Raw genomic sequence first — 243,710 nt, forward strand, 5'->3', positions numbered from 1 at the left:
AGTTCATTTTTGTCATTCTCTATCAGGCTCAGGGAGTTTAGCTGATTTCTTTAAGATTTTTTATCTTTGATCAATTAAACTTGTGAATGCTTTACAATAGACAATGGAATTATATTGTTACCGGTCTACTGAGTTCCACTGGAATAAAGGCTCAGTTGAATAAGGATATGTGACAGCAAAATCCATATTAAACACTAAAGACATCAGTTGTTTTGTTCCAGAGCACCTGTTGCTTCCTGAAATGTCAAAAGCACCCACAGGTACTAATACATAAAGCATTTATTTTTAAATAAATTGGGAAAACCAATTAAGTTATCCATGTTTGTGAGTGGCATATAACTAAGGGCTTGTCTACACCAACTCACCATGAAACTGCTCATGGCTGACTTTATGGTACTCAAAGACTTCTAATCCTTATTACAGAGTAAACCAGGTTAATATTGTTTAGCCCACATTAAGGAAAGTCAGGAATATTTCAGAGTCTGACCATAATCCTGGAGTGTGGGCACAATATGGATGGAAGTACCAGGTCCAATATGGACCTGTATGAAGTCCAAACAAGCAACTGCTGCCATCCCGTTTTCCCTGTGCTGATCAGCAAAGGCCCTGCCTGTCACGGGTGACCCATGCTGACATCACAGAGACACCCACATGACCAAGGAGAAGAAGCGGAGTTACAACGAAATAAGGATGTTAAGGTGATGATCCAGCCAGGCCAAAGCAGTCTCTTCCTGGCCACACCGTGTTGACTATGCCTGCCTTTTTGTTCCGTATTTGTCTCAATTGAACTTACACAGGAATTAGTTTCACTGGTATCAATAAGATATTTATATATTTGTAATTATTGTAAATATTCGTATATTTGAGAGTAAATCTGCATAGTTTTTTTTTTGCTGTAAGAGCATGAAAACAGTGCTCAAGACCCAATTCTGTTATCAGTCGAAACTACTCACATCATTTTCAGAATGGGTTGGGTTCCATTCATGATTCCTTCTCTCACGGTCCTACATTATATTGCTGAAGTTTAATATAAATATTCATGTACAGTGAAAACAGCCATGTACAGAAGCCTGCTGGTTGGGAAATTCAATATAATACATGAAATCACAAATGGTTGTTAGGATATATGAAATCAACTAAACCATTTGATTGAAGGTGTATGACCAAAGCTGAGATATGCTAATATATAATGAAAGATACTCTCTGCTCCATTCTTGACTTTCAATTGCCTTTGTTTTGTTTCTTCTTTACATGAAACAGCCTACTAACTTTCCATAACACATCTGATAATTAAAGCTGACACCTGCAGCCTCATAAAATCTGTAAAGCAGGGATGGGAAACCTTTGTTCCTTTAGATGTTTTGCCCTGCAACTCCCATCAGCCTCACTAGGCAAGGCTAATGATAAGGAACTATCGGTGTTAACATCTAGGAGCCAAGGGATCCTGTGAACCCTGGCATAAAAGATACATGTTTTTTCTGTGTGGGATATTTCCCTTGGGAAATGTAATTTGTGAAATAGTATTCCAACTAGTATTTGATTGAAATCACTCCCACGGATCATTTTATCCTAAATTAGCATACAAAAATAATAAGGAATTCACTTCTGCATTGGCTTCAAAGATGAGGTCAATTGAAAAAAAAGATTTTGATGTGGTTTTCAGATGGGTTTTGCCCCTAAACCATGTAGAAAGTCACCAAACCAAGTGACAACACGCAAAAACAACTCCAAATCACACCCAAATCCTAATTTTTCATTGTAGTGCTTCTCAAAACGGTGACGTGAAGTAACAAAACATCACTTCTGGCCAAAACTTTTGAGAGCAACTGAAAAAACAGAGGTATTCTGGTGTGCTGGGGGTTGTAGTCCACAGAAGGGTCCGGGTGATGAATTGTTCCTTGGCTCTCATGCAGTTGCCCACCTAATCTAGATGCACAATGGCTTTCATGATGCATAGATGTTTGTCGTATATACATAATATGCCAGAGATGGGACAAATCAGTCTATTCCCATTTCACATCTATGCATTGAATCAACGCATCATAACATTCTTTTGAATGATGACATCTTAACTATTGAACATTTCTCCAGGTAAGGATATGAGTGAGGAGGTTGCTGAAGGTTGTAGCATTTGCAGCTGTGCTTGCCTTTTTTTCATAGCCAAAAATAGTTTCTATTGTCCCGGCTATTTTCTGGCCATTTCTGACTCCAACAAACCCATTTTAAGCCTAATTGCAAGGTGTAGTTGAACAAAAAAAACCTCTTCCACATCCACTTTTCTCTTATTTAATAATTTTTAGAGTTATATTGTATCAATGAAATGATACTTATACACTATAACAGCATAAATCTAATAATTGATTTTTTTTAAAAAAAATATCAGGATAAAACATGTATTTCATATTGTAGGATCGTGTCAGAATACACTACCTATTTTAAAATAACCTTTAGAAGAGTTGTGTAGATAAAAAAACACCTACATATGATGCCCAATTGCTACACTGTCACAGAGCATGCAAATGCGGAGGTGACAACATCCAGTAGAACCAGATAAAATGTGAGGAGAAATATTGCAAGAATTCACATTTCTTGAAATATCCCTTAATTGGATCGTGTTCTTCTTTTAGCAAACTAAAAGCTTTTGGTAATCAACATTACAATGTCATTTGCCAACCACCTAGATACCTGTAGAGCATTTTCTTAACAAAGAAGCTTGAAAATAATTTCAATGTACAGATATAATTTTTTTCCTCCCCACCGCTTACCAATATCATCAATGTGTGATGCTGTTCATGCCTGCAATATGTTCACAATAATATTTTTATATATCCCCCACCTGGATTGTTTCAAATTACACCCTTGTTAAGATTTGGTTTAATAGCGTCTGCTCCATCCTTCTACCCAGTTCATGCTTCACTCGGAGCTAAATAAACAAGTGCCACAGGATAGCGAAGAAAAGTAGAGAGAAGTAGCCGGTAGAGAGAACGTTTCTTGAGGCCAGGCCTCTGGCATTGCAGTTGCTTGAATAGCAGCAGTGAACGCTCACGCCTTGTGCACGGGAACCTTCCCTCCGTGCCCGTTCACAGAACGATCTGTAGGAACAGGACTTCATAATGCCACCTAGAATAGATTCAGAGGCAAATCCAAAAGACATTATGCCATCCATGCTTATCTACTTCTTTATCTTATTAGCTTGAAGTGGAACATCTAGGCTCACTTCCTCAACCCGCTTACTCCTAGGCATAGAGATGGACTTTTTATAAAGCCCACATTTGACTGGGCTTCATGAAGATCTTTTTTTCTCTTTCTGTCTTTTCGTCATGGGAAATCAAGCACCAAGTTAGACCTAGATGTATTCCCACACCTGCTATGTATTTTCTCTTTATCTAATGGCAGCCTAAGAGAAAGTAGACATTATATCTCACACATATTTACTACTTGGCCACTGAAACCAGATAATCAATCAGAGAAGCAATTGTCCTGTCTATGCAAAATCTGAGCAGTGTTATTAAAGATAGGGTGACTTGGAGGTCTCTTATTCATAGGCCATCATAAACTGATGTTGACTTGAAGGCAGTTAATGAAAACTAGAAAAACCACCTCAATTTCCAACTGGAGTTTTGAAGAATACTTATTTACGTTTCTTTGGTAACACAACAGCTTATATCTCCCCTCAAATAAGGGAAAATAATAGAAGGCATAAATCACACTCAGCATACAAGTGGTCTCCAAAATGTGGGCAAGAATGTATTTTTTCAGTACTTGTTAACTACTGAAATTTCAGCAGTTAATGTAACTGTCTATGCAACAATAGATAGAGAAATGAATGATCAGGAGTGTTAATTCATTCATTTTCAGGAGTGTTGATGGCACAGGGTTAAACCCCTGTGCCAGCAGAACTGAAGACCGACAGGTTGTAGGTTTGAATCCAGGGAGAGCACGGATGAGCTCTTTCTGTCAGCTCTGGCTCCCCATGTGGGGACATGAGAGAAGCCTCTCACATCAAAACATCTGGGCATCCCCTGGGCAACGCCCTTGTAGACGGCCAATTATCTCACACCAGAAGTGACTTGCAATTTCTCAAGTCGCTCCTGACATAAAAATAAAGGAGTGTTAATGATAAAATACTGTTCATTCCATCTAGATTTTTTGACCTAAGTTTTTATTTTTACAAACCTGGTAGTAAAAACCTAGCATCCATAAAGACCATAAAGGGGCCAAATCCTGTATGATCTTAGAAACTAATCTGGGTTAGCTCTGTTTAAGACTTAAATGGAAGATACCAATAAATATCAGGTTTTGTAGGCTGCATTTCAGAGGAAGGAAATGGCAAACCATCTCTGAGTATTCCTTTAGCTAAGAAAACCCTATGAAATTCATGATGAAGTCACATACCCATGCAAGGTTCTGTAGGCAATTTTCAGAGGAAGGAAAAGCTTAATACCTTCTGAGTATTCCTTGCTTAAGAAACTCCTATAAAATTCATGAGGGCACAATAAATTGACAAACAACTTGAAGGGTTGTGTGTGTGTGTGTATGTATTTATATATGTATGTCTGTGTATACACACACACACCCAAAGACTTCTCAAAGCTGCCTTCATATTAAAGTGGCCAACCTGATGTCTTGGATTACTACTGTTATATAACCACTTACTTGACTGTCCTTTGATGATTGCACAGGCATCAGAATATCCTGGGCAATGCTCAGTTCCTTGCCTGTTACATTCTTCATCACTCATGCCTACACACGTATAGCATTGCAGTGCTTCACCTGTTATCATTAAAAACAAAAACAAATGAAGGACTTATTTCTTGTAGAGAATGAAAATAATCTCAGATCCTATGTTAATAAGGAGAGCAATTTTAATTACACCGCACACACACACACTTTGCCAAAGGATCATTTTTTTAAAATCCAATAAGTTCATTGTATTTTAATCTTATGAATACCAATGCACAAAGGTATTAACATTGTGTTTTTTCCCATTTCCATTTTATATTTAAGAGCATTGATATGCTTGTAAATTTGTTTCCTCTTTGCCTGCCAACAAAAGAGAGACCTTGCAGGAAATCCTAGAAATGCAGTTTTCCTTAACTTAGTTAGAATAATGTCAATTAAAAGAAATAGAAATATTACTTCCTAATTATTTAAATGCTTGAATCTCCATCAAGCATCTCTGGTGGAGATATGTTTAAGAATGCTTAGGCTATAAGCTATTCACATACAAAATAAACATTATACAAAAGTTAAATATAAAAGTACTACATAAAGTAATTGGTATATAGATCTTGCATATTAAAAATCAATGTGATTAACATACAGTTCAACATATTAAGTGTAAACAACAATAAAATCTAGCTTAGTTAAAATTAGATTAACAAACAGCACCCCCAAAACAATCAACTAGGATATCAGTGATAGATTTTGCCTGAGTTTTCATTACTGCCAGGGCAAAAAAGAGAAACCTTGCAAGTTATCATTGAATCAGTAATACATGAGACAGAAAATCTTTTCTGAAACATCATTGGACTGTAGAAAAGGCAGAAGAGATCCCAATAATTTGGTTCTTGTCTGAGAATATAATTAATAGCAGAGCAAATAATGTGGCAAATCCTCAATATATGCTGAATGTTTTTTTTCCCATCATTGTAATGGAGATGAATTCAGGAAATAAAATGCAGATTTCCTGCAAGTTGTAAAAGTTTTTGGGGCCAGTAAGCCCACAGTTGATCAAAAGGCATGCCATTCTCAATGTTAATATGCACTTAAAAGATAATTCAAGAAGCCCTTGTGAATCTTGGAGATGTACTAGAAGACATCAGTATAATATACATTAAAGAACCAACTACCAAATCAAAGAACTGACCACCAACATTAGTATATTAAGCAACCCCCAAACTAGTGTTGGTGGTTCCCTTGCTAGGCAGTTGTTTGTTGTTAATGAAACCAATAGAATTATGAGCAACTGAGAAGATTAAATATTAACTATGCTAACCGGGCAACAACGAGAAAGAATGGAGCAAAATTACTTACTTTGGATGGTGAAAAGCAAGCTGAGCAGGACCAAGCTGGTGAATGGCTTCATCATGCAGAGCCAAGAAATGTATCATTAGACAAAGTAACCGTTTGTCATTAAACCTCTAATGCTTATTCAGCATAGCTAATCCTCTATAGGGGATGATGCAAAGGATAAAGAGGTGTGTAGAATGCTACTTATCTAGCTTTTTATGGCTACCCTTCCCGTCAGATGTACCTCCCCGTATTTACAACACTCTCAGAAAACACATTAAATTGTCATCTAGAAGAAACTGTCTCAAGCACATGAATAAATATATCACTTAAGAGAAATTACTTGATGCCAATTGGCATCTGATACCATTTGACATAGATGTCAAGTACTTCAGATTAAACATGGCCCTTAATCCTTCAAGGGGCTAAATGTTCAGCCTCATTTCAGAAGGATCTTTCTGAATGCATAACATCAGAGACTTTGGTCTTTTGAAAATGAGGGATAAAAAAGTAACGCCACACTTCTAAACATGCTTACTCCAAACATTATCATTCCACATGCCCTTTATTGCTTTTTGAAAACCATCTGTCCCATGTACATTCCACGGTCTGAAAAATACCCAGCACAAGCTTTAAATAATTAGTTCTAATTAATTTTGATGTGCTACTAATTGATAATAAAATGCATGAATGAAAAAGAAAACTGCTACATATGCATCCCCATGGAAACATTGGAAGAAACCTGAAAAAATCAAGTATTCCTTTCCTGAAGATCAGCCTTATATAATGGCTGGGAAGGCTCAGTTCATGTGGGTCCTTGTAAGCCGCCTGTGGATTGGTGCATCCAATGTAAAAGTGAGCAGATCAGGAATAATGGTACACCTAGATCAGGAGTGAGGATTGTGTCACCTTCCAGGTGCCGCTTGAACCGCAACTCCAATTTTACTATTTTGGCACTTGTTTTACATGAAATTTCAAATCCCTGATTAAGGGACTTTGTTACTGTTGTCTGCCTTCAAGTCATTTCTGACCTACTATGACCTTAAGGTGAATCTATCATGGAGTTTTCATGGCAAAAATTGTTCAGAGAGCGTTTGTTCTGAGCTGAGAGAGTGTGACTTGTTCAAGATTATCCATGGCTGAGAGGAGAGTCAAATTCTAGTTTCCACAGTTGTAGTCCAATGTTCTAACTACTACACCATGCTGGCTGTCACGGCTGACGGATTATCATCCACTTAAAGCTAAGTATGTGTCATTACTATCACTAGAAGCAAAAGAGACTAAACTGAGACTGTTATACTTTGGATGTAGAATGAGTTAACATGACCTATTGAAAAAGATACCACTTGAAACTTTATCACACTAGTGAAAAAATCCACTTAAAATCCGGTTTCTACCTCCTGCAGAATTCTGGGGTTTGTAATTTAGTGAGGCTGTTAAAGGCTCCTCCCTAAATTAGAAACTTGGCAAACTGTTTTTAAATGTATATTTATTATCATTTTATGTAATTGTGCATTTTATTGGTGTTTTTATATTGTTGGAAGCCACCCCAAGTCCTTCTTCGGAGGTCGAAAATAGGACGGGATACAAATGTTCTAAACAAACAAACAAACAAATTCCAGAATTATGAAGGAGAGAGAAACTGGATTTTAAGTGGATTTTTTTTCTCTAGTGTGATGAGGCCCTTGGTCAAATGGAAGACAATAGGAGGTAAAGAGCAGTTCATGTTTAGCTGGCAGAAGAGAAGGCTGAGAGGAGACATGATGACCATGTATAAATATGTGAGGGAAGTCATAGCGAGGAGGGAGCAAGCTTGTTTTCAGCTGCCCTGGAGACTAGGATGTGGAACAATGGCTTCAAACTACAGGAAAGGAGATTCCACCTGAACCTTAGGAAGAACTTCCTAATTGGGAAAGCTGTTCAGCAGTGAAACTCTCTGCCCAGGTCTGTGGTGGATTATCATTCTTTGGAGGCTTTTAAACAGACTGGATGGCCAATCTGTCAGGGGTGCTTTGAAAACAATTTTTCTGCTTCTTGGCAGGGGGTTGGACTAGATGGCCCAAAAGATCTCTTCCAACTCTACGATTCTGTTATTCTAAATGCACTACAAGTGGATAGACTAAATCAAGGAAGTCATGGCTTTGAGTTTGCAAGACCTAGGTAGGGCAGCCGATGACTGGGGATTTAGGAAGTCTTGTATTTATAGGGTCTCTGTAAGCCAATGTAACCTGGCAGCAAATCAAAACATCAACAATGCATCATTAAAGCCATCTGATTAGGAAATCTGTTTTCTATAGCCATAAACCCCATCTAGCTGTTTTCCTCTCTAGTGTAAATAGGTAGCTTGTTTAGCTATATACTGTTGCTAAGATGCCCTAAGGGCAGCGGGTGAATTTTTTACCATGGAGATGGTGAATCCACTCTGTATTTTACCAAGGCTTTCCTGCAGCTGCTCTGAATTTAAAGAGAGCTCTGCTAGTGCCAAACCTCTGAAGGGATAACATCCAAGAAAAAGGAGATGCAAGCAAACAATGAAACGAAGCCAAGCCATATTTTTTCCACAGTGGAAAGCAGAAAGCATTGGAAAATGCAAGAATCTCAACTTTTCAAATTTTCATTTTATTTTACAAATCAGTAAATGCAGATCAAATTTACACTCCTTAAGGCAAGAGTCCCCATGCAAGTAATACACATTTATATTAAATCCAAAAAAAGACATCCAACATGGGAACTCATGTACAAAGGGAAGGCGGGCAACTTTGATTTTATTAAAGAAATGGACAAATCTCCCTGATACAGGAACTTTTTGAGACCAACTTGCTATGGATTATAACTAGGAAAAAATTGCAAACAATAGCAAGAAATCCTGATAGTCTTCTTAGTACTGCATACAATCAAATCAACATTATTTAGAAAGGAAAAAAATACAGTAGTGCATACAAAAAAGTGAAAATAGAATCCTGTTCACATCGAAGTGTGGACGTCAGTGTGCCAGTGGTCATATTGCACTCAAAGTTGAACTCCAGGATTTTGGTTAAAAGTTAGCTTTTCCCCATTTTGGCAATCAGTTCATCACAAATCTTTGTCAGTTCTTCTATTTCTTTATTCTGGAAAAGAAGACAGAGAATAGAGAGTAAACACTGGTCAGTGTAAAATGCATTTAATTTTGAACAGCTGCCATCACATGCTTGAATCTTTTGTTAGAGATCACCGACAGTTCAGAGGGCCAATGACAAGATGGGTGTGAGCTAAGAAATCCAGAACACAGTCCACAGTTTTATAAGGTTTTATACTTGCAAAAGAGAACTCAACAGATTTTTTTAAAAACACAATGAACTTAGCTAAACCTTGCCTCTAAGAAAATGAGATCTATGCCAATCAGTTGTTTGACTAAACAAAGTTACTGCATTGAGTTGGATCCAGACATAGAGTGCATCTACTCTATAGAATTAACACAGTTTGCCACCACCTTAATTGCCATGGCTCAATGTTATGGAATCATGAGATTTATAGTTGGGTGAAACATCTTGGCAAATAAGGCTGAAGACCCTGCAATCCAGGCATGAGCAAATTTTGGCCCTACAGGTGTTTTGAACTTCAACACCCACAATTCCTAACAGCCTACCAGCTGTTAAGAATTGTGGGAGTTGAAGTTGAAAACACCTGGAGGGCTGAACTTTGCCCATGTAATCCTATTTCTCCCATGATTCCATAGCATTGAACCATGGCAGTTAAACTGGTGTCAAACAGATTTAATTGTACAATGTAGATGTGCAACCTAACTATCCTGGTCACAACCTAACTATCCTGTGGAGCACCACTAAAATAAAGCTCTTGTTAACAACTTCCACTTAACACTCATAATATTTTATTATTTATTTATTTACTGTATTTATATGCCACCTTTCTCACCCCTGGAGGGACTTGAAGAGGTTTACAATATAGGGTAAAGGTAAAGGTTTTCCCCTGACATCAAGTCCAGTCGTGTCTGACTCTGGGGGCTGATACTAATCTCTATTTCTAAGCCGAAGGGCCAGCACTGTCCGTAGACACCTCCAAGGTCACGTGGCCACTATGACTGCATGGAGTGCAGTTACCTTCTCATCAGAGAGGTACTTATTGATCTATTCACATTTGCATGTTTTCGAACTGCTAGGTTGGCAGAAGCTGGGGCTAACAGTGAGAGCTCACCCCGTTCCCTGGATTCAAACCTGCGACCTTTTGGTAAGCAAGTTCAGCAGTTCAGCGGTTAAGCCCACTGCACCACCGGAGACTCCGATTTACAACATACTGATGGCAAAAATTTAGTACCAACATACAGTACACAAAGAAATCAAAATAACTAATTACTACATATAACCATGAACTTAAAATCAACTAAAACATACATAAGACATACATAATATTCAAACATTCAGACAAAGCATAAATCATCCTAGTATAGACATTAAAATCCCATGATCCAGAAATCATATACCAAAGCCATTCCAAATAGTTATTGCACATGTTTCCTAATTATTCTTTGTAACACATTCCTTATTAGCCAAAGACTTGAACCCATAACCATGTCTTTGTTCTCTTTCTAAAGGTTAAGAGGGAGGGCACTGATCTAACCTCACTGGGGAGGGAGTTCAAGAGCTGAGGAGCCACCACTGAGAAGGCCCTGTCTCTCTTCCCCGCCAACCATACCTGCGACGGAGGTGGGACCGAGAGCAGAGCCTCCCCAGATGATGTTAACCTCCGTGATAATAGGCTTACGGCAAGTAGTAAGAATTCATGAAATGGATCCTGAGATGGAACAGCCAACTGTTTGTACTAATGTCAAAAGGTAGGACTCACCATAATTGTCGCTTTGCTTGCTCACTATTCCCTGGTCTCACGATTGGGAGCTTCAAAGAGTTTACCTGGTATCATCATTCCATAGTTTACTATAATGATATCCTGGTGTTACTGGAATATTAACTCATTCTAAGCTTGACTGCTGGATCATGAACCAAGATGTGCATGTGGAGACAAATAGTTCTCCAATCAAGGAATGAATCTGAATGTTATCATTCCAGATTAGCTTCAAGCAAGTAACCATAGTGTTTCATCAAGGACTCAAAGATACCCCCCCCACCCCACCCCCCCACAAGCAGCTTCAAGGTACCATTCACAAGTCACCTTTTGTTCCAGTGTTCTTTCCAACGCATCCACTTTCAGCTGTTCTTTACGCAGGCTGGCTTGGTAAGCTGCTTGTTCTTGCTGAGCCTTGCCACGGACTTGTGCAATTTCAGCATTGGCTCTGTGGAAATACAATCACCAGAGTGAGTGCCAAGGACAGATTGTCTTGCTTTTGGTGTCTAGTAATAGCATTAAAATACTTGGATGAGGGGCAGGAGGGAAATTTGCCTGCTTGGAGCATACTCTTAGGAAAGCTGAATTCAAGAGCTATCAGCTGCTTATATTTTTTGTGTGCATGTGTGCATTCTATCTTTCTAGAACAAACATACAAGCAATCATTATTTTATCTGAAATGCATGATAAACTAGGGCATTTTAGGACATAATGGCACAAGCACAGGGCTCAAGTACCAAACTGGTTGGTGCTGGATGTGGAAGTGCGCCTTTACAAAGCTGCCAAGTATAGACTGGGGTTCTGTTACTGGCATTAAGTAGAGCTTCAGATGTGGGGTGAATTACACATCATAGTGAAACAGTTATTTTCTGCTGACAACAGCAGAAGCAGAGTGACACATCCAACAACATTGTGCTTTGCACTTGCAATGGCACATTAAAGCAATGGCATCAAATCACTGACATATGTTGTGCTATGTCGATATTCTGCATGAAAGTTATGCAGTGTTTGTAACGCATCTATGTACAGGAGCATTTATATAATTCTAAAGGGATACTGAATTTTGGATTTCAGAATTATAGACTAGAGATGCTTGACTTGATCATGCCAATTAGCTTAAGGAACAAGGTTTCTAACTTTAGCACAATTTTTCTTTGTGATCCACAAAGCCCCCCTGATGGGAATGTATTATACAGAAGCCTATGGTTATTGTCTGAGAGTGCAAACTCCCACCGAGCAATTAAATACCTGTCTAGTTTTTCCTCCGCATGAATTTTGAGAGCTTGGTATCTCTGCTCCTCTTTCTTCACTCGCGATAAATATTCTTGTGCACATTTCTTTAGTACTTCTTCATTCTTAAATGGAATAATTAAGTAGAATAAATTACCAGAAGAGGAAGGGGTGCATTTATAGCATGTTGTTCAAATTTTTACCAACCATGTTGCTTTACATTTCTGTATTTTTAAAATAATATTTGTATGCCGCTTGACATTATGAGAACTTCAGGCAGTTCATAGTATAAACAGATAGACGTATGATCACTGGCTGGAAAGGAAAGAAATAAGGAAATCTAACTTATATTTAAAACACTACAGTTATTGTAGTGAATCTGAGTATTCATACTGTGTAACAGTCATCTTCTACAGAAGTTATAGTTTTAGCATTCACATCTAGGAAAGTAGAACATACATACAATACATTAAAATACTAGTTTAAGGAAGTTATTGTGGCTCATTCTTCCGATATAATCACTTAAGGCCCACCTCAAGCAGGAGATGACCAGAAGGCAGCTTACAAGCTGCTCAACTAATGAGCCATCTGACCCTGAAGCTCTGATACAGGATAGGACATACTATATTACAGATTCAAGACGGCCAATTGAAACATTTACACCTAGCTCCAACAGACAAGAGTTCTTTCTCCCACAGATATATAAACCCAATTTTCCAGTTTCCAACAAACCTCACAACCTCTGAGGATGCTTGCCACAGATGCAGGCGAAACATCAGGAGAGAATGCTTCTAAAACATAGTCATACAACCCAAAAAACCTACAACAACCCACTATTACAGATTCAGTTCTAGTCTACTAGACCACTGCTTCTTAAACTGTGAATTCTGACCCAATGGGATCCTCTTAGATTAATGCTGGGGTCCCAAAAAATTGGCAACAGTAACCTACTGGCTGTTTAAGACATTGACATGAATCTGTTGTACAGTGTTTACAGTGGACTCTGCTGAAGATGCTTCAGCTATACTTCATAAAAAAGAACAATCACCCTGTTTAGCAAGCCTTTCAAAAGCTGATTTGTTATCGGTAAATGTTTTATTTTCCTACTTATCTTATATACCTGTATACCTAGTGTCACTTAAAAATTCCTCAGGCTGAAAAGGGTTGTGAGTGGAAAAGTTTAAGAAGCACTGTACTAGAGTATGGAGGCTGCCATTACTGGTACACTACAGTTATCTACCTTGAGTAGAGCAGTGGTTCTCAATCTGTAGGTCCCCAGATGTTTTGGCCTTCAACTCCCAGAAATCTTCACAGCTGGCTAACTGGCTGGAATTTCTGGGAGATGTAGGCAAAACACCTGGGGACCCACAGGTTGAGAACCATTGGACTAGAGCAGTGGTTCTCAACCTGGGGTCCCCAGATGTTTATGGCCTACAACTCCCAGAAATCCTAGCCATTTACCAGCTGTTAGGATTTCTGGGAGTTGAAGGCCAAAAACATCTGGGGACCCCAGGTTGAGAACCACTGGACTAGAGGAAGGTAGTCGCTGCTGATATCCCTCAAGTATTCATATTACACAGTTATATCACTATTACTACAAGTTAAATTCCACAGGTTGTGTCCTATTTGATTCTGGAATTGGAAGTTTTGAGAGAGGAACATACAGATCTCATCCAGAGAGTTTGAGTGCCTGGGCACTACAACTCCCAGGATTTCATAGGATGGAGCCATGGCAACTAAAGTAGAATAATAGCACTATAAATGTGTAATGTCAAAAAACCTTGGTCATGCTTTGAAGCCAAATGAAACCCTTGCAATGGACCTTATGTGGTTGCAATCCCAAGACTGTTAAACAAGACTGTAAACATGATTGTGGTCAATTGAGCACTGATCTAAGAAGCACTGAGGATCTAAAAAGATCTAAGAATTTTCCATAGAAACTTATGTCAACCAGTCCCTATGCTAAATGAAAAATCCTAGAAGAGCAGAATCAGAATTAGAAGAGACCAGTTCAATCCTTTGCTATAGGACAAGTCTTGGTTGTGATTGATCCTTGGTTGTGACAAGCATTTCTTCACAGGGACGTACCTTCCTAAATCCCTCAAGGACTTCTTTCATCTTTTCATATCTTCTAAAGAGATCTGCTAATGATTTTTCAACAGAATTCAGATCCGATAGTGCTTGCTCTTTTTCAATAATCAGTTGCTGGACAGTATGATGGGATACAGATTTTTCTCTCTGCTCATCCTCTGTGGGAGACAATGATAGAAGAGACTCTGGTAAGAATGACAAACCCATTTTAATTGCTGTTTTCTAGTGTGACTTATAGATGATATTAAGTATCAAGAACAGATTATATTCTCTTCTTGAACACAGAATGCAAAGAAAAAGATTCTACGAGGAAATGAATGACATTTTTGCCAATAATATGGCCATTTCAAGAAATTTGCTTAATTGAGCATAGTACAGTTCTTAATTCAGCAAAACTGGGATACCTATGTAGGCAAAATGAGTCCGAAAAGCTGGCAGATTACAATGTAATAACAATTATGTCAGAAAAGGTTTGCTGGATCAGTCCAGCATCCAGTTTCCCTACAGCGGCCAACGAGAGCCTCACATGAAGACAAAAGACAACAATACCTTTCTTTTGTTGTTCCCCAATGACTTACATTTATGGATGCTTTCCTTCTGATCCTAGAAATAGTATGCAGTCATCATCTATATCAGGATTGGCAAAGTGTTGCCACATACAATCCCAGGATTACACTTTTGTGCCCCTCAAGAATCCCTCAAAACTTTCTAATCCCTCAATTCTTAATTTAAGAACGACATGGTGGTTTCTAGACACGTTCTGCCTCCAAACCACACAGAGGGTCCCCAAACATGTGAGAATACATGAAAATAACTCATGTTATTCTATAACTCCCACACAATTCCTAGATAAATAATAATAATAATAATAATAATAATAATAATAATAATAATAATTGTTCCCTTTGCAGTCCCTCTCATAATGATGATGGGAAGTGATGTAAGGCACTGTAGAGGAAAAATGAGATATTTAGGCTTCTTTTTTAAGAGGTTGAGTCCATGGACAGTTGAGGGGGAAACTGGATCCTGGTCCTCATGCAGTGGCCAACCTGGGCCTTTATATACCAAATGGATTGTTTTATTATTCTCCATGCAAAGCGATATATTTGGTCACCATGACCACATCTTGAGGTAGAAAATTCTTTAGTTCAACTAGACAATGTGCAAATAAATGCTTTTGTCTTTTTGAAAACCTTCATTAGATGTTTAGTCTTCATAGAGTTTCTCCTCCCAACCACCTTTTCCACACTATTCATAATTTTGTACATCTCTATTAATTCCCCTGCACAGGAAAGTTGCAACCTTTCTGTTTTAAATTGTCAAATCTTTAAAGATCACATGACATACTACAAAATTTGTTCTTAGCAAGCATTTATGTGTCTAGCAAACCACAGCTCCCTGTTTCCCAGCATCTCTGTACAACACAGACACTAGCAAACATGCTTTTGTGTTTACATAGCAGATTTGTGCTTTCATGCAAATCTTTTGAGTACAGACCTTTAAAAGGTAATGTGAAGTAGTATAATCTGCTTTTGGCTGATGAGATAGGATTGTTGTTGTTGTGTGTCAAATAATTAATGTATCTCTGTGTAACACAATCTATTAAAAATGCAAATAGTATAAATCCAGCATAAATTACACCTCAACTACAAAATGTTTCTCTTCCATTTTTAATTTTATAGCACCTAATCAATGAGCCAAATTTAACTTCTGGTTAACACTGCATAAAGGAGCCCCTGGTGGTGCAAAGGGTTAAACCTTTGTGCCAGCAAGACTGCTAACCGAAAGGTCGTATGGTTTGAATCCAGGGAGCAGGGTAAGCTCCCATCTGTCAGCTCTAGCTTCTCATGTGGGACATGAGAGAAGCCTCCCAAAGGATGGTGAAACATTTGGGTGTCCCCTGAACAACATCCTTGCACATGGCAGAAGCAACTTGCACTTTCTCATGTCGCTCCTGACATTGAAAAAAAACTGTATAGCATAAAATATTCATATCCCTTTCTTCAAAGCACTGGAGAAAAAAAGCATCTCTTGATATACCATCATTCATTGATTTCATTGTGCAAAATAACTGCTAGAGAAGAGCAACAGGTATAAGCTGAAGAAAATATTGTCTGGATTTTCAATTTGGAATAGTGCATTCAATCCCCACAAGTGGTACAGAAAATACTTACCTATTCAATCATTTGCTTTTAGAAAAGGCGGCTAATAGCAATAAACCATATACCAACCCCATCAAGCAAAGATTATGCTAATCAGTAAGAAAAGTGTTGAAAACAGAGGGGGGAAGAGAGAAAATATGTGATAATGTATTCTTTTTAAACTTTGCAAAAAGGGCTTCTTTGCACCAGATTTTTTGAGCAACAGCAGATATTAGAAGATTCCAAGAAGGTAGAGCTGAGACAATCTATTCCGACCTATTTTATACTAGGATTCTCAAGTCCAGCAATTCTGAAATGAGGCCTGGGAAGATTTATAGAAGGGAAACCTCTAAGTTAAAAATGTTATATGTTATGCCATATGGCAAAAATTAGCCGGGAGTGAGTGAACAACTGCCCTGAATATGTAAACCTTTCAGATTATTTTGCATACCACTAGAACGCGTGAGTCCATCCCAAGCAAATCTTCAAGATTTCCTTATAGTAGCAACCTCTGACATCTCATGGAGTTCTACTCCTGTAGAGAGTTATTGCACCTCTGGGTCCACACAGAACTCTTTCATTCCACATTTTGGATTTCAGATTGTGTTTTGAGTTTGTGTGGATTTTCAGAACAGGAAGATGAATAATCAAGATCCATAAAGCCCAGTGTCTTATCTGTCTTATATATGTATGTATATATGTAGGATCTCCTGCCGATGCAGCTGGTTAAACCACTGAGCTGCTGAACTTGCTGACTAAAAGGTCAGCAGTTTGAATCCGGGGAGCGGGGTGAGTTCCCGCTGCTAGCCCCAGCATCTGCCAACCTAGCAATTTGAAAACTTTCAAATGTGAGTGAATCAATAGGTACTGCTTCGGCGGGAAAGTAACGGTGCTCCATGCAGTCATGCTGGCCACATGACCCTGGAAGCCTCTACGGACAATGCCAGCTCTTTGGCTTAGAAATGGAGATGAGCACCACCCCCGAGTCGGACACAACTAGACTTAATGTCAAAGGGAAACCTTAACCTTAAGCATTAAATCTTTTTTTAAAATGTAAAGTTAATAAAAGTATGGATTTTTCCATTTACATTTCCTTCCAATGCATTGATAAACATCACAGATCCATTCCTGTCACCCATTTCTATTATCCTGTGTTCTCAGCCATCTCAGGATGCAATATTGCCACACTTTTCTCATAATTATCAGAATTTTTAAATGTAATTTTTAAATTTTTAAATGTACTATTGCCTTCTGATAATTATTTCTCTTATCTATCACAAAAAAACCCCCAAATACTCGAGGGTTATTTTTCTGGTGCAAAATGATTTTTATAAATCTAAATCCTGTCTTGTTATCAGAATCATCAGCTTTAGATATCATGTCAGAGTGGCAAAACATTTCCTTGAGTGACCTATGCATCCAGCACTTGAATATCTTCTCTGGAATAAAATGGCCAGATTGTCCCCATAACTGAAGTTTGCATGTCCTGCTGAAGGTTGAAGGGTACAGTAACTGGTTAATGAGGCCAAAAGAATAGCATTTTCTCTTCTTATAAAAATATGCATGAAAGTGACTAAGAAGTTTATAGAAACTGGATATCAGTTGAAGCAATGGCCCCCATCAGCATAATTCATAATGCAGAATTATCCATGGAAATGCTTTGGAAACAACTGGAATTCATAGTTAGCCTGTAATAATATAACATGTTGTTGCCACACCCTAACTCAGGAGGTAATGAACCTCACAACACAGACTTTGCCACTCCTTTGCAAACATATGGGTAATTAATGCCTTGTATTCCTGTGAGGATACAGCAAAATAGACAGAATACAAGCGAAAGAAAAATTGCAATATGCAGGTGCCAAGGTTGGCAAAAGCATTACTTACCAGGCTTGCCTTTTATTTGGATTTGCAAGCAAAGAACAAGAAGCAACAAAAATGGAAGCAAAATAGAAAAATCAGGGAATTATCAAGAAAGCAGAAAAATTAAATGCAACAATCTGTAATGCAGAGAGCACAATATTCTCTTAATTCAGAGATGGAGATCAAAACAGCATAGTTGTCTTGAATTGATGAATTTGGTTTTGGCCAACAAATATAGGGATGGTAAGCAAACATGTGAATGAATGGTTCAGTGAGAGCAGGAAATCAGGATGTAAATATGGAAACTGTGAAAAATGGAAATGCTTTTTATGGAATTTACTCTCACAAAATGTCAGGGACAAAAGGACCATTCAAAGGGAACCTGCATAATCTGTGGAGCACTGGCTTATCCAGATGAGTGATATTTCACTCAATAATCCTTTCCATCCGCCAATGCTTTTAAAAAATAGGTTTCTGTCAGTGGATGGCACTCCAAGCTACAGTGTGGCAAACACAGAACACAGCCAAAATGCAATTTAATTTTAGAAAGCAAAAAAGCATGCAAGAATGGCAGAGATTGACGGAACAGTTCTAGCAAAGGAAATCATATGAAGATGGACAACATTTGAAGGATACATGCCAAAGGATGCCGATAGTCATACACAAAAACAGTTAGATGAAACCCCTGCATCACAGCTCACACATTCCAATCTCTAGAAGTGAGCAGACATTTTTGCATTTGTGTCACAGGCACTGCATTACTTAAGCCACTTCTTTAAAGCCTTATCATGACTATTTGACCCAATTCAGCGTTTCATCGAAAGGGATTAGCAAAATACATTCAGCTACAGACTTATGAAGAGCTCAGAAAGGGTCTCTTCAAGCTGTATGCAGAAAGCAGAGTGATATTTGTCTTATTCTTTTCTTGAAGGATTTCAACCTTTAGAACTCAATAATTGATGCAGCATACAGACAATATGTGTGTGTGTGTGTATACACGCATACACACACACACACACACATCCCATCCCGTATGCATATCTAACCAGGAAGCATAGACAGATATATGAGGATTAGATGGCATCCATTTCTTTTCCTTTTATAATTGGAATCTGAAACCCTGCTGTCAACACACAAAACATCTAGCCATCTAAACACTTAAACCATCCAAACTGAGCATTAACCACCACTTAAGTATGATTTCTGATTCTGTGTCTGATTCTGCATCTTAGCTCTGGCAACCCAGACTGGAAAGGTATTTTTTGTTACCAATATATTTGTAGGCTCCGTAGGCTCCAATTGTCCAGACATCAGCCATTTGACGCAATGAATATATATACCTCTTCATGACTCAAACCTCTCCCATGTGAAAAAACTCTTCTTTCCAATGGGAAAGAATGGTGTCACTATGAACCTCTATTATGTTTATTTTGCAGCAGGTAAGGGAGGAGAGTCAACGTGATATAAGGGTCTTGAGCGATGGACTAGAACCCTGGAAGACAAGCCTTCAAATCCTCACTAAACTATGGAAATCCACACCATGACCTTCGGCAGGTCACACTTTATTAGCTTAATAAGAAGGTGATGGCAAACCTACTTTGAATAAATCTTGTCAGGTGTTTCAACAAAAGTCAAGAGTTGATATGAAGGCACGTAACAACAATAACAACAAAGTGAAGGAGCCACGACTTCTACCATGTTAAAAAAAATCATTCTGAATCTCTTTCTCTGATTCTAAACAACCCTGAGTGATTTTCCTAAGGGTTTCACAAACATTAGCAACTTTGCCAAAGGGTATGAACCTGCATGATTTAAGTGGCTATGCCTTATGCCCAAAAGTCTTGTGAAGATCACTTATGGATGCACATGCATAAAGCTGAAGTGTTATGATGTCCGAGTTTAAAAGATGGATGTGGTAAGTTTAGATTTTGTTATCCAATCAGATAAACAATGTAGGAGGTTCTTCTGGCAGACGATCTCAACAAAAGCTCTTAAAACATGATTTAGGAATTGGGATGGACTTCATCTAGGCCCAATGGGAAAGGAGGGGGCAGGGAGAGTGGCAAGTGTCTTGCTCCAAACAGCTCCTTTTCAGCCATTTTGCCTCATATGATTTAGCCCCATTTCCTCTTTATTCATATAGAGATATGAATGTTTTGTCCATGCTTATCTTTGCATGGATAAGGACATCTGGACAAGTGCCTAGAGGAGTGGCTGCTTAAAGTCTAGTTCCTTCAGGTCTGGAATGAATCCAGATCCCAGTCTGAGTCTCAGTCTTTCTCATTCTGGGAGGGGAGGTGTAAAGGAATGATCTTCTAGAGAAGGCCACAAATGAGGTCCCCTTAGCTCAATGTTAGAGTCCTGAAAAATTTTCTGGACATTACCTAGTGGCTGTTTTAGACATTTACACAAATTTGAAGTGCAGTATTTACAGGGGACTGCAAAAGATGCTTCAGCCAAAACTTCATAAAATAAAAAATCAGCCTGTTTAGCAAGCCTTCTAAGTGCTTATTTGGTATCACTAAATGTTTGATTTATATACCTATTTTACACACCTACATCTACCATGTGCCTTCGATGTCCTGTGCATCTGATCCTATGTTCTTGTTGTAGCTGGATGTTGTTTGGGTATGTAATGAAAGGCGGGGTGCTGTAACGATTATTCCATCTCCTGCTACTCCAGTTTCCATTTCTGGGTGTGCTTTCCCTCTTGTTCTTTAAATGAGATGTTGGATGCTTGGGATGCCAAGGTCTATTTTCATTTTGTGGCTGTTTTATTTCAAGTAGTAGGTCTTCATTGAGAGTAGGTAATAAGGACAAGAATTTGCATCTCACCTCTGGATCCTGGAATGTTAGTTCTATGCTGCCTCTATGACCATTCTGTATCAGACATTTACAGAATACACCATTATTTAAGTCCAATGTGTACCCCAGGGCAGATTGTAGTTCTGCTAGGTGTTCCTTTGCCGATATCATTGCCCCACTTGGTTTCTTCACTGGCCAATTATGTATAATCACTTGCCCTCCAGAAGGGTGTCTCTTTCTATGTTGAATGTAATTGGAGGACGGTTTTCTTTCCAGCTGTTTGGGGAGTTTGCTATCTACTTCTCTACTATCCTCTGCCATTTCTTTGAGTCTCTTTTGGAGTGCTGAGAGAGTAGGGCATTCACTTCCTGTGACTGAAGCCTCTTTTACAGCAGGACTATTAGAATTTTTAAATACAGTATCAAATCTAGCATTATTCTTGTTGTTGTGTGTCTCCTGGTTGCAGGGAAGAGAAGTGTCTGACTGGCCCTCCAGGAACTCATCTATTACCTGGAATTTTGGGTCTGAGGGAGTAAGACTAAGCGCCGAAATTGATTTGGTGCTGTTGGGGCACAGCTCGTTTCTTCCAACTAGAGGACATCTCCTGGAGTTCAGGTTCCAGTCCTCCAATATGTCACTTAATTGCTTGTCCATTGTTTCTGAAGATAGTTTGGCTACTTCTGGTTCATTGTCAGCTTGGCAAACTACAGATCCAGTACTTCTCTCCATTTCTTGGCTAGAGCAATTTCCTGGAGGTGCTGCAGTCAGAATCCCAAGCTCTACCAGACCAGTCAAAGCTCCAATGGTTGCTCTTAGGCCAGAAACTTCCCTTTGCAGCATATCCATCCTCTGAAATAATTTTTCTGCTGTCTGCTCTACTAGGAAGCATTGGTCTCGCATGAGGTCATGCATTGTAGGTTCAATGTTCTCTTTAGCTGCTGGATGAAGTCTGCCAGACCTCTCTTTAAGAGTGTTTATAATTTCTTTGTATGAAGATGATTGTCTGTTCAATGCTGGTGAGGGCGTCACTTCCATTAGACCTGGGTCAATGGACCAATTAGCAGCATGTTCGTTAAGGGAGAACTGAGAGATAGATTCTGCTTCATCACAATCCTCTCTTGCCTCCATTGTAATATAAACAGTCTTTAAGGTACTTGCTTTGTCTAATGTGGTGAGATCTATGAATTCTTGATTCAACCAGTGCTCACTTGCTATTAATACTTTCTCAGCGTTCTTTGGGTCATAGTATTCCAAAACTAACTTTTGAACAAAAGTAGGCAGAGTATTAAGAGCAGAAGCTTTGTGTATTTTGACCCATGTAGAGACTATTCTATGGTGTTGAAAGTTTATGCCTAAAATCAAAATCAAAATTGTTTGATACCCCTGGGCTTTGGACAAAGATGATGCTATTTTTACTAGGTTTTATCCATATAATTTAAAATTTATTGAAGTTATTAAAAAGTAGGAAAAATAAGTTCAATAAATAAGTCTCATATTGAATTAATAATAATAAATGTTTGTTTAATGAAATAAAGAATAAAAATAAAATTAAAATAATAAAACTGTAAAATAGTAAGTAGTAAAAATAGTAAGAATTATAAAATTACCTAGATGCTAAAAATTCTCCATGAATTTGCTTTGTGAAATACAAAAATCTTTGTAAATGTCAAAGTTAGAGCAAATCTCAGTGTTAAGATATATTTCTGGGCAAAGATATATGGAGCAATGTCCAGTCATTGAGGGGGTAATTTCACTAACCGGAAGCCTTTTCTGTCAATCCACTTCTTCAGCAAGAGGTCAGTTGAAAGTACCCCTGAACTTCAGACTCTTTCTTTGTTTTTCTTGCTCTTTGAACCTTCTCTTTCTTACTCCCTCACTTTTACTCCTTCTCAGCACCGGATAATTCTCACAACAAACAAGTAGGTTTGAAACTACAGCCACCACGGGGCTGAGAACGCAGGGAGAAGAAATTATAACAAGCCGCCTTCTAGTAGAATAGCCTTAGAGTAGTATTTTGCTAAATCCACAACAATGATTTAAGAATAAATGTTGCTTCAGCTTCCAGAATCCATAGAAAGCTAAATGGGTCAGCTTGTTTTTCTCACCCTCTTCTTTTTTCTCAGTGTTGATTAATAGAATATTGCTGGTGACGTTCAAAACTCCTCTGAGATAAGAGTGGCTTATCAGTCTGTTGTCAGTATTCCTCTCTAATTGTGCTGCTTGGAGGATTAGGGAGTGAAAGAGACGTGGCTCCGGCTACGCTGCCATCTTCCCTCCTCCTCAACCAATCTACACACCTGCATACCTGGTGTCACATAAACATTTCTCAGAATCAGAGAAAAGGAAAACCTTTTCTGAACTAATATTACAAGAGCACTCCATGATAGGTTTGCCTTAGGGTTACCTTAAGTCAGAAACAACTTGAAGGCACACATCAACACAGACTGTCAAAACTATGCTCCTTTCTACCTATTAAAAACAGCTAACCTACAGTTCTAAAAAGCAAAGGGTTACCAATGAGTACTTTAGGGCAAATTTTTAAGTTTGATCCTTATCTTGTACTGTAGAAATGGCACCAGAAAAAACGCACATATACAGAATGTTTTGGAAAATGTTCCAAATTATTACACAGGTGTTGAATACATTTGGTAGGGTGATACAAATACTGATAAAAGGAGAAAAAAAGATAGGATGAGTATTGAGAGCGACAGAAACAAACTACACACAAACCCTTGATCTGGTGAGACTATAACAGTGGTGGACAACTGTGGTAGGTCAGAGAGGAAAAATGCCACCCTAGCGTCCTACAGGAATTACATGGACTGCCTAAATATCCTAAAATGAAAGAAGCAAAATTAGAAAGTGGTTGTAGTTCACTGCTTGTTTTGAGAAAAATGTGAAGTTTTTAAATATTAAATAATGCAGCAGGCCCCAGAATCCATTTTAAATGGTGAATTCCTACTTCTGGAGAACAATTTATCATCCTTTTTGCCATAGAAAAACAGTCTGGGAAGTCTGGAGGGCTTGAGTGCCCCAATGACATCTTGGAAAGCCAAATACACCAACACTGTGCCAACTTCGGATCTGAAATACCATGCTTAATACTGCAAGCACTTCCATATTTGCAAAGTTACTGTGGATACATAAAAAAGAATATAAATAGTGCTGTTCCCCACAACATCATAAATATTCCAAGGCTTTCAGAGTGATGTTCCTTTATGAGCCCTTAATCTGTCCCTCATCACATTGCAAATGAAGCAGATATAAAGTTTTATTTTCTAACCATTCAAATAATATATTTGCAGAGTCTGAGAGATTAATCTCAAAAGCACTGTAATGATTAATCTTTGATCAGATAAAGCTGATGTTCTGTTAACAGGATGACTCTGTTTTGACTGTGCTACTAGACACAAACATTTGGTGCCAAAAGCACTTCTGAAACTGAAGGAAGACAAATGTGTCCCTCAGATTCCCGGTGGTCCACAGAGTTGTGATGTTTTGCAACAAACCAGCAATTAACAGCCAAACTAATTTGGAAAAGTTATCCCCAAAACAAGTTTAGCATTGTAAGACAGTGAGTTTTGCAAGGCAACATGTTCAAAAGCTCTGGGGCATTTCCAGATTGGAGAGGTTATATATTTGAAATTGCTGAGTACTTGTCTTGGTATCTGAAGATTAAATACTGACTAGCAATCATATAAATAAATTTGTAATCAGTCAGAAAGGGTTCCTTGCTTTGAGGTGGAGGGGCCGAAACCAAATGAGAAAAATTGCTCTGGATGTTTTTTCTTTCTTTTCCAGACTGAAATTCATTTGGGAGCCAGCTGTGTTGTCACCATTTCTTCTTTTTCCTTTTAAAAATTAATAAAATGGCTGACTGCAATCTAATTCCACTTCTCCTCACATATGTAATATATGATGCGTGGCTGAGGTATCTCTGAACATTTCTTTGGAGGTAAATTTCACTGTAATCAGTGAAACCAGCTTTCAAGTGAATGATAAATATGCTCAAGGGGCCTGCAGGAATGTGAAAGGGTTTGCGAGTGTGTAGGAAGCCTTTGCCCCCTATTTGCCCACTAAAAGGGGTTTTGTGCACTGCATCCCAGACATCTTTTGAAAGCTCCCAGAGTGAAGTGATGCCAAAACCCCTTCCGTTGTGTTGTGCCCTGGATTGTGATCAAAGTGCTTAGGATTGGATTATGAGTTGCTAAACATTTCTGTATCGACTAACCCATGAACTGGGAGCTGTGCTAAAAGACACACACAGAGACAAACATATGCATATGGAGAATGAAAAGAAAGCACCCATTGGCATTAGTGATTACACTGTAAGCTATCATTCTAATCACAAATGTATTAAATAATGCAACAACCATCTAACTAATTAACAACAAATTCTGCCCGGGATGCCAAGACTGTATATACAAAATCAGACATCTGAATTAAATAGTTCTCTGAATTTTTCAAATCTCATTTTCATGAATATATCATAGCTATTAAGTTAATTGCAGATATCATAATTTTTTTTCTTAATTTTTTAAAAAATACCAAAGAAAAGTGGATTTTTAGATCAAAAGTACAACTCAGCTTCACATTAATTCCTATCGTCTCTGATTAGACCAAGGAGTCTGTCTGTCATGACAATAGCACCTACCTATCATCTGAGCGATTGTCTTCTCATACTCTGAAACGATTTTCCTATAAAGGACAAGAAAAGATTAAAATGAATGTGTCCGTATAAGTTACTTTTTACAATAGCATCAAAACACCTTCAGAATACATAATGGGGAAAATAAGGGCTGAGTTATAACCTAAATATTTAATCTGAATTCAGGATTCAGAAAAGGGGAGTGTATGGTCTACAGATGCCAATAGACTGCAGTTCCCTGAGTATCTCAGTATTGGCTATGCTGACAGGTGCTGATGGGACCTCCAATCAGGTAATATCTGGAGAGCTAAGAGTTCATAACTCCTGCATAATCAACACATGGCACAGCCAAATATATAGTAGAACTATTAAACCCATGCTGCTGTGTTCCATAACATGATACCCAACACGTGTGGTCTTTCTGGGACTAGATACAACTCCTTCTTCTATGCTTCAGGTACAGTAGATGCAGAAAAAGAGCTTTCATCAAGCATCTATTAATATCACTGACAATTAATATGGAATCTCTCATACTTGACTTTGAAATCTGGAAGTAATTTGCTAAAACCCCATCATCAGCATGGGTAGAGAGCATGTATAGTTTAGATGGGACTCCAAGCATCTAAACTGGATAAGACTTGTCAGCAAAGCAGACTAGAAGCCCTGCATGGATAATATATCAAAGATGTCATAATTTAAAGTTCTCTCTTAAGACTATTAGAAATCAATGAACTTTGTTACTAACTTCAAGTAGACGACAGATTGTGTCCTTCTGCTATTCCATATGCCCAATTAATAAATTTGTGTGGGAGGAAGGATTTCCTAATTTTGCCAGGAAACCAGGACAGCAAGAAGGAAGGATGATGATTTGCCTCCTAGTGCACTCAGTTTCGTATATTTAAAATAATTAGCAATTGTGTTCTTATTTGGAGAAACAGAAAGCATAGGTGATGCCATTCAAATCCTTGCTTGTCCCAGTTTGAAGACAAAACTTTAAACCTTCAAGCAAAGTGACAATTCTACAGCTTTGCCTTCACTTTAAAACACACATACCCAACCTCCTATTTTGAATTTGTTCTCAAAAAGAGGCTAGCTAGAATAAGGAGATTATAAGCGATTTAAGCAGCTCATCCATGTCTTTCCAGAATGAAATCAGGCTAATGAAATGTGACTAGCCTTGATCCGCAGCATTTGCACGGTGAGTCACAATTTGCAAAGTGAATATTAAATAAAGTCAAGCATGTGCTTCCTTGCCTGTTTCCCCCCCTCTAGATTCTGCCATACTGAATAATTCTTTGAAGATATTTTAAAATTTGATGATTGGAAAAAACCCAAGTATATTTTTCCATATTACCAAAAAAGTATCACTAGTTATTTAAATGAAAAAATGTGTGAGTTTTATTGCTTTATCAAGCTGACCTACTGCTATGGTCATCTTAAATAAGGATGAATAAGTCACAGGTTTAAGTAAGAGCTGAAGAAGGCCTAATTCCACGTGAAACTCCCTACACAGTAAGTCTTTTTTTTAAAGGTCTGCTCAATGCATCCATTCTGCCACAGGTATGCTATGTTGCTATACAACCAGAACCTTTTTGGCAGTGATATTGTAGCATATTATCAAGTGAAGTTTTTGTGGGGAGATTATCCTCAATTCTGTTTTAATGGTACACTTTTTTCCAAAATGGCTTTTGTGGTCTCATGTTTATTTTATGTATTGATTTTAATTAATTGCAGTATCTGTACCTCTGATATACTGCTGGGATGTTGATTTTATAGTATTTTAGCACTGCTGTATAAGGTTTATACCAATATTTTGTTGTAACGCAAGTGGGCATTGCCCTCCCCCCCCACCCGATGTGTAATGGGAAGTTGCTGCCAATTGCAAGAAAAACAAGGTTGAACACTGTGAAAGCCACCCACAATCAGCCACTTCCCAGTAGACTTAAATCAAAGAAAAGTTTCATGGGAACCACCACTCTTCTAAGTGTTCCTCCAGCAACAGCAAGAATATCCCTGTGGGCAGCAAAATCAGGCAATTCCAACTGGATGGCTCCCCACAAGGTTCTTCTTCCGGGAACAAACCAAGATTGGGCAACATGGAAGTCCCTGAACAGACTCAGAAGTAATGCTGGGAGATCACATGACAACCTGGCAAAATGGCACTACCTAGAATAGTAGTTCCCAACCTTTGGGCCTCCAGGTGTTTTGGGACTGCAACTCCCAGAAATCCGAGCCAGCTTACCAGGTGTTAAGAAGCTGTGGGAGCTGAAGTCCAAAACACCTGGAGGCCCAAAGGTTGGGAACCACTGACCTAGAAGAGTCCTCCATCTAGTGCGACTGTGGAGAAGAACAAACAACTTATCATCTGTATGCTTGTCCACAATGCCCTGCCTCATGCACAGAGGAAGAACTGTTAAAAGCTACAGACACTGCGGTCGCGGTTGCCCGTTTTGGTCCAAAGCTATTTAGCAGCTTGTGGGAGTCCCTTTATTTTACCAGTTTTAAACTTATTTATTTATGCAATGCTTTTGATATGAAATAAATAAATAAAACAATATTTTAATAATGTTTTTGTTAACAACTTTGCAGTTATTGAATAAATGCTTTAATAAATTTAACTTCAAACAAGTGCCAAAACCTGCCAATTGTTTACATCCAATGCACTTAGAACTGACATGACAGTCTTACTTTTTCTGGGCTACAAGAAAATGCTTTTAATTTCAAATAAGCTAGTCATTTAGAGTCCATTAGACATCTTTTTATTAAGAACTAGGGAAGTGGGAGGTTCCAGCACTGACAGCTTGGTTCTACATTAACTAAAAATACAGCTGCCACTTGGCTCCATTCAAAATTACTGAAGCAGTTTGCAAATGAAGAACGGATCTAAACTTTGGGTCTTGACTACAAATGGGGTCCCCTGAGCACAATGTTGGGGCTCCAAAAATTAGCAACTGTAAAAGGTTTTGGTGATGAATGTATTGTCGAAGGCTTTCATGGCCGGAACCACTGGGTTGTTGTAGGTTTTTTGGGGCTATATGGCCATGTTCTAGAGTCATTCTCTCCTGACGTTTTGCCTGCATCTTTGGCAAACATCCTCAGAGGTAGTGAGGTCTGAAGACAACAACCCAGTTTCTGTTATGCTTTTTGGTGAGCCACAATATGAATGTTTACAGTGGAGTCTACAAAAATACTCTATGCAGTTTTCTACCAAAAGGCAGTACCCTACAAAGGAAAAATCACCCTGTTTAGCAAGCCTTGCAAGTGCTGATTTATAGCAGTAAATGTCTGATTTTATAACTATTCATATCTAGGGTCATGTAATAATTTCTCAGGTAGAAAGGTGTCAGAATGGGAAAATGTTTAAGAAGTCCTGATTTAGAGAAGCCATTTCATGTTAGCAGCAATGATTCAGCTGACTTTCAGAAAGATCCCCAAAGTCATTTCAGGTACAAATCACCTACAACCCAGTGCATAAATACCACACATTATTTTTAACACAGATGAGCCAATATAGTTCAATCTCAGTTTCACTCTAATTTTAGAGGACCTAATATAGTTCTGTCTCAGTTTCAGTTTCTTTCCACCCACTGTTTCAACATTAGTAAGGACCCAGTAATAAAAGTTTTAAAAAGTCAGAAGCACATTAACAGTTTTTTAAAGGAGAAAAGCCCATATGTTCTTTCCCATCTTAAAGAACAGGCATAGAAAGATAAAAACACACCTCATTTCCATAACTTCCCTCCTGCTCTCTTCATATTTCTCTTTCCATTCAGATATCTCTCTTTCCTTAGCTACGATCTATTATGAAAAGAGAAAAAAATATCATCATAAAGATACCAAGAGTCAATCCAAAATGGGTAGGGCAAGTTTTATAAATCAAAATATGTTGGCATATCTATTTCTTCTATTTTAAAACAAACTTAAGGCTAGGGAAATTAAAGAGGGTAAAATCCAGATCCAGGTTAACAGAGGTTAATCCAGCTTAAATTGTTAATAGAGATAGAGAAAGTATCTTTCACACAGGAGAAAAAGACATAGGGCCTACAGATGTGCTTTAGTTTGGACCCCATCAGTTAATATGACATTCATATTATACTAGGTCCCCCCCCCTCACCAAAAATACAAAATCTCACTCACATTATCAGAAGATGATAAAATTGTAGCTCATAACCTCACTTTTACATGTGCAACACTGATGTGAACTTCACACCAGTGGAGCTTGCCAAAATCTGACCAAAGACATCTAAGTGTTATAAATTTAATAAGCTAATACATATGGTGCCCGTGTGTGTGTTCTTCTGTTATATATACAAAAACAGCTGTGTTGAAATCCATACTTCAAGCAAGATTTTTTTCTCCAAATAATTATCATCATAAACAGACTGACCATATGAAACAAATGGCCAAGTAAAAGAAAATTATTTACACTGCAAAACTGTTTACAGCTGAGGTTCAGGGAAGACACTATCCTAGCTACTTGTTAGTTTGGATTAAGGGGTAAAATGCTGTTGCACCCGTGTAGGAAACACCTCTGTACTTAACCACCGCACTCCAGTCCAAATTAAATCAATAAAAAAGTTTATTGAAGATTATATAAGCACTTCAGCAACATTAGTAAAAACTTCAAAGTCTATACATATCAAATAGTCCACAAGATTCAAGGTAAAGGAGTAAGCAGGAATTCCAAAACATCAGAACAGCAGGCACATGAATACAAGGAACAGGAAGCACAAAGCAGCATAAAATCCAATACAAAAATCCAGGAATAATCCTTAAAACTTGGATGCATAAAACCAGAACAAAGACATGAAACTAGAATCCCCTTGACCAGGACTTGGCAAGAGCTGTTGTCTCAATTACCAACATTGACTAGACTGGTTGGTCAATGCTCCCGGGCCTCTCTAATATAGACATGAAATCATACCTTCTCACATGAGTTTCTGATATAGGTTTCTTCTGTAATGGGGGCTGTGACCTTTGAAGATTCTGCTGAGCAGCCCGAAGTTTACGAAAACTAAGTCTCCTATCAACCAGCTCATTATCTAGCAACTCAATATTCTCTATACCTGGGATTTCAGTCTCTCAAGTCTTTTCCCTATAGAACAGCTCCTCTGCACCATCTTGGCAACTCTCTGGAATGTGACCTTTACTAACTGCTGGAGACACAGACCGATCATTTTTAGGACTTAAAATGTGGACTCACAGGCCCAGAATTCCCATGATCCATGTCCACATGAACATTGGTATCAGCCACAATCATGAGCTGAACTGCAACAAATGCTGAGTTAGGAGCACATCATGATTAAGGAATACTGTGGAATATATTACTGAACTATGATTAAGAGAAGTAAGAAATAAATTATTCTTAAATGGGAAATTAATCATTCCTTGTCCTATAATTTACCACTCATAACAAGTTGAGTTGCATCTTGCTTGTTTTGGCTCAAAATTACAGCACCATAATTTGTTTATCTTTTGTACATCTTTAATCTTTTATGTTTAAAAATGGACCAAAGAAGCCTTAGAACAGATACTTTTCTGAAAATCAATTAATAAAGAGAAACAACTTTTAAAATTTCAAATAAAAGCTACCTCCTCTCTGGCAACTCTCAAGGCAGAGTCCAGATCTTGTTGCTGATAAAGTAAACCGGAAGTATTTTCTCCCTCAGAGCTGCTTATTCGAGAGTACAGTGCACTTTTAGAGATGGAAACATCAGTGGTGATTGCAGGGTCTCTCTGTTAAAAGATCAAAAGAAGATGGTGATAAACAAACTGCCACAATAGCATTTCAATCAATCATTTTAGGATGAGCAGGGAAGGAAGTGGGCAAGGCAGGACAAACAACGGGGAAAGGTGCTGTTATGATGCATGGAAAGCAGGTATCTGAATCTACCTCTGCTGGTATCATACAGATGTCAGTATGATTGGATCTTAAAAGTATAAAATGTGTAGAACAGATTGAAGAAGCATGACTAAATAAAACAATGAAAGCAGAGACCCAGAGAAAATGAACAAAACAGCCAGAATACAGGATTAATTCCCTAATAAACTTATTTATGGAAAGCATGCTTTCTGATGAAGACCCAAAGAACAGTGCACTGGTTCTGGTCTAACAGGGGTTATACACGAAACCACAAATACATTGTTATGAATTCTGATCTTTCTTCTACCAGTACCACATAGGTTTTATTCACTCGGATGTGGGAGACACCAGTCTACTGGCATAAGAGAGTGAGGAGGAAAGGTCATAGTTGTTTTTTTTTTTAAAAAATCTATCTGCTGAAATACCTAAGCCTACTCCTCACCAAAATCTTCCCTAACTCTCATCCAAGGCACTGACTATTCTTGCTATCATTCCCTCCAGGGCAAGTATCACACAGGACATAGGCTGGCACCTGCTGGATTCCTACTAGCAGTGCAGTGGTTTGTTCACACTAGCAGTATCTAATCAAAGCCCCCGGTGGCACAATGGGTTAAACCCTTGTGCCGGCAGGACTGAAAACCGACAGGTCACATCTTCAGCTCCCCATATGGGGACATGAGAGAAGCCTCCCAGATAGTAAAACATCGAAACATTTGGGCGTCCCCTGGGCAACGTCCTTGCAGACAGCCAATTCTCTCTCACACCAGAAGCGACTTACAGTTTCTCAAGTTGCTCCTGACACGAAAAAACACCCCTCAAAAACAAGGCAGACAAAGCACAGATCTAGTGCAAACTTAGGGATTTTTTTCAGTTCTGTTCAACTACATGTGCTGTATTTACATTTCTATGTTTCTGCAGATGAAAATATGGACAAGGCTGTTAGCAGTGGAAGGAGGGGATTTTTCAAGGTTGGGCTAAAGCTGGGGTGGGCAACTGCAAACAGGAGAATGATTATTTTTCCTTCCTGTGTCTGTCTGGTGGGTTGATCATCGTCATCCCTCCTCTCTTTCAGAAGGAAATTAAAAACATGGATATGGGACCAGGCCTTTGGGTAATCTGGCAGACTGACAAGGACAATGACGACTAAAGCTTTGGAAATGGACTATGATAAGCAGAATGAATTTATTAATTACGGACTTGGCAAAACGATGGCCACCAGGCTGGCTTTTTATTGTATTAATGTAATATTTTTAACTTTATAATTATTGTTATTATGTATTTTTTGTGTTGAATTGTAGGCATCAAACGTATGCCGGTTGGAAGCCGCCCTGAGTCCCCCGAAGGGGGTTGAGAAGGGCGGGGTAGAAGTTCCCGAAATAAATAAATAAATAAATGTCTATTTGCCATTTGGTTACTGGTCTTTTTGTCAATTTTGGGGAAGTGGAGGGGGGTCAATAGAGGAAAACTGCTGCCTTTTAAGGTGGTTTTAGGGCAAAAATGGACACAAAAATCATCCTGAAAAGGTTTTTTTTTAAAAAAAAAACAAAACAAACTTAAGAGCAATATGAGAGTTTTGCAGGGTTCCAATGGGACCCCAAGGGCCATCTGTAGCCTGTGGGTTGCACTTAATCCATCCTTGTGTTAATGGGTGCCTGAATGTTGAAGAACTCCAAAGCAGGACACATCCTAAAGTAAGCATTGTCAGTCACATAAGACCATCAAAGAAGAATCCAAGGAAGCCATCACCACTTTGCCTCACTGCTTCTGACTTAAGATCGAGTTATTTAAACCATCCACTTGCCTCATATTGTTCTGATAAAAAGCAGGGAACAAATACTAGGCAACATAGGGTAGCAATATCAGCAAGATCTTCATACTCAATCTGCAAAGTTCATGCAATGCAATCGGATATATGACAATCTACTGTTTTGATATAGACCACCAAGAATAGCAAATAAATTTTCTGATTTCACATTATAAATGCACATAATATTCTACACTTTTGCATAAAGAAAAAAAGCAGGCTGAACATATAAGAAGCATTACTACCATGCCATTTTTGATTTTTTACAGGCACATGCACACCATGATTACAAAAGGAGTGACCACAGATCACCGTATATGCTCCCCTGGCAAACTTGAGTGAAGTTTGCTACTTCACTTCTCTGAAGATGCCAGCCACAGATACAGGCAAAACATGAGGAGAAAATGCTGCTAGAACATGGCCATACAGCCCGGAAACCACACAACACTCTAACTTCACTCCTGCTTCCTTCGTAAATCAGATCTTTTGAAAAATATGCAGAGCTCTGGGAATGTGACTGGCAAAGGAAAAGGGAAAATATGGTGGTTCCCTAACATGCCTTGTTGTTTTACAGATTCAAGAGCCAGCTTTCAAGGGGCAGGGGGACACATTTTGTTTCCTTTGGTCATCTTTCTTTCTAAAAGTATTTGTGAAGTCAATTCACTGAATAGATCTACTGGCAGAACGAAGCAGGCCATGAACACAAAATGTAAACAAAGGTCACTTAAAGTGTTTTGTTCCTTGAAACTACCAGCGCTGTCATCATATTGCCAATAAGAGAGTTTTACGATCTTGTTTGATGTCATTTAGAACTCAAACACACTATCCCAAATCAAACCAACAGTTGGCTTTCGTATTAGTGTTGCAGCAAATTTACTTGGAGTTTAATTCAAGATATTACAGAAGCTAGGCACTGAAGAAAACCTATAAGATAGGTTCAGCACCTGGATAGCTCCTTTAAAGACAGGAATAAATGTCAAAGTAGGTTCTCTGTGACATCTGGCCAAATGAGACTTTGTCCAGTTACTTCCTATTAAGATATTATTATTATAGGACCAAAATAAATTAATAGACTTTGAGCCAATTGCTAGCTGCACGTAGATAGACAAATTGAACTAACTTCTGAATGGTGTTAACAGCTTTGTAAATCCCACTAATTCAAGTGGTCTACACTAGAAGTTATTAGCAATTAGATTTAGACAGCAATAATGTTACCTGGTTGTTGTAGGTTTTTTTGGCTGTATGGCCATGTTCTAGAAGCATTCTCTCCTGGCATTTCACCTGCATCTATGGCAGGCATCCTCAGAGATAACCTCTGAGGATGCCTCCCATAGATACAGGTGAAACATCAGGAGATAATGCTTCTCGAACATACAGCCCAAAAAACCTACAACAATCCAGTGATTCCGGCCATGAAAGCCTTTGACAATACACTAACATTACCACTCAATAGTAGCACATTTGGGGTTGTATCTTTTTCCGGAATGTAAGACTTGCAATTTAATTTAGAAATAATTAAGAAAACTATACAGAATTTTTTACTTTTGGATAAAAGAAATCCTAAGACACACAGCTGCATGATCTTCAGAAGTACCCTCCACCAAGATGGATTAAAGTTGTTATATAGTCCCTAGCAGATCCTATTACAACTAATCTGCACTTATTCCTTAGCTACTGTAAGTCAGTGTGTCTTCCTGAAGATTTGTCTATTGTTTGTTTAGTTGACCTTGGCAATTGCTGCTTGGAATGGGAAGTTAATGATCAAACAGGATGCTTTCCAACCTGACACCAGAAAAACACAAAGGCTACAATAAAATTAGAGATTTCCTGTATGTCATTTTTTTCTTTTTGTATTCTCCATCAAGGTCAGAAAAATCTCTTATCTTGATTGTTGATAGTAACAAGAATGTTGCAATTAGAATATATGCAGTTAGAAAACAACTCAGTCCACTGCCGAATATCTTCTTGTTCCATGTAGGAAAAATATCTATTATTCCATCTACAATTTGTATATAATAATATTCTTTTAAAATACTTAAGTTTGAAAAATTTCTTGTATGTAAAATAATGTTCTGTGTACTACAAGCTGTAATATTGTACAATATTATATGCATAAAGTAGGGCCTAAAGTCTCAATTGGTAGGGTATTAAAGGTAAAACTTCTTGAACCAAGGTACATCTACATTATGGAATTAATGCAATTTAACACCACAATTTAACACACATTATGGAATTAATGCAATTTAACACCACAGCCCAATACTATGGGATCATGAGAGTTGTAGTTTTACAAGGTCTTTAGTCTGCTCTGACAAAGAGTTTGATGCCTCAACAAATTAAAAATCCCATGTCTCCATAGCACTGAGTAATGGCAGCAAATTAATTCTGAAATGTAGATGCACCCCAAGTAGAGGCTTTTGTTTTGCACCACATTACTCAATGTTCAAAAAGGTATGCAGATTGAAATTTTTATACACATATACAATGTAAATTTGAATTAAATGATTATAAAATAGATTGCTAGCCAACTTGAATTACAGTTGTAAACAAATTTTGGTGTAGGCATTTTCTAAAGGCAGATGCTTCTATCTGTGAGGCAACAACATATTGCATGGCAGAGGTTTATACTTTCTGTATTTTACATCAGATACACCATATTAGTGCAAGTTGAAGTGAAGAATTCTTTTTAGAAGCTCAAACTGAAATGCAATCTCCTTTAACCTGAATTACGGGATAGCCACAATCATATTTCATGCAACCAAAGTTAAGGCAAATGGAGGGAGAATTACATAAATAGATACAAATAAATATTCAAATAGGACATTTATTTATTTATTTACTATATTTATGCTCAAGACGGCTTTACATATAAGCAACTATTCAATGCCTTAAAAACAACATACAATTAAAATACACATTTAAAATTAAAATTAAAATTGAAACACATTAATTTAAAAACATTACATTCTCTATTAAAACCATGCAATCCACAATTGTAATCCGGGGCCATTCCAGTAGACATTGCACATTCATCTATTGAATTTACAATTCTTATCCGAAGACTTGATCCCAAAGCCACATTTTCAAGTTTTGTGAAGGCCAGGAAGGAGGAAGCTGATCTAATATCACTAGGGAGGGAGTTCCACAGTCGAGGGGCCACCACTGAGAAGGCCCTGCCTCTCATCCCCGTCAATCGCACCTGCAAAGGAGGCGGGACTGAGAGCAGGGCCTCCCAGGATAATCTTAATCTCCGAAATGGTTCATAGGGGAGATGCGTTTGGATAGGTATATCCTTTCCAGCGTAGAGGTATGTCCTTTCCAGCCTACTAACTGGACAGAGCCTGGTAGAACCTGCTTTTTCATTTACCAATTTTTAAAGAGAGGTAGTTCTGTCATTTTGCAAAGTTATCTCCAAATTCTATCTTTGCTCATTTTCTTGTTTTAAACATTTCATTTAATAACGTCATTGCATACACTAATGAAAATATACCCTTAAATAAAATGGGGAAAGAAAGATACACACACTCTTTCCATCCTTACCTCTGTCTATATTATGTGGTTTTTAAAAAAATCTAACTGACTAAATGGGGCCCCGGTGATGCAGTGGGTTAAACCCCTGTGCCCGCAGGACTGAAGACCGACAGGTCGCAGGTTCGAATCTGGAGAGGTGGATGAGCTCCCTCTATCAGCTCCAGCTCCTCATGCGGGGACATGAGAGAAGCCTCCTACAAGGATGATAAAAACATCAAAACATCCGGGCATCCCCTGGGCAACATCCTTGCAGACGGCCAATTCTCTCACACCAGAAGCGGCTTGCAGTTTCCCAAGTCGCTCCTGACATGACAAAAAAAAAATCTAACTGACTTTGTATCAGTCCCTCTGCTGCCACCTTTCTCCTACAGAGAATATGATGGTCAATGTTTTCTGAGTCTGACAGCAAGAAGATAAATGGCATATAATTTAACTCGCTTAAAACTGCTCTTTCTCAAGCCATCTGCTTTTGTTTCAAACTCACAAACTCTGATTTTAACACCTATTCAAATGAAATTAAAAAGCCACATTTCTCAGCCTCGTCACACAAAAGAAATTGGTTCCCATATGCTCTTGCACATGTAATTCCCTAACGAACAACAACGCTTAAAAGCCTGTTCATTGCAGTTGATGAAACAGGCAGAAACAGCCCCATTACAAATCGATGGGAAATCTGCTATTGGCTTTAGCAGGAGGTGGATTATGTTCATTAGGTTCATACATTAAGCAGTCGGATTTCAGGCTATCTCATCAGAGCAAACTGTTCATCAAAGAAGAAAAACAAGTGCTTATTTGAATTAGCTTGCTCTCAATAAGCAAAAAAGTAGATCCCCAGTCAAAGCTGCTCAGAAAACAATTATGGTTCTGCAATGTAATGGTTTTTCAAGACAGGTCAAAATCACAATTCACTTGAATCTACAGCTCACTAATCTGAGTATGTAAGTACATTCTTGTAGCATTCACTCACTATGAAAGATAATGTTTCTTTTGTTTCAAAACACCAGTACTACAACCAGCTGTGTTTGGTTGTTATCAGCATTAAACAAAGAAACCCAACCAAACCCCAAACCACAACCCCCTTCTCAAGTAAACTCCCATGAGTTGTGACCTTTGCATTAACATCACCACACGGGACCCTCTCGAACAGCTGCACACATCAAACACACCACTTAAGAACCAACATCGCACTCTAGTTTAGACCACATGCATCACAGGAGCAACGTCACACCAACATGGCAACAGCCAGCATGCTGTAGGCGTATCAGGAAGGAAACACTTTAGATCTCAAAAGAATAAAGGGCATTTGTACAGGGAGGGCTCCATGAGCTTCCTCTCCCCTCCAGATTGTTTTATCCTTATCTCTTAGATGCTTGAGATGTGGGTTGATTGAACATTTAAGCTTTTAATGCCTACAGTGAAACTGGTTTAGATGTCATGTTTAAAACTATTGCTGAAAGAGCAAAATGTTCATCCATACAGAACTCATCACACACTGTAGCAAGGGGCTGGAATGTTACTTTTAAAATACAGAATCTATTCCATTGTTCATTATAACCCCCCAAAGAACAACTCCTTAAAACTGCCTTTTCATGGAGGGAAAAACATGTGTTGCATTGCTCATTGCTTTGGTTGTTATGGATAGGACAGTGGAGTGTAACTGTTTGTCTTGAATGTATATGCAACATTACTCCACCCAAAGAGTTAAGAAAAATGTAATGCACAGATGTGTTATATTAAAATACATATAATTTGTGACTACACTTGCTGAAAAATAAATAATAAATAAATACAACTAATAATAATAATAGACCACATCCTCAGCTGCTGCAAGAAGATCATGCAGACAGACTACAAGCAGAGGCATAACACTGTTGCTCATATGATTCATTGGAACTTGTGCCACAAATACCATCTGCCTGTGACAAAGAACTGGTGGGATCAAATACCTGAAAAAGTTACAGAAAATGAACATGTCAAACTAATCTGGGACTTCTGAATTCAGGCAGATGGAGTTTTGGAATACAATATTCTTGACCTCACAATCGTGTTTAAAAACCATGTATGGATCGTCAATGTTGCAATCCCAGGCAACAGCAGGATTGAAGAGAAACAACTGGAAAAGCTGACACGATATGAGGATTTAAAGATTGAACTGCAAAGACTCTGGCACAAGCCAGTAAAGGTGGTCCCAGTGGTGATCGGCACACTGGGTGCAGTGCCTAAAGACCTTGGCCTGCATTTAAACACAATCTGCGCTTTCTTTGTAATGTTTTTTGTTATCGCTTTGGTTTTTTCTAAGTTTATTTTAAATCCCGAAACTTGACCGTATTCATTGATTGTCTTTATCCATTTTCCTAGGTTTTTCTTTGGCTCTTCTATTATTCCTATTAAGTCGTCTGCAAACGCTCTTATCTTGTAGTCGTGACCTTGGATGCGTGTTCCTTTAATTTCCTTGTCGTCTCTTATTCTATCCAATAAAATCTCTAATGTTAAGATGAAAATTAGTGGGGAAATTGGACAGCCTTGTCTTATTCCTTTCTGAATTTGGATTGTCTCCGTTTGTTTGCCGTTTATTATGATTTTCGCTTCCTGTTTGTCGTATATAGCTCCAATTATGTTTTCAAAATAGTAACCCATATCCATCTCTTTTATTAAAATTTTTATAAAATCCCAATTTACGTTGTCGAAAGCTTTTTCTGCATCCAATGCTAAAAACATTACCTTTTTTTGTATGTTGCTTCCGTAATATTCTATAAGATTTATTATGGTCCTGACGTTGTCTGATTGTGATCTTTTGGGTAGAAACCCTGCTTGCTCTTCTTTGATTCTTTTGCTCAATATTTTTTTCAGTCTTTCTGCAATAATATTCCCTAGTAATTTATAATCTAAATTCAGCAGTGAAATGCGCCTATAATTTTTCACATTTTCTGGGTCGGTATTTTCTTTGTGTATTAAAGTTATCAGCGCTTGCCTCCATGTTTGGGGTGTTTCTCTTTTTTCTCTGATTACATTCATCACTCTCTTAAGAAAGGGGGTTAGTTCATCTTGGAAGGTTTTGTAATAGGTGGCTGTTAGGCCGTCTGGTCCCGGTGCCTTGTCCTTTTTCAGCTCGTTTATTGCCTTTTTGATTTCTTTTTCGGAGATTTCCCTATTCAATTCTTCTCTCTGTTCCTCCGTTATGTGCGTTATATTCCTTTCACCCAAGTATTTATAAATTGCATTTTTGTCTATTTCTTCTGCTTTATATAGTTTCTGGTAAAATTTTTTGAATTGGTTCTTTATCTGGTTTCCTTGCGTGTATGTCTTTTCCCCTTCCTTTAATTTTGTTATAAATGTTGTTTCCCTTCTCTTCCTTAATTTGTTTGACAACCATCTCCCTGGTTTATTTGAGTTTTCGAAATAATCTTGCCTTATGAATTTTAGTTGTTTTGCCCTTTCTTCTTGTTCTAGAAATTCCCTTTGTTTTTGTAATCTCTTCAAATTCTGGATGATTTCTTTATTTTTGGGGTGTTTCTTCAGGTTGGCCTCCTCTTTTGTGATTTCTTTCATTAATTTTTTCTTTTATTTTCTTGATTTTGTTTTTTATTGCTTTTTGTTGTATGAAGTTGCCACGCATCACTGCTTTACTGGCCTCCCAAAGTGTGAACGGATGTATTTCCTGAGTGTTATTTATGTTGAAATATTCTTTCAATAGTTTCCTGTTTCTTTCCACGTCTTCTTCATTTCTTAGTAGATTGTTGTCTAGTCTCCATCTTCTATCCTTTTCTTCTAGTTTTATTTTTATTTCTATTGGACAGTGGTCTGACTCCATTCTTGGTAAGATATTCACTTCTTCTATTTCTGTGGTTAATGATTTTGACACCCAGGCCATGTCTATTCTAGACCACGTTCCATGTCTGGCCGAGTAGTAGGTGTAGTCTTTTTTCTCTTCGTTTCTTCTCCTCCAGATATCTTCTAGGTTCATTTCTGACATTATATTTGTGATCGTTCTGGGTAGTGTACCTCCTCTTTTTTTCTTTTTTTCTTTTCTTCCATCATTTTCATCGTTGCTTCTATCCTTGGATGTGTCTATCACGCCATTGAAATCTCCAATAATAATCAGGTGGTCAAATTCGTGATCACTGATATGGGTTTTTAGTTTTTCTGCAAATTTTGTTTTGGAATCATTTGGGGCATATATGTTGCACAGTAATATTCTCTTGCCTTTTATTGTTATTGTTACCCCTAAGAATCTGCCCTCCTCGTCTTTGAATGCTTGATTTGATGGAATATCTTTATTTATGTAGGTTACCACCCCTCTCTTTTTTTCTGGGGCTGAGGAATAGTATGTCCTCCCTAGGTGTTTGTTGTCTAGGTGTGCTATATGCTTTTGTGCGACATGGGTTTCTTGAAAGGCAATCACGTGATACCGGTTCTTTTTTATTCTGTTAAATACTTTATTTCTTTTATTTTTACAGTTAAAACCATTAATATTGTTTGAGTAGATCTTTATAAAATCCAGTGTTCTTTAGATGTTTCCTAGCTGTGTTGTGTTGTTCTGTTGTTCTCTTTCTTCTCCTGTCTTTTCTTCCTGATCTTCTCCATTACAAAGAAAGAACAGGAAACAATAGGAAAAGACTGGAACATCCAAATAACACAAAAAATAAGGTATCTAGGCATTACTCTCACCGCAAAAAATCTACAATTAATGGAAAATAACTACATAGAAAAATGGAAAAAAATTAAAAAAGATTTAGAAAACTGGGGCACTATGAAATTATCACTACCAGGAAGGATAGCAGCCGTAAAGATGTCAATACTGCCAAAACTAATGTTTCTTTTTCAAAATTTACCAATAATTAGATCCCAAAAAATACTAGATAGCTGGAAGAAAGATATGATGCATTTCATTTGGCAAAAGAAAAAACCGAGAATAAACTATAGGAATATGACAGAAAGGAAAAACAAAGGAGGTCTGGCGACACCAAACATTAAACTATATCATGATTCTTGTGCATTAATCTGGATACACGACTGGGCAAAACTTGAAAAGAAGACGATTTTAAACATAGAAGGGGAAGGATTGAGGTCAGGCTGGCATGCCTATCTGGGTTATGACAAAGCAAAAAAAGAAAAGCATTTCGGAAATCACTTCGTGCGATCATCATTAATCAAAGTTTGGAACAGACATAAAGACAAACTATACAAGAGAACCCCATTATGGCTATCACCACTTGAAGCCTCTCAAAGAAGAACTCTAGGATGGAACGATTGGCCCAAATACAAAGATATAATAAAAAAGGAAGGAGGAGAATTCAAGATCAAAACACAACAAGAACTAAAAAACATAAATAGCAGAATTTCATGGTTTCAATACGAACAAATCAAGGAACATTTTAAGATAGACAAAGAAAAAGGATTTGAAGAAGGTACAAACTTCTGGGACAAGATAATGCAAACTGAAAACAAACTAATTTCAAAGATATACAAAAAACTACTAGAGGAAGAAAGAGATACGGAAAATGGGAAAACCTATATGAGAAAGTGGAAAGAAAATTTAGGAAGAGAAATAAGAAAAGAAGAATGGGAAGAAGTATGGAATAAGAAATTAAAATATTCAAAAGCAATGGAACTTAAAGAAAATTGGTTTAAAATAGCCCATAGGTGGTATTTAACACCACATAGATTAGGCAAATTTAATAAAAACACAAACACAAAATGCTGGAAGTGTAAAAAACAGGAAGGGACATACTACCACCTATGGTGGACCTGCCCGAAAGCACAACACTACTGGAAAAACATACAAAAAGCATTGCAAAAGATACTAAAGATAGATATACCTTGGAAACCAGAAACATTTTTACTAGGGATTCACAGCTTAAAGATGGAAAAAAATAAGGACAAACTTTTATTTTTACTAACAACAGCAGCCAGAATAATATATGCAAAACATTGGAAGGACGAAGAACCACCAGAAGAAGAAGAATGGCTAACAAAGATCTTGGACATAAGAAACATGGATAAACTAACCTATATACTATCAAAAAGAAAGGGCACTCCATCATCGGAAATAGACTGGAAACAAGTAACAATATATTTGACAAAAGAAAAAAACATGACAACAATTATATGAAAAAGATGAAAGCAAAACAAAAGGGGAGAGCAGAAGAAAGACAAAAGAAGAGAAACACAACAGAAAGTAAGAACAAAAGAACAGGAAACACCTCTGGAAGATACCGGGAAGTCAACATCTGATTCACCTCAACCATCCACACACCCCCTCCCCTCACAGTGACTTTTCTAACCCTTTTCTCCTCACCTGCCACGACACCTATATTCAGTAACAACCAAACAGCATTCTTTCTATCCTACCCCCTCTGTACTATCTCCCCCTTCTATTCAACCCATCTTTTACCCTCTCCCCCCCTATATCTCCCCACCTGGATATTGTATGTCTTATATTTTTGTTTTTTATTTTAAAGAAAATTAATAAAGATTATTTTAAACGAAAACACAATCTGCGCTAACAAAATTGCCATCTGCCAGCTGCAGAAGGCCACCTTACTGGGATCTGCATGCATCATTCGCCGATACATCACACAGTCCTAGACACTTGGGAAGTGTCCGACATGTGATCCAATACAACAGCCAGCAGAGTGTCTGTTGTGGATTCATCTTGTTGTGTTTCAAATGATGATGATGTATTTGTATTCCACCCTGTCTTCCCAGGCAGACCGATTGCAAGTAACAAGCCTTGTCGATAACTAACTGATGACCAACATTTGAATCATCCAGCATTCACTGTCTCGGTGGTTAACAGACAGAATCCTCCTTTTATAAATTAGGCCAACATGCCATACTCAGGGTTCGATTTGATTATAGACAATTTGCCTATGGCATCATAGCTACTCATATAATTAGTCAGTGGATTTTCTTCAACCGCTGCAAGATCTATATGAGTTCTGTTCATGATGCTCTGGCTTGCTGGAAAGGGTGGGCTGAAATTTGCTGATTCTCCTTTTTATTTATGTATTAATTATTTACTCTATTTGTATCCCGTCTTTCTCTACCCCAAAGGGGACTCAAGGCGGCTTTACATATGGCAATTATTCAATTCCCTTGGACAACAAACAGTTAGATTACACTTAAGTTAAAAATTTAAATTAAATGCACATGAAAACATATAAAACATTGCATTCACTATTAAAATCATGCCATGTTCAATCATAATCTGGGGCCATTCCAAAAATCAATTGCACATATTTCAAGGCTATTATTGCACTATAGATTAATCTCCAAAGACTTGACTCAGAGCCAGGTTTTCCCTTTCCTTCTGGAGGCCAGGAGGGAGGGAGCTGCTCTAATATCACTGGGGAGGGAGTTCCACAGCTGAGGGGGCCACCACTGAGAAGGCCCTGTCTCATCCTACTAGACATGCCTGCAACGGAAGCGGGACCTAGAGCAGTCCACAGTGCCGCCCTCAACACTTCTCTGAGGGTCCCACATCCCACAAAATAAATTCTTGGAAAGATGAAAGGAATTGCAAGGAGAGGAGTGAATTTGCAGTGATTAGCCTGTCACTTTGGTGTACATTTCTGAGAGAAATAGGAGAGTCCAGGCGAAACGAAAGTTCTCCAAGACTGCTTTCACTTTTCTAACAACAGAAATGTTCCACTAAGTCAGAAATATTTGACTTATGAAAAGACCTACACTAACTGCATCCAAACCAATGAATTCTTACAACTTAAGAATTGTCATCTCTCAAAAATATAGTCTCCTTTGCTTTATCCAACTAGGTATTGTATCTCTGTTAACTTTCAAACAATAGCATGCTATAGTGAATGTCAAAAATTTGGTGATTTGAGTCATTTGCCAATTATTACTAACCACTCCAGATGAATTTTACATACATCTAAATCTCCAGTGTTGGATATTCAGAAGTTAACACAAACACACTCAAGGTAATTGTGAATATGCCTCAGTGTACTTCCAAGATTTGGATACTTGCAAAGTCTGCTGAATTTGTCAATATTTCCATGATAATGTTTAATATTTACCAAATATTAGACATTCCATTTAATGTAACCATTTGTACATATTGTACAAATTATTATCCCCATTAAATTTTCTCAAACATAATCTGCACTGAAATATTATACCCGTTTAATATTATATCAAGCAAACTATTAATTTGTGAAAAGCAAAGCAGCACTGAGCAACACACTGACAGCCACAGTTGTGCTTCTGACCAAATAGACATGATAGTAATTTCTGAAATATATCTGCAAGTGATGGTGACAGCATTTGAGAGTATAAGAAGATTCCTGGCATGCTTCTTGAGGTCTTTCTAGATACGAAGGTGCCAAAAACATTAAGCATCACCACTCAGAGAAACTCCAGTTAACTTGCTGTTAAAGAGAAAAGCAGCATTTGGATTCCTTAAGCAGTGATCAATCAAACACACACTGCAGGCAAAGAAGAGATACCTCAGTATCTAAGGAGCTGAAAGAAGACAGGGTAATTTGTCTGGCTAACTTCAGGGCTTCTATCCTCATTGCGGCAAACTCTAACTCCTCCTGTCAGTGGAATGGTTGGTGGTTGTGAGCAATGCACAGGGAAAACTCATTAAAAACAAGGTGTTAAAAAGAAAGCCTACATTCACAGAATGAATCTATTATGACCAACATTTTGGGACAACACACTCTTAAGTTGATATAGCATTCCTTGGAGGATTAAGGGACAAACTACATGCACCCGCACTCCCACTTTTCTATGATTTGAGGTTTTTGGGTAAGGTGGGAGAATTCTTTGAATATTATCCCTACTTTTCCTACCCTCAATGTATTTAAACTCCCTCTCTCCCACATGGCTTGGAGCTTTGGGGCAGGGGGCTGTTTATTTATTTATTTATGATTATAAAACTACCATTACTGCTACTTGGATTCTCCAACCCCTTTATATTCCAAGCAGAGTGCTGAAAAGGAGGAGTAGTTTGGAGTACCTACAGCTGTGGAGATAAGAAATACACCTCCCTGCCCATGCTAGGGCTATTACACTATGTAACCTGACTTTTGTTCTTGGGTTATAAGTGTCATTTCCTAATTAGTTATATGATAAAAACATGGGAAAGGTTTATTAAACTGCAGAAGCTTTGTTTTTGCGGGACATCCTGCAGTACATTATGCTATAGTTTTTTAGTGAATATCTCAAAGAGTGATAACCAATTCAATGTATGTGTTGTCGAAAGTTTCCATGGCTGGAGACACTGGGTTGTTGTGAGTTTTCCGGGCTATATGGCCATGTTCCAGAACCATTCTCTCCTGATGTTTCGCCCACATCTATGGCAGGCATCCTCAGAGGTTATGAGACCTCACAACCTCTGAGGATGCCTACCATAGATGTGGGCAAAACGTCAGGAGACAATGCTTCTTGAACATGGCCATACAGCCTGGAAAACTCACAACCCAATTTAACATAGTTTGTGTCAGCCACAAAAACAAAGTTTCTGTAGTAGATCAACTACTTTCAAAGTAAGTACCACATAATTAAACAGGAAATAATATTTTCAAACCAGGAATAGATTTTTTTTCTAATTTGGTTACACAATGGTATTAATTACAGAAAAATTGCTATAATAGCTATAGCTATAATCTATACATTAAATGTTGAGTAGCATGTGAGCCAGTTATTTTTAGGAGGTGGGTGGGGGACCCTCAGTTGTGTGTGCTTTTAAAAACTAGCGTTTGAGAGGTATGATGAAACGAAATCATGACACGGTCGAGTATCCCTTATCCACAATGCTTGGCACTTGAGGAGTTTTGGATTCATTTTTGGATTATTGAATATTTATACACCCATAATGTGATATCTTGGAGATAGGATCTAGGGCCAAATGTGTTTCATATACACCTTCTAACCATAGCTTGAAAGTGATTTTATACACAATATTTTAATAATCTTATGCATGATCTTATGCACTGAACCATCCTAAAGTAAAACTCTCACTCTCTCAGCCACCCATGGGGACAATTTAGGATTTTGGAATCCTCAATAAAAGATGTTCCACCTGCATTTTAAAAATATTGTTCAATTCTTTCTCATTCATCACATCTTATTTTATTTTTCACTTCTGTCATTTATAATTCAGCCATACCTAGCTACTTGAAATAGGTAAATAAGCATCGGGCCCATGGGGAGAAAAATTATCTTAAACTACATCCGATTCAGTGCTTTATTAGATCTATTTTTTCACTGAATCACGTGGGCAAATGCTATGTGTTACATGTTTACTCAGAAGCTGGATTCCCAACCCTGTACACTAAGAATTTCCCTCACCAATAGAATAGATACCATTGTAGTTAGGATCAGTTTCCACAGAACTGTCATACTGAGGTACAGAAATTTTGTCTTGCCTACATTATCTATATTCATTCACATGTAACATAGAGTATACATATATACACTGTATGCACAATATATCAGCTACAACTACGGATGGAGACATCATACGAATTTTGGTGTAGTATGAATGGCCATCAATGGATATATCTAGTTCACATGATAGGTTTGAAAAGATGTGTATGCACAAGTGTGTGTGGGAGAGAAAGAATGAGGAAGTGAATATGAATCAGCCATGTATCTAAAACTGAAAATCAAGCTTAAGAAAATCAGGGAACTGACTGATTGATTGATTGATTCATTAATTAAAATGTGGCTGTGTTACATTCATGGTAGACTTGGGGAATGGGGATGTGGGGAATGTTGCATTACACAAGCCTGATTTGTACTGGTGTGTACAAACACTGAGCCAAGGAACACCAACAGACTCTTTCATTACAAACCTGAAGTTTCTGAGCAAATATTGGGGGATTCTTTTCTGCTAAGTCAGGTTCTAGATACTGAAGCTGATCACACATTGAAGCTGGATGAGATATCCTACTGAGAAGAGCATCAGCAGAGACAAAAGGGTCCTCGGGGGTGGTCTGAAGAGCAAGGAGGATACAGAACAAGTAACAAAATCTTGAAGAACAGTCCAGCGTTAAAACCACTCAGCAGTCTTTGTAAATATATGTTCACTTCATAGGGAAGTACCAACTAAATCTGCAGTAAACAGTATTTTCATGACAATAGAAAGAAAAGATGGAAATAGGAAGCTGAAAGTTGCTGTATGTAGTTTGCGCCAAGACTTTAAAAGGAAAAACATAATACCGATTATGGCTATTGATCAATATAATGATATTATATTATAACCCAATTAAACCAAGAGTGAGAACCAAATAGTAACCTGGATGTTGTTGGACTACAAATCCCAGCAGCCACAGCCAATATTGCTAAGGACTAGAAATTGCAGGAACTACAATTCAACAACTTTTGAAGGGTTTCATGATTCCTACTTTACTTTAAACTGATGCACTACTTTAATTCTAGAAGGCAGTGACTTTTCACCCAGGTTAGTTGTCCAAAACAGAATTTTCTGAAAGAAGATCTTACTATGTCAATGTTGTTTGAAGGAGTTCCTAAAGTCATGGGCTCCAGTTCTTTTGTTTTGGACTTTTCAGAAGGCTGTATTGATGACTCTTGGGGAGCAACTAGAGATCGTGAAGCTGGATGTTGTAGTTTCATTCCAGAGGGCAACTGAGTTTCCGTTTCTTCCAAGCTTGACCTGGAGTAAGATATAAGGAGTTGAACTTTCCATGGGACCTTATACTTTGCTACTAAATTGACTGCCAAACTGACAGCACCACTTACAACTTTGAATATATGTTTGCATAACATTAGATTCTAACCTTTAAGACCTTGATAAACAGAGATCAATTAATACATCATCTTCTAATTATGAACAGGTAATAATGTTTAAATATAGTGTTATACTGATTTGATAGTAAACAATGCATTTATAATGGTTATGATTTTATTGCTTTAAAATGAAAAAAGAAGAAAAATATTCTGGACAAAGGTTGTTTGGTTCCATACTACAAAGACAATATTTGAACAGAGTATGATATGTGTCAGGAAAATGGCATTATTACAGTAGGTCCACCACTTTTATTGGGATTAGGCATGTAAGACTCTCCCAAATCTAAGAGAATGCCTCCTTAGGAATCACTAGATCCGCCACCATCAACTTCTGAGTGAAATTCATCCTTGTGTTGTGGTGGAGGACCTAAGATGCCTCGAGATACCATATTAATAAAGTCCATGAATACTCACATTTATGGATTTAATTTTAATTTTATGGATATAAAAGTTAAACCTCCAAATGTGGAGGGATGACTATACTTTCCAAAACAAAACCAGCAGGCACCAGGAAGACAGAATTGTATCTTGCAAATTCTCTTAATATCTGAATATCTTAATATTTGCATCCTATGAACCAAACTGTCAAGATGTAGGTATGAGGCAGATGAGAATTAACAGACTGAAGTTGAATCCTGACAAAATGAAACCTCTGGTTACACTCAAAGGCTACACACTGACAGCCCGTGTGCTCTTATTTTCCTCCTGTATGGAAATGAGCTTTTCCAATATAATTTATAACAATGCACAATAGAGTCAACCACATTATGTGCATGATTATATAGATTGCATTTACTCTCCTCGAATGCAGTTGAATGAGAGAAAGAAAAGAAATGCTTCCATTTCTAATTGTGATTACTGCCCAATCATTTAGAAATAATTATTCTTTGATTTTTTTAAAAAAACAAAGAAGCGAAATACCCAGAACAAGGAGTTGTGGAATCAGATATCCGAACTGGAGGAGACTTGACTGGACTCTCCTGCTGTGCGTCGAACATAAGGTACAAAGACTGTTTTGTTTGAGCATCATCATCCTGCTGTCAAAAGAAAGGACAAGAAAAGAAAAGATTACCATGCACCTATCCCTGGAACAAAGACCCCCCTCCATGCCACCAAGGGAAAGCAATGACATGATTAAAGCAGAATATCAGGAAATAAATTATATCAAACCAATTGCAGGTCATATTGGGTCATTAAATTTAAAATAAACCACTGGATTGTGGCCACTGTGTCAATATTATATTTCAGAAGGATTAATCAGAAATCTACAAACAGAAACTTACAGGAATGGAGGAGCCTATTTTCTCCATATATTCTATTTCATACGGGTTGCCATATTCCAGATCTGTAATATACAGCAAAGTGTGCTCAGTGCATTGGAAGACATTCTTCAAAACAATACACAAACCCAGAAGCTTTGCATATAAGACTTTCTTAATGAATCCCAAAAACCAAAGCTCTATCATTCCAAATATGATGGATACTGATCTTTGTTTACATATCAATACAAGCACTTTTGTCTAAGGCATTCATTTTGTTGAGTTTCATGTTCTCCTTCCTCTTTTCCATCACCTTTTCCCAAAATGACTGAAAACTGAGTTTCCCCTCCCGGCCAGCCTTGTATTAAAAATGCTCTTCCCTCCTCTTTACACCATTAAAAGTACATTCATGTCCGCTTGACTGAACTTGCAACTCTGTATGCCTAAAAGGAAAGTCATATTTACAAGCTGATGAGCATTCATATTGTGTCATTCTCATAAAACTATGGAGCTTTTATCTTGGGACTGTAATCCCATTATTTATTCTCTCCTGAAATGACTGAAATGATAGATTATGAAGACTCTCATGCCAAAAGAACTTAAAACAGACCTGGCTGTCCTTAATTACAATGTAAAGCATGGGCCTGCATAAGAGAAAGCTTCCTGTTTGTTCAAAAAAATTAATAGGTGTAATATATCAAATCTGATGTGTGGCAAGCCACATTTCCTCACATATTCACTAGTGAACAAAATGAGAAAGGACAAAATTTTCTACTGAATTATAGTAACAAAACGATTAGACTTGTCTTAAGGCTATTCATTACTTGATAATGAAGGCTATTTTCACTTATGAATGGACAAAGATTCAATCTTAGCCAGCATTTGTTTTGATTTTGCTATGACAATTGGCTCATTGAAATGAGGGAAAGCTATTAGGGACTGAAAGATGGCATGAGTACTCTGTACTTGAGAAAACGGCTCAAAGAACAGAGATGGGAATTGAGAGTTGCTAGACAGCAACTCTCAGAAGTTCTAGATCAGCGTTTCTCAACCTGGGAGTCTGGACTCCTGGGGGTGTCGCGAGGGGGGTATCAGAGGGATCATCAAAGACCATCAAAAAACACAGTATTTTCTGTTGGTCATGGGGGTTCTGTGTGGAAGGTCTGGCCTATTCTATCTGGTGGGCTCAGAATGTTCTTTGATTGTAGGTGAACTATAAATCCCAACAACTACAACTTCCAAATGTCAAGGACTATTTCCCCAAACTTCAGTAGTGTTTACATTTGGGTAGATTGAGTATTTGTGCCAAGTTTAGTATAGATCTAGCACTGTTTGAGTCCACAGTGCTCTCTGGATGTAGGTGAACTACAACTCCAAAACTCAAGATCAATGCCCACCAAACCCTTCCAGTATTTTTTGTTGTTCATGGGAATTCTGTGTGCCAAGTTTGGTTTAATTCCATCATTGGTGGAGTTCAGAATGCTCTTTGATTTTAGGTTAACTATAAATTTCAGAAACGACAACTCCCAAATGTCAAAAATCAACCCCCCCCCAACCCCATCGGTATTCAAATTTAGGTATATTGGGGTTTTGTGCCAAATTTTGTCCAGTGAATGAAAATACATCCTGCCTATCAGATATTTAAATTACAATTCATAACAGTAGCAAAATTACAGTTATGAAGTAGCAACAAAAATAATTTTATGATTGGGGAATCACCACAACATGAGAAACTGTATCAAGGAGTCGCAGCATTAGGAAGGTTGAGAACCACTGACCTAGATCAATGGTATGCCATGCTAGAATTTGAAATTGACCAACATCTAGGCAGTGGTTCTCAACCTGTGCATCCCCAGATATTTTGCCCTTCAACTCCCAGAAATCCTCACAGTTGGTAAACTGGTTGGGATTTCTGGGAGTTGTAGGCTAAAATACCTGGGGACCAACAGGTTGAGAACCACTGTGCTAAAGGGTCAGACTATTCCCACTCCTATCTTACAACACCTGATACCTTTAGGAACATTGATTTAACACGAAGTGGTGTTCACCATCTAAAGGAAGCTACTGGGTAAGAAATCTGGAAATTGCAATAAAATACAATAAATTGTAATATGTAAATCCTACAACTTCAAAACAGTATGGAATAAAATGATAGGGAATTGGTCTAGGTGAAACCAGCTGGTCACTAATGGCTGCAAAGCAGTGGAATGGAGACATGGTTGACACCGAGGAAGAAGAGGATGAGGTGGAAGACTGGTCAAATATTATCTAAAACACTTCCTTCTGTTCATTCAGTTGTTTCCCCATACAATTCTTAAATTGGCTGTAGTAGCTGCGAGAGGCTGCAATGGAAAAGTGTCCTTCCAACGCATCCCCTGCTTGACTCCTACAACTCAAATCCTTTTACTTTTCAGGTGTTTGGAGGATGGCATTCCCAGGCTCATAAGTCTATCATGAAACATGGAGTCATTCTGGCCATTTTTCTGGCAGATCCTACTCAGCAGAGCTCCTCTGCTGGAAGAGTGCTCTGTCAGTAATCTCTGAAATTATATGAAAGAAGAAAATTGAGACCAATTCTAACTCATCAGTGCATGTCAGAAGTGCACTGAGGAAATTTTCAGCTGAACTAATTAAACTGAATTACCTAATAAAGTATCATATTGTTTTCAAATCAATATGCCAATTTCATTTTTTAAAAACCACATGTAGTGTATGTTTGTGCACTTTTCACAATATGTGCATTTTAATACACTTAGTAAGGAGCCCCCAGTGGCGCAATGGAGTAAACCCTTGTGCTGGCAGGACTGCTGACTGACAGGACAGCGGTTTGAGTCTGGGGAGAGCGGGTTGAGCTCTCTCTGTCAGCTCCAGCTCCCCATGCAGGGATATGAGAGAAGCCCCCCACAAGGATGGTAAATGATCAAATATCTCGTGTCCCCTGGGCAATGTCTTTGCAGACGGCCAATCCTCTCACACCAGAAGTGACTTGCAGTTTCTCAAGTTGCTCCTGACATGAAAAATATAAACACCTGACAATTTTAGATACACACGCACACACTCGGTACTGGGGAATTTCTGGCTTGGTGTTACCTTTCCCAAGAAACATTTACTTAAGCACTCTGTGACCTTATGTAAGGTGTTTAAACTCTGTAATTGAAATATAATTATTCAAAATACAAGAAATCACATTAATTTATAATTTCAACTTCTAATCCACACTAGCTACTCCAGTGAGTCTGCCTTCTAAATATGCAAATAAAACAGATGTAAAATTATATGTTTGTCTCAGGTTCATAGCAGAATGGACAAGGAATGTTCAAGATCCCTCAGCCCCTAAAGGTTTCATTATCAGCAAAACATCTTTTATAGCAGAAGCACTGATAATATTGATTACAATGTAGTAGCTCCAGTCATACGTGGAATTTCACGAGCATTGAATGTTCTCCCTTTTTATGTTCATAAAAGGAAATACATTTTAGGCTCTGAATCACACCCTTTGTCTGAATCTTCCACACATTCTATCACCAAGACATTTTCTACCACAATCGCATATAAATGTGTTAATTATGATAGCTTGACAGTGAGAAAATGTGCCAGTTGACTTAATCTTTACCTCCTCCATCACACCAGATGAAACGTTTCCTGAAATCTTAGATGCCAACGCAGCTGTCACTAAAGCTTTAAGGATCTGACAATATAATCTCTCCCAGTAAAATTCAGAGATAATCTAATAGTAAAATTCAGACTGTTGGCAAAATATTTTTCAATTGAAAAACAACACAAAACACCATAATACATCATTCCAAATATACAAGCACTTCTCTGAAATATAAAAACAATGTCATATGTATCATAAAAATAAAAAAATGAAATCAGATATGATTCCAAAACAACTTAAAAAGGAAGATTAAGGGCCCTTCTAGACAGGCCATATATCCCAGGAGGTGAACCCAGATTTTCTGCTTTAAACTGGATTATATGGGTCCACACTGCCAGATAATCTGGGATAAACAGAAAACCTGGAATCAGATCCTGGGATATAGGGCCTTTCTGGAAGGCCACTAAAATGGCAAATGAGCTCTAAAGTGTATTTTCCAGCCACTTTTAAATGCTTTTTTGCCTGTAAATGTAGCAAGAAGACATTACAATTACTTGCTATGACCCTTCGTCTTCGAGATTCAGAGGTTTCAAAAGCTGAGTAGTAGAATAAGGAGAATTCCAATGAATTATCTAAGAAACTGATTTAAGCACCAAATTCCTATTCCTTTGCTGACCCATTGTCATTTTCCTTATCTTCCCAGTCAGATAGTTTTCGGCAACGGGACGATGTTCAAAGCATGGACAAGAATGGCACAGATGACTGCTTCAGAAAACAATCTTTAATTATTCCGAAACTTCCCAAGGTAGCACAAAGAGGACTCAGGAGGGAAAGTATATTTAAATGATCTCAACAGAGGAAACATTACCGGCTGTAATTAAAAGGTAATCTGAGTCACATGTTACCCAGTAGACCTAAGGGGCAGGCAAATTAGTATTATAGTCACTTTGGGTGCCAGTCTATGATGAGTTCAGATTGTGCGTGAAATAATTATAACAACAGCCTCAAAGGAGAGCAAAGGTAAACTCTCTCTGAACAAATCTTGCCAAGAAAACACCCATGACAGGTACCATACTGTTGCCATAAATAGGAAATGACTTGAAGGAAATGACAACACAAGAGTGACAAAGTAGAGGGCACAAAAATTCCCCAAATCAAAACAAAACAGAATAGTAATGTTTAAAGTCTTTTAAAATTATCTTTCTGACAATAGATTCCTACAACCAAGAGAAGAACCTTGTAAAACCATTTAATGCAATGTTGGGGCTAAAAGAACACGAGTGCTTCAACAATGATACAAAGGACTATATGGGGTAGTGGTGGTGGGGTTTATATATGTATGATCACCAATGAAGTCAATGGCAAATTGATTTAAATTCACTTAAGTAAATTTACCATTGACTTCAGCACTCCATTTAATTTAAATCAGGCAGAAAATTAATCTAAATACACTGTTTGACCAGGTTGATACTTAGAGGGAGGGCTACCAAGAAATATTAAGTGCTGTAAACTATATTTCAGAGGAAGGCAATGCAAACTACTTCTGTGCATTTATTATGGGGTTGCTATAAGTCAACAAAAAGGGCCTCCTGGTGGCACAGTGGATTAACTGCTGAGTTGCTGAACTTGCTGACCAAAAGGTTGGCAGTTTGAATCCAGGTAGTGGTGTGAGCTCCCACTGTTAGTTCAGCTCCTGCCAACCTAGCAGCTCCAGCCAACATGAAAATGTGAGTAGATCAATAGGTACCGCTTCTGCAGGAAGGTAACGGCACTCCATATAGTCATGCTGGCCACATGATCTTGGAGGTGTCTATAGACAATGCTGGCTCTTCAGCTTAGAAATGGAGATGAGCACCACCCCTCAGAGTTGGAAACAACTAAACTACACTCAATGTCAAGGGGAAACCTATAAATCCAGATGCCTTAAAGGCACATAAAATAATCTGAGATATAGTAGAGGGTTAAAAGAAATCAAGGAATATATTTTGAGTTCTCATTTACTTCAACTGCCCCATGTGAAAAAAACAAAACAAAACCCAACACCAATTCCACCTTCTTCTTCCAGCTTACCTTCTGTGGGAGAACTAAATTTTGTTTCATTTACAAACGTTGATAGGTCCGATGGCTGAGGATAGTCCTGTTTATCAGAATCTAGATCCACTGTCATACAAGTCCATTTCTGGCTGCCCACTGACGATGCCAGTTTCTCCTCATCTGTTGCATGAACCACAGTGGATACAACAGAAGACGTTTCAGAAGTAGATAGTGGTGTGGACTCCTGAGAGCAAAATAAACAATAAGTAACAGTTGTGTAATAAAGAAAGAAGCAATTGTTCAAGATTCAATCAGTCCTTAACAGAAATGAGTGGAACTTTCGTCTATAAAGCATTGCCTTAATTAATGCAATGGTAATGATATATGTGGCAAGGTGATATGTTGTTTTTATTGTGATTTGTCCAGCTATATATTGTTGCTACATGATTCCCTCCTTCTATATTATTTCTTCTGAAAATGTTCATTATATAGAAAACAGAATAGTTCACCACTTTAACATGACAGTTAGTTTGGTTTGAGATTTATTCTCTAATTTGCCAGGGTCCTAAATACCTTAAAGGCATCCAATCCTACAGTCCTAGAAATTAAGCAGGATTGGCCCTGGATTTTACTTGCATGAGAGACCAACAAACAGCAGGTGCTGCAGGCTCTATTTCAAAAGGAGGAGCTGGGAAAACCACTTCAACAAATTCCTTGAAATTTATAAGGTGGCCATAAATTGACAGACGGTTGAAAGGCACATGTGCACACCAGAGTGGAAAAATAAAAGGTAAAAGTTTTCCTAGACATTAAATCTAGTTGTGTCCAACTCTGAGTGGTGGTGCTCTTCTCCATTTCTAAGCAGAAGAGCTGGCATTGTCCGTAGACACCTCCAAGGCCATGTAGCCAGCATGACTGCATGGAGCACTGTTACCTTCCCACCGGAGCGGTATCTATTGATCTACTCACATTTGCATGTTTTTGAACTGCTAGGTTGGTAGAAGCTGAGGCTAACGGTGGGAGCTCACTCCACTCCCTGAATTTGAACCACTAACCTTTTGGTCAGCAAGTTCAGCAGCTCAGCAGTTTAACCCACTGTGCTACCAGGGGGGCCAGTGGAAAGATACTTTGTAATAAAACTTATCCACATTTCCTTTCTGAACTTAGTTTACCAGATTAACACCAACTGCCTTGTTACAGAATAACTTTCATTTCATTTTCTTTTTTCATGCCTGCTTTGATTGCTTGTAGTTGAAGAAAAGTTAAAAGCTTGGCTGGCAGGTTTTGCACACTAATTGCTCCAGTAAAAGATACCCTTTTACATTTGCTTGTCAAAAAAAGATTACACCAAAATAGCTAAGATAAAATGTTAGGCCAGTGATCTTACTGTATGTGAAGACAATGGTTCATTATCCCTATTCAAGAGACTTGATGGTGACTTTTGCAATGGAGTGGATATATACTGATCATTAACTGGTACTGGACACTGGGTTGTCGTAGGTTTTTCAGGCTATATGGCCACACTACCTCCAACAGGCAAGAGTTCTTTCTCCCACCCTGGAGTTTCCACAGATATATAAACCCAATTTTCCTAGTTTCCAACAGACCTCACAACCTCTGAGGATGCCTGCCATAGATGCAAGCCAAACTTCAGGAGAGAATGCTTCTAGAACATGGCCATATAGCCTGAAAACCTACAACAACCCAGTTATTCTGGCCATGAAAGCCTTCGACAATACATTGGTATGGGACAAATATTGGGTGGGAAGAGAAAAATAAAACAAAAGGCTTTTAAGAGCTCTTTACCTGTGAGGGTGCATCCGACAGAGGAGATCTTTTTGGTGACTTTTTCACCCTGAAAGTATCACTGAAAATGAAATAGGAGACACTGTGAATACGGCAGTCCATAGAAAACAATGGGCATATGAAAGCAAAAAGCTATAAGCAGTGGTTCACCAACTCCAGTCCTCCAGATATTTTGGACTTTTGGCTCCCAGAATTCCTGACTTTTGGCCAAGGTGGCTGGGACTTCTGGGAGTTTAAAGCACTTGGAGGACTGACATTTGGGACCCACTGATGCAACAAAAAGTCACTATGGAAAGCTTTCCGCCCTCTGAGAGCTCAGAATATAATAAACATCACGAAAGAGCATGCCATGACTCTTGCTTTTGTATCATGCACTTTCAGACTGAGTCATTGCAACAACAACAACAACCACAAAACATAAAGTTAGACAACTAATAGGATTGTAACATAGGGAACAGCAATCAGTGCAATCAATGGGGAACAGATTTGTTCATTTCAACACTGAGGTAGAAAAAAAATAATACAGTTCTGGAGATGAGTCAACATTACATCCAAATGATGCTCTGCATCAGATCATAATAATGGGAAGAAAGACCCTCAATAACAGATTCACAATTTACTAATTTTGCATAATATCTACAGAAAACTCACTGTGTACATCTTGTAACACAGAATCCAGGGACAAAGCAGCTACAGTTATCTAATCTATCACTTCATATTAGCCAGCAAAGTCATATTTGTCCTTTCTTGAAAATTGACTTCTGTGAAGCTCTTATACTCAAAGTGTGCTTTGGTCTTAAAATATTCTTGAGGGTCAGGTCACTTTAACTTCCACAGAACAGACATGGAAAGAAAGAGTACAAAACAGTAACCCAGTTGAAGACCACACTATCTGGCCACAACAGAGGGTTGAGATAATTTCAACTCTACCCAAGACCAGCTCTCATGCTGGTATAATAGATACAGGTATTTATTTGTGCAACCATTTAACAGCTAGCAGAATGACCCCCATCAAGAACAAATGATTATACACTAGGCTCTCCATTTTTGTTGGGGTCCAGGATTCCCCCTGAAGGTACAAAAACCACAAATAAAATAATCTTTTTTAAAAAAAATGCAAGTGAACCACACTCTCTAGTAGTCTCTAGATCCTCTAATAAGACCCTATGCTCCACATCTGGTAGAAATGACCACAAAGTCACCTTGGTGAACCTAGAGATCCCTAGAGAGAACACATTTATAAAATCTGTGAATAATCAAATCCATAAAACGAGGGCTGTCTATAAACAGATAAAACATCTGTTATAACTTCATGGAAAAACACATTATTTCCAGTCAGAAATAAATTGTTCTGCTGCCAAAGGCTTCAGAAATAATGATCAGGGTCCCCAATATGGCATTTCAACAAGAATAATGTGCCTATAAGAAAACACAAGGAGGTCATTTTGTCCCTTCTACAGGTGATTGTAGATATTTCAGTGGAGCACTAGAGTGTGATTCTTCTTCCTATCCAGACTGTTTTTGGAGACAGGATAGCTTCTCCCCATCTACCATGCAACTGAATACATATGTTCATACATTGTTGTGGGGTGGGAAGAAAGAATTTAAACAGAGGATACAGGTATGCACCTACAGGCATGGAAGGAGGAGTTCCAGTCTACTGAGTAACCAATTTGCACTGGTGCTCAGATAATTTTCCATTTCAAAAGTTGAAAAGCCCTCACAAGCTTTGAGAACCCAGCACTTGGAAAAATTACTTTTTAGATTACAACTTCCATAATGTCATTTGGGAAGATTAAGGAAGCTGTAATCCAAAAAGGTACACTGCAGCCCCTATATTCCACTAGAAGCTAATCCTTTGAGTGAAATCAAAGATACAGGGCTTAAGGCCAGAGTTCACAATAGTAAAAGAAAAAAGTGAAACTAGTGAATAGTTATAGAATAGCTTCCAAACCTAACACCACTGTCTGAGTATAGATATTTCCAAGTCCTCAACCACAAAAGAGATAGTAACTAGCAAGACAAAAACAACAGAAAATACTAAAGTATACGTAGAAGAGATCAAGTTCTTGCCGAGTTAATGACATACAAGGACTAACACACTGGTCAGCTACATACTGCTTATGTACACCACATCAATTTCATGTAAAGAAAGAAGATAGTTTTCCACCCTTAAAAGTGTCTCTGTGTGTTTCTCAATGTAACAGAAATGGAGTAGCCAACCTGGATGGTGCAATGCCATGGTTCCTTGCCTTGGCTTCTAGGATCAAGATATGCTACAGTAGGGGCTTATCTGTGGAGTCAGGAAGAGGAAGAGGAATGTAATAGTAAGTGGACATCACTTTTCAATCCCTTTTTGTGGGGTAAAGGAAGCCTACTAGTGATCTGTTGACTTTGTAACAAATAATATACCATATTCATGCTTAAAGTGGATACATGAAATTGGAAAATAAAATATAGTTGTAGTGAACAGAAATAATAGTTTTAACCAGGCAGATCCATGAACATGCAATTTCCCACCATATATTAACTTTGTCATAAAGCTAATACCACAGCTTTGCAGATATACAAAGCACCATGCTCACCAATGTTGGAGGAAACTGGCAAAACTGGGGATGGGGAGGGGCGGGCAGGAAGGTAGAAGGGATTTTTGTCCATAACAAGCATGTTTTGAGTTTAAAATTACTTACAACAGAGAACATACAGACATCACATCTTCAACCATCCTAAGACAAGTAAGACAAAAGAGAGAGAAAGAGAAAGAGACAGACAGAAGGCACTGACTGATACAAAGGAGACACTCCATTAATTGTGTTAGCAAAACATCACCATGTATAGTTGCTCCTTTAGGAAATTCATGTCTTGAGGAAGTTAGACCCGCCAATGTACCACTGAAAGTAACTGTACTGAAGCACATTGTTAAACACTTAGATTCAATCAGGGAAATTTGGCCCGTTGGTTTCTACTGTTTTAATTAGGGACATAGGGGGAAAATCATAGATATGTACAGGATAAAAAATTAACCTATTTTTTCCTCCACCAAATTGGTCTGCTTTCTTCTTCTGTGAAAGCTACTTTTCAAAGCTGATATCTATCTCCACCAGTTTAAATACTATCAGTGGATTACCTTTCCATGATAGTAGCCATCTGCTTTCTTATCTTGAGTGGCTTAGGTGATTAAAGCACACAATGCCTAAGTGCACGCAAAGAAATGAGAAAGAGCTGTGTTTTAAGGAGCAGAGAGAAAAACTGTGACATTTTGTTGTGATTGATTCTTGGCCAATCTACTTTACACAGTTTAAAAGATCAGAAATTTCCAGATTCTGTTCCTATTTTTTTCCAATATTGCTTCAGAGATCCATATAAGTTTTCTGTCAGTGCCTAGGATAATCAGATACTTTTTATGCAACTTGGTTTATTCTAATCTAGTATAAAATTGAAAAGAACAGAAACAAAATCTAGGACACAAGCAACAAACTTAAGGTTTACAGGCCGAATCCGGTTTGCCACATGATTTTATGTGGACCACGAGGCATAAACACACTGACTATGGTAAAACGTAAGTATTTTTGAAAACCTGAATATATTTGAATGGCTGTGCTTGCATTTCATTCAGAACATTATTAATGGATAAGGATGGTGTGTGATATGTTGTCTCGGGTTATTTAACAATATGTTAAGGAGTAGCTACATATATACAGTCTTACGATTGCAAATGTGACTGAAAGCAGCCATAAGGCTGATGTGGCCCTCGGTGAAAATAAGGTTGGCAACTCTGAACTAGGACTTTCAATCAATCTGGGTGCACCTCTTAGTGATTGAACATCTTCACTGGGGCATTTTTCTGCTTAAGGATGTCATTCACTGGTCCCACCACTCAAGGGTGTAGCTATGGCAGGGAGAAGGGAGACTGGATGTGACAAACAGATACTGGGTTGGAGTGATACTGGTAGAGTATCTCTCGGAAACAATGGCAATGACACCATAGCTAACACTTGTTTGCAATGTGCAGAAGAAGGCACATAAATCTCCTTTTGAAGATTTTTTTACCAATAAAACTCAACCCCAACTGAAAGAAAATAGAGTCAGAAAATGAAACTCCCAGGCCAAAGGGCACCCAATGGGTTACTGGGATACAGCAACTACAAATACTCCTATGGTTACACAATTGAATTCAAGCCAAAAGATATAGCATTGCATGCTAATGTTAGGATTGTCCATACCATTGTACAGTACTTCCAAATTCTATGTATCATTGTAAAAGTTGGACAGTGAAGAAAGTTGATAGGAAGAGAAACAGTTCAGTTGAAATGTGATACTGAAGAAGAGTTCTACGGATACTGTTTTGGAGTTCGATGTCACCTGTACGCAGATGACGTTTGACTCTATCACTCCTTCCCACCTGCTACTAAGAAGGCTGTTCAGGTCCTGAACTGGTGCTTGGCAGCTGTGATGGTCTGGATGAGAGTGAACAAATCGGAATTGAATCCAGACAAGACAGAGGTCCTCCTGGTCAGTTGAAAGGCCTAACAGGGTATAGGGTTACAGCCTTTGCTGGATGAGGTTACTGTCCCTCTGAAGGCACAGGTTCGCAGTTTGGAAGTGATCCTGGACTCATTGCTGAGTCTGGAACCCAGGCCTCAGTTGTGGCCAGGGGAGCTTTTGCCCAATTAAAACTTGTGTGCCAGCTGCACCTGTACCTTGGGAAGTCTGACTTGGCCACTGTGGTCCATGCTCTGGTTTCATCCCGTATAGATTACTGGAACATGCTCTATGTGGAGTTGCCTTTGTAGACTGCTCGGAAGCTACAATTGGTCCAATGGGTGGCAGCCAGGCTGCTCACTGGAGTGACATACAGGGAGCATACCATCCCCCTGTCGTGTCAGCTCCACTGGCTGCCAATCTGCTACTGAGCACAATTCAAAGTGCTGTCTTTAGCCTATAAAGCCCTAAATGGTTCCAGCCCAGCCTACCTGTCAGAACATATTGCCCCCAGAGATTAAGATTGTCTGGGGAGGCCCTGCTCTCTTTGCAAGCACGGTTGGTGGGGATGAGAGACAGGGCCTTCTCAGTAGTGGCCCCTCAGTTGTGGAATTCCCTCCCTAGCGATATCAGGACAGCCCCCTCGCTATTAATGTTTAGAAAGAGAGTCAAAACCTGGCGCCAGGAGCAGGCATTTGAAAAATAGAACAGTACAGGAATGTTAGCATGGAATATGATGGATTTGACCATGTATTGGCCTTTAGACTATGACTCTGGATGATTGAAATGTATTTTTATTATGCTTATTATGTTTTAATGTTTAACTTATGTTGTAACTGATGTAACATATGTTTTAAGGTACCACGGAGGTGCAATTGTAAGCCTTCTTGAGCCCTCCTCAGGGTAGAGAAAGGTGGGAGATAAATAAGGTAAATAAATAAATACTGTGGACTTCTAAAAATGCAAATAAATGGGCCGTAGAGCAAATGGAACCTGAAGCCAAGATGTCTAAACTGATACTGTCATATTTTGGCCATATCAGGAGAAGATGTGACTCACTAGAAAATACAATGGTTGATAAGGTTGAAGGTAGTTTGGAAAGAGGAAGACCACATTAAAGAAAGATATATTCAACTAAGGAAGCCATGGCCAAGAATCTAAGCATGGCTGTTGAGAACAGTGTGACTTTGAGATCTTCCATTCATAGGGTCGTCATAAGTTAAACTCGACTTGACAGCAGTTAAAAACTACAAAACTTCTACAATGAAAGGTATGTCTTTTGAATCACTTTCCTGCCATCAAACAACTTGCCAAGACATAGAACTAAAATAACTGTCATTTGAGTAGCTAGGGTAGCTGAGATACTTTATGTTTGACATAAAGCTAACCATCAGGCTGATGTGAATACATTTATCGAACAATAAAAACCTTGGAACAATCTCCCAATAAGAAAAAAGCAGTCAATTTGGAGAAAAGAGACAAATTGTAGTGACTGGGCTATATAGTACATTCCCTTCAAATTCCAAGATTATACAAATAGGGAAACATTATCTAAAATAGTAATGCAGCAAAGTCTGAAGACACAAGAGGAAGCTCTTGTTAAAGCTGAGCAGATGCAGATATAATCTCAAAAAGACGTTGCATTCAGTGATGGAAGAAAAGTAAAATATAAATGGAATAAGTAAATAAGTTTTAAATGGGCTTATACCACATGGCTCCCCAAAAGAGAATACCCCACAATTGGAAAATATAGACTACTTTTGCCTCATTAAATAATGAAATGCATATCTTACCTCACCACTTCAGCAAGGTCAACAATAAATCATTTCAAGAGATGATGCAATCTTAATTCTGAGAACCATGTAAGCTGTCTGAGAAGTTGCATGTTAATTATAAGGAGTGTTACTGGGTTTTGTTTTTTTAAGTGAGAGTACCTCGAGTAGAAGAAAAAACACACCTGGTATTGAGAAATTAAATATTTATTTATGGAAGCATATGTTTTCCAATGGCTAGTAGCCTCTTACATGTCTTTATAACCTGCCCATTTATCCACACATGAACTTGTTCATGCGTAGACAATAACTACTATTGTCTTGATTAAACATTCACACTTGCCTCAAGCAGACAAGAGTTCTTTCTCCCACCTTGGATATTCCATACATATATAACCTCACTTGCCTAGTTTCCAACAAACCTAACAACCTCTGAGGATGCCTGCCATAGATGTGAGTGAAACGTTTGGAGAACATTTAACTTTGCAGTACTGTGTTTGCTATTCTACTTGAAGTACTCTTGTTATTAAGCCTTTTTATTTACATTTGTTGTGATGGCCCTGGTTCGCTTTTCATAAGTATAATTGTTATGAATGTTGTTTTAGTTTTTTCAGTTTGGCTCCTGTTGCCCGCAGTAGTAACTGAAATAACCAGAAACTAACCAAAGAGTAAAAGCTTAGTGTTAACTCCAAAGTAGCATTCCTGAAACAATGAAAATCTGAAACTAGGGATTACATTTCCTGATTTGCTAGAGAGGAAAAATCCCGGAGTTCCAGTCTAGCTGGAACACTGAGCTTTGCCCTCCTTGCTAATTTCTGGTTACTTGGGTACTTATGCAAAGAGGATCAACTAAATAGGAGCAGGTGGGGAATGTACTTAAACATCTTGCTTGTGAGCAAAAAGCTACATTTCTCTGAATCTCAGGTTTATCATTATATATGAGTGCAAACATAGCCAATGTGTATGCTGTGTTTAAAACTTCAATTTGCTTTTGTCAAATGTGTACTTTTCAAAACAGAGAATCCACTGTAAGAACTCAAAGAGAGAGATACATAGAACCCCCCCCCCCAATAATCCTGTGTTTTCAAATAAATCACACACAAACCCCAAATATCAAGGAGCTTTGCTTGGGAGTTAGGAGGAAGCTGAATGCTGCAAAGATGAACGCTTGGTAATGTCATAACAAATAATTATAGGATTACCACTCAGCCAGAATTTAATTCCTCCCTCTGAAACTAGAAAGTATGAGTAAAAATTATTTTGGTTCAGTGTGAAACTACCTCTCAAAAAATCTCTTCTGATTCCTCCTATAGGAAATCAACTTACAAAATAGTAGGTTTTCTAATAATATAGGGGGAAAAACAGAAATATGCCATTAGTGCCATCTTCTAACCAAACATCAGGTACATCGCTATTCATGTGAAATGCAAAATAGCATTTCTTCTATATAAAAAATCCAGTGTTAGTTCCAACTAGAGTAAACACACCGAATCAATAGGATTTTTGGCCAAGTTGAGTCAGCATTCAACAACTGAGCCAATGGATCTCCTCTAACTAAAAGTAACCAATAGGATTTTATGTTACAAAAAACCATATCAAAAATTTAATTTTTAAAATTCTACTTATATAGTATTGCATCTTACACCTATACATGTCATATTGTATCTACAAAGTTAAAATGCCCATTGGCATCAAACGTATTCCAATTTAAGTGAAACCTCCAGGCAACAATTTCCCTTGCTATTCATTCATGAACAGTTCTACTTAAATAAGGCATGAACCAACAAAACAAAGGTAAACTTACTTCAATAACATCTGTGGCTTCTTGGTTAAATGATACATCTCAGACAAGATGTGAGCCACTGAAATGGACCAGAACTATTCCGGACTAGAGAAAGATTGAATTCTGATGATGTGAACAGCTCCATTTGTGTAACATTCTGCACAAACTTTGTTCGCATGACCAAGGCTTTGCAGATTAGCCCCTAATCCTAAAAAGAATTCTTTTTTGGCTGAATTCCCTGAATCAGTTAGCTGTATCACATATACTTCCACAGATAGGCTACCTAAGTATGTGTGTGTGTATTAAAAATACTCATTATTATGGAATGTTACACATTTTGGGTCAGTGGAGTTTCTTAATTTCAAGAAGACTATCTTTTAAATGGTGAGTCAGAGTGCTACTCACCATCAAACTAAACCGAGGGTTCCCAAATTTTGGTCTTCCACATGGCTTAGACTTCAACTCTCAGAACCGTAGCCAACTTGGCCAATGGTCAGAAATTCTGGGAGCTGAAGTCCAAACATCTAGAAGTTCAAAGTTTGGGAAACACCAAACTAATGCAGACACAGCATACCTCTAAGTAGCTAACCTCTGAAGTGTTAGAAACATATTACACATGACTAAATGGAAGCCTGTCTTCTAGACGCTGAAAAGGGGGTAGTTGAATTTCAAGGAGTTCTCAAAACTCAAACAAATAGCTAGTAAAAAAGAACGAGAGAAGAAAAATGATGCTTCTAACTTCCCAAAAGCTTTCAGAAAAGGACACACTGAAACAAAACTGTATCCTACGCTGTAACATAATTACAAATCTGCCTAAATATGAAGATATGAAAGTGTGCACACATTTTCAACATGTTAACTTACGTCTTGAGAGGTGTCTTCTTCTTTTTTGCAGGTTTGCTGAGGCCATCTCCTTCTGTCCCATTGATCTCATTGGCATTCGCTGGTATCTCAAAGGAGGCTGGAGATTTGGTGGGAGAGCTGGCTACCTTTGAGGAAGACTTGAAAGGGTCAATTGAGTCCTCACACATGTCCGGATCGAAAGTGTAGGCGGCTGTCATTTGCTGAGGCAGTTTAGGAGAATCTTGCACTTTGCAAGTGGGAGAAAATGGGTTGAAGTTGGGGTCATCCCATTTGTCAATATCAAAAGTATAAGAGCCTTTGGAAACAGAGATCTCACTGGGGTCAGGAGGGGCCTTGGTGGGGGTCACGTTGTCAAGCTTCTCCCCAGTCTTTTTAGTCTTTGGCCTCCTGAGTGGCATTTTGGCACCGGGCTTTTTGCCCACTTTTTTGGGCAGGGGAGGGCTTTCTTGCTGCTCTCCGCCACTTCCTTTTTCCTCAGAATAATCAAATTCCAGCCTCACGGCTTTTACTGGAGGATCTTCAGGTCCCCCAGTATCTGAAGGAGCTACCTCCACGGCTTCGGGTGGCGTTGTAAGAGGGGGGACTTTCTTGCTGGACGGGGGAGAGTTCTGCACCTTTTTACTTCCAGCACCAGATGCACTTACCTCTTCTAAGTTGCTAGGGTCAAATGGATAGGCTGCTGTTGGTAGAGCAGGAGTCTCCTGATTTTCAGTGGCACTTTGGGAGGACTCTGTGCACTGAGTTTCAATGGGTTCCAACCTCTCTTTTTCTTCATTCAGGGCAGGAGAATCTTGCTTGACATCAGATGGTTCTGGCTCCTGGACAGGAGGAACTTCCAGAGATTTTTTTGCTAACGGTTTTTTCTTTAAAGAACCTGGCCTTGATTTCTTTGTGCGCTTAAGAGTGCTGGAAGCACTGCTTGAACCAGTACTGAATGTTTCTGTTGCTAAACCTGCTGCCTCGTTATTACCAAGGAAAGCTGCTCCATCAAAATCACCAGCTTGCAAGCTAAGGGATCGAGACAAAGTAGATCTGGAAATTGGAACGGAATCTGTGGATTTTCTTCTGATGTGAGACTTGGAGTCACGGATTCTTATGTCCAGAGAGCTAGGATCCCCAGCTTGTGAAGTATCTACCACCTCAATGCTATCAAAGTCTAAGTTGTAGGTCCCACTGCTAGCAATGGGCTTGTCCTCATCAAAAACAGTAGAAAATGAGTGAGAAGGAGGTGGGAGTGGAGTTTCTTCAATGGATTCACAATGTGAAACATCAGCTATGGATACTGTGTCAGAACAAAACTCTGTGAAAGCAAGGGAGAGAGTGATCAGTGAAGAATGCCCAACTTAACATAAATAGAGAGAGAAACAACAAATTAGGTGCACATGCTTAATGATATGAAATGGCAGAAGTGATTTTAAAAGACTTTTTAAAACACATTGGTTCCAGGACGCACAAAGATACCAAAATTAATGCATGCTCAAGTCCCTTTATATACTGTAGTATAGTAGTAATAAAATGGGCTCCCTTATATAAAATGGCAAAATAAAGGTTTGCTTTTTGGAGATTTAAAAAAATATTTTCAAGCTGTGGATGGCTGACTCCATGGGTGCAGAATTCATTGATAGAGACGGCCAACCGTATGTGTCTTTTAAATAGATGTTTCATTGCAAACTTCAAAATTCTCAACGTTATATTTTCTTCTGTGTTCCTCTTCCTTTCTGTTTGCATATTTTAAAAACTCTTCTAGGTCAAAATGGAAAGCAGAAAAACAAAGTCTAATATATATTCTTTTAAAAAGGGTCAAAGGGAGTGAGAGCAAAATAAATTGTTAGGAAGTTCAGAAATAAATTTAAATTGATTTGAGTTGAGACTATTTGGAATAAATTTATATAACAAAATATAAAAATATAAGAAGACTCAAGTAACTGGCAGAATAGTCTCAGATGACAGAAGTGCTGTTAAAAGACATGCCCTTACCTTTTAAAGTGGAACAATCATGAACTAAATCTCAGGAGTTAGGAAACATGGAGTCATGTGTCCAAACTCTATATATGCATGCAAGGTTGCATTATCAATGACGAAAGTGGAATAAACGCTCAAGGCTCTCAGTAGCTGGAACCCATTGCTGATCCTGGTATTGTATATATGTGCACACACAAATACTTCTTATCCATTTTATATGTTGCTAGAACACTACCTACCCATGAAAGTTAGGATGTCCACATGTCTTTTAAGCTTCTGGTAAGCAGCTAAAGCTGCTGTTCCGTGTGGCATTCAGGGTTTGAAATTGCTGTTTTAATTGTTTTAAAACAGGATTCTAGGATTGTTTTAGGTGTTTTTAAAGAGAATCTTAATGTGTTTTAAAAATGTTTTAATCTTTATACTGCTTTGATTGGTTTTCATTTTTTCATCCCCTAGGAGCCCTTGTGGACTAGGAAGCGATGCAGGAATACTATAAACAAACAAATGAATAATACAGAGAATTGCTTTGAGAAGAGTGAGTTGTCAATCTTTCTCCCCCCCGCACTCTTCCCATTACAGCCCCATTTTTCATTGTAGAGGAAAAATGTGTTGTCGAAGGCTTTTATGGTCGGAATCACTGGGTTGTTGTGAGTTTTCTTGGCTGTATGGCCATGTACCAGAAGCATTCACGAAGCAGGAGAAAATGTCAGGAGAGAATGCTTCTGGAACAGCCTGGAAAACTCACAACAACCCAGATGCTATGTTCTTTCAGGTTCTGGCCTTGGTCACCAGTTTGGACACAAGTGATGGTCTTTGGATCTAAGCAGGACAAATCCCATAGGAGGGCTTATTTTGGCCTGGCAGTCCAAAATAAGCATTCCAACAGAAGACCCTGCACATCTGGACAAAAGGGACCCTAATTTTGGATTTGCTAAACTATTTAATGCAGACCTGCATCCAGGAATGGGTCATTAGCAAATCATTTCATATTATGATTTGATATATCATATTATGAACAAGTTCAAAATCCCTTTTAATGCTGGGCTAAGTAAGACAGGATTTAAATGAGGCTCAACCCAGATATAAGCAAGGCACAATTTTCCAAAGAAAGACATTTGATATCATCATCTTATTTTCCTTCCCCAACAATGAATATTCTGTTCCTTTCCTTTGGCTGGTGTTGGAGGCTGCATATTACATTGATACCTTCAAGAAGCAAACAAGAACTATTAAAAATGCAGTGCTTATAATTGTAATTTGTTTTCCCACATCATATACAAGAGCTAATTCTGATGTTTTGAAGGGGTTCTGGTCTATCTTAAGTTAGGGAAAACACCTTACTGTAGGGACCAGGCAATCCTTGCATAAGACAGATTGACTAAGTGTAGTTCTGCACAGAGACATAATATGGGTTAGAACAGGTGTCCAAACTGCCAATTCCAGCGGGGGCATTCTGACCCACCTCAGCAGTGGGAGAGTGTCTGCATTGTTCAGCCATGCAGAAGCCAGTTTAGCAATGCTGGGCAAGGGCCCAAATGCCAACCGCCTTCCCACCCTGTGGCTGCAACTACAATGATGACAAGGAGATGTAGCACGTGGTTTATTTATTTACTGTATTTGAATACCGTCTTTCTCAGCCAATTGGCGACTCAAGGCGGTTTTGGCTGCCTCTCTTCTTAGTTCCATACCATGTGACTGACAAATCCCATGTTTCCAGGCCACCTGAGCCTGTGGAGCACAGGATGGGAGACACTTACTACCAATTCCAAGTAGGAATTGGTGGTGGACATCTGCACTGTGTGAAAGCAGGGAAAAGTCTCAATCTTGATAAAGGATTTTGACTTCCTCCTGTATTTTTAAAATCTGAAGCATGATCTAAATTGTCAGTGTAGATGGGGTCAGAGAGAATGTAAAGACATTGCTTGTTTACGACAGTAGGATACATCTCCACAAAACACACACAATATTTATCCCCATAAAACAACAAGTTTAGAAGGACTAACAGCACTGTGCCGCATGGAAACTGTACAGAAATGATCGAATGAACTTACTCAGGCAATCACATGACACTTGTCCTTAAAGAAACTCTGAACAATAGCATAGCCTAAGAATAATCCTGCCAAACAGATTAAATAAAAAGGCAGTGAGTTGCCCAAAGATATCTAGTGGGAAATCACATGGGCAACTAGGGATGGGCTTCTGGCATCTCTGACTGTCATGTCACACTGATTAATTTGGATGGTCACCATTATCTCTTGCACATTCATACACTGTACTTTGCCACCCTCAGGCAGAAACAATTGCATTTCCATTCTACTACCAAGCTGAAAATAAGGCATATATGATGAACAATCAAACTGAAAATAATCTACATCATTATTACTAGCTGTCAACATTCATCTTTCCAGTGGATGAGATGCTTTAGCCCTTTTTCCCTGGCAATTATTTTACTCTGCATGTGATCTAATAAACGCTCATGTAAGGCCAAAGACAAAAGCGTTTTCATGGCAGATTTCAATATTCTAACAGGAAATTGAGTTTTCCTGACTATAGTTGCCGATTAAACCTGTAGAATGATTTATTTACATGGGAAGGATTATAAAATAAAGCACTTCGAAGAGCTTATCATATATTTTAATATCACACCAACAAAAGAAAGGACACACTTATATGGCTAACCGCCTGCTAATGTTGTTTGTAAACCGTTTGAGCATTCATGCTACTTGGCAGTTTTACACATACATTTAATACACAAATACTGTTTTTTCTAAAAGTAAGCTGTCTGAATAACTACCACACAAATAACAGTACATCTAAAACACATGTTGCTGAGTGAAAATACATGTTGCATAAAGATGTAGTTTGAAAGTAAGCTTGAAAGATTGGTAGGGAGCAGTACGTCAGCAAAGGCTTCTAGCCTCTATAGTGTTAAACGTCCTTTAAATCGGAAAAAGGGAACCCTTTGCCCTTTGAATATTAAAAGCACATGTGAATAGTATATGTGAAAGGTTTTTCTATAAGTAGATGCCAAATTTTAGATTGAGAATAATGGACCTAAGTGGAGAAGAAATGGGACATCTGTGAGCTGAACCTCCCATGTATGGTGTGTGTATACAGTCGTTCAAATTATTTTAAACACAAAACTGAATGTTAATAATATTATGAAACTCGATGGAACTGTGATTTTTCCATTCTACATGTTGTGTTTAGATTTACTCTTGTTCCATGTTTTATTTAATTGGGGATATTCTTGCCAGCTGAGCTGCTGTTCATTTTTCACTCAACAAGCACATTTTTGAATATCAGTCAAGCTTCCCTTAAAGAGACACAGAACTGTATGAATGCGGTGCCTTAAATTAAACTTATTATAGTCCAACTTTAAACATGTTTGGCTTTCAACGGTGTGAACTATTTGGTTCAATGTGGCTCACTTCCTAGTAAACACATAGTTATTTGCAACCATGCAAGTGCTTGTCAAGAAGTTAACTCAACAATGGGTTAGATCTGTGACTGCAGACTTAATACGCAACCATAAATACTTATCAGAAATAAATGCACCCACACAGAAGTATATCTCATCAAGATTTAAAGGACATCTTTCAAAGCAGACATCCCTTCCCCTGCCCTAAGCTAATAAGCCGAAACCACTGTGACATCTTTTTCATGAAAGGTGTTGTTCTTCAAGTTAGATTTTTGTTGTTGTCTTTTTCAGTATCCTTTCAACCAGTGAGTCCCAAACTCAAGTAGTTCAAGTGTTTGGGGCTTCAATTCCTCGAAACTTCATTTGCCCTGGAAAATGATCAGGGATGCTGGAAACTGAAGTCCAAAACACCTGGAAGACCAGAATTTGGGAGCCACTGCTTTATAGCATGGGAGTACAGGGTGAGTGACAGGTTTCTACGATGGGCCAGAAGATGACACCTGCCCCATTTTTAGGTCCTTGTATCTGCCTCATTTTGAGGTGAGCTGCATTCTGATATTTCCACTGAATTGAAAATGACCCTCTAATCCAGTAGTTCTCAACCTGTGGATCCTCAGGTGTTTTGGCCTACAACTTCCAGAATTCCCAGCCAGTTTACCAGCTGTTAGGATTTCTGGAAGGCCAAAACATCTGGGGATTCACAGGTTGAGAACCACTGCTCTAATCACTTCTGCTTGAAATTGTCATTTGTTTCAAGCCTCTCCCTCCCCATATATTACACTATGTAGCAAAATTTGAAAAAAAAAATCTTCCTGGTTTGAAAGTGTTATTTCCTGTTTAATTATGTGGTACTTACTTTGAAAGTAGTTGTTATACTCCAGAAGCCCCATGTTTGTGGCTGGCACAAACTATGTTGAATTGGTTCAGACTGAGCTGAGTTTTTCACTGAAAAACTATAGCAAAATGTGATGCTGGATATCCCGCAAAAACAAAGTTTTTTGCAGTATAATAAACTTATTCCATGTTTTAATGATAGAACCAATTAGGAAATGACACTTCTCACCCAGGAACAAAAATCATGTTACACAGTGTTATTGGAGACAACCTCCAGGATAGTAGACTACTGCATAGTCAATCACTACAAATCCTGTTCAGTGTCAACCCTTTACAAATTCATCTATCTCCACTGGGTCAAAATGTTTGACAAAACCTTTACTGAAGATAATAAGGAAACTCACATTTAAGAGTTTTTTTCCCCCCAGAAAGCAGTTTCTTCAGTGAGAGACAGAAAGATTCTCAATAAAAGGTAGAGCATCCAAAAATAAACAGGATACTTTAAGTTGAGCAACAGCTCACTGCTAGCAAAGTGTGAAGTGGCGTGTGATATGGATGTAAAGAATTTAGAGCTTAGGCAGGCAGAATCTAATCTTTAAAAATCACAAAAGGTTTATTTACAACAATAAGAAATAACTTCATTTCTTAATAATCAAGAACTGGGCCTGAACTACTCTAACACCCATCTCTTCTAAAATTTCAAAGAGAAGGAAATAACACCAATCACTACATCTCTCTGACACACAAGCAGAGAGAGCTCTCAAAGCACACAGCATATATTCAGATGTAAGAAAACAGAAGTCAGTTTTGAAAAAGCTAGAAAAGTGTCGACTTTAAATAACTAATCAGAATGAGAGCAGAAACAGAGAGGAGAGAAGAAATAGATACATTCCCAACTGTCATATAGGTGACATGGGGGAAAGGAAACCCTTAGTCCAGGGATCCTCAAACTAAGGCCTGGGGCCAATACGGCCCTCCAAGGTCATTTACCCGGCCCTTGCTCGGGTTCAACCTAAGTTTGAAAGGACTTGAAAGCGCGCACAACAACAACAACAACAACAACAACAACAACAACAATCCCTCCAACAGTTTAAGGGACTGTGACCTGGCCCTCTGTTTAAAAAGTTTGAGGACCCCTGCCTATATTTACTAAACTGTTCCTCAGTGAGGACTTGAGACTTGGGCAGTGTGGATTTGAATTCCAACAATAACAAGATGATTTGTTATCACTACTTTGTCCCACAGATTCTGTGACACAGTACTGATTTTGTCATTCCATCAAGACTAAAAGACATCAGCATGGATCAGTAGATCAAACACCTGCAAGTCCAAACCCTTGGAATGGGCATTTGTCCTTCCAAAAAACAAATTTGACTGGAATGTATTCAAGTTCTTTACATAGAATATGCTTGCTTCAGACCTTTTATTTTCCAACAGACTCATCAAATTAGCAGAAGTATATCCCCTCTAAACTGATGGTATATTTTGGGTGAAACACATACATTAATATAAAGTGAGAGGGATGAGATCAGCCAATCTCAGCAAGGCTTGAACAGTCGACAATGCATCTTTGTGGCTGTAGAAAGTTTTAGATTCTGTCCTTTTGACTTCAGAAGTGACTCAGAAATTAAAGGAATGTTGCCCTTTCTCTTCAAAGCAGTCTCAACAAAGGGATTTTACTACTCTTGACATTTAATCACAGGGGCTGAACTTTTGCAGTTACATTAAGAAACATATATGACCTACATACAAGAGCCCCTACATTTAGGTTCAAATGAAATATTCCCTAGTGTCTCTTTGTCCAACCTTGTCTTAAAATGCCTTCAATACAAGGCTCCATATGAACCTGGTTTCTTAGCTTTCATTTAAAAGCAGTTACTTGAGCAGTTTCAGAGCTAGAAGCACCAGATCCCTTCTGATCTTGGAAACTAAGAGTAATCTCTGTTTAGTACTTGCATGAGAGACCACAAATTAATACCACATGATAAAGAATACATTTCAGAGAAAGGATTTGGCAAATCACCCTTGAATATTCCTTGAATAAGAAAAACTAATGGATTTGCCACAAGTCTACAGGTGACTTGAAGCCATGTGAAATTTGAAGGCATATAAAAACCTGAAAGCATTTGTAAACTGAATTTTCAAACAATCGATTTTTCAGTGGGTTGTGGTAAGAATAGGACTTAAAATAACTTCCCTCTAATGAAGAGAAGACCAATATAAGTAGGCAAAGGTATCCTAAAAAATTAATACATTTTGACACCATTTCAATAGTTGTGTAATGCAATGAAATCATAAGAGGAGTAGTACTGGTACCTCACCAAACTACAAATCTCAGAATTTCATGGTAATTAAAGTGGTGTCAAATGGCATTTATTCTATAGCAGTGGTTCTCAACCTGTGGGTCCCCAGATGTTTAGTCTACAGCTCTCAGAAATCCCAGCCAGTTTACTAGCTGTTAGGATTTCTGGGAGTTGGAGGCCAAAGCATCTGGGAACCTACAGGCTGAGAACCCCTGTTCTATAGACTAGGGTTCTAACATAAAATCCTCATCGTAGTTCTCCAAGATCTCAGCTAAGCCTCCTTCTCAGTCTTGCTGAGATACTAGTTACAGAAACAGAGACTTTCTACATTCAAATCACATAGTCTATCCTCATGAGCATGTCCATTTCTTTGACCATAATTAGCATTTGGTTCCAATAAATTCAAACTCCAACAAGAATATTTAATGTTCCCTTCCATATTTGAAAGGATCATCCCAAATAGTGATTACCTATGTCCTCTGGTGGAAGCTGAGGTTGTACTTCCTGTTCTTCTATTTCAAAGGCTGCAATTTCTGGTGGTGGCTGTGGTAGCGGTGGTGGGGCGGCCTTCACGGGAGTTGTAGATTCTGGTGTCTCAAATGCTTCTTCAGAGTCTGAACTCCTGGACACACACAAAAGAAGAACAGGGGTGCTGTTAGCAAACACCATTCAAAATCAAAAGGGACACAGTTCAAAACACTATGCATAGAATATATGGACCTCTTTTATTGGAGGAGGTTAGAATACCTCTCAATTTCTTAGACTGAGTTCACAACTAGACCCATTTCACAGAATTAGTTTTTGGAGCTGACTATCATGTTGGCAGGTTCACTGAAAAGACATCTTAACATGAAAAATTTCAAGGCATCGCAAAGAGAAACAAGCATGCAAAACAAAGTGAATAATACCTGGAAATGCTTGCCTTTTCAACTTAAAAGAGACTTTAGAATGGATAGACTATGATCTGGTGAGATGGTGAAATTTTCCTTGCCACGAACAGAAGCAAAACTAAGAAGGAAACAGTGCTCCCCTAGTTTCTGATGAAAACTGACTTGTTATGCAACTCTGTAATTGTTCCTGCAAAACAAATGGTCATCAGCTATAAGTAATAGTAAGTATTGTCTAGCCTTTCCTCTTTGGGTTAACGTTAGTTAAGCAGATTTATTTTGTACACTGCCTTGAATTTCTCAGCTCAGACATGCTACCTTTATTTCTTGCCAGCGTACAAGTTTGATCTATTACATGAATGGTTTTCTTGATCTACTGGACAATTCAATGCACCTACACATTTTTTTAATCATTTGTGTACCTTCTGAAATAGTTTTAATAACAGAAAGTGGTAATACATAGTACTCATTTCATCCTTTCATCTGCAACATTTAAAAAGCAGACCAAAAGATCTTCCTGAACTCTCCCCGCCCCTTGCCTCCTGGCAAAATATTGACCACTGTTATGTTTCCCCAAGATATGAAATGACCTCTTGACTCCCTTTAGAATAGACTGCTTTTCATGAAAAGTCTGCTTTCAACACAATTTTGCACATCCTGGCATTCAGCTTATCTACATTATTCTTCCACTAGATATTTTTTAAAAGAAAAGACTAGAAGTAGGATAATGAATAGAAGATGAATGTGAAAGGTGGAACTGCCCATATAATAATAAACTTCCTTTGTATCCTGCCACCATCTCCCCAAAGGAGACTCGGGACAGCTAACATGAGACCAAGCCCAAAATTACAGTACAGCAAAATAAAATACAAAGAAGCAAAAATACCATCAAAATAAATGCATGAAATAACAAAATAAACAGTTTCAAAATAACATGATAGAGAAATAGAACACTGTGGATGGGCCAAATGTACTAGGATAAAATTGATAAAACTCTGCATGAGATAAGTAGTGGGAGAATGTATTTCTGAGGCAGGAGCTCAAAAGGGATGAACAATGGGGTTAGACCTTCATTAAGGGCGGGGGGAATGCGCATCATGAGGATGGAGCTGTAGTTGGAACAGACAAAATATGTAATTATGTTCATTCGCCACTGAAACATCCCTCTAAGACAGCGTTTCTCAACCTGGGGGTCAGTACCTCTGGGGGGTTACAAGGGGGGTGTCAAAAGGGTCACCAAAGACCATCAGAAAACAGTATTTTCCATTGGTCATGAGGGTTCTGTGTTGAACGTTTGGCCCAATTCTGTCGTTGGTGGGATTCAAAATTCTCTTTGATTGTAGCTGAGCTGTAAATTCCAGCAACTACAACTCCCAACTGATGAAATCAGTCCCTCCAATCTCACCAGTATTCACATTTGGGCATATTGGGTATTTATGCCAAATTTGGTCCAGTGAATGAAAATGCATCCTGTATATCAGATATTTACATTACGATTCATAACAGTAGCAAAATTACAGTTATGAAGTAGCAATGAAAATAATGTTATGGTTGGGGGTCACCACAACATGAGGGACTGTATTAAGGGGTCGTGGCATTAGAAAGGTTGAGAACTACTGCGCTAAGAGATATGCAGTTTTAACAGTGTCAGGTTTAAATTGACCCTTGAAAACTTTAAGCAAAGTACTGTTTGGGGATATAAAATTCCTAGAAATGAGGATGAATGGAAGATCATTTTCTTTAGTACACTAAGACAGAAAATAAAACTACTACAGAGATGCAGAATACAAGTGAAGTAAACCATGTGCCTTGAATATTATCTAGCAAGCATTTCAGCTGGTCCAATGTCAGCTTTTCCTTCTGGTCTTTTGACAGGAAGAAATGTAATGGTGTGATGGTTTCCTGAATGACAGAACTGACTTGCCTATTTCCAGTGATTTTCTGCATGGCTTGGAGACTGTAGTCTCCTCTGCTCCTCACAGCTGTCCACGTCCAACGTGCCTACTGCATGGGGTACAAAATGAAACGGTGAAAGCCGTTTCCTCCCGAGGAAGCAGTCAAAAAGCCCACTAGATGCCATGAATGAGATGAAGGGATTCCCTGGCCTTGCCAGCCTTAGGAGAGAATATTAGATTCACAAGCAAGATTTCTCCTAAACAATGAAGTGCAGTAGGCGGATTTGTATTCCTAATACCTTTCACTTGAAAGCATTTTCTCTGTGCAAAGGCTGTGTGGGCTGGTGTTGAATAGCCCCCAGTGTTGTTCCTGACAGCTCCAACATTTGATGGACTGGATTCCTTTCTGTTATATATCTGCACAACGTCAACAAGGTTTTTAGTTTTTCTGCTTATATTATCAGATAACATACAGCTGTCTTAGTCTGGAACCTGCCATTCTCTCCCGAAAGCACTTGTCCTGGAGAATGTATTTGAGTTATTGTATTGGCAAAGGCTTTCATGGCTGGAATCACTGGGTTGTTGTAGGTTTTTCGGGTTATATGGCCATGTTCTAGAAGCATTCTCTCCTGGCGTTTCGCCTGCATCTATGGCAGGCATCCTCAGAGATTGTGAAGTCTGTTGGAACTTGGAAAATTGGGTTTCTATATCTGTGGAAGGTCCAGGGTGAGTTATTTGAGTTATTGCTCTCGCCAAGCAATGCCAAAAGATTCTGGTAAATGCTGATCCTGGTTTCCCTTTCTTTGGGAGGTAAAGAGGGGAATAAAAGTTGGTTGTAAATAAAGTTATCTCGAGTCTATGGAAAACACTTACACAACATATGCTTTCAGGAGAAAACCTCACGTTGTCCATAATTGTTTCCCCAAACGTGCCTTTTGTTTCCAGGCTCAATCCATGTTTGTGCAGCATGCAAAGACTGAGGCTGTAGCTTTCACTGTCATTATTCCTTCTAACCTGTGCCCGGCCTCTCCCCGCCCCACACTTCCCAGTACATTACTTTGATTCAGAGCGAACAAAGAGCTTCTGTAAAAGGAAAATAAAGCCAGGAGATTGAACAAAGAACTCTTGCCAGGATGCTTCAACCTTTTGAAATATCAAGGGTGAAAAGCATCTTGATTGTGGCCTCAATCGGTTTCTCCCCCATGACCCCTTTGCTTAGATTCAAAATAAAGAAAATAAATACACATATTGCGGTCTTCTGTAAAAAATAGTTTTATTGCAAAAATAAAAAATAGCTTATCCTCCTCCACAAAGTCAATCCATGTTTGGACCACGTCACATATTACTCAGCACCTGTCCTGAAACCTGTTTCAAATACCATTGACATGTGACTCCAAAGTGACAAAAACTTCAACTTTTCCAAGAAATTAAACAGATACTACATGAGAATTAGAATAACAGAAGTCAAAAATCAACTTGGCTAAATGTTTACATTGCAGTTACTAGGGTCCCCAGTGGCGCAGTAGGTTAAAGCGCCAAATTGATGAACTTGCTGATCAAAAGGTCACAGGTTCGAATCCGGGGAGCGGCGTGAGCTCCTGCTGTTAGCCCCAGCTTCTGCCAACCTAGTAGTGTGAAAATATGCAATTGTGAGTAGATCAATAGGTACCACTCCGGCAGGAAGGTAACAGCGCTCCATGAAGTCATGCTGGCCACATGAACTTGGAGGTATCTACAGACAACGCCGACTCTTCACCTTAGAAATGGAGATGAGAACCAACCCCCAGAGTTGGACACAACTGGACTTAATGTCAGGGGAATACCTTTACCTTTATCTACATGAGACCATTGTATCTCTAACAGCTATTTAATGTATTCATTTCAAACATTTTAATGCTGCCCCTTATCAAACTGCATTTTGCAATGGTTTACAATAAAATCCATACCAGAAACGATCCACAATTAAATGCTGTAGATAAAACACATTTTTAAATGCCTGAGTAAATCTACAAGGTGCGGAAAGATTTTATTTTGACCTGGTACCAAGGCAATACACTTCTACAAATGGTGCAGCATGGCACTTTCCCAAGTTGATATCAGCTTCACTTCTAATCTTGAAGAATGTGGGCAAGGGCAATGGAAAATAACCACAGAATTCAGGGATGTTAATTAAGGGATCAGATATGCCTTAAAATATCTGATTCTAACTCTACTTATACACTGAAAAAGAAAGCCTCAGCAGTTTGAAAAACATACAGCCTGCCAGTGAAGCTGTCTTAATCTGGGGAAATGTGATCTGAAGACGCATTCATTAATTGGTAGTTAAAAGTGGGATTAAATTGCTATAATTGTGCAGTGTGAAAGGTCCCAAGCATTTTGGATTATTAATACTCAACCTGTATTTCTAAACCCAGTCCAATATCTTCTTTGTTCATTGAACTAGTTACCAATAAAGTGGTCAGAAAGCAAAGTAATATATTTTCAATATTGCTTGAGATGTGGTGGGTAGCAACAGTATTAGGGAATACAACTATTCAATGAAAAGTTAATCCACAAAACAACAGCAAAAGCTAGAGGATTGGACAGCTGCAAGTATTCATGGATTATTAGCCTCCTTGAGTTCCCATGGAGAGAAAGGTGTAATAATAATAATAATAATAATAATAACAATTTTTTTCATGTCAGGAGTGACTTGAGAAACTGCAAGTTGCTTCTGGTGTGAGAGAACTGGCCGTCTGCAAGAACGTTTCCCGGGGACACCCAGATGTTTTGTTGTTTTTTTCATCCTTGTGGGAAGCTTCTCTCATGTCCCTGCATGGGGAGCTGGAGCTGACAGAGGGAGCTCATCCATGCTCTCCCCAGATTCAAACCTCTGACCTGTCAGTCTTCAATCCTGCCAGCACAAGGGTTTAACCCATTGTGCCACTGGGGGTTCCTAATAATAATAATAATAATAATAATAATAATAAACAAAGTGAGGCAAGCGGGGAGAGAGGGAGAGGACAAACAAACACAGATTCTTAAAAAGTATTTGTTCACCGGGATGAAAACTAGACTCTAAATATTGAAGCATGGAAGATTTATCAACATTTCTATTTCTTTTCCATCCCATATGTATCTTTTTACAACCAATTACCTTACATCATCTCTATGTAATGCCAAATTGGACTGATTCGATGTTAGCCCTTTCACTGCAGATTCTCTCAAGGGAGAGATCAGGAAAAAGCCTCAAGTTTGCATGTTCCCTCTGCTCCAGCTCCATTCAAACTTTTCTCACAATCAGAAGAGATGAATTTTCAACGAACAGTTAGCATTTACTAACAGCTTAACACAAGATGAATCTGACTACTACAAATTAAACCCATGCTCAGCCCTTACAAATGGAAGAGAATTAAAGATCTATCTAGGTTGTGTGAGATGATACAACATACTTGCCGTAATGTTTCATTGGTAGCCCATGTCATCTTTCTTTCTGAGGCAAAAGAAAAGTCTGACAGTCTGAGAACAATACTGTACTCTGTTCGCTTGTAGCAGACCAAGGTTTCCATATTATCTTTGTTGTGAAACCACTCTGATCTCCAGGCAGCTATCAGAAGTGCTGAATACTATTCCCCAAATAGGTTCAGGACCTTGGATAGCTCATTTGAAGTCTAAAATAAAATTCAAAATGGATTTTTCCACAGCCCTGATATGGAAGCCAGCTTCAATGCAGTGTTCCAACAACAGGATATGGCAGTGGAGCGTCAGGGGCAATGGTGAAGGGCCTGCTACTATTGCTCACCAATTATCTGCAACCTGAGACATTTGCCCTGTTCTATTCAATAATAGCAATGACCATTTAAGCAATGCAAACAGAATGTGCATTTGGAATGCTCTGAACACTTAAAAGCACTATGCAATCATTAAGCATGATTATTTCCCATGAGAAGAAATATACTTTCTAATGGATTGGTTTAGAATTTTAAAAATCTGGAAATTAACAGGGGGAAGCACAAAGCAAGAGAGTGGCCCAACTTAAGTATAAGAGAAGTGGTTATTTATTTGCTTCCTGAATTCCCAGCCCCCACTGCCTGTGCACCATGCTGAGTAATCCAGTGTGCGTCTGCTCTCTGAGCCAGCACATGAGCCATGTGTTTTGAACAGTTTCTTGAGTACTAGAAAGCTCTTTGTTTGTTGAAGTGATGGGCAACAGCCAGAAGCTGGAAGACCACATCAGTCCACTAATGCGTAACGTGCTATATTTTTTGTATTTTCTATTTGGTTTACAAGAACAACTGTGGTGTATGACTCTGCAGACCAGGGTAAGAATCCCTACTGGGCCATGAAAACTACTGAATGACCATGGAAAAGTCATATGCTCTCAGCCTCAGAGGATGATAGCCCAAACCGGTCTGAGTCCCTCAAGAGAGGTGAGAAGGTCGGTATACAAAACTTTTAAATAAATAAACCTTAACAAATATATCCATGAAAACACCACTCAAAGTCCCTTAGGTCATTTGTGTCTGAAAACAAAACAAAACCCTTCCAAATTAGGAAACACAAAAGTGGCTCGGGAGGGGGTGTCACCCAAACCCCACAAGCCCTACTTTCCCCACCTCTAGTCTACAAGGAAGGGCAAAGGCAACTGATTCTATGAGCCTGAGATGACACCTGGCAACACCATACTCCAAGCTTGCAGTCTCCATTTTGGGACCCTAGTAACTGCAACGTAAACATTTAGCCAAATAGATTTTTGACTTTTGTTATTCTACCACAATCCAAGTTTTGCAATGCCTGACATCATTTTTAAGGACCTTGCTTTCTGATTTCTGCACAACTAAGTACTATTCTTAACATCTATATTGATAAAAGGTAAAGGTAGTCCCCTGACATTAAGTCCAGTCATGTCTGACTCTGGGGTGTGGTGCTTATCTCCGTTTCTAAGCCGAAGAGCCGGCGTTGTCCGTAGACACCTCCAACGTCATGTGGCCGGCATGACTGCATGGAGCACCCTTACCTTCCCGCTGGAGCGGTACCTATTGATCTACTCACATTTGCATGTTTTCGAACTGCTAGGTTGGCAGAAGCTAGGGCTGACAGCGGAAGCTCACGCCGCTCCCTGGAATCAAACCTGCGACCTTTCGCTCAACAAGCTCAGCAGCTCAGTGCTTTAACCCACTGCGCCACCGGGGACTCCTTCTATATTGATACTTCACAGTTTTTACTCATAGCTATTGTACAATTAAAATATCAGCCCTTCAATTGCAGCAGACCCAGTTAATCTTAGCCTCAGAAGAAATCGTTGGCTTAGCAGAAGCCTGTCCTAGATTTTACCATTGTACACTGTGTTTGTGGCACACTATAATTATTGTCAATATGCTGTTGAGTCTACTAATCTATTAAAATACACATAGCCCTGTATTCCTATGCCAGAAGACCTAATTGTATGGTGGAGTCAATAAAAATTAGGTCATTGACTCAAGTAATCAGGATAGCAGCTTCTTAAAAAAACAGCATGCAGCAGAAATAGAAAATAAACAGATACATGAGAAATTCGGCTATTGTGTTAACTTCATCAGAAAAAGGGAATTATTAAAATGTTCCCAAAGTAGTATAAAGAGCATAAGGATTCTAAATAATGTGCCTTATCAGGAAGCTTTGCCCTGAATTCCTCTCCCCTCTTCTAATCACTTTTATTTCCTTTTAAAATATTAAGGTCAGGAATATTAGCATGAATGCGGAGAAATTAATGCAAGCATTTTAGTACCGTGCTAAAGCTGAATGAATAAAGCCAGGCAATATAGGACAGCAAGCCTCTTAAAGCATGACACAAAAGATATTCGTTTAGCTTTTAAAAATACTGTCACAACAACCTCCTATTTTTTTTATGCAAAGAAGTGGAGGAAAGAGAGAAAACATTTTAGTATGCATGAATAATATACTGGATTTTTCTCTGTGCCCTAAAATAGGATGTTCGAAGAGTCCAGTATTCATTTGCACATTTATACTTTTGCTCTTTGTTTTGGAAGTCAGCATCTCAGGCATACACAAAGACCTTAAGGTACTTGTTTTTATACACTGGGGCCTGAAGCTCCATACATTTGAGTTTGATACTTAAAACTATATGGCAGGTCAAAACACAAGAGAAAGGAACAGTTTAGAACACTTATAAAGTCTTATTTATGACTAATACACCATCACAGAAACGCTTAACAAAAAGGAAACCAAATCTCCACCACAATCTTTTCACACTCAGTTTATTTAATGAGAACAAGGTGAGAAAGGATTAGCTCTCATTTTGAAATTCATTTCACAAAGGGTAATATTGAATTTCAGCTTTTAATAAAGGATTTCCAAAATGGAAACAAAAAAATAAAAGATTCCCATCAGTGAAGGAAAATGGCATACATATATAGTAGGCTAAATTAGATTTAAGCTAAGGTACATATACAACTTTTTAAAAACTCTATATTCTGCCTCGATGTGATGGCACTGCTTTCTAACTACCTTGGAGATGGTTTTGTTGTGCTCCCAACACTCGGGACCATTGACATGGGTTGAACAGGAGAGTTTTCACCACCTTTTATTTACGCATGCCTTTGAACTGTAAATTATGTAACAGTTGTGTTGGTATGGTGCAATGCTTTGAACATCAGTGGTTAACATCTAATTTCAAGAAAGCCAGCTATATTGTAGCTTCCAAAGTAGTCTCTCATGGCCATATGGCAGGAGAAACCAGGAGATGTACCTGTACAAGCCAAGGCTCAATATAGTTTGTTCAGGTATGATGTTGTACTGTGGGCTAATGTGTCAGGAACCGGCAAACCTCTTGCAATCGTGGTCTAAATTAGAGTAAACCTACTGAGTCAATGGGATTTACATGCATGTTGACTAATCATTCAACACATCTACTTTAACTAGAACTTGGATTTAGGCACCAACTTCTCACCTAATCTACTAAGAAGCAAGCCAATAAACTTGGCTTGCTTCTTTACTAAGAAGCAAGCCAATAAACTTGGCTTGCTTCTTAGACCCACTAATCGATTTGAAGGTCTTACAATAATCATACTTTATATCAGCCAACCATTTCATAGCCAACAGGCATCCAGTTCATTGTAGAATAGATATTGGAATCCAAATCCCTGACAAGAAAGAACACACAGAGAGTGAATTATGTGGTTTAATTATGTGGTAGTGTCTATTGCCCATATCAGCTGCATCTGCTTTTGAGTCCCCACAGTGCAGTAAATTGTCCATAGCAGAGGCATCATAGAATTAGACTATAATTTAAGACTATATTCATGGGATTCCTTTGTTAGTCATACAGCTAGAAAAAGAGAATATTTCAATGTTCCCAATAGTACTCAAAGTGTATTAAAATTGGCCTTTCCTAAAACTCAAGAGACACACAAACAATAAACATATTAAATTGGACTGTCTTATCACCATTCATCATATTTGGACTCAATATTTCTTTAAAATTCCCATAAATGAATTAAACACTGCCTTACAGGATGAAATAGAAACAATGCCATAACTGTTATAACCAAATACAGCTGTTGTGAGACACAGAAATGTGCATCACTGTGAAACCAAAACATCTAGGAAACCTCTGTAAGGTAAAAAAAAATGTACAATTACAGTTGCTGGTGAGAGCATCTTATTTAGGTTATCTATCCATTCTTCTAACAACAGTTTGCTTGCTTGCTTATTAATACAATTGGGTTTAGACACCCCACCTTCAAAGCCTGATAAATAACCTAAAGGTAAAGGTTTTCTCCTGACATTAAGTCCAGTTGTGTCCGACTCTGGAGTGTGGTGCTCCATTTCTAAGCCGAAGAGCTGGCATTGTCCATAGACACCTCCAAGGTCATGTGGCCAGCATGACTGCATGGAGCGCAGTTACCTTCCCGCCGGAGTGGTACCTGTTGATCTACTCATATTTGCATGTTTTCGGACTGCTAGTTTGGCAGAAGTTGGGACTGACAGTGGAAGCTCACGCTGCTTCCCGGATTCAAACCTGCGACCTTTCAGCCAACAAGCTCAGCAGCTCAGCGGTTTAACCCACTGCGCCAGTGGGGGCCAAATACTTGTGCTTGAAATATCTCGTGGAACCAGACAGACACCATTGCATCCTTTCACAATGGCAAGGCTATACCCATTCACAGAGCAACATTCAGCCTCCACCACCTCATGTTTTACAATGGCCTACCTATTGATATTTTTCAGTTCATGACTGAACAAAAGGACTGACCTCAGTCTGACCTATATGAACTGATGGGTCAGTAATTCACCAGGTACCATTTAAAGCCATCTGATTAACCCATTCCCTTCCTTCCAATAGGGAGTTGTTGCTTTAGTAGCCACCTCTGTCCAAAGACAAGAAGATATATTTATGATACTGTTAGGTTCTAGGAATCCATTTGCTGATAGGTCCTTCGGGGCATATTTTTTACTATTAGGTATTAATGGCATGCTATCATACCCTTGTAAGATTTTTCAGTGACAAGATCATCTGTCCTGGGATTAAATGAACCATCACAGTGAGCTCACACTGTGAGGAGCCAGAACTGCAAAGCCAGTCACAATGTCTAGACAATGGTGGAAAGGACGTGTGTGTGAGAAAAAGAGGAGGGTGTCAGGTAACAAAAGGTATCATGTCTGAGTAAGACTGTAAAAGAGTCCCTTTACATCCCATATAATCAATGCTGATGCAATTCCACTCTCATAGAAACCACAACCACTGCTTGTTTTATGCACATGAATGCACTGAGAAACCACTTTGCCTGTGGCTGTTCTTTCAAATAGGTTTGGCTGCCAATGGAAGAAACAACTCAGCAGTCTTCTGAGTTAGACTGTTTTACTGTATTTCTGATATGGTCCTCAATCTGCTTTTTTTTCTTGTCAGGAGCGACTTGAGAAAGTGCAAGTCGTTTCTGGTGTGAGAGAATTGGTCATCTGCAAGGACATTGCCCAGGGGATGCCTGGATGTTTTGATATTTTACCATCCTTGTGGGAAGCTTCTCTCATGTCCCCACATGGGGAGCTGGAGCTGACAGAGGGAGCTCATCTGCGCTCTCCCTGGATTCCTGACAGTCTTCACCAGTGGCTCCTCCTCAATATGCTCATATATATATATATAGAGAGAGAGAGAGAGAGAGAGAGAGAGAGAGCAGGCACCCTCAAACTGCAGCCCTCCAGCTGTTTGGGCCTTCAACTCCCAGAATTCCTGACAAATGAAGAAGCTTATTAAGGCTTAGGCCCAAACAGCTGGAGGACTGCAGTTTGAGGACACCTGATACCTTCTATAGAAATAAAAATATAATGTTCATTTGTGGGATTAACACAACTCAAAAACCACTGGACGAATTGACACCAAATTTGGACACAACACAACTATCAGGCCAACAAGTGACCACCATTCATAAAAAAACACTGAAAAACACAGCGGAAGAGACTTAAAAAGCCAAAAAATAAAAATACATTACAATGCATGCGCAAAACCACATATACACATACACAAATATATACACACACAAAACACATATACACAGACTGGGTCACAGCATCACATGGCAGGGGATGGCTAGTATCTATATAAATAAAAATGCAATGTTTGTTTGTGGGATTAACATAACTCAAAAACCACTGGACGAATTGACACCAAATTTGGACACAACACACCTATCAGGCCAATGAGTGACCATCACTCATAAAAACACAAAAAACACAGTGGAAGAGACTTAAAAAGCCAAAAAAATTTATTACAACGCATGCACAAAACCACATATATACACATTCATACACACACAAAACATATTTACACAGACTGGGCCACAGCAACACATGGCAGGGGACAGCTAGTATATATATATATAGATATATAGATATATAGATAGATAAATAGAGCTTTGTTCTAGCTGTCACTACCTTTAGGGACAGATTTTTGAGTAATGCTGTTACTCAAAATCTTACAAATCAGTTGATTTCCACCAGACAAGGGACTTAGGGTGTTTGTCATCTAGAAAACATGACCAAATAGAATTGGCCACAAGGGACGTAATAAGTTATGAGGTGATTTTCCAAGAGGGTACCAAATGACGCACCTATGATGGGAAGCATAGCACACATTGCAACTTCCTTCCAGAACCGGAGAGCAATTGTGTTCATAGCTTGCCTTCTTACCTGTTTAATTCTCAAAAAGAAGCTGTGGCTGATCTTATCAATGAACGATTTCATTATAGTTTAATTTGGTCAGTAGGTTGTTCCCCGCCCACTAAATGAAGCACTCTCATTTTAACAACCCTCTGTAGAATTCCCCAGCTAGTATCTTCCTCAGAACTCTATAGTGTAATATGAGCTAAAACCATCTACATCCTGTAAGCACCCCATTTCCAAGAACTACTGCATTAGTACAAAGGATCTTGACAAGACATAACAAGCAAAACACACACACAAGAGTATAATAAATTATCCTGGTGTTGTTCTTTTTTTAAAAAAAAATCCTTTACGTTTTAGAAATGCACTTTCAAAAAGCAAGATATTTACAACAGTTATTGGGTTTTTTCGTGTCAGGAGCAACTTGAGAAACTGCAGGTCGCTTCTGGTGTGAGAGAATTGGCCGTCTGCAAGCATGTTGCCCAGGGGACACTTGGATGTTTTTTGATGTTTTTCCATCCTTATGGGAGGCTTCTCTCACGTCCCCACAGGGAGCTGGAACTGATAGAGAGAGCTCATCCATACTCTCCCAAGGTTGTATTTGAACCGGTAACCTTCAGGTCAGCAACCCAACCTTCAAGTCATCAGTCCTGCCGACACAAGGGTTTAACCCACTGTGCCACTGGGGGCTCGAACGGTTTTTGTGATGAAGATATACAGTATGATCACTATACCCACAGGACCTGTGGTCAAAGTTTCATTTCTCCACATCTGACAAAATATGTACTCTCTAGGAATTATCTAGGAGCTCAAGGTGATTCTATGGTATGCTTCTGCCAGAAATTCTTATACATTCACCCTGCAGGGGCTAAAAATTCTTAGGGAAGATATCTCTCTAGCAGTTCTCTAGGTCTTTCAGGGAACTCTATAGTAACTTCTGGCAAAAGTCATTCATTTCAATAAAATTTGCTATTGCTTTCATGGTGCATTTGTAAACGTATCTTCCATGGATATGGAGTCCACACCATAATGCAAGGCTCTTCCAGCTATAGTTATTTTCTTGTTCTTTTGTCCAATGAAAATATGTATCAATACTGTGTCAGTAGCCCTGGGTTTTGAACCTGACACCACAGAGCAAGGACACAAGTAATTCCATTTCACATACATTCCTCTTTGTTCTCTATGTTAGATTACCAAAACTGTCACTCCTTTGTATTCAGAAATCACACTTACACACACATTGATCTGAATTGTTACTGACCCACAACGATGGGATGAGATGGAGAGGGACAGATATTTCCCAAATTGCAATATTTGTGTGACTAAAAGGTACAAAATGACAACTAATTCTCCTGTATTAGATACAGTGAGGATATATTTTGCTATCTCTTTTTGAGAGAAGAAACAATCCTTCTGGGAAATTATTCCAGCTGGAAAAGCCTTTGACAAAACAATCCCTTTTGACAAAACAATCCTTATCTGTTAACAACTTATGTCAGCCCCATTAATTTCATAGTTTTCTTTATCAAGGAATATTCAGAGACATCGGCCATTATTAGCTGATAAGATGCATTTTATTTCATTCTTAGATGTTATGAATATGGGGAATACCTTAGTGTTTTGGCAATCCGTTACAGCGTCCCTAAACAGCTTCATAATTTAGGTTCTAAGGATCAAAATATATGTTACATGAAATATATCATCACTATTAACCATCCTTAAAGGTAAATGGTTCTACTTGACATTAAGTCTAGTTGTGTCAGATTCTGGGGGTTGGTGCTTATCTCCATTTCTAAGCCAAAGAGCTGGCATTGTCTGTAGACGCCTCCAATGTCATGTGGCCGGCATGACTGTATGGACTGCCGTTACCTTCCCACTGTGGCGGTACCTATTGATCTACTCACAGTTGCATATTTTCAAACTGCTAGGTTGGCAGAAGCTGGGGCTAACAGCGGAATTTGAACCGCTGACCTTTCGATCAGCAAGTTCAGCAGCCCAGGAAAGGGGATTAACTTTCACTCTTCATTCTCCACAGTGAAAATCCCACCAAGGGATTTGCCTCTTTCTTTCTATTGTACAGAAAGGGGCCACTTGCATGCAGATATATGAAATTAAAAATATAGAACTGGACTGTCATAGAAATGGCACTCAATTTCTAATTACACATTTACTAACTTATTTATCATTAGGCTTCCCAACATACTCAAACATTAGTGTACCAACCCAAATCCCAAAGTCTTATTAAATTGGCTCACCATTTTGATGAAGTTGTACACTCATTATCCATTTCGGTTACAAAAAGGGTTGTTCTGGCAGATATGTCTTGATCCTACAGTGTCTATAATAAGTTAAGTTTCTGGAAGCCAATAATTCAATAAACTTATTTCATTGTCTTCTTCTCTGAGACCTGCTGGATTACGATGGTGGATTTTCTACAACGACCAAAAGGAAATCCTCTGGAAAACACTTTTAGAATGTGTTCCCTTTAGGAAGCAAGTTAGCACTAGAGAGTGTAGCTTTTATCTTTTTTTACAACTGTCTGCAATGCTGAATTATCTTTGCCATGGAAGTAGTCAAGCAATTTGTTTATTTGAGATAAGTACTAGCGGAGTGCCTCTTCCTTGTTTGGCTATTAATTCCTTGAGCTCAGCATGCACCTGCATTATTCCTGCAGCAAAAAGCATGGTAGTGTCAGCTGAATATTTTACAGCTTACACTAGAAAGTGAAATGTGCAGGCCCTGCAGTTTTTCGGTCTGAAAAAATAAGGAGAGGCTCTCCTTAAATAAATCACATTTTACTGAGGTATGAAAGTGAGCTCTATTTTACTACAGTACATGAAAGAGGATTGGATTTCTTGTGCTCAGCAAAGCAACACAGGCATTTATTGGCAGAGAAGTATTCCAAGATTAATTCAGTTTAAATATACCTGTAATGCTTAAGAAAAGGAACTAAATCCCTTAAAAGGCACATCTGATCTCGTAAGTTAAGCAGGGCCAGCCCTGGTTAGTACTTAGATCAGCATTTCTCAACCTGGGGGTCAGGACCCCTGGAGGGTCACGAGCGGGTTTCAGAGGGGTCACCAAAAACCATCAGAAAACATATATTTCTGATAGTCTTAGAAACATCTTTGGCAGAGAAGGCCCAGGATCTCTATGCCTGATCTTCTCTTCCTTTTTGGAAACAAATGGCAAATCCTCACACCAAAAGCCCTCCTCCGCTGTGATTGGCTGGCCTCTCAGCCAAGGGGAGGGCTGTTTCTGAGACTCCAAGTGGGGAGAGGAGAGCAGGCGTGCTTGGTGCATGGTGTGCATGTGTAGGTGAGGGAGAGGGTGTGAGGCTTGAGGGAGGCTTGTGCTAGTGAGTCCCTTTAAGGCATGGGAGTTCTGTGTGGGAAGTTTGGCCCAATTTCACCGTTGGTGGGGTTCAGAATGCTCTTTGATTGTAGATGAACTATAAATTCTAGCAACTACAACTCCCAAATGTCAAGATCTATTTTCCCCAAACTAAACCAGTGTTCATATTTGGGCATATTGAGTATTTGTGCCAAGTTTGGTCCAGATCTATCATTGTTTGAGTCAACAATGCACTCTGGAGGTAGGTGCACTTCAATTCCAAAACTAAAGGTCAATGCCCACCAAACCTTTGCAGTATTTTCTATTGGTCAAGGGAGTTCTGCGTGCCAAATTTGGTTCAATTCCATGGTTGATGGAGTTCAGAATGATCTTGTAGGTTAACTATAAATCCGAGTAAATACAATTCCCAAATGACAAAATCAATCCTCCCTCAACCCCAACAGTATTCAAATTTCGGTGTAGAAGGTATTTGTGTCAAATTTGGTCCAGTGAATGAAAATATATCCCACATATCAGATATTTACATTACAATTCATAATGCAACATTACAGTTATGAAGTAGCAACAAAAATAATTTTATGGTTGGGCATCACCACAACATGAGGAACTGTATTAAGGGTTGTGGCATTAGAAAGGTTGAGAAACACTAACTTAGATGAAAAGCAGCCAATAGTTTTTAGGTTTTATTTCAGGAGAAGAAACTGACAATACCCCTCAAAATATTCCTTGCCCAAGAAAACTCTATGAAAACTAGAAAATTGGGGTTGCCATTAATGAGCAGGAATACCAAAACTTCCTAGAGAAAAAAGAGAATGCACAACCCTGGGGTGAGTCTTATGAAGCTGCCTTATCTTGAAATGATAACTCCTGGTGGTAGAATGTAAACCAATAAACTCAAAAGTATATGGCAGCAGCAAGGGTAGGGAGTAATTCAGCAGAGTGTGCTTCAGAAAGAGATATTTTCAAAAGACTGCTCTCCCTCCCCCCACAACTGCATCTGCTAAGCCGCAACATTAAATTTCTCTTCCAAAGCGTGTGCATGATAATCCAGAGACTGAGAAGGATTGGGAGTGTCAGGTACAAACACCCAAAGGGCCCATGCATCTTTATGTTTTCCATGTGAAGAAAGCAAAATGACTTCAGAAGCATCTTTGGCTCTCATTCCTATGTAGGGATGAATAAAGATGCACCTGGGGGAATTTTGCCTTTCATGAAATTCTTAACAGGAAGGACCACACCTAACATCTGCATCTAAGAACCCGATCTCATGCCAGTGATGATTGAGAAAAATAGCATTACACAAGCACATGACCCCAACACAACTTTTCCAGAGGCTCAGCAGAAATTATATGAAGGAAAAGGGGAAATGTAAGCCCATGGATTCTTCTCCTGCAAATGCCCTTTGGGGATTTAACATCCTTGCCAGCTCCACTTCTGCCCTTGAAGATTGGATAGAAGAAAGATCTCAGGCTGCAATGGTCCCTTACGGCTTTTAAACACTGCTGAAAAATTCAGCTGGGTCACAATGCTGAAGGAATTGCCTAGTAGCTTTCTCAGATACCCAAAGCATCTGTATCATTTGAGATTTTTTGTTCCATTTCAGGAGCAACTTGAGAAACTGCAAGTCGCTTCTAGTGTGAGAGAATTGGTCGTCTGCAAGGATGTTGCTCAGGGGACGCCCGGATGTTTGATGTTTTACCATCTTTGTGGGAGGCTTCTCTCATGTCCCCGCATGGGGAGCTGGAGTTGACAGAGGGAGCTCATCCACACTCTCCCTAGATTCAACCCGTCGGTCTTCAGTCCTGCCGGTACAAGGGTTTAACCCATTGCACCACCGGGGGCTCCATCATTCGAGATCAAAATGCTGAACACCAAGCAGAGCATCTCTGAATTGCAGAAGGAATACAAGTACAGTAGAGTCTCGCTTATCCAACTTTCGCTTATCCAAGGTTCTGTATTATCCAACACAGTCCAGGGTGGGAGAAAGAATCCTTGTCTGTTTTAGTGCTAAATGTGTAAATACAGTAATTACTACATAACAATACTGTGTATTTTTCTGTTGATTTGTTATAAAACATATTTTGGTGCTTAATTTGTAAAATCATAATGTAATCATAACACAATTTGATGTTTAATAGGCTTTTACTTAAGCCCTCCTTATTATCCAACAATTTCGCTTATCCAACGTTCTGCCACCCATTTATGTTGGATAAGTAAGACTCTACTGTACTGTCGAAGGCTTTCATGGTCGGAATCACTGGGGTGCTGTAAGTGTTTCGGGCTATATGGCCATGTTCCAGAAGCATTCTCTCCTGACATTTTGCCTGCATCTATGACAGGCATCCTCAGAGGTTGTGAGGTCTGTTGAAAACTAGGAAAAAGGGGTTTATATATCTGTGGAATGTCCAAGGTGGGAGAAAGAACTCTTGCCTGCTTGAGGCAAGTGTGAATGTTGCAGTTGACCACCTTAATTAGCATTTAATGGCCTAGCAGTTTTCAAAGTCTGGCTTCTTACTGCCTAGGGGCATCCTTTGTTGAGAGGTGATTAGCTGTCCCTAATTGTTTCTTATCTGGAGCTCCCCTGTCTTTTTTTACTGTTATGATTATAGAGTTTTTAAATACTGGTAGCCAGATTTTGTTCATTTTCATTGTTTCCTCCTTTCTGTTGAAATCGTCCACATGCTTGTGGATTTCAATGGCTTCTCTGTGTAGCCTGACATGGTCTGATGTGACAACAAACAAGGAGGCTGTGGAATTCCATATCAAATATTCCAATCTTGGTAGTATGGCTCAGAAGTGGGAAAATATTTTTCAAACAACTAGTCTCAGAATCCCCCATTAAACATGACAACTAAAATGAAAGTCTAAAAATAGCTCTGCCTTTACAAAAACTGCACATCTGTTTCGAGGAAAAAAGCAGAGTACTGATGATAGTACTTGTTGCCCATACAAGTGAAGATTCAAGGAACCTGGTCCTAGATGGCTTAGTATTCCAAACCAAACCAATAAAAGTATTCTAGTCTAAAATAATTTCATAGGACTTCTCTGCGCACATGTCTTTCTTGTGCTGATATCACATCAATGTAGAAGAATTGGATAGATCTAATTATGCAACTATGATGTTTGTCTGGGTGTATGTATGTGTATGTATGTATTTGTATGTATGTGTGTGTATATGTGTGTGTGTGTGTGTGTATGTGTGTGTGTGTGTGTGTATATTTGTATCACCAGCTCACTAGCAATGTACCACAAATAAAAACGGATAAGTATTACCTAATCATGGTTATGATCTCAAATACACAGCCCTATTCTACATATGTTGTGCATACCTAAAAATACCTGTACGTGCATACACATGGATGTGTCAACATACACACACATGTGCAAGTTATAAGAAATAGTAATAAGATTCACTTGTCTCTTGCAAATGGAACTATCCTAATCAGTTTTATTAGTGCAGATGCGTAAATATAGTGAATGATAAACATATTTCACAGTCCCGTTTCAAGTTTCTTTACAGTATAATCAATACAGACCAAATGAAACTGCCAGTCTGCATTGCAAAACTTGCAGTTTTCTCCATTGCTTTGGATGTGCTTGTGTCATAAAAAAACCCCTCACCAGACACAGATAATTTAATCAGCAGACATTCATCTTGATGGCAGAGTGACAAAAACTGCAACAATGGACCACTAAATAACCACGTCTCTCTGAAATATGCATCCCATCTGCAGAAGTCTCTTAAGAGATGGGAGGAAATAACCAATCTATATTTAGAATATGCACCAGTGTCCAAAGGAAGAAAATGCTCATCAGGAGGATATTTAAAATTGCTTTAACTGCTTGTTCTCCATGTCTTTGCAAAGCATTCATTCAAGGGCAATTTGTTCACAGTAGAAGTTTATTAACATTATTGCACTAATGAGGCAAATACCTCTTTAGTATCTGCCTTGTTATTTTAAATTCTGACTTAGTTTTTCATGTGATATTGAGCCAAGCCCCCACCCCAAAGTCTTCATTTGGACCATGGTGAGAGATCTAAACCTCGCGAAATGGAGCCTTGAGGGCTTGCTGAAGGAAGACTTGCAGCAGCCACCAACTCCAGAGGATACATTGTTTTTGAATTATAAAATAACCCCTTTAATAAATGGACACCTCGGTATCCCTTTGCCCTCGTACTTGTCTCACTGTAGCCTTCATTGTTTCCTGTTTGCCTTCCTCTTTACTGTCACAGCCTGTTCCGGTTGTTGTGCGGCCCCTCTGTCCCAAGAAGAGCTTCTCTCACCTCTCTTTCCCCCCTTTCCACTGCTCCTTTCCATGCCTCAACCCTGGGTCAACTTCCGTACGCCAAAGACCCAGGTATCCACTGATTAGGTGATACAGGACCCCTTACGTGTGCATGTTGTAATATTTTGTGTTTTATAATTTCATAAAATATAGAATCATAGAGTCGGAAGAGACCTCATGGGCCATCCAGTCCAACCCCCTGCCAAGAAACAGGAATATTCCATTCAAATAACCCCTGACAGATGGCCATCCAGCCTCTGTTTAAAAGCTTCCAAAGAAAGAGCCTCCACCACACTCCAGGGCAGAGAGTTCCACTGCTGAACGGCTCTCACAGTCAGGAAGTTCTTCCTCATGTTCAGATGGAATCTCCTTTCTTGTAGTTTAATATCTTTGCAGCCATGAAACCATTGTCATGTCCTTGGTGACCTTTCACTGGCACTCCTTGACCTGGGATTCCCCTTGTGTCTCCCTGGTCTTCAACTCAACAAAGGACTTAAGCACCCATCATCTTCGGAATCAATCCATCTTTATTGATTCCAGGTTGGAATGACTACACAAAGGAAGAATGGATCCTGAATTGGGCTAACCTTCTTTTCTGAAGCCATATGGACATAAAGGACTCATAATCACCTGGCACCCTTCCTGGAGTTTGGAAGGTCCTGCCACTGTTTTTCCTGGATGCCATTTCTTCTTTCCTAGGAATGGATTCCTTAATCCTATCATTCTGGACAGCATGTTTGTAAGGTCAACAATGGACACAAGCTCTGTGGGTGTTAGACCGACCTGAGGGGTTATTCACTGGACAATCACCAAAACAATAATCCTCAGTGACATGATGGCTCCGCTTTGTTAGTCTCAAGGTTGAGACGTTGTAATCCATTCATATATTCTCCTTTGTTTCTCCTGACTGTCCCAACTCCTCCCTGCCACTGGAGAGCCAGAATCTGCATCAGAAGCAGGGAAAGCTCTCTGATTGGCTGCCGGGTGCCACCACATGGAGGGAATCCTCCCAGCTGCTTGTGATAGCTATCTTCACCAATCAGTGCGAAGCCAACCCCAGCTGGGCATGCACGTGAAAAACAGAAGACTGAATTGCATAAAATATGTGTTTTATCTGTACAATGGCATGTCAGCTTCTTTGAGTGGCTTACCACTGGCTGTCATTCTTTCTGGTGGGATCGAATAAATTACCTTGGTGGCTTCTGTTTCAACTGGTGAGAATTCTTTGAACATTGGGTTTTAACTTAGGGTCTCGCAAGGCACAGAATCTGCAAACTGGTGCCAGATTTCATTATCCGCCTGTCAGATCTGGTTATCCGTGTATTGGGTGTATCTGCGGTCCAGATCTCATTATCTGCGAACTGCTCTAAATTGCTCGATTTCACATGTAGTTGCCAGACTGTTTACAAAATATAAGAATACTGAAATTGAAAAAAAGTCTAACCCCTTCCCAACAGAAACCTGGGCTGGAAATTGCCTATTTTACACTTCTTTTAAAAAACCTTCTACTGACACTTCTGAATAATTTTACCTTAGCCTGGTAGCTTTCTCAGATACTCAAAGCATTGGTATCATTCAAGATCACAATGCTGAACACCAAGCAGAACATCTCTGCATTTCAGAAGGAATATAAGTACCATTTCACATCCTATGGTCCTTCAAATCATCCAGTTTTTTTTTCTCACACATGGTCATGCTGAATAGAGAATAGTATGATATATAGTCCAAAATACGTTTTCCAGGGGAAATGAGTTATAGGGGTCTGATGTAGCAACAACATTTCTTTAAATTAGCTTAAAGGGTGGGAAATTCTGCCTTACTCAGAGAGTTATCTCCAAAGTATCCATTTTGAAGTGATGACTTCAGCAGAAGCATCTTGATCACCAGATGATCACCAGATGTACAAGATAAACAGCAGATGAGTGCAGTAACCTTGTCCTTTCCGTGAATCTCTCTGGAACATTTGGTTGACTGTTCTCAGGAACAGAAAGATGCTCATTTGTCTGAGTCAGCATTTCACTCCTATCCATACACTATCTACAGACCATGAAATAGTGTCTTTTACCCCAGGGCAGAAAGTATGTGTCTCCTGATGCAGAATGAACCATAAAGGGACCCAGAGGCATTACAGATTGAGCATTCCTCATCCAGAATTACAAAATCCAAACTTATACACATGGGTAGCTGATAATGACATCATTTCTTCCTGAAAGTTCAGTGTTATGAACTTCATTTCATGAACAACAGTACTGAAAATATTGTATAAAATTCAGGTTGTGTGTAAAAGATGTACATGTGGTGTAAATTAATTTCCTGTTTATACTTGCATTCAATCTCCAAGATATCTCATTGTGTGTGTGTGTGTGTGTGTGTGTGTGTGTATGCCAAAAAAGGTATTCCATAATAACAGTAATTTTAAAAATATGAAATCCAAAACACTTCAGGTTCCAAGCATTTTGGATAAGGGATACCCAACCTGCACCGATACCAAAAATACACCCACTGTTTATTTTTTAACACTGACTATGATAAGTAAACTTATGACACAAGTTGTCTACCATAAAGACCAAATAGATATTCTCCGCTCATTCAAAATGTTCACATAGTCTCTTAAATCTGTCCATAGTTTCTGCCATATTTCCTTAACTTAGGCAATCACCTCCTCTATACATTTAAAGTAGGAGAAGTCAATGTCATATGACAGGGTCCATTTTTACAAGAATGCTGTAGCACAGCAAAAGTGATGCTACATAACTATCAGTTACCACATTGACATAATTTCTGTTCAAAACTACAGGGTTTAGTGAGAGCAATATTCAGGGAAGAACTAAGTTGCCCATCTCCGAGTGGTTTTTATGGGGTTTTTTTTAAGAACCCCCAAACGCAATTAATATGGGATTTCAGTATTTTCAGGGAAATACCAGGTATCTTTGAAGGCTAAAAAACAGGGCTTTGTGTGCTGTATATGACCCATAAGCTTGCCTTTCCTCACCCTGATTTTGAAAACACACAAAGGAAGCTGCAAAACTATGCAGCCTACACCTATTGTCCTCCCCTGGGGTATGCTTTGCCCTTACTCCACGATGTCATTGTGGGCATGTTTCCCTGTTGCCCAGGCATTTGTTCTGCTCTACAAACATATGGATACAGGAAATTTTGACATACAAGAGGACACCTTGATGTTGGCAGAGAACTTCTTGTGCAAATGCATTCGTATGAATAGATCTCTATTCTCCACAACATGATTTTCATTGATTGTAATGCCTTGGCCACAGTTTGGATCAGAAACAAGAGGTAGAACTCACTCATACAATGATGCAGCAACTTTTAAAAGCCTATCAAATTCTAGGCTATATCAATAGAAGCATGGTATCTAGACAAAGGGAAGTAGTATCTCTCAGTCCTGCTTTGGTCAGATCTCATCTGGAATAAGTTAGATGGATATTGACCAGCACGTGTCCTGAGGAGGACAGTCAACATAGTCAAAAGTCTGGAAACCATGCCCAGGGAGGAGTATCTTCCAAAGTTGGGTATGCATAGTTGGAGAAGAGAAGGTTAAGAGGTGACACAACAGCTATATTTAAATATTTGAAATGATGCATACAGAAGATGAACAAGGTTGTTTTCTGCTGCTTCACACACTAAGTCATGGAGCAATGGATTCCAATGACACGAACATAGATTCCACCTAAACATTAGGATGAATTTCATGATGGTAAAAGCTGTTCAACAATGGAATATTTTTCCCCATTGGGTGGAGGTGTCTCCTTTTTTGTGGGAGATTTTTCAACACGGACCATATATTAGGAATAATTTGATTCCTTCATGGCAGGGGACTGGACTGGATGGCCTTTGTAGTCATTTCCAGCTCTATGATGCACACAGTTTCAGGTCCATATTAATGCTTTCTTAAAACAACCATGTGCTGGTGATATCAAATGAATGGCCCACTTGTCACATATTTAAAGCCAGTATAATGGAGTGATGTTGTTGTAGAGTAGGAAGTGACCCTAATATGAACATCTGTTATTCTATCCCCAACTGTACCAGTTAGATATCAGTGGGTAGCATATGGAGAGATAAGGAAGGCAACATCATGAGTGCTATCAGAAATGAAAAACCACCCTGTGAAGCTGAGACAGAGGTTTCATTCCCACAAAGATGACTGCTGCTCCTGCAGCAGGTAGAAATGCAAACCTGAATTTCCTACTTATTTAAGAATATCCTTATATTGTTTAGATCCCAAGCTTTTAAAGATTTCTATAAAGATTTGTTATACATTTCTGTGGAAAATCCAGCACACGCACATGCCCAATAAAAGCCTTTCTTAAGGTTAGTTGATACTGACCATTTTTCACTTGTGGAAAATGCCAAGTTTTGCTTACAAAAAAGCACACAAATGTAACCTTTTGCATCTCTTACGATCACGAAAAATGTAATCTCAACCCACAAGTGATGCTTCATAGAATGTAAAAAGCATGGAAAACATTCCAATTTATTTACCAATGCCTCTCAACTAGGCCTGGTGTAACAAAATAATTAGTAAGCTTAATAATAGCTGCTGTTTTCGCTGAAGAAGATGAAAGCCCACAAGCAAGGGTTTTCTTTGAAGCTAACTACTTTTGAATTTTAAACTAAATTTCATTGTATTTACTGCTAGAAGTCCTGTCATGCTGCTACAGAAGCTTAAAGCTCCCACAGTAGGGAATATTTCCATTTTTAGAATTCATTATTGATTTTTTTTTAATCACACAGAAGCTTAAAATGGGGAAAGACATGCCTTATTGTTATGGTTGCCAAGAGTCCCTTATATTACACTCTAAAATATCATATATACTGGCAATTCTGCAGAATAGGGATGGTCAAACTTTGGTCCTAAAGATGTTCTAGACTCCTAGAAACTAGCTAGTCCTGTCAATTATGGGAGTTGTAGTCCAACCCATCAACTATAAGGGATCCCAAAGTTCACTACCTTTGCTACAAAACTCGACCTCAATAGATCTTGCTTTGTTGAATCAACACATTTTAGACATCTTCTACCAACTTTTAAATAACAACATAAAATAAAAATAATCCTCATAAAGGATTTCTAATGTTGATTTCTGAAATCTAACTAAAATGTATGTGAAATCTATAGTTCTACTAACAATACACATCAACTATAACAGTTATACTACACAGGCAGAAGAAAACATCTGAACAAATCACATCATTATGACAAATATAAAAAATGAGAATTTACTTAAAGACTGTCAATACTATGAGTACATTCTGTAGATTGCTGTGAGATGAACGGAAGCAATTAAATCAACTGCAGAGCATGAGATATTAATGATCTAGAGTCTAGACCATCTGTGAATTTATTGACAAGCCCAACCTTCCTCAATTTAGGATTCTCCAGATGTTTTGGACTTCTACTGTCACGATCCTTCATCATTGTTTGTGTTAACTGGGCCTGATGGAGGATGTAGCCTAAACTATGTGGAGGGCACCAGGTTGCTGAGGGGTGATCTAGTTTATCAGATACTACCCCTCAGATTTCTAACTGTAAAATGCCATTCATGCCAATACTGTGGAAGTAGATATAGAGCACATCTACACTGATCACATACTGTGGAACAGGCCTGGACCAATTCCGTGGTGGTCAATCGCCATACAAAGCTGATCTAGGATAACACAGGGCAAGATCACCTTTACATGGCCTTGATCTGCATTAACCAAAGTCAGAGGATAGTCCGAATTCTGTCCCATCCTGGAGGGCTAAAATACAAATGAAGGTGGGACTACAAAGACTTTGTTTTGATGATCAAGATTTCCTGTTCTGCTTGCTGCCCCAGTCTGAGGAAATGGTCAAGCAGGTTATATATGTAAGACATGCTACTGAGCAGAACAACTCTGGGGCTTTGAAATCATTATTTCTCCCTAATGTTATCATTTCTGTAGTAAAGGGGGATTACTCTTTCCTTAATAAAAAGTAATTAGAGGAAAGGAAATTGGGTTATGATGATGCACATGAGCCTTTGCTCAAATCCCAAATCCTCTCTCCCAAGGATCTATACATCAGTGACAGGCAATGGGATGTGTGGAGACTGCTCTTACATTACAACAAATATTACAAGGGATAAAGAATTTGGACAAGATGGGTGTACTTTGTCCAAACCCAATCTAATACTGCAATAGTTCAAAAATTGAAGGTAACAACATGTAATATACATTTTGCATCCTGTAACATGGCTCAGCATGGTATAGTGGTTTTGAGCACTATGACTATGACTCTGGAGACTAGGATTCAAAGCCTTTCTCAGCCATGGAAACCCACTGGCTGACCTTGGCCTTTTAAATAAAATGATGCTATCTCTGTCCATTGTCTAAGGAAAAATCGGTGAGTTCCTTAACAATTGGCTGCCTTTAGAGGCTAATCAGCCACTAGATGGATGATATCTACAATCTGTTGCAAATTAATGGATTGGAGACAAAAGACAAATGGACATACAAACCTCCTCTGAACAAATCTTGCCAAGAAATTCCTGTGACAGGTTCACCTGTGGGTTCCCATAAATTGGAAACAATTGGAAGCACACAAGAACAAACTATCAACCAAACCTTTCCACCATGTTGATGATTTTAGTACATTAATGTAAACATTATTTGTTTTTTTAACTGTTTGTATCACAATTTTCCTGTTCTTCTCTCAATAGGTTCATCGAGAGAAAATGGCTTGCTTCACAGCAGGTACAATAGATTGATACCAGTAAAGCACTATTGTGCAAACCTATAAAAGACAGAATTAAGCTCTCTTCGAAAGCAATCATGGGCACATATCACCTTATTTGTTAGGCTGAGTACCACAATAACAATGACAATTACACAGCATCCAGAAATGTTCTATTATTTTCTGTGAGAAGAAAACATGAATGTATAAATAGGAATGACCTGTGCATGTAGGGAAGCCTAAATTACAAAATTGTATCTCCGCAATCATCAGGAGTGCCAAGCCACTAGATAAATATTGACATTTTTATCTACACCTATTACCATTTCTCCCTTCTCCAAAATTCCCCCACAGCTACTGCTGCAAGCAAGTTGTAGTTGTGTATTCATGTACACAGTGATCCCCACTGACTGCGGTACAAACTTCTGAAAACTTCTCTAACCCAGCACCAATTCATTGAAATGAATCTCAGAAAAGAGAATGTCTTAGATGAGAATGCCCCTCGTTTGTCTACTAAGGAATTTGCATACTGTAGTATCAGTAATACAGTCCTTATTGTGTAAGGTGACCTAATGACAATGCTACAATGTAATGCTAAAGGCCGTAAGGAGGAAAACTCACCTTTGTCTATTTTCCACAACTATTGAAAAGATTGATGTAAAATTGGAAAATCTGTCTCATCCACTTCAATTAAGAACCTTAAGCATGTGTCCTAGAGAACGCTTGGGAAGGTGCATATGCACTTGCTCTACAAAGCAAACATTGATGTGCAGTGGTTCCCAACTTTTGACCTTCCAGGTGTTTTAAACTTCAACTCCCAGCAATCCCAGCCAGCTTAACAGCTGGGAGTTGAAGTACAAAACACTTGTAAGACCAAAAGTTGGAAACCACTGAATAAAAGAAGAAAATTCTTTAATGCATACATTGGATACTGGGGCATATTCCACTGACTTCATGAAAGGCTGTTCTTGTGTTCCTAAGTTATTTGTATCATTAATCTGTATTGATAATTCTACGCAAACCCCACATACATACACACATACCCTGTGAAGGAGCTAATTCCCTTTTTATCCTATTGAAAATGAGCAGAGCAGCTTGACCAAAGCATACGCAATTCTGTATCCTTTAAAAAAACAAAAACATAGGCTTTCTGGAGGGAATGAAATAAGGCAACTAAAGCTCTCCATTCTGGTGGAGAATGAAGTTGTATTCAGAAAGAGAGCATCCCTAAGTGAAATATATATCCCAAAATGGAGGTCAGATGAAACAATTCAATAATCCATGTGCTTTTGTTGAATCAAAATTAATGTTGCTTCCATGGAAAAGCATCTAAAAGAGGTCGCTTTTTTATATAAGAGACCAAACCATCCAAGTTTGGAATAGTCAGCACCAAGCACTTTCTTTCTTTCTTTTGCATTACAAATGATAGTTATGATTAAAAATGGCCTTTTATTATGAAGCTGAAAGAGAGCCATCAACACATGTCTTTGTTTTCAATATATAACAAGCCAGGTGCTTATTGTAATGGGGTAAGGTGTTTTCCTCTGGAACATCTATGCAAATATTAACAGCATGGTTTCTATTCTAAAAGGACATCAAATATTGGGATTGTAATGTGTACAAAGAATTATACAGGAAGGCTCTTTTGATTAATGCAAAACGGCCGAAATTATTAAGAGATTAAAATGACAATAATTTAGTATGTTTAACAAAGACTGGAAACAATGAAAAATATTTTTTAAAGTAATCCGCTATGTTCAAGGTGATGAAATGTCAATTTATTATGAATTAACATCAAGTAATGTTTTGTATAGTGAACTGTGTAAAATAAAGAAACTATATGGATTTTTTTAAAACTATCACAATCCATTTCATTATTGTATTAGCAAGAAAGCCAACTTTTCCAGTGGCACTAAACTTCTTGAAACAGTCAGCTCTTCATATTCTCTGGGGTTAAACATAAGGAACCCCAAGAAATTGAAAAAAAGTGAATGAATTTACCCAAGAAAATACTTTTCTAAAATATTTAGGTTGACCAGCACGACTTTAGGTTGACGAGCATGACTTCTGCTAGAAATCAACCATAGAATCACACTGGAGGACCTACAGATTCCTAGAGTTGTGCTCAACATGACCCTATGGTCACCTTTCACCAGATGTTGATCATAGAGTTGCACTAGAGGACCTAGCGATTCCCAGAGAACACATTATAATCAATCCCATGAATAATATCTGCAAAAATCCATACTATAATCCATTCAAATATGCAAGGATTAACAGTATAGGATCCCCATAAAAATGGGAGGAAAGCAAACAATTTAAAAAACTGAGTGAATACTTTTCGGGGCTTTTCTAGGACTTCTGGCACCATTCTATGGTCCATATCTCCAAAACCATGCTAGAGAACCTAGAAATAGCTACATTTTTGTTGTCTGTGCTGCAGCAGCAGATGAGGCAGCAAATATATTAATCTGCTAATAATCAAATCTTTGACTGCTTTACCTGCAAGTATGGAGGAAAACCTGTATATTGGTTGTGTAGTGACTTTTCCTGTTTAGACTACAGAGTGATAGGCAGTCTTAACAGATTCTCAGCCAATACACAGTGAAAAAGAAATAACTTCTATGAACAGCTTTCAATGTTATGCATAAAGGACTATCAAATAAAAAATAAAATTGAATAGATTATTCATTCAAAATTCATTGGTGGGTAACTTTAAGACATCTATAGACACACACACACACAAGGGTCAAAGAAATCCCAAACCATGCCTCTTGAATATACCCTAATTGCTATATAAGTATGTGCTAAATAACGTCTGCCTACCTGAAACATGAAGAAAAGGACATTCAAAGAAACTTAGATAAAAAAATTAGGGGTATATATGTTAGTATATTTGGTTAGCAGTTTCCAAGTACTCAGAAGAAAGAGACTTGGCCTAATGAATGAACAAATGGACGTAAGCACACTTTGGATGAAGGATGACAAATCATTTATTGAATAATCTAAGAACATCCTGAAGAAAATGTTCCATTTTGTTGATGTTCAACCAGAATAAAGTATCCTCTTGAAAAGATGGTAAAAAGTGTTAGTATTTTTTAAAGCCATCTATATAAGAGCACTTGATGGAGATAAGTGGCTTGTGAACAGGCAGAAAAAGGGAGGAGGGGGAGGCAAAGCAAGCAGCCAGCAGGAGGAAAGGCAGTGAAATCAATTTACATGCTGTGCATTTTAAACAGAATCACAGAAGATGGTAGATGGCCTTGATTGATTATGTCTACAGAACATGTGAAAACACACATACACGATACTAAATGGTTCACACAATTACTGCCTTGAAAGATACAAAGGGATGAAAATGCTTTCTCCAAAGAAAATTCACTCATGTGATGGAAGCATTTACAAAAAAAATATCATTGTGTGTTTGATGAAACGTGAAGTGTGCCTTGAACCAGGCACAGTGAATGGTACACAAAGGCTGTCACATACGTCAGCTTCTCTAAAGGGACCCTCCAGCTTCCTCCTCGCCACTGTTTCCATCCTCTCTCTGTGCACAAGAGGGGGGAAAGGAGTAAAGCAATCCTGTACTTACATGGCCTCGGACGGTTCCCGAATCAGGCCGCTGGTCTGTGCCTGCTGCAGAGACTGCGACCCTCCCATCCTCAGAGAGCCCTGGTGCAGGAACAAGCAGCACTGAGCCGGGCCAGCTTCCCCTTGTTAATTCCAGCAGCCAGAAGCCCAGCGAGATCGGATGGAAAAGCTGCAATACTGCAGTGCAGATGAAAACAGCTGCTCGCATCAGGGGCAGCAACAGCCAGAGACACTTTTGTCGGCAGCCTCTCTCTCTGCTCTGAACTGTTGCCAGGCTCTTTTCCCAACCTCCCGCCCCCAGTCCCCCTCCCCACTTGGTTTCCTTCCCTTTCACTCGAATTAAAATGGATTTAAATCCAATCACCGTGCCGGCTATTGTGTCAGATTCTGTGACAGCCAGCAGCATCGAGTCTAGGTACCAGGCAAGGAAGTGCCTTTGCAAGGTCTGCTGGCTATTCCAAGTGGCTTTGGGATGGGGGGAGGATGGAGGGGGGAAAATTAAGACCCTCCCTTTAAGCACAGCTTCTGTGGATCCCTAAAGACCCCCAGGCAGGACCATTGCATTGTGTTGACTCAGCTGATTTGAAATGCAAATAGATTTGCATATACCATGTCCCCCGCATGTGCTCTTTATTTTGACAGCATGCCCTGCATACATTTCAGAGCAGTAAACAATAGAGGAGATTAATATACAGGGAGGTTTTTAAAGCCCTGCTTCTCTCCGCTCTATCCCATTCCCCCCTCTTCGAACAAAAGAGTCCATCCCTCTTTCAGGAATGGAATCTTCCAAAAGGAAAGTAGGGAGAATGTCATGAAGAGCCAAGGTAAACATGGCAATGTGTGAATAAACAGGGGAGCCACTTGGTACTGAGATATTATTATACATTACCTTGCGTAAAGACAAGGCAGCAGGCTGATTGGGGTGAGCAGAGAAGAAAGGAGGTGCATTTTTCTCCTTATCTACTGCATTAACCAGCTAAAGAATCATAAGTCAGTGACAGCTGGGGATACTAAGAATACAGATTTATTTCACTGAGAACTTGATCTTTAATCATTTCCTTGCTTCTGCAAGGAATTTCAGGTGGGAACTCAGAAGGCAAGGTGCCACACCAGCTTCCATATTGCAATATTTGGTTGATCAGAGGCTTTACGGGTAAAAGTTATTGATATATATAATAGCTAAATATCAGAGCCAACTAAGCAACAAAATGCTATAAAGCACACACATGAAGTGATTCTTATTTAATTCTATAGTTCAAGGTATTGTTTGGTCTCCAGAGCATGCTGCACTACTGAGGCAGGACTGACTATAGGGAAACTTGGTGTGGAGAGAACAGAAAGTGAAAGAATACCGTAGTGATTTAACAAAAGGTCGAGCTCAGTGTTTCTCAACTTGGGAGTCGGGATCCCTGGGAGGGTTGTGAAGTGTCAGGGGGGGTCACCAAAGACCATCAAAAACAGTATTTTCTGTTGGTCATGGGGGTTCTGTGTAGGAAGTTTGGCCCAATGATATCATTGGTGGGGTTCAGAATACTCTTTGATTGTAGGTAAACTATAAATCTCGGCAGCTACAACTTCCAAATGTCAATGTCTATTTACCCTAAACCCCACCAATGTTCAAATTTGGGCATATTGAGTATCCATGCCAAGTTTGATCCACATCCATCACTGTTTGAGTCCACAGTTCTCTCTGAATATAGGTGAACTACAACTCCAAAACACAAGGTCAATTCCCACCAAACCCTTCCAGTGTTTTCTGTTGGTTATGGGAGTTCTGTGTGCCAAGTTTGGTTCAATTTTATCATTGGGGGAGTTCAGCTATGTTCTTTGATTGTAGGTTAACTATAAATTCAAGCAACTACAACTCTCAAATCACAAAATCAATCCCTGCCCATCCCACCAGTATTAAAATTTGGGCATATTGGATATTTGTGCCAAATTTGGTCCAGTGAATGAAAATACATCCTGCATATCAGATAATTACATTACTATTCATAACAGTAGCAAAATTACAGTTATGATGCAGCAACAGAAATAATGTTATGGTTGGGGGTCACCACAACATGAGGTACTGTATTAAGGGGTCGCAGCATTAGGAAAGTTGAGAAACACTCATCTAGGTGAAGTGCACCTTTTATTTTATTTTTTAAATTAAAATGCATTCAACCTTGCAAAGGATTATTACCTTTGCCATTGCATGGAGTAGAAATTCTACCAGAGAGATGGGCAGGGGTCTCCAGTATCTACTGCAATTATTCCCAAACTTTGTTCCTCCGGGGCTTTGGACTTCAACTCTCAGAACGTGTAGCTGACTTGGTCAACATTCAGAAATTCTTAATTCTGGGACCTAGAGTTAAAATATGTGGGAGACCAAATTCACTGTGATAGAGGTGCAGGACATATTGAAAGACTAAAATCTGGGAATTAAATGTTCTTTTTTAAACCTGAAAGAAATCTCTAGATCCTCCAGCATGGACTCTAGGTACTCCAGCATTTCCAATAACTCGGAGTGAAATTGGAGTATCTAAAGATTCCTACAAATAATATTTTAATCAAATTCTTGAATAATCAAATCTGCAAAAGCTAAACCCATAAATGTGGATGACTGACTGTATTTTAAAATATGGGGTTTTTTTTCATTGATGAGAACTTGGGCATTCTTGAAATGTATGGCTTATTTTATTAGTGTCTCTAGGTAAGGTTTTTAGATGAGGCTTTATTTGAGCTGTGGAGGCAAAATTCATGTTTAGTTTTATTCTATAAGGAATTTTACACTGATATGTTTGGCTTACTTAGCCTGGTGGAAAGAACTGGAAAACTGTAAGCACTTTCATTTTGATCAATGAAGAAGAAAAGTCAAGACACTTGTGGCCCTTCCTGAAGGGTCATTAAGATATATGATCATCAGTCTTTCTCTGCTTATGGATTCAAGCTCAACAGGCCTTCACACACTTATTGCTACTAAATTGTGGGGTTTTTTTTTATGTAGACGACTGATGGTTTGAAATATTTATTATTATACCCTTAAAATATTTATTACATACATATTTATTCATTTCCTGACTATCTGCCTTCTAAGTTGAGCACATTTACAAAATGTGCATATTCGGTGTGTGAACTCTAACACTTGGCCCAGCCCATGGGTGAGCCAAGACACCGAAAATAAGATCCGTGAGAGAGGGAAGGAAGGTCATTGAGCTCGCCTGTGCTTTCTTGATCTTGGGAGGCTTCCCAGGCCAGGGTGGAGAAGACTCACCCTGGCGGTATGAGTGAGGTAGCGGGAGAGAGAAGGAGAGATTCCCAAAGTAACAATCATCATCATCATCATCATCATCATCATCATCACCACCACCACCATACATCAGTTGTAATGGGAAAGCAGCCCTTTGTAAGACCCTGTTTAGTCACCCAAAGTTGTTGTTGTTGTTGTTGTTGTTGTTGCTGCTGCTGCTGCTGCTGCTAATAAGGACAATTTCTTGGGTCTTGAGCTCTGCTTTTTGTATGTATTTCAACCTTAGTCCCCTCCCCTTCTTTTTTTTACATGAGCATTAACAAAATCCATGGATAATAGCACAACCCAACCAGTCTTCATTTTTAGGTCTGCTCTTGGGGTTACTTGGGTGTTGATTCAGAAAACTGCACTGGATAGACCACATCAGCTCTAGATTATTAAATATGGTTTTCTGTGGGTGAGCAGATGGCGACTACTGGATGGCATACATTTTGTATCAGAAACTAGAGCTAATGTGGTCTATCCAATGCAATTTTCTGAATCAGCACCCCAATCTACAGTTGACCAAAAACTGATTTGTAACTCTTTTGGTACTAATGTTGGAGAGTGGTCCCTGATCAAAAAAAGGTTGGGAACCACTGGTCTAGCTGAAAGGTTTTTGATTTTCCTTTGGGAATCACTGGCACTGGGAGGATGGTGAAGGGGGGCTGGAGGAAGGCACCCTTTCAATGTTAGATCGCTGAAAAATTTCTATAATAAACAATGAAAGAAAGTTGACCTGGGAAAGAAAAGCTTTAAATGATCACACTGTTGCTATATGTGCTTCCTTACAACAGGCAAGGTAAACAGCTGCCTCCAGAATAACTTACTGATCATGTGTAGAGAATAAAATGAAATAAAAGAAGAAAGCAGATTTATGAGCTTCACCAGCTGCCTGGTTCACTGAAAACATTTCATTCCAAAATGGAAATATTAAGAAAGGTGGAGACAATTGAAAGTAAACAATCATCCCAGGATGCCTTTTAGATGAAGCTTTCAAATGGATTCTGTAAGATTCAAAATGATTTGTTTACTTATGCAAAGCTTACCTTGGTTATTTCATTTCACATATTCATGTTTCTTTTTGTTAAAGTTTGCTGAAACACGTCCCATAATATATAAACTAATTTCTCTCTTCCATTTGCTATCTCAGATCAAACTGAGTTCACAGCAAAACAACCCTCTAAAAAGCCTGTTAACTCCTGACGATTGTGAACAGAAGGAGCAGTAATTCCTTTACATTATATTCTTCAAATCTCTGGAGAGAAATCCTTATTGTCTGTCTCCAGAGACCACAAACTGAAACCAATTCAAGTGAAAGATCCATTAATTTTTAAAACTGTGTAAGAAATTTAGGTGTTGCAATTCCCTATGCTCCAACTTCACTGCAAAGTAAACAAATGTGCCACATGAAAACATTGTGTTGTAGATTACACATATGAATTCAGTCGTCCAAAGGCTTTTCCCCACCCTATTAGCAAAAACTGAGAAAGGAAAATGATGGAATAGAAAGCAATACCTGCAAGGCCCTCACATTGAATTCTATGTAGTTTGAAGTGGAAAAGGGGGTAGTTCCATACTATACAATTATAGAGTTATAATTCCACATTAACTGACATGGTGCCATCCTATAAAATCCTGAGATTTGTAATTTATGGAGGTATGTTTATAATTCCCAGCAGAGACCTCTAACGTCTCACAAACAACAAGTTCCATGTAGCTATGTGGTTACAGTGGAATCACAGTGCTATAATTGTGAAGTGTAAAAGGGCTGCTGTTGTATACAAAAAATACTTGATACATACAAAAGAGTTACAAATTGGTGCATACTTTCTGGGTCTCCCCAGTCACTGATAGTTCCATCCATACTTTAGCTTACGGAAAACCATACTCTGAAGTAGCTTCAGGATTTAAGTCTCAAGATAAAAACCAAACAGGAAATGGTTAAAACTATGAGTCTAACAGTACAAATTATCCATGTTTACTATAAATTAAGGCCAACAGATTTACTCCCAGATTATAAATACCAGGTTGCAATCTGAGTAACAACAACCGGACAAAACACGAATACTATGCCGTTAATACTAAGCAAACTAATTTATTTTTGATTGCTAACAGGATTGCCCAGCTGCATTTTGAGATGTGCCATGTAGAACAAGATGGGGTTTTTCCTTTATTGTTTCATGAAATTAGAACAGAGAAGATTGGGGATTAGGCGAATTGCTCCTGAGCTGTCTGAGACTATTTTTATGGGTATCAGAGGCTCTGTATTTCAAAAGGAAATATGATCGTTCCAATAGCTTCCCCGCTTACGCTATATTTCTATGCAAAAATAAATGACTGGACTTTACAACACCAATTTCCCAGAAGAGTGGGTAATTTCCCTGACACCAGATCTTCTGTTATGGTTATTAGCACAACATGCCCATTTCTCATGGAGTTCTTTTTCTTAAAGTCAACCATCCTGGGCTTGTACACAAAGGAGGTGGAGATTGGATGTGATAATGTTGAGCACTATGCTTCCTAAAATGTACCATCTGTTAATAGATGCTTAAAAGGCATTTTCCAAATAACTTTCTACTAAAAGGTAAATGTTTCCCCTTGACATTAAGTCTAGTCATGTCTGACTCGGGGGGGGGGGGGGGTGCTCATCTCTATTTCGAAGTCAAACAGCTGCCGTTGTCTGTAGATGCCTCTAAGGTCACGTAGCCGGCATGACTGCATGGAGTGCCTTTACCTTCCCACCGAAGTGGTGCCTATTGATCTACTCACATTTGCATGTTTTCGAAATGCTAGATTGGCATAAACTGGGGCTAACAGTGGGAGCTCACCCCACTCCCTGGATTCAAACTGCTGTTCTTTCAGTCAGCAAGTTTAGCAGCACAGTGATTTAACCCACTGCGCCAAAAAACTTTCTACTATTGCCCCATAAAAGCATCAATGCTATCATTTATCTTAGCATGTAATTGTAAGGAAACCAACCATATACCTTAACACACAAACCCAGGAGAACAGCTATGTAAAACTTGCTAGATCAAGTCTAAGTCTCAGCCTAATAAACGTAAAGCCAAATTGCTGGGAAAATATAGTGAGAGAAGATGGACTACTAATATCAATGTAAGGTCCTTGGAGGAACAATGCGATCTGAATGTAGCAAGTAAACAAAGAGAATAAAAGGGTGACATGATTATCATAGCCTACTCCTAACTCAGAATTACCACCCATTAGAGCAAAATATTACTGTTTCAAGAGACACTAATGAACAGTGGGTGTAAATCAAATTCATAACACATCCAAAGCACTTTAAGCATACAGATGCTGTTCTAAACCTGCCTGCAAAACCACTACCCCTATAGATAAAGAATGGAAATGAAATCCCATAGCGATTTTCTCTGTAGAATTCAAAACACTTTATAAAAGGTTAGCCTTCTGATATGGATGAATGCGAACCATCTACTTTGTATGCAATTACTTTGTACTGCTTATTTGACAGCAGATGATATATTTTCACATTTTTCTTACAGTTCTTTACACAGCAACTTTGATTGCAATGGCAAACAATCATTAGTCTGCAATATGTTTGCTTTTCATGATACATTACTTGTTATTTTTGCTCTGTTCTCAAACCTAATGGGAAACATTGTACATCTTATGGTTTTTCTCTCTCTTTCTCTACCTGCACTGCATTTCGTTCTCACTAGTAATTATTTGGTTCGAGGAAGAATGTGGGACCATAGTTTTGTTTATTCAAGGCTGATTATTTCTGGTTTTCTAAGATCTACAGAGACACTCGCTAGAACACCTCAGCAAGCAAGAGTCCAAAAGTGGCAGGCTAAAACCCAGAACCTCAATCCATGGCTGATACCAAATGAGACACTCCCTCCTGGGCACACAGAAGACTGGGTGACTTGGAAGGCACTGAACAGACTGCGCTCTGGCACCATGGGATGCAGAGCCAACCTTACGAAATGGGGCCACAAAGTGGAGTCCACGACATGCGGGTGTGGAGAGAAGCAAACCACAGACCACCTATTACAATACAGTCTGAGCCCTGCCACATGCACAATGGAGGACCTTCTTAGAGCAACATCAGAGGCACTCGAAGTGGCCAGCTACTTGTCAAAAGACATTTAATAGAATGCCAAGTTTGCAAATTTCATGTGTGTGTGTTTTTTTAAATACAATACAACTGTTTGGTTCACTCCTGACACGATAAATAAATAAATTCCTGGTTTGGCCCTTATTGCACTGAAATTGAGATGTGTCTCTTTATAATATGTACACAGAGAGACAATACAGTGACAGGTGAGGTTTCTACAAGAACTCCAGCTGGTCTGTAGCAAACAATATGATCATACTCGTATTTCAATTGTACTTAGTCAACAATCTATGGAGATCTGTTGCTCGTTTATTGTGTTAACCTAGCAGCAGGCAACTTCCATTCAATTTTCCCATTGAACAAATCAAGAAAGAAAGCACAGTCCTTGGATTATTTCTCTGGTGCATGTGATTTTCTCTGAGACACATGCCTTAGCAATTACACTTATTTTTGTTTTCCAAGAAACAATTATAAACAAAACATGCTAAATGCAAGAAATACGGGTGATAATCTTGCATTTGTCATACCAAGTATGCTAAATGTATTGTGCAGTTCGCCATTGGTTGGGAGGAGACAAATCAAACAAAGAAAACTACCCACTGCCAAATGAAACCAAGGTTCCTGCCAATCCCTTTATTGTCAAGTCATGAGATACCGTACATCTAGAAAGAGAAACAAATTGAGTAACTGAAAAACTGGAGATCTTTATAGTTCCCCAAATAATCCTGGCCTCCAATTTGATCCATAATCAGATCTTACACATTACTATTGACCCCTTTAGAGCTATAGTGCTCTCTTTATACTACCCCCTAGGTCTTAATCCTGTTGCTTTCTTCTAGCACTTTATCCATCAACCCTGTTCTTTGGCAAGTGATTTGCCCACCCAAACTCAGTACTGTGCATTATTCAGACCATTAAAGGTCGCTAGATGTTGCTGCGTATTATACTCTGTGGTTGTTTTTATATGGTTTGGAATGTTTTTTATGAATTTTGTTGTTATATTTTAACCTTGTTGAATCTCGGGCTTGTCCCCATGTAAGCCTTCAGGGAGATGGAGGCGGGATACAAAATTAAAGGTGTTATTAGTAGTATTATATTTATTTGGCCAATACAATATAGCAATATGTTTTGCACAGGTTAAGATGGATCTAACGTGTGTCCTTCTAATGCGCTATCAATTCTGGCAGATACATTTGTACAGCTAGTTAAATAGGCTGAAAAACTCTGCTTTACTTGCTTAGAAAGTTGTTTTATTAAACCCTTATAGCTCAAGCTTTTTGCTGCTCAGCAGGTAAATTGTCAAACAGTGCCAGAGGGGATTCGTGTTAGAGATCACAGAAATTTTCAATGAGATTGCTATTTTACTGGTATTGATTAGTGCAACGTTTCACTGGTTCATTTTCCAGTTTTCCATTTCACACTACGTATAAAACACACGGCGCTCCATGCAGTCATGCCGGCCACATGACCTTGGAGGTGTCTACGGACAACGCTGGCTCTTCGGCTTAGAAATGGAGATGAGCACCACACCCCAGAGTCAGACATGACTGGACTTAACGTCAGGGGACTACCTTTACCTTTACCTATAAAACACAAAGTTTGATATGTATAAAGGAAAAAAATCCTTTATGTTCAACAGTTCATTATTTCCTAATGCTATTCAAACCTTATGAGTGCTTTGGGGAAAGACACACATGTTGATAAGATTGCCAAATGCCACCCCAAGTCTGCAAGATAACCCAGGAAGTAAATGTAATAAACAGATGACATTTATTTCTGATTTTGACTTATCTACCAATTTGAGCAATCTTGTTCAGAATTCCTCCTGCCTTTCTTTTGGTTTTCTAAAGGTTTTCTATACATGACACGCCATATTATGTTTAAGCAGATACTTACTTATCTCTCCATGATCTCACTCAGCCTAATCTCTTTTCACAGTTGCAGACTCGACTCTTCATTCTGCGAATATTACTCTGCCCTTTCAACAGCCTATTTCATATTATCTCTTTGCTGTTCCTTATGCCCGAAGACTCCTTCAGCTAATGTTTCTGCCTCTGTTTCTCTCCCTTCTCATATTTTCATTCCAACTATCTGTGCAGTGCAATGCCATACATGCTGACCCAGAAGCCAACTTAATCGAGTGGAATGGATAAGACTGCATAGTAAGCATAGGACTGTAGTCTTATACAGGCAACCCCCAAGTTATGGCAAGATAGGTTCTGCAGGTTTGTTCTTAGGCTGAATTTGTATGTAAGTCAGAACAGGTATATTTCTATAGTGTAACACCAGCCCCTATCTATCTATCTATCTATCTATCTATCTATCTATCTTTTTTCTAGCTTTGGATAGCATAGGGAAGGGTTAAACAAACCCCTGTGGTGTTTTTTGTTTGTTGTTTGTTTGTTTGTTTGTTTGTTTGTTTTGCAGTCCGTGCCCCTGTTCAGAAGATTTCACTTCACTTCCTGTTCTTGTGACAATTGGATTTTGGCTTGTCATGAAAACAAGGATTGGTGAGAAAGTTTCAGTGGAGACATCTTCCCCCATAATAACTCTTTCAAGACTGAAAATTTTCTCACTTCCTGTTGTCTCATCTCCGTTCTTCATGAGTTATTTATAAGTCAGATGTTTGTAACTCAGAGACTGCCTGTACTTCTTTGTTTAAATAGCTGTGAGTCTTTAACTGTTCAAACAGTTTTCTGTTTTAATCTTCTTTAGAATGCATACTTGCATGCAGAAATTGAGTTTTGGACTTCAGTGTCATATTAATGCAGACAACACCCACCTCTATTACGCCTTTCCATCAAGAGCCAAGGATGCTGTCCTGATCCTACACTGGTGCTTGTCATCAGTAATGGACCGGGTGAGGACTAATAAATTTAAATTGAATCCTGACAAAACAAAGGTGTTCCTGGTTGGCCGGAAGGCAGATCAAGATATAGAGTTACAGCCAATACTGGATGAGGTTACACTTCCCCTGAAGAAACAGGTTCACAGTTTGGGGGTAATCCTGGAATCAAAATTGACCCTAGAGTGTCAGGTGTCGGCGTTGGCCAGGATCGCCTTTGCACAATTAAAACTTGTGCGCCAGCTGCACCCATACGTTGAGATGCCAGATCTGGCTATGGTAGTCCACACCTTAGTCACATCCTGTTTAGATTACTTCAACACACTCTGTGTGGGGCTGCATTTGAAGATAGTTCGATAGCTTCAACTGGTACAGAGATCTGCAGCCAGATTACTAACTGGGGCTCTGAACAGGGAGAGAATTGCTTCCCTGCAGTGGCAGCGACGCTGGTTGCCAGCTTGTTTCCAGGCTAAATACAAAGTACTGGTTATTACTTTTAAAGCCCTAAACACTTCAGGTAGAGAGTATCTAGCAAACCTTATTCAAGCCGGCCCTGGCTCTTGGATCGGCGGAGGAGACCCTGTGCTCAGTCCCACTCCCATCTCAAACATGGCTGGTGGGAACGAGAGAGGGGCCTTCTCTGTGGTGACCCCTTACCATTGGAATGCCATCCCCATTGGAATGCCATCCCCAAGGAGATCAAAATGGCCCTCACCTTCTTTTTAAAAATTGCTTAAAATCTTTTATGCTCACAAGCATATAATGAGGAAGAGGTATAAAATCCATAGTATGGACTAAGCGGAATGGAACTGGTATGACACTGGCTAGGCTGGTTTTTCAAATTGTTATTATCTGATGTAAATTGCTTACTTTAACTTTCTAATGTACAATGTTTAGTGTTGTTTTTTCTGTCCAAATTTTATGGCCATTATTTTTGACATTGGCATTGAATCTTTGTCTGATGTGTTGGAAACCGTCCTGAGTCCCCATGGGAAGATAGGGCAGGATACAAATAAAGTTATTATTATTATTATTAGTTACAGAACAGCAGTTGAATACACACACACATACAACACAATATATCTTAATGGAGGCAATCTCTGCAAAAGCGTGATCAAATGTTTCATTCTGCCACCTCTTGAATTAATCAAAAACATCTTTTTTTGCTTCCTGTTTATATACTTGGGAACTCAAAGAAAAAGAAAGCACAACTGATGCTAAGTTCTCAGAAATGCACTTCTATGAGAGATACATTCCAAGGCACAATGTGGATACCTTAAACTTGAAATAATAGCAAATCTTATATTTGGACTACAATGGAACAAAAGCATACCGCAGAATCACACTGAAACACTTAAGAGAAGCTGAGAAACACTTCTGGGGAAAATATTTGTTTCAACATTGACATTACATCCATGGATAAGGGGGTCATGCTGTATTACTATTAAATGTTTAGGAAGCAGTCATCGCTTTCCCTTTAGAAAAACGACAATTTGTAAGAGAACCCATGCTGCATTCTTTCTGCTAATTTAGAACAGCATTCAGTCGTAACACCCAAAACAAGTTGCTGATGTCTTAGGTCTCCTGTAAAACATTTCAGAGAACAGCTCAATGCACGCTTCACACATTCTATATCATTCCTGCAACCCTAGACATCTGACCTCCTACTGTTATCCGCTGAAGTGGAAGGAATAGCAACATATGTATCACATTTTTTGCCATTTCCATTTGTGTTAATTGATGCATGATGGATGCCTGCATTTCTTGTGAATTCTGGTAACGCACAGAGCAATTGTCACAAGCTGCCAGATCGAATTGGTGGGGTGGAGGAAAACAAGTCCCCCAGGGAATGCATGGTTCAATATTCTCAGTTCCACAGTATGACCTTTCCATTAACGGGGGTGCAAAATCATAAGTCATATGAGCCATTAATCAGAATCAAAACAGAGCCCTCTCCCTTTTTTGCACCCGGCATAAGACATGAGCATGCATCTCATTTCAGCAGAATTACAGACTGGGCAGGGAGGGAAAGACTACAACCGATGCAAATCCCTTTGGTGCTGAATTAAAAAATCTTTTGACATGTCATGATTTATAGCTGGCTTTTGTGATCACAAAAACATCCACTATGGTTTCATGGCAACAAAATGAATGGCCACATCTGCAGTTAGCATGATGTGTAACATTCAAGTTGTGTGTGGGTTGGGCCTTATTTGTACTAGAACTCTGTTGATGAAGGTGATTTAGGGGAAGAGAAGCATTTCAATGATACTGGCTTCAAATGAAGTAATATAAACCACCTCACATATAATCTTTATGATGTACAGAGCTTAGAAAAGAGTTTCTCTACAGTTCCCAGAATCTACCAGATAGTATGCCAATATCTGGATGACAGCAAAAAGAAAAAGGTGGGGGCTGTTTTTGCCAATGTGCAATGATATATTATGAATAGCAGCATTTCTTGAGACCTCTGGGGGTCATGAGGGGGTGTCAGAGAGGTCATCAAAGACCAACAGAAAACACAGTATTTTCTGTTGATCATGGGGGTTCTGTGTGGGAAGTTTGACCCAATTATATCGTTGGTGGGGTTCGGAATGCTCTTTGATTGTAGGTAAACTATAAATCCAAGCAACTACAACTCCCAAATGTCAAGGTCTATTTTCCCAAAACTCCACCAGTGTTCACATTTGGGCATATTGAGTATTCTTGCCAAGTTTGGTCCAGATCCATCATTGTTTGAGTCCACAGTGCTCTCTGGATGTAGGCAAACTACAACTTCAAAACTCAATATCAATGCCCACTAAACCCTTCCAGTATTTTCTGTTGGTCATGGGAATTCTGTGTGCCAAGTTTAGTTCAATTCCATTGCTGGTGGAGTTCAGGATGCTCTTTGATTGTAGGAGAACTATAAATCCCAGCAACTAAAACTCTGAAATGACAAAATCACACACACACACACACACACACACACACCCCAACCCCACCAATATTCAAGTTTGGGCATAGCTGGTATTTATGTCAAATTTGTTCCAGTGAATGAAAATACACCCTGCATATCAGATAGATATATAGATATGATTCACACACACACAGATATAGTATCATAGATTTGAAAGGAACTCCTAAAGAAGGACAATTATATGTTGCATGTTCCAGAGTGGGCAAACCAGACAATTCCCACATCAACACTGACAAAGAAACAGCAAGAAATACTGTTTATCCACAAGCATAAAGACATTACATATATTAGAAACCAACACTTTCTCATTACTCTATTTTCCAGATCTCCAGACTGGGCCACAGCAACGCGTGAATCATATAATGTTAATGAGATACTGATTTCACTTCACTGGAACAGAAAAGTATCTTCATGACCCAAAATGAGCTCACCTTTATTTTTTCATCAAATCAGATGGGAGGAAAAAGGAGCCAGTGCATTTTTGAAACCAGTTCAATGTTTGCTTCATTTGGAGTCCTATTGGTTAAAAATTGTCTCAAAGCTGTATCAGCTGCAATTTACCTTTCTGTGTGTAAACCTCTACCTTGAGAGAAGAGTAATCTATTCCTTCACATGCAACTGACTTAAATAATTCACTATCTCAAATAACACTATGTAACAAACAAAAAAACCCAATCTGCTCCTGGTTTGAAAGTGTTATTTCCTGTTAATTGTGTAGTACTTACTTTGGAAGTAGTTGTTATAGTCCAGAAACTTCGTTTTTCTCACTACCACAAACTATTTTGAATTGGTTGTAATTCTATGAGATGTTCATTGAAAAACTAAAGCAAAATGTGCTGCAAGGTGTCCAGCAAAAACAAAGTTTTTGCAATTTAATAATCCTTTCCATGTTTTTTATGATAGAACCAATTAGGAAATGACATTTATAACCCAGGAACAAAAATCATTTTACATAATGTAATAGCAAACAAATGTTTGTAACACAGGGGAAACAAAATAATTCTATTGGAACCAAGATAACATGAAAAGCCAAGGTTTCTTTTGACAACTGGTATGAACAGTACCTCTTTATTTCAAGTGTCAATCTCTTTTTCTCCTGGCCAGGTTGCTCTTCCTCTGTAGATGGTTGAGGTGTCAGAGATCTCACGTCAGGAACGGTTGGGACACTATTGTCGGCATGTTGGCAACCATCAGACTCAGAAACACTGCAAAAGAATTTGTCACTGTTGTAAAAAAATTACACTGTAAAACAAAGTAAGTACACATGTTTTACATGTTGCCTATTACTGTACAGATTCTAGACCAGCCTTCTACTTCCTGGTGCACTCTAAATATTTGGGTTTCAGTCCCCATCACCTTCATCCAGAATGGACAGTGGCAAGGGATCCTGGCACATGTAGTCCAAAACACAATAAAGGCATTAGGTTGGGGAAGGCTGGGGTATATAATTGTTGACCACACAAATTGTACCAACTAAAACATCTACACCTCGTGCTACACTATTGCTGAAGATAAACAGGTGCAGAATTGACCAAACAGATCATGGTAGAACTTTTACACCACTGCTGAAATACTTGGCACCCAATGACAAAATATCCATTAGGGACAAATCAGGGAGCAATGCCTCCAAAATCGATCTTAGTGCCTTAGGTTCATGTGGATAAAAGAAGGCCTTTAGACATCAGGTTCCCAGATCATTAACAGCCATAAAGATTAGCAGCGATACTTAAACTCAACCCAATCGGAAATGTATACTGGCAGAGATGTACAACCTGGAACATTTATCTGTTAAAATGATATCTGTTCCCGAACATTGCTTCTTTAATAGATAATTTGGTTTATTTATTTACTTATCGTGTCAGAAGCGAATGGAGAATATAGTTATAATGTATAGATAAACCACAAACAAAGTTAAAAATTTGGCGTTATATTAAATTTCCCTTGCCTAGAAGCTGGTTCCAGCATCAAAAATAATATTGAAGGAATAAGGGTACATGACAAAAAAGAAGAGCAATTTAACATATTCAAGCTTAACAATATCCACATGTGAAATAAATCAGTCACATTAAGTGAACCTTTTATAAGTAAACAAAAACATTTTGAGCCTTCTACAGATGACTTGAAGGCTTCTTCCAAAATTCATAGAAGATAATAATAATAATAATAATAATAATAATAATAATAATTTATTTTTATACCCTGACTCCATCTCCCTGGATTGGGCCAAGCCCAATCAACAGAGTTAAAGTGTAATACATAAAATGCATAACATCAATATAAAACAACATAAAAACAATATTATAACAATATATAAAACAAGACAAGCATCAAAACCAACAATAATAGTATAATTTAAGTCTTGCTATGGGTTTGCTTTGTTCTTTCTTTACTTTCATCATCCATAATCCACACAACAATTTACTTTCTTGACACCACTGTACAACTTCACACTATGGATTTCTGAGCACATGGCTGTATTGAAAACCCACTGATCACTACACTTATTTACATGCTTCCAGCTTCCACCCAGAACACACTATCAAATATTTTGTTTACATTAAAGCCCAATTTCATCTGCTCAGACCCACGGGATGGTCGCTCAAAAATTCTTGGATTTGAAAAAAATACATGAATAAGGTGGGACTGGTATCCAGAAACAATCTACTACAGAACCAGAAAATGACACCTCACTTCTAATTGTCACATACAGTCTCAAGCTGAGGCCATTCAAATGTGTCATTTATGGGCTACAACTAATTCTAGAGAATAAAGTAGCCTTCTTATAGGCTCTGTTACCCTTTACTGTTTTACAGTCACCCAATGTTAAAAAAAAACTATTCACCAACAACAAGATACATAACATGGCTGGTAATATAGGACAAGACTTTGCCTCCCAGGTGGCAACTCTGTTCCCACATCTATTCTGGGAGTAATATTATACGAACCAGTGACACCACCCACAATATCAGAGGTGTATTTGCTTGCTCTTCATCCAATGTAATATACATCATTATATGTCAGGAATGATTCTCTACACTTTATATCAAAAGGATAGGACACAAATCTGACATTAGAAAAGGAAATATCCAGTTGCAGAGCTTCACTGAGGTACAATATGGGACACTTATGAGCAGTAGTTTTTGAACAAGAAAATGTAATGGTAGATTGGAAACCTGCATAAAAAGAGAGGTTTTTTTACCAAGAGGATTTCTTAACTATATTTTAGTATGACTGTATTCTACCTGTCATTCTACTGACAAAACTGACAACTGCATATCACGTACTAAATGAAGTTTGAAATGTCTTTTAGAAAGCAACCCCATGTGTAGAACATGGCAGTATTCTTATTAGAATGTGATTAATGCACAAGTGAAGATTAGAAATCTTGTCATTTTGGCTGAGAAGCTCTGAGAATCCCTCTGGCCATGTAGCCTAGAGAATTCTACGAGCTGTCATCCAAAAAAAGCACTTTCTCAAACTCCATGCTTGCATGGCTGAGGCCATATCCATTTTAAGCTGTAAAAGATACAGAAGTGTCATGATATTCAGGATTGCCCTCCAAATGATATACTTGATTCAGAAGTTCAACTTCTTCTCCTCTAGTGCAGGATGAAGATCTCAATCTAGACAAGGGAAATCCAAACAAATGGCATGTCTTTCTTCTCTCACGTACATTGAGACCCATGCCCAAAGAACAGGCCAGAGTTTACTGTAACTTGCCTGTCTAATATCAATTGATGGATAAAAGAAACAATGCTGCATATCATCAGCATATTAATATGCTTAATGCAGCGGTTATCCCTTGGGCTGTGGACCACTAGTGACCCACGAGGATGAAAATCTGGTCCGCGAGCCTCCTTCCTCTTTATTTATTTTATTTTATTCATTTCCGCTCCTTTCACACCGCCTGCCACTCCTTCCCTGTTGCTGACCAGCCCCAACTCCTTGGATAGACCACATCAGCTCTAGTTTATTAAATATGGATTTCTGTGGGCAAGCAGATGGTGACTACTGGATGACATATGTTCTGTATCAGAAAGTAAAACTGATGTGGTCTGTCCAATGCAATTTTATGGATCAGAACCCCAAATAACCAAACCAAATCTAAAGTTGACCAAAAACAGATTTGTAACCCTTTGGGTACTAATGTTGGAGAATGGTCCTTGGTAAAAAAAAAAAAAAAAAAGGTTGGGAACCACTGGTTTAATGAGATGACCTCTCCTGGAAGTTTCATAAAGAAGGTAAAAAGCAGAGGAGGTAAGATGAACTATTCCTGAACTCAAAGACTAAGTCGAAAACAGGTATTCAGTACCACTCTTGGATTCCATGATCTAGAGAGGAGACTACAGAAACTATTAGAATTACCTTCATTTCTAGACTCTTTGGTCCAAAATATATAATAGTAATTGTAATAAAAGATACTGAATGGAGTATGATGTCCAAGATGGAATTAACACAAATAATTCCATCTCCAAAATACATTGTGGGTTGCCACAGAAGGCAACTTGCCTTTCTATGGCAAATTGTGAGGGACTCCTCCTCATTTAGAAGTGTTCCACTGGCCTACATTGACCAGATAATCCCCCAAGGCCAACTGAACTAAAACAGAAATAACATCTGATACAGACTAGAGTCCGTGACTCCAATACTGTCACTTTTCTTTTAGTATATAATTTTTAAACATCTAGTATCTGATGAGAAAACCACAAATGGTTCAAAAGCTTGCTTTAAGTGTTTTTACACATTTTCGTTAGGTAATAAAGTTATCACTCTTTTGTTAAGTTTGTTTTATTTTGAAGATACACTGATGTGAGAGAAAGAATACATTTTCGCTGCCCATCACCACCTTAGAATAGGTTATAATATGGACTCAAGCTTCTGTTCAGTTGGAGTCATCATAAACTGTGCTATCTAGGTGTCGACTGTCAAGGTTTGCAATACAGAAGGGCTGCCAGGCCCAGCATCCAAGTCAATAACAAGCAATAAACAACAACAGCTGCAGCCTGACACTGAGGAAGCTATCCCTCCAGTGCAGGATCAAGTGCCTCAGGCAAGTGGGAGTTCTGAGTTAACTCAGATCAGGAGAGCAATGAGGCAGAGTTAAGTATCCCAGAAAGACTGCATATGGTGCTATTCAGCTGCGCAGACCCACCCAGCTGACACAGAAAAGGTCTAACAGGTGAGAGCACTTGTGCTAAGAGGCATAAAGAATGGCAGTTTGGATTTGGTCTTTGATCAGAGCAATGTTTCGAACCTGCTTGGAGTTCTATTTGATGATATTGTGTGCCTTATTGTGTTTTGGACCTTGGCTTTGGGAACTTTGGATTACACATAGATTTGGGATGTTTTGGTGAGGACCTTTGGAATGGACTACTGACTACAACTTCTGAAATACACCTGCATTGTTTCTTTTTGAATCTGCATTTGCTTGGATCCTGGACTGGCTTACAATGAGAGTAGTGAGGTTTTATTTTTTTTGGTCATGTCATGAGTGACTTGAGAAACTGCAAGTCACTTCTGGTGTGAGAGAATTGGCCATCTGCAAGGACATTGCCCAGGGGATGCCCATATGTTGCGATGTTTTAACATCCTTGCGGGAGACTTCTCTCATGTCCCTGCATGAGGAGCTGGAGCCGATAGAGGGAGCTTATCTGTGCTCTCTCCAGATTTGAACCTGCAACCTGTTGGTCTTCAATCCTGCCGGCACAGGGGTTTAACCCACTGCACCACCAGGGGCTCTAGAGTAGTGAGTGACTGTTTATACTGAGAGATGCTGTGAGGGTTGTGACATTAACTGATACGGATTTCATTGTTATTAACTCCTCAGTATGGCCAAGGGCAGAGGAAGTTCTATAAATGTTGTAAGGATGACAAGGAGTTATCATAATGATCATGTAGGATGCATTCTCATTCTCACTGGTAGCACTGCCAAGCATATCAGCAGTAAATTCTCCTATAGACATAAGGATCCCTAAGACTTCAGAGTGGACTCTCTTATCAGCACCTCCACCCCTGTGAGATAGACAGTAATCCAAATGGTAAAGGCTCTCTTCATACAAAAAGCAACTAGATAGCAAGCCTGAATGGATAGAGGTTGTACTTGAAAAACTGTGCTACCCTCCTCCACCTTCATGTTCTATTGGTGCATTGGACTAGAATTTTCATTTTTCCCAACCAACATGTCTGAAAATTGCATCAGTATACTAAAATCTATGGCAGAGCTTTCCAAACCGTGTGTTGGGACACACTAGTGTGTTGCCTGTAGTCCACAGATGTGACACATGAAAAGGCTTCCCCTCCCATCTGCCCTCACAAACAAAGGCTGCCTGGCAAAAAGATGCAGTCAAAGCCCTCCTGACAGATAGCCATCCAGCCTCAGTTAAAATACATCCAGGGATGGACACTCCACTAGACCCCAGGCAGACTATACTTCACTAAAGTTGGAAGGGATCCCCAAAGGGCATCTAGTCTGACCCCTTCTGCCATTAAGAAGACATAGCCAAAGGCCTCCCAATAGATGGCCAGCCAGTCTCCATTTAAAAGCTCCAGAAAGGTCACTAAAGAAGTGGAATGCTGGTGCTGTTCAAGTGTAGGTACTGCTATGATTTTTATAATTTGCACAGTTTGTTGAGTTGCAACAATTGCCACTAAATTAAATAAGTTTCTAACTAAGGCAAAAAAAGATGTTAATGATGAACCACATGGAGCAGCTATAGAGGAAACTACACAGGAATCAACTACAATACATAAAGAAGTGTAAAGAAAAAAACCCCACAAACCTTGTTTATATAATAAAGATTAAGCTATATGAAACAAGATATAGATATATAAAAGGGGGGCATTAAACTCTTCTAAGTGATTGATTTAACCTATAACTTGCTAATAAAAATAAAATCCCATGTTGTGAAAGGGTGCATGCCTAGAAAGCATGTCACCAACATGAAAAGTTTGGAAAGCTCTGGTGATTCTATGTTATTTGGATTCTATAGTAAAAGTTTCAACTGTCAAGTTCTAGGCTCATGTTAATAATCTTAAACACAGGAATCAAACATTTTCAGAGTTCCAGTATAATCTAAAAACAAAAATATTGCATTACTTTGCTCTAACACTATTTCTTGTGGTGGTTACCAAGCCTGCAAATGCTGTGTTCTAAGTACATGTTGACATTTCAGCTTATGGTTTCTGAATGTATGAAAACATTTCCAACCTGAGTCACTGAATAGGTGAAAAGGGAAGGTAAACCAATGTATACATTTATGTTATTGGAGTGCCCCCTATTGATCAGAGAGCAAATGGCACTTGGATAATACAATCCTCATGTTTCCCTGTACTCCACAAAGTTAAATAAGAAAGGAACTCAAGTTGCATGTGTAATACATCCAGAGCAAACAATGTTAAAAGGAATATATCCAGGAATTTTTAAGATACAGAAAAGTCCGGAGCAGGCCTGGAACTAAAGGTTAATTTGATGTCTTTTTTTCATTGTGTTTATGGAGCTCAAGTTTGTGAGATTCTTAAAGAAATGGGTAAGCAACAATTTAGCCAAACTAATGTTGATGTGCTCCCCTCCACATGAGGTCCAAGACAACTGTCCCTTCCCTGTATTGATAAATACAGTGTTTAAACATGGGTTTATTTTTCAGCAGTTAGGAAAGAAAGCAAACAAGCAAGCAAGCAAGCAAGCAAGCAAGAAAGAAAGAAAGAAAGGGAATATTGTGGCACCTTACAGGCCAAATATGGAGTTTTCCTTATGGAAGAGCAGGCCTGGGCAATCATTGCTTGCTTCTCATTACAAATCTTTCAGGAATTCAAAATGAGGAAGAAGGGGGCACGGGAAGAAGCCTGGCTAATTCTTTACAGGACCCGTACTGTCAGCACCATGATTTATGTTCTGGAACTGACATATGAAGAAGCTTAGAAAGTGCCTTTAAAACATTCAAACCCCATTCTGGTACATATGGCAGGTAGAATCAAACAACAGAGGAAAAATGTACTTGTTTTGCTCTCATCCTAATAAATACTCACAATCCCAGAGTGGCTGTACCTGTAAAAATAATTTCAACAGAAAACTGACAGGGGTTTACTTAATACTTCATCTTCAGTGTATTGGCATCCTGATTTGTGTTCTCCCATTGAGTTTGCAAATACTTTCATTCTCTTCTGTCTAGCAGGACAAGAACTGTTTCCTCCTTTAAAATTTCCCCCCTATTCTCTCATTTCTCAGAATGAGAAGTGTCTGCAAATCCAGGGCTGGGATAAATGCAACTTCGATCATATTTATATTGCCAAAGCGTCTATCCATCTCATTCAAATAGATGCACCATATATATGGTGTTTGTGTGTATGTATGTGTGTGTGCATGGCAGCGCTCCATGCAGTCATGCCAGCCACATGACCTTTGAGGTGTCTACAGACAATGCTGACTCTTCGGCGTAGAAATGGAGATGAGCACCACACCCCAGAGTCGGACACAACTGGACGTCATGTCAGTGGAAAACCTTTACCTTTACACACACAAACACTTGTGATTTTGCTTCTGAAAGTATAAGATCACCTTTTGAGTGAGGTAGACAAAATGGAAATGACAACAGTAAAGAGTAAGCCTTATAACCTAGAAAACAATATAAATTCATGAATTGATATTCATGAATGCAATCAGTATTTTCAAAGACAGCATATTTTTGCTCTTTCTGATATGTGTGTGATTGGAATGACACCAGATCCCATCTAATCTTGGAATTTAAACAGAATCAGCTCTGGTTAGTACTTGAATATTCCTTGCCTAAGAAAACACTATGGAACTGACAAGGTCACCATAACTCAATAGTTAACTTGAAGACACACACACACACACACACACACACACAGTAATGTTCTGTCTGAAACCAGACTTCACAGGTGAAGAACTTCAATCAAAAGAGATTGCCATATCCCTTCCTCTGGAGGACTTGTAAACCCACAAGAACTCTTCTCCTGACATCCCAAGGGATTCCCAGCCATATAAAGGTTATATTGAGGGTACAAGAGTGGGATAAGGAGGAACCATGTCTTCCTTGGTCCACTGATACAGCTTCTCCAATAACAAATATACACAACTGAATGCTGGCATCAAATTTTCTAGTTTTGAACTTAAACTACCCAAATTTTCCTATTAAATGTAAACTTTATGAATTACGTAAAATTTAAGCAAGAGATGATCTAACCATGGCTTATTAACTTGGTTTGTTCAATGAATAGAATTTTCCAGCGTTTCCAGATTTGAATGTACCTGGGAACTATGATTAGAGTCAGCCCTCCACATTTGCTGAGGTTGAGGGTATAAGACCCTCGTTAAAGTGGGAAAACAATGATATTTTAACCTTTGGGAAAACCTCTACATGAATCTCTAGACCAGTGTTTCTCAACCTTCCTAATGCTGCAACCCCTTAATACAGTTCCTCATGTTATGGTGACCCCCAACCATAAAATTATTTTTGTTGCTACTTCATAATTGTCATGTTGCTACAGTTATGAATCGTAATGTAAATATCTGGTATGCAGGATGTATTTTCATTCACTGGACCAAATTTGGCACAAATACCTGATATGCCCAAATTTGAATACTGGTGGGGTTGTGGGGGGGGGGTTAATTAATTTTGTCCTTTGGGAGTTGTAGTTGCTGGGATTTATAGCTCATGTACCATCAAAGAGCATTCTGAATTCCAGTTGTGGAATTGAACCAAACTTGGCACATTCCCATAACTAACAGAGAATACTGGAAGGGTTTAGTGGGCATTGACTTTGAGTTTTGGAGTTGTAGTTCACTTACGTCCAGAGAGCACTGTGGACTCAAACAATGATGGAACTGGACCAAATCTAGCACAAATACTCAATATGCCCAAATTTGAACAATGGTGGAGTTGGGTGGAAATATTGTCATTTGGGAGTTGTAGTTTCTGAGATTTATAGTTCACCTACGATCAAAGAGTCCCTTGAACCCCACCAACAATAGAATTGATCCAACCTTCCCACACAAAACCTCCATGACCAACAGAAAATACTGGAAGGATTTGGGAGGAACTGACAGTGATTTAGGGGAGATGCAGTTCACCTACATCTGGAGAGCACTGTGAACCCAAACAACTAGCGATCTGGACCTGATTTGGCACAAATACCTGCTGAGAGGCCAGCTGAGAGGCTGTTGGTGGGAGAGTTTGCTGTCTGTTTCCAAAAAGGAAGAGAAGGACAGGCGGAGAGATCTTCAGCCTTTTCTGACAAAGGGGTTTCTAAGACCATCAGAAATATGTGAACCCCCCCCCCCCCCCACAGAGTCCTGACCCCCAAGTTGAGAAACGCTGCTCTAGATCCTCCAGAAAACTCTATGATCAACCACAAAACCTCACTGGAGGACTTAAGAGATTCCTAGACACAAATCTGCAAAAGTTATTCAAATCTGCAGAAGTCAAACCCATAAATGTAGAGGACTGCCTATAATTTAAAACGAAAAGTGGAAGCATGTGAAAAGTGATGGGAAAATGTTCAGTGCAGCTCACTCATGTAAAGAAAACATTTTCTTCTTACATCCACTGAAATACAGAGGAATTTCCATAAAGGAAGTTGTTTGACTCTTGATTAAGAATCTAAATACGATGATCTCAAAGACATTATTGCTTTCCCTAACCTTCACTGAACCGACATGTGATCCCAAGAACATTTGTTCCCCAGGTATTATCCAGTTCCATGATAAGACCTTAAAGCTATTTCTGAAATCAAGCCCAATGATTACCTAATGTACACACTGTAAGCATAGAAACATACAATTATTTTCCTTACAGCTTTACCCACTGCATGTTCCTTAGCTTCTCTGGAGTGTAGGGTGTTTTTTCTTGGCTAATTTTCCACTGACCTTATATGGTAATGTGAAATATACAGTAAATGGCTGTATGCCAGCTATGCAGCAGCAACATTAGAGTAATTTTAGGCACAAGATACAAACTTCTAAAATTAAACACTGCGGAATACAATCTGTGAGAAAAAGTACGACACCAGAAATCCAAGTGGAAATGTTCACATCCCTGCAAATGAAACTAGGTGGTACATTTATTACTGAAAAGTTAGTTTAAGAGGGGGAATCCCCATTTCAAATAACAGGGAAAAACATTTGTGGAGAAAACAATAAATGTGTTAAAATTGAAGATCAATAATATACTTGCTGTGACCTTGTCTCAGCAAGATGGAAGGTGCAGCTATTACTGCACAGTAACATTGGAGCCAGCAGTCAGCTTCTAAAGTTGCACTTTAGTTCATACATTCTATCAACTAGTTCCTGATCATTTTGAAGATGTTAGTAAAAGGAGATGAGAAGTGGCTTTAAAAAGATACCTTATAAAGGGATGTAAATTAATGTTTTCACCCAGGATGTAAACAAAGCCCACATGGTAGATATTCGGTTGCTAAAATTGCAAGTAAGAGTACAGAAAGGGTTCTGTAAGCAATATTAGAAATTTGATCCAAGAAAGCATGCTTAACACATTCCAGTAACCATGTAAAAAAGGTGGAATCTTTTCAACCACCTGCTTGGCAGCATTAGAAAGGAATTTAATGTTCCCTCTCAAAGCGCTAATCATCTGGAATCATTTTTTAAGAGGAGAGAATTGAAGTCAGGGGAAACTCTGACACTTTTTTGTATAGTTTATTTATTTAAAACTTTTATATCCCGATCTTCTCAATCTCCACAGAGGAACTCTGTATAGTATATAGCTCAAGCTCCATAGTGGGACTCTATATAGCATATAGCTCAAGCTCAGGATTGCAGCATCAGTTTGCTTCTGTGACTGCAAAGTCCCAAACTGATTCAGAATGCTAACCTTTTATCTACAAGGGATTCTGCTTATTCTGGTATGGAAGACCAAGGCTGGATATAATGCAGTGTGAAACTGTATTATATGCTCAATGTAGATTCATACAAAGCAGTCCAATGCAGTGAAACTGCATTATATGGATCTACACAGTGTATATATCAGTGTAGATCCAGTCAAAGATGCAGGCTAGAGACAATGGCATGCAGTCAGAACTTTCTTCAATGAAACTGCATTTTAGGAATACTCTACAGTGTAAAAATATGTAATACCGTGTTTCCCCAAAAATAAGACACAGTCTTATATTTTTTTCTCACTGCACTATAGATTATTTTCAGGGGATGTCTTATTTATATTAAATATGGTACAACAATCTACATTTATTTAAGTATAGTTCAGTCGTCGTCTTCTTCGTCATAACTCTCCAAATCTGGAATTCCATCCTGAATTTCTTGCGACTCCATTTCCTTTAGAATCATTGGCCCCAATCTGAGCAATAGTGCCCCCTGAGGATGCAGAATACTTAAAGCAAAACAACCTGCTCCTCACTTCACTGAGGAGATATTCACCTTCACTTTCTATGTCTCCCTCTATGCCTCAGATTGCAACATGCACAGAATGACCGGGACCTGACGGGGAGCCGACCTTGTTGATGGGGCTGCCTGCACCTCTCCGGTCAAGATAGCAGCTGTTATGATGGGGCAGATGAGAAAGGCTGCCCACCTTTTTTATCACTCCATACCAGTATGCTGCATAGCCATACCTATCACTATGTCTTATTTTGGGGTCATGGCTTATACTGTGCAAATACTTAGAAATCCTGCTATGGCTTGTTTTATTGGTATGTCTTATTTTTGGAGAAACATAGTATGTACCCAAATAATAAATAATTAAGTACCCAAAATGCAATCTTCTACAGTGTGAATATGCTTTTAGACTAAATTTTTAATCAGTCCCAGACAGGGATAACTGGATCTATAGTGCCAGACATCAGAAGGGCATCGAGATAGAGCAGTCTGCAACAAAGCAGTATTGGGAAATCTTAAAAATGGGGTTGATCTGAAAGTTTGTCAGACAAATGCTAGCAAGACTCATGTTAAATCTGAGTCACAACACAATTTGCCACTGTCATCTAAATGCCTTTAAACTACTGGCGAGTCTAGCATGGAAGGGAGTGTGGGCTGAGAAAGGAATGCAGTGTATATACTCATATACTCAAAGACACATGAGAGCCACTTCAGAACAGTTGTTCTAGTGCTGACATGGAGGATGGGTAGAGGCATTTATTCAACAGGACACTAAAGCTGACACCCTTTGTTGCCCAGATTTTACTTGCTATTTAACTCAGTTCTGACATTAAGGTACTCTGTCTTTAATATCTTGTTTGCTTGTTTGTTTCAAAGCCATTAGGGAAATGTGACCCAGTAAGGGTTAAAGCATAAAACAGAAATAAAGAAGGGCTGCCATATGCACATTTAAATTCTTTTTACTAAAAATGACTAACCCAAATAGAGAAACAATGTATAGACCAGAAAATCTGCTAAAAGAAAGGACAAAACAACTGCAGAGAGCAGAAAGAGATATATGAAAAGACAGTTTGGTCATTTGAAAAAAGTTATCAGAATATTGGTTGTTCAACTGTTTCCCATTTCAGAAAATAGAAGTGGTCTTGGAAATAGTCCGTTTGCATTGGCTTCCAAATGCCTTATTGGTCTATGGAGGGAAAAACAGTCATCTAGAACTTGGATGAATTGATATAAGAGACCTGAAGGAAACTTGCATGTGTGTCAGATCTCCATTGAAATCGGGGATTCAGCCTGTCCTGGATGAGATCAATTTCTTCTTGAAGATTCATTTCTGGTACACTCCTCGATCTAACCTAAAACCAGAATGGTCAATATTTTGCAATATCAGCAGTCATTTGTGTTTTCACAACTATAGCTAGTGTACCAGTTGTTCCTGGCCTTTAGAGATGTTGAACACAGACACAGTAATACATGTCTGTTACATTTCATTTGGACCATTGTAAAACTATTTACATGGGATATCTCTGAAAAGTGTCCAAGGGATGTTTCACTCCTATGAGGCATTCTTGGTTTGAAATCTCATGTCCACCATGTTACCACCAGAAACACATTTGGTGGTAACATGGAAAGAGATTTCTTGGCGTCCATTTCTAGGTTCTGAAGCTTGTTGTTACAGGAGGCCAGGCTGGCTCCTTTTCTGCTGTTCTTCAGGCAAAGATTATTCAGATGAACCTTTGGAATGTAAACTGTTTATGTTGCTAATAAAAACTATGTTTGTTTTAATAGTAACTTTGTCTTCGTATTGTATTATTATTATTTATAATAGATAAACACAAATGAACTACATGAACTTTGAAACATTTTTCTTTTGCAAATATTTGTCAAAAATCAATGTGGGATACATAAAAAACAATCTAAACCAAAACAGCAAAATAAGGTTGTCCAAAAAAGTTTCATAATAAGAACAAAGCATAAATTTGGGAAAATGAACAAAGGCAACATTGTCATTGCTTTTTTAAAAAACTGAATTAAAAACAAGGATAAATAAGATTATTGAGATGAGATCTATTTTAGGAGCAGATTCTAGACCTCAAGAATGCTACCAGAAGGATCAGGACTGGATCCCTATTAGTCTAACATCTCAATTAAATTGGAATAAACACCATTAGATCTTCTGAGTAGACTTGAATGAAACTGTTAAATGGCTAAGTTTTAAAACTTTGTAACAATTAGGAAAGGGTAATATATATGCCTATGAATAGATCAGTTGACTCAGTAAGCTTGATGATGGAAATGGTGAGGAGTAAGCACCCTTATGAATGCCAGGATACTTTTCTTCCTCCCTTTCAAGTCATGCAAGCACACCCCAAGTTAGTAGAACTCAAATCAGGTAAGAGAATGTAGGTGTGAGGAGAGGAAAGGTGAAACATTCACAGATTTTGATGACCCAGAATACACATTTGGAAGGGAGGGCGTCTCTCTGTGAAATATATCAAGTCTAAGTCATGCATGATATTAAACATTAATCCTCTGCTCAACTTGTTCACAATTTGGAGAAACATCCCTCATCTCTCTTATGTGATTTGAGACGAAGTTTTTCTGGCTTCTAGCTTGCCTTCATATCCAAAGGTTACAATGGAGTATTTTATATTTAGCATCTCTAACACTGACGATACCTCTTCACAATGTCTAATCAATATTGAATTTGCAAAGATGTCCATATAAAACTTAGTCAAGGACGTGTCCGTTTCAGAGGACACAATGACCTACTTCACAAAAATAGGACCATATCTATTATACATCATAGATGTACCTTGAAAACGTCACCATTTTCAATTTACTATGTTTCAATGCAAGGTCTCATATCCTACTGAACCAACCAACTTGTAACTCTTAACTTTGAGTTGGCTTTAAGTATAACATCAAAGTTTACTCTACAATCAGAAACTAAACTTGGAACTGCAATCATACGCATTATTACTTGAGTAAATTCGCCATAAAACTGGATGAGAGTTACTTATGAGTAGACAAACATAAAATTATGCTGCTTAAGTAAAATCCTATGCATATTTCCTAAGTATAATTTATATAGGAGCAGACAGGGTTTACTTCTGGATAAACATGCCAAAACTCAAATGTCATTGCCCATTCATTTCAACAGCATGTAGGCATGCCTAACATTCTTCACATTGGTTTGAGCCAAGAAAGCATTGCATATCTTAAGCCAAGTTTATAGAATATTAACAAGATGAGCTAGTAAAGTCCTAAAGTGGTTGAATAGTTAGTACCAATCCAGAGTGCCAGTGGCGCTAACAATTCATCCAAGTTCTTAAAGAAGGAACTTTATAAATCTGGTGGGGTATCTTTTCATATAATTTGCTTTGTTTTTAAACTTACAATACGACACTGTGTCTACACCAGGGGTCTTTAAACTTTTTGAACAGAGGGCCAGGTCACAGTCCTTCAAACTGCTGGAGGGCTGGATTATAATTTGAAAAAAATGAACGAATTCCTATGAACACTGCACATATATTATTTGTAGTGCAAAAAAACACTTAAAAACAATACAATAATTAAAATGAAGAACAATTTTCACAAATATAAACTTATTAGTATTTCAATTGGAAGAGTGGGCCTGCTTTTGGCTGATGAGATAAGATTGTTGTTGTTGTTGTTGTTGTTGATGTGTGCTTTCAAGTCGTTTCAGACGTAGGTTGACCCTGAGTGAGGGCCGGGTAAATGACCTTGGAGGGCCGTATCCGGCCCTCGTGCCTTAGTTTGAGGACCCCTGGTCTACACACTGGGATATCTGAAAATGTGGATAATAGCCAACCCTATATTTTAACTATACGTGGAAACATGTCATACAACAGCATTAGAGGATCTAGCTCAAATACTACTAGGAGGAAATATTTCTGGAGCATGAATAAGTGAAACTGTGGCTATTGAGTCCATGGATAAAGGTGGTTATACTGAAACAAACCTTAAAATGTAACATTATATCTCACCTTCAAGCTCCCTCATTTGAAAATGTAGCTTGAGAATGTCCTTCTGGCAATTCTATTTTCTTAGAAACAGAGAGCTGGAAGGGACCACTTTCTACTACCCTCTCAGTGTAGGAATCTACTGCTTTTAATGTTAAATTTTATGGACTGGAACTACAGAGATGCTTCCTGCGGAGGGAGTTTTGAGTTACCTGTTGTTGTGTTCCTTCAGTTTGTTTCCAATGCATGGCAACTCTGAGGTGACCCTACCACAGAGTTTACTTAGCAAGATCTGTTCAGAGCTATTTGCTCTCCTCCAGCTCTTTGCTGCCAAACCACATGTGTCAACTCGACTGGTGACCTGAGTGTGCCGTTTGTGGGCAATCAGTCTGAATCAATTTATCAAGCATATGATCCACAGCAAATAGCTTCAAATCACACAGAGGGTGCTGAGGGAATTTCCCTGGAAAAACACCCTCTGGAAAGACACTAACCCAGCATACCATGCTCTTCTAGTACATACATGCATCCATCTGCTCTTAATTAAAATAAGAAGGCGATCCCAAAGTGCTGGATTCAAATATGTGTGCAATGTCGAGTCTATTTTGACTCTATGATGTCAGGATGGGTGGGTGTGGAGGATGTTATTTGTTCAAGGAGATTCATATTAAGAATAGCACCATTGGGTTGGGAATTCTAATTGCCTTGGGGGGAAATGCATGAAAGCAATTCTCCCAGGAGTTTTCTCTCCACAACTAAGGAAAAGAGTCCTCACCCATTTCATTTTCAGTCCTTGTGCCCCTGCATTTTAAAAATAAATGAACAAGCTAGTAATTTCACTTTACAATGTTATTTTTGAATATAAGATTTTTAGAGAGTACAGTAAGCCAACTTTATCCACAAGGGTCCAGTTATGGGACCCACGACAGAGGAAAAAATCCAAGATGCTTATACCCTATATTATTAAATGGCAGCAATGTTGTTTTTGTGTGTGTGTCAGGGGCAACTTAAGAAACTGCAAGTCACTTCTGGTGTGAGACTATTGGCCATCTACAAGGACGTTTCCCAGGGGACACCCGGATATTTTGATGTTTTACCATCCTTGTGGGAAGCTTCTCTCATGTCCCTGCATAGGGAGCCGGAGCTGACAGAGGGAACTCATCCACGCTCTCCTTGGATTCAAACCTCTGACCTGTTGGTCTTCAGTCCAGCTGGCACTGCACCACACCGGGGGTTCCAGGAAGTGATGTAATGTACAGACATCCATGTTTATGCTGTTGCCATTTACTAATATGAGTAAATGATCCATGGTAGTTGGAAACCACTGGTCTGTATTTCATATTTAGGGAAAGAGTGGTGAACTCTGGTGAAATTTTCAGAACTTGAATGAATGCCTCTACTCCTTTCTATCAAGTCTAGGTTGTAAACTCTCTAAAGCCTTCTATTGATATTATCTTGAATGCATGAAGGGCTAGATCAGTGATGGAACACAGGAAGGAATGCAAGTCTTGTCACCAAACTTCCCCAGCAGTGCTAGACACTTTTGTGCACCTAGCACAAAAACTCTATAAATGACTCCTATCTGACAGAATGCTAGTGACAGAGCAAAAGCCCTGATAAAGCATGGAAGTAGTGTAAACATATTCAAGTAATCATGGCTTAAAGTGTATTAGAGAGTGATGGTCTTTCAGGCTGCCATGTGTATGCCTGAATGGTATTAGAACAGAGGTGGGCAAAGTATAGCTTGTGGGCAAAGTGCAGTTTCCCAATCCCTTTTTTATGACCCTCAAGATCTCAGATCAGAGAACCATTTTGGTGTAGTGATCTAACTGTATCTGGGGCTCCTTCCACACAGCTGAATAAAATCACACATTATCTGCTTTGAGCTGGAATATATGGCAGTATGGATTCATATAACCCAGTTCAAAGCAGATATTGTGGGATTTTCTGCCTTGATATTCTGGGTTATATGGCTGTGTGGAACGGCCCTGGGATTCTGGGAAACAGGATTCAAATCTGCGAAAACCTACTAGATGAGCAAGTCACACCTTCTCAGCCTCAGAAAAAGCATCCTCTGAAGAAAGTTTGCCAAGATAACCCTCTGTCATAACTCTGAGTCAACCTAAAGATGCATAACAAACAACGGTAATTTCCTATGACATTCATAAAGCCTCCAAATGTGCCTAACATTTAGAGGGGGGGGGGTGTTCCCAAATCACTATCAAACTGCCACAAATGGCACCAAACCACAGAAATTTTGCTTTACTTGCTCATTGTCCCCAGCTTCCCACACAGAGAAAAGAAATCTGGACAGAAAAAAAGTTAAATTAAAACCATAAATGACAAAAACGAAACTGAATCAAACCTAATGTGTATCACTGCTTAGGGAGGCTCTGGGGTATGAAGTGTTCTCCCAAGCCTCCAACAGAATTCCCTAAACCATAAATCAGAAAATGAAAATGATGACACAGTGGAGCCCTCCATCACACCAACCAGTATGTTATCACAAGGGTTGGGGGATGGAGTAATAGGCTTGAGACAGCTGCCCTTGAGAGACAATAACAAAGATATAGTATCTTGACTGGACAGATGGAGGGACAGAAACTGAGCTCCTATTACACACTGCCATCTGGAAGACATTTGGCACTAAATGACCCAATTTTTACTTACACACACATAATCAGAATTACAGGTCATCTTTTATGGACAAGCATTGTCCAAAAGCAAGATAAGCTAACTAAAAGTGTTGCAAAGCAAGGCTTGGAATGAATTTTAAAGGAACTAAAAATCAGTTTGTTGAAGAATCAGTTGGTCTGATACAGATGACTAACAGTCTTAATACAATCAGGTAAACCCAAGAGATAGAAATGCAAAGGAAGAATTGCATGTAGAAAGTATTCCAGATTCTAATCACAGGGTCCCAAAATAGCTGTTGGATACTTCTGTGTAACTACAACAACAAAGAAATGCAAATGCAAAAGATAAGACTTTATAATCTTTCCAACAGAATAAATTTTCACTTTGTATTTGAAAAACTGCATGCTTGTGTTTGCCAAAATCAATTTTCCCACAGCTTTCTCCTTGCCCTCTCAGATCAATTGGTCCTGCTTGCAATTTCAATTATGAGGATGTTGACATTACACAGTGTAATTTTCTTACACAGATATCTCTACACCATAAAGAAAACAACTGCAATCCGTTTACACACATCTCGTTTACTGCATGTTCAAAATATGGGGATATGTGATTTATCTATCCTAATAGTTACTCATCCTCTGTGAAGATATATGTTGGTTTGCCTTTCAGAATTAATATTCTGCAACTCCAAAAGTTCAAAGCGAAGCTGGCAGTTCGGAAGTCATCAACTCCTTCCATTCTTTGTCATTCTACCAGAAGTGTATTTAGTGGGATGGCATTACGTAACTCCCTACACTCACCATCTGCTAAGGGGGCTTTCAAAATACCCATCTGGAACTGCAATATTGCTCAGCTTGATGACTGACAAATTAGGATAAGTAGGGAGCTGACCCATTCACAATTATCCCTCTACTTCCACAACTCATTTAGTACAGCAGATCCTTGGTATTTACTGCACTTTCATTTCAGGACAACCTCCTCCCCCAATGGATACTAAAATTGGTGGATGCTCAGTAAAGGTTAGGTAAAGGTAAAGGTTTCCCCTGACATTAAGTCCAGTTGTGTCCGACTATGGGGGTTGGTGCTCATCTCCATTTCTAAGCCGAAGAGCCGGCGTTGTCCGTAGACACCTCTAAGGTCACGTGGCTGGCATGACTGCATGGAGCGCCGTTACCTTCCTGCCAGAGCAGTACCTATTGATCTACTCACACCCACATGTTTTTGAACTGCTAGGCTGGCAGAAGCTGTGGCTAACAGTGGTAGCTCACACTGCTCCTTGGATTCAAACCTGTGACCTCTCGATCAACAAGTTCTGCAGTTCAGTGGTTTAACCCGCTGCACCAAGCTATATTATAAACAATGGCACAGTAAAATTGTGTCTCTTATATAAGACAGGAAAACCATGGTTTGTGTTTGGATTTTTCTTGGGGGTGGGGGCAGATATTTCAAGCTGTGGGTGGTTGACTCTACAGATACAGAATCCATGGATACAAAGGGTCAGCTGTAGTTCTTTGCAATCAGAAAACACTCTTAATTGGCAAAACAGATAATACATAAGACCAGAGTTATCTACTCTAAGTCATTGCTACTTAAACTACGTGTCCCAACCCTAAATGGGATCCTCTTAGCTTACTTTTGGGGACACAAAACAGTAAAATATTTGAACCTTTTTCACAAATCTTTTAGCAACAACGTGCTTTGTTTACAGTGGACTCTTCAGAAAATGCTTCAGCTGTACTTCATAAAAAGGAAAATCTGACTGTTTACCAAGCCTTGTAATACTGATTTATTATCATTATTTTTATATCTATGTTTATACCTCTATACTTGGAGTTGGCGGAAAAATTTCTCAGACAGAAAGGGGTTGTGAGTTTAAGAAGTTCTGCTCTAGGAAACAAATGTGAATACATAGTACATATCAAATAGCACCATGTACACATGTGAGAAGCAAACTTAACACCTTACTCTCATACAGATACGAAAAGGAATCGTAGCCCACAAATCTGATTCTGAAATTGTATTCATTTTACATGAATAGCCATGTGTATGCTTCTCAAATTGTTCCATCTTTTCTCCACTCCTATGAGGAAGATCAACAGTGCCACGACCTAATAGTTGGTATAATGTCATAATTGCAAAAATAGGGCTATTCTTAATAACTGATTCTCTCTATTAGGCTCTAAGACAGACAACTGAGAGATTTATTGCTTTTCCTGCATGTTCAAAAGATACAGTTACATTCAGGATGGAAAGGGGACAGTGGTGAGACTGTGACCCTTGGGACTCTTGAGCAGATGCTACAGACAAAGAGGAAAATGCAATCTTTGCATTCCACAAAAGCCTTGGTCCCCATGTTGAATTTGCAAGACAAACAGCATGACTGCGATACAAGGTAGATTTCTTATGTCCTACAATATTTTGGAAGCACTTTTCCACATCAAATATGCAACTTTTTAAAGCCTGTTCCAACACAGGGACAACTGTATCCTCCTAAATGTTGCTGTTTTTCAGTTTTTTATCTCAGAGACTTACAGCAGAGTGAACTGGTTATAACAATGTTGCAAACGACTACTTTAAGCAGTACAGACAGTCCTCGAGTTACAAACATTCAACTTACAAACAACTCATAGTTCTGAACAGGGGTGAGACACCAGGAAGTGAGATAAATCTACCCCTCAGAAGGGAAATTCACTCCTGAAAGAGTTATCATGGGGAAAGGTGTCTCCACTGAAGCTTTATCACCAATCCTTGCTTCAACAACAAGCAAACTTTTTCAAAATCCAATTACCACAGGGACAGAAAGAAAGGTGAAATCTTCTGAACAGGGAGCAAAACAAACACTACAGGAATGTTAACCCTTTCCAATGCTATCCAAAGTGTTAAGGTAAGGTTTCCCCTGACATTAAGTCTAGTCGTGTCCGACTCTGGGGAGGTGCTCATCTCCATTTCTAAGCCAAAGAGCCACAGTTGTCCATAGACATGCTGGTCATGTGGCCAGCATGACTGCACAGAGCGCTGTTACCTTCCAGCAGAAGCAGTACCTATTGATCTACTCACATTTGCATGTTTTCAAACTGCTAGATTGGCAGAAGCTGGCGCTAACGGCAGGAACTCACCTTGATCCCCGTATTTGAACCACCAACCTTTCAGTCAGCAAGTTCATTAGCTCAGTGGTTTAACTTGCTGCACCACCAGGGGGCCCATCCAAAGTGCTATGTATCTATCTATATATACATACACGCACACTTAAAAAATGTACCTGTTCCAACTTAAAAACAAATTCAACTTTAGAACAAGCCTACAGAACCTATATTGTTCGAAACTTGGGGACTGCATGTATTCCATTCGTCATTCCATTAGGAGTGATTATTTAGAAGAAGGTTCCTCAAAGTTTGAGATAACATGACTTCTTGCAATTTGATAAAACACTTAAACAACTACCCTGATAATTAATTCTGACTACAGTTTAAATCTGTAATGCACAAAGGGTCTCAGTATACCTTGAAAATTTCAATTTGGTGGAATAGAGTAAAACTCTGAAGCCGAAAATTCTAACTATACTGACTATATGCACATTTCAGGAATAGATAACAGGGAGCCATGATAATTAAAATGGTAGGAAACTGATAATAATGATGTAGTGCAGATATACTTCTCAGTCTCTTAGTCTCTGCTTAAATCATGGTTCTGGGACCAGGCATTTGGGGAGCAGGCTTGATAGCGATTGCAACATTTACGTGAACTGACAATGGACAGGCTCTGGCAAAGTATTTGGACGCTGAATTAGACTGGATTTGGCTACATGGTTGCTAATAATGTTTTTAAATGGATTTTAACATAATGGTTTCGTTGAATGTGTAATGTTGTGATATATTGTGTATGTACTATCTATGTGCTGGCATTGAATTGTTGCTGATGTAAGCTGCCCTGAGTCCCGCTTTGGGGGTTGAGAAGGACAGGGTACAAATGTTGGAAATAAATAAATATTATCCATCAAGACAATACAAAACCAGAGCTTGACAAGAAGAAAAATAAAGAACCAATCACTGCCTCTTGCTCACAGCCAACGATAAATGCAAAGACTAATCAGCATTCATTACTGAAATGCTGAATACAACAAAAGCCATGGTTCTGGATCTACACACAGCTTACTTTTAAATGACCTGCCAAGAAAGATCAGAAAGGTCTAACCAGCACGAAACTAATGTATCTCTACTCTCCCATGGATGCAAAAAATGGCAGTTTTTTCCTGTTTTGTGCCAGCTATACTGTATACCAGGATCATTCAGACCAATTCAGCTCAAATGCAACTGTAATGAGAAGTGCTGCAATTCACATTCATGGACAATTCATCTCTGGATTCCACCAGCACAAAGGCACTGAATATACAGATTTAATATATATCTCATCTCCACTTCATTCCAGGAAGACCCCCCTACTCATTGCTGATTGGGGATTTCTTATAATTTCATTGTCACTGTTTCCAACCTTTGGGCCTCCAGGTGTTTTGTACTTCAACTCCGACAAATTCTAACAGCTGGTTAGATGGCTGGGATTTCTGGGAATTGAAGTACAAACACCTGGAAGCCCAAAAGTTGGGAACCATTGCAAGGAAGGTCACTGCCATTGAGTTATTGGAACAGTACATGGGACAATGGGTAGAAGCACAACAATCATGGTGAATAGTCTCAACTATACCTTGTTGCAGTAAGCTCAGCAGAAACTACAGTAGTTTCATGTCCATCAGAAAGATGAGTGTTTATTGGCTCTTTGGAAGAATCCACAGGAGACAGTGATTGGATGACATCGGTTGGAACAGAGGAACTGCATAAATGAGATAGGAAATATATTAAGGAATTATTCTTTCTGCAGTGTCTAATGTAGACATTGATTAGAGCTCAATTATTTGCAATAATAACTTCAAAACAATGATGGCTGTTTCATTCTCAAACCTTTGGCAGTGTTGCCAGCTCAGGAGAAAAAAATCCTACCCCAGTCTCTTGGTCTATGAAATCCATTTAAAAATACATCAATAATGGCTTCAAAATGAATAAAATAATTACTTTGGGAGGGGGCTACCCTCCCAAAGTTCTTCTGACCATGACCATGAGAAAAAGGACTGAATTGATATAGGTGAAGGTGTACTGTGGAAGTGAAATAAATCTGTCTTAGAAATTCTCTGTGGGAAAATTAAGATGTGGACTTTAAAGCATTTCTGGTGCTAAATGTCTGATCGATTTCCAATTGTTTATCCACCACTCTTACATTAAAAGATGCTCACATGGTTCTCCTCATCACTTTTACCCTCATAACAACCCATAAATGTTATTGGTACAAGAACTATATATCCTTGGAATGGATTCCCACATTCTTCAATTCTTTAGGAGTGAGTAAACAAACTAATTAAAAACTCATGGCAGGAAGAGCCCTGGAGTATTTCATGTACAAAAACTTAAAATCATTTTGGAACTCCAAAATAAATTAAGTGGATTTGAGAAATATATCAAAATTGAACTTCATTTTAAATATATTTTAAATATTCATAGAATCATAGAATTGGAAGAGACCTCATCGGCCATCCAAACCAAACCCCTGCCAAGAAGCAGGAAAATCGCATTCAAAGCACCCCTGACAGATGGCCATTCAGCCCCTGTTTAAAAGCCTCCAAAGAAGGAGCCTCCACCACACTCAGAGGCAGAGAGTTCCACTGATAAATAGCCCTCACAGTTAGAAAGTTTTTCCTCATGTTCAGGCGGAATCTCCTTTCCTGTACTTTGAAGCCATTGTTCCATGTCCTAGTCTCAAGGGTAACAGAAAACAAGCTTGCTCCCTCCTCCCTATGACTTCCCCTCACATACATTATTCATCATGTCTCAGCCTTCTTTTCTGCTGACTAAACATGCCCAGCTCTATCAGCCGCTCCTCACGGGACTTGTTCTCCAGACCCTTGATCATTTTAGTTGCCTTTCTTTGGACACCTTCCAGATTGCCAACATCTCCCTTGAATTGTGGTGCCCAGAACTGGTCTGACTAAGGCAGAATAGAGGAGTTGAATGACTTCCCTGGATCTAGACACTATACCCTTATTTATGCAGGCCAAAATCCAACTGGCTTTTTTTTCAGATCTGCTATGAAGGAGAAGTAGAAAATATCTATATTTTAAATTGACAGCTCTATGTCCTCTCACACAATTTTGTGCCATCAGAATTGTCTGAACAAAGCAGTCTAAACTGGTTTAGAAGCAATGATTAAGAAGCTCCTTCCAATCTACTATACACATTCTTGGGGGACAGAGTGGAAGGGTAAAACTACTTCCAAGTTGCATCCAAGACTGTGGGTTTTCAGTGTATAAAGCACTCAAAAGAAAATATTCCACAGTTTAGCTGCCAGCTGCTTAACAACAGCTGCAAGTAGCACACAGTAAATACATTCAAAAGACCCATGGATTCAGTCTGCGTATTAAATCAACACTTTGATCAACAACTGCAAGCTCCCGTCTCAAGTTTGCAGGTATCTGGGTCAAACTTAGAGAGAGCATGCATCTGAAGTTTTATTTTAAATATCTGGAACAGCCCTGTTGAAAGGAATAGGAAATATGGTACATTTTTAGCATCTGAAGGTAGTGAAAACAACAACAACATGGAGGCACATAAATAAGAAGTTAGTGAATGTGATTAATTTAAGTTAGCATTTGAGAAGTGTCCCAAAAATGTCTAAGCAAGGGAAGAACGCAATCACAGTACATACAACATGAACTACTCATCTAAACAGCAAGCTCAACTAACATTCAACTAAGTTGTTGAGTAAAAACTACAATTTCAATCATAGGGGAAACATCTGAATACAGACTTGCATAAAGAACACTTGTATGAGATTCATTACCACATTCACCATTGATTACTCATAGTGAAAACCAAGAACCTATAGACATTTTTGATATTTTCATGTTATCGTTGCAGTTTATCCTAAAGAACATGGATACAAAACGCCTCCTCCTCCCAAAAATATACTTTATGAATTAGAAGAGCATGATTATCCATTCTAACCATTTCAACTGCTGCTATCTTAAAACAGGTGAAAAACTTAATATTTCTCATTAGTTCAGCCAGTATTTCGCCCAAGAAAATGAGCCTGTGATTCAAACTGACAGTCTAAGAGAAGCATCAGTTCCTTCCTCAGCCTTTTTCCTTCTTCCCTTCCTTCCTCTTGTCCTCTCTCATTTATATAAATAAAAATGTAATGTTTGTTTGTGGTATTAACATAACTCAAAAACCACTAGACAAATTGACACCAAATTTGGACACAATACACATATCAGGCCAACAAGTGACCATCACTCATAAAAACACTGAAAAACACAGCAGAAGAGACTTTAAAAGTAAAAAAACCCCAAAAATTACATTGTAAAGAATGCACAAAACCACACACACATATATATGTAAACACATATATACACAAATATATGCACACATATATACACACACAAAACATATATACACAGACTAGGCCACAGCAACGCGTGGCAGGGGACAGTTAATTCCATATAAACACAGAGAATTGGCATACATTGCTGCTACTCTCCAAGGCACACAGAAAACACCACACTGATACTTCTTATAGAAATAATAATTTAAAAAATACTTATGAGACTGAGTAAAAGAAGAACATGTTTGGATACAGTGTGTATTTACATAGGATGGTTGTGGTTTTTTTTACAGCTTCCAGAATCAATGCTCTTTTTAAAAGAGTGAGAGAAATGTCCTGCTACTGTGACTTAAGAGGTATATGAAGCCTTTTAACATGACATTGGTTACACCTGTTATGTACACACCAGACTGTTATAGGCAGGAGTGTGGCTGATAAAGAAAGGTTGGGATCGTATGCAGAAAAAAAACTTCCCATTCCTAATTTGTTGTTGTGTGCATCAAGGCATTTCTGACATATGGTGACCCTAAGGTGACCTTGTCTGAGACTTCTTTTTGTGTCAGGAGTGACTTGAGAAACTGCAAGTTGCTTCTGGTGTAAGAGAATTGGCCATCTGTAAGGACGTTGTCCAGGAGACCCCGGATGTTTTATCTTCCTTTGAGAGGCTTCTCTTATGTCCCTGCATGCATAGCTGAAGCTGACAGACAGGAACTCACCCTGCTCCATGGATTCGAACTGCTGACCTTTCAGTCAGCAGTTCAGCCGGCACAAGGGTTTAACCCATTGCGCCACTGGGTACTCCTTTCTAGGACTGAGAGCATGTGACTTGTCCAGGTCAGCCCTATTGGGTGTTCATGGGTCAGTCGAGATTCATACCCTGGTCTCAAGAATTGTAGTTCAATACTCAAGTCACTAATGGCGCTCCATGCAGTCATGCTGGCCACATGACCTTGGAGATGTCTACAGACAACGCCGGCTCTTCGGCTTAGAAGTGGAGATGAGCACCAACTCCCAGTCGGGCACAACTGGACTTAATGTGAGGGGAAAACCTTTACCTTTACCTATTCAACTCACTACACAATAAAGGGGATAAAGATGACACTAATGAAAAAGGTAACATTTGTAAGATACAGCAGGGCCATTGCGAGTAGGATGACTTGGAGGTCTCCTATTCATTGGATCACCACAAGTTAAAGGCAACTTGATGGCAATTAACAAAAACAAAGGTAGTCACTTCTTCCTTTCCCCTCTGTTACAATTCCAACTTAAATTTTCCTTCCTGGTGAGATAAAAGGAAACACTGTGCCTAGACACGCAGATAGACTATAACGATGACATAATCAGTTTCCAACACATTTCCTATAACCCTGGCTTTAAGTAGAAAATAAAAGTAAAGGTTATCATAAGGAACCTGATTATTAAAAGTTAACAGGATAGGAAGCTCTGTTGTGCCTCTTCGCCATGTAACAACACCAGCAGTTGGAATGAAAGTAGCAGAACAAGCAAATGAAAATACAATCTTTTTTTATAGCACCCCTCTGGAATCTTGGCAAGCTAGAACGACATTGTGCCAGACGACGAGATTAGTCAGAAAATACATAACTTGGGGGCCAAATCTCCACCCTTTTCCTACCCATTCCATGCACACACCTTAAATAGTTAAGAACTTAATCATCCCACAACAAGCTATTGCTGTGGGGGACAAGGAAGGAGGGAACAGAATCTCAAGACAAGTCACTTGAATGTAAAAGATTAATATATGGAATGAAATATAGTTGTTGCGCATCGTAGGAAGTTTTGACTTTTGCAGATTTGATTATTCACAGATCTGATTAAACTCTGGATCTTCCAGTGTGACTCTATGGGTCAACTTCCTCCAGTCATGCTGGAGGACAAGAGATTTCTAGAGAGAATACTTCTCCAGAAATCTTGAGGTCCTCTAATGCGATTCTATGGCCTGCTTACAGCAGAAGCTGACTATAGAGCAAGTATGGGCAAACCTCAGCCCTCCAGATGTTTTAGACGAAAACTCCCACAATTCCCAACAGCCTACCGGCTGTTAGGAATTGTGGGAGTTGTAGTCCAAAACACCTGGAGGGGTGAAGTTTGCCCATGCCTGCTGTAGAGTCATGTTTTTTCCACTTTGATGAGGGTCTATGGTCCTAAATCCAATAAATGTGAAGGGCTGACTGCACAGACACATACGTGAGGCACATTCACACAATACAGTTGTAGAATTATGATTCCGATTACATTGCCAAAATACCATCCTATGAATGTTCAGTGAGGCACCACAATCTTTGGCTGAAAACTGTAAATAAACCTCTTTAAGCTGCAAAATCCCACAATTCCATAGAACTGGAGACTTAAAATAGAATCATATGAAGTGGGAAAGAGGCATGGTCCAACCTCAAACTATCCTTTTGAGCTTAAGTTAAGTAATTGGGGGGTGGGGGTGGGGGTGGGCAATGCTTCCATACAACCCCCCTGTTACGCTAGCTCCACTGACTGCCAGTCTCCTACCGAGCACAATTCAAAGTGCTGGCTTTATCCTATATAGCCCTAAACACTTCTGGCCTAGGTTACCTGTCCGATGATCTTAACCTCCACCTCGTAGGTTAAGATCATTGGGGGGAGGCCCTGCTCTCAGTCCCACCTCCATCGCAGAGGAGGTTGGTGGGGACAAGAGACAGGGCCTTCTCAGTGGTAACCCGTTGGCTCTGAAACTCCCCTCCCTCCTGATTTTCAGGAAATAGCTAAAAACCTGGATGTGGGACCAAGCCTTTGGTCAGTAACTTTTTAAAAGTGAAATAAGTGATTATGAAACAATACAAAGATGAATGGCACGGTACTGGATTATAATTTGGATTGTGTGATTTTAATGATGATTTTAATGTTGATGTTTTAATTATTGGATTGTAATCTATTTATTAATTGTAATTGTGTTATTTGTGCAGCATCGAATTGTTGCCTTTAAGGCTGCTCCGAGTCCCCTTGGGGTAAGAAGGGCAGGGTACAACTGTCGTAAATAAATATATATTTGAAGAGTTACAAGTTGTTGTTGTTGTTGTTGTTCATTCGTTCAGTCGTCTCCAACTCTTCGTGACCTCATGGACCAGCCCACACCAGAGCTCCCTGTCGGCCGTCACCACCCCCAGCTCCTTCAAGGTCAGTCCAGTCACTTCAAGGATGCCATCCATCCATCTTGCCCTTGGTCGGCCCCTCTTCCTTTTACCTTCCACTTTCCCCAGCATAATTGTCTTCTCTAGGCTTTGCTGTCTCCTCATGTTGTAGCCAAAGTACTTCATCTTGGCCTCTACTATCCTTCCCTCCAATGAGCAGTCGGGCTTTATTTCCTGGAGGATGGACCGGTTGGATCTTCTCGCAGTCCAAGGCACTCTCAGAACTTTCCTCCAACACCACAGTTCAAAAGCATCTATCTTCCTTCGCTCAGCCTTCCCTAAGGTCCAGCTCTCACATCTGTAGGTTATTACAGGGAATACCATGGCTTTGACTATGTGGATCTTTGTTGCCAGCGTGATGTCTGAGTTACAAGTAGTCTTATGAAATTCACCAATACAAGGATTGCTCAATCAAACATGTTTTATAAACCAGTTGGCATCTTTCGTTGTTTTTTTAAAATTCATCCTTCCAAAAGTATGGTTGTCACAACTTTATCCCGCGGAGTTCTTTTGCCTCTAAATCTCTTGTAAGATATAGCTCTGCACAACAAAGGCAACAGAAGTTTGTTTAATTTCTAAGATCTGATGCCATTACAGTAAGAGGCATAGAAAGGGGAAAACATGCAAGGACATTTGCCATCTGAAACAATGGACAACATGGTGTCCTCTCCTCCATTCCACCTATTGGATTGACGTTGGATGGGATGATATCCTCCACCATAGATAAGGCAGCAAGCTGAAATAGGAGCTTCCTGTACCTGCCACCTTGGATATTTGTCATTCTCTGGATACTGGTAGGTCTGGCCATGGAAATCCCCAAGCTTATATATATATGGAGTGGGAGGTTGCCTTTCAGCTCCAGGGATTCCCAGATCAGTCACAGTCTGGGTTCAGACCTGGTCACGGTACCAAGATGGCTTTGGTTGCCTTGGTGAATGACCTCCACATGGAACTGGATAGGGGGAGTATGATCCTGCTGGTTCTCTTGGACATCTCAGCTGCTTTTGATACCATCCATCATGGTATTCTTCTGGGCCGGCTCTCTGGGATGGAACTCAGGGGCACGGCTCTGCTGTGGCTCTGGTCCTTTATGGAGGTTTGTTCCCAGTTGGTGAAGCTGTGGGACACCTGCTCGGACCCCTGGCCTTTGACCTGTGGGGTCCTACAGGGCTCCATTCTGTCCTCCATGCTTTTCAACATCTACATGAAACCACTGGGTGAGGTCATTCGGAGTTTTGGAATTCGGTGCCTTCCCTATACAGATGATGCCCAACTCTACTACTCTTTTCCACCTAACTCCAAGGAAGCCCCTTGGATACTAGACCAGTATCTGGATGAGTACAAATAAATTGAAGATTAATCCTGACAAGACAGAGGTCCTCCATGTCAATTGCAGGCTGGACTGAGATATAGGGTGGCAACCTGTGCTTGACGGGGTTGCACTTCCCCTGAAGACACAGATCCACAACTTGGGGGTCCTCCTAGACTCAGCGCTAACACCTTAGTTACCTCTAGATTGGACTATTGCAATACACTCTACAAGGGGCTGCCCTTGAAGACAGCCCGTAAACTTCAACTTTTTGTATTATTATTTTCATTAAATTTTATTGATGTATTTTTATGTTGTATATTTGCTTTGTTGCAATTGTTGGGCCTGGCCTCATGTAAGCCTCCCTGAGTCCCCTTGGGGAGATGGTGGTGGGGTATTTTATATTATTATTATTATTATTATTATCATTATCATTATCATTATCATTATCATTATATGTAGGTTGAAGCTCAACCACTATTCATATTGCACTGGTATATTTTAATTTCTTATTCCATACTTCCTCCCATTCCTCTTTTTTAATAGTTCTCCCTATATTTGCCAGGATTTGACAAAATTAGGACTGACAGAAAGACACAAAAAGTATAACCAGCCAGGACATTCTAACATCAATTATATCAATATGGTGCTGCTATAGCTAAAGTCTTAGCTCTGACCATAAGGATTCTCATCAAAAATGCTACTTAGTTCCACAAAGGTGACTTTATCGGAGTTCAGCTCACATCATGATGGGATTGTTTGGCGGCAAACGTAAGATAAGAACATGTCGAAACTGAAAGACGCTGTTTGTTTTTCTTTTCTACCTTCACAAAACAAACAAATGGCATGAAACTGCAAGGTGATACTATAAATCAGATTGGGCCTTATCTTTGAAAACACTTCTACAGTCAGCTCACACAAAAGTTACATTTGCTGAGTTGATGGGACACTTATTCTGCGTATGCTATAAATTTTGCTCAAGGAAGCAACAATTAAATCACATTAGCATTTATCAAAGCATAATAGAATGCCATATAACAACACAATCTATGCATATGTATGTGAAAATAGGTTCTGATGAATTTATGAAATGTATTCACAATTGCATGGCTGAAATACTCTAAAAGCACCAGATCTCATCTAATCATGGAATCTAATCAGGGTCAGCCTGGTTACTTGGATGAAAGACGATTAACAAATACCAGGTGTTGTAAGGTATATGCCAAAGGAAAGAACTGGGAAAACCACCTCTGAACAATCCTTGCCTGAGAAAACCCTTAAAAAATCATGGAGTTGACATAAATTGAAAGGCACATACATACACTCACAAGCACTTCTGTATAGGATTGCATCCAACAGATATAATATTATATACAGCAGCTCCCAAGTTACAAACAAGATCGATTCATCAAGAGAGAATGCTTCTGGACCATGGCCACACAGCCCAGAAAACTCACAGCAAACCAAGATAGATTCTGTAGGTTTATACTTAAATTGAATTTGTATGTAAGTCTGAACAGGTACATTTTGTGTAGTTGCAACCAGATAGATAGATAGATAGATAGATAGATAGATAGATAAGCTTTGGATAGCATAGGGAAGGGTTGACACCCCTGTGGTGTTTGTTTTGCTGTCTGCGCCCCTGTTCAGAAGATTTCACCTCACTTTCTGTTCCTATGATCATTGGATTTTTAAATAAAATGGCTTTGTTATGGAAATAGGAATTGGTGAGAAAACTTCAACGGAGATGTCTTTTCCCGATGATAACTACTTCAGAAGGTCAGGAGGGAGGGGGCTGCTATAATTTCACTAGGGAGGGAGTTCCACAGCTGAAGAGCCACCACTGAGAAGGCCCTGTCTCTCGTTCCCACCAGTGACACCTGCAAAAGAAGTGGGACCGAGAGCAGGGCCTCCCCAGATCTTAACCTCCGAGGTGGATTACAGAGGGAGATACGTTCAGACAGGTAAGCTGGAATCTTGAGAGCTTTGATTTTATGAGGCCTTTAGCTTTCTCTGCCACACAGTGCTGATGTCTTACCAAACTACAAATCCCATGATATAGTAGCCTTGTGGCATGGCAGTTAAAGAGGTGTCAAGCCGCCTTAATTTGACCATGTAAATGAACACATGGATAGGACTGCAATGTGAATGTACTTAGGATCTGGACTGTTAACCTCACAATTCTTGAAATGACATTCATGGAAATATTTGTGCTCCCAGAATAAGACAAGACCCACAATTTCATCCAAAGATAGCACATGAAAAGTTACGATCTGCTCACAGTTATGCATTGACACACATATACCCTCCCCACCATTCCTATCATAACAAAACAGAAAGCCTTTGTAAATGGCAAATCTATCTGTTCTTTACCAGAAGCAGGGAAAGCACTTGTTCTTCCTTGTGCTTTGACTGGCGCCCTTTCAATTTTTGTGCACAGCCTCCAATTTACAGCTCATAAAACCCCAAAGCCAGAAGTTTCCCTGTGCCACACAACCGACCGGCTTACGTCTCCATGGAAGAGGTAAACACATCCCAGGAGCCTGAGAAAGGCAGGCACATTTTCCGGCAATGTGCACAACTGCCTCCAGTTACAAGGCGAATAAAGACCCTTTAATTTGTGGTACAGGAATCAAGTACATAAAGGCAGAAAGGTTTGGTGAGGGGGTGCATTTACACTGTAGCATGAATGCAGCTTGGCACCATGGCCAAGGCCATGGCTCAGAGCTATGGAATCACATAAAGCCCTTAGCCTTCTCTTTTGATGCATCTACACTGTAGAATGAATGCAATTTGGCACCACTTTAATCGCCATTGCTCAATGCTATGGAATCATATAAAGTCCTTAGCCTTCCCTTTTGGTGCATTTACACAGTAGTTCTCAACCTTCCAAATCCCACGACCCCTTAATACGCTTCCTAATGTTGTGGTAACTCCCATTATTTTTGTTGCTAATTCATAACATTAATTTTGCTACTGTTATGAATTGTAATGTAAATATCTGATATGCAGAATGTATTTTCAATCACTGGACGTAATTTGGCACAAATACCCAATACGCCCAAATTTGAATACTGGCGGGGTTGTGGGGGGAATTGATTTTGTCATTTTGAAGTTGTAGTTGCTGGGATTTATAGTTCACCTACATCCAGAGAGCACTGTGGATTCAAACAATTATGGATCAGGATCAAACTTGGCATGGATACTCAATATGCCCAAATCTGAACACTGGTGCAGTTTGGGGAAAACACACCTTGACATTTGGGAGTTGTAGTTGCTGGGATATATAGTTCACCTACATTCAGAGAGCACTGTGGACTCAAACAATTATGGATCAGGACCAAACTTGGCATGGATACTCAATATGCCCAAATGTGAACACTGGTGCAGTTTGGGGAAAACACACCTTGACATTTGGGAGTTGTAGTTGCTGAGATTTATAGTTCACCTACAGAGCATTCTGAACCCCACCAACGATAGAATTGGGCCAAAGTTCCCACACAGAACCCCCATGACCAATAGAAAATACTGTTTTCTGATGGTCTTTGGCAACCCCTCTGACACACCATCGTGACCCACCAGGGGTCCCGACCCCCAGGTAGAGAAACACCGATCTGCACTATAGAATGAATGCAACTTGGCACCACTTTAACTGCCATGGCTCAATGTTATGGAATCATAGTAAAGGTAAAGGCTTTCCCCTGACATTAAGTCTAGTTGTGTCCAACTCTGTGAGTTGATGCTCATCTCCATTTTGAAGCCGAAGGGCCGGTGTTGTCCATAGACACCTCCAAGGTGATGTGGCCAGCATGACTGCATGGAGTGCCATTACCTTCCCACAGAAGTGGTACCTTTTGATCTACTCACATTTGCATGTTTTCACACTTCTAGGTTGGCAGAAGCTGGAGCTAACAGCAGGAGCTCACACCGCTCCCTGGATTTGAACCTGCGACCTTTTGGTCAGCAAGTTCAGCAGCTCAGCACTTTAACCCACTGTGCCACCAGGAGCTCCATATCATATAAAGTCCTTAGCCTTCCCTCAGTGCATCTACACCATAGAATGAATGCAGTTTGGCACCACTTTAACTACCATGGGTCAATGCTATGGAATCATATAAAGTCCTTAGACTTCTTTGGGTCCATCACTGTAGAATGAATGCAGTTTGACACCACTTTAAATACCATGGCTCAATGCTATGGAATCATATAGAGTCCTTAGCTTTCCCTTTTGGTGCATCTACGCTGTAGAATGAATGCAGTTTGGCACCACTTTAACTACCATGGCACAATGCTATGGAGTCATATACTTATTTGGTGCATCTACACTGTAGAATGAATGCAGTTTGGCACCACTTTAACAACCATGGCTCAACTTTATGGAATCATATAAAGTCCTTAGCCTTCTCTTTTGATGCATCTACACTGTAGAATGAATACAGTTTGGCACCACTTTAATTGCCATGGCTCAGTGTTATGGAGTCATATAAAGTCCCTAGCCTTCTGTCAGTGCATCAACACTGTCAAATGAAGGCAGTTTGGCAATACTTTTAACTGTTATGGAATGAGAGAAGCCTCCCACCAGGATGATAAAACATCAAAACATCCGGGTGTCCCCTGGGCAACGTCCTTGCAGACGGCCAATTCTTTCACACCAGAAGCAACTTGCACTTTCTCAAGTTGCTCCTGTCACGGAAAAAAAAGAGAGAGTTATAGTTTGGTGAGGCACCAACTCTCTTCCACAGAGAAGGCAAAAGATCTTGCAAAAGTATACAATATATAGAGCCATGAGACTCAAACTGCACTGATTCCACACTAGATGCACCCAAAGTACTTTCTGTGTTGTTTCAAGACCCTTCTGGGCATTCCTGAGCCGCCTATCAAACCTGATTCCCACTTACCCAAGCAGAGAAGGCTAAAAGACCTCCGAGTTGAGAATCAAAACACTCCAGACCGGCTCGCAGCGCTTGGTTTAAATCCAGACGCACCAAAGATTGCTTTCCAGAGCTCCAGTCTTAGGAAGAGAAGCAAAGAATGCCCCAGCCGCTTGGAGAAGCAAAGCGGTTGCTGGGAGAGAAGAAGGAAGGGAAGGAGGGAGGGGGAGAGAGCACACAAAGGGCCAAAGGGCTATTTGGGGAGGAAACTAATAAATGAAGGCACCAGCCGGCGCACTCTTGGGCTTGGCGAGGCCCCTCCTCTGAGGCCAAGGCAGCCAACAGGCGGTTGCTCCGAAGGCGTCCGAGGAGGGAAGGAATGCGCCACGCCTCCCCTCGCCCGCCTCCTTCCAAACACCCCCGGCGGAGGAGACCCCGGCCGGCACATGGAGGAAGCCAAGGGCTACTGCACTGCTCGCCGCCTGGGCTTCACATTGGCCCCCTGCCCCCTCTGTGGAGTCTACACTCTAGAATGAAGGCAGCCTGGCACTACTTGAGCTGTTAGGACAACCGCAGGGACAAGGATAGGGCTGGAAAGCACTTAGGTAAAAGGTAAAGGTTTTCCCCTGACATTAAGTCCAGTCGTGTTGGTGCGAGGTTGGAGGTTGGTGCGAGCTCTGCGAGTGCAGCATTTTTATTTATTTATTTGGGGTTCTTTTACCCCGCCCTTCTCACCCCGAAGGGGACTCAGGGCGGCTTACAAAAGCAAAGGCACAATTTGATGCCTGCATCATAAAACAATCATACACAAAATTACATCAATACACAGTTAACAACAATTTATGCATTATAACCATAAAATCAATAAAACCAAATACACACCCAATTTCTCCTCTTACATGGTCAGCGTTCGCTACTCATAGATCTAGTTTTACGTTCCACTTCATCACTCTTGCTGGTCTTACTCGCCTGGTTGTCTGATTTAATTGCCGGAGTGCCCAAAGGCCTGGTCCCATAACCAAGTCTTCACCCTTCTCCTAAAGGCGAGGAGGGATGATGATGCCCTGATTTCCCCCGGGAGTGAGTTCCACAGGTGAGGGGCCACCACTGAGAAAGCCCTGCTCCTCGTCCCCACCAGCCACACTTGTGACAGTGGTGGGGTCGATAGCAGGGCCTCCCCAGATGATCTCAGACTCCGAGGTGGGACGTAGAGGGAGATATGTTCAGACAGATACACTGGACCGGAACCGTACAGGGTTTTGTAGGTCAAAACCAGCACCTTGAATTGTGCTCGGAACTGAATCGGCAGCCAGTGGAGCTGGTACAGCAGGGGGCTCTGCGAGTGCAGCATTTTTCCAAATGAAGCAGAGAGTGTTTGAGGAATGAGACATCTGTAGGGATACCAAGGTGCTTGTTTATAAAGTTATTGTCCTCTCAACTCTGCGAAACATGGACTGTCTACAGACGTCACATGCAACTCCTGGAATGATTCCATCAGCGCTGCTTCCGGAAAATCCTGCAAATCACTTGAGAAGACAAGCGGACAAATGTCAGCGTGCTGGAAGAAGCAAAGACCTCCAGCATTGAAGCAATGGATCTCCGCCATCAACTCCGCTGGAGCATCCACATTGTCCGGATGCCTGACCACCATCTCCCAAAGCAGTTGCTCTACTCCAAACTCAAGAACGGAAAATGAAATGTTGGCGGGAGGGAAAAAGATTTAAAGATGGGCTCAAAGCCAACCTTAAAAACTCTGACATAGACACTGAGAACTGGGAAGCCCTGGCCTGTGAGCACTCCAGTTGGAGGTCAGCTGTGACCAGCAGTGCTGCAGAATTTGAAGAGGTACGAATGGAGGGTGAAAGAGAGAAACGTGTCAAGAGGAAGGCGCGTCAAGCCAACCCCAATGGGGACTGCCTTCCACCTGGAAACCAATGCCCTCACTGCGGGAGACGATGCAGATCAAGAATAGGGCTCCATAGTCACCTACGGACCCAACCTAGAGGATTATCCTACTTGGACAATGAGGGATCACCTAAGTAAGGTGCCCATCTTCATTTCTAAGCCAAAGAGCCAGCATTGTCCATAGACACCTCCAAGGTCATGTGGCCAGCATGACTACATGGAGCACCATTAGTGACTTGAATATTGAACTACAATTCATGAGGCCAGGGTATGAATCTCTGCTGACACATGAAAACCCAGTAGGGCTGACCTGGACAAGTCACATGCTCTCAGTCCCAGAAATGAGTCCCCGGTGACGCAGTGGGTTAAACCCTTGTGCCGGCTGACCTGCTGACTGAAAGGTCAGCAGTTTGAATCCATGGAGCAGGGTGAGCTCCTGTCTGTCAGCTCCAGCTTTCCATATGGGGACATAAGAAAAGCCTCCCACAGGATGGGAAATCATCCGGGTGTCTTCTGGGCAATGTCCTTGCAGACGGCCAATTCTCTCACACCAACTTGCAGTTTCTCAAGTCACTCCTGACACACACAAAAAGTCCAAGAAAATCTGTGACAAGTTCACCTTAAGGTCACCATATGTCAGAAATGCCTTGATGCATACAACAACTAATTAGGAAGGTTTTTTCTGGATTGGATCCCAACCTTTCTTTAGCAGCCATACTCCTCTGCCTATAACAGCATGATATGTCCATAACAGGTGTAGACATCTCCAAGGTTACATGGCCGGCGTGACTGCATGGAGCGCCCTTACCTTCTCACCAGAGCGGTACCTATTGATCTACTCACATTTGCATATTTTCAAACTGCTAGGTTGGTAGAAGCTGGGCCTAACAGCGGGAGCTTACTCCGCTCCCCGGATTCGAACCTGCAACCTTTCAGTAAGCAAGTTCAGCAGCTCAGCGGTTTAACCCACTGTGCCACCAGGAAAGCACATCCAGCAATATTTGGTTGCATCTCCAGGCATGGGCAAACTTCGGCCTTCCATGTGTTTTGGACTCAACTCCCAGAATTCCTAACAACTGATAACAACTGGCAAGTTGGCTGAGATCTCTGGGGGCTGAAGTTCCAAACACCTGGAGAGCCAAAGTTTGCCCATGTAGTTTATGCCTCACCAAACTATAACTCTCATGATTCCATAGTGCCAAACTGTCTTCATTCTAGATGCACGAAATGAGATGGCTAAGGACTTTATGTGATTCCATAGCATCGAGCCATAGAAGTTAAATTGAAGGAGAGTACGCACATGTCAGGGAGGCAAAACACTTTTTTTTCTGTTGTGAACACTGTTCATAACAGAAAACATTGTTGTGATTATTCTTCTGCCTCCTCCTTTCTCTCTTTTTCTCTCTCTCTCTCCAGTGCTGCTTTCCAGGACTTTTTGAGTCATGACAGGCAGCGGAGTGGCTGTTTTGAATCTTCAGCAGGCTTTTCCATTCGACCTGGCAATTAGTCTCTTACACAACACAAGGAGGAAGCCCCAAACTGGACGTTTCATCTCCATTATTTCCTAACAAAGGGTGCATCAACACTGCTGGATAAATACAGTTTGACACCACTACAACTGCCATGGCTCAATGCTATGGAAACATGGGAGCTGTAGTTTTTGGAGAGGAACCAGCACTCTTTGGCAGAGAAGGCTAAAGACCTCACCAAACTACAACTTCCACAATTCCATATGCCAGCTAAAACGGTGTCATACTAACCTAAAGGTATTGCCCTAAGTCCCTCTGCAGAGGTGAGATAGGACGGGATATAAATGCCCTAAATAAATAAACAAAAAAAATAATGTACAGACCAGCCATTCAATGCCTCTCAGAACGATGGTAAGGACCAAACAGGATAAACCACATCCACAACTCCCTTGTTCCTTGAGGGACAGAGGGAAGGCGGATGAGTCAAAGAGACAAAAAAGCAGTACATGTTTCATCACTGGCATTTCTCCCAATATGGCACCCCAGACAGCTGTTATAACCAGAACTGGAAAGTTCCAGTTAGGGCTGATATGCTCTAACTTGGTCCCCAAAGTGATTTTTGGAACAATTCCCCCCAAAAAAGCAAAATACAGTTTCCAGATTCAGTGTACAATCTTCTTTGGTAAGCACAACCTATCCCCCCATCACAACCGACAAGACAAGAACCAGAGCTTCTAAAAAAGGAAACCAGACACTTGCTCTTGGAAAATATGATTCCCTTACTTCCCTGAACACCAAGAGGCATCAGAAATGGAGGAGAAGGAATGTTTTGTTTTGCTTCAGACTTTATCTGATATTTCAAAGGACCTGAGTTGCCTGGGATTAGAGACAGGAGGCTACAATTAGAAAACCTTTTCACACTATAAAATTATACCACCTTGATTTCACTTTAGTTGCTATGTTTCCATCTTAAGGAATCCCAGGACCTTGAGTTTGGGGAATTAGAATACTCCAATGCTCTAGCACCTCTCCAACTATGAATTCCTTGTTGAACCACAGCAGTTATGGTGGAGTCAAAATATTACAATTATATGTCTACTGTGAAAGGGACCTAATGACCATATAGGTTGAGCATCCTTGACTAGGAACTCCAAAATTGTCCACATGGGTAGCTAAGATAGTAACACTTTTGATTTCTGATGGATCAATGTTTATAAACTTATAATAAAAGTTTGTATATAAAAACCATGTATACAAAACTATTTAAAATGTATGAAATTATATTGAGGCTATTTGTATAACACATATATGGAATATACCACTACTTGAATTTATTGAATTTATAATTTATTGAAATTATTTATTGAAATTATTAAATTAATAATAATAATAATAATAACATTATTTGCATATACACTCCTAGCAATCCCAGTCAGTTTAGCAGCTGTTAGGGATTGTGGGAGATGAAGTCCAAAACAACTGGAGGAGCAGAGTTTGAGAGACTGCAGAGCCTAGGTAAAACCTAAAGCCAACAAATTATCTAAGAAATCCTCATATGACTGTCTGCAGACCTTGCTCTACTCCAGGCAGACAACATGACTTCAAATTCAAGTAATTTCCCTCTCTCCATAACATCTGCAACATATTGTCTAGTGAAAAAAAAACCTGAACATCCTTAAAAAAATCACACATATATATGCATATACATTTTGTTATTTTTCTGATGGACAACACATAAGGCTTACTTCTACTTTGTATTTTAGAAGTGAAAAATATGAGTGTAAAAGCAAACAAATCCTGCTTAGTTTACCTATTCTGTTTCTCCACTCATTGATGTGATTGCGATTAAAACCAAGAGGTACAATGAAGAAGTATTTTTTTTAATCTACAAGGGCTAGCATTGTTGCTGTGTCCTATATACAATTGTCCCTCAACATCTGCAGGTTTGACTTTTGCAGATTTGATCATAGATTTCAGTACAATGTTCTCCCTAGAAATCTCTAGGTTCTCCAGTACAACTTAACCATAGAGTTATACTCTAGGATCACCAACCTCTAGTAAAAGTTGATCATAATCTCTAGGTCCTCCAACGTCCAACAGAAGTTCACTATAAAGTTGTGTTAGATGACCTATATGGATTCCTGAAACATTTTGCTCTCGGGTTTAAAAAACTATTTTTATTTGGATTTTTTCACTTTTGCTAGTTCTCTGTATCCTGACAGCAGCAAATGTGGAGGGCTAACTATATACAACATGGGACTGGAGGGAAAATAGAATCATAGAATCATAGAGTTGGAAGAGACCTCCTGGGCCATCCAGTCCAACCCCCTGCCAAGAAGCAGTAAAATTACATTCAAAGCACTCCCGACAGATGGCCATCCATCCTCTGTTTAAAAGCCTCCAAAGAAGGAGTCTCTACCACATTCTGGGTCAGAGAGTTCCACTGCTGGACAGCTCTCACTGGCAGGAAGTTCTTCCTAATGTTCAGATGGAATCTCCTTTCTTGTAGTTTGAAGCCACTGATCCACATCCTAGTCTCCAGGGCAGCAGAAAACAAGCCTGCTCCCTCCTCCCTATGACTTCCTCTCACATATTTATACATAGCTATCATGTCTCCTCTCAGCCTTCTCTTCTTCAGGCTAAATATTTTACTTTAAATAAAGTTCTAGATAAAATACTGGTTTCTTCTTTGTAAAGTTTACTATTCATCAACTATAGGTCATTACTGTGTTTTTATTATAACTCAGTTGTGTATTTTTACTCAGAGGTAAGTTTCATTGAGCTACTAAGACTTACATGTTCAGTTCTAGCTCAATGAACTAACTGACCACAGATATCAATTTTCCGATTTAACTAAAGTAGAACCTTATATTTAAAGCCGCTTCCTGCACATGAATATAAAACCCATGGAAATTATTTGTGGTGGCTGAAAATTAAAGCTGTTCACATATCAACATCTTGATATGTGACTTTGGGGCTTGGTAAGAACTTTTACTTTCCATTCTAATTTGTATGGAGAGAGGATCCAAATCCACATCTATAAACCTTTACTAATCTAAGGAATGGAAATGTTCACTGAAGCCACCAAACCTCAGCTTATTGGGTCTCAACACTATGAAATCATGACACTTTGCATAGTTTCCAGCTGAAAACAAAAGTTGGCCCAAAGAGACCTTGAGCGTCGGCCAAAACTGGTGGAAAGAGTCCCAAAAACTAAGTAATCTCCCTGCTTCTTACTTAGGCTTAGTGACAAGATCCAAGAAGAGGTTCCTGCATTCCATTCAGATGTTGTCTCTTGTTTAAGGCACTAACATTTAAAACAGCACAACCCTAACACATCCCATTATGACATCTATACTTTTTATTAAGCACAAGATGACATCTACTTGAGATATCATTGGGCATTTGGCTTTAGACACATCTAGTCCTAAATTTGATAGTTCTACCTTTACAGCTTTAAACATTCCCTCAGTACCTATTATCTCACGCTTCATTTTGTTTTTCTCTTTTTGCTTTTACGTTCACATTTGTGTTTGCAATAAAGATCCCGGTGATCAGCTACATATTGCAGGGGAAGGTTTGTACAACCAAACCAGACACAGCACAGATGGCCCTGCACTTTGTTTTACAGCTGCATCATAACTGCCAGATGCTATCATTGACATCATCTCCAACATTTCTTCCACTCTTGCCCTACAAAGGATTCCAGGTTCACTTCAACTCCCTGGTAAGCCATTGTACCTATTTTGATTTCTGCCTTCTATCCAAAGAAAATGTACAAAATCCTAAATATTCAAATTTACAGTATGCTTTTGGTTAAACTGTAACAAGACCCTTCAGTTTTTGCTCTTTTAAAACTCTCTGTCTTATTGAATTGAAGAATGAACCATGCTCTCAAAAACAAGCCCCCGATCCTGTTGTATCCTTAAATATTTATGCCTGACTCAAAATCTAATTTAGGTCATCACCCTAAATGCTGTCATCAAAATCTTGCTACCATCTATGTGGTTGCAATATTTCTCTCCATTGGGAGAGATAACGCAACATATAAATAAATTATTATTATTAGTAGTAGTAGTAGTAGTAAATGGAACCATGAAATCTGAAATTGATGACATTCCAATTTTATTTATGTATTTATTTACCATATTTATACCCCGCTTTTCACACCCCATAGGGGAGTCAAGGCGGCTTACATATATAGGCAGCAATTCGATGCCATACAAACATACATAGTAAAATAAACATACACATTAAAACAGTCATTAAAAACATTTAAAATCATGCAATCCAATATCATAGTCGAGTGCTGTTCCAAATTGTCATTGCACTATTGCAGTGATGGAACGCTTGGTCCCACATCATGTGTCTTTAGCCTTTTCCTGAAGGTCAAGAGGGAGGGGGCTGATCTAGCTTCACTAGGGAGGGAGTTCCAAAGCCAAGGGGCCACCACTGAGAAGACCCTGTCTCTCACTTCCACCAACTGAACCTGCGAAGGAGACGAGACCGTGAGCAGGGCTTCCCCGAAGATCTTAACTTCCTAGCTGGCTCATAGAGGGAGATACGTTCAGACAGGTAAACTGGGCTGGAACCGTTTAGGGCTTTAACGACTAAAGCCAGCACTGTGAATTGCGCTTGGTAGCAGACTGGCAGCCAGTGGAGCTGACATAATAGAGGAGTTGTATGCTCCCTGTACTTTACTCTGGTGAGAAATCTGGCTACCACCTGTTAGACTACTTGAAGCTTCTGGACACTCTTCAAAGGCAGCCCCATGTAGAGTGCCTTGCAGTAGTCTATTTGAGATGTAACAAGAGCATGGAACACTGTGACCAAGTCTGATTTCCCAAGGTATGGGTGCAGCTGGCGCACAAGTTTTAATTGTGCAAAAGCTCCCCTAGCTACTTTCAAGACCTGGGGTTCCAGGCTCAGCAATGTGTCCAGGAGAACTCCCAAGCTGCGAACTTGTGTTTTCAGGGGGAGTGTAACCCCATCCAACATGCTGTTCGGTCTTGCGACTGACCAGGAGAACTTCTGTCTTGTCTGGATTCAATTTGAATTTGTTTGCCCTCATCCAGACTGTCAAAGCTATCAAGAAATGGTTCAGGACCTAAGCAGCCCCCTTAGCAGCAGGTGGGAAGGAGTAGTAGAGTTGTACACCATCTGCATACAGATGACACCAAACTCCAAAACTCTGGATGATCTCTCCCAGCGGCTTCATATAGATGTTAAACAACATGGGGGACAGTATTGAACTCTGCAGAACTCCACACAACAATGGCTGTGGGACTGAGATGGTGTCCCTCAACAACACTTTCTGAGAGCGGCCCTCAAGGAAAGACCGGAGCCACTGTAAAACAGTGCCCCCAATCTGTCTTTAAACATTATCTCTGTAAAGCAAGCTGTTCTTTAAAGATGTTTCTTTCATAAATGAACAGAACGTTTCTATGCATGCTCTGGAAGGTATAATTAACCAAGCCATTTTTAGGGAAAAGGTTAGCCTAAAAACACTCTAATATCACCCCATCCCATGTTAAAGGCCCTTTCACAGCATGCAATTATTATGCTATGATTGTACTTCCAAGTGCAATGGCAATATTGGATGGAGTGCTGGAATTTTTATTTTAGGGAGAGATATTCTCATCCAGAGAGCTCTAGTGCAGTGTTTCTCAACCTTCCCAATGCCACGACCCCTTGATACAGTTCCTCTTGTTGTGGTGACCCTCCAACCATAACATTATTTTTTTTGCTATGTAATGTTGCTACCGTTATGAATTGTAATATAAATATCTCATATGTAGGATGTATTTTCATTCACTGAACCAAATTTGGCAGAAATACTCAAATTTTAGAGTTGTAGTTAACCTACATCCAGAGAGCACTGTGGACTCAAATAATGATTGATCTGGACCAAACTTGGCACAAATACTCAATATGCCCAAATGTTAACACTGGTGGAGTTTGGGAAAAACAGAACTTGTCATTTGGGAATTGTAGTTGCTGGGTCTATAGTTCACCTACAATCAAAGAGCATTCCAAACCCCACCAACAACAGAACTGGGCCAAACTTCCTTCACAAACCCCTCTGCCTTAAAGGGACTCACTGGCATGAGCCTTCCTCCAGCTTCTCATGCTCTCCCTCACCCGCACATGCGCACCACGCTGCCATGTGCCAAGCATGCCTGCTCTCCTCCCCCCTTGCTTGGAGTCAAAGAAACAGCCCTCCCCTTGGCTGAGAGGCCAGCCAATCACATCAGAGGAGGGCTTTCGGTGGGAAGATTCGCCATCTTTTTTCAAAAAGGAAGAGAAGGACAGGCAGAGAGCTCTTCAGCTTTCTCTGCCAAAGGGGTTCTTAAGACCATCAGAAATATATGTTTTCTGATGGTCTTTGGTGACCCCTCTGAAACCCCCTCAAGACCACCCCAGGGATACCAGCCCCCAGGTTGAGAAATTATGCTCTAGTGTCTTATCAAACTACAAATGCCTGGGTTGTGCAATATGCAGCCACAGCAAAGTATATGGCAATGCTGGAAAAGCTATTGACCTTCAGTTGAGGTGGACTTTAATTCACCAACCTCCATTAGCCTGGCAATAATCCAAGATGATGGGAGTTGTAGTTCTTCCACATGGGAAAGGTGGATTCTTGCTCTAGTCCACAGTGAGCCTTGTCCTCCATGCCACCAGCCTTCATACACACCAATCACCATTGTGGGACAATGGCTACAATTTACAGTAGAAAATCTGTTTGCTTTACACATCACATATTTGCCAGAATATTTTAGATGACATGAAGATGACCAAGTTGTAAGACTAGACTTGGGAGGGGGTCTGCTTAAAATATTTTAAAGCATTATGTTGTTCCTATGCAAAGGAAACACACAAATGAAATCATTGTTTGAGAAATAAGCAGATTTTGTTTCATGTTTCTTAATTACCTTGACAATTGAGAAAACAAGAAAAATAGCATGGATAGGGAGGTCTCCACCTGGCTACCATAAATGCAAATGCCTCTCGTATCATTATGCTATAACTACTAGATTTATTTGCTATCCAGTTCAATTGATTAAATCTCCAGGTAATATCCCTTGATGCAAAACAGTCATTTTGGCTGGAATTGCTATACAGCAAAGACTCCCCCAACTCAGTGGGTTCCAGATGTGTTAGACTAGAGCTCTTATTCTCCCTATTGGTTGGGACTGAGAGGGACTGCAGCCCAACATGCATGGAATAGAGCCTGAAGTAATGCTTTACAAATAATGATGTTATCTGTATATACATGGGGGGTACATAACAATATTCCTTTTGCAAAGCAAATAACAAATTGAAATATGTTTTGTGTAGGAACTGATATTTATTTATGCTTTGAAGGGATTTTTTAAGATCGTTTACTTTTTAATATGGATTCCTCACTCCAAACTCTAAAAAGTAACACATAATATACAAATTATGAAAACTTCTGCCACAATAATTATTTTTAAAGAAATTATAAAGTTTTATCGTAACTTTCCAGAGACCAAAAAGCCCATGGAATACTGAAACAAAACATATCATTGCTAAGTCCTTAGCTTCAATAAAGAAATTAGCTCAACTTAATAATAATAATAATAATAATAATAATTATTATTATTATTATTATTAATCGGGCCATGGTAGCATAGGGTGTTAAACTGCTAGCTGCAGGGGAAAAAAGGTGCTGACCAGAGGGTTAGCAGTTTGAAGCTGTGAGTCGGGATGAGCTCCCGACTGTCACCCCTAGCTTCTGCCAACCTAGCAGTTTGAAAGCATGCAATGCGAGTAGATAAATAGGTACCACCTTGGTGGGACATGCTGGCAAAAGATCAGAGATGTCTATGGACAGCAGGCTCCTCGGCATGGAAAAATGGAACAAGAGCACCTCCCCACGGCCAGAGTTGAGCATCACTTCTAGACACCAGAGATGAAAAAGAGAAGGCCTTTACTGCGTATTGTATGTCATTGTTTGTTGTGTAAAAAGCATTGAAAGTTTGCCTTACGTGTGTACTGTAATTTGCTCTGAGTCCCCCCAGGGAGATAAATTATTATTATTATTATTATTATTATTATTATTATTATTATTGAGAGGATATATGAATGGGCTTATGTTGCAAAAAAACAAACAAACATACATTACGGCAGAGATCTCACTTAATTAAAAGAAATCACACATTTGGAGAAATTTAAATGGATGAGCTATAGATTGGTTTTTAGCCAACATAGTGAATCATAACTTGCCAGAAGCAAACTGGCAGGACACATCCAAACTGGATTTACTGCTTCTGACATTCGACACTACTTTCCATTGTCCTTGACTGCTTTCCGCCCAGGCCAGGAGCACTTCCATTGATATCACTATAAAATTGAGACTTTCATGCTATCTAAAAAATATAGAAAAGAAGCTGTCTATTCAAGACAGCTACTTTATGTCAATCAGACAACAAGTTCAGAAAAGGGGGGGGGGGGACTGGAAGTATTGAGACTTTCCAGTTTGTTTTGGTTTTATTTCACCTACATATTCATGATTTTGTGCACAACATCTTTCTTAGAATATCACAGGTTTTCCTCTATCTGCCCCACCATTGTCTTCCTCCTCCAGCTTCAATGGATAATTTACCATACCTAGACTCGGGCAACATTTTAGAAACTGACTTTCAGCCATTTCCACTGAGCATTTTAAAATTATTATTTGGGAGCTTCATTTGGAAATCACACTACGTTGTTATTTAAAGTTCTGAAACCTTTATATTTATAGACCGCTCTGAGTCTCATCGGGGAGAGAGGGCAGTCTGTAAATAAAGTTGTTGTTATCATCATCATCATCATCATTAAAGTTTTTAAATATAATCTTTATTTAATTTTTTTAAAGTTCATTAAAATAATAGTATAGCATAAAAATTATGGTATTTAGATAGAGATAGATATATAAAGATATAGATATAGATTAGTGTGGGATATGGTAAAAGGGGATTGTAGGGTGGGGAGGGAGGGGTAGGAAAGTATGACAAGATGGGGGAAGGGCAGTGAGAAAAGATTTAAATCTTTTCTCAATGCCCTTCCCCCCATTATTATTATTGTTATTATTATTATTATTATTATTATTATTATTATTATTAAAGTTAACATCTTCAACTAGTGATGTTGAATTTTTTTATTTTAGTCTATGTTGTCCCTAAGAAAATGTGCATTTAGAAAGTGGCACATTTCATAAATAAATGTCTGTAGCTGTAAACAATTCTTCCTCTGTGCATGATGCAGGGCATTGTGGACAAGCATACAGATGTGGAATTGTTTGTTTTGCTCCACAGTCAAGCAAGGTGGAAGATTCTTCTAGGTCAGTGGTTCTCAACCTGTGGATCCCCGGGTGTTTGGCCTACAACTCCCAGAAATCCTAGCCAGTTTACCAGCTGTTAGGATTTCTGGGAATTGAAGGTCAAAACATCTAGAGACCCACAGGCTGAGAACCACTGTTCTAGGTGGTGCCATTTTGCCAGGTTATCTTTTGATCTGCCCGCTCCACTTCTGAGTCTGTTCAGGGACTTCCAAGTTGCCCATTCTTGGTTTACCTCAAGAAATAAATACCTGAAAGAATGCCTTCCCAATTTCTTTGTCGGTTAACTAGAGTAGAGTCATAAAAGGCAATTCTATTTTTCAAAATAAAATTTTGTTTTGGATTTTTGCATAGAAGGGAGGGTTAGCATCCAGAAGAACATCAAATTATTTATGTTTTCAATAGCTGGTGATGTTCTACAAAAAAATCCTCTTGTAGTATAAGAGTTCAATACACATTTGCTATGCAGCTTTGTTAGCATCTAGTTTTCCAAACTTCTGAAAGTTTTTTCTTAAAGGACCATTTTGTCCATCATAGAAAGGACATATTTTTTTCTCTATAACTAACAAAGCAACGCAAACCCCTACAACTTGAGAAGCGAAGTATGGCATGAAAAATAGTGAGACGAATTGAGCAAGTGGTCCGTTTGCTTTTCTCCTGCTGAGAGACAAGAGACAAGCAAATTCACAGAACTGAGTAATACATCATTTGAGCTTTTAAAAGGTAATTTCCCCCTTGAAACACACATTCTAATTACCCTTTTGAGGCTTACTTTACTGGAGGTGTTGGGAACTATTTGATCTCCAGGTGTGCCTTGTCTTCTGGATGGGGTCCAAGTTTCAAAACTGTATACCAGCTGAAACTCAGCACCTAGCCTGCGTTTGAGCATGCCCAAGAAGCCACTCAACAAATATTTTATAATGCCCCAAATTTAAAAATAGACTAATTTCGTCCACAGCTAAAAGGGACTACATTTCCCAAATCGGAGAGAGTACCGCTGCAAGATAGAAAAAGTTGTAAAAGATAGAGGATTTTAAAAAGCGGACAGGCCAGCCTTCCAAGTTGAATTTGCTTGCAATGCTTCAGATATCCTACTCCTAAGAATGGTTGGTTCAAAGCACTATAAAACAGGGGACAGGAAATCTAGTAATACATGTTAAACTATGTAACAAAATTTCAAAAATTTTCTGTTCCTGCTTTGCAAGTGTTATTTCCTGTTTAATTATGCGGTGCTTACTTTAAACATAGTTGTTATACTTCAAAAACTTTGTTTCTATGGCTGCTGCAAATTATGTTGAATTGGTTGATACTCTATGACAGTTGTAGGTGAACTATAAATCCCAGCAATTACAACCTTCAAATGACAAAATCAATCCCCCCACCACCACAACCCCACTAATATTCAAACTTGGACGTATTGGTCATTTGTGCCAAATTTGGTCCAGTGAATGAAAATACATCCTTCATATCAGATATTTATGATTTAAAACAGTTGCAAAATTACAGTAAGCAACTAAAATAATGCTATGGTTGGGGTCATCAACACATGAGGAACTGTATTAAGGGGTCACGGCATTAGGAAGGTTGAGAAACACTGCTCTATGAGATATTCATTGAGAAACTATAGCAAAATGTGCTGCAGGATGTTCCGCAAAAACAAAGTTTTTGCAGTTTAATAAACTTTTCCCATGTTTTTATGATAGAAGCAATTAGGAAATGACATTTGTAACACAGGAACAAAAATTGTGTTACATAGTGTTATTTATTCCTCCTGAAACAGGCAAGTCTGAACAAAGGCTGTCTTCCTTCTAAATTGCCCTAGAAAGCCCTATATTTTTGTATCTCTGCTTCATTTTATTCTATATTCCTATGCGGCATGTATATATCCAGAGGCATGCAGCTAAAAAAGGAAGCTGTTTTGCACAAAGCAGCAGCTGCTGCCACTTGAAAGAAATCCTCAGACAGGAAAAACAGGTGATAAAAAATTCCTTGCACATAAGCAAGCAGAAAGAAATGGAGTTATGAATTAGCAGCTGCTGCTCAAGACACCATCCCTTTTGCTACAGGTATCAACATAGGTAGCCTGTTATTGTTTTCCAAAAATATAAGTGCTCTTTACTTCTCTCTAAACTTCCCAATGGATATACAACTGACAACTTATTTCAGAAAAGGCATGCCCCTTCTCTAATAATACAGTAAAAAGCAAAAAGGATAGAAAAGTCAGGTCTCCAAAATCCTCTTTTCTGAGAAATTCAGAAGCTCCAAAATGAAAATGTCTTGCATGTCATTTCAAAGTAACTGAAACCATTTTTGCTCTCATGAACAATGACAGATTTTCCTCCAAAATATAAACAAAAGATTGTAACTGGCATTTTGATTTTCAGTCTGCAACACAGCATGTTCCACACATATTACCTGCTTATTAAGTAGTCAAGTATTCAAGCTCCCACTAAAATAATATTCCCACAAGTTAAACTTCACCATGTTGTCAACTTCATATGCATTCACATTAATACAGTGGTTCCCAACCTTTTTTTAACCAGGGACCACTTGACCAGGAGCAATATGACCAGGGACCACTCTCCTACATTAGTACCAAAAGGGTTACGAATCGGTGTTTGATCAACTTTAGATTTGGTTTGGTTATTTGGTGTGCTGATATAGAAAACTGCATTGGACAGACCACATCAGCTGTAGTTTCTGATACAGAACATATGCCATCCAGTAGACACTATCTGCTCTTCCACAGAAAACCATATTTAATAATTTGGAGCTGATGTGGTCTCTCCAAGGGGTTGGAGCTGGTCAGTGGCAGGCGGTGTGAAAAGAGCATAAATAAAATAAAATAAAGAGGAAGGAGGCTTGCAGACCAGATTTTTGTCCTCGTGGCCCACTGGTAGTCCACAGCCCACAGGTTCAGAACCACTGCATTAATATGATGTGAGTTGGAGATTACAAATAGGCCTCAAAGAGAAATGAGACATCAGAGTTTAAGGGTCCTTTCACATCATGCAATAATAATGCTGTGATTTCACTTTAACTGCTGTGGTGGCATCCTTTGAAATCCCAGAATTTACAATTTAGGAAGATACACCTAAAATTGCCTGCCAGAGTTTTAGTGCCTCCCCAAACTACAATTCCTAGGATTTCATAGGATGTAGCCATGGGAGTTAAATTGGAAACATGGCACTATAAATGTGTAGTGTGGAAGGGCCCTAAGTCCATCTGGAAGTGAGGTTATCATTTGCTTCTCTCCAGACAAAGTTATTGTATCTAGATCACCTCCTGGACCCACAGTGTCCAAGTAAGATATTTCCTGCCACCATTTCATTGCCAAGTTGACTTGATTGTATTATGTCTTTGCATAGTACCCATTTGCTAAAACACAAGAGCCATGAAAATAAAACAAATGGCATCTCAAAGGATGTCACATACCCTGGAAGGTCTTTGTCGTAATTCTTAATGTATTGGAGATGCTGTGCTTATTCATGAAGGAAAGGAACAGAGTAATTCTGTGTACAAAAGCACTCTCCATTATTAATTCACATGACTAAGTGCTGAGACTTAATCCTGAGAGCAGGTTCGCTTGTGAAAGACTGCTGGCTCAAATGAAGTACCAATTACAGGGTGGAGGGACGCATTGGTTTCCTTCCATAACATTATCTTACTATCTGTACTGATAAAAAAATAGCAGAGCTCAGACCTAGTTACAGTTTTAGTGTCAACTTTGTTGTCATGCTCTCCAAAACAAATAATCCTGAAACCAGAGCAGCAGTATTCTCTGAAAGAGTTAATGCTTTCCACTGTACCTTTCTGCTCTGACGTCAGCTCTCGCCTCATCTGAGGTGTCGTTGGCTGCTACTGCTATAATGTCCTTCTCAGGTACAGCAAGGAAAGAGTGACAGAGCTCAGGAAAAGTGCTGAGGTTAGGGAAAAAGCAGGAATATCATTAGTTAGAGGAGAAAGTCTAAGTATATAGCCTTGAGAATTATTCAGTGAAAGCTTGTCCTGAAATTCAATGTAATGCTTTTTTAAAAAAAGTATGGAATATATTAGGTGGGGCAAGGAAGCAAAGAAAATGTTCTCTAAAACAACATTAATGCAAGGTAGATTTCAATTTGTATTGAAACCATTTTTAATTAAATTAACTCCAAGACCAGACACAGGTTGAAGCCTTCTTCCTCAACTCATCTCAAGTTTGAAAGAAGGAATTAGGGCAGCAAATCAGGGAGGGAAGGTAGAGGGAAGCAACCTGTTGAACTGCTTCCTAGCCTGGTGATCTTAATGTATTTTCCTTGGGTCCTTCCACACTGCCTTATATCCCAGGGTCTGATCCCAGATTATCTCCTTTAAACTGGATTATCTGGCAGAGTCCCCACTGCCAGATAACCTGGGATAAACAGATAATCTGGGATCAGATCCTGGGATATAGGGGCAGTGTGGAAGGGGTCTCAGTGGGAGAACCAAGATGGGTATTCAAATCTCAGATATACAATCATAGACATAGCAAGACTTGACCTGAATATAGCATAACATACTAATTGCAACCATAATGGGTCAACAACACTGACTACAAAGTCAATGGGGCACTTCAGAACAGCAGCTAACATTTCATAATTCATTTGCAGTAAGTAGCATTGTAAAGGCCCTGGTCAAACCTTTCAGATGCATTTGAAAACACAACAATTATGTCTATTCTTCAAAATAACGCAAGAGCTATCTTGTTTCCAAGTCCCAAGGATCATTTGAATTACAACTGAGAAACCATAATGCTATAAAGGTGAAATACCTTCAATGTCTACTAAGAAGAAAGCCTCCCTGAGTTTAAAGGGAGTTAAACCTAGGAAAATATGTACAGGATTGCAATCTAGGTGACATAGATAATAATAAATAGAACCCGCAGGTGAAGTTCTAACTTTATACAAATCCCAAACTATGTTATTAAGACCTACATCAAACCATGAACCTTCTCCTTAATGAAGATCAAAGTCTACAGGGGAGAAATCCATTTCCCTCTAGCATTCAAGTAATTATTTTGCATTTAGCAACTCAACCTAACACTATGAAATCAAAAACCAATTCACCGTGTCTATGTGCAATCTTATTTTAACTTCAGCATAAAAGCAAATATCTGTTGCATATAAATGTAAATAAATACCTTTCAGCTGGTAAGTCATCCATGTCCAGGTTTTGAGATGCACTAGGAAGGCCTTGTTCATATTCAACAAGTGAAATGGTTGATTCCTTGTGCTGGACATCCATAATGGTCTTCTCAAGGGCCAAATTCTGTTCTCCAGATTGATTTGGAGAAGCAGCATCAGAAAACAATTCTGACTCCATCCTTTCAATGGTGTCTGAACCTTCTCCATCAATTCCTTGATCACATATGCTAGATTGCAAGGCTGAGACACAGTCAGCAGTAAATAATGTGCTTGCAATACCTGTTTTAGGGCTGTCAAAAGAAATATGTTCTTCTGTTTCTGCTGTGCTCAACATGGTGTCATTCCTTTCTTCCTTACACCCTTCATTCACACTGTTGGGTTTGGAGTCACCTGGAGAATCATCATCAAGGTTTACTTCATTTTTTAAGTAATCTATTAGTCCATGTGTTGCTGTGTCCTGTGTTTTCTCTTGCTCTTCTCTCTCTACTGATTCTGTCAAGAAGGTTGTGCTTTCAAAGACTTTTTCCTGAAGTATATTTTCATCCAAAAGGTTGCTGGAAGCAGATTTCTTCTGAGTTTCATCAGACAGGTTGCTGGACTGCTCCATTTGTTCATTGTGCACACAAATATCATTTAGAAGAGGTGATAATACTAAGGTGTTGCCTAAGTCAATGATATTCTCTTCAGTTTCTTTGTCCACACTCGGCATTGAGCCGTGGCACTGATTTCCAGATAAACCTGGTTCTGCAATATCCAGACTAATTAAATTACCTGCTCCCACTTCTGCCATCGTCGTTCTGCCAAAGTCACTCTTTGGAACAGATTCCTTCAAGGCAGTAATCATTAAAGACAGCTCACTCTCAGAAGAGAGAGGTAAATCCTCTGTTTCTGAGCTGCTAGAATTCACTGGCTGCAACTTTCCTGCTTCAAGACTCTTCCAATCCTCCTCGTTGTCATTGCTTACAGCACTAACACATTCACTTACCATTGCCTCCATCATGCTTCTGCTGGAACTCTCTACCTGACTGTCTAACTTTGGCAAATTTGGCAGAGCTTCTTCATTTTTGGAATATTTTTTAATAGGGATGTTTTCTGAAAAAGCATCAGACATACAATCCTCCGGTGGGTTTGTCAAAAGTTTTTCTTCCTGCACTATTTTTTCTTTAATAACTTTATCTAAAGTCCCAGCCTCTAAAGGGAACTCAGATGCCTCTGTTTTCTGACCATCGTCTGGGTCTCTATTTCCAATCATTTCATCAGTTTCTTTCTGTCCCTGTTCACACTGTGATATTTGTTGGGTTGATGAGCTGTCTCTCTCACCTGCACTGTTTTCAGCTGAATGAGGAGTCACCTCAGCAGCCAGAGTACTTGGAACTGTCTTTTCAAATATTTTGCTAATATGCTTCCTGAAATCAAAAAAACCAATGCCAAAGGTCCCAGAAGACGGTTCGTCATGCTGTTTTTCACAGCTTGCTGAAGACTTAGGAGTACTTAATTCCATCTTGGGGATACTAAAATTCTCTGCAAAAGCACCCTGGATTTTTTCTGCATTCCTTATGCTTTCCAGACTCTTACTGTGCTTGTCATCTACACAAGCAATGTTTGTTGCAATCCCCTCATTACAGTCTGCTTGCTTACCAAAAGATGAAAGGCTCTGAAGCTTCTCTTCTAAGCTTGAAAGGCTGAAGAGAGATTCTACCGAGCTGTCAAACTGCTGGGCTTTGAAGTTTACATCACTTTTGGCTCCTTTTGTTTTAATTGCCGAGATCTCGGTCTGTAGTTTCTTGAAATTAAAAGGTGATAAATCTCCTCCCGGGTGCCCTGCCTCAGAAGAGTCCTGTGAGATGAAGGAACTCTCTTCACCTTGGCTTGGAATCACTGAGTCCTTCCCAGGGATTGACTCTACAGGAATATTGTCTGAATGTGATACTTCGGACTTCTTTTGATCTGCCGTACCTTTATCTGCTGAAGGATCACCCAAGTGTATAGGTGTAGCAGCTGGAGCAAGAATCTGAAAATTGGGAGTGGCACCTAAGAAGCCTTGGCATGCTGTAATTTCTAGCTCATCCTTTTGTAATCCATCCACAATGCCATCATTCATGCATTTTGTTGGTGGTTGGCTCACTCCGGTGTGCTGATCATGTGAAAATGCAGGCACGGAAAAAACTGTTAGATCTGCCTGGGAGCCAGCAGGTAGGAACTCTGTGTTTTGAATGCTGTCTGTTTTATTTAAAGTATTGCTGGAAGCCATATCTGTGATTTCAGGTAATGCAGGACTCTGCTCCTGTATTTTTGCATTTTCAGCTCCTGTGAAAGTCAAGTCCCTTTCATAATTTATTTCTCCAGGTTCATATTTCAAGGTGGTTTCAACCACTAAACTTGGCTTCTCTTCTATTTTTGTAAAGGAGCTTTTTTCTGCCAATTCTGTTTCTTTAAGGTCAGACCCATTATCTTTATAGCTGCCATCAGCACAAATCATTTGGAAATCTGCAAGCAATGCCTGTGGCTCTTCAACTTTCAGAGGAAGTGTTTTCTGCACCCTTGGATCATGCTCTATAAAATCAATGGTGCTTTCATGTGCATGGTCTTTCAGTCCACTGGATTGCTGGTTTATGCCAGATTCTTCATCATGGAAATCATTGCTATGACCTGCTCCATCATAAAGACTGCATGAAATCGGAGAACCAGAAACATCCTGGTTTAACTTGTTTATTGGTTGTTGGTCAAGACAACTCTCTTCCACTTGGCTGCTTCCTAGACTATTTAGGTTGCTGATTTGCACAGTATCCAGGTATTCAGAAAAACTTGGCATAGGTGCATTTTCATCTGTGACAGTTGTTGGATAATTTGGTTTCACAGTTAGTCCACAAAGATCATCTATAACTACTTTAATTTCACTTTCACATGGGGGCTGAGAGCCTACAGGTTGATCTGAATCCAGCAAGTGTACTTTTTCAGGTGGAGTTTCATTAAGCTGTTGTTCATCAGAACTTCTTAGTGTGGTAAGATTGGCATGATCCACATTTTCAGATTCTGATTTTGAAGGGTGCTGTTGATCTTTGAAAGTGGCGTTAAAGGACTCCAGGCTGTCATTCAGTTCCGCTTGTGGTGATGGTGTGAGAGTGTCCGCCATCTGTTGCATGTCTGCAGTCTTTCTGTGAAGAGTGTCCAAAGATGTTTCTCCATCATTGCTCTTTAATGCATCATTCTGCTCTCTTGTGTTGTGATCTTGTACATCCCCCAGATCCGGCTGCTGGAAATCAGCCTTTTCAATGCTTGCTGTTAGTAGTAGGCTGTCAGAATAATCATCCTTCATACTTTGATTATTTTCCTCCGTTGCTTGTTCCTGCTGTACTTCCTGCAGGGGGTCCAATTTGCTTTCAACTTGCTGTGCCACATTTGTGTCAGTCGCCTGACTTTTCATTTCAGTTTTATATTCCTCTTGACCCCTTTCATTGCCTTCTGTCTGACCCAGAGCATTGCTTGGCTCAGCAACTGCCACAGGTACACCGTCAGCATCGCTGCAAATCAGTTTCTGTTGTTTGCTTTCAAAACAGGATACATCCTCCTGGCTTTTTGTTTTCACGACTGTAATACACCCAGCAATCTTTGCCTGTTCACTTAAGTCCTGATGCTCAAGCTCTGCATTAGGAACTGGTATTATTTCTGCAAAGGCTGCGTTGCTTTCAGATGTTTTTTCATGCGTAGTTTGGCCTTCCAACTCCCATTCAGTTTTTTGAGGAACTGTGCACTCCCAGGATCCATCTCGCTCATTTTGCATAATAGCATTGTCCGCAGAGTGCAGCAGCAGTGAACCATGTGTGTCTGCTGAACAAACTTTCTCTGTCATTTCACAGACTGGAAAGCTGAGCAGTGTATCTTCCGTTAAAAGATCACAGCTTTGTGGGCACCTTTTCTCTTGTAAATGTGGTGGTTGCAGAAACAAAAGGCTTTTATCCTCTTTCTCTTGTGGGACTGTTTTCTCTCTATCCGATTCCATACTAAATTCAGGTAAATGGTCTTCAGGTGCATTCTGGTTATTTTCAGAACTGAAGTCTTTGTCTAAATCTTTGCCACTGGCATCGCTTTGAACCCTGTTTGCCAGAAAGCTCCAGTAATCACCCCAGTTAGCACTAGGGCTTTCTTCCCTTTTGTTATTATCAAAGGTTAGCAAGGTCCCTTGAGAACAGTTTACCTCTTCCTGTATGAGAGGACTTGTTAAAACCGGCTCTTCCTGACTTCCTCCCTCTCCTAAAGAAATGCCTTTGTTTTCTGGAGGTACTAGACTATCTTTTTTAATGAGCTCGGTAAGCTCATTCTCACTTGTGAAGTTTTTTACATTTTCCGCCAGGGGCAATCTTTTATCTACAGTTGGATCTTCTGTCACAAAATACACAAGATTTTCTGGGTCAGTGAGAGCAATGTTTTCTCCACTGACACACTCGGCTTGTGTGATTTCTTTGCCGTTGGCATGCTCTGGTCTGTCCTCAGAGGCAGTGCTTTCTTTTTGCTTTTCACTTTCCTCAGGCAATAAAGACACACTGGGAGGCACAGGGCTCACTAGTAAATTCACACTGTGGTTTTCTCTTTTGGTAAGACAGAGGCTGTCTGGTTTACTTGTGGTTTGATCTGGGCATTCTTTTTCAGATGTATAGTCGCTGGGTTTCTCTTCCATCATGGTTATCAGAGACAAATCAGAAGGGTTAAAGGACATACTGGACAGGACAGAACCAGGATAAGACCACTCCCTATTCTCTTCAGGAGAAACTTGGTGGGATTCACCTCCTTTGCTTGTTGTCGCATCAGTGCTGCTTTCACTGAGGATGACACAACTTTGGCCATCAACGCTTGAACCTTCTGCCGTGGAACAATTTCGGATTAAGTCTTCCTTTTTCATTACCAAGCTGTTTAAGCCATCTGCGTTCTGTATACTTGGTTTTATTAAAGTTTGCTCCCCATGATCCACTTCCAAAACTCCTGCTTCCTGGCTGGTCTCCTGAGTGATACTGTAATCTGGCTCTTCTTCATTCATGGGTAACAAAATGCCATGTGCCTTTCTCTTGTCATTCAGCTCTCTGCTCTGCTGTAATGAATCTAATTCCCTGGAAACAGTTTTTGCAATCCAAGTTTCTGACATCCAAGTGGCATCTGACAAGGGATCCAACACAGAGCTAAATTCATCTGAATTTTTCTCATCCTTTATCGCAAAAGCAGCAACAGGTTGCTGAGCATCTGAGCAATTGCTGAGAGATGCATCAGGAATAGTTCTTGTGATTTTGTCATTCACAGTGGTTGACAGCAAGCCAGGTAACTCCCTATGGCTATCTCCAAGACTCACGGCAACATGCTCCTTGGCACATGCTACCAAAGACAATGGCACAACTTGACTTTGGCTTTCTGTTCCTTCATTAGCCCACTCTGAGAAGTCAGACACAGCCTGATCTTGTTGTTCATGCAGAATGTCCTCCAGTGCTGTCATCTCTGGAGATACTGCAATTGTCTTTACACCGGGTGATTCTTCACCAGCATTACTGTCTTGGCCTTCGTTACTAAGGCTGCCAACAATGGAAATGTATATTCATTTCAGTTCAGCAACAGAGTGCAACACAAAAAAATATTTTTCAAAAAAATCACACCACAGAAGTTTCAAAGCCATGCAGGCACATGCACTAAAAAGCTGCCTGTCTGCTTTCATGAGGCAAGAGACCAGAGGCACAAACGTCATAAAAAATTCTGAAGGATTCATTACATGGAAATATACTCCTTCAGCCTAACATGTGAGATACGTGGATTAACTTCCTATGGCTCATTTTAAATAATTTATTGAGCTGCATGCTGTTTCTCTCCTTTGCGCCATAATACACATAAAATAAATCCTAAAACAAATGCCAAACATGGAAAACTCATCAGAACGGGATTGAATTTCAGGTGGAAAACTTTAGTATGCAGGGATGATATTATTCCTGTCTGTAAAAGGACACAAAGTTCAATACTACTTTAGTTTTACTTTTTGCATTACAAATAAAAATCAAGACTGCAACACTAATGTGGTTTTTTCAACCGACTATGGCCTACCAAATGTTTACAGTAACCCCACATTAAATAAGGATGGCACTCAATGAACTACTGAAAGTGAAGATGGTGTGTTAGGGGCCACCATGAAATGGCTACTTATTTCTATGCAAGAGACTGAACCTACTATCTTTGGATCTACTCTTTTCCTACTATTATGCCACCTAACTCTGTGACCTTTTCAGATAATTAATCTTCTACTATTGTGAACAAATACCCAGGATCTCATCACACTGAGGTCCTTGATGCAGGGGGCAGCGGGCGGACCCATAGGGCAGTGGGGCAAATTGGGCAGCAGGGCAAATTTGCCACCCAGCACCCTGCATCACCCGCACCACCCACTTGCCCTTCACATGCCCAAAAGCATAGCTTTCCAGCATGATCCATCGCTGTCCCCATGATTCTCTACCTGTACATGGGTAGTCTCCTGTGTTCAAGTTCCCATCTTCTACCACGCTTCCTTGATGAAGCCAGTATGGAGCCCTGCTTAAGATAGATGTGCATTGTGAAGTCTTGGCACTGCCTTCTCTTCTCTGCTTTAGTTCCCCCTGTTTATAGGACTTCCCAATAGTGTAGATACCTTCCTTTATATTAGTTTCTGGGTGGAGCATAACACCTCCCAGAGGCCTGCCTTAGTTGGTCTATTCCATTTCCCTGTGTAGAGCTCTCTTGCTGGACTACTCCCTTTTCTACAGTCTCTAGTAGCTTGGGGCATTCCTAGGCCCAAGTAATTCAAACAGCCATCCTTAGCAACTGCATTTAGTAGTATTTTTATTCCAGCAGTCCAAGGGACAACAGAAGCTTTTGGCCAGCCTAAGCTTTACGAGGAAGAAGATTGGGACAGTTTATAACCATCGCTTTACACCAGAGGCAAGAGACTTTCAAAGATTCCAGAAAGATGACTGCAACCAGCAAAACCTCCTTTTGTAATGTATTGTCTTACGTTACCTTATGATAGTTCCATGTGGAGTTAACCCTTTATTCATCTTGTTTCAGAAAACTCATTTGGTTGTCTTTTCACCTTGCCTAAAGTTCATCTGTCTGCTAAGGGTCTTAATCTTAACAGAAGGTATCAGCTAGGCCCCAAGTAAAGCCAGACAATATAGTTTTCCCAAAGGCTTGGGCATGCCATCACATGCATCATGGGCTAAGATGCAGCGGGCTTCGTGCCAGCTGCATTGAAGTATCATAGGATTGGGGAATGTATCTAATGTGATGAGATTGTAAAGCCACAACCACCTTTCCACCAAGATTCTTAGTGAATTCCAGACCAAAGATTCAGACAGTTTCTTGCCTTTTCATGCCAGGTGTGATAGGTAGCTGCTGCCTTTGACTGCTACCAGTCTGATCCTTAATTTTCTCCTAGATAAGACTTTGTAATGAGCAGGCAACTCAGTTGTTAAGAATGCAAGGCACCAAACTGAATCCGGAGCACTGGACATGGACAGCAGTCCACCAGAAACTAAACTAACAATAAGTTATCATTGCCTTCTTGGGACTTCAAGATTAGCAGGGGAGACAGTAGTTTGGCAAGGAGAGGACAATTCCTGGCTCAGGAGTGTGCAGGAGTAATCAACGGTAATCTATTAATCAAATTGCACAAAATAGCAATACCTTTATTGGGCTAACTGGAAATATTACTGTTTTGTGGATTCTGGACTGTGTTGTATGGCCAATGCAGCATATATTTCCCAGGACTCAGTGTATCTCTAAACTCACTACCTGTGGTAATAAAGGCACTCAGGCCCTTCTACACAGCCATAAAATCCAGATTATCTGCTGTGAACTGGAGTATAGACTCTTATAATCCAGTTCAAAGCAGATAATGTGGATTATCTACTTATATAATTAGGATTATATTGCAGTGTAGAAGGGGCCTCAGATCCTCAAAAAAAACTCTATATTCCTTCCTTTTGAGAAGGAGGCATGTGTAGTAAAGAGTCCGGCGTGTGGCAAAATATTGGTATGCTTCCCATCTCTGATCTTTTCTATGCTATAATAAACCATGCTCAAACACTATATGTTTTAAGTTTTTTAAAAAAGTGCCTCATAAGAACAAAGACAATCTTTGTTGCATGTAAAGGTAAATCTTAAACTGCCATGCAATCATGCTTTGCCTTTAAAATATTCTACCAGATCCTATCTGATCTTGGAAATTAAATAAAGTCAGTCCTGGTTAGTACTTGGATGGGTGAACACCAGGTGCTGTGGGCTATATTTCAAAGGAAGGAGTCCCATAGAAATTCATACCATGAACCCCAACAACGGACACCTTCTCCAACCATGTAGCATGACTGCTAAACAGTGCCTCCCACACTCCAGTCAAGACAATATTTCCAGATTGTTGCAAGCTAGTGAAAGGCCCAAGAGTATCAGCCAGATACAGCTCCTTCATCCTTTCTTTCTTTCTTTCTTTTTAAAAGATCATGTCCCAAAGCAATTTATGCCATATTGTTCCTGAAAGAAAGCCTGGAAGTGATCCACACCAGGAGAAATCTAGGCTGTGAGTTGCATGTAGGCCCCCAAGGTTGCTTTATGGTTCCATGGCTGCAGCCAATGACACTGATATACCTCTGCAATTTTCCTTCCAGGAAGGTATGGCCCTTCGGGATCCTCTGAAAGGAAACTGCAGCCTCGTTCCCACCCCATAACTTTAAATATTTCTCAGATGAAACCTAGGATACATGTGACCAAGCAACATTGGACTGTGGTCTAGATGTTGAAATTTATTATAGGGGAGACGGGACACAAGCTAGGAGAGCTTGTTTTTGCCTGAGCCTCATGGGAAGGGTTAAATCCCAACCCTCCTCTCAATCACACGTCATGCACAGGCTGGATCTATACTGCCCTATATCCCAGGATCTGAACTTTATTTATTTTGTAGGACTCCAAGTGGGGAGAAGACAACTAACCCTTTACAGTCTTGGTACTATTGAGAAGAAAAAAAAACTTTGCCTGAATGCAGATGTTGCCAGTTTATAAGCCAGTGGTTAACGTTCTTCCTTTTTAAAGGCAAGGTGATTGCAAGAGTGGTTGGACAACTATAGGTACAGTTGGATAAAACTGATTATCTTGTTGTAATAAGATTTTTTTTTCATGTCAGGAGTGACTTGAGAAACTACAAGTCGCTTCTGGTGTGAGAGAATTGGCTGTCTGCAAGGACGTTGCCCAGGGGACGCCCGGATGTTTGATATTTTACCAATCTTATGGGAGGCTTCACTCATGACCCCACATGAGGAGCTGGAGCTGACAGAGGTAGCTCATCCGTGCTGTCCCCAGATTCGAACCACTGATCTATCGGTCAGCAGTCCTGCCGGCACAAGGGTTTAACCCATTGCGCCACCGGGGGCTCCTGTGATAAGATAACAATTGCAGTTGCAGGAATTGTATATCCCCCAACTGTCTCAATTTGGCAATGTCAGTCCCAGTTAATCCTTTGTCATCCCACTTTTTCATTTATACCCAGTTAATTCAGGCCCCATCTACACTGCCATAAAAAATTCAGATTATCTGCTTTGAACTTGATTAGATGGCAGTCTAGACTAACATTATCCAATTCAAAGCAGATATGGGTTATGTATGAACAGATGAACAAACGAATTTGAGGAACATATTCGCAAAACTGTGTTGCACCCATGTTTCCTAGCTGCTTTATATTTTACAAAAGTCAAGTATAATGTTTGTATGTATGTGTGATAAGGTGTAAATAAGAACAGAAAGGCCAGATGACGCATTCCTTTTTGTTTTTAAAGTTTATCTTTCCTTTAAGGGGAAAATCTCTCAAGGAGATCTCCAAAGTAAAATGCCACAAGTGTAAGGTATATTTTTTATTTATTGAATTCAAAGTAATAAATGAAGGCATGAATCCTGAGAAGTTCATGTTGTTAACTAAAATCTTCCTAAGGCTCTGATCCCCATCATCAGGGCTTACTTTCAAATAAATGTGTCTCCAGCTGAGTTACAAAAGCTTTCCAAATAGGATGGACTATTACATTGAGGATCCTACTACAATGTATTTGCCTTGTGTAAGATATGCCAGTTGCTAACACCTTAGGAGTGGCAACGTTTTCCTGAACCTGGATTTACAAGTTCATGACCTGTCTGGCCCCATGCTGAAAGCAATTTGGGTGAGATAGCTTAGCAGACTCACTTACCAAAGGAGATTTCCATGTGATGGTAAGGGATTCCATGTGATAAGCCATTTATCCCTATGCATTAATTACAACATATATTAAAATGTATGGATGTCCTTTTTACATCATGTTTAGATTGTGTTCTTCTTGTTCTTCTTACTTATACTAACTGGATGTAGCAACTACCCAGGGCCTAATCATCAAGGCCTAATTGGTTTTATCCCATTTGCACATATGCTATGGTTGGGATTATTTTAAATTGTTTTAATGGGGTTTAAATTGCATTGTCGAAGGCTTTCATGGCTGGAATCACTGGGTTGTTGTAAGTTTTTCGGGCTATGTGGCCATGTTCTAGAAGCATTCTGTCCTGATATTTCACCTGCATCTATGGCAAGCATCCTCAGAGGTGATTTCACAACCTCTGAGGATGCTTGCCATAGATGCAGGCTAAATGTCAGGAGAGAATGCTTCTAGAACATGGCCACATAGCCCGAAAAACCTACAACAACCCGGGCTTTAAATTGTTAAGTGATAGAAGATGTAACACATATACTGTATTAATTTGATTGTAAGATGCACCCCCATATAAACATTTCTAAAAGGGGGGTGCATCTCAGAATTGCCGGTGATATTATGGCGCACACACAAAGCTTTTTTTTTTTGGGGGGGGGGTACTGAAATTAGTGTGCATCTTAGAATCAAAGATATGCAGATATATGTTAGGGTTTTTAAATTATTGCTATTTGTCATACAAGTCAAAGGTTAAAGGTGAAGGTTTTCCCTGACATTAAGTCCAGGCGTGTCCGACTCTGGGGGTTGGTGCTCATCTTCATTTCTAAGCCGAAGAGCCAACGTTATCTGTAGACACCTCCAAGGTCATGTGGCCAGAATTACTGCATGGAGCATCCTTACCTTCCTGCAGAAGTTGTACCTATTGATCTACTCACATTTGCATGTTTTCATACTTCTAGGTTGGCAGAAGCTAACAGCGGGAGCTCCCGCCACTCCCCAGATTTGAACCTTCGATGTTTTTGGTCAGCAAGTTCAGCAGCTCAGTGCTTTAACCCACTGCGCCACCGGGGGCTCCACTTGCTAGGCAAACATTTGTATTATTGCACATTACCCTGAGAACATCAGATATAAGGTAGGGTATTAACTTTTTTAATAAACAGAAAGCATCTATGCTAGCCACACCTGCTCTATGTGGGTTTTGGATTGTGTGACAGGTTTTATAAAGCCACTTCAATTTTTGTTAGTTTATCTAAAATGTTTCTCCTTCACTACATGAACATGTTCTCAGAGCCATAAAAATGTATCAAATTCTGATCCAGAAAATGAAGGCAGAAAGATTCTACTGTAAACTATGGCAGTTAAAATAAACAAACAAAAAACAGAGACCCAACATCCAAGGATCAGACAGCCACAGCCATTTCTGGTCAATTGAGTCACTCATGGCATAGGAAGGAGCCAAGTAGGAGGGAATAAGAATCAGCACACAGCCTATTCTCAATAGGTCAAGAGTCTCTGCTGGAGTGAGCTCTAGTCCTACAAGACAGTGAAACTTGATGGGATAACAGTGGTAAATGTGTTCTGCCATTGTTGCAAGTTTCACCCCAATAGCTGTAAAAATGAGGGAGAAAGGAGCCTCTGGAGTTTTCCCACTTGCACAATTACTATAACAAAAAAGTAATGATTTTTTGTTACTCTTGTTATAGTAACGAAATTTTCAGTAACAATCCTTTTGAAACACTTTAGAAATGAAACACCAGCCCCCCCCCCCAGTTTTGTAATGAGTTTTTAACCTTTTTTTTTCATCGATCACACAGACCTACTATGTACAACGATAATCAATAAAGTTGTAGCCTTATTCTGTTGTGATGTCTTGTGTTGTTGGAAACATCAGCACATAGTAAGAACTTTTCTCTCGGTGTACCTCCTCACACATTCCCAGATCTGCTCTGTGGAGCAAGATGGAGAAGAGGGAGTCATGGTAGAGGAGACATCTTGCTTTTGAAAGAAAAAGAAAACTATTTGCCCAATGGATGCAGCTACTAGATACAAGAAAGATGTTGCAACCTGATTAGCATTCTTAATCCCAAGGCCTGAACTCTGTTCTCCAGGCCCCAGGGCAAGGATGTATAATCTCATGGCAAGGGAACTGCTGTGAAATTACGCATATTATACTGTGTGTTTTTGCCCCACCCAAATGTCACTGCTGTTGCTCCAAGATGTTTTGAAGTGGCTACCATAGACTGTATTCCACCAAAAGCAAAATTTGGAAAACTTTCTTTGGCTGGGTTACAACTCCAACTTGTTTCAAAAAGCAGTGCTTGCAAAGATGTTAAAAACAGAGCTTAGAAAATATTTTTTCCAACCAGAGGCATGTTTTTTCATTTGTTAGACTTAGTTTTTAATATTTGGATTACATGCTTTGAGCAACTGCAGTTTATGATTAATGCATCATGCTTAATAATATCACCAGGGCTTTCCCTCTATGACATCAACAGGCATGTCTTTCGCTCTCAAATTTCAGCTCTGAAATCTCAGGGCTAGAATGCTCCTGGTTTGGCAACTAGAGCCATGACCACTACTAAAAAGACACAAACAGGAATGCATCCGACTATACACATTTAAAAATTAAATACATAGTCTCCAGAAACACACAGGATTCAAGCTATGCACTTCCACCAAAGGATTAGAACATGAACTTGGAAATATTGCTTAAATAACTACCACATTAGTGTTGGTTGAAAAAAAATAATTGGTTGCTGTTACTCCAAACTGTGATTGCAGCACATTATGCTATTTGCAAGTAACATGCCATTGGTGTTATTTGAAAGGCAAAACATTAAAAAGGTTAAATAATCCTAAATAGTTAAAAAAAAGTCTCCGAACAAAATCTCAAAGTAGATACTGCTTACTACTAATAATAATAACCTTTATTTATAACCCGCCACCATCTCCCCGAAGGGGACTTGGGGCAGCTAACATGAGGCCAAGCCCAAAATAATACAACATAGTAAACATACAATAACAAAATACATCATAACAAAATATGCAAACAAATAAAATCAACAATATAAAACAGCATACTAAAATCAGACACTGAGGGTGGGCCAAATGTATGAAGTAAAATGTTAAAAAAGTTAAAATCCTGGGTGAGATAGAGATGAAAGTGCATTTGTAAGAGAGGAGCCCAACAGGGAGGAGCAGTGGAATTTAGCTATTTTGGGGGGCAGGGGAGGTGCTTTATTCTGGGGGCATCTATAGGCTAAAACAACTGGATGGGTTGAGTGGTCATTCTCTGAAGGCACAGCGGAAGAGCCAGGAGAAAAGCCACTACTCTTCGCCTTCAAAGAGTTTCATCAATGCTGAGGATCGTGCCATCACCGCTCAACCAGGGAGCTTTGAAATGGTTGAACAGAAGCTCTCCAGAGCTTTAGAAGAACAGTGGTTCTCAACCTGTGGGTCCTCAAATGTTTTGGTCTTCAACTCCCAGAAATCCTAACAGCTGATAGTTGTAGGCCAAAGCACCTGGGGAATCACAGGTTGAGAACCACTGCTTTAGAAGCTTCTTATTGCCTATTACAGGGAAAACCTGCTGATTCCCAATCCATCTAAAATGCAGATGTGTGCTTTTCACCTTAAGAACGGATAAGCATCTCGAGCTCTGAGGATTACCTGGGAAGGAATCCTACTGGAGCATTGCAGCACACCAAAATACCTGCGTGTCACCCTGGACTGTGCTCTGACTTACAAGAAGCACTGCTTGACTATCAAGCAAAAAGTGGGTGCTAGAAATAATATTATACAAAAGCTGACTGGTAAAACCTGGGGATCACATCCAGACACAGTGAAGACATCTGCCCTTGCTCTTTGCTACTCTGTTGTTGAATACGCATGCCCAGCGTGGAACACATCTCACGATGTTAAAACAGTGGATGTGGCTCTTAATGAGGCATGCCGCATTATCACAGTATGTCTACACCCACCACTAGAGAAATTATAGTGTTTACATGGTATTAAACCACCTGACACCCATCTGGAAGTAGCAGCCCATAATGAAAGAACCAAGACACTGACATCTCCAGCCTATCCTCTGTTCAGATATCAGCCAGCAAGTCAATGCCTTAAATCAAGAAATATCTTTCTAAGATCTACAGAGATACTTGCACGAACACTTCAGCAAGCGAGAGTCCAAAAGTGGCAGGCTAAAACCTGGAACCTCAATCAGTGTCTGATACCAGATGAGAGAGACTCCTTCCTGGGCACACAGAAGACTGGGCAACTTGGAAGGCACTCAACAAACTACACTCTGGCACCACGAGGTAGAGAGCCAACCTTCAGAAACAGGGCTACAAAGTGGAGTCTGCAACATGCAAGTGTGGAGAAGAGCACAGACCACTTACTATGATGCAGCCCGAGCCCTGTCACATGCACAATGGAGGACCTTCTTACAATGACACCAGAAGCACTCCAAGTGGCCAGCTACTGGTCAAAGGCCATTTAGTATAATGCCAAGTTCTTAACTTTGTGTTTTTAAATACATTATAACGGTACCTTCAACTCGCTTCTGACACAATAAATAAAAACTACCCTTCAAACCTACAACTTTAATATCACAATTTTAAAAAGTAATAAGACTGGATGATGCTATACAAAAGGAAAGAATAAAGCAGATCATAATAGGGTTAATTTCAATTAGTTACCTGCGAGTGTTGAACAGAAATATGCAATTCGGGGTTTGTTTGTTTTTAAAGCCAGTATAAGCCAGTATCCATCTATGGAGCCACAAGCTTCTGGGAGCCACAAACAACAACAATATCAATGCACATGCCCACAAAACACAAGCAAGTGTGTTTTATTGAAAATTTTACAGCAACACACACCTGCTTATGGCTGAGGTTTGGGATCTTGATTCTTCATTGACATCAAACCCAGCAAAAAGAAGATTATGTGAAACAATAGATTGGCTGGGTTCACTTGCCTTCCAGTCAGACATTAAAGGCCAGCTCCCTCTGTCAGAAGGATGTTTCAAGATAGGAGAGAACGAGAAAGAGAGATTTCCTGATAGCCATCTTAAAAGTAGAAAAGTCAGACTGACATGCCACAAATTACACTCTGAATCATAGAATCATAGAATCATAGAATCAAAGAGTTGGAAGAGACCTCATGGGCCATCCAGCCCAACCCCCTGCCAAGAAGCAAGAATATTGCATTCAAATCACCAAATGTCATTCAAATGTCATTCATTACCATATCTTCACAACTTTGAGATCTGTGTCTATTCAGTTATCTTTGACTTCAGTAAACAAATGTGCTCCTCAAAGCACTTACCCAACTCTACGTTCTTGCTATAGGGATCTTGCTCTTAAATGTTCCAAGAGATCTTGTAGCATCTTGGAGACTAGGGCCCCTTCTGTATTGCCATATAAAATCCATATTTTCTGCTTTGAAATGGATTATATGGTAGCGTAGACTCATATAATCCTGTTCTAAGCAGATAATGTGGATTATTTGATTTGATAATCTAGATTATATGGCAGTGTAGAAGGGGTCTCAGTCAGGTCTGTCAGCATGGTAATGTTATAGTGCTTCCATCCCACTTTATCTGCTACGGCCTCCACATATGGAACTGTGGGATCTGTAGTGTAGTGCAGACAAAAAAAGTGATGCAGTGGTTTGAGTGTTGTGTTACAACCCTGGAAAACAGGGTTCAAATTCCCCTCTTTATAACAATTGCCCCTTCTACACTGCCATATAATTCTGATTATCAAAACAGATAATTCACATCTGCTTTGAACTGAGGCCTCTTCTACACTACCATATAAAATCCAGGTTATCTGCTTTGATCTGGATTATATGGAGGGTAGACTCATATAATCCAGTTCAAAGCAGATGATGTGGATTATCTGTTTTGATATTCTGGATTATATGGTAGTGTAGAAGGGGCCTGGATTATATGAGTCTACACTGCCATATAATCCAATTCAAAGCAGATAATCTGGATTTTCTATGGCAGTGTAGAATGGACCAAAGAGGCAAATCACATTCTCTCAGTTAAAGGCAAAGGAAAAATTTATTCCCAAGAAATTTGCCAGGACAATCTTGTGATCAGGGACCCTTCCACACAGCCATGTAATCCAGAAAATCAAGGCTGAAAATCCCACAATATCTGCTTTGAACTGGGTTATCTGAGTCCACACTGCCATTATATTCCAGTTCAAAGCAGATACTGTGGGATTTTATTCAGCCGTGGGTCACCTTAGGTTTGTCAGAAGCCATCAATCACTTGAAGGAACACAATAACAATGAGGGATAGAGATTTGTGTTTCACTCCCCTGAACTCTAGTATTAGAGCTCTTTAGAAGAGACTTCTATATCCCTTCCTACACCACAAATCTCAGCTTTCCAAACAGTGCAGCTATGACAATTAAAGTGGAATCTCCTATAAACATGCAGGTTGGTCATAAAGATGCTACAAAATCCCTTTGTACACTGATACGGACTAACACAACTCAAATGTATGAAAAACCCTGAAGGTGAAATGAGATGTTGGATGCATTATTTTAAAATTGACAGCTGAGGGAGCAAGCATGCAGGCTTTATATTGACTTTTGTAGCTGTTTCAACTGAACCCTTCCCTATACTCATTTATTTCCTTAAAGGCAGTTTATTAAAAGGTAAAGTAAAGGTTTCCCCTGACATTAAGTCCAGTCGTGTCCGACTCTGGGGGCTGGTGCTCATCTCCATTTCTAAGCCGAAGAGACGGCATTGTCCGTAGACACCTCCAAGATCATGTGGCCAGCGTGACTGCATGGAGCGCTGCGGGTTCAGCTTTTGAACTGCTGAACTTGCTGACTGAAAGGATGGCAGTTCAAATCTGGATAATGGGGTGAGTTCCCACTGTTAGGTCCAGCTTCTGCCAACCTAGCAGTTTGAAAACATGCAAATGTGAGTAGCTCAATAGGTACCACTTCTGTGAGAGGATAACAGTAGTTTATTATCAGGTCAAAAAAGCAATTTCAAGATGGTGGGTGGGATTTACCTTGGGATAAGGGTTAATTCTATGGCCCTAGTCTTATTTGACTGCTATTTAGCATTACAAAAAAAAAAAAAAAAGATCAGTGAAATGTGTTCATGTATAAGCCTGCTCAGTTCTCAAACGCTGCTAGAAATTATTTGATTCCTGCCTGTCACTTTGCTACTCGAGCTTCTTACCCAGAAGAAAAATATATCAATGTGCCATAGAAAGGGAAACAACACTAAGTTGTAGGTATGCAGTAAATCACATATTATAAAATACGCAAGCGTAGGTAACTGCCAGATGGGCAGCTGGAAAAGACATCAGTACTGAAGACGCAATGCGACTGTTAGAAAAGTTTTGCAGCACTACATACATAAGGTCATCAGATCCTTGTAGTACTTGCTAATCCAAAAGAATCATTCCTAATTTAATATTCTGTCACTAAAGAGGATTAAACTTTTCACCGTGAGCACACCCAGATGGTTCAAAAACCTTTCATTTTACCATGCCATCCCTGAATACAAGAGAGTAGTTAGTACGATATTAAATTCTCAGTTTGCAGCGTTAACTGGGTTATTAAAAGAGGAATTCTCTTGCACAACAGCCTATTGCATTGGATGAATTATTTCAACAGCAAAGGAAAACATATCTTGTGCCTACCTGGTCTCTCCTGCGGTTAAGGAGGGCTCATTATCAGACTGCGAATATGACACAGAAGCATCAACCAGTGAGCTATCGAAGTCATCCTTCTCAACAGATCTGTCTTTTTTCTTTTTCCTCTGCCTCTTCTTTTTTACTTCTCTCTCATTATGGGGTGGCTGGACTGGTTCTGCAACAGGCTGAATTTCCTGGAGGGGGGAACAAAAAGAATGGGTGTTGGGTTAAAAAGAAAGCAGATACATGTGAATCAGTTTTAATTCAGCTTTCTGTATGTTCCCTCTCCCAATTTTGCCCTGACCAAAACAGGAACAGTTGAGCAAGTGACAAATCCTAGCAAAGGGTGAGGAAAACAACAACTGTTCTTAAGCCAGGTATGATGTTCTTAGCTGGTCCCTAAAGGGGATTTTTATCTCTTCATCCTGCCCAGTGAATGTTTCCCTTTGCTCAGCAAATGCACCACAGTTCCCATGAGAGAGTTAACTTTGTTGGATCCAGAAGGGAACTTTACAGAACTACGCCGTAGAGGGGCATGAAACGCCACATGCAACACAAAACAAGTTACCCACACTAAAAATAAAGTGAAGATAGCGCTACAGCAGACTTTCCAAGTTTATTTATGCATTTATTGAAACACGTGACAAGAGTCCTGTTGCACTTTAAAAACTAACAAGTGTTTTCTAAATATAAATGTAAACAAACACAAGGGCAATCTCTATTTTTTTATTATTATTTATACAGTAGTTATAGAAGGAATAATGTTACCAGTCTTTGAAAAAAAAGGAAATAAATAATGTGTGGTTTTCATATTGGGAGTGTCCAGGTGGAGGAGTGTTAGCACCAGGCATGTAGCCCGGGGGGGGGGGGGGGGGGCGCTTGAGGGGCTTCAGCCCCCCCCCCCCCAAATTCTCATGGTGGTTCGCGAAAAGGCCTTACTGGTGCATTATTTAAACTGTTATGTTTATTTATATCATGATCTGATCACCATGCTCAATATATCCCATATGCATGGGGGTATTGGGGTAATGATACAAAAGGTTTGCTAGGCTAGACCCTCTTTCACTCAGACTCAGCCCCCCCCCCAAACTCAGCCCCCCCCCCAAAAAAAAACCCTGAAAATTTTTTAGCCCCCCCCTCCCCCGAGTCGAAATCCTGGCTACGGGCCTGGTTAGCACATTTTGTTATGTGCCTTCAAGTCAAGTCTAGCCTACTGCAAGGTTATCATAGCCTTTTCTTGACATTGAGAAACTGCAAATCGCTTCTGGTGTGAGAGAATTGGCCGTCTGCAAGGACATTGCCCAGGCAATACCTGGATGTTTTACCAACTGAAAAAAGCATGAACAAATTTATATGCACAGTGCACATATCTTGTGTGTAGTGCAAAAAGAAAAAAAGGAGGGAGGGAGGGAGGAAAAATACAATAGTTAAAATGAAGAACAATTTAAACCAACATAAACTTAACGGTATTTCAGTGGAAGGTCCCTGGGGCCATCCAGTCCAACCCCCTTCTGCCATGCAAGAAAAGCACAGTCAAAGCACCTCCAACAGATGACCATTCAGTCTCTGAAATAATAATAACAACAACAGCAACAACAGGAGTAACTCAGGGGCCATCCAATCTCTTCTGCCTTGAAGGAAAAGCACAGTCAAAGGACCCCCAACAGAGAGCCATCCAGCCTTTGCAATGATACTACTACTACTACTACTACTACTAATAATAATAATAATAATAATAAATAATAGGAGGAGCAATCCAGAGGCCATCCAGTGCAACCTCCTTCTGCCTTGCAGGAAAAGCACAATCAAAGCATCCCCAACATATGCAATAATAACAACAAAAACAACAACAATAGCAGCAATCCCCAGGGCCACCCAGTTCAACTGGCTTCTGCCTTGCAGTAAAACACACTCAAAGTAGCAGCAGTGGGGAAGCCTCAAAGGCCATGGCAGAAGTGTGGAAGACTTGTAGGCCACAATGATGGTGGTGGGGAGGCCTTGTAGGTTGTGGTGGTGAAGGTAAGGAGGCCTTGTAGGCCTTGGCAGCAGCAGCAGGGAGGCCCGCTAGGCTGCATCGGCAGCAATGAGGTTCTACAGGTTGCATGCTTCCTAGGCAGGGGGAGCGGGGTGTGTGTAGGAGCACAATTTGAGAACTGCTGGCCTATCTATTGCAGGATGATATAATAAACCAAGAGTGGGAAAAGTGCCACTGTCAAGAAGAAGACTAAAGCACAACTTAGCAAGTTAACTGGTTTTTGTAACTTTCTTAAATAGGCAACATGTTTAGCCAACACCCAGATCCCTGCAGCATTTAGAGAGAGTCTATCACTTTTTGTACAGTGAATGGCGTGGAGTAGACACCTAAGAAACCTGGCAGAAAATGCTTATGTCTAGAATCCCATCACCACACCCATAATATTCTATGAAAAGGCTGAGTGATTTGTATAGTAGAAAGTTATTTCTGAGAAAATCCATTGCCATTCAGTTCCCATGGTTAATGAAACACAATATCTCTTTCTGTCAGTTTTGACATCCATGATGTGGTTGCCAACTACATGATGGCAGAAGTATGCAACTATATAACTGTATAAAATGGAGCAACAGGTAAAAGCAGGATATGACTGAAACAGCCACAATCACAGCCCTGACACTAAAATGAAATGAAAGACACCTTTGTCCGTTACCAAAAAGACACAGTGACAGATTAGCCTTTGTGGCATAGACACTAAGAACAGGGAAGCCCTGGCCCTTGAGCACTCCAGCTGGAGGACAGCTGTGACCAGCAGTGCTGTAGAATTTGAAGAGGCATGAATGGAGGGCGAAAGAGAGAAACGTGCCAAGAGGAAGACACGTCAAGTCAACCCCGACCAAGACCACCTTCCACCTGGAAACCAATGTCCTCACTGCAGGAGAAGATGCAGAGATCAAGAATAGGGCTCCACGGTCACCTACAGACCCACCAGTACACTGATCTTGCAAGACAATCTTACTCGAAAAACGAGGGATCACCTAAGTAAGTAAGTCTCTGGTATCAGCATTGTATAGTCAGGGATAATTCCACCAAGAAAGGCCTTTCCCCATTGTGTTCCCAGATAGTAAAAGTACTTGGAGAAGATGCAGAAAACAGCTGGATAAGATAAACATCTCACCAAAATTTGTTGGACTAGAATCTTAGCCAGCATAGCCATTGGTAAGGAACTATGAAAAATGCAGTCCAACAATACTTGCAGAGCCACAGGTGCCCACCCCAGTGCATTTGAGGAAGTGCAACTATAGTTTTAGAAATCAAAAGCAGACAACTGAGATGGAGAACTGGAACCCCCTTTAGCTATCATGAGTATCTATCCTTGCTAAGTATGATGAAAGTTGTATGCCAGCCACATCTCAAGAGCCATATTATTATTTCTATTATTTTAGTGACACAATCATTTAAATACATCATTTAAAACAGGTTGAATCACATAATAAAATTCATTATGTCACAGCAAACGAGATCTGTATGCTGCATTTCGTATCACAAAATCACAAATTGAACACTTCCCAAGCATCTATGGCTGTGTGATATATTTTCGAATGATGCGTGAACATCCAAGTAAGGTGGCCTTTTGCAATTTACAGATCCTGATTTTGTCAATGTTTATTGTTTCCAAATGCCGGTTGAGGGCTTTTGGTATGGCACCCAGTGTGCAGTTGACCACTGGGACCACCTGTACTGGTTTATGCTGGAGCCTTTGCAGTTCAATTTTGAGGTCCTGATAATGGCTGAGTTTTTCCTGTTGTTTTTCCTCAATGTGACTGTCACCTGGTATGGCGACATAAATAATCCAAACTTTTTTCTTTTTCACAATCGTAATGTCTGGTGTATTGTGTTTCAAAACTTTGTCAGTCTGGATTTGAAAGTCCCACAGTATTTTTGGATGTTCATTTTCCACTATCTTTGCAGGATTTATGATCCCACCCATTCTTTACTACTGACAGGTGATAGTTGTGACATAAGTTCCAATGAATCATTTGGGCCACAGAGTTGTGCCTCTGTTTGTAGTCCGTCTGTGCGATTTTCTTGCAGCAGCTGAGGATATGATCCATGGTTTCATCAACTTCCTTGCATAGTCTGCATTTTGGGTCATCAGCTGATTTTTCAATCCTGGCCTTAATGGCATTTGTTCTGATGGCTTGCTCCTGGGCTGCAAGAAATAGGCCTTCTGTCTCCTTCTTCAGTGTTCCATACGTGAGCCATAACCAGGTCTTCTCCTTATCAAATTTTTAATTTCAATTATCGACTTTTAATTTATGTTATTTCTATTATTATTATTATTATTATTATTATTATTATTATCCCACCTCGCTTTATGCCTTGAAGTTATCTGCCTCTTGCCACATACACCATATCAGAGAATGCCTTATTGCTCCTCCTATGTTTCTGTCCTCATCAGTTTGAGTTTGAGAAATTGTCCATAGAAAGCCAAATTCACTTCATACATTATACAACAGCAAGACTTTGTTTATATTGCAACAGCAACTTGTTCTGGTGCCATAGCAAACACATATATTCCATCCCTGTTTAAAATAAATATTTATTGCACATTTATTTTAAAATATAGCCCTTGATTGTTTAGCTGTATCCATCAGAAGTATGGTTTTCTTCAGAAGCCATTATTATTGAAGAACGTTTTCAGTGAAGAATTGCTGCATTTATCGTAGTTTTAAAATGATACATGAAAAACATTGTTTCTCCATTACACACCAGGATACCTCATATTTACATTCAAGACAAGGTGAGATTAATAGTTTTTTTAAAATGAACTGAAGAGATTACGTCTACCACATTGTGTGTTTGTATACTTTATTTCCAAATCACATCTTTGTTCACTGGATCATCAACTTGATTCATGTTACTTCATGTTTGCAAGTGCTTTGTGTCTTAGCCACAGACAAGTGATTTTATATCAACTATTTGACAGTGGGATATAAATGGGAGGCATTTCACTGAGTTGTTGAATTTGGACATGCCTTTCTTTTTACCAAATCCATAGTGAACAGCAGTTTCCCCGATTATATCCAGTCAAATCCATCTATGACCCAACTCTCAAACAAGTAGGATATTGTTGTTGTTGTTGTTGTTATTTGAAACACAACAAGATGAGTCCACAGCAAACAAGATCACTCTGCTGGCTGTTGTATTGGATCACACGTAGGACACTTCCCAAGTGTCTAGGACTGTGTGATGTATCAGCGAATAATGCGTGCAGATCCCAGTAAGGTGGCCTTTCACAGCTGGCAGATGATCATTTTGTCAGCGCCGATTGTGTTTAAGTGCAGGCCAAGGTCTTTAGGCACTGCACCTAGTGTGCCAATCACCACTGGGACCACCTTTACTAACTTGTGTCAAAGTCTTTGCAGTTCGATCTTTATATCCTCATATCGTGTCAGTTTTCCAGTTGATTCTTTTCAATCCTGCTGTCACCTGGGATTGCAACATCAATGATCCATACTTTGTTTTTTAACATGATCGTGAGGTCAGGAGTATTGTGCTACAGAAATCTGTCAGTCTGAATTTGGAAGTCGCAGAGTAGTTTGACGTTTTCATTTTCTGTGACGTTTTCAGGTTTGTGATCTCACCAGTTCTTTGTCGCAGGCAGATGGTATTTGTGGCACAAGTTCCAATGAATCATCTGAGTAACAGTGTTATGTCTCTGCTTATAGTCCATCTACACAATCTTCTTGCAGCATCTGAGAATGGGATCTATTGTTTCATCTGCTTCCTTGCACAGTCTACACTTGGGATGTGTTGCTGACTTTTCAATTCTGGCTTTGATGGCATTTGTTCTAATGGCTTGTTCTTGGGCTGCCAGAATCAGGCCCTCCGTCTCCTTTTTCAAAGTTCCATTTGTGAGCCACAACCATGTTTTTTCTTTGTCAATTTGGCTCTCAATTTTCCCAGGAACTGTCCATGGAGAGCTTTCTTTTGCCAGTTTTCTCTTCTACTCTGCAATTTGTTTTTACAGAATTCCCTCTTTATCTTCTGCACTTTAAGCAGTTTACTACTATTGACTTCCCTCAATGCTGGTTCTTGACTGCCTTTCACACAGTACACAATCCCAGCAGTGTATGTAATGACAGGGATGGCCCAGATGTTGATAGCCTTGATCATATTTCCACCATTTAATTTTGTCTTCAAAACCTTTCTGACTCTTTGGATATATTCTTTGCTGACCACATTTTTCACTTGTCCATGCAATTATTATTGTTATTATTATTTTACTGACACAAAAACCAGTATGTCACAGTAAACAATATCTATATGCTGGATTTCGTATCAAAAGATCACAAGTCGAACACTTCCCAAGCATCTAGGACTAAGTCTAATATGTTCTCATCAGCTCTGGGAACTGATGGTGTTTATTTTGCTAATTCCTTTTAGTCAGTGGGTCAGGATAAAAATATCAAAAAGAAAAAAAAATCCCAACAGTCCCTTTCAATAATGCAGGATGTAAACATGCTCAATAGCTTTAGTGAACATAGAGGATAAGTGTGGAAATGTTTTATGATTACTGTTTCCTCACTTCTCCTCCCCTTTCCCTTTAAAACTTGGTATGTCTGGGTGAAAGTTGGAAAGGGATAGAAATTGAGGCATAAGAGAACTGGCACTGAGCCATGACTGAGGAGTTTCCAAAACAGAAACACTTGGTTTTGAAATTATTCTGTTTTTGTGTCCGGTTGACTGGTACTGAACAAGATGCTAGATTGTGGAAGGCTCTGGCCTGATCCAACTTGACTCTTCTTTTGTTCCTAAGGCTTTCATTGATAAATACAGCCATAGCCTTAAGAGATCCAGCATGATGTGGTGGTTTGAGCATTAGAGACTACAACTCTGGAGGACAGGGTTCAACTCCTTCCTCAGCTATGGAAACCCACTGGTTCCCTTTGGACAAGTGAGACCATTTCAGTCCAGAAAAATCCATAATACAGTTGCCTTAGAATCATCATAAGATTAAAATAAGTTGGCTAAAAAAGCCAAAGCAATTCAAGATTGCATCAATAGTAGTTTAGTGGCAAGATCGAAGGATATCATCATCCCACTCTATTCAACTTTGGTCAGACCTAATCTGGAATATTATGTCCTGTTCTGGACACTGCAATTCAAGAAGGGTATTAAAAAGTATCCAGAGGTATTAACAAGTATTCAGTTATCCAAATAACTGAAGATTTGGGAGTGGCTGAAGGAGCTGGGTATGTTTAGTTTGGAGAAGAGAATGTTAAGAAGGGGCATAATATCCATGTTTTATATCTGAAACAGTGCCCCATTGAAGAGAGGACAAGCTTGTTTTATGCTGCCCTGGAGACTAGGACACAGAGCAAAGAATTCAAATTGCAGGAAAAATGATTCCATCCAAACATAAGGAAGAATTTCCTGACAGAAATAGTTGTTTGGCAATTGAATGTGCTGCTCAGAGTATGGTGGAGTCTCCTTCTCTTGAGGTTTTTAAGCAGAGGCTGGATGGCCATCTGTCAAGAGTGCTTTGATTGTGCTTTTTGAACATGGTAAGGGGTTGGATTGGATGGCCTTTGTGGTATCTTCCCACTTTAGAATGCTGTAGGACCTAGAGATTTCTAAAAAGAAGGTATCTCCTGGAATCTCTATGTCCTCAGCTGTGATCCTATAGTCAGCTTCCAGCAAAAGGTTTCCATAAAGTCATGCTGGAAGACTTAGAAATTCCTAGACAGGTGTTCTCTCTAGTAAAAGGTAAAGGTAAAGGTTTCCCTTGACATTAAGTCTAATTGTGTCTGACTCTGGGGGTTGGTGCCCATCTCAAGTTCTAAGCGGAAGAGCCAGCATTGTTCACAAGGTCATGTAGCCACCATGACTGCATTGAGTGCCATTACCTCCCTGACAGAGTGGTACCTATTGTTCTACTCACATTTGCATGTTTTCAAACTTCTAAGTTGGCAGAAGCTGGACCTAACAGTGGGACCTCCCCCCGCTCCCCGATTTGAACTGCCAACCTTTCGGTCAGCAAGTTCAGTAGCTCAATGGTTTAACCCATTGCGCCACCAGGGTAAAAATAATAAATTCCTTTATCTGTGCCTTTTCGCTTTAATGGGGGCTCTGTGCCCCTAGCCCCAGTGAATATGGAGAGCTGGCTATATACCAAAATCTGAAGCAAGGTAACCTTCATCCCTGTTGTCCCATGATTATGTTAATCCAAAGCACAAGTATATTTTGGAAAGGGGTTTGGGCAATGCCCCAAATTTACAAATCTGTTAAAAACAACTCTTTAAAATCGCCACAAGTGTCTTTTAAAAATACAGGATATTTTATTGTGTCAATGTCACCAAAACAATGAAACAGAGTTATTTTTCCTTAACACAGCCAGCCAACAACAATGTCTTGGTGTCTCAATTTTTAGGCTTGTTACTGGGGTTATTTGGGCCGCTGATTCAGAAAATTGCATTGGATAGACCACATCAACTTTAATTTCTTAGATATGGTTATCATGGATTTCTATGGCCGAGCAGATGACAACTGGTTCTGTATCTCAAAAACTAGAGCTGACAGGGAAAACTGGTGCAATTTTTGGAATCAGCAGGTCAAATATACCCAGAAACAGGCACCAAAATGTGTGTTGGTCAGTGATATAAAATAATTTCTTGAATAAGTGTTTATATTATACTAGAAAACTCTTAGTTCAGGAACATGCATTTCACATTCTCTCAAGGCATATAATAAATGGGTTGACACACTGTTTGTAAGTCTTCCCTTTTGATGCAACAAGGAAAAAATTATATTCATGTAAGTTTTTTTGTATTGGCATCAAAAATAACCACATCCAAGCTATCATTCTTTCCTCTGATCAAGAGTTAATGATACAAATCATCACTCATCTGTCATATAAACATAAAGCCAGATTTAAAGAAAGTGAGGGAAACATCAATAAAATCTATTTGGGGATAGTGGCCTCCAATAGAAAGATTTTTTTTTAATCCAGTTCCTCCAAAAGTTATGTTTATTATAGAATAATAGAGTTTGAAGAGACCACAAGGGCCATCCAGTCCAACCCCCTGCCATGCAAGAATACCCCATCAAAGCACTCCCGACAGAGGGTCATTTATCATTTCAGTTGAAAAACTCAAGCTACAATCTTAAGACCAAGCTTGGCTTGTGAATATGCCAAGCTCTCTGAAGTTTCCTGGTTCATAGCCAAGAGCTTAGTGAAGCATCAAGTACACGTCAGCCTTACTGTGAGGCTTTCGATTCAAAAGTGGTCCCTTTTAGGAAAAGGCGGGCAGGTGGGAATATACACAAGCATCCCTAATTGACAAAGGATACATCTATACTATTATGAACACACTTATACTAAATATTAAAATAGTTTGATGCTACTTTAACTGCTATGACTAAATGCTATAGAATCATGGAGATGTCGTTTGCAAGGTCTTTGGAGTAGTTAAGAACTTTTTGGTGTAACAGTGTACTTATGCTAATACTTTTATGTTAAGCCACTTTGAGTCCCCTTCAGGGGAGATGAGGTGGGGGTAATAATAATAATAATAATAATAATTGTTTAATGCTCTGCCTCATTTAAATTAAATGGAGTGGTGAAGTCAATGGTGGGGGGATATGAGTTTCAAAGGCCATTTTAGTGTATTTATAATATTTTAATCCTGTTTTTACCACACTGTTACTATTTAATTGTTTTTAAACTTATAGCACTTTTTTGGTGCCCTTAGTGGCGCAGTGGGTTAAACCACTAAGCTGCTGAATTTGCTGACCAAAAGGTTGGTGGTTTGAATCCAGGGAGTGAGGTGAGCTCCCACTGTTAGCCCCAGCTTCTGAAAACGTAGCAGTCTGAAAATATGCAAAAGTGAGCCGGTCAGTAGGGGGAAAGAAGGAAGGAAAGACAAAAGTGAAGGAAGGATGGAAGAGTGGAAGGGATGGATGGATGGATGGATGGAAAGAAGGAAGGAGAGAAGGAAGGACAAAAGAGAAGGAATGGAGGGAGGGAGAAAGAGGGAGGGAAGGAAGGGAATGAAGGAAGGAGGAAGGAAAGAAAGAGAGGAACGATGAAAGAGTGGAAAAGAAGGAGAAAGAGGGAGGGAAGGAGGAAGGAAGGGAAGAAGGAAGGTAAGAGAGAAGGACAAAAGGGAGAAAGGGAAGGATGGAAGGAGGAAAAGGGAGAGAGGGAAGGAGGAAGGAAAGAAGGAAGGAAAGACAAAAGGGAAGGAAGGAAGGATGAAAGGGTGGAAGGGAAGGGAAGAAGGAAGGAAGGAAGGAAGGAAGGAAGGAAAGAGTGAAGGAAGGACAAAAGGGAAGGAGGAAATGGAAGGAGAGAGAAAAAGGGAGGGAAGGAAGGAAGGGAAGGAAGGAAGGAGGAAGGAAAGAGAGGAAGGATGAAAGGGTGGAAGGGAAGGAGAAAGAGGGAGGGAAGGAGGAAGGAAGGGAAGAAGGAAGGAAAGAGAGAAGGACGAAAGGGAGAAAGGGGACGATGGAAAGAGAAAAAGGGAGAGAGGGAAGGAGGGAGGAAAGAAAAGGAAGGAAAGAAAGAAGGAAAGAGAGAAGGAAGGACAAAAGGGAAGGAGGGAATGGAGGGAGGGAGAAAGAGGGAAGGAAGGAAGGAAAGAGGGGAAGGACGAAAAGGTGGAAGGAAAGGAAAAAGAGGGAGGGAAGGAGGAAGGAATGAGAAAAGGATGGATGGTGAGAGAGAGGAGTGCCTGAGAAAAGAGTCCCAGGAGCCACATCCAGCCCCTGGGCCTGGGTTTGCCCATACCTGGTGTAGATGCACCCAAAACTTGGTGAATCCCAGCCCTGTCCTCCCCCATCCTTTTTCCAATGTGAGTTTCAGCCTTCTAGCCTTTTAAGGCAGTGCTTGCCATGGGTCAGAGTTCTGGCTCCAAGTCAGCTTGGAACGGAAAGCTTCCCTGCGGTGTTTACACGGAAATGGAGAGTGCCGGGAGGGCAGTGACTGGGGCCTCCTTACCTTCCAGGGTCACCTCCTCGCCCTTTCTTTCCCTAGAGGCGCACAGGAGGAGGAGGAGGAGGAGGAGGGGGCCAAGGCGCAGGGGATGCGGCTGGGAGCGCCTTCGGAGCCAAGGCAGCCGCTTCCTCCCTAAGAAGCTTAAAAGGAGGGCTGCAGGTGAACGCCGGGAAGCCGAGCAAAGGTCATCCCCATGGCGGCAGGGATCGGGTTTCAGGAGCGCCTGCCAAGGGAACCGGACGCCGGGCACAGAAAGGAAGGCCAGAAGCTGCCCCAGAACAAGCTGCCTCCAATTGCACAGGCTGCAGAAGCCAGGGTCCCATAGCAGTGAGGGAGTAGACTCACAGCAGGTAGTGTTGAAGTGCATGGATTTGGCAATGTTGATGCACCCTGTGAAATCCATGGAGGCAACAACATATATTGAACGCACACCCATGTGCACACACCCCAGATGTTTGCTAGTGTTTTGGCACATAGGGTTGTTAGATGCCATTGAACTAGAAAAATGAACAGGGCTTTGGGGTGTCTTTTGGTGCATGCTCACCCCTGCATTCCATAACTTTGAGCACATGCCAGTCAAAGTGGTGCCCAACTGCATTCATTCCACATCCACAGTGAGGTGGATCCTAACAGTTCACAATTGCAGGCATTCAGGCAGTTATTTATTTATTTATTTATTTATTTCGAGGTTTTATATACCGACCCTCTCACCTTCAAAGAGGGATTCGGACCGGTTCACAACATGTGTTAACATACAAAAAATATACAATAACAACACAATGCCACTTCATTACACGGTTAAAATATCAGCACTATACATGTTAAAACATTATCATCACAGTTAAAAGAGCCAAATCGTCCGACACCATCACAATCCCATTCATCATCCTTCTTTCATGTGGGCAAATAATTAAATCAGTTGTCAAATGCCGCGTTCCACAACCAGGTCTTTGTTAGTTTCCTGAACGTCATGAGGGAGGGGGCAGTTCTGATCTCTAATGGCAGGGAGTTCCAAAGTCGAGGGGCCACCATCGAGAAGGCCCTGTCCCTCGTCCCCACCAGCCGTGCTTGTGCAGGCGGAGGGACCGAGAGCAGGGCCCCTCCAGACGATCTTAGTGGTCTTGATGGTTCGTAGGGGAGAATACATTCGGAGAGGTAAACAGTTTGCACGGGGCACAACTTTAAACTGCCACAACAAACTTGGGCCCCTTCTACACTGCCATATAATCCAGATTATCAAAGCAGATAATCAAAGCATATAAATGAACCTAGGTAAAGGTTTCTCCTTGACATTAAGTCCGACTCTGAGGGTTGGTGCTCATCTCCATTTCTATGCCAAAGAGCCGGCATTGTCCGTAGACAGCTCTAAGGTCATGTGACCAGCATGACTTCATGGAGCACCATTATATTCCCACCAGAGCAGTACTTACTTACTTTACTTACTTAGTCAATCCCTCGTAGTCCTAGGATGGTGGCCCTCCAAGTGTAGTGTCCTGGCAGTGGGTTCGTAGATAACTGTGGAGCCCTATTCTTGATCTGCATCCACCGGAGCAGTACTTATTGATCTACTCACGTTTGCATTTTTTCAAAATGCTAGGTTGGCAGAAGCTGGAGAAGCTCATGCCACTCTCCAGATTTGAACCTGCGACCTTTCGGTCAACAAGCTCATCAGTTCAGCGCTTTAACCCACTGCGCCATCAGGGCCCCCATAAATGAGTATATAAATGAGAAAAATGAGCATATAAATCATTATATAAACAACAATAATAGTAATAATAATAATAATAATAATAATAATAATAATAATAAATCTTTATTTATGGAGCCCCGGGTGGCACAATGGGTTAAATCCTTGTGCCGGCAAGACCAAAGACCGACTGGTCGGAGGTTCAAATCTGGGGAGAGCATAGATAAGCTCCCTCTGTCAGCTCCAGCTCTCCATGTGGGGACATGAGAGAAGCCTCCTACAAGGATGGTAAAACATCAAAACATCCAAGCATCCCCTAGGCAACGTCCTTGCAGATGGTCAATTCTCTCACACCAGAAGTGACTTGCAGTGACATGAAAAAAAATCTTTATTTATATCCTGCTTTCCTCCCTAACAGGTCCCAAAGCAGCTCACAGTGTAATACAATACAAATCAAAGCACATTTAGCAAAAATAGAAGACAAAAATCACACAAAGCATAATAACGTCCAGAAATAAGTTAGAAATAAATATTAAGCATTAAAAACATTTAAAACCAATTACATCAATTGTGGAGACTCATCAATAATTAAGTCTCCACAATAGTTGTAATTGCAAATACAACTATTATGGATAGTACAGCTCAATGCAAGTCACCGGTGCTGTTGTTAGCAATTGAATTCATTATTCAAAAGTTTTCTTGAACAGGTAGGTCTTCAACTGATTCTTGAAAGATGACAGGGAAGGGGCAGTTTTAACCCCCCCCCCCCCCAACCCCATTTGTGCCAGGTTTGATCCAGTGAGAGAAATACATCTTGGATATCAGATATTTACATTGAGATTCATAACAGCAGCAAAAATAATTTTATGGTTGGGAATCCCCACAACATGAGGGGATTTAGAGGCTGTGGCATTAGGAAGGTTGAGAACCACTGCCTTAGGCTAAAACCCAAGGCAAATTTCTCACTCCATTGTAAACAAAGCCAACTAGTTATCATTATTTTACTGTCCTCAGACCTTGCTAAACTAATTACTTGCCATAGCAAAATACGGTTACCCTGGATTAGGTCTTCAGATTATTCTTCCAAGCGCCTTCTCCTGGGAAGACCAATCCCTTCTGAACTCTGATGCTCAAATATGACCAACATTAACTAAGTACCTGCTCTGAGTCATTCAAATACCAATCTTAAACTTCTGGAAATACATTAACTTTCCAAAAAGCTGTGAAAACTTATCTTGAATGAACCATCAGACTTACCTGATTTTCTGGACTGCTGTTTTCATTGCCCATGTTGGCAAGATGATTTCAGGATCGCTCTATTACATTCAGTAGGCCAGCTGGAGGGGGGAAATCAATAACCATCAGCCATCTGTAGAAACATAGTGTTTAAGAAGAAAAGACCTGCTGTGTACCTCCCCAAGTGACTTTCCCTATACAAATATTACTTGATAGCCCAAGGCTAGCAGAGTTCTCGGCAAATACAGTTTTGTACGGCAGGACTAAATGTGCCAGGTCAGAGCTTTGCAACTCTAGTCCATTCATTCTCATCCATTATTAATTTTGCATGATTAATTCCTATGGTTAGATAATATGAAATTTGACTTCCACAAACCTATGCTATCAATTCATGTTTATTTAAAATTTCAATTCTAAACTGTCATTAGCAAACCGCATCTAACCACTGAAATACAACAATGTCCAAATACACATCATTAACTGGTACAGCCTCCACCAGTTTCTTTATTTGGACAACATCTTCCACAAGTCCAAAAAAGTCATTTTTCACATCCAAGAACTCCAGAAAAGTAGGGGTTTTCCCCCCAAAATCTAATCTTTACATGTTGTCAAAGGCTTTTCCTTTATTAAAAAAAAATCACTAGTGGCACATCATGTTATAATGTCCCAACCAGATTACTGTGCTTCATTAGGCATCCTTGTCCAGCTGTCACCTAAACCGCACACTTCCTCAAGTCCTACCTCCTTGTAAACTTCTAGGATGGAGGAAGCAAGGAATCCCAGTTGTTACCAATAACTGGAGATAATAGTAGATCTCTGGTAATAATAATAATAATCATCATCATCATCACCATCATCATCTTTATTTATACCCCGCCACCATCTCTCCAATAGGGACAATGGGGCCAAGCCTGGACAACATGTTACAGCAAAATAAAACCAGAACATAAACAACAAGCAACATCATCAAAATTACATAGGAAAAAAGTATAAACACAGTAACAAAATAACATCCCAATAAACACAATCATGATAACAGTGGGCGGGTACACACATATTGACCTAAACGTGCTAAAGGCACCAGATCCTTTTTGATCTTGGAAGCCAAGCAAGGTCAGCACTGGTTGCTACTTGGATGGGAAACTGCCAACAAATACCAGATGCTGTAGGCTTTATTTCAGAGGAAAGAACAGGCAAAACCACTTCTGAGTATTGCTTGCCTAAGAAAACCCTATGAAATTCATGAGGTTGCCATAAGTCAACAGGCATCTTGAAGACACACACACAGCACTTCCTTTGAATCAGGAGGGAGAGCAGCATGTGAAGCTAGTCAGGTTCCCTGTTGGTCTTTGCAAGGGTTGACTCAGGGTGCATCTACATCAGGCATGGGCAAACTTTGGTGTTTTGGACTTTAACTCCAGAAATCCCAGCCAGCTTACCAGCTGTTAGGAATTGTGGGAGTTGGAGTCTAAAACACCTGCAGGGCCGAACTTTGCTCATGCCTGATCTACATTATAGAATTAATGAAGTTTGGCACCCCTTTAACAGCCATGGCTTAATGTTTTGGAATCATAGGAACTTCAGTTTGGTGAGGCACCAGCACTCTTTGGCAGAAAAAGCTAAAGACCTTGAAAATTACAACTTCCATGATTTCATAGCAGTTAAAGTGGTGTCAAACTGTATTAATTTGATAATTTAGATACACCCTAAGAATGCATTGCCCCTCCTCCCCCTCTTTGGGTGGGGCTGTGTTATTATCTGTGGATTTTATTAACACTCTGTAAAAATAAAAAAGAAGGGGAGGGGGCTGAGGTTGAAAAAAAAAACACAAAAAGCGGAGCGTGAGATGCAAGAAACTGTCCTTAATTAATTTATTTATTTACAGTATTTATATTCTGGCCTTCTCATCCCGCTGGGGACTCAGGGTAGATTACAATGTACATATACATGGCAAACATTTAATGCCATAGACACACAACGTATATAGACAAACACACAGAGGCTGCTTAACATTCCAGGTTTTTGATGAGGGTATTCTGGCCACCAGGGGAGCTGTCGCTTCACCGTCCATCTGTAACACCGATGAAGTACTTCCTCATTCTCCAAATGCTTGCTGGAGATTTTTATGGCTTCGTAAATTTGTTAAATTAGCCTCCCCACATAAGTGGTACCTAAATTTCCTACTTGACAAATGCAACTGTCTTTCGGGCTGCAAAGGTCGACAACAAGCTACACAAATTGGTCAGAAGCTCACTCCGACCCGAGCTGGCTTCGAACTCATGACCTTTCTGTCAGTAGTGATCTTAATGCAGCTGACTCCCAGCCAGCTGTGCCACAGTCCAGGTGCTTTAATAATTATAATTATAATTACTACTACTACTACTTCCTTTGGGGACTAAACAGGGTCTTTCAAAAGGCTGCTTTCCCATTACAACTCTTGTGTTTGACAGTAGGAGCTAATAATAATAATAATAATAATAATAATAATAACAACAACAACAATAACAATAACAACAACAACTCTGGAGGATTAAACAGGGTCTTACGAAGGGCTATGTTCCCATTACAATTGATGTGTGGCAATGGGAGCTAACAACAACAACATTGAGGGACTCATTTTTTTCTCTCTCACTTTCTCGCTCGTGCTGCCTGGTGAGAAAGCACTTGCGAGTGCGACGGCCTTCCTTCCTTTTCTCCCTTTCCTTCTCTCTCCCGCCTCCTCATGTGTGCCACTGGCTGAGTCTCCTCAGCCAACTGAGAAAGCACTGGGGAGGGCAATGCACCAGTGTCTCCTTCCTTCTTTCTCTCCCTCTCACTGACCTTATTTTAAGTCTCACGGCTCACTCGTGGGTTGGGGCCCACAGGTTGGGAATCACTGTGCTAGACAGAGAAGGGCTTCACGTGATGCTTTGGCCCAAACCCTATGATCCATGGAGGGCTGCAAGAGACATCCAGCCCAAAGGAAGGAAGCTATGTAGAACACCAAGCCATTCTCCTGAAAAGTAATCTCTCATCCTAGGCCCAAGGCTGCACAGTAAATCCAACTGAATTTAAACCCAAAACATTTCTGAGTAAACATGATTATGTTGTAAAAGCTAACATTTACAGTAGAATCAACTGTGATCCATGTTTCAATAGACTTGTTATAATGCTTTTCTCAGCTACTTAATCCCTCCTGCTGCATTGGAAACCAACATTTTGGTATGCTAGTATTGGAAAAAAATATAACTAACCAAGCATGGACTATATGGGTAAATTCTCTTTTTCGACTTCAAAGCTTTCAATTAAAACATTGCTTCAGATTAAAACATAATCCTCAAGCTTTACATCAGAAAAAATAGCATTCTGCAGAGATGTTTTACTAGATTTTACAAACACCACTGGGCTTAAGTCCTCTACAAATGTATATTTCTTGTACATTTCCATACTAATGTTATGATGAAAATCGTTGCTATTATTTTGGTTTCCCACCTTCTTTCTGTATAGTAGTCTTTTATAGCATGCTGCTTTTGTTTCCTTAAAACCACCTAAGCTCAACTGTGTTTTGGAAAACAGCGCTTTCATGAATCTGGTACGGTCAACTTGTTAGAGACCTTGCTGTTGTAAGAAAATAAAACTATTTTTATCAAACAGTATTAGGAAAAGATCCATGTACACTTACATTCCAAGAGGAAGAAAAAATCCTGGTTCTCTGAATGTCTTTTGGCACTTTGGGAAAAGTCTTAGCAGCTTGCTCTTTTCAGCCACAGCACTGCATGAGTCTCTGCCTTTGTTTTCCTTTCCTGCCTTCCCTTCCTCTGAATCACATGAATGTTACCTTCATTTAAATGACCCACCTTCAATTAAGCATAACCAGTTGAACAAATAACTTTGGCTCCACTGAAGTACAGGGCAGAACCATGCTCATTCTCTCACTGCTGCTTAAGTAGGAAAGAAAAAATCCAAGGAGAGTTGCAAAAAGCCAGCAGCTAGCACAGAATGGTCATTTTGCAAATATGCATTTAATAAAGGGAAACATCACATCTTTTGAGATGCAGTGTATTTTGAGTTACCTTTTCTGAAGGTAACTCAAAAGGTTTCAGCACTACCTGGCTAGATTTGAATGCTTCAGAATGCTTTGGTTTTGAAAGACACTAGCAAAAGCATTAGGAGCCGAAGAGGATCCAAAGAACCACATAACTGTTTGGCAACTGAGCAAATCTTGTGAAGCACTTCAGATATTGCTGAACTGCAAGATCTTCAAGATAACTTTTACAGGGTCGAACAAAACTGTTTTAGGACTCTAGAGTCTGCTGTCATTTTTTTCTGCCATCAGAAATTCATAGTGTCAGAAATTCACAGGTATATCCTTTGCTCTCCAGGTCCTGGACCAATATTCTGGTCGAACACCCCACTTGTAGGTCCTGCCCTGAGATCTTAACCCATGCAGTTAATGTAAGGTGGCAGTTTAACACCATCTGGAGTACCCACCTGAGTTAGTTATATTTCTTTCAAGACAGACGTTGTTTCATTTTCCAGGAGCCTTTAATAAATTTCATTGAAGACATATTCAAAACTCTCTATGGATTCTATTTGAGAATAATCTCAATTCCATCCCTGCCAGGAATACAACATTGTATCCAAAATACTTTTATTATCTCAGAACCTTCTTTTTATGGTTTCAAATGTTGTGCACACAAAATCTGATCAGCTGCAAGACAGGTGGTTGTAAAACAGAGTGGATGCACAGTGTCCATGGTAGCAGATTGGGGAGAGTGGGTTGAGCTTCTTCTGTCAGCTCCAGCTCCCCATGTGGGGACATGAGAGAAGCCTCCCACAAGGATGGTAAAACATCAAACATCTGGATGTTCCCTGGGCAACGTCCTGGCAGATGGCCAATTCTCTCACACCAGAAGCGACTTGCAGTTTCTCAAGTCGCTCCAGACATGAAAAAAAGGAAAAAAAAACTTGAAAAAATACCTTCTTCCTTCTAGTGTGACCCAGGGTGGCTTATTACAATGTCAAACACTGGTGTCGGTAAAAACTTAATGTTTTGAAGGTTAAGAAAATAATGAAATAATATATTGTATTGAGATATCATTAACCTAAAATAGTATGAAATCACTTAAAAACATAACAAGAATACATCTGTACAATCAATCAGTCTCCTAATGTCTATTTACATTTAAAAATCTTTAGAAGGAGGAAAGACAGAGGGCAAGCCTATCCTTCCATGGAAGAAAATTCTACATTTTAGAAGCAACCACCAAGAAGGCCCTCTCATGTATTCTAAGGCCCCTTCCACACTGTCCTATATCTCAGGATCTGATCCCAGATTTTTCACTTTGAACTGGATTATATAAGTTTCCATTGCCAGATAATCTGGGATAAGAAGATAATCTGGGATCAGATCCTGGGATACAGGGCAGTGTAGAAGGGGCCTTTAGATAGTGGTGGAACTAAAGCCCCTTCTACACTACCATATAAAATCCAGAGTAACTGCTTTGAACTGGATTATATAGCAGTATAGCAGACTCATATAATCCAGTTCTAAAAAGATAATGTGGATTATATACTTTGATAATCTGGATTAGAGTGGCAGTGTAGAAGGAGCCTAAGAGAAAGTCTTCTGTTGATCTTCATCTTTATCAGTGAAAGATGTCTGTACTGATGGTGCATCCCTTTGAAATCACTATGATTAAGATGTACTAGGAAATAAGTTGTATATTCCCATCTTTGATATAGTGAAACCAAAGTTTGCAGACTGGGATCACCAATGCTTTTTAATTACCAGGAGTGATGATAGAATCTGCCACACCTCTCAGCTTCTTAGTTCTCTCTCAGGTTAGCTACAATCCTCAGGGAAGGAGTTGAGTGGATTTTCCCAGCATCATAGCATTACTGTAATGTATCCCTAATATAGTACAAAATGTGTGGGAGTGGTTTGAGCTTGAATGGGCAGTTAAGACCGGGCAACTTTACAAAAGAGCTAGAACTGTTTTGTTGATGTTGATAGACACAAGTCTCTGCCTTTTTGGACTCTTGTTGGCACTGCCCTGTACTACATCTTTACCACTTCATCATTGATCCACATGGTGCATGATACTCTGTCAAACAATATGAAACATCAAACATACAAAAAAATAATAATCTACAATTGGGTTTTAATCCACATTTTAAAAGAGGCATCTGAGCTGTGTTTCTCAGATAGATTGAGTACTTTGGACAGTTTCTCCAGACTTGGGCTACATCCTGGAGAAGACTTGTTGCCCTACAGACATGGAAAGAGTCTATATCATAGATTATAAAGAGTCTATAACATAGGTTATAAAGCCAGGAGAAGACATTATGGCTGTCATGTTTTCTGAGTTGTGATCAAGCAGTCACAGTCAGGAATCAGCTACTTTCCAGCAGCCATAATTGAAAGTCAAGTACAATACAAGGGGGGAAGTAGACTCAGGACATGGACCAATTCAGGTCAAACTTGAACTCTTGTATTGAGGTTTGACTACCATTAGAGCAGTGGTTTTCAACCTGTGGCTCCCCAGGTGTTTTGGCCTACAACTCCCAGAAATCCCATCCAGTTAGGATTTCTGGGAGTTGAAGTCTTCTGGGGACCCATAGGTTGAGAATTACTGCATTATCGGCACAGAAGAGCAGAAAGAAATAATGTATTTCTGATTAAAACTATGCATGGATTTATGGGTGTGTGTTTTAATTAAGCTACTGTTCCCTTTTGGCCTCAGTTATTTCCCTGTTAAATTCAGAGGATGCATGGTGTCCAGTGCTATCATTACCATCTATGTGGGCAATAATTTCTCGGTGATTCATACTGTAGAGATGGAGTCCCATAAACAGACATTCTTTTAAATATGCTGATGCAACACTCATGGCACCCGTTCATCCACTGACTTAATTGCTATTATTATTAACTTGCAATAACAACAGCAGGATTTATGAGAATAGGCTGACAAAGCATGCTTGCAGGAACACCAACATAGACTCATAAACTGAGCCCGAGGGTTAGAGATTAATATGATTGATATTATTTAACTTGTGTGGGGTGACGTGAACTAAGATAAATGAGAGGGAGGGGGGATTCTTTAACTAACCTGCCTATTAGTGACCCAGCCTTCCCCTCACTTATTACAGTAGTGATGGTCAATTAGAAATTCACAACACTCCAGAACAGCAGATTGGATGATGGTTGCTGTGGTTATGTGGTTGCTGGTAATGGCGATCACAGGGCCCCCAGAGATGTGTTCCTCGCGGCATTCCACTCCTCCCTGCTCCGCCAGCCAGAAGTGAGGTCAAAGATCCCCCCAATGGCCTAACCAGAAGTCCCAGAACTAGACGCTCTGTGCCAGAGTTCTGTTGTTTTGGCCTACAGACCTCTGGCACAGAGTGTCTACACTACACTACAGCAAATGTTTCATCCTTGGCTACTGCACCTCGTGGTGCAGGAGCTGAGGATGAAATGTCCTTTTCAGCATGCAGACCCATATTTCTCTGCATGCATTTGCATGCGGCCTCATGTCATCATGTCATGTTATAGGTTTACCATCATGGGACTATGAATTAAGATTCAGTTTCTAGTCTCCACTGAGTCATGAATGTCACTGGGGAACTTAGGACTCATTATTCTATCTTTGGTTGACCCACCTCACAGATAAAAAGCACCAGCAGCATTGTCCAATGGCTACAACTGTATAGTATGAATTTCCTAGAAACACAATCACATAGAAATAGCTCTGGTGATACTATCATTCAGTTGTAGTACCACTCTTAAAGACATGTAGGTTGCATGCTTTGAATGCACGATACTCAGTGCTTAATCCCTGCTGAAAATGCTTTCTAATTAGGACCAGTATTTAATCCATCACAACCTGACATGCAGAAATTAAGGAAGATCAAGAAGAAATTAAGAAGATCAAGCTTTTCATATTTCTTTGTCCTGCTGCCAAGAAACGGCTTAAATTTCTTAACTTTTGCATGTCAGGCTGTCATACACATACACACACACACACACAGCAGCAGCATGATAAATTAAGACTTTTCGATTTTAGTTAAGGTGGAACTGTATTTGTCTCATACCTGGGAAAGTTCTCTTCACAATGGGACAAAGAACTGTCAGAAGCAACAACTGTTGAGGACTGTAGGCATGGTTAGGTACGGTTGGAATCTTCATAATTCGGAATAAAGTCAGAAACATTACCTTTGTGAAGCAATTTCGAAGTTTTTAAGAAAACGGGAAGTCCCTTTGCCCTTCCAAAGCTTTTTCTGCCATTTTTGTTACGACTCATGAAATGAGTCGGAAATTATCCAGCTTTTCCCTGCTTCTGGTCCCTGGCCTCGGCTCAAGCCAGAGAAGCCAGTTTTAAACGAGAGAAGGAAGGAATTTCCTGGCCTCGGCTCAAGCCAGAGAAGCCAGTTTTAATGCCAGAGAAGCCAGTTTTAAACCAGGGAAGGAAGGAATTTCCTCTGCTTGCTTTTCCCCGCTTCTGGTCCCTGGCCTCAGCACAAGCCAAAGAAGCCAGTTTTAAACCAGGAAGGAAGGCATTTCCTGGCCTCGGCTCCAGCTAGAGAAGCCAGTTTTAAAGCCAGAGAAGCCAGAAAGGATTTGGAAGTCTCAGAAGTTTTGAAAAGTTTTGAACATTTTTTTCTGTGAAAATCGGAATTGACTTTAGAATCGAACCACCAGCGCCCCCTCCATCCGAAACGAGTTTTGAACCATTTTTTAAAATCAAACAAGCCTAGAGAACTGACTTATAGCAACCCAAAGTCACTGTATCACAGTTTTTTTCTGTTAAGATTTGCTCAGAGTGGGTTTGCTATTGCCGTTCCCTGACAATGAGAGAGCTTGATTTTCCCAGGATCACCTGGGACGGGGGGCAGGGGGGTTATCACTCAGTAGAAATTTGAACCTTGATCTCCAGTGTCCTAGTTAAACTAATCAATGGGAAACTTCCAACTTGATTCCTTTTATCACAACAAATATTTACTTCCAGCAATCTTTAGTTTGCACCACAAATTGCAGAAACAGTTTTCCATCATGAGTGCCCTTTTGTGGAATCAGTCCCCACATTTTGTGAGAGCTGCACTTGTTAGCAATTTCTTTTTCACTGCAATTGATGATGCTGGGTGATTATCTTGAAAGTCCAAAAGAGCTTGGGAATGAGAAGGATAAAATGTACATGCAAACAAAATGATTGCTGGTGGCTCCTATATTACTAGGGCAGTGAAAGTATCCCAAGTTTCTGCTGGCTTTAGAGCTCTCCAAGGTGTTGTAACTATTTAGGAATAGTGTTCAGCACTGTGGAAAACTCATTTGAAGCCTGGGGTAGATATATCATCCCACTGATTTGTGACCCACCAGCTACCAACTTTGGGTGTGTTGTATTGGGATGGCCCTTTTGCAGATATATTTTGAATAAATTAGGCCTAAATCCAATTGTCAGTCTCAAGAAAGTCCACTGATTAACTGAAATGAATGAATATAATTTAGGGCCCTTCCACACTCAGAATATAACCCAGAATATCAAGGCAGGAAATCCCACAATATCTGCTTTGAACTGGAATATATGGCAGTGTAGACTCATATAATCCAGATAATGTAGATTATCTGCTTTGATAATCTGGATTATATGGCAGTGTAGAAGGAGCCTGAGTCACCCCTGCAGAATCAGTTTGTATTTTAATCCAATACTTGGGGGAGGGAGTGAAGATTTCACATTAAAGAGACAGATGTTTGGGCGCCGAGGATGTAGAATGCATGCATTTTGACACCACTTTAACTGCTATGGCTCAGTGCTATGAAATTATGAGAGTTGTAGTTTAACCAGGTCTTCTCTTTCAGAGAGTGCTAGTGTCTCACCAAACTACAAATCCCAGGATTCCATAGAACGGCACCATGGCCATTAAAGTGGTGTCAAACTGCATTCATTCTTCAGTGTAGATACACCCTGGATCATGAGGTAGTCATAGAAATGAATGAAGAAGATGGCTTCCATGGCCTCAGATGGCGCAAAACACCAGTGTTTTCAGATAGAGAAGCACCACACTTCATCTGTGTCTCCGAAATGACAGATCTAAACTTGTCTAGTTCATTTGTTTTGCCAGGACGGCTCAGGCACTATTTATACTCTGCGTTATCATTTTACACTCATCAAAACAAGCTGTTTAGCAGTGTCAGGCACTCTCTTCTCAGCAGCTAGAGGCACTTGCGTTTAAAGGTGGCTGTTTGTTTTATTCCCCCCAGTGAAATTTCTCAACGCTATAAAGATCTTGGAAAGTACAGGGACACAATGTAGTTTTCCATTTTGTCTGGAAGACCCATATCTTTTCAATCTTTTTGGCAATAAGGTTGTTTTTGGATATATGCTAAAGTTTAAAAATAGGAACTCTGGGTATTAGTAACAGAGTCAGTAACATTTAAAAAAAACTATCCCCTTAACATCAGCCATGGATTTTAAGAATAGACTGCATTAGCATTATTTAATACTTACCACTTTGCGAACAACACACTACTAATGGATTTCATTTTTTAAAAACTTTAAAAATAGAAACAAATGGTCATAATTCCACCAAAATGAAACCCTGATAATATTTTGGAAATGATGAGTAAATAGTATTTGTTAAACCCTAAAATAGTTTGTACATGATATAGAGAAAGTAACTTTGCCTTTTTTTACTGAAGAAGAGTTAATGTTGTTACATATTTCTTTAGATGTAATATGTTGCTTCAAAGCTCGAATGTACTTTTTAAAATAAAGGTAAAGGTTTCCCCTTGACATTAAGTCTAGTTGAGGCTGACTCTGGGGGGTGGTGCTTATCTCCATTTCTAAGAGCTGCCATTGTCTCTAGACACCTCCAAGGTCATGTGGCCAGCATGACTGCAGGGAGCGCCATTACCTTCCCACAGAAGCAGTACCTATTGATCTACTCACATTTTCATGCTTTCAAACTTCTCGGTTGGCAGAAGCTGGGCCTAACAGTGGGAGCTCACCCTGCTCCCAAGATTTGAACTTCTGATTTTTGGTCAGCAAGTTCAGCAGCTCAACGGTCTAACCTGCTGCACCACCTGGGAGGGCTGTGTTAATGTATTTTTTAGAGAAAAAGTTAAAAAAAATAGTTTTCATCTCAGACAGGGAAAACTGCTTTGTCACATTTGTATCCCCTGTTCATATTTCCAGAGGAAAATAAGGAAATTTGTTCTGCAATGTAGGGCCGTTCCACACCCTATATCCCAGAATATCAGGGCAGGAAATCCTACATTATCTGAGTGTGGAGTCAGATAACTAAGTTCAAAGCAGATATTGTGGGATTTTCTGCCTTGATATTCTGGGATGTAGGGCTGTGTGGAAGGGCCCCCAGTCTTAAAGAAGCATCACACACTTTGGAACAACAAGCACTAAGACAGGGCCTATGTTTTTCTGTCGACGCATGTGTCACTATGGTGTTTGGTTGTTTTATATACAATAATTCATGTTAGAATGTGTGTATGCATCACAAGCACTGTTTATTTTCTTAGATCAATGATAGCTAGCAAATATATGTGTCAAAACATATGTGTCTATGTCACCTGTTAATATATGGTGACCCCATTAATTTCATAGTTTTCTCTTAGAAAGAAATACTCTGAGGACATACTGGCTTGATGGTGCATCACCCCTTGTTCCTTTTTAATGTTTTATTTGTTTTTACTGTTTTAGTGGTGGCTATACTATTTTTAACTTTTGGTTTTATTATAGATCACTCAGACATTTTAAAATGAAAAGTGGCCTTAAAAAACTCAGGTAAATGCTTCCAGTGAACTCCGCTCTATGTTTCCACTCAAGTATGCACTTTCCCTCTCAATGTTTCATCACTTGGAATGTAACTGTATAATATACTGTGAAATTCCATCCAACAAGCCTCTCATCTCCATTAGAGGCACACCTTTTAGTTCAGAAAAATGACAGATGTCCCCCCAGCTTTCCTCATTTCCTCAAGCCTTATCTTTGACCTGAAACGGCCTTATCAAGTCTGGGTGTCTGCTTCAGGGAGAGATTGTTGCTAATGTAACCCCAAAACAAATGCTAATTTTTGTCTGCTACACTTGCCTGTAAGTTAGTGCCCAGAGAGTCCCCTAAATCCCCTGTCCCACTTCTGTATTGGACTCCTCTGAAAATACAGAAACCCTATCCTCAACCCTCACTGATGGATTTGGAGAGAAGCCAAAGGTTGGCCAGACTCATCGTCTCCAATCCTAAAAATATCCACACACATGGAACCCCAATTTGCAAATGAGACTCGGACGCGTGTAACTGTTGGCGGAGTTGAGGCTGGTCTGTGTAACCTTGGATGAAGCCTAGGGGCTTCAGCATTGAGTTGCTACTTACAGAAAGGAAGTGAGTTCATTGCAACGTCAGGAAAAATATGCAAAGATATCTTGCCCTAAGGGTTCTGGGGGAGAGCCAAAGTATTCAGACAGTGGGATGGCTACATGAAAAGAAAGACAAATCCTCTACCTTTAATAGTTGTTTAAAAGATGAAATTTCAGTAAGTGTAGCTTTCTACCTGGTGATGTTACTTCTACACAGCTATGAAAGGTCCTTGGGTTGACATAGCCCCCATCCCATCAGCCTTGTATGCCCCAAAACCGAGATCCTTTTACTTCTACATTGCTCTCAGGTGCAGATCACAACAGGCCAGGGATTAAATGAACTGTACATCTATATAAATAAAAATGTAATGTTTGTTTGTGGGATTAACATAACTCAAAAACCACTGGGCAAATTGACACAAATTTGGACACAATACACCTATCAGGCCAACGAGTGACCATCACTCATAAGAACAATGAAAAACACAGCAAAAGAGACTTAAAAAGCAAAAAAACCCACAAAAATTATATTACATCTATGGCAGGCATCCTCAGAGGTTGTGAGGTCAGACCAGGTGTGAGGTCTGTGATACCTGCCATAGATGCAGACGAAACGTCAGGAGAGAATACTTGCAGAACATGGCCATAGAGCCCGAAAACCTACAACTATCCATTGATTCTGGCCATGAAAGCCTTCAACAATACATAGCAGAGGTTCGTTGATTTCAACTGTTGAATGGTAAGTCAATATGTATATAATTCATCCTGATTCAGTGGTTTACTCTAGACAAGTCTCACAATAAGATTTAGGCCTTTGCCTGGAAGAAATAAACTGCGATAGAAAGACAATGTTCTTTCTAAAGGTAACCTAAAAGGAATGGGATTTGTAGATCTTTCCGTCTTCCTAGAGGTGCTAAATAAGAAAATGTACTAATGCAATTGTGAATTAGTGCCCCTGCATCTCCAAATTCTACATGAGCTAGGCATAGCATGCTCATATGTATCCTTTCATGTCAGTTTTACAAACAGAAATGATGACAGGACCTCCACAGTGACATCTGCTACACTGCAGTGTTTTTGCCTATCTGGGAAAAACCATCCACAATCCAGCATTCGGTGACATGCATTTTATAGCACTTTCTAAATGCTTTCAAAGCATGTAGTCCTCCAGATGTTGTTGGCCTACAAACCCCAAAGCCCTAGCCAGTACAGTCAATGATGAGGAATGCTGGGACTTGCAATCCAATCCAATTTGGAGGGCTACTTTATTTCTATCCCTGTTTTACAGATATGGGCTGACTCAAGTGTGATACAAACCAGAAGAGCCTAAGCACAGAAATTGCAATATTGTGTTGCTTTTGTGATTTCTTTAGGAGTCTAAAGCAATGTTGTGAAGTTGCAAGTTTTATGGTTGCATCATTAGCAATGTTGCACATTGCTGTGGTTACAAAGCTGTTGCATCGAAATCTTATAATTATAACATTGTAAAGAAAAGTTAGCACATTTGGAAGCTAGTCTGAATGGAATATAAACTATCTCCAAGGCTGGAAAGTCACTTTCTCTTTTAACAAACAAAAAATACTAGCACTGCATTGAAAGATTCAAATTTATGATAAACACTCAAAGCAAACGATAACCAAAGCAACCAGTTCAATAAACTGCAACTTCATGGTGCATTTTGACTACAGATTTGTGGATCAACAGCAACTGTTATCATAAAAGGATTGGCTAAATGCAGTCATCAACTCAGAGTTTGGACAGACTTGGAAACAGTGAGTGGTAAAATTGTTGGATGTCTTACAGGCAACTTTTTCCAATACATTTCTCCCTTTTCTCTAATGTTTGCCTTGCATAAGATGATAACTCAAAACATCTGGACCAACTACTTCACCTCCACTGATATTTAACGTCCTAGTTTTTCTCCACTGTGTACTTCATGTTACATAAAATAGTCATGTTTCCCTTTTTTTCACCCACAATGCAATGAGGGTGTTTATGACTACAATATCAACTGCAGTTGGGGAACAAATATCATTCATCTACACCAGTGGTTCTCAACCTGTGGGTCCCCAGATGTTTTGGCCTTCAACTCCCAGAAAAATCCTAAGACCTCGTAAACTGGCTGGGATTTCTGGGAGTTGTAGACCAAAACACCTGGGGACCCACAGGTTAAGAACCACTGGACTACACGGTCAGTTGAAGGCACCATCTACACTGACCATCTATTGCAGTTTCAACAGTATTGAAGAAAGTGGAGTTACTGTGCAGATTATTTCATAGGAAATCCTGGAACCAGCTTGAGATCCAGATGCTGCTGACACAAACCACAGAGCACTGGTGCCTATTAAGGGCTTTCTTTCACTCATTTTTGTGGGAATTTGTTGTCTGGCCACTGTAATTTGAAGCTAACTTTGAAATGCACTGCATTTCAGTGTTGCTCAGTGTTGATAAGGCCTAAGTTGACATCTCTAAGCATCCAATTAATATGCCTTTTCCCAGTTCAAGTCTCAAAATACTTTATAACAGATTTTAAACACAATAACTCATTCACCAATAGGGTGAACATGAGCAGAACAGTGTGGGTTTTCCTATGTGTCTTCCCATATATCAACCTATTTCATATAACTGCAAGAACAATAACATGCATGTGGCTTTCATCTGGTTTACCAAGCTCCTGACCAAGGGTGGTCAAATCTTGCTGAGAAGACAAGCCTGAAACGTTAGCTTCTAGCTTAATTGTACTTGTTCAAAGCCTGAGCTCAGAGCTGTGCTTGTCGAGTCCAAACTTGCACATTATGAAAAATTTAATTAGTCAAAGAATGTGTTTGTGTGATGTTTCAGACCTGCTGAGCGAGGCACTTGTAAATATGCCATGATTCCTAATACAGTTGTTTCAAAGTGAAACAGCTCAATGTGCTGATTCCAAAAAGGAAAGAAAAAATGTTCTTTCGCAGTTTCAATGTAAGAGTTCATTTCTATTATAGGAACAAATTGTAGAAGTAGCTTTGGCTTTTTGTTGAAAAGTAACTGAAATATATTTTTGCTTCAGTTTTCCCCAATTAAACCATACCAAATGGTAGACAGACATATGAACCTGAACACTTCAGAGGGTTGTTGCGAGGAGAAATGTTTCCACAGATGTTTCCATGGCAGTTAAAGTAGATAAATAGTGTTATAACAGTGTAGTATGATAGGTCTCTTATGCCGGTAGGTCTGCTGACTGAAAGGTCAGTGGTTCGAATCAGGGGAGTGGTATGAGCCCCTATCTGTCAGTTCCAGCTTCTCATGCGGGGACATAAGTGAAGCCTCCCCACACAGGCATGTAGCCGGGGTGGGGGGTGGGGGGCTTGACGGGCTTCAGACCCCCCCCCCCCCAAATTCTCCAGGTGGTCCATGAGAAGGCCTTACTGGTACATTATTTAAACTTACGTTTATTCATATCATTTTTCAAATAGTTTTTATTGAAAATTTTTATACTTTACATAAAAAAGAGAGCAGGGGGAGAAATTTGGGGGGAGGGGGATCATGGGGAAGAGACAGAAATATAGGGATGCTCAATATATTCCATATGCATGAGGTTATTGGGATAACGATACAAAAGGTTTGCTAGGGTATATCCTTTGCTAGGGTAGAATCAAACTCAGCCCCCACCCCCAAATAAAAATCCTGGCTATGGGCCTGCACAGGATGGTAAAACATCCAGGAAACCTCTGGCCAATGTCCTTGCAGACAACCAATTCTCTCACACCAGAAATTACTTGGTTTCTCAAGTTGCTCCTAACACGAAAAAAACAAAAACAATACTGACATGACCTCCATGAAGGAGTGAAATATGAATGTAATATAAAATAAAAAAGTTCACATAACAGTGAATTAAGTATTTCTTTGCATACTGATTAAATTAACCAAATCATTCAGTCAGTTTGTTCTATAAATTATTTTTAATTAAATAGGAAGATAAGTAAATACATTTCAAAGGGTGAGCACATATCTAGCAATTGAATAGTTGTGACAAAAACACCGTTCAGTTAACATTTATTGGATTGGAGACAAATAAGAGAGGCTTACATTGTGCCCCATAATGTATTTAGGTGAAACTCTTATGGAGATTATGATAATATGTCATGTTGTTGTAATACCCAAGATGATAAAGGCTATTACATATTGGCACAGCATAAGGTTTAAGTGACTGAAAGCACATGGCACTGCAGTGGTAAACATTTATGTTTCAAGCAGCTGTAACCTACTATAAATGATGTAAATAATTTGTCCATACCACTTCAAAGCTAACAAAACTGGATTTTGAAGATTCTGGCATCATAAAGAGAGCAAAGATGTAATGCATCACAAATTACATTCTTTTCCACTTCTTAATTTAGTATTACCTCTACCAAGTATGATTCTATAAGAGAGAGAAAATGTCTCACTTCTAGTTTTGTGAAAGCAGCAGGAAATCATATTAAGGGAGACAAAATAAATGCACCAGTAAGTAAAGAAAATGAAAACACACTTCCTTCTTGTATAACCCCAAGCAAACCATGTCATAGCACTGAATAAAGAGAGAGCACTTCTATCAAAAGACTTCTAAGCTTCCTGCTGTCAAGAGGATTGATAAAAGTGAGTATGGATTTACTTACCTAGCCTTCCACAAATATAATCTCTATATAAAATATATAACTCTTCTTCCCCTGATCTCACAGTGTCCTTTGTTGCCGTTTACTCCTTCTCTATGTTGGGATCCCCTTCCCACTGGATCACATGAAAGTGTTCTATTAATGTGAATTGGCTTAGGTTTGAGAACACTATGCTGGATAGCAGCGAAGTGTAAGGAATCTGACCCTGGGAGCTCTATGCTGCACGTCACTTCTCTACAGGAACTCTCAGTTACTGGTTGGGAAAACAGTATAAAAGGAAATGTAATACCAATGAACACACCTTCCCAGGTGCAGCGAACTGGGTGCCAAATGTTTTATTGCTTGATTGGTTAGTAGGGAATGGAATATTTTCTATCTATGCCTGGCTCCACACATACTTATAAGTAAGGCACAGCACCTCTCTGCTGTCACAGTAGGTAAGAGTTTAGACCAGGATCAGAAGAAACCTTAAAGCTGATATCATGCTCAGGACTAGAATCAGAGTTGGAAGAGACCATAAGAAACATCCAGTCCAACCCCTATCATGCAGAAACACACAATCAAAGCATTCCCGACAGATGGCCATCCACCCTCAGTTTAAAAACCTTCAGAGAAGGAGTTTTCCACACTTCGATGCAGCATATCCAACTGTTGAACAGCACTGTCAGCAATTTCTGCCCCTTTAACGCTAAGGTACACTCTTTTCCTGTAATTTGAAGGCGCAGAAAAAAAGTTTGTCCCCTCCTCAATACGACCTCCTTTCCTACATTTAAACATGGTTATCATGTCCCCTCTCAGCCTTCTTTTCTCCAAGCTAAACACACGTCTCCTTAAGCCACTTGTAGGACTTGGCTTCCAAACCTTTTATTATTTAGGTTGCCCTTCCCTGACTGGACACTTCCTAGCTTATCAATATCCTTTTTGAATTGTGATGCCCAGAGCTGGACAGAGTATTCCAAATATAGTCTGAACAAAGCAGATTAATACTATTACTTACCTCGGTCTAGACCAGTGGTTCCCAAGGTTTTTTTTTTTTAATCAGGGACCACTCTGCAACATCAATACCAAAAGGGTTTTTGTTCAACATTAGATTTGGTTTGGTTATTTTGGGTGCTGGTTTGGGTGCTGATTCTGAAAATTATATTGGATAGATCACATCAGCTCAAGTTTCTGACACAGAACATATGCCATCCAGTAGTCACCATCTGATCACCCACAGAAAAGCATATTTAATAATCTAGAGCCACAGACCTTATTTTAGATCTTGCAGCCCACCTGTGGGCTGTGGCCCATTGCTTGGGAACCACTGATTTAGACACTACACTCCTACTGATGCATTCTGAAATCACATTGGTTTTTCTTTTAGCTGCTGTATCACACCAAATGATTTAGTAGCTTGTGGTCTACCAAGGCTCCCAGATCCTTTTCACATATACTGTTTTTAAGCCAGGTGTCACCCATGTTATATCTGCATTTCATTTTTCCTGCCTGAGTGTAGCACCCTACATTTCTCTCTACTGAAATTCATTTTATTGTGTTTCCCTCCAGCTCTCTAACTTTTCAAAGTTGTTTTGAATTATGATCATGTCCTCTGGAGTATTAACTAGCCTTCATAATTTAGTGTCATCTGACCACTGGTTCCTATGTATACTATTAAAAAAAATCTAACTTTCTCTTCCTTCCCCCATACTTTCCATTGAAGAATTAGGAAATCATAAATGTTTACTAGTATTTAAACAGCTTGTCCTTTTCCCAAAAAAGGCATTGCTCGAGAATCAACAAGACTCCATGCATAATAAATAATCCCACCTTTCTCTTAGACACACACAGTAGCAACCCCTAGGGTTTCAAAGTTGAAAACTACAAAAAATCTCCTGTATCTTTATTAGTGATCTAGAACACCATAGAGTCATGAAACATTTTGCAGCAGTAAAAGGTCTCTGGGTACTTCCTTTGGGCCCCATGGTGGTTCAGCTGAACTTGCTGACTGAAAGGTTGGCAGTTAGAATCCGGGGAGTGGGGTGAACTCCTGCTGTTAGCCCCAGCTTCTGCCCACCTAGCTCTTCAAAAACATGCAAATGTGACTAGATCAATAGGTACAACTTCTGGGAAAGGTAATGGCTCCATGCAGTTATGCTGGCCACGTAACCTTGGAGGTGTCCATGGACAATGCTGACTCTTTGGCTGAGAATTGAAGATGAGCACCCCCCCCCCCCAGAGTCAGACATGACTAGACTTAATGTCAAGGAAAACCTTTACCTTTGGCACAAATTTAAAAGTTATATAGAACACAGTATGTCCTTTTATCTATCCTATGGGTGGTCTTGATGAGAGTATGGGATTTATGTAAGCGCTGTTTTACCATTCAAGAATTGATTAAATGGGTCTGCTCTTATTGGAACTAACAAATCAGTTTCAGGCCAGGATGTTTCTTCATGTGGTCGATGGAATCATTATGCTGTATATGTGCTAATGAGTCCATCCCAATTATTTTTAAAAAATAAAATCACTTCCCTAAGAAGCTATGTGGGAAAAAGATAATTAACTTTTCTACTTTTCCTTGACAGCTATTCCTTATGTCAAAATCGATTCCCCTAAGATGCTACAAGGAACAGTAGTAGTAGTAATTTTATTGATTAGCCCTTAGGCCATATCACAATAAGAAACAGAACAACAAGGCCTGACAAGACCTGATCACACTCCACGTAGAAAGTTAAAATAAGACACTTATAATAATACAGTAAATACATATGTTAAGACATGATAAAACTGATAAACTGATCAAGCTGAGTATATACATCATATTTCATTATCACCCCTACAATTTACCCCAATCAGCCCTACGTAGCAAGTGTAGTTACAAGGAACAGATTTTAACCAACAGAATACAGAATGGGGAGGAATTATCAGGTTACATACTCCTTGGATGCATCTACACTGTAGAATTCTGTTTGAAACCACTTTAACTACCGTGGCTCAATGCTATGGAAGCTTGGGATCTGTAGTTTGATGAGGCACCATAACATTTTGACAGAGAAGGCTAAAACCTGTAAAACTACAACTCTCATGATTCCATTGCCTTGAGCCATGTCAGTTATAAAGTCGTGTCAAACTGAATTAATTCTACAGTGTAGATGCACCCTTAATTCAAAAACAAAAATCACAAATGTATTTTCTTTGAGGCTCATTGTATCTTGATTCTTTTATGTAGATTATCCTGGTGGCTTAATTAAGTGTGTTCACCATCTCCCTCTGCTGGATACATAAAGCTAGAACCATTATTTAAATCAACTTCAAGTTATATTGAATACAGTATGTCCTTTTATCCTAATCTCTGCTAATTTTATAACCCCCCTTTTGTTGTTTACCTTTTTGTAAGAGAAAGGGGAAACAAACAACAACAATAGTAATGCCTAATTTTCAACGGGGCTTTCTTCCCATGAAATGTGTTTACAATTATGACAGCTTTGATCGATCTCTCCGAACAATAAATAGCTTTCAAGAATTAGCAAAACAAATTTTCCTCCACAAGTGTGGAGGGTCGTCTGCGCAGCTATATTGTTCTCTTATACATCTTGCTACCCAAGCATTATAAATAATAGAATATCATTTATTCACATTGCCAACTTGGCATAATGTTTTGAACATTAGACTAGTATCGCTATGAGGGTTGCCATAAGAAAGGCTCTCTGGATGTGAATGGATTACAACTCCCATCATGCTCTGTCAAGTCTGCCTGAAGCCCTGCCAGTATTTTAAGTTGGTCATGAAGGGTATGTGTGTCAAGTCTGAACTGGATCCATTGTTGGTGGATTTACATGACTCATTGGAATCTGGATGGACTATACCTCCCATCATCCCTGTCATTGATCCCTTAAAAATATTGGTAGTTTAAGCTGTTCATAATGGTTATGCATGCCAAGTTGGGTGCAGATCCACCATTAGTATGATTCACATAGCCCTCTAGATGTGGCTAGACTACAACTCCCATTATCCCATCATTGATTCCTAAACCATATTGGTGGTTTAAGGTGGTCATAATGGTTATGCATACCAGGGTTGATCCGGATCCATCATTAGTATGATTCACATAGCCCTCCAGATGTGGCTGGACTACAACTCCCATCATCCTCTGCCATTCAACCCCCCCCCCCCCCCCACACACACACACACACCAAATCATGCTGGCAATTTAAGCTGGACATAATGGTTATGTGTGCCAAGTTTGATCCAGATCCATTATTAGTGAGATTCACACAGCCCTCCAGATGTGGCTGGACTACAACTCCTATCACCCCATCATTGCTCCCTAAAGCATGTTGGTAGTTTATCAGATCATAATGGTTATGTGTGCCAAGTTTGATCCAGATCCATTATTAGTGAGATTCACACAGCCCTCCAGATGTGGCTGTACTACAACTCCCATCACCCCATCATTGATCCCTAAAGCATGTTGGTAGTTTATCAGATCATAATGGTTATGTGTGCCAAGTTTGATCCTGATCCATTATTAATGAGATTCACACAGCCCTCCAGATGTGGCTGTACTACAACTCCCATCACCCCATCATTGATCCCTAAAGCATGTTGGTAGTTTATCAGATCATAATGGTTATGTGTGCCAAGTTTGATCCAGATCCATTATTAGTGAGATTTACACAGCCCTCCAGATGTGGCTGGACTACAACTCCCATCACCCCATCATTGATCCCTAAAGCATGTTGGTAGTTTATTAGATCATAATGGTTATGTGTGCCAAGTTTGATCCAGACCAAGCATTACTGAGATTCACTCCAGATGTGTGTCTGGACTACAACTTCCATCATCCTCTGTCATTCACCGCTAAACCCTGCCAGTAGTTTAAGCTCGTCATAATGGTTATGTGTGCTGAGTTTGATCCAGATCCATTATTAGTGGGATTTACACAGCTTCTGCATGTGGCTAGACTACAACTCCCATCATCCTTTCAAACCCCCAGTAATTTAAACTGGTAATGATAGTAATGAGTGCCAAGTTTGATCCAGATCCACTATTGGTGGGAGTCGTACATTGCTCCAGATGTGGCTGGACTACAATTCCCATCATCCTGTCAATTTCTCCCCTCCCCAAAATCCCACCAGTATTTTAAATTGGCCAGGATAGGTCTGTGTGCCAAGTTTGGTCCAGATTCACCAAGCTTTAAGGGAGCCTTTGTGGTTCAAATATACAAACAAACATGTAAACATACAAATATTCCATATTTTGACTTTTATAGGGAGAGATTATGTCTTCTATTGTTTTTGCTGTAGTGACACAATTCTATGCCTTTCAACTCCAACGGGATGGCAAGCCTTTGTTTTTGTTTGTTTTCTTGCAGCCAATGAAGAGGCGCCAATATACAACAGAGAGGCTAAGTTTTGAACATAGAGTTACTACTCTAGAGCGACGTCCATCCAGCCGCTGGTTTCACTTTAGCCGGAAGTGCTATTGGATCCTATTCATTCCGTGGCATCAAACGTCCGCTTGGCTCTCGGGCCCCTTTCTCTAAGGTTCCGCCTCGCCGGAAGTCGCAGGTTAAATAACCGAGCGAGGCGGGAGAGCAGCCATGGCTGAAGGGAAGGACCGGCCTGCCGAGGAGATGGAGAAGAAGGGCAGCCCAAGGAAGAAGAGCGGGGCGGAGAAGGAAAGGAGGACTTGCATCGGGCAGGAGACGGACGAGACGACGCGGCGGCTGCTCCGCCAGCAATACCGGCAGCTGATCGCCAACTGTCAGGGTAAGTGTGGCTTTCCCTACCTTTCACGCATCTGCACTGTGGGATGCATGTGGTTTGGCTGCCATGGCCTAATGCTATGGGATCTTGGGAGTTGTAGTTTCGCAAGACCTTTAGCTTTCTCTGTCCAAGAAGGCTGGGGCCTCATCAAACTACAAAGCCATTTGATTCCATAGCACTGAGCCTGGAAAATGTAAGTGTCAAACTGCATTCATTTCAAGTCTGTATTATATTACTCCTTGGAATAGTAATAATAATAATCTTTATTTATATCCCGCCACCATCTCCCCAATGGGGACTCTGCGAGCACAGCATTTTTCCGAATGAAGCAGAGAGTGTTTGAGGACCGGGACATCCTAGGGATACCAAGGTGCTTGTTTATAAAGCTATTGTCCTCCCAACCCTGCTATATGCCTGCAAAATGTGGACTTTCTACAGATGTCACATGCAACTCCTGCAGCAATACCATCAGCACTGCTTCTGGAAAATCCTGCAAATCTGAGAAGACAGGCGGACAAACATCAGCATGCTGGGAGAAGCAAAGACCACCATAATTGAAGCGATGGTCCTCCGCCATCAACTCTGCTGGACCGGCCACGTTGTCCGGATGCCCAACCACCGTCTCCCAAAGCAGTTGCTCTACTCTGAACTCAAGAATGGAAAACGGAATGTTGGTGGGCAGGAAAAAATAAAATTAAAGATGGGCTCAAAGCCAACCTTAAATACTCTGGCATAGACACTGAGAACTGGGAAGCCCTAGCCCTTGAGCGCTCCAGCTGGAGGTCAGCTATGACCAGCAGTGCTGCAGAATTTGAAGAGGCACGAATGGAAGGTGAAAGAGAGAAACGTGCCAAAAGGAAGGCACGTCAAGCCAACCCCAATCGAGACCGCCTTCCACCTGGAAACCAATGCCCTCACTGTGGGAGAAGATGCAGATCAAGAATAGGGCTCCACAGTCACCCACCAGAATACTGATCCTTGAAGACTATCCTACTCGGCCATGTTCGTTTGTGGGATTAACAGAACTCAAAAAACACTGGAAGAATTGACACCAAATTTGGACACAAGGCACCTAACAACCCATTGTATGTCCTTCACTCAAAAAATTGATTTTGTCATTTGGGAGTTGTACTGGGAATTATAGTTTACCTACAATCAAAGAATATTCTGAACCCCACCAACGATGGATTTGAAGCAAACTTGTCACACAGTTCTCCCATGACCAACAGAAAATGCTGGAAGAGTTTGGTGGGCAGTGTCCTTTGTTTTTGGAGTTGTTGTTCACCTACATCCAGAGATCACTGTGGACTCAAACAATGATGGATCTGGACCAAACTCTACAAGAATACTCAATATGCCCAAATGTGAACACTGGTGGTATTTGGGGAAAATGGGATTTTGACATTTGGGAGTTGTAGTTGCTGGGATTTATAGTTCACCTACAATCACAGAGCATTCTGAACCCCACCAACAATAGAATTGGGCCAAACCTCCAACACAGAACCCCCATGTGGGCCACAGCAACGCGTTGCAGGGGATGGCTAGTATATATAACAGAGTAAAATAGTGCCCTTTATATAAAATGGCAAAAGTAAAAGAAACCATCATTTGCTGCATCTTCTTTTCAGCACCAAAATGATGAAATAAAATGGCCTTGTAACAGTACATTAACAGTACGAGGCTAAAGACCGTATAAAACTACGGCTTCTAGGATTCCACAGCATTAGGGCATGGCAGTTAAAGCCATCATACATTGTCAACGTCAGAAAAGAACCTTCCGTAGAAAACCTGAGCATCTTCCATGGCTCTCTTTTTCAGGGCACTGGGCTCCAGAATCCCCTTCAGATTCCCAAATTTGGATGCTAAAGGCCCATTATATACAATGGTGTAGTAAAATGATTAAAACCAAGCTTTGCTTTTGAGATTCTTATAAAAAATTAAATCCGGATGGTTGAATCCCATGATGTGGATATGGAAGGCCAACTGTAATTAGTCTGAAAGGGTTGCTATTCCTGTTTTTCTCTCTCCTAGGATGGATCTATTATATTACAATATAATGGCATAGTACAATATAGTAATATATAATACTGATATTGTACTATGTTAATAATATAATATATTGTATGTATATATATCTATATCTTGTAAGCTGCTCTGAGTCTGCTTCGGGGTGAGAAAGGCGGCATATAAATGTCATAAATAAGTAAATATTTACCACACTTTTATCCCACCCTTTTCAACCCGAAGGCGACTCAGGGCAGCACACAGACTGGCAACAATTAGATGCCAAACACACATAAGTACATCATTTAAAACAGGTTAAATCACATAATGAAATTCATATAAAAATAATTTAAAACTATAAAAATCAATGACTTCCAGGTTAAAATCCATGTCCATATTCGTTCGCAATACTGAGTTTGTCTGGTTACAATGAGGTTCCAAAAGCCTGCACAAAGAGCCAGGTTTTTACTCTTTTCCTAAAGATCAGGAGGGAGGTAGCCGATCTAATATCCCCAGGAAGGGAGTTCCACAGCCGAGAGGCCATCATTGAGAAAGCCTGTCTCCCGTCTCCGCCAAGCGAGCATCTGTGAGGCAGGCAGGATCGAGAGCAGGACCTCCCCAGATGATCTTAAATTCCTGGAAGGTTCATAAGGGGAGACACATTCAGATAGGTAAGTTGGGCCGGAACCGTTTAGGGCTTTATAGGCTAAAGCCAACACTTTGAATTGTGTCCGCAATTGTGTTTCCCATGCTTTTTCTGCACCTTCAGCTCCAATTTGCTTTCCTTTGAGTTCATCCTGGCTACTTGGTATTAGGGTAAAGGTAAAGGTTGTTCTCTGACATTAAGCCCAGTCATGTCTGACTGGGGTGTGGTGCTCATCTCCATTTCTAAGCTGAAGAGCCAGCATTGTCCATAGACACCTCCAAGGTCATGTGGCCGGCATGACTATGTGTAGCGCCGTTACCTTCCCGCCAGAGTGGTACCTATTGATCTACTCACATTTGCATGTTTTCGAACTGCTAGGTTGACAGAAGCTAGGGCTAACAGCGGAAGCGCATGCCACTCCCCAGAATTGAACCTGCGACCTTTCAGTCAATAAGCTCAGTGCTTTAACCCTCTGCGCCACCGGGGTATTATTCCTTGCTTATTGTGGCACCATAAATTGTATAATAATACTTATAAGATTTTCTTTACTTGCCATTTTACTGTGTGTATTTTTGTTCCCTAGAATACACATCATCAATTCAATAACAGCATTTTCTACTTGCTTCGCTTCTTATGCTCTCAGTTTTCTATTTTTATTTAGCAAAAATTTAAAAAATGCATGAATTTCAGCTATCATTTTAGGTTTGTTTACATAAGTGTCTCCCTGATGCTTTGTTTCTTATTTGTTTTCATTTTCTTCTTCTTGGAGATACAGTTCTTCTGTAAAAAGATAGCTATACACCTCTTAATGTTGTTATCATCTTCTGATTAATCATCATTTCTATTCAGGATTACTTAAAGGGCTTCATCTCTAATTGAAGAAAATATTAGCACACATGACATCAGTCTGTCTTAAATATGGATGCTGTAATGCTACATTAAAATAGTTTTGCCTGGAACTTGGTAGTTTTTAATGTATAATTGAGGTCTATGATTGTCTTGCATTCAGTATGCTTTAAAAATGGAGTTTCTTGTTTTTGAGGATTTTTTAAAAAGTACATGTTAATTCTTCATAGAGAATCGTGGTTTGATGTTGAGCAACAGAGGTGATAAATTGACTGAGGCTTTGGAAGATGCTGATAAACTGTTTCCTGGAGGTAAGAAGAACCTGATCTGTACTTAATATAGCATGTTGGATACTGACAGTAACATTATGCATTCCTCAGAAGTATAAACTTAGCAGCTTGGACAAAATAGGAGAAAGTTTTCTCCCTTCCAGTCTTTGCATTTCCAGGGGAAGAGACATTTAAAACTCAGCTTCTATTTTCTGAATCACAGTTGTAACATCTTTCTCATTCTCTATTCATGTATGCCCTTTTGATAGAGATATCACTGATCCTTATGTGGTTTAGTTGTACTAGCAAACAGGACGACTCTGGAGTGATTCCACAGACTCAGACAGCTTTTAGGCCAATAACTTTGACCTGTAAAATAGCAGGATGTCAGAACTCGATTTGCCATCATCCATTGCAGCATGTCATTTTTATTGTATAATAATGCCAAAACTTGATGAGGATTCCTCCATCTCCTAGAGAACATGACAGTGGAAGCAATGTTTTGGTTTTTTGCAGAAATGAGTGCAGTGAGGATCATGTCCATCCAATAGGTTAATGCAACCCGCATGCCTCCCACAATTTCCCATTCCATTATACAGTGTGTATGTGTCAGCTCACAGTAGCTGCTCTCAAATGAAGACACAGGACAACGCTCTGGTATCACTGAGAACTTTACTACAGGAAACATAGACATGCAGAAAGCCGAGAGTGCCTAGTGCCGGCTAGCACTCCCTTATATAATGTAACTCCCACCAAGACAAAACCCCGCGTAATTCACCCGCCAAAACTGCTAACCGTTCCCTCTCAGGGTCAACCACTGCAGGTGTCTTATCAGAGTTCTACATCAGGGGCCCTGATTTCTGGTGCCAGAATCCAGGCCCTGGAAACTGGGCTCTGACATGTATGTATGTATGTGTGTGTGTATACATATTATAGTATATATGTATGATGTATTAATAAAATAATACCATATTAAATCAGATTAATTTGCTACTCAGAGTATAAACTGCCGGGTGGTTTCTGAGAGCAAGAAACACTTCAAAAACTAGATGGTAATATTAGTTTAATCATTCTTATCTTCTGGTTGCTATTAATGCTAGCAAACCATCTTTTTCCCTCTATGACAGTGTCTGATCCAAGGGAGGCAGCTTTGGATGCTCAGTTCCTTGTATTGGCAACAAACCTAGGAAAGGAAAAAGCAAACCAGCTGCATTCGGATATGGCAGAATTTGATTCAATTGCATTTGCTGAAGATTTAGTAAGTTTACCGTAATTACAATAAGACTCAGTTATTTGTGGGGAGTACATTCCGACCTTTTCCTTCATAGATCTATTCTCTATAATAAGACAGGTATTTCACAATCGTATGTATCTAACATCTTTCATGTAATTTTCGTAGAAAGTGTATTCTTATTTCATGGTGACATTATTTTTTTGCTGCAAATGGACTCTGAGAGCACAGTTTGTTCTCTCTACAGCTAACTTTTATGGGCATAAATCGCCTGGAACGGGAAGACAGTGATAGTGATGAGGACCAGAATACTAGTGGATTTTTACCTAACAATGCTTGGTATAAACTTGGTGAGGAAGCAAGAAAGTACTTCAGAAGAGCACCAGTTTTCCACTTCATGTAAGTTATTATTTATTTATTTATTTATTTATTTATTTAACTTGTATACCACTACTCCCAATTTGGCTCGGAGCGGTTTACAGAAGCAGATTAAAACAATACAATTAGCTTTAAAAAGAACAATAACAAAACAATAGGCGGCGAGAACATAGTCCGGGTTGTTCTAGTTGTTCTAATGCTTTTATTCATTGAGTCTCATTTAGTCATTTCACAGGGATTTTCTGGAAATGAGCCATGTTGGGGGTTGAGGAACACAGTATATTTTAACAATCCATTTACAGGAAGCAGTGTAGCTGCCTTAAGGATGCTTGTTTCTTATGTGATTCATTCTCTCAGTTTATCCTATACTGGAAATGTGTTTATTTCTGAATTGTACCATTGTAGAAAGAAGACGTCTTTTCCAGATTAGGACCATTGAAAGGAAATGTATCTTACCCTTACTCTTCACATTGCTTTCCTTCAGCTGTATTGTGAAAACAGGGACTATGTTATGTTTTTTTAGATAGCAATCCTTGAAGATGTGGTGGCAAACCTTTAATCTTTCAGATATTGCTGAGATCCAGTTCTCACATTTTTTTCCTAATGCTGACAGGAGTCAGAGTTCAATATTATCTGGAGGGCCACGCATTACCTATTTCTTAGAGGAATCTTGTAAAATCTGCAGCTCAGAGTAGCTGTATTGCAACTTTGTCATCATACATTTTAATGTAATTTTAACTCTCTGAAGCATACATTTCCAAACTCTCTGTTGTGACTTGTTAGTGTGTCAGCTGTAGTATGTAGGTGTGTTACCTGTGCTTACATGTCCAAACGTATCTCCCTCTATGAACTAGCATGGACAGTAAGATTTTCTGAGGAGGCCCTGCTCTCGGTCCCACCTCCTTCGAGGCGCGATTGGTGGGGATGAGGGACAGGGCCTTCTCAGTGGTGACCCCAGTGAAATTAGATTGGCTCCCTCTCTCCTGGTCTTTAGAAAGAAACTTAAAACCTGGCTATGGAACCAAGCATTTGGAGAGTAGCATAGTGCAATAGGCAGCTATGAAGTGATTGAAATTTGCTTGGAATGGTTCCTGGGTTACGATTTTGAGTATTTGTGTTTTTAATAGTTTATTTAATATATTGATTGTTATGATTTTTATTGATTTAAATGTATAATATATATTGTATTTATATGTTTATGGTTATTGTGGCATTGAATTATTGCAAATTTGGAAGCTGTTCTGAATCTCCCTTGGGGTTGAGATAGAGCAAGGTAAAAAGGCAGTAAATAAATAAATGGTATGAACATGAGAAAAAACAAAATCTTGGAAATGATATCTTACAAATAAAATATTTTAAATAAATAAATGAAAGGTTTTTATGAGATGTGTTGTGTCCACATAATTTTAATGTTACAATTTAGCCTCCTGGTAGCACAGCAGGTCAAACCGCTGAGCTGCTGAATTTGCAGACCGAAAGGTTGTCTGTTTGAATCCAGGGAATAGGGTGAGATCCCAGTGTTAGGCCCAGCTTCTGTCAACCTAGCAATTCAAAAACATAGAAATGTGAATAGATCAAAATGTACCATTTCTGTGGGAAGGTAACGGCGCTCCATGCAGTCATACCAGCCATATGACCTTGGAGGTGTCTACGGAGAATTCTGGGTCTTTGGCTTAGAAATGGAGATGAACACCACCCCCCAGATTCAGACACAACTAGACTTATTGTCAGGGGAAACCTTTACTATGTGTCTGTATCTTTTGACAAGGGATTGGTTTAACCTCTGGTTTGCTAGTTAAACTGAATTATTGTATTGCAAAATGATGTCTGTCTAAATAGTGTATCCCCAACATGAAATGTTTCGAAAGCTCTGCTCTAAAGGTTACCAAATGAGTGCCTAATTGCAAGAGGAATTAATTTTGTGTGGAATTGACAGAACACTTCATTCTTTATTTAAAGTTATTGAGATGAGAGTCAGCTTTCTAATTTGTGGATTTTACTTTTATAGATTTGATTATTCACTAATTTGATTAATATGCTCTTTCTAGGAATCTCCAGGACCTCTAACATGACTTTGGGGTCAACTTCTGCACTCATGCTGGAGGACTTAGAGATTCCTAGAAAGGTGTTTTCTCAGTTTCAAAAAAAGTATTTTATTTGTGTTTTTTCCACTTAGTCAAGGAACTTGTTCCTCTGTTCCTGAGTGAAGATGAAGGGTGCACTGTATTTTTTTCTAGCCTTTCTTGCTCTCTTTTAAGTTAAATCTGCAAACAATTTGACATGTAGCTTGATAGAATTACATTTTACTTGGTTTAGGCTGGGAACGTTTACGGCTGATCCTCCTGTTGAAAAGCCACGAGTTGAGAGACAACGAAAGAAAGCCGGGACACAAGAAGAAAAAGCAGTGCCTGCACAGGTGTGTGCACTATATTAAACACAAGGCTGTCTGCCTTCAGTTTGAAAGCTTTGAATGGATATTAGCAGTATAAGAGCAAACCTAAGAATAGACCTATAAGACATGTTTGCATAGGTATGATCCTTGTTAGAAGACTAATTTTCTGCAGATTTCTCCTAGCAGATATGGACGGATAGACATGACAGTATTCTTTTTCATATAGGAAAAATGTCATGCACTGAAGTTGCAGATAGCTTATAATAAACATGCATTAACTATGTGAGGCCAGCATTAGAAATTTGCTCTTTAAATTGATCTGTGTGAGAGCTCAATGGCAATTTGCATGCATATTACTAGTAAAACTGTAAGCAATGTATTTTACACCATTCGCTTTACATACAAATCATAGTTAAGAATGGAGGAGAGGGGTGTGAGACATCTGGAAGTGAGAGAAATCTACCCTTCGGATGGGAAATTCACTCTTGAAAGAGTTATCATGGGAAAAGGTGTCTCCTTTGAAGCTTTGTCACCAATCCTTGTTTCCACAAGCCAATTTTTTTCAAAATCCAATTATCATAGGGACAGAAAGTGAGGTGAAAATTTCTGAATGGGGGCACAGACAGCAAAACGCACACTACTGGGGTATGAACCCTTGCCTATCCTATCCATAGGGAAGTTATAATTAGAAAATGTTCCTATTCCAACTTATATACAAATTCCACTTAAGAACAAACCTACAGAACCTGTTTTGTTCGTAACCAGGGACTGCCTGTAATTGCAAACCTTTCTCACCCCTTTCACTAAAAACTGAATAATTGAATCTGTATTTTGGGTAATGGGATTTCAAATATTTTTAATGATGTTATTCAAATTATAACATTGTATTGTGTGGTGGATATCTGCTTTTGAGTTTGAAGAAACAGAATAATAGAGCTGACTTTAATCAGAGCCACAAAACTTCTTTACTTGATATAAGATGATAATATCATGAGGTAAGGGTCTGATGCTTATCACTGTATAATGGAGTGGCATATGTGACAGCCTGTCAATTGCGGACTATTTTAGTTGAAGAAAATGGAAGAATCTCATCAAGAAGCAACAGAAAAAGAAGTAGAAAGGATCTTGGGGCTCTTACAGGCTTACCATCAAGACGACCGTAAGTGTGCTAAAACTGAATAAATCCCAGTTCCTTTTGTCAGACTTCCATATCCATATTTTTAGAGTAGTCAGTTTTATGTTAGTTTTATGCGGGTAAAGTTTAAACCCTTCCTGGTTTGTATCAATAAGTTTGTTCGCCCCTTTGCCTGAGGAAAGAGAGTCATTTTAGATTAGAGTTTTTACAACCAGGGATGGTTAAACATCTGGGCATCCCTGGTCAATGTCCTTGCATACGGCCAATTCTTTTACACCAGAAGCGACTTGCAGTTTCTCAAGTAGCTCCTGACATGGAAAAAAAAAACAAAACAAAAACACCAGGGAATCTTGGAAGTAAGATGTGTCTATAGTTGGTCTCAGAGAGATCCAGACATGGACAAGCCATTTCAAGCCAATACTAACCACTATTCTGGGAACTCATTTGACTATACTGATCAACAACTGGTCAGTGGCTGTCTGTGGAGTTTCCAGTGCCTTCAGCAAGGTGCCAGGCCTCAATAGGAGAGGCCTGCTCTCACAGCCTTCAGCCTGATCATCTTGGGTATTGGGTGCCCCAGAGGCCCCTTTATCAGAGAAAGTGAGCAAGGAAAACTTCCATCTATTCTTCTTCTCAGAATCATCCATTAACAGTGACTTCAAGAACAATCAGTTACCCTTCAAACTTTAAGTATGGACTGTTGTGTGGAAATCAAGATGGTGCCTGGGTGGAAATATGCCCAAGACAAATTAATAAATCATTACCGTTTCTTGAAGGCAATAGCATGGACATTGATTCTGTGGGGCTCCTTGCTCAAAGAGGAAGGCAAATCAGCATCCCCCAAGCTGATAGAAAGCTAAGACATATTAGCACTAAAGACATTTAAAGTAGCTTGGGTGCGACAGCACAGTAGTATTTCAGATCACACATACTGACCATGATTTGAATTTAGTATTGTTTGTGGTTTCTTCTCTGCTTATGTGTAATATTGGGTCAACCTTCCTAGGAAATTGGATAGTGGAAAGGAGTTAGTTGGGAAAGGGTCAAGATCTTTTCTGAATTTGAAAAGTCTATTTTTTTTATCATGTCAGAGGCGACTTGAGAAACTGCAAGTTGCTTCTGGTGTGAGAGAATTGCCCATCTGCAGGGACATTGCCCAGGGGATGCCTGGATATTTTACCACCCTTGTGAGAGGCTTCCCACATGGGAAGCTGGAGCTGACAGACGGGAGCTCACCCCTTGTCATGGATTTGAACCGCCGACCTTCAGGTCAGCAGCTCAGCCAGCACAAGGGTTTAACTCATTGTGCCACTACGGCATCCCTGAGAGGTTTATAATTGCTGCATAACAGATTTAAGAAAAGAGAAGAAGGAGGTAGACAAATTAATATTGGGATCAAATACTTTTGTCATTCTTATTTCTATAGCTAATACGCCAATATCCTACTTTGAGTTTGTGACCGATCCAAAATCATTTGCACGGACTGTGGAAAACATGTTTCATGTATCATTCCTGATAAGGGTGAGGAGAAATATTTATATAATTTACGGTTAGAAAGCAAAATGTTTTTTTTTCTATTAATATGGGGTATGATTATCATTGTTAATTGTCTGAAATGGAAAATTACAACAGGAGCGGGGAACCCAGAAGGCTTTCATTTTCTGTTTTGGAGGGCTGTTAAAATGCGTTTTCTCATTGCTTTCCTGTAGTTTGCAAAATTAACATAATTTGTGAAATCATAGTTTTACAACAGAGATATATGTGTTCTACCATTGATAACTCAAAGTAGAGTGTTTTTAGCCTTCTGTACGCTAAAAATTGAAATAGGAATGGCAGAAAAAAACAGTTGATACCTGCAACTATCTACTTTGCTTTTTTTTTTACATGCAAATCTATGTTCATTATCCATCCAAATTTGCTGGGGTTTGGGGCATAGGATCCCTGTGAAATTGTGTTTGTGGTGGGAGCAAATAAACCTGCAAAAACACCTTTCTAGGAATTTCTAGGTCTGCGAACATGAACTTACACTGGGGGAGCTAGCAGTTCTTAGAGAAAACAAATCCATGAGAAATCAAATCTGCAAAAGTAAAAACTGCAAATTTGGAGGGATTGCTGTATTTAGCTAAAATGAAAGTGGGCTTCTTAAACTCATTTTATGAATGTGGCTTGGATCAAGCCAGGCAAAATGGATTTAGTAATATTGCCTTCTGAGGTTCAAGCTGCATATGTGACAACTGTATTTATTTACCATACTAAAACATGAGACATACAATTAAAACTTAGTATTTTAATTTTATAGAATTAAAACTTAGAATAAATATTAAAATTACAGAATGCATTTCCAAGCTGTGGTATAATAATAATAATAATAATAATAATCATCATCATCATCATCTTTATATATACCCCACCACCATCTCCCCAAGGGACTCAGAGCGGCTTACATGAGGCCAAGCCCAACAACACATCAAAAACAACAAGCAGTAATAAAATAACAAGCAATTAACAAAATAAACAATACAATTAATATAACTCACAAGTAGATAATAAACACAAGAATTTAAAAAACCTATGGCTGGGCCAAATGTAATAGTTAAAACTTTAATAATAAATGCTGGACATGAACAGAGGATGGTATGTGTGCAACCTGTCTGTGTGAGGAGAGGGCCCACGCACCCAAAGCACAAAACTTGTTCACATTTTAAAATTTGAAGCATGCATCTGAATTTGGGCTTTTTCAGTTTTTAAGTGGGTTATAAAATCAAGATTTGAAAACCCTGGGGGATGTGGACTAGTTCTTAAACCTGAAATACAAATAATCTTGGTTTGTTCTTGGTAACCACAAACCTAAAATTTGGGGGACCTTGGGTGGTTCAAAACTGGAAGCAGAAAGTTTCCATTTCTTCCCAGTTTGAAAGAAAGAAGCTCAGAACAGCACACTTTGTATTGGTAAACAGCATATCAATTGTGAATGCCATGTTTCTTTGTGTAGCTGTAATGTATTTGAACTGTTCCTTGACTTAAATGAAGTGTATTTCTTCTAGGATGGACTTGCAGGATTGAAGCTGGATGGGGACAAGCTTCCCATAATCGGTAAGATTAATTTAAGACTATTGCTCTAAAATTCATTTACTTTGCATTAATCTGTGATTTATTGCTTTGGCATGCTGGCTTTTCTATATTTAAGCACATTTTTTATAAATAAATTGTTTTGGCAGAACCTTTAAATACAGAAGGAGAGGAAAATGACCAGGATACTCTTCTACGGAAACAAAGTGTCATATCCATGAACTATGAAGAATGGCGGGTAAGATGACAGTACTGTTTTGTTTCTTGAAATGGCTTCAGGAAATGCCTGAAATTTATTCAGTTCAGTACCTTAAATGCTATAAAGGTAGCTGCTATAAAGGCTATGTATTCCATTTTTCCTTAAACCCTGCCTATTCCCCTTACACTACAAGCATATGCAGTGTGATGTAATAGGGACTTTTGCTGATGGGACAGCAAAATTCACCAAAATCCTGTGAAATCAGGAGGTAAGCACTTTCTTTTTTCACTGCAACCTTCCATGCACTCGCATCAAAGACCATAGTTTATGTCACATGGGAATGCGAAAATTGGCCCAAATAGTATCAGTTTCGTTATTGGGTTGCTGTGAGTTTACTGGGCTGTAGGCTGTTCCAGAAGCGTTCTCCCCTGACGTTTCGCCCACATAAATGACAGGCATCCTTAGAGTTTGAGGGGTCTGTTGGAAACCAGGCAAGTGGGGTTTATATATCTGTAGAATGTCCAGGGTGGGAGAAAGAACTCTTGTCTGTTTGAGGCAAGTCTGAATGTTGCAATTGACCACCTTGATTAACATTGAATGGACTTGCGGCTTCAAAGTCTGGCTGCCTGGGGGAATCCTTTGTTGGGAGGTGTTATCTGGCCCCAATTGTTTCCTGTCTGGAATTCCCCTGTTTTCTGAGCGTTGTTCTTTATTTACTGATTTTAGACTTTTTAAAATACATTTTCATGTTTTCCTCCTTTCTGTTGAAATTGACCACATGCTCATGGAGTTCTATGGCTTCTCTGTGCAGTCTGACATGGTGGTTGTTAGAGTGGTCCAAATAATATGCTGTGTCCAGATTTGGTTCATCAGGTGCTTTGCTATGGCTAACTTCTCTGGTCTAATTAGTCTGCAGTGCCTCTCATGTTCCTTGATGAGTATCTCATTATTACTTGGATAAGGGGTCATCAATGAATATAGTGGGAAAGCTATGTTTTAGCAGCAGGATCTGGCAAAATTCCAAGCATTCCTTGCCTAAGAAAATCCTATGAAATTCATGGGGTTGCCATAAAGGTAACTTGAAGGAGTACATCTACCCATCTCAAATAATGTATTTATTCCCTTCCAGGAAATGCTTTGCTGATGGTTTTTTCTACCAGCCCAAGACTCTAGCCCTTTTTTCACAAATGAATTCCTTTTTTTTTGTTAGAGTGGTAAGGCTTTAGGCAAGGGATGAGCAACTAGTAGCTGCAAGCCAAAAGAATTATGGCTTCTTGAAATAAAGTTAACCAGTGATTCCGGCCATGAAAGCCTTTGACAATACATTAAAGTTAATCAGTCTGTTGCAGAAAAAAATGTTTGTTTTGTTATGTGCAATTAGAGGGAGGAAAGAAAGGCAGTTTTGTTGTGCCAACATCACAGTGGAGCATCATGTTTTATTTAGGCCGGTGTTGTGTGTAGTGACATGGCTCTGGGTGGTGTATAATGACCATCGCTGGGTGGTGTATAATGACCATTGTTGGGTGGTGTATAATGACCATTGTTAACTGTTATGAACAGTGGTTCATAACAGCTAACACCTTCCAACAAAGGATTATCACAGGCAGTAAACAGCCAGACCTTGAAGCTAAAAGGCTATTCAATGCTAATGAAGGTGGCCATTTGCAACATTCATACCTACCTCAAACAGACAAGAGTTCTTTCTCTCACCATAGACATTCCACAGACATATAAACCCCAATTGCCCAGTTTCCAACAGAGTTCGCAACTTCTGAGGATGCCTGCCATAGTTGCGGGTGAAATGTCAGCAACCCAGTGATTCCAACCATGAAAGCCTTTGACAGCACATTAGTTCATAACATAGTTTGGTGAAACTTTGCCAAATCTTACTCTGAATTGTGATAAAACTGAGTAAATATGCTGATGGATTCTGCATTTTAAAAATTAACTACGGTATCTGTGGCCCCTTCCACACAGATTTGAACTGGATTATATGGCTGTGTAGAAGGGGCCATATTGTCTATTTTTAATTTAATTATAATTTGCACCCTTATACATGACCAGATGGAGTCAACAAATAAACTGAAAGTTATTCCTTCTTTCCTACCAGAAAATTGTGAAAACTTTTGACATTTCAGCGCCCATGATTCCACCTATCACAGGGACACAAAGAGATGAGGAGCAGATCTGAATGTAAGTGACTTCAGGCATAAACCAAACTACAGAATGACGCCTCTGTGCTGTTCTTTTGTATTACCTGAATTTAAATGTGTTAAAGCTTATAAGTTATGTTTTAATTAACCACAGAAGGTCTCAATATTTGATTTTTTTTTCATTCAGGGCATCCCAAAGTTGTTTTTGAAGATATCTGCTGACCAGTCTCGAGGTGCTGACTTGCCAAGAGAATGACAGAATGGAAATAAGCCCTTTCCTGTTTAAGAATGTAATATTTCTTTGGAAAAATATTAATAAGAAGAAATATTTTTAAAAGAATGTAATATTTATTTATTTAGCAATTTTGTATACCGGTCTTCTCCCCTTTATCGGGGGACTCGGGCTGGTTTCCAACAATAAAATCACAAAACAATAATTAAAAACATCATATAACATAGTCAATTAAAACATTATAACAGCAAAATGTAATTACATAATAACAGTGGTCAGTCATCATAGTCAATTCATTGTCCATCATTCATCGTCATCTATCCGATCACAGAAATATTGATTCACTCGTCGAAAGCCAAACCCCATAGCCAGGTTTTCACACGTTTTCTGAACGACAGAATGGGTGTTAATATTCCTTTTAAAAGAAAAAAAGTTTGGGTTTTTTCCCCATTAATGATGTTGCGTTATATTTTTATGTTTATATTAAAGTTTATCTTTCTCCATATCTTTTCTGTAACTCTCCTTTCCATATGTTATGCAGCCATTTCATCAAACGTTTGTGTCCTTCCATCAAATTGCCCAATAATAAATAATAATAAATTTTATTTATAGACCACCCTATCTCCCTGAAGGGACTCAGGGTGGTTTCCAACAAATATGGCAAACATTCAGTGCCCAAAGAAAAACCATACAAACAGTTTACATTAGGACAAAACACATTAGACAATAGAAAACATAACTATAACTTAATAATCAAAATAGTGAGAAAAAAGAGTAAGACATAAAATAAAAATAAAGTAAAAACATTATAAAATACAAAAAAACCCTGATAACCTGAGGGTTGCATGTGTATCTCAAAACAGATGTGCCTCTGCATTTGTGTGCATTATTTGCTTTGCTTCTAAGAAAAACAACTACGGGAGGGAAATCCTCTAGTAACCTTTCAACTATTTCAAGGTTTGGCTATAGAAAGTAAAAGGGATTTTGCTCTCACAAGGTGTTTGGAATTTAATTTATACTGTGCTTTTCTAAAAACTCTACTTCAGAGGAGCACACAAAACAGAAAAGAATCACCTTTCAAGGCAGAAAATCCCACAATATCTGCTTAGAACTGGGTTATCTGAGTCCACACTGCTATATATTCCAGTTCAAAGCAGATATTGTGGATTATCTGTCTTGATATTCTGGGTTATAAGGCTGTGTTGAAGGGCCCTCTATGAGATCATTGAAACCCTATAGCAAAATGTGCTGCTGGTTGTCCCACAAAAATGTTTTTGCAGTTTAATATCCTTTTCCTAAGTTTATTCTCCCAGCTCTTATTGCCAGGTGCCTCCTCCCTGCATCTCGGATCAAAGTCCCCAAACGCAGGAAGTTCCTTCCAACTGCAAGTGCCAGAATCCCCAGGCTGGCAGAAGAGGGAGGATGATGGGCTCAAGGAATGACTAGCCTTATTGGCCAACTGTTATTTCAGCTAGCCTTGTTTTCTCAACCTTTTCGCTCTGTGCGCTTCAAGAAATCCAGGGGAAAGTTCCTTGTTATTTCTCCTGGACTACAAGTCCCAGAATCCCCTGCCTGCTGGGGGAAGGGGTGGATACTTGTCTATATAAATAAAAATGTAATGTTTGTTTGTGGGATTGACATAACTCAAAAACTGGACAAATTTGGACACAATACCCCTCGCAGATCAATGAGTGACTATCACTCATCCCCCCCCCCAAAAAACACCAACAGAAAGGACTTAAAAACCTAAAAAAAGCTAAATGACGATACAGAAAAAAGGGAAGGAAGGAAGGAAGGGGAGAAAGAAAGAAAGAAAGAAAAGAACGAAGGAAGCATGGAAGCAAAGAGCGAAGGAAGGAAGGAAAGAGGTAGAGAAGGAAGGAAGGAAGAAGGAAAGAAAACAAGGGAAAGAAGGAAAGGGAGCGAAGGAAGGAGGGAAAGAAGGAGAGAAGGGGAAGGAAAGAAGAGAAAGAAGGGTGGAAGCGAAAAAGCAAAGGAAGGAAGGAAAGAAAGAAAGGTAGAGAAGGAAGAAAGAAAAAGAAGGAAAAGAAAAACTTTGAAGGCAGGAAAGGGGTAGAGAAGGAAGGAAGAAGGAAAGAAAATAAGGGAAGGAAGGAAAGGGAAAGAAGGATAGAAGCAAAAAATGAGGGAAGGAAGGAAAGAGGTAGAAAAGGAAAAAAGGAGAGAAAGGAGAAGGAAAAGGGAATGAAGGAAGGAAAGGGGTAGAGAAGGAAGGAAGAAGAGGG

The 243,710-nt window shown here is 39.6% G+C and overlaps 2 protein-coding genes across 11 annotated transcripts; one reads left to right on the top strand and one right to left on the bottom strand.

Moving 5' to 3' along the window:
• Positions 1–8,610: 8,610 nt before the first annotated feature.
• On the bottom strand, positions 8,611–221,339 carry TACC2 (transforming acidic coiled-coil containing protein 2). 10 transcript variants are annotated; one of them, XM_060768557.2, is made up of 25 exons: positions 221,164–221,339; positions 204,205–204,284; positions 190,294–190,481; positions 187,496–187,624; positions 172,398–177,956; positions 171,049–171,159; positions 142,437–142,562; positions 119,819–119,959; positions 75,188–75,339; positions 66,198–67,497; positions 59,987–60,022; positions 57,297–57,357; positions 55,527–55,734; positions 49,883–49,944; positions 49,521–49,633; positions 48,294–48,465; positions 47,645–47,785; positions 45,290–45,379; positions 31,219–31,362; positions 29,348–29,424; positions 25,633–25,676; positions 14,167–14,327; positions 12,097–12,203; positions 11,176–11,296; positions 8,611–9,119 (listed from the first exon to the last, which is right to left on the bottom strand). In XM_060768557.2, the coding sequence occupies exons 2-25, from the start codon at positions 204,235–204,237 to the stop codon at positions 9,054–9,056; spliced, it is 9,342 nt and encodes a 3,113-aa protein (XP_060624540.2). In that variant the 5' UTR covers positions 204,238–204,284; positions 221,164–221,339; the 3' UTR covers positions 8,611–9,053. The 10 variants fall into 10 exon arrangements, with proteins under 10 accessions (XP_060624540.2, XP_060624539.2, XP_060624546.2 ...); XM_060768556.2 differs by having other exon boundaries at positions 49,521–49,636; positions 221,164–221,338; XM_060768563.2 differs by lacking the exon at positions 187,496–187,624 and having other exon boundaries at positions 49,521–49,636; positions 221,164–221,338.
• A 5,270-nt stretch (positions 221,340–226,609) lies between these two features.
• Positions 226,610–241,967, top strand: NSMCE4A (NSE4 homolog A, SMC5-SMC6 complex component). The gene is made up of 11 exons (XM_060768567.2): positions 226,610–226,913; positions 230,637–230,717; positions 231,803–231,933; positions 232,154–232,305; positions 234,601–234,700; positions 235,745–235,835; positions 237,238–237,332; positions 238,856–238,904; positions 239,030–239,118; positions 241,190–241,272; positions 241,421–241,967. Exons 1-10 carry the CDS (start codon positions 226,745–226,747, stop codon positions 241,268–241,270), a joined length of 1,038 nt encoding a protein of 345 aa, XP_060624550.2. The 5' UTR covers positions 226,610–226,744; the 3' UTR covers positions 241,271–241,272; positions 241,421–241,967.
• Positions 241,968–243,710: the final 1,743 nt, after the last annotated feature.

Source organism: Anolis sagrei, chromosome 3 (assembly GCF_037176765.1).
Source record: "Anolis sagrei isolate rAnoSag1 chromosome 3, rAnoSag1.mat, whole genome shotgun sequence".
Taxonomy (NCBI): domain Eukaryota; kingdom Metazoa; phylum Chordata; class Lepidosauria; order Squamata; family Dactyloidae; genus Anolis; species Anolis sagrei.

What these genes read in the sequence shown, in the direction of transcription:
- TACC2 (XM_060768556.2), bottom strand. Translation starts at nt 204,237, where the DNA reads ATGGGCAATGAAAACAGCAGTCCAGAAAATCAG. An exon ending in GCTTCCACCAGAGGACATAG is followed by an intron (nt 67,498 to 75,187) that starts GTAATCACTATT and finishes TTGCTTTCACAG; the next exon opens with AGTTTTGTTCTGACACAGTA. An exon ending in TCCTTGAGGGATTTAGGAAG is followed by an intron (nt 12,204 to 14,166) that starts GTACGTCCCTGT and finishes ATTCCATTTAAG; the next exon opens with AATGAAGAAGTACTAAAGAA.
- NSMCE4A (XM_060768567.2), top strand. Translation starts at nt 226,745, where the DNA reads ATGGCTGAAGGGAAGGACCGGCCTGCCGAGGAGATGGAGAAGAAGGGC. An exon ending in TTGCATTTGCTGAAGATTTA is followed by an intron (nt 231,934 to 232,153) that starts GTAAGTTTACCG and finishes TTCTCTCTACAG; the next exon opens with CTAACTTTTATGGGCATAAA. An exon ending in TGAACTATGAAGAATGGCGG is followed by an intron (nt 239,119 to 241,189) that starts GTAAGATGACAG and finishes CTTTCCTACCAG; the next exon opens with AAAATTGTGAAAACTTTTGA.